This window comes from Amphiura filiformis, chromosome 4 (genome assembly GCF_039555335.1).
Source record: "Amphiura filiformis chromosome 4, Afil_fr2py, whole genome shotgun sequence".
Taxonomy (NCBI): domain Eukaryota; kingdom Metazoa; phylum Echinodermata; class Ophiuroidea; order Amphilepidida; family Amphiuridae; genus Amphiura; species Amphiura filiformis.
Window position 1 is genome coordinate 71,806,073 of NC_092631.1, and position 288,358 is coordinate 72,094,430.

The window sequence follows — 288,358 nt, forward strand, 5'->3', positions numbered from 1 at the left end:
GTAGATGGACCTATAACAAAACAGTTTCAACATTTCTTATATCTTTGTATTTTAGAGACACTCCTCGCCGTAATAAATACAAAATAAATAAATTTTGAGTAGATAGCGAAAAACAAACAAACATCAAAATATACTCTCCCAACAGGTGTTCTACTAAATGTATGAATTAGTTTCCTTTCTATTTTATTAGACCCGCAATGCTATCTTCAGTAGATAGCGAAATTCATCGAAACATCAACGTATGCCAAAAAAACCTTTCCGAACACCATCTGGGCACGCGTTCAGAGAAAATGATGCAGGCCGTAAGTGGGCTATACGCGGGTTCACAGAAGAGGCTGTATGTCGCAACTGCATGGCCTATAATGATTGGCCGATCGTGCCGTAAATGCTATCTTGAGTAGATAACAAATAAACATGAACCATGAAATATACACCAAAAGACCTTTCTAACACTTCTGCTGCTAAATGCATAAATTATTTTCTGTATTATTTTATTAGGCCCGCAATGCTATCTTCAGTAGATAGCAAAAATAATCGAAACATCAACGTATGGCAAAACACTTTAGTATAACTCGTATGGTCGTGGTATGGTCGTGCGTTCAGAGAAAAAGATGCGGCCGTAAGTGCAGCTAAATGCATGTGCATCATTTTCTTTTCTATTTTATTAGGTCCCAAGTGTTTTCTTCACTTTCTGCAGTAGATGGGCCTATAGCAAAAAAAAAAGTTTCAACATTATTTTCTTAAATTGTTTGTATACACTCCTCGCCGTAAATAAATACTATTTTGAGTAGATAGCGAAAAATAAACAAACCTCAAAACATACTTTCCTAACACGCGTTCTACTAAATGTATGAATTATTTTCTTTCTATTTTATTAGGCCCGCAATGCTATCTTCAGTAGAAAATCATCGAAACATCAACGTATGCCAAAACACGCGTAAATAACTATAACATAAAAGTTTCAACTTTTCTCAATATTTTGTATTTTATAAATATTAAATATTATATATCTTGAGTAGATGGCGAAAAACAAACAAATATCAAAATACACTTTCTTAACACGCGTTCTGCTAAATGTATGAATTATTTTCTGTATTATTTTATTAGGCTCGCAATGCTATAGCTATTAGATCACATAAAAGTTTCAACTTTTCTCAATTTTTCTTAACACGCGTTCTGCTAACTGTATGAATTATTTTCTTTATCATTTTATTAGGCCCGCATGCTATCTTTGGAAGATGGTGAAAACCATGAAACATCAACGTATGCCAAACCACTTTCCGAATTCTGTTATCTTCTCGGCATTGAATAAAGCCATTTGTATACCTGGGTGGTAAGAAGCCTTGTCTAAGGGCACAACACGTTGACGCAGCAGGGATTCGAACCCACAACCTTGAGTTATCTCTGCGCCACCCCAAGGAGATTTATGTAACCATAGGCCTATAGGCCTACTTATTATACGTCACCTTTCTTTACAGTATCTGGCCATCTCATTAAGGGACATTATCAGTGATCCTGGCAAAAACAAAGAAGTATTTGAAATTGGTACGAATAGCTTAAAAGTGAAGGATTCGGTCCATAAAATTCTCATATAAGGTATATTTTATGTGATAATGTGCAAAGTTGAAGCAAAGGAAGAAAACAGAAGTTCTGATAATGAAGCTCAATTCAATTGCGTGTAGCTGTAATAATGTAAGTGTCCATATTTCGACGAACAAAAACCTGTTTTACAGATTAAAAAAAAACCCATTTCATGTAAAAAAAAATGTAAAATTAGCCATTTTTAGAAAATATTTGCAAAAAAGTATCAATTTTTTTTTCTTCAGATTTTGGTGAAATTTTAGGATAATTTTAGCCTCCAGAAAAAACAAACAAACAAAAGCAACAAAGTCAGACCGACCCTATTTGAACGGTCCGTCCGCCCATATAACAGGTTTTTTCCTCACCTAAGGACAAATTCTTCCAACATTAAAAAAAACTTTTACTAGTTTGCTTTTGGTTGTATCTCTTACTCTTGGAAAAAAAAAGTTCCAAAAGTGTCTTCCTTGGAGAACCATCAAAACATTCTGAAAATACAATAAACCTTTTTATAATTTGTTCTACTGTCTCTTTAGAGTGACCAGAGAACCGAAAATGGTTCGTCAAGAGTGACCAAAGATCCTTTTATGGTTTCTTTTTAAGAACTATCACAGGTTCTCATGATAGGGCAAATAGAAAGCCCATTTGGAACCCTTTTCCTAAGAGTGCAGTTTGCAGGCCCATACCTTTTTACAAAAATGCAAAAAATATGAATTTTGATGATTTTCTCTTAAGGTGGCTGTCACTTCCACACATACACACATAATGAAACACAATGACAGTAAATTATTATCACAATGTTTATTTTGGACAATATCCATCACATATTATTCAAATACACCATGAAACATAGTACATGGAAACATTTATTAGATTGGTAGAACATAAGTATTTTTCATCACATAAGGTAAAAAACAAGTTTGTTTCACAAACCTACACATATGTAGCTATGTGAAACTAGTTTTAGTCCTTTTTGTTTTAAGAGACAAAATAGTCATTAAGCAGCCAAAAATATACAAATGAAAAATACATCACATATAGCACATAGCTTTTTATATTAGAAATACAAAAGAATATCACATTGCTATTGTTGCCTAATGTGCTACAAACCTGGTCTTTTGCCTAATTAAAATAGGTGAATATTTTAGTACAGGAGCAGCAACCTCAAAAAAATGACTTCGTTCATCCCCCACTACATACAAGGTTTGACACCATAGGTAGTAAGTATGGACCCTCTAGATCACTGCTAGGTTGGTAGTGGACTCAAATTGTGGTATCACTTTTTTTTTTACAGGTCATTTTATGTATGGACGTATAATCGCATAAAATCACCAAAAATAGGACAAAATTAAGGGGTAGGGGAGATATAAATTCCCATAACTCAACTTTTACTCGTGATTTTGAATTCATTTTGGTATCAATATGTAGCTAAATGATTTTCCTAACTTTCTAGTATTATTTTTAAACAAAAACAGGTTTCATTTGAGCATATTTGGAAGTATATAGTCCATAAATGAGTGGTAATCTGATTTTTTAAACCATATGTGTAAAGTTTGACATTGGCCTCAAATCTCACAACTATACCACTTTTTATTTTCAAAATTGATTCAGTTTCCATTTTTAATTTTTTAATCTAAATTTTAATGTTTAATTTTGTTTTTAATGTTAAGCATATCAAGGGAAACATTATTGTAACAGTTCCAATCATTATAATATGTATGAGTTCGTTGGGGTGTCTGTGGGACGAGGTGTGTGTGGGGGGTGCTGGGTGTACATAGGGTATGTGTGGGGGTGAGGGGATGAATGTGTGTGTTCATGTCTTAATATGTCACTTCACTGCACCAACTTCCATTTACAAAATCCGTTAAGTTTCCATTTATGTGAATATTTATGTGTAGATGTGAGTAACCACTGGGAAAAAGAAAAAAATGTTAAAAAAAAAAAAAAAAAAAAACTGATGTTGATTTCCCTCGTATATCAGCATAACATAGAAAAATATTAAGGGTAGGGGAAAATAAATCATCAGAACTAAATATTTTACTCATGATATTGACTTCATCTTGGTATTAATTCTATTCAATTCAATTTAATATGTATATCTAATTGATTGTTCTAACTTTTTTGTATTATTTTAAAGCAAAGCGACCATTAGTTGTCAGGATAAAATACAGAAACTGTGAGAAAAGGGTACGTTTTCTATGTCTAACAGCGTAAATATGACAATATTAAGGGGTAGGGGAAATATAAACTGCCATAACTCAACTTTTACTAATGAAAATGAATTCATCTTGGTATCAAAATGTATCTAAATGATTGTTCTAACTTTCTAGTATCATTTTAAAGCAAAGCAACCATTAGTTGTCAGACAGATATACAGAAACTGTGAGGAAAAGGTAACTTTTCTATGTCTAACAGCGTGAAGATGACAATATTACGGGGTAGGGGAAATGTAAACTGTCATAACTCAACTTTTACTCATGAAAATTAATTCATCTTGGTATCAAAATATATCCAAGTGATTGGTCTAGCTTTCTAGTAATATTTTAAAGCAAAGCGACCATTATTTGTCAGGCAGTATATACAGAAACTGTGAGGAAAATGTAATTTTTCTATGTCTAACAGCGTAAAATGACAATATTAAGGGGTAGGGGAAATATATAACTGCCATAACTTAACTTTTACTCATGAAAATAAATTCATCTTGGTATCAAAATGTATCTAAGTGATTGTTCTAACTTTCTAGTATTATTTTAAAGCAAAGCGACCATTATTTGTCAGGTAGATACACAGTATTTGTGAGGAAAAGGTAACTATTCTATGTCTAACAGCATAAATAAATATGACAATATTAAGGGGTAGGGGAAATATAAACTGCCACAACTCAACTTTTACTCTTGAAAATGAATTCATCTTGGTATCAAAATGTATTTAAGTGATTGTTCTAACTTTCTAGTATTATTTCCAAGCAAAGCGATCATTAGTTGTCAGGTAGATACACAGTAACTGTGAGGAAAGGGTAAATATTCTATGTCTAACAGCGTAAATATGACACTATTATGGGGTAGGGGAAATGTAAACTGCCATAACTCAACTTTTACTCATGAAAATTAATTCATCTTGGTATCAAAATATATCCAAGTGATTGGTCTAGCTTTCTAGTATTATATTAAAGCAAAGCGACCATTATTTGTCAGGCAGTATATACAGAAACTGTGAGGAAAAGGTAATTTTTCTATGTCTAACAGCGTAAAATGACAATATTAAGGGGTAGGGGAAATATATAACTGCCATAACTCAACTTTTACTCATGAAAATGAATTCATCTTGGTATCAAAATGTATCTGATTGGCTGTTCTAACTTTCTATAAACAAAGCGATCATTAGTTGTCAGGTAGATACACAGAAACTGTCAGAAGAAGTCATTTTCTATATCTAGCAGCGTAATAGACCGTTCACAAACACTTGTAAGGGGAGGGCCTGATGCAAAAAAAATTTCATCATAAAATATTCTTTCGAGCCCCCTTCCTTTACAGACCTCAAAATTGTAGGGCCCCTTTTGACATGAAAATTATGGGTCAACCCCATAGAAAATCATATAAACTAAATTTTTCCAGGAAAATTTTTGATCATTTTTCAGGCCCCCCCCTTAGGAGGGTCAAAATTTTCAGACCCCCCCCTTACAAGTGTTTGTGAACGGTTCCTAAATATGACAATATCAAGGTAGGGGAAATATAAACTCCCATAACTCAACTTTTACTCTTGATAATGAATTCATCGAACGTCCTGGTATCATTAGTTGTTATGTAGATACAAAGGAAATGTGAGAAAAAACTTCCATGTGTAACAGTGTCAAATATGATAATATTAAGGGTAGGGGAAATATTACCATAACTCAACTTTGGCTGCATTAACTGTGAAGGGGAACACAGGAATACAAATCGTTGCACCAAAATTTGAATGTAGTATACGATTGAGGTTTCTTACGTTAATTGGTGCAATTGGACCATTTTAAAATTTTGACCTTTATTTATGATATTGATATATTCGACGTTATAACCCCTGAACTAAGCTTCAGAGAACTATGACAATTGTCTTTTTTAAAATTCTTAGCGATGAGAGGAACAATTTGAGATTACAACATTACAACATGATAGGATAATTTTTTAGTATTGGCCCCATTATGACCTTCAACCCCTCGTGGGAAACTTAATTGCTTTTAAAATAATGCCAGAAAATGAGAACAATCAAATAGCTACATATTGATGCCAAAATGGAATTCATTTTCGTCAGTGAAACTTGTGTTTTGGTGATTTGTATGTCCCTTACCCTTAATATTGTCATATTTTACGCTGTTAGACATTGAATATTAACATTTTCAAACATTTTATGTCTATCTACCGGACAACTAATGGCTTAATTGCTTTTAAAATAATACTAGTAGGTTAGGACTATCAAATAGCTACATATTGATACCAAAATGAATTCATTTTCATCAGTAAAACTTGAGTTTGGGTGATTTGTATGTCCCTTACCCTTAATATTGTCATATTTTACGCTGTTAGACATTGAATATTAACATTTTCATACATTTTATGTCTATCTACCGGACAACTAATGGCTTAATTGCTTTTAAAATAATACTAGAAGGTTAGAACTATCAAATAGCTACATATTGATACCAAAATGAATTCATATTCATCAGTAAAACTTGAGTTTTGGATTTGTATGTCCCTTACCCTTAATAATTGTCATATTTTACGCTGTTAGACATTGAATATTAACATTTTCATGCATTTTATGTCTATCTACCGGACAACTAATGGCTTAATTGCTTTTAAAATAATACTAGTAGGTTAGGACTATCAAATAGCTACATATTGATACCAAAATGAATTCATTTTCATCAGTAAAACTTGAGTTTGGGTGATTTGTATGTCCCTTACCCTTAATATTGTCATATTTTACGCTGTTAGACATTGAATATTAACATTTTCATACATTTTATGTCTATCTACCGGACAACTAATGGCTTAATTGCTTTTAAAATAATACTAGAAAGTTAGAACTATCAAATAGCTACATATTGATACCAAAATGAATTCATTTTCATCAGTAAAACTTGAGTTTGGGTGATTTGTATGTCCCTTACCCCTTAATATTGTCATATTTTACGCTGTTAGACATTGAATATTAACATTTTCATACATTTTATGTCTATATCTACCGGACAACTAATAGCTTAATTGCTTTTAAAATAATACTAGAAGGTTAGAACTATCAAATAGCTACATATTGATACCAAAATGAATTCATTTTCATCAGTAAAACTTGAGTTTTGGTGATTTGTATGTCCCTACCCCTTAATATTGTCATATTTTACGCTGTTAGACATTGAATATTAACATTTTTCTCATATTGTATGTATAACTACCTGATAACTAATGGTTTAATTGTTTTTAAAATAATGCCAGAAAATGAGAACAATCAAATAGCTACATATTGATACCAAAATGGAATTCATTTTCGTCAGTGAAACCTGTGTTTTGGTGATTTGTATGTCCCTTACCCTTACACTGTAAAAATAACAGTGAAATTTACAGTAAAATACTGTAAAAAAAAGGTTAATTATTTACAGTATTTGGCTGTAATTGATAAAAACAGGCAAATACTGTATTTTTTAGTTTAAATTATCTAGGCCTATCAAAGCTGAAATTAAAATTGGAGTTATAATTCAACGTTTAAGCAATATCAATATCATTACTACACTGTAAGAATGGTCACTTATACGATTAAGTACTAAATATCACGTGACTAAATTTTACAGTAAAAGTGTGTGCAGCCAATCTGCCAACCAAACCCTGTAAAATTTACAGTATCCTGTAAAAAAGATGAATTTTACAGGTTTCAACTGTATTTTCTTGACAGGAAACTGTAAATTTTACAGTTAAGCGATGTAAAAAACTGTTCTATGGGAAGGGTGGACTTTTGAAGTCAGTCAGCATTTTTTATCCTAAACACATTCTCAAGCTCTAAAATAACTCGCCAAATATACCTATTTTACAGCATTTTGAGTGTGTTCATTTTTACAGGATACTGTTAGACATTGAATATTAACATGTTCGTACATTTTATGTCTATCTACCTCACAACTAATGGTTTAATTGCTTTTAAATAATACTAGAAAGTTAGATCTAACAATTAACTACATATTGTTACCAAAATGAATTCATTTTCATCAGTAAAACCTGAGCTTTGGTGATTTGAATGTCCCCTACACCTTAATATTGTCATATTTTACGGTACTACACATGAAAAATTGACATTTTTTTAACATTTTATGTCTTTCCAGCTAACAATTAATGGTTATTTTGCTTTAAAAGATTACAACAACCAAATAGCTATATATTAATGCCAAAATGAATGAATAATAATGAATAAATGTCGAAAGTTACGTTGGTTTGTACGCCCCTAACCTTTAATATTGTCAAATTTTACGCTGTTATACATTGGAAAATTAACATTTTTATCATATTTTATGTCTATCTTATGGTTTTTCTGTTAAAAATAACACTGGAAAGTTAGAACAATCAATTAGCTACATGTTGATACCAAAATGAATTCATTATTATGAGTAAAGGTTGAGTTATGGTGGTTTTTATTTCCCCTACCCCTTAATAATGCCATATTTGACATGTTTATACATAGAAAAGTAACCTTTTCTCACATTTTATGGCTATCTACCTGACAATTAATGTTTGCTTTGCTTTAAAATAATACTAACACGTTTGAACAATCAATTAGCTACATATTAATTCTAAAATGAATTCATTATCATGAGTTGAAGTTGAGTTATGATGGTTTATATTTCCCGTAACCCTTAATATTGTTACACACGCTGCTACATGTGGAAAAGTAACTATTTTTTACATTTTCAGTCTATTTTCCTGACAAACAGCGGTTGATCTCACCCACACATATAAATATTCAAAATATTACATGAATGGCAACTTAACAAACAAATTTTGTTAATAGAAGTAATATAGTTCAGCCGGGTGACATATTAAGACACGTAAAACTCCCCAACCCTGAACCCTATACACACCCCGCACCCACCCCACATACCCACACCCCCCTACCCCAAACCCACACAACACAAACCAACATGCAAGCAAACATGCACATACATAAATATTTGAACCAGAACATCAAAGTTTGCCTAGATATGCTTGATATTAAAAACAAAATTAAAAATGGAAACTTAATCAATTTTGAAAATAGAAATTGGCACAATAGTAAAATTTGAAGCCAATGTCACAAAAACACCCAACCTACGCATTGTTGTGAAAATCTGATTTTTCACTAGTGTATGGATTGGCCACTTCAAATCATGATCAAATGAAACCTAGGTTTGCTTTCAAATAATACTAGGCAGTTAGAACAATCAATTAGCTACATATTCATACCAAAATAAATTCATTATTATGAGTAAAAGTTGAGTTCTTGGAGTTAATATTTCCCCTACCCCTTAATTTTGTCATATTTTTGGTGAATTTATGCGATTATACGTCCATACATAAAATGAAAAAAAAAAAAAAAGTGATACCACAATTTGAGTCCACTACCTACCTAGCAGTGATCTAGAGGGTCCATACTAACTACCTATGGTGTCAAACCTTGTATGTAGTGGGGGATGAACCAAGTCCTTATTTAGGCCCCCTGTGGGATCTTGCTCCTGGACTATTTGGGCATGTTTGTTGACAACATTTCTTATACATTCACAATTAGCCCAATTCAATATACCTCATACAAATCAGGAAAGCCAAAGTTACCCAATGACATATCAGCGATGCTAACATATTTACTGTGCACTTCTGTGAAAGTGTTTGTGATTTTAGACAATGTCTTAGCATCACAAACACTACCACAATAGTAGTTTATAGGAGGCAGCTGAAGTGGTTTGGGCATTTTGTCAGGATGCCATGACACAGACTACCATACCAAGCCTATGTGCACAACTTCAATAGACGCTGGTAGCCAGAACATCCTCCAACAAAATGGAAGGACCACTGGACCAGATCCCAAAGGACACAGGCATGGATCTCCAACAGGCCAAGTGCCATGCACAGGGCACACAAGACTGTAGGATTAATTACCCTGCAAAGAGTAAGGGTCAACCCTTCTTAGGCACCTGAGAAAACCACAACGATATGGACCAAACATATTTACCAATAAACCGTCGGCTGCATCACATACTAACGTATTTGCAAACAAACGCATTTCGAGAAAATCAAATTTGAAAGATTTTCATTTGCTGCATAATCTTGATTAAAACATTATTGTCGATTAAACCCTGGTTAAAAGTAATGCAAATATACCATATTTTCAAAGTAATTCACTTGCAAAAAATCAATATTAAATCAAATACGTCGTCGTACAAATACATCACTATGTGATTGTGAAACATTTGCGCAAATACATCAGTATGTGAAAAGCACAAAACAGCAATTTTACTGTGTAATGACAAAGTCGCGCAAATACGTTGCGCAAATACGTCACTATGTGAAACGGCAAATTCTTCAAATTGCAAATACGACATACTAGGCTTGCGCAGTACAGGTGATCGGCAAATACGTCGTTATGTGATACACACATTCCGAGGTTTTTCAAATACGACATCATTAATTAATATCTTACTAATTAAGCCACTTTGAGGCATGATTTTTGGTGAATATATAGAGTAGAACATAACAAACTAATATACCAATTTTCTCAAAAATGTTAAAAATGTCGAATACATCAGTATGTGATACGGCCGACGAAACATTGGCAATCTATACGAAAAACATTTAAATTCTTACAGTATAAAACTGTGGCCTATGTATATACAAATTAAAATTTTGTTTCACCAATATTGAGCATACAGTAACTATTCTGAGAAATGACTGCAAAACTGCAGAAGATACCATTTACCTATAACAGATCAAATAAGACTGGAATATGAAATAGTGTCATCAAAAATGAAAATATGACACAATCTGCTCCATGAGGGGCCAAAGGAGACATTTTTGACAATTGAATTACTTACATTAGGCTATCATATACTGAAAATACCAAAGGTCTAGCATAGTTGGTGCTTAAGTTTTGTGATGTCTATTTCTTACGAAAGTAATTGTTGTGTTTTTACTCTTATATTTTTGCCTTCATCTCAATTTCAAATTTGCCGCCTTAGGCCCCCATGGACCAGATCGTGTCACAATAGCAGCAGTATGGTCTACATTAAAATCTCTGTTAAATATAAAGACAATTACTAATATACAGATTATTTCTATCATTTTAGTTTGATTTTGGTTTGAATTTTTTATTGGGAATGTGCCACATGCATTAATACTTTGCATGCTAGCTATAGATTTCAACATAAAACATCAAGAGCTATCTCAAGAACAGGCTCAAGAACTACTGAACCAATAGTATTCTTGTTTGTACTCATTTTAAATTAATGCATTTTTCATGCCGATTCCAAATACGGTAATGAAAATTTACATTTTTTTTTTAATTGTTAAAGAAAATGGCAACTTGTTGTCTGCACTTGTCACCTGCATGGAGATGGGCAATATTAATACTATTCTGGTTAACAAGTAACAAACATAATTATATAAAATGGCGTATATTTTTTGTTCATAGGGCAAGTCGTCACTGGGCGGGAAAAAACCTCATGTACTTTTGGCCCTTGAACACTTGTAAGTGTAGACTTTATATTGAAGAGGTTGCTTCATCCATGTTCAAGGGCCAAAAGTACATGCAGAAAACACCTCATATGTAGGTGTAGACTTTATATTGAATGGTTTGCTTCATCCATGTTCAGGGGCATAAAGTATATACGAGGTTTTTCCCGCCCAGTGACGAAGTAGTGAAATACTATCTAAACAGTGTTTCCAAGCTAATTTTGCATAGCCCTGTAATGAAATAGGAATACCAAAGGAGTCCAACAAATGTGTGCAAGCATACTGATAAATCTTGTACAATACAGGTTGTGCCAAAATAATTGTTACCCATGCTATTTCTAATGATTATGGACAAGACTGCCACATCAAAATGCAACATAACATTGACCTTAATGTAGATTTGCGTCCACCGCCCCCATGCTTTGAAACCTACTACATGAAAAGTTAATCATTAAAAAAAATTCAATATTTCCACAAAATAAGGCACTGAAATAAAAAATTTCATGTTCTGGATCGACCGACAAGCTGCTTTTGAACGCTTTATTTACCCAGTACTGAGATGTTGATGTGTCTAATGTACTCCCCCCTTCGGGGCTTGTGCATTAGACGCATCAACATCTCAGTACGCGTGCATTATTTTGTACAATTTCACTCCCAACAAGTGATACGCATGTATTAACCTATAATTCATACACTCTTATATCAAAGCAGCCAATCAGAAAAGCAGTTAGAAAAGTAGCGGAGTACATTGTGTATAATGTGCACTCCGCGTACTACACACAGTTTTCCGCATGCGTTCGCGTCATGTAGGCTCATTTTATTTTTCGGATGGGTTGATGCATTTATATTTGGTTCTATTTTCCAACATTTTTAGTGATAAATTTGTTATAAAAACAGCAAAAATCATGTTTTTTTCTTCTCGTGTATGAAATAGGTTAATGAACACATATTAATTGTTGCTCGAGAAATTATACAAAATAATGCACTTATGCTGATATTGATGTGTCAAGTTTTCTCCCAACAAGTAATACGCGTTCATTAACCTATAAATACTGGGGTATAAGGAACCATGCAATCCAATAGGGAAGGCATATACTTTCATATTTTTATGATATTTCTGAAGAGAAAATGGTTAAAAGGTATTCTTCCAATTTATCAACCATTTTTAAGCAATTTCAAACCATTTATCCTTAACAAGTTTTATAGAAAAAATTAATAATTATAAAAAATTTTAAATCATCAGTCAGCATTGTCTTATTTTCAACCAATGTTGGCTGTCACAACATTAGTAGACAAAAAAACTTGAGCATTCTGGAAGAATTGATTTAAATTTCAGTATGTTATTGTCACACATAACACTGTAAAAGTGGGCATTTTCACAGACCTGTAATTTTGCGCTTTTTGCACTCAAACACAGCTACATGAACAAAAATACAAAAAATTTTCTTTTATGAATATAACTATGTAAGAAATGTAAAAACAAGCAAAGAAGTTCCCAATCAGAAAAGCATGAAAATTTACATGTGCGAAAATGATCACTTTTACTGTGACAGGTAATTTATCAAATCGTTTTCACAAAGGGGATTAATTCATACAATGGGCTGTTCCAGTTGGAATCCATCCACCCCTGTGGAAGACATGATCTTAATCTTCCACACTGGGAGTGTGAATTTCAAATGGGGTTACCTGAATGAGTGACTCCATTTGAAATCTACACCCCCTGTGTGGGAGATTAAGGCCATGTCGTCCACAGGGGGTGTATGGATTTCAACTGGAATAGCACAATAGCAAAAGCTATGCTTTTACAAACATGTTGTTTCATTATAGAAAACTTTATATACAAAACATTATCTATCTTGTGGCTGGCAGTTATATAACACACACAAGTAAATTTACTGTACATTATTGCTAAATTGGTCATATTTATTGCAATTATCACATGTAATGTTTCAAGTACTGAAGATGAAAACTACACCTAAAACTCTCGTAAGAGAAAAAAACTTAATTCTAAAAACTTAAGTATGGCTAGAAGTTAATATCAAAACCATTTAATAAGAACAAATTTTGGATAAAACTTTGTACATGTGAAACATGACATCTTTTTTTTATAAAACATACAAAATATTTGATACTTATTTACACAAGCAAGGCGAATGAGGGTTTAGGCACATTTTATACAGAGAATAAGATTACATCATTATAAAACTTTTGTTACATTATTTTCTCTTTACAAAGTGCATTTTCAGGCATAAAACAAAACAGTTCTGTAAAACTTGTGATGGTATAATTTACTTGGTCCTACATAGTCATGATCATTCATGTTCATGTATGTGTGTAAGGGTGTTTTTGTTTAACACTGGACACCCCTATAGTCTGTAGATGGCACAAATGATATTACTACAACTAAGGATGACCTATTGATGACCCCAGTTGACAGAAATTTGTTTAAAAAAAATCAAATCGAACTGTGTGTTGTATGTCCCCGGTTGGCATAAAAACTTATGTGCACTGTAATTTGAATTAAACACATCTTCCAAAGACAAAAATACCTATAAGGTTTTATTTTGTCTCAGCACACATGAATGCTTAATTGATTTGTGCAAAGGTATGTCTTAGTTGTTTAATAGATAGAATTGTTTCATCAATATATGAATGTCATTAGCTAATAGCTAATAACTGTTTATATGAAATCTACTTTGGAACATATATTTACAAGATTTAACAAAAATGGTAAAATCAAGCACTTTCCAGATCATCACTGATACGTGAAAAATTAAAACAAATTTTATAAATTGATGGTAAAATCTCAATACTACCTATTTCAATACAAAGGCAATTTATGTACATTTATTCCTAATTTGGTGTAATTAATTTTTCAAATGCTTGTTTTTACTATATCAGTCCAGCTGATTGGTACATATTCCCACATTAAGGCACCTCCTTGGCACTGTTTTCTACACTGTGTAAAGTTTATGCCAATAACATCTAAACTTTTCTCAAAACCATCACTCAGTCAAAATCACAGGTGTATCATATTGAAAAAAGCGTATTATGATACATTGCTGTCATTGTCTGCTTCACTGGTTGGTTATGACTTTTTTTCAAAAAGTTCTCCTGATTGGCTGAAACCTTCATTTATAAAGTCTCACCATTGGCTTGGGCTCAACGTTTTGTATAATTAAGGAGTCTTCTTATTGGTTGTGTCCTTTTCACAAATCTCCTTATTTAGCAATTGCTTATACAATAATGAGTCTCCAGGTTGCTTTGTATTTCAGGTTAGAAGCATACCAATGTTTTGTTTTCAGGAACATATTCACCAGAATACATTTGATTGCGTCCTTGACTTGAAGTAGACTCCGGTTCAATTCCTGTTATAATGTTGTCCTGGGTGGCTCAAATTCTTCTGTGCTCACTGGCCATGGATTCTCATAACTATTAATTTCTGCTACTGTAGACCTAGCAAAAGTAAAGGAATAGTATAGTAGAGTAAGTTAGTTATTTATGCTTCGGTAGTTTTTAAAATATATTTTTCTAATGTTAAGTTGCTCCAATTTTTGTAATTATTATGTTTTGATGAATCCAAGTGGTGAAAATATTGGATCCAAAACATAATAATGATAAAATTGGATGCTTTACGCCCAATATTTATTGGGACCGTCTCGTCCAATATTTTAAAACTCATAGCTCCACCAATAAATATGGGCTCAATCGATCCAATTTTACATCAAACTTGGACCAAATTGTTTGCCTAGCTTCAGGGAGTCTGAATAACAATGATCCTTACAACCAAACAGATAATTTGATATGCTTTTGAGTGAAATAGAAGTAGGTTTAATTTTCGACCCCTGTATAACCTGATGGGGTTATTTTGGAGATCAGCATGGACCCCTTGGGACAATATTTTGTGTTGAGAACACAAATTCTTTTACTACAATGAGAATTTCGATTGAATGAACACAGCTTTCAACAGCTGTACACGATACAACGGTGATCGTATATCACGTATTTCAAACTACAACGCGAATGCACCACTGAATTCACTTCCGCGTTACGCATGCACAGGTGTACACGCTGGCATACATCTTGCAGTGTACGTGAGAAATCGTCGCACTATATCAGGCTGAATTCATTCAATTGAAATTCCCAGTTAGACACCTTAAGGATAACAAGAGATTAAGTTAAAAATATATCAAAGGGGGGGGGTGCATAGGGGCCCCCTCTTCCTACTAGACTAATACAACACTTAACAACTGATGTGAGAAAAAAGGTATATTAATAGATCACATTATTAGTCAAAACAAATGTATAAGAGTTAGTTAGTCACAAAATGTACATGAATATGTTTATTTTGTTTTACTACATGAATGAATAGCAGTGTGTTCTAGTGGTGCTACATTGTCTTTGCAATTAGCTGATTTTTTTATCACCAAAATTGTGAAATACTTGCAATATGTGTTTGTACAGCAATAATATGCTGAGAGAAATTAGGATAAAAAAATTCAGAAATTTCAGCATGTAAAAAAATATCAAGACAAATTTGTATTGTTGCAAATATTGGAGAAATATTGTCATTCCAGCTAGCTGATTTATCACCAAAATGTGAAATACTTGGTGTTTGCACAGCAATAATATGCTGAGAAAAATTCACAACAAATGTTCAGAAATTTTGGCAAATGTCAAAAAAATATCAAGACAAAATTTGTATTGTTGCAAATATTGTATGCTGTACTGTACTGTATACACTACAGTCTACTCTGAAGTACAAAGTACAGACGCGGACGCACACATTGTGCCGACTTTGAAGGCACGCATACCTGCAGCAGAGGCGCCACACTACGCACTGTTAACAAGCTATATACACGCGCATTGTCACTTTGTACTTCAGAGTGGACAAACTGTATTTGTTAGTAAAATAAGAAGAAGCTATTAGTAAGGCTCCACAAACAAATTTGTTTTATCTTTGGATCGACTGTTGATGCTACTTTGATGCTTGTTATTAATGAACTATCAACTAATCAGAATTAATGCTAAATTTGTATTGGTCAATATCATTGCATGCACAGATTCATATGTTATCACAATTAACAATAGCCAATTAATTGATTTCATAAATAATAAGGATCGACTTAGAATCGATGGTCGATCAAAAGATCAAACTAATTTGGTTCTAACGCCTAAATGACAACTACTTACAGTTGAAATGATGAATGGTGCACACGTTAGGGACAGGGGGAACAAAATAATACTATCTAAAGAGTTCTAATGTAGTACGTAAATTTGGCTGATCATAAGTGATTTTTTAACAAAGTATTTTTTCTCTGAAAGCTCCAACTCTGGATATCTTGTGCCTGGTTAGTATTCAAAGGAGTCTAGCATCACTAAAAATGATATTGAAGTGGACCAGTCTTGAGACCGGGCGCACAATCACACAGCTCATCTTGATGTTTAAAACCTCTATGTTCACTAAAAAATACCTATGCTCTATCTTACCAATATCATCCAATGTCATCAAATCAGAACAAGCATCTGCAAACTAAATTTTTCTTCCCATGAACCACCAAAGCCAGGAATGATTGGACTCAACAAAACTAACCAGTTTTAATACAAAACTTATAAACTCTGGAACAATCAACTCATAGCTCACAATAAGCCAAGTCACTTGAACAACTATGGTAAAATAGGTCAACTGATGTCATGCAGTAACCTACTTAATCGGAATAAAGCATCCAGATCCAAAAATAATGGGCCATGAAATGAGTTAAAATGGATTAAAATAATAATTCATGTGTAGCTAATGTAAAAGAAAGTAATGACTAGAGAATAGAGTCACACCGTGATGATGATGACATTTGCCATAATAATATGGCATTTTGCCATCTTCTGTCACACCACCACACTGTGTCGATTACAACTATTGCCATCATCCAATGGCATTTTGTCATAATTGTGCACCTGTTCAATTTTTTAGCATCCCGGCTGTGTGCCAATCCATTCATCAAGCCAACCAAAGATGCATCATCCCCATCGTATCCGTACCTGCTGCCGTTGTGCGGAGGAATAAACCCGTACTCGTTTTCAGCGCCATTGCGAGCTTTCTGGACGGACAGGGCAATGCCGTTTTGGTTTAGCGATGTCTCATGTTCGATAGCGTCATGCGGACTGTGGATACGCGTCGCCTCTTCCGCATCGTAGTTTAGGCGACGTCCCCTGGAGATGGATAGAGAGAAGGTAAACATGAATGTTTAAGTCATTAATATATGCTTTTACTGTTCATGCATTTGTGTAACAGATAAGTTTTTGGAAGACAACATATATAGCACATTTTGAAGTTGGATGATTATAAGCCCATAGCAAATGCAAGCAAATATCTGTACTTCCAACATAATTACATAACACAAGTGATGACATTAGATTTTGATAGACTCTTGCAAAGCACCTGCAGCATAAAAGCACATAAATGGCAAATGCAATATAATACTGTTAAGCTCACAAACAACAACACTGCACCGATTCTGCTAAGCAAACAATTCCAAGCAAATACAAAGCAAAGCAAAACTGCATTAAATAGATTATAAAAAAATATCCAAATCACTTCACAAACTATCATTATTAAATCATTTGTTATGCAATACGAAATATTTGAACCAAACCACTGGGCTATTCCAGTTGAAATCCATACACCCCCTATGGAAGACATGACCTTAATCTATGCTGAAGACAAGTACACTGAAAGCAACTAACCGCAAGGAATTGTGGGATTTACTGATAAGGTTGATTGTGTAAATTGGCTTCTGGGATAAGCATTAAGTATGGTATGAGTCTCATTCACTAATAACTGAAACAATTTAAAAAATATCAATTTGCTGATCTATTGAAACTTAAATTTGAACCCTCATTGATTCTACTAAAATAAAACACTATTATGTGCAGCTTTTGGCTTTAAAATAAATACAGATACAATGTTGCACTAATTACAGTAATTATAATAATACACAAATACATGTACATAATACAAGTATTTACACAGACAATATTACATATGAAATACAAAGTATTCCCTATTAGGACTATTATCTAACTTGCAATGAGACACACACATACATAGATCACAAGGTAGTAACTAGCAACTCTAATCTCCTCGAGAACAGATATTGGACAGATATTATTGTATGAAAAAGTTGGTGTCATGTTGCATATAAATCTCATGAATTTGGTCTGTATTATAAAGATCACTCAGGGTATTGATTGACAGTGGCATATATAGTGGGAGACAGTTGCCCTCAAAAAGCATGGACTGTTGGTACTTAACCCCCTTAGCACTACCTGCGGATCTAACATTGCCTCTGATTGGTCAATTACATGATATCTTCATTTTAATCCCAATCAGAAAGAGCTTTGTAAATAATTCACCCCATTTTTTGCATGGTGAAATTATTCTAACAATGTTGCCGATTGGTTCAATTGATAACGAAAACTTCTTTTTGGCTAATCGGCAGGTAGTTCTCATGGGGTTAACAGATCGTCGGTACACGACAGTCCCCCTGGGTCATGTCTACAACCAGTCAATGGGATAATCATACTACATACAATGTATTAAACAACACTTGCCCAAAATCTGTGACACGCTTCTAAATTCACTTTTGCCTGTTTCAGTCCAAAATTAACCACATTTTGGCACATTTAAGCATTAATATTGAGCATTTGTCCCGGTAAAATCATTCTAATTTTTTGGCTGATACAACACTGAGCAGTGGCAGGTCTAGGGTGGAGATTATGCTTGCCACACAAACACTAGTCAGTGATACATCATGTTTTTTCTCAGTACATTCACAAGCACAAGTTTTTGCCCCACTGTTCCAAAAACATGAATTTGCCACTGTTGATAAACAACTTAATCAATCAATCAACCAATCAATTAATCTGTCCAATATTTTTTCTTGATTCAATCTCACACAGACATAAATGCAATACAAGTGCCCTAATCTTTTTTCTAAGTCCTATGGAACTTTATCCATCGTAACTTTTTCTTGGACGAAGGCTAAAGACAAGGGACAATTGCAGTGCACTACAAACCATAGATTAACAATATAGAGATAGCACCCCAACAGGCAAAGTTTGAGTGCTTTGTATACACTGCACATTCCAGCATATTCATGAGGGCTGATCATTTGATCACCTGTTTGAGGCTGTTTCTAACAAATCATGCTTGGCATTCACACCTTTGCATTTAATACTCCAAATATATCAAGACTGCACTTTGACCAATATGCTGCAAATGGTGCATAGTAGGAATGATCGGCCCTCACTAATAGATGCTGCTGGACTTTGGTGCATCATCTGTATGTTACTAATCTATGCTACAAATTGAATCATAGATCTGTACACAAGTTTGCCAGCTTCATTCTAAGCCACATATAAACCAAATTCCAACATGCAGCATGGATCAAAATTGTATGAAGATGAGATGAGTTGTGAACAGGTCAAAGGTTAATATTTCAACTAGGGGTCAAGCCCAAAGGTCAAGCACATTGTGGTAATCACACTTTATAACTTGCCATTCATCGAATTCTTCTTCAGCATGTATATACCTAGGTTTCCCTCTTTAAATGTAGACAATTTTAAAATATAAATAACTGCTAGTATTGTATCATTAGGGTGCTTTTACAAAAGTTGCAAAAATATTTGAACTTGCCACTGGAAAAATGTTAAATTATAACAACCCTCAGTCCCTCACAACAGAATTTGACTACTAAATGAATGAAAGACAAAGATAAGATTGGATCATGAATGCTGATTATGGTACATGTATATTGATTTTGTATATTAATAACACATGCGTTAATAAAGTTACTATAGTCAAATTAATCATGCTAATTTATGATGTAGGAATATTACATCATGCAGTGCCTATTTGTTAGTAAGGATCGGACAGAGTATAGAAACCAACATGAAGAGGTATGTTAAGATATTTGATTAATTAACTGATTAATATTATTCAGAAAGACAAGGAAAATCTACGCAAACCTGGAAGTTTTTTGTTTTGAAAGTCTAAAAAAGTATATTGAACTCTATGCTGCATAGCTTTTGTCTTCAGAAATTTGTCACATTAAATATTTAATAAGAAATAAAGGTAAAAATAAATGAATAATGCAAAACCATTTGAACTGAAATGGTTTTTGAGCCTTTCCAAGATTAAGTGATCATTTTGAATGAAGAATGGCTAATGTAATACCATGCAATGATGCTTGAAATAAGTTTCTTTTCATCTCATTTTGGTATGCCCATGAAATTAGCAAACAAAATTAGGGATGTAAATGAAGATCTTTAAATCATTGTTTGTGGAAATTCCTGCATATATCATTAAAAAGGATGCACATGTAACAATAACCTACTCACATGGCCTGATATTACATAAAAATATCTTAGATTAGGTTTCAGCCTAATCTATTACTTATATGTTTGGGTTTGACAATATCCAGTCTAAGGCTGATCAGCACAATACTAACTGTTTTATATTGTTAACAGATGTTCCAACCAGCTCCCATTTCCAATTCTCAAACACTGATTTATCAACTAACATTTTTTTCCTACAATTTAGAGCCAATGCTATGCACATGAAACAAACTAGAAAGACTGATACAGTAATTAAGAAGTGACATGGGCTACAAGGTCTACAACTTGTTCTGTATATAGCATGCCTATGGTTTATGGTTTAGAAATGTATGAGTAATGAGCATACACATTCTATGTCCAAATTTTTACCTCCATCAAAATGATGATTCACTTAAATAAGACGATCTGAATATAAAATAGAAGACAAAATTTGGAAATAATTCAATTGTTGTTTACTTTGAATTTGAAGACTTTTCATAAAGATATCATGAGAAAAAAAATGAATTGATCTTTGCCAGATTTTGAAAAAATAAAGATGTGGAAATTAGTTTGTATTAATTTAAGCTTTAAATATGAGAACAGATTTACCAAGGTGCAACTTTGCAAGAAGAAAACAAAATGTTATTAAAACCTTGACGCAAGAAGTTTAAAAGTAAGAAATTGGCAAATTTACAAATTAGAGTTCCTTTGATACGTTGATTATTGCTACAAACAAAAAACAAACATCAGAATTGTTAACATATCATACCATATAAATTATAGCATTTAAATAGAAAAAATGAGACTGTGTTAATGAAAGTACATCCTCATTAATGGATCCAATCTTATCTTGTCTATCATATGATCAAAGCTTCATGTGTCTATAATAATATTGTATCATATCGGTCTAAGTGCAACCACCCCCATCTTCACACCTATCTATATAGAAAAGTACCGCCTAATCATGCAGATTGCCACACATAAGAACCCGCAAGAAAAGAGAAATGAGATGAGTATTATACCAGCTTATACCAGTACACCAAGAGATGCAAGGCATTGGATAAACCTCATTACCAAGACATGCTGTCATATAGTTGACATTTTTAGAGCAATGCTGTAGTTTCGGTTTTTTGTAAAAGTACCTTTTAGACGGTTCACTATTTTTATTGGGTAGTATCAAGTAGGCAGTCAGATATTATAGCAAAAAGGAAAGGTGTATTCTCTTTATTTTTCATGTAGTCATTTTAATTCTAAAAGCATAACAATAATAACAATACAAATTTGAAACCCCTTTTGTTATGTTTACATCTATTATAGTGCTTTTGGGCCAGTACTATCAGTGACGTCAATGCAATGAGGCAGGCAGTGGTTTTGATGTGCATCTACGTGCGATCTTAAAACACACATGTGAATATGTAAGAAGCTGTATCCAATAAAAACACACTGATGTGACACTGATTGTACTTAGCCAAAAACTAATTTAGACAAAAGGGTATTGTATGGTATGGTTTAAGTAAACCAAATAAATCTAAAAATAATATTGAAAAATACAGAATCTTGGTAGTAATTGAGATTTATCCAATGGCCTTATGGGTAGTTATCACAAACACACCACGTGTTACTGGATTCAGTGAATTTGATAGCAAACTGTTTCTGTTTAGTATGGATTTTCCTGAAAAAAGAGAGAAACAGACTCAAAATTGAAATGACATGATCAAAGTAGTCAAGTACAAGAATCTATTAAAAAGAGAGTGTCAATCAACTTAATTTTGTGAGTATATTTTTACCACTAGTTTCAGCTGGTTATGTGTAATTTGCTCAATTCACAGGAAACATTTTTTCATATTAGAGTTTTTGGCTTTAAATTGGATAAATATGAATACCTTGTGAAATAAATAAACATAAATAACATGTAAATAGGACATCATTTCTCTCCAAATGAAATTTGTTGCCACAAAATTAAGTTGCATGATAGTAACAAGATGTGAGATGTGAACACTACCCTAGATGGAACACATCATTTATAAGCTTTCTTCAGATTATGTCAAATTGATTGAAAGTAAAATTAGATTACGATCTAAGCAAAATATGGAGGTAAACCAGGGGCGGATTTAGGGGGGCACAGCTGGCGCGCGCCCCCTCTATTTTTTTACTAGCAACAGGTGCCGGCCTAACTTAAAATACAAAAAATGAACGAAATTTTTTTTTAAATGAACAAAATTCGGCCATGAACAGCAAACAATGGGCCAAAACCGTTGAATTTTCGAGGGGGTAACCCCCTTAACACCATTTTTTCGTCCCCCCTCTATCAAAAATTCCTGGATCCGACCCTGTAAACCACTACAGAATTGCATTGAATCATTTAGTACCTTGCAGTTTGTTATTGGTCTACTTTTAGTAACTTATTCTACATATTTGTCAGGTATAAAATGTGTGGGTTCTGTTTAATTTATAGGAAATAAGTTGAAAATTGTTACTACATATCAAAAATATTCATTAATTTTCATTAATTCTGGAAAATTTAATTTTCCAAATCGGGATCAAATTGCGTAAATTTAAACTGAACTTTCAGCTTGATTTTTATATGAAACATGCAAAACTTTTCAGTTAAAATGAGAAAGCAGATCTTCCACAGAAGTATGTGGATTTGAAATGGAACAACCCATTTAGGGATTATTTGGCTCTTAATCAAATTAAAGGACTTAGAATAGTTCAAAAAAGGTTGTATTTCATGAGAAAGATCGATCAATAACATACTAATTTGGTAGCAAGAGAGCATTTTCAAAAGTAAAAAGATGAATAGGGGTCTAGTCATGTGTATAAAGGGTATTAATAAAAAAGACAGCAGACAACATTTTCTTCTTTAATTTCAGTTTGGTGTATGTTTCTTCCATGTTTGTGAGCATCACTCCAGGCTCACCCCATTTGTTTCACCAAATTTTCTCATCTTTTGCTTGCTGGATATAAATTGGTGGTCAAATAGATGCTACTATGTAATTAATGCTAAGTTTCTCAAATTATGCTAGACTCACCGTTCCATGGGCAATAATTATAATTATAAAGCATGCATGGATCACGCTCTTTGCAAATCTGTACTTTGGTAAAATGAAATGACTCATTGAACTTTTGTCCCCAAACAGAATAAGTTGATTCATGAAGCACAATAAAAGTGTATTTCCATTCATGCTATTTGAGTCCTCATAGCCAATATAAATTATTAAAGACCAGTGTATTTCTCACAGTGTTGATGAAGGATTGTAACTGCCCTGAAAGTTTGACGAGTTAAGATGCAAAATGCGATATACTCCCATTTTCAAACTGTTTACAAGGCCACCAACATTTCTTTTTAAATTCTGAAGTAAATGTTTGAAAATATGATCAAAAGTACATATTTTCTTATTACTTTCATTATAATTAACCAATTATATTTGCCAATATTGAGGAAAATGGATATATATCATTTATGCATTTAAACTCCCCATGTATGAATGCATACTTCATTTTTTAACTCTCCGCATATAATTGCATTCTGTGTTTTCCTCGACAATTGTGCCCATTCCTATTGTTACACACAGAATTCATAGCATTCTTCTAGCAAATCCATTTTGTTCATAATACCGGGTACTTACTTAGGCTTGCAGAGGTTATATACTACAGCCACTACTACAACTATGAACAGAAGTCCTAGAATGGATCCAACGATGACAGCTATCCAGGTTGGCTCTAGATCAATACCTGCTATCAAACCACTGCTGGTCTTAGCATCATCTTCAGATAGAAACAAAAGAGAGCAAAAAAACACCAATAGTTGTAATTAGATAAATCTGAAGTTGCATCTTGGGGGTTGTCTGCAATGCTCACTTAAGCTGAATTTATACTCGATCGCTTTTGCACTAAAGCGATTCTCACGCATGCTCAATGTTTACATTTCCAGAGCGTCAAGCCGATTAATCGATTCAAATCGCTGAGACAAAAATGACGTCGCTTTTGCAAGTGAAGAAATCTCAACTTCCCTGCGATATCGCTTGACACGTGAATGCGTCAACCAATCATATACAACCAACTGGATCTATTATTTTGATAATCAGTTTACCTTTCTCGATTATTAACTGTTGGTGATGAATTAATTCAAAGAAATAATTATTGATAGCAACTGATGTTTTAATAATGTATTTTGTGGCATTTAGAATATTTTAATTGTCGTCTGCAATCGCTATCGCCGTGATAAGTATAAATGCAAAAGCGACGACCGATGCATCGCAAAATTCGGCTTTTGCCCATCACTTTCCAAAAGCGTTTCATCGCAATTGCTCGGCGATCGAGTATAAAATTCAGCTTTACATCACTGTTTGTGGCAAGATTTGATCCGTTCATACCAAATTGTAAATTTGGAACACTTAGTTGTTACCATTATTAACTTGCTCAGTGCTTAAGCTTATACTGATGTTGAAAGTCCCTGGTATAACTTTAAATTTTACATGGTACATTTTATATAGTGTGTTCCTTATCTTTGCCTATATCTCAATTTCATTATTATCAACTTTAGTCTGGTTGGATCAGATTGTGTCACAGTTATCAACAAACAGGTCACCACAATAAGCTAATTCAATAATTCAGAACAGAGTGCATTGTGGGTAATATTCTTGGCCAGCATTGGGGATATAATAACACAATCCTCCCATAGATGGCTGTGGGAATGGACTGATCGGGAATTCTTGTGATTTTATTTGTCATTTACAACGTTGATACTTCCAAGGTAGGTTCAAACTATCTTTGTTTGTTATATAAAAGTTCTATGGAGACAATCAGACCCAACAACTGGCCAAAAAAAATCAAAAAGGTTTTTTGAAAAGTGCAAAGTTCGTCACCATTGAAATACTGTGTGAGGCCTGGCTGTGATATCCCAACAGACTTTCACCCACAATGCACTCTGTTCTGAATTATCAAACTTGCTTATTGTTAATTATTTACCAACAAGGTTGACATGCTTCAACAAAAATAGCTATTACATAAAAAATACAACCAAATGGTGTAATCCTGTGGAAGCATGTTCTAGTCCTGATATGATTGTACCCATGCCCATTCCATTTTCTACCATTTATGATACAAGAACCATATAATCAGAAATGGATTTAAGGAAAGGGCCCTGTCAGCAGAGCCAGAGTAGTCTGGGTGCCCAGGGGTGGACACACTTTTAGTGTATCTGATTACTTGCTTTTTACACACATTGAAAGCAAAACATGTATATGGCACAGGCCCGTATGCACAGGGCCAACCCCAAATCCACAAAGGTCCGCTATTTTTTCTAATTAAAAATGCAAAGTGGGAGAAAATGGACAAGAGGTCCACTTTTTAGTGATAATGCATCCCAAAAGTCCAAAAATCATGATAATATGGACATTACTAAACAGCACAATGGTTTATGTTTCTGGTTGGTCTTATGTGATATTATTTTAAGCTAGCGGTTGATCCAGTTTGAATTGAGAGTTACAAAGCAGTTAGTAAATAAATAGAGGGCCCATAGGACAAGATGCCATGGGGGCACTGTCAGAACTGCTGACTTGATGACAGCTTTAATCCACCACTGCACATAATAATAACAATAGAGTACCGAAGTGTGACATCATAAAATTGTCTTTTTTGCATTTCAGCATTTTCATGACCATATTTCAGTAGAACATGATGAAAAACATCCACAGTCCAAATTTGGACTCATAACTGTTTGGAACCAGGCCAATTTACACTGATTTCAATGGGGCTAATTAGGTATTCATGCGGCCATATCTCGGGCCCTCATGATCTGATTCCCACCAAATTTGGACTGTGGATGTTTTTCATCATGCTCCACTGATACATGGTATTCAAAGCGTTGAAATGCAAAAAAAGTTTTTTGTGACGTCATCACTTTGGTACTCTATAACCAGAACAGTTATCAATGACTTGCATACAGCTCCACATATAGATTAGTCCTGTTAGCCAGTCAGTTACAGGCCAGGGTTGCCAAACGATTTCAGCCCGAATCGCGGGTCAAATAATCCAAAAGTCGCCCAATTTTTCTATGGGGCAGGAAACTACCGGAAGTCGCGGGAGCCAATGTTGAAACGTCACCCAAATTTTTTCTTAACCATTGGTTTCTCTGGGACTGGAAATTGTCAAAAGTCAAGGAGAAAATTTTCAAAAGTCGCCCAATTGGGCTACCAAATCGTGGGTTTGGCAACCCTGGTCAGTTATCACTAACACTGACAATTATTATACGAAGAGTTTGTTTCCAAAAAGGATTGAATCCACTTTATATAGTTCTGTTAAAAATAAGGATGTTGCACTTCTTTGAGTAAGTCTATTTCTGCGGAATAATACCATAGGCTGAAGCTTTAAAACCAGATTTGTTTCATTCTTTTCTTTTCACTGTATTTTCTATAATTATTTCTTTATATTTGGAGACAAGTGGATTTAATCCCTTTTGAAAACAAACAGATTTTTAGAAAACCAATTTGCCACAATATATTTATTTCTAAATAATGTGCACCTAAAAGACAATGTCAAATCGCACTATAAACAGAAAACCGCATTTTAATACTTTTTGAGAGAAAACTGTCAATTTTGAACATTTTTTGAAACACCAATTTTGTTTGTGTGCAATTAAAAAAAATCCCATTGATTTTACGCTTTCCCGATTCCATTTGATTTTAAGAACATTCCTATCAATGTTTCATCTTGAAAAAAAGAACTACATAATAGTAATTATATTCAAAATTATGCAAATTTCCAGAAAATACTGAGGGCCATAACTTCGGTCCCAAACATGGTACAGATGTGCAACAAAGGTTAAAATGTGTATTTGGTAACTCTTTCATGTTCTGCACATAACTTAATTTACACAAAAAGTGAATTGAATCCCTTTTGGAAACACACTCTTCATATGGAGAAATCATTAATTACCCATGCCCTGATTTATTGTAGGTGTCCTGCTATCTATTAACTTAGCCATTAAACCTAAGGTAAATACAAATAAACATATGCTGTAAAGTGGTCATTTTTTCTTGTGTGTATTTTTTTAGCTGGAACATTTTGAACTAATTTGTTTGTTTTAAATTCACACATTTTCTTCCATTTACCCATATCAACTGCTCAGTGCCATAAGTGGATAAGTGCAATAGCTGCCATGTGTAGCTGCCATGTGTAGATGAGTACATATACTGTGTGTAAATTGCCAAATGTTCACAGGGCAGCTATTGCACTTACCCACTTCTGCCACTGAGCAGTCGATATACGACATAAAAGATCATATTTGTGTGCTTTTATTTTCACGGTAGCAAGGTTTGGGGCAAAAAAAAATCACAAAAAATAATGTTCTGTGAAATTGTCACTTTTACAGTGTGTGTCTATGTGAAAAGTAATGTTCCATTTATATGGTAGTATCAGACCAAAGCATATTATAATTGCACTGCTTTATTAAGCAAATGTACATTAGAGCTTCATAAAGGGACATTCAGAGGTTTTCAGTGAGGACTTTTTGCACAAATTTTGGTTTATAGAAAACCTACATACACATTTCAAAGTCTGAAGAAACTAATATTGGCATGTCACATGGATCGTTATTGTTATTCCGTGCCTTCCAAGTTCACCAGGTGGAATCAGTGTTGTAATTAACCCATAGTCGAAAATATAATGCATATTCACCAACAGGCAAAATCCCTGTTCTTTGTTGCATATTCATGAGGGTCGATCATTCAAACACCTTTGTCTAACAAATCACACACATGCCATTTGTGGTTATGGAGCTGTTTCGGGTATATTATCAGCTCTATATGCAGCCTTGGTTTGGTAAAACGATTAATCAACACATTTAATATCTTTATTCACAAAAATTTGACTTAACTGGTTGAGTAATTTTTTTTTCATGATCAAGATTTTTTATACAAAAAGTTTAATAACTTACTTTCACAAACTTCCCCAGTGAATCCTCCTTTGCAGACACATGTGTAAGTATTTTGTAGTGTGTTCGTCTCACATATACCACTATTTTCACATGGGTCACTGGCACACCCACCATAGGCTGGAAGACAAAGAAACAAAATATAACAATAAAAAAAAGAAAAACATTGCAAATAATTTTCTCAACTTACATATTATTTACTATTCAAATAAAAAATAAAAGAAAGTCAAAATTGTTTGAGTTACTAATTAAAGTCGAGTACCCCAATTGAAAAAAAAAGCGCAGTGATTTATAGTGTGCTACGCACAGGCACAACGCCTAGACGTTGATCCACAAAAGCCTTAGCACACTTTACAAGTATGCTGAGGCTTTACAGGTGTGCTGAGAATTGACACGACAGCTTCATCATCTACCAACATTGAGATCTTGCAATCAGAAGAAAACTCATATTTTTATCATTACATTGTAAAAGTTTAGGCCTAAGACATATATCATGTGTGAAAAAGTGTGTTCCACCCACAAAGCATACTTCATTCTTCAGGCCAAATGCAAAGTTCAATAAAATTGCATCTTGGTAATATTCCAATGTTGTACTTACTATTACAAGTTGCACCAACAAAGCCATTTTTACAGTCACATATAAACTCTGCTACACGATTATTGCATATGCCTCCATTCATACATGGATTACTGCTACACTCATTAATGTCTGTAAAAAAGTGCAACATAGAATTATGTGTTAATATAAAAGTACACAGATTGGGCTATTCCAGTTGAAATACACCCTACCCCTGTGGAAGATTTTGGAAATATCTTCAACAGGGGGAGTATGTTTTTCAAATGTAATTGGTCAGGGTTGGTGATTTTGAACCCATACTCCCCCTGTATTATGGCTTTACCTGTATCTTCCATAACTGGAGTGAGTATTTCAAATGTAAGTTACCCAATTGCCTTTTCTATTCAAAACTCATATTCCCTCTGTGGAAGACCTTTGCTAAATCTTCCACAGGGGTAGTGTGGATTTTAAATGGAATAGCCCATTGTGAATATGGAAGAGCTTCAAACAGATTGGGACAGTTACACATTAACAATCTACTCTTTTCACAAGTAAGACCAATACCTCCACACTCCAACACACAGAGTATTATCATGGTTACATTGCCCTATTTCAAACGCACTAACCATGGGGAGAGTAATAATTTGAATCTAATGTCTCACTGGGTATTTAACCAGACCTAGAGATGTATTCTCTTCTCTGTTTTCTTATCTCCTCTCCTCTTTTAAACAATGAATAAATGTAGGCATTTATATAGCACCTTTAGAATAGTAGCAGATCTTTATCCTGCTGCCACTGGGATACAATGTATATCACACCTTTTAACTGCCAACATTAATGGCCTCAAATGACTCCCCCCTAAGAGCTCCCCATTTTACATCTGGGTGGAGTGGGACAAGTGAGAAAAAGTGTCTTGCCCTTTGTACCAAAAGAATGGAACAAAATTCCCATCCATATTAGGAATGCTCAGACTGTTGGCATTTTCAAGAAGCTGCTAAAATGCTAACAAGCCTATCAGACCTGATTTCTAGTGTCTACCTTTTAGCGCCTTTGGCGTTTATAAATTTTTATATTGTTGTTGTTGGCCTGGATGGATTCAAGTCCACAAACATTGCAGCCAAATCTCAGCAAGATTCCTTCGCACTTGCCAACGTGCATGTCATGTTTATCCCCTGAAAGAGCTGGGTCACGTAGGATTATGCAATGCCAGAGCTGCCAACATTTGAATCTTGAAAAAAGGGAGATTTCCTGTTGCAATCAGGGAGATTTGTCAAAATGTGTACATCTTAATGGGCGAAACCATTTCCTTTTCAGGGAGATGACCAAAAATTAAGGGTTCTGAAGGGTTAAAAGTAGGGAGTCTCCTGCAAAAAGAGGGAGAGTTGGCAGCTCTGCAATGCCCACAGCTTGTTAAAGCAATGATAAAGTGCAAAAGAACTCCCTCTGCTAAATGGTGTAGTATTTACAGAGCCAGTATGTTAAAAACTGAAAGTGTATCCTGCTCTATGCTGGTATAATAGCCCCAGCACATATACAAAAGTGTTGATGAATTGTTAACCAAAACTTATCCCTGAAAATTCAATATATTTACCCACCTTGATCACACTGGTCACCTACATATCCCGGTGGGCAATCACATGTATAGCTACCATCATTGTTATTGCACACTTGATAAGCAGCACATGGGCTGGTTTGACACTCATTAATATCTGTAGAGAGAACAAACATATGTGACCGTCAATCATAAACCTTTCAAAAACTTGACAAATTTGATTTTAAGTTTCAGTGCAAAATATTCAAAGTTCACTCAACCAGAACTCTGCTTCTGGATATCGTATGAAGTAATTAAGTTAAATGATACACTATTCTAAAGCTTATGACACAATACTACCATTGTTCATTACCGTTTAACAACTTGCATCCGGTGCATCTGCACGGTTTACTTCGCTTTAGCTGCCCTCTTGACTTTTCCGTAGTCCACTTGCCAACTGTGCATACTCTGGCTAATGCATTTAAGCTTAAAACTCTGATTTAATTAATTTGTGCACAATTGATAGATTTTCACATCTGATCTTTTTAGTCACCGTACTCCCTCTGTTTGTTGGCTTCCCAAGTGAAGGAAAGCACATAAAACAGGTTATCCTAAACATTGAGAGTTAATCAGCAGAAATCAAATGGTAAGGATATTCCTAAAAGCACCAATGATAGCCTACAGCAGATCTGAAAACCAATAAGACTCTCCAGTAAAGACTAATATTCCGCAGAAAGTAGGGGACTGCACTTATGAGAATGCCCCACCTCACTTGAAACAGAGAGTAAGGGTTTTAACAAGCTCACATTCCTTTATGAATCGGAGGATGATCAAACTACCATACACTAAGAGAAGAGCACACAATTACTTTCTTAATCTTAGATATTGCGAAAATATGTCCGATGCTATTATAGGCATACACAGCACCGGACACATACCATTACCCAAAACCTTTCAACCTTGTGGAAAAACATGTGAACCTTTTTAAGGCTTACAACCAAAGATCTTGAATTCTCACACAAAAAGGACACACAAGACACTGTCACCTTAGTTTTATGATTAGCAAGTAGTCCTTGGATCTACCCCACAACCTAAAGTGATAATTTCACATCGCATATAAATAATATATTAAAACTAAACAAGCTCATTTGAGGTTCAAGGCACAAAAGACCATCAGCAAGGTACTGATAAAGTTTTATTCAGATTTCCTTTGACAGCATAACCATCGCGTATACGTGCGCGATGTCAAGCGTGTGCATAGGACCTTGTGCAAATAATACGTGCTGGACGGCTAGCAGTACGCTTAATTTGTAAAAGGAAATCTGAATAAACCTTTACAGAGCTATCCTGTTTACATAATCCAGAAGCATGTGTCTCTAGCAAGCTGATATGGATAGAACCAGGCCTGATTGTGGTCCTATAAAAAAAAAATCTGTTTTGGTTTAAGTTGGCGAACGGAGGGAGCGGAGCTCCTGGGTTTTAGCCATATCAGAGGGTAAAAATTGGGTTTCTGAGGCATATAATTGTATGGGTTTTTTCTAAAATTGTTTTTCATTTTTAATGCATGCAACCCCTAAAAAGTTTATAATTAACACTTTCTTAATTTCCCCACTTACAAAAATTTTCTTGCTCTTTTTATGATGAAATATCATCATCCACTTCCGGAAATGTAAAAGTAGAAACAAAATCGGAAAACCGATTTAAATCGGGGAATAATCAGCTTTCCATTACTTGTCCTATGTCATTTTAAGTAGGCCTACTAAATACTCTTTGCAATCTTTATGGAACCAACAAGTTCCTTATGACGAACCGCTCTCCCAACAAATCTTGGAAAGAGAAATATTATATCTAGATCATTTTATAATGACATTACTCGATGTCTGTGTATAGTTGCTTATGATTGAGACCTCTTAACACATGCATTCTTCAAAATCATACTGTATTTATTAAACTCAAATGCATGCATGATATATGATAATCATCAACATGATCAATGCAACACCAGAACCAAGACCAGACTACAACGATTATTACTAATTTCTATGAAATTAACATTAACACTGCTTTATTAACAATACAGAAAGGACACGGAATGATCAGATTTTCAATCACACATCCCAATTACTGCTGTCTGTGTAAGCACCACCAGGTCTCTCCAATTTTTTTATTTAGACCTACGCCCAAAATATTCTAATGCATGAGAAAGAGAGACCAATGTCAGACCAAGATCGGCTCGGCTCGGCGTTCTGCTACCCCTTTCAACCACCCCAATTTCCTTAGCTATTCCTCATGAATGTTTTGCATTTATTTATTTGCATCTAATTAATTTGGTGGATGAATTTATTGATGTAAAATGTTTTGAACAATTCCCATGTGCAATTCTGTTTCTTTATGGGCCTAATGGGTATTTTTGTAGCTTTGGTAATCATGATGTAATTTTTGCATATTTTTATGTAAATGTTTGATATATTCCAGCTATAGCAGCACATCCATGCCCCCAATCATTTTAATTTGTTTATATTTGAACTCAGAGACCTCAAAAACATATAAAATGACACATTACACGCTGTAGTAGCTATCTTTTTGGCAATGTTTTGGCGAAATGTGGGAAAAAAAGGTGGTTTTGGGCGGTCATTTTGAAAAAGTCCAATGAACCAATATAAATGTACATTGTATGCAAAAAAGCATTCCGGATTCGGTTTTAGCAGCCAAAATGGCCATAGAATCCACTCGTCTTAAATTGTTTTTGTCATTTGCCCACCTAAGCCCCCCCTTTAAACCTTATTTTGATTAACTCCATGAGAACTACCTGCCGATTGGTCAAAAAGAAGTTTTCATTATCAATTGGACCAAACAGCAATATTGTTAGAATAATTTCACCACACAAAAAAATTGGGGTGAATTATTTGCAAAGCTCCATTCTAATTGGTGATTAAAGTGAAAATATCATGTAATTGACCAATCAGAGGCAATGTTAGATCGGCAGGTAGTGCTCAAGAGGTTAAGTGACAGATATTTTTACGGTAATTTACTTACCTTGTTCACAAAATGGTCCTTGCCACCCTGGTGGACACAAGCAACCAAACACAACAAAACCACCACCAACGTTGTTACTCTCTACATAACAAGTAGCTTGATTCTGACACCTTGAATTAGTCCCAGCTGCACACAACTCTGTATAGCAATAACAAGTGGGAGGTAGCTATTTGTTAATATGGCATTTCAAAATGAAAGAATCTGTGGTGGGCTGACAGTCGTATCATGCCAAGCATTCACAACAAGTATAGCATTTTGTGTGACAATTTTGTGTCTATTATGGCCATGTGTCTTGAATTCACCCTCATTTTGCATTGTGCAGCCTTTTTGAGCTTATTTAAGCCTTCAAAGGTTGAAATGGACATACAAATTTAAATATGCACTCCACCACATACAAAGTATATAAAGTATATATTTCCTGAAAGTAAATTGCATGAGGAATCCAAATATGCCATTTAAAAAAGTTGTAGAGGGTAGTATTAAGTTGACCAGACTGAAATTGTCAGCTAAAAGTTAACTTTTTTATTTTTTATTTCTTATCATATTTGAAATTCCCATGAAATTTCTCTTCAGAAAATGTATACTTGTATAGGGGTAGGATATACAATACCTATTTTCTTACTGTTTTGGAAAATGACCTTAAATGACCCTTGACCTGTGACCTAAAACATAACTTATCTAATTCCTCTTTACTTACAGACACTTGTGTCTAAATTACATAGAGTGGTGCCTTATAATTTGGAAGTGGGAGCATGGGAGCAATTTAAAAATATAACTGTACTTCATAGGTCTGTACAGCCTGCTTCCTCAACCACCACTTCCTCAACCACCGCCACCCTGAATATTAAAAAAAACCAAATGGACATATCTCCAACACCCTAAAACACACATTCATGAATTTCGCACAGCACATAGAATGGGGTTTCAGCTTTAAATTGACACCACAAATATTAATTGTCTTAAATTTGTGTAATGGTCAAAATAAAATTACATAAATATTACAAATTAATAATATAGATGAGACAATAAAACACGTTCATATTTATACTCCCTGGCACTTAAACATTGCTTTGCCATAATTTGTTTTGAATTTATTTTGCACAATCCCTTAGTTCAAGCATAAGACGACATCTTACCTAGATCACAAAGTTCTCCAGTATAACCATCATCACAGTCGCATCTGAATGACCCGAGTGTGTTACGACAAAACCCGTTCACTGCACATTGGTTACTGTTACATTCATTAATGTCATCGGCGCAACGATCTCCATCGAAGCCGGGCGGGCACTCGCATACGAAATTGGTTCCAGTGCCTTGGGCGCAAGAGGCATCGTTCTTACATATTGGTGGATCTAGTTCACACGGAGGGACTAGTAATTGAAAAATAGAGAAGAACACATATCACATTTTTATTGACTGAACAAGCACTTTGCACATGCCCTGTGTACACACACAATATGCATGCCGATTTGTAAAAGGTAAACATAATCTTTACCAATATATGAAAAGAAAAATATATGTTGTTAACTTCCTTAAATTTTTCACATTTGATACTGGCAATTTGATTCACAATTAATCTGTGCAGAACGCTTGTATCATAGACTGAACAAAATCCTAAACTTTACTTCATAAAACACTGTCCCTTTGTGTATGACATATCTACAAACCTCTAAGAATGACTTTGATTGGTTACATACAGGATTTTATCACATACTTAGCCAATCCGAGATAAGATAAGAATAGTCAGCAGGACTGAAGAGGATTAAGCATAAAATTGCTCAGAGATCTAAAAGCTTTATTTCGATTGGTTACTCAGATGGTTATATGATGTATTTAACCAATCAGGGGTACTGTGAGAAAGGCAGTGGTGACCATGGGGATAAACTATAGTTTGATCAGCTTGGAATCGGCAGGCCTTATTACATTGCGGATTAATATCAATACATTTTATTTTAAGAATGGTTGTGTGACATCTCGGCAGAAATGTCACAAATTATTAAAGCCATAATGTATAATCTTATAACATTTTTTTTTCAAACCTGATTTTTTTGCACATTTGTAATGTTTACAAATCTCCCAACTTAAATCTAACTGGAATCATCCAAATTTGTTGTGTTTGTAGGTCAATAGAGCAATTTGGACATAAACTCATATGTCCGCCTTAGAACTCAATGTTAAACGACCAAAATAGCCAGTGGAGTTTCTTTCACTTTCCCTTGTTATTTAAGCTTTAAATGGACAGAAAGCCTTCCCTGTAGTTATTACTAATATTTTTTTCCAGTATTTTGGGCAAAGAATAACAAAATTAAAATTCGACAAAAATCGTACATTATGGATTTAATTGAAGTCTTGTAATTTGTCTACTTCCTTTAAATATAGACCATACAGGTCACCTACATCGTTCTTAACTTCGGCATAGTGGAAAAAGTCTAACAATTACCGCCGATTACGAGCTGATCAAACTATAGATCGAAATTAATGTTTGCATTTTTATACTGACAATTTGATTGACAATGAATCTCTACACAATACTTCTATTAGGGATGACCAATGAACCATCAACTTGATTAGAACACTCCCATAGACATGCAGGGAGCTCAACTGTGCACTGCTTGCACAGACATTTCTAAATTGATCTCATTCTTTTAATTTTCAATATTTTTCTGTAAAAATTGGGGAAGTTACTGCCAATTATATTTTGTAACTATCTTGCAAATTACAGCAACATAACTTATTTCGCTTTGTCTGTAAGTGCGAGTCAAAATTGGTCCATCGCCACAGTGCGCTTAATTGCCAGTGGCTGAGTTCAGCACTGCTCAAGAATGGCACAAAATATTCATGTCAATAATTTCAGGTGAAAACGTGGCCTACTGAGCTGAAATTTGGCAGAGTTGCCAGTAATACCTCTGTCATACCCTCTGTAAAAAGGTTAAAATATTGAACAAGTAGATCTTGAGTTACAAATTAAATCACCAGCTTCCCTTTGGAATTTCCATACTCCTTTCGAATCATGCTAAGAAGACACCTTTCTGAACATAAATGTGAAGTTTCGTGCTCATTTGATGTATTTTTCACCTGATTTCAACCCTAAACGTTTTGTTATATTTAGGCCCATACCATCTACAACTTGCTGCTGGCTATACCTTGTTTAGGACTTTCACCTGAATGTGCAACCATAACTGTTTCAAAATAGCCCGCGATAGTCATGCAGGTAACTCCGAGGTCAAGCATTGAATTGGTTTGAACAAAGATACTCATAATGTATTGAGTATCTTTGGTTTGAATGAGGAATACTACAGGAACCAGCGCCTTTTGTTAGAAGTCACACATGAGCATGATGAGTAAAGTGGATAATCTCTATTGTTGTGAATGAGTCAATGACCTTCAAAACTTAAGATTTTGTTTACATACACCTACTAATTGGTCATATTAAACCCAATAACATTGAAATTCCTGGTTGTGAAAAAAAAAGTTCACCTTCTTAGTGCAATTTTGATTTTGTGCCATATCGGCTATCTTGGATGATTTTTGGCGAATGTCCTCTAAATGCATGATTTCATTGCCTCGGTTTGAAAAAATAAGTTATGCCATGACTAGATAAGTGCCATTTCATAAGAAACCCTTTGATACTTTCACAATATGCTTGTTTCATGTTTGCAAATATGTTAAAATAAAGAAATATATAAAGGTAAATATATGCTTATGCCAATTTTGCTCCCAATTGCTATTTTTGGACCTTGCATTTTATTTCGTTCCAATGACCGGTCAGAATGGGAAACTTTGATAATTCATAATTCGAAAAGTTTTTGACCGATTTTGACCATTTAAGCACCAAAATACTTCTGTTGATGAGTTCTACCCAGAAAACAATATTTTGTAGCAATAGGGTCAACATGAAATTTTGATGGTCATCCCTACTTCTATCTATCAAAGATAGAACCAATGGCTGAACCCTGAGGAACACTTACTGAATATGTCACAGGTTAATCCAGTGTAAAACTCCCCACAGACACAATCAAAGTCGTTGCCAAATGTACGACACTGTCCATCATTCAGACATGGCCTGGTGGCACAAGGACCTGTATGAAGTTAAAAGGTCAAAGTATCAAAGGTCACAACAGATATGATGATGATAAGACTACTTAATTTCTGAATAGTTGCAAGAACATGACATTATCAGTATGTTGGCTCTTGTGATTTTGTTGTGTATATGGATGCCACGTTCACAGATCTTTGGGGCTGGTCAAAAGATTGGTAAACACATAAAATAACTAGTGCATTCAACCAGAGATCTCGCTCATGCACAGCTGCTAAAAACTCTGGAACCAGCTCCCAAGACATATCAAAAATGCCCAAACTCTGATTGAATTTTAAAACATCACTTAAGAGACACAATTTCACCACCTGATTCATTTCACCTCATGTTTCCTTTGCTGATGCATTTATCCCATTTTTGTTTCATTCGGATTGTCTCACGTAGTGACAATAAAGTATGGCACCAACATTTTTCAGGAAGCCAAAAATCAAACATCCAGCCCCCCAGTGTTGTGCACAGGTGCCAAAATTTACAGCATTTGATGCACATTATCAGTACAATGCAATATAAGAGAGCGCAAACAGAAATATGCATTTCCATTCCAGAACTGTTTTTCTAAAACTAGTGTATAGTGTATATAATACATGTAGTTCCATTGAGTGTGTGCTTGTCGAGAGCACAATAACCTCCACTTTAGGTCACTAAAAGGTCAATTTCTCTAAAATGCATGTTTTTATTTTTCTAAATGTGCACAACATGCATTATGGAAATGCAAGAAATTAATCAAATATTTGGCCAGAATGTACTCTCTTCCTAAAAAAAAAAAGTCCTATATCAACATAATAATGAAACATACATGTATATATTGTGTTTGGATCAAAAGTTTAAATCAAAATCATACATGTATATACTTTATATCGGCTTATAATCGGTTTTTGTTACTGTACACATCAATAAAGTTCTACCTTACAGCCTGTTATGCATTACGCAAATTGCATAAGTGCTGCACCAAACTGTGTGTACGCCATTCTATACCAATATACAATGTTATGTCATTTTGTTCACCAATTATAAGCATATGTGTGGTATTTACAATAGATTAGTGTTAGAATAGTTAAGTTCCTTACCAACTTCTCGACATGTTGGTCCTGTATAAAATTCCATACATGTACACGTAAAATCACCCGTATCGCCCCTCACTGTACATGTACCTCCATTAAAACATGGGTTGTCTGGAGTGCAAGCATCTGAAAAAAGAAGAAATACTTCATTAGGAAACTGTTGATATCACAGAAAGTACCAAGTGATCACTGTGGCAACAAGTATTAGTACTTATTCATTTATTTATTTTAGATCATGGTTAGAGGGTACAAGAAACACTTGCTCAGTGCCATCCCTTAACAACAACAACAACAAAAAAAAAGAAATTTTGAGCTCCCCCCCTCCCCCACTTTAAAATCTTCAGAATTCCTCCCCCCCTTGAACCCACCTGGAAATAAAAGTCCTGGTGTCACCACTGTAGTTGCATCTTTATATTATATATTAGCCATTGACAATGGACCACTAGTCCTACCCAGTCCTGGATTTTAGCGCATTTAACAATTATGATAATTATTATAATTGTGAGATATATTGTTACTACCAATTGTTCTGATCACCTATTATTTGTGCCAAAGCATAATTATAGAAAAAAGGACACATTCAATTAGCTATTCAAGTTACAGGCCCAGGTTACAGGCAGGCTGTAATTTCGAATGTTCTATTATAGATTTTTCTATTAAAATATGCTATGAAATCAAAATTTGCTCACCAAATCAGAACTAACCTTTTAACTGATTAATAATTGAAAACAGAAACTTTATTGTCACATTATAAAAAGTTAAAATGTATGTTTCAACTATTAAACATGTCCCACATTTGATGCTTTCTACTGCTTTTATGCTGATGTATTCAAAATAAAAGAAGCACTTTCTAAAATAGTTTGGATATGAACTACTTTTGTAAGGTAAGATATGAAAAGTTCAAATGCAAAAACTGATATATCCAGTTGTCTCCATTTTATATTGGCAAATATAACTGGTCAAATGTGACACAATCTGGTCCATGGGGGCCACATTAGGCGGCAAACTTGAAATTGAGATAAAGGCAAAAATATGTATGGAGTTAAAAAAAATAAATAAGAAAATACACCTTACAAAACCTCAGAACTTTAGAACCAAGTATGCTAGACCTTTGGGTTTTTTCAGTATATGATAGCCTAATGTTGGTATAATAATGTTATTATAGTAACTCCAAATTTTATAAAATGCCTCCTCTGCCCCCCCCCCCCAAGCCGATTGTGTCACAAATTATACAGAAAATAGTAAGAGAATGTGTGCTACTTTTGATTACATCTTCAAAATTGAAGTATGGAATTTAAAGCCAGCATTAAAGGGCAGATGTTGGTGTTGTTAACTAAAAAAGTTTGAAAATGGTGTTTATTGGTTTTTTCATTTAAAAGTGTTTTAATACAGACAGGAAGTGCAACAAGTATTATTATAGTGTACAGTCACATATCAGTACAGAAAGATACAAAGATACAAAGAGTTTACTACACTGCTGTTAAAGATATGTTTTTGTTAGATGATTATCGTGGGTTTGAAAGTTAAACATTACAAAGTGTCACTTGAAATTAATAGAATTGTTCTTGCTGAATAGTTTTCTTGTTTACTTGCCCACTAGTAGACTATATAGTGATCTGGTCAACATATTAAGGTAATAATACAAGCAGATAGAGAAGGTACATGCTATGAAGCTGCAGATGCTTTAAGAACAATTGCTCAAGCAATTTTTTAGTCTCTATACATCTAAACATCCTATTATTATACAACTTATTAATTTTTTGTCTTTTTAGTACCTTCCTGAAAATTATTTCAAAAACATTCAAAGTGGATTGAAAATTAAAACATATAATACGATATTTGCTATTTTGAAGAGTAAAGGATATAATTTTTATGCCTTTTAATAGTAAGTAATTGCAGATGAAGTAAGTGAGCAATGTACATTATGAAATATAAATGCATACCTGCCAACATTGTAAAAATAAAAATCTGTACAGGGTGCGCACGATCCGGGGCGCGCGAAGCACGCGCTCTCCCGTAACGGCACATGCTTGCCAACCTTTGGAACTAAGGTTGGTGTATAATTAGAGTGAAGCAAGAAGCGAAACAAAACTTTAGAAAAAAGAAGTTATACTTGTTATTCAAGGTTGGGAAAAATTTAAAAAAAAAAATTTTATTAAATTTTTTTTCTAATTTTTTTAATTCAAAGTTTTTGGCAACTTTAGAGAACCACTGGACCTATTCTGAAGTGCTAAGATCATTCACAGGTAATTTTAAAAAATTGAAAAAAAATTACAAAAAAATTACAGTTTGTTATCCTTAATATGTAAACCATTAACTAGTGTTTACCTCTTCATGTATCACATATTATAGATGCATTGGTTTTGCATGCATTTATAATATGTGCTACATGAAGAGGTAAATATTGGTTAATGGTTTGCATATTAAATAATAAACTGTAATTTGTTTGTAATTTTTCCAATTTTTTTTTTTAATTAACTGTGAATGATCCTTATGATCCTAGCAGTTCAGAATAGGTCCAGTGGTTCTCAAAGTCGCTAAAAACTTTGAAAAAAATCTAAAAAAAAACAATTTTTTTTTTTTTTTTTTTGCATTTTTCAAAAATCGGATTCGTTCTGATTTTTGAGGTCAAAGGTCACAAAAATCGGAACGAATCCGATTAAATCGGAACAGTTGGCAAGCATGTAAATGGCATCCAATTAAAGCATAGAACATTTTGCATGAGGCCAAGAATTGAGCCCTGAGGTACAACCTCATTACATACCAACTGCTAAGGTACACTGAGTTCCATATGCATAGAGAGGGCAAATACACAAGAAACCTCCAGTTGATGAAATTTGACAGGTTCCATCATTGTAGCATGGAGTCGACGCACAAACGCCGACTAGATGGGTGAAGATGAGAGAACACAGCAAACACAAAATGATTAGTAAGGACACATCAAACCAGAAATAAGCAAATCAAATATAAGTGTGAGGGAATGGGAAAACATGAGGAGGATGTAAGCTATGTGATGTGAGTGATTAGAGACTACAGTTTTCAATCTAGACCCACTGGTCTGATTTCTCGAAGCTTGGCTAGGTTTCATAAGATAGTAGGTTAGCCCAACCAATGCTGTTTGCTTGTTTATCCTTTCTTTATTGAGGGTAACAACTTCAGTGACCAGCATTGCTTTCCAAGCAGGCCCTCAAATGTGGATCCATATTATTGATATATCTTTCTAGATGATGTACGATGTAAAATTATAAGCACTGGTATATAGGACTTAAGAAGCCTGACCACTAGCCATGCTTCGAGAAGCCGGCCCATTGTTTCACAGAGAACAATAACACAGGGAAATACAAATGTGCACAAACAGTTAAAACATTGGGCTATTTCAGTTACATATCCATAGACCCCTTATGTAAGACATATGACCATATTCTCCAACACAAGGGGTGTAGATTTTCAATGGGGTCACCCAATCAGGTAACCACATTTGCAATTCACACTCCCTGTGTTGAAGATTAAGGTCATACCTTCCATAGGGAGTGTATGATTTGCAACTGGAATAGCCCATTCAACAGGCCTATCTATTTATGACTCATTTCACCATTATTATGTATCATTTTTTGGGTCTAAAGAATAGATTTCTGATGTTTTATTACATCAGTGGTTGAGAGTATCTACAATAGAGATAACTTTTAAATGATCAGTATGCAACTGGCTTTGTCTAGTAATGTATCCTTTCCAAAGCTACAAAAAATGATCCACCTAATTGGCTTCATTGTTTGCTGCAAGTAAGCCTAGCCTAGTAGTTGAAACAAGTTAAAATCACAATCTATGAATTTTGTGATTATTTGCAAAAATTGTTACATAATATTAGTAACAACTGTCAAGGTGGTTTTCTGATCATTTTAAGCCGAAACAATGAGGTAAAATGAAAGAAAACCACTTAGCTGTTTAACTGGGGGAGTTGGCAAATAAAACCAGGGATCCCAGGTGTTTGTCAAAAACTCTTACTGTAATTAAAGCTTAGTTTTTCCCAGTGTATTTTAGTACACCATTGGTATTACAATCAATTCAAGAAAAATTGAGGACATCGCTGAGCATTGCTTTAACAATTAATTGAATTGGCCAAAGTTTGACATATGAAAATGAGAGTTATTTGACTGGACAGAGACACAGAAATTTCAAATTCTCTATGGGGTCAATGCACAACTCCTGCGGAACACCAACATGAAAAGCACTTACATTGATCACAATTGGTACCTCCAATACCAGCAGGACATTGGCATCTATAACCAGCATTGCCAGTTGGTTGGCAAATTCCACCATTCAGACAGGGATTGCTAGTACATGGCTGGTCGACCACTGTAAAGGAAATTTGTAAGAAAATTATTTTCAATATTATTAAATGGTAATGAAAGATCTCCACAAAATAAACTTTGAGCTAACTTGACATACTAAGTGAACAAACCAAATGTTCAAGGCTGACAACCTCCACCCTAATTAAAACATAAATGCTGAAACGTCAACTTTTATCAATATAGTTTTTTACAAACTTACCCTTCTCCCAATCGAAAGTACTTTTGTTTACAGTTGTCATCAAACTCTTGTTTTATTCCCTAAAATACTGAGGGATTTTAGCTAATCATAACTTGGCAAGTTAGAGCTATTGGGTGAAACTTAAGCTTGCTCAAGGTTAGGCTTATGTACGCAGGGGGTGCCCCACCCCCATTTGTGCAAAAGTATTTAAAAAGTCCCTAAAAATATTTACAAGTGTAGTGAGCAAACAATATCAGGATTTTTATTCTTTTTTGATCAAAAAAGGTCCAAATTATGAAAAGAAGTCCACTTTTCACAAAATTGGCCCCTTCCTGAAAAAGGGTCCACTTTTTTTTTCTCTTCAAAATCCACACCCCAAAAAATTCTACATACAGGCCTGGTTAGGATTAAGAGATTAGTATCATGGTTAGGATTATGGTTTGGGTTTAAAGGGATCTACTCATATACAAAAGACAGTGTACATTTTAGATATGTTGGTTGTTACTTCGATATAATTTGATGACAATCTTACCTGTTTGACATCTAGTACCACTTGTTCCAGTTGGACATTGACATGTGTATGATGCAAGGTTAACAGTATTGGTGCACAAGCCTCCATTCAAACATGGAAAACTACTGCAAGGTAGATTAGCTGCAATAATGAACATACATGTATATAATGCAAGCATATCATCATGGAATTTCTATAGGCTACTGATGAGCGCCACATAACTATTCTTTGATTCACCTCCAGTTCGGTAGTGACGTCAATGCTTTTTTGACAAATTGCTCTTGTGCGTGTGAGTGTACACTTTGTGTAATTAACTTGATACACGCGATTCACTGCTTAGGCCAACGAAATACGCACATATGTCACTACCAAACTTGAGGTGAACCAAATTATAGATGATCCTGTGACAGGATATCAATGTCAACCATAGAGATCAGAACCAGAGAAATGACTTGGAATTGAGATGATTTTAAACAAAAATGCTCTGTAAAAAGCACCTGCGAATTCCAGAGGGTAGAATACAGGTACCATATTCATTCCATATAAACACCCAGGGTGCTAAACAAAGTCATTTTGGGTGGACACTTATTTTTTACATTGTTTACATAATTGCATGCACAATAAAGGCCCAAAACATTCATCCATCATCATCAGTGTGCCATATGATTCAGACCATGATCCAGATTTGGATGAGTAATTAATAATATCAGTTTGCTTGTTGTAAGTCGCTGGGTGGGGGCTTATAGGGGCATGAGCGGTTAAAAATCTGTACCATAAACTAATCAATGGCTATATAGTTGCAGTAATAATAAAAACGACAAACAGTAAAAGTCCCAAGCTTATATACGTACAAATAAAGGAGAAATTCTTAATTCCTTACGACGATCAACGGTCATTTTGCAATTCATGGCGGCGGCCATATGGATACCCGATGTATTTTTTTATTACGCTGTAGCGGTACCCCGATATTGAAACCAGCGAAATCTGTGCCACCAGCTTTTCGGCGGCTCGTGAACTTTGGTGACATGAAGCGAATACTACCAAAGTTCAGATTCAACATTCGTTCAAAAAAAACGCGACAATTTTTACCCATAAAACTACAGAAGAACATAAAAAAATGTATTTTAAGTAATATTTATGATCAACAATGTCTTTTGAGAACGAAAAGTAAAAATAGCACTAAAACCAAATTTAAGCTGTGGGGTCGCGAATGCCATAGCAACATACGCTCGCCGTGGGTCTGTGTGAAAGGTTACGCTACTGCTTGTGGCAGAAGCAGCTATCATGGCGGCTTCCATGAATCACAGTAACGAAGGATTAAAAGTGCCTTTTCTTTGTTAGGAATATTCCGAAATTCATATAGACCGTCTGGTATGTTTAATTTAGGGGTATATAACTGTATTAGCCATTGATTAGTTTATGGTACAGATTTCCTTTAATGGAACAAATCCCTAAGGTCAGGGAAACAGTATGGTTTTTTTTGCCATTTAACTTACGAATTATTGCCGTTACACAATCAGTTCCTGTAAACCCAGGGGGACATGTACAGGTGTATCCATTACCCCTCTGTGTGCATGTACCTCCATTCTGACATGGCGAGCTACTACAAGGATTATCTGAAAAGAAAAAATAAGAACCATCAAGATTTAATTATTTCAAAGATATTTTCCCATGAAAAGGCAAGAATAAGTGATGTGTATTTGCTGTCGTACAGTTATGGTTCACACTATCTGTGTTCAGAACCATGATCAAATTGATCACAACACAAAGTCAATGGATTGCTAACAGGTGTGCAAACCAAGTGTGAACCAGTACCTAAGGTATGGAGTATTCACTATGATGGCGAATATACCAAACAGCATCGCTAAGAATAGAAGCGATCTGCCATTGCCATCTCTTCAAGAACACCACATTCCCCAATATTTAGACTGCTACAGGTGGCTTGCTGTACACGATGTTTTACAGGTACAGCAAGTGACTCACTGATGATGCATGTCCAGATAAAGATTACCAGCTGACATGTGATGTCACGCTACCGTTACTATAATTAATTTTTGGACACGACATGTACAATTTAAAGGTAAAGAGTGTGTCCACAAGCATTCTACATGCATATAACATTGTAAACTATGCATGACCTATAAGGTATAAAAAAACAATCATGCTACAAAATGTTGTTATTGGGTAGCCATTCGTTACAGTCAGAGCTTCTGCAAAGTAAGCACATGCACTTTTGTCTGAGAATTAAAAATAGCAACAGTAGCTGACATTTTCTATTGGTCACTTATCCAAGGTTTTGAAATTTGTTATCTTTCAGTCATGCATCAAACATTGCATAGGTCAAATGAGATCATGCATGCAACAATGCAAAAGAATAAACAACCGCAATATGTTTTCACAATCACATGCTAACACTAAAATTATAGATGCATCAAGTACAAGCTGTGTTTGTAATTAATTACATTACAGTAGACATGTTTCTTGCAGTTTGGGTGCATAGAAATAGCACCAACAGGAACATGCTTTAACAATTATAAGACATTTGTTAACTTATCAATTATAGTGTCTGCATTACAACTAAGCTGAAACAAGAAATATTTCATTACAATGACAATTAGAATGCATATAGTATCATGCTGTGACATATACTTTAAGTCATGTGTTAACTTATCCAAATATTATTTAAATAGTGGCTGCATAACAAGAAGAATTTTATTACAATGACAAGAACTTAAAATGCAGATAGTATCAGGCACAAAGGAACATACTTTAAAGATTAAGCCATTTGTCAAGTTATTCATTCGAATAGTGGCTGCATCACAACTAAGCTGAAATAAGAAGAATTTTTATTACAATTACAAGAAAATTAGAATGCAGAGAGTATTGTGCAGCGACATAGGAACATATTTTAAAAGATTAAGTAATCTGTTATGCTAACTTGTTCATTCAAATAGTGGCTGCATCACAACTATGCTGAAATATGAAGAATGACATTATAAAGACAAGAACTTAAAATGCAGAGAGTATTGTGCAGCGAAGGTTGTAGAAAATGTTCAGTTGTAATAACTTGACAATTATAAAACAATAAGCAACTTGAAAAACGGTGGCATTTTTCGACAGGAATAAGCAAACTATGATGAAATTTTATCAGTTTGGACGGCGACACTGATACAATTTCATCATAGTTCAATAAGCAACTACCACTGTACAATAAAGGAATTCTTTCATTAGTGTCAATAGAACATGCAATGTGTTATCTATGTACAAGCTTCAGTCCAACCTCTTTAATCTGAACCACTTTTTATGGATCTCTCTGTTATCCGGAAATGTGATCTTCATATAAAAACATTTTTTAATGTTAGGACACCATAATTTTATGCTCTGAAGCCTTTAGAAGACATCTATGTTGAATTCAGCACTCAAATACCATCTTTCAGTGTCATTATCCCATTTGAGTAATCTTTTGCTGTCCTAATTAAAGCACTTTAGACATTCAATGCAGAATTATATATATTTCTCTTCTCCAGATTTGTCACATATTTGGCCAATTGTTGGTCCCATCATGGCTGGATAAAAGAGGTTGGACTATCATATATATGAATAATATCCTAATATCCACAAATTGGGCTATTCCATTTAAAATTCACACCACCCTTGTTAACGATTTGGTTAAAGTCTTTCACAGAGGGAGTATACATTTTGGATAGAATAGACAATTGGGTAACTTCCATTTGAAATACTCACTCCAGTTGTGGAAGATATAGGTAAAGCCATAATACAGGTGGAGTATGGGTTTCAAAATGATTAACTCTGACCAATTACATCTGAAAAACACACTCCCTCTATGGAACATGTTTTCAAAATCTTCCATGGGGGTAGTGTGGATTTAAACTGGAATAGCCAATTACAATAACAAAAGCAACTTATACTCCAGCTATACAGGTTGAGTACAATACACCAAGCGTTGGGCATAAATATAGCAACATATGGCAAGGACAAAGCACTTGTCTTACTGCTGTCAAATTCGCAAAATGCTCCAGCAAATCCGAAAGGGCAGCTACAGCTGAATGATGTAACTCCATTATCATTACATATACCACCATTTACACATGGATTACTCCTGCAGGGGTAAATAGCTGCCAGGTAACAAATAAAAATGAGATTGAGTTTAGTTTTAAATGCACATGCACAAATGTTATATTACACTTTCAAACTCATTTTTTTAATTCACATAAAAAAACCAAGATATAATTTAATATTGATAAAAATGCAGTCTACACAATTTTCAAGTATTTCACATTCAGATCATTTTAAGTGATAGTTTATATAATAAGTATGATTTCTTAATTGGAAAAATAGATTAACTTTAAGAACAAAACAAACTTACAACAAAAAATAATCTAAAGAAGAGCTACTAAAAATGTTTACATTAGGAAGAAAAGAAAAAGATGTACTGGATGAGCAATCCTTACGTTGTTCACATTGTGGTCCTTCAAACTGACCAAGTGGACACTGGCAAAAATATCTGGTCATCGATGTGACCACACATGTACCTCCGTTATAACATGGTGAGCTGAAACATGGTTGACCTAGAATATAGAAACACTGGATTAGTAAGTGAGAGAGATGCAGACAAATTTCTTGAGTCATCTATTAATCTTTGCATGAATCCGGTGAACATTCCATGTGTTTGGCTCTTTATACCACTTTTTACCCTGATGTAGCAGTGACGTCAGTGCAAATTTCATTGGGTGCAGATTTAAATCACTTTAAGTTTACTCAAATCGTTGATGACCTGCCGTGCACACACCTCGTTATGACAATGCACAGATGCCCACACGAAACAGCCATCACTGCTACATCAGGGTGAAAAATGGTATAGTGATGGTACTAAAATAGATTTTGCATGGGACATTGAATCGCTGCAATCAATGAATGGCTTGTTCAACCATGATAATATTGCAAGTATACTATGGATGAAACCTACAACCTTGGTACTACACAATATGGCCGACTTACTGCTGATCACCAGATTAGCGTAATGCAATGTAATTGTATAGCAATTTTTTTTTGTGGGATACTTATGATAATTTAATCCTTTTTCTCATTATGAAGGTATCTTTGAAGTAAAAATTACAGATAATTAAAATTTTGAAGCTAATTATAAAAATTTAACATATAGTCTGTAAGGCGCCATATACTCAAAGGGCACAATAGTCAAATACTTGGCACATTAAATGAATTTGAATGATTTACACATGACATTTTATCTAGGGCACCCTCAATGTAAGGCTTACTGATAGATTTTACACAAGTATGTACTAAGCCTTGTGGCATATTAATAGGCAACTGAAGTTAAATCAGTTAGCCTTAAATTGACAGTGCCCTAGATAAAAGTGAATGTCACGCATAGGCGGTAAATGGCTTTGGATATCTTACTAGTAATGGTTTCACATCGTAATCCCGAATAGATACCAGGACATGAGCAGGTGTAGCCTGATGTACCAGGTACGCATATACCACCATTGAAACATGGATCACTGAAGCATGCTGCGTCTATGGAGGGGAGTAACACAATGTATATACTGATGATGAGTATAAAGGTGAAGATAATAGTAGGATGAACATCAATTATTTTGGAGCGCATGAGTTACTTTGATTCGTGCAACCATTCTCAAGTTGGTTGAATAATCAGTTTGCAGGAAAAGTCAGTGAGAGTATATGGATTAGAGGTAAGGGTACTAACACCGCTAAGACAGTACTTTCTATCTCTGCAGATCACTTAATTATATGCTTTACTGCTACAACATCACATAATGGGAAGGAGGCTACAGCCAGTTACCATGGGAGAAGGAGTGCTTACATCACACCCTGGGAAGGAGACTACAGCCAGTTACCATGGGAGAAGGAGTGCTTACATCACACCCTGGGAAGGAGACTACAGCCAGTTGCCATGGGAGAAGGATTGCTTACATCACACCCTGGGAAGGAGGCTACAGCCAGTTACCATGGGAGAAGGAGTGCTTACATCACACCCTGGGAAGGAGACTACAGCCAGTTACCATGGGAGAAGGAGTGCTTACATCACACCCTGGGAAGGAGACTACAGCCAGTTACCATGGGAGAAGGAGTGCTTACATCACACCCTGGGAAGGAGACTACAGCCAGTTGCCATGGGAGAAGGATTGCTTACATCACACCCTGGGAAGGAGGCTACAGCCAGTTACCATGGGAGAAGGAGTGCTTACATCACACCCTGGGAAGGAGACTACAGCCAGTTGCCATGGGAGAAGGAGTGCTTACATCACACCCTGGGAAGGAGGCTACAGCCAGTTACCATGGGAGAAGGATTGCTTACATCACACCCAGGAATGGAAGGCTAAGGTTGGGATGAGATGATCGGGATAAAAATGGGATTAAGAAAAGAAGAAAGGAAGAGATCAGGGAGTGTGGTTATGTATCCCTTATTGTAAAGTAATTTCAGATGTTTTTAGGACTGATTATGAATACAGAGGTAATAAGAACCATCATGAGAAGAGTAATCAAGTGCAACACTGCCAACAGCAGTAAGATGTTTAAAACTTGTTTTGGCAAAAAACAAAAACAAACAAAAAACCTAACAATTATGATCCTCTTTGGATTGTAAGAAAAGAAAATATTATAATCACACCAAAATGAATCAGGCAGGCAGCAGTACATATGTCATCAGGGTATGGAGTGTTGACATCCAAAGATTAATTACAAGCCACATTCAAGATAAAACCATGCCAGCATGCAAAATGGATTAACTGAACTAGGGAACAACCAGACACAAACTGCATATAATATAGTCATTCCATGCTGTCTTACTTGCAATAGAGGCCTCACAACGACTTCCACTGAAGTTGGGCCCGCAGACACAGACGTAGAAAAAGAAACCTGGGTCATTGATATTGACACATTCTGCACTGTTAAAGCATGGGTTACTGTCACATGGTCTGTTAAAACCACCACCACCTGCCAAATAGAGAAAGGGATGCGAAAATAATCAGGCTATTATGTGAATTATATAGATGAGTTAACCTCAATGTTTATCAACAAACACAAGGGACTGGTATATCGATATGCTTGAGTGAACCCCATGCAACCACTATACTGTTCAATAACCTTATTGTGATGTGTAAAAGCACAAGCCCTGAACAAAATATGATGCGTGTGCATACTGCCAGGCAAAAAACAATGGAAATTGTGATGATGCGTGCACATACTGCAAGGCATTGACGTCAGAAGTCAACTCATCTATAGTTCAATATGAAGCTGCTCTCATTAAACATGAAGTGGGAATCCATATTATAATCAGTGTTTATTGCTGCAAGATCTGTATAATTCAACAAGAGAAACAAGGACCAGCAATGGGGAGATGTGATGATGAATGTGTTAATAAGCTGACCATAACAAGCTGCTGGAGGTTGCTTTCCTTATGCTGCTTCAAGAGATTTCAATATTGAAACTTGATAGAAAGCCATTATAGTATGAGGACTTTTACTCAAACAAAAAAGGGAACGTGGCATGATACTAGGTAAATTTAAATGTGAAGTCAAAATTAATGAAGTAGAAGTTAAAGATTGTGTAAACAATAAGTCAATAGCAAATGGGACGGAAAATACAAGTTTAGATAAACTGGCAGAGGAAAGTTATGGGAAGTGAAATATAGGCTGGTAATCCATGTAAGATTTCTAATGCATTAATAGATAAGAAAACATGATTATCATCTGTTGCAGTCACAGAAGTGACAAATCAAGACATGATAAATTTAATTATTATTATATTATCATTACATTCAAAATACATTATATATTATTATTACATTCAAAATAGATTACATTCATGAAACACATCTATGTAAGTACAACATAATCTTTTAATCTGATGCTACAGATAATACAAATTTGCAAGACAATAATATAAACTGGTAAATACATAACATAATCATTCAAGTGTTAAACATTAACATTGATTTACACCTGCAGACGTTAAATAGTGTAAAAAAGCTGGTACATACATGAAATAATTATTCAACAAAAATAATAATAACATAAAATATTAACATTTGATTTACAACTGCAGAGTTGAAAGCGAATTGCAGAGTTGAAAGCTGTGCTACAATGGAAGAAGAAAGTTAAAGAATTTAAAAAAGAAGAAAACAATACTGACATTTAAGTGAGAGTTTGATAAATAAAGAAATCAGGTGAGTAGAGTTTAGTCTGAAATAAAGTCCATAGATTGTTAACATTCAATTTATATGGCATGTCTGTTAGAATACTATCATCTGGGTTGTAAACATAGATGTCACTCAGTGGTATACATCTTATCACACAGGCAGGTAAGTAAGCTTTCATCTTAAGGTAGAAACATCGGCTACGGTGTCATGCACAGATTTGGTTTAAAATGATACAGGATGTGTAGTTGGGTGAGAAAAACTTGCCTGCCAAGTTTTAATTTTTGCCAACAAAGCGTTTTTGAGTTATGCCATTTTTTATCATTAGAAAGCCCCATTGACTTTGCACATAAAGTGGTTTTGACACTAAGCCTCGTTCACTAAAATTGGTAAAAGTTTGAAAATGGATACTATGTTTAAATATTATTTTTTCTCCTTTCTATCCCATTTATAGAACTGCTTTTTGGATCTTTTTATTACAAAAATGTTACCAAGTAATATTAGTGACTTTTTTCCAATATATTGGTCAGTAATATAGGGGATATTTGAAGGTCATGTTAGTACTTGCTCAAATTTTCTTGATTTGATCTAGAAACACTGAATGACCCAATTTCATAATTATTGTCTGAGCTAACCATAGGGCCAATTATAACAAACAAGGTGTCATATGAAAGGTTATTAAATTTAGAAACTTTTCTCGCCAGCTTTTTTAATAAAGTGTTTCTATTTTAAGTTATGGGTGTTTCTAGATTTCCTAATTTAAAAATAGAAAAATGATTTTTCTCAAAAAATAAACACTTTATCCAAAAATCTGGCGAGAGAATTTAGATATTAGGCTTATTAACCACCCCACAAACTATGGAGACCATATCACATTCCCTCTAGGCTAGCAATAATTATTAGTAGAAAAAATTAGGGAATTTTCAAAAAATAAAGAAAAACATAAGAATTGTTTAGATTTTCATGAAACATTAAAAATCAGTGGAGTAAAGACTTATCTTCAATTGGTTATATATTTGAAATGGATACATAATTCTGATTTGAAATAGTGGCTATTTTCCTGCATGGGTCTATTATCCGATGCTCCTACCTTAACCAAAAGTTACTACTTGCATTACAAGTTATTTTACTACACCATTGAATTTGGATCAATAAACCTGACCAAGACAATGAAATATCTGGACAAATATTTATACATTGTATTATGACATCTCTTGTGTACATGACGTTGTTAATACATTTAAAAGCCTCCAGGTTAATCACTCAACATTCAAAATAAACCAAATTCAAGACATTGATGACAGCAAAATCACTGAGTCTCTACCAACAGCAACATGGATGGACTTGTTTACACATTTATCCATAGCGTATCCAACATGACAAACAATGTAGACATGTTAATCAAGTAATACATTCTTCTTGACAAAATATTACTGTTAACCAACACATATCAAGTAGATTCTAACAGCATTAGGTTTTAATGACATCAACCGGAGCATCTACCAACACACCTACATGGACTATTGCATCAACCAACCCTTACTTTGTATTTCACACAGATCTCCTGAGAAACCAGCAGGACAAAGACAGATGAAGGCCGCGGTACCCAAGTTGATGCACTCTCCTCCGATGCAGGGACTGCTTTCACATGGTTGGGGTGTAGCTGGTTAAGTAATAATATCAAGGAATCGGTAAAAGGTACAAGAATAGAAAGCCGTATCTGCACTTGCTGCCATATAGATTTTTGATAATTTCTGTATTCTATATTGTATATATAAATAAAATGTGACACCTGGCAGCTATTGCAGATGGGGCACTGATCCCTTGTTATTGTCATCATGTTACCTCCAATATGACCACTATGTAGACATTTTATGATCTACCATGGCCACTAGAATTTGATTACATTTTATCACCAATGTTCACTCCCTTAAAATGTTGTTCTGCATCAATTTATAAAGCACACATCGCAGTGCTGTCAACATCATCATCATTATTATCACTGCTCTGTTACTACCATCAGTATCATTAATCATTAATTCTCTCAGATATCTTAACAAAGCACTGGCTATAAAAACCACCATAATTAAGACACTGTTCCTTACTTTCACTAATCTCACAGTTGACACCAATAAATCCTGTAGGACAAATGCATGTGTAGGAGGCTGTCCCAAAGTTTGCACATTGGCCACCATTTTGACAAGGGGAGCTCCTACACGGAAGACCTTGGGAGCAAGATACATCAAAAGGTATGATTAAAATCAGTTAGGCTATGTTCAGTTTGTATAAATGGTTAAAATGACACTTGATGTTTACCTCATCAACAGCATGCAGTATTCGACAGAATATTACACCACCAGATTAGCACTTATATTAGTTCAAGTATCGTAAGTCACAAATAACACATCCTATTCACAGCAGGGGAGGGGCACATGGGCATTTGCCTCCCCAAACTTGCACTTTCTATTGTATACATGACATTGTTAATACATCTATAGGCACAAGGTTAATGACTTGACTTTGAAAATAAACCAAATTCATTGTAGGTGTTCACACAAATATTGATGCCCTGACAAACAGGCACAATTTACAAGGTTTGCTCATGACAGCAAAATCACTGGGTCTCTACCAACTAACACAGCAACATGGATTGACTTGTTTTTACATTTATCCGTAGAGTATCCAACATGACAAACAATGTAGACATGTTAATCAAGCAATTGTTCTTGACAAAATAATAGTGTTAACCAACACATAGATTCTATCAGCATTAGGTTTTAATGACATCAACCGGAGCATCTACCAACACACCAACATGGACTATTGCATCAATCAACCCTTACTTTGTATTTCACATAGATCTCCTGAGAAACCAGCAGGACAAAGACAGCTGAAGGCTGAGGTACCCAAGTTGATGCACTCTCCTCCGATGCAGGGATTACTTTCACATGGTTGGGGTATAGCTGGTTAAGTAATAATATCAAGGAGTCAGTGTAATGTTCAAGAAAGCCCTATCTACAATATAGTTGTCCTATTTGCCGTACATGTGCATGTAGAAGTGATGTAATAATCAGATTAACTACCATAGCAATATATGAATACAATTTTTGAATATATCGCCCTGCGCTGCATCATTCACACGGTACCTATGCATTGAACCACAGATGTCAAAGAACAGGGATAAAAACCTGGATCGTAATTCTAAAGAGTGTATGCAATAAACCAACCGGAATGGTATAACAATTGAAATGGCAGCCATGCTGGAGGACGGTTCTAAGATAACTTAAGATGACAGAGGGACAGGTCTCTAGATCGATTCCACAACCATTCATACCTATCACACATTTTATTGTATTATCATGCGAATTTTCCCGTGGTACCTTATGGAGAACAGAATTTTATTTAAATGATGATTCTGTTATGAGTGATGTTGTATTGCATACCCCACAGTGTCGACTTCCTATACGATAAATATAAATTTAATACTCCGTTGGTGAGCGACGGGCAAGTGGTATTTCACCGAACGCAAGAAAAGGAGTTCTATATGATTGGCTAGCAATCGATCGCTTAGGTCGCTTAGTAGTCAACTACAAACTCAAAACTGAGCAAGGTATTCAATTCGATTGAAATCGATATTCTATTATTGACGTAGATAAAGAGAGTGATAGTGTGTCAATAATGTACATTGTATTGCACCTTGATTCTACATGCATTCTTTTATATAAATATTTTCTCAAAGAGTTGAAATGATCACAATTCTTACCCAGGATTTCAAAAGTTTACCGCAAAATTGCAGTTAAACATATCCACAGCAATATACCGGTCCTCACTAATTAGTGCATTTAATTTCCAGTTAGTGTAATTAAGATAAAACCTGTGATTTATCTGACAACAAATAAAATTTTCTTGCAATAGAAATATCATATGGGATACTGATATGGTAGGCCGCAAACGGCCCCAACGTGGAGCTGCTACGCATAGCTGACTTTTTGCTCCGTGGAGCCAAAGTAGCTCAAATTGACCAATCAATGATCATGTTAGAGTTTTTCATTACTCGGAGGTAAAACTGACCAATCAAGAAATGCGACTGAGCGACATTACATGAAGCGCTTAATTTATTCATTAAGAATTTGCCAGGCAAGCGCCACGTAGTTGCAAGATATCCTCGGTCACGAAAGTTATGATTCAAAAAGTAGTTTATGAAAAGTACGAACCGACTTATTATTAAGATGGACATGCACTCATAAGAAACTCATACCGGGACTCATACAGTACTGTACATAACTATATAGCTAGGCAGAGTGGTGGTAAACCATGCACACAGTTCTGCGATCTGCAGTGTATCGCCGGAGCTAATTTGTATAACTTATGCGGTGTGGCCTGCGGAATTCGACCTTCAGCAAACTGCAAACCAGTTCGGATTTACTTTATATACTAGTAGTAGGCCATACATCCTGTAGTTACTGTCCGTTTTCCTATACACAATACTCAGTGCGCTCACCATTGACGCGTGACCTCTACAAATAGTGTATGTTAGAAGTATAGGCCATTGCCTAGTTGACGTCACTGTGTAAAAAATAACCGGCCAATATTTAAAGTATTCTTTGAAATTCTAGAAAATATAGTTGTAACATGTCCTAAATTTTAGCTAATTTAGGTGTTTGGAAATATTGGTACTTTTGTACCAAAAAATATGAAGAAATTATTTCTAAACCGTGTTAAGTCATTAAGCTTCTCATTTTCAAGAACCCTGGTTAACAATAAGCAGACTATTGTCTCATTTCGTAAACAAAAGCCCACAGTATTGTTACCTTGCGTTCGCTTTATAATCGTTCACCCAACTGAACTTATAATACCAGCTCATTGCTCATTGCACAGGTAAAACAGACACAAGTGCAGTGTGTATTTAACCAGAGAAGATCTGATGTAACATAGTTGAGCTGTTTTCATTGAGTGTTATTTTGGTTTAATAGCTTTTAATAGGGTTTAAGTCCTTCAAAGGTCGTGGTGAGTTCTACTGTAGACATGACTGCATCATGATTATTTTAAAGTCAACAACATTCAACAATATGATCACCGTGATAGTATGAGAGTATCAGTACCGTGGGTGTCAGTGATCCTGGCCTGACACAGTAGACAAACAAACAAACACGCCACACACATGACACATGCATGCAAGGTAACATTGACTATACACTAATCAAACAATGGTATTGATCCTGTACAACTGGTCGTGGTTTATTTACAATCGATTCATTTAAAATCCCCATAGTAAACATTAATTTTGGCAAGAGTTTTCTCTCTGGAGCGAGGATGCATCCACTGGCTCCAGCGTAATGAAAAGATCTAACATGATTGGTCAATTTAGCTCCATGAAGTTTAAAAGTAAGCTATGCGTAGCAGCTCCACGTTGTGGCGGTTACGGCCAGCCATATATTGATCATGCGAAAATCGTAAAACATAGAATAGCAACGGTGTGGCAGGCTCTCAAAATCTCAAATTGTATGCTTAGCCTGAGTCGCACGGCCTATCTCGAAAAAAATCACTATGCGTAGTTGTTGAAAAACGTGAGGATTCATCATACTATCACGGCAATTTTTAACACGAAGATATAGGGATGATGACGGTGTGTACCCTCTATAGAATGATTAGTATCTTTGAAAATAGTGGTATTGTATTCAATCAATGATTGCAGACATACACAGGTAACTAGTGCAATCTGCTTGTAGTGCAGGGTGATAATACTGATATATTAAAAAAATTGTATTCATCTATTGCTATGGTAATTAATCATGTTACATCATCACTTCTATGGCGAATAGATATTGGACCATTTCTGAATTCTACATATTATATAAAACATGACACATGGCAGCTATTGCGATGGGGCCTTCTTGCTCTAAACCCTTGATTATATCGTCATCATGTTACCTCCAATATGAACATGTTATGATCTACACATGGCCACTAGCTTGCTTTTTATTATTTTTATCACAAACGTTTAATCCCTTGAAATTTGTTCAGCATAAATTTATAAAGCACACATTGTTGTCATGTCATCATCATCACCATCATCATTATCATCATCACTATTATCATTATTATTACTGCTACAGTTACTAACATCAGTATTATTAATCATTAATTCTTTCATATGTTCTAACAAAACACCATAACTAGACTCCGTCCCTTACTTTCAGTAATCTCACAGTTGACACCAATAAATCCTGCAGAACAAATGCATGTGTAGGAGACTGTCCCAAAGTTTGTACATCGACCACCATTTTGACAAGGGGAGCTCAAACATGGAAGACCTTGGGAGCAAGATACATCAGAAAGTATGATTTAAGTAAGTGTGACTATGTACAGTTCAAATAAATGGTTATAATGATATGTTTACCACATCAACTACATGCAGTATTCGACAGAATATCACACCACCAGATTAGTTCTTATATTAGTTCAAGTATCACAAGTCACAAATGACACTTCCTATCCACGGTGTTAAGAGGGAGAGAACAGGGCCATTTGCCTCCCCAAACTTGGGGATTCAGGACAAAACAATCACTGTAAACTCACTATTTTCAGCCATAATTGCCCAATTTTAGAAGAAAAAACATCAAATTTGAACACCCCTCTAAAAAAACAACATTTCACTTTTCCCCCACAAAAAATATTCCTTGCCCCGCCAGTGTACACAGACAAATACAACCAAGTAGGTTAGATATTCAAATGTTTGACATCACTTTGACATCTACACCTTCCAAGAAACAAACTACATTATACTGAAATATTATAGTCAGATTGTTAATCCAAGTATTCATTGGGTGAGCACCATTTTTGACTTACAAACAATCCACATAAAAGTCAAATCTAAAAATGAACTAAATTCATCTCGCCATGCTGTTAGTCACATAGTAAATTGATAACAGGGTAGACAAAAACATTTTGATTCTGTATTTAATGTAATTTTTTCCACAAATCTGTGATATCAGGCTATCATAAATGTTAATCACAAAACAAGTTACCACAATCTGCTACAATGACCTATATATTAATGTTAACTTCCATCAGAATTTCACACTTGCTAACATGTTAAACTTGATTTACATAAAAATAGCTGATGCATGTGATGTGACATGCTTGATCACCCAATGAAATCCAATTATTTGAAAACCTAATTTAATCAGCCAATCAGGAATCTACTTCCATATTCACACACTCATGCACTATTGGCAAACAATGTGCCAAGGACTGACTGTAACAGTAACACTATCACAGTTTAAACACAGAAAATATACTTTGTAACCCTTACTAGTTATTTCACACAGCACCCCTGTATAACCACCAGGACAGGAACATATGAATGACCTTTGACCTGTGTCTATGCAATCACCTCGAATGCAAGGGTTGCTATCACAAGCTAAACCTATATTGAAAAGAAGAAGTCATAATTCAGTGAAAAATAACATACAAGGTAATAAAAAAGAGGTATGAACTGTGTCGTGTCATTCAACGATTGCTAGAATTTATTGAATTACTGATGTTTTATCTTGGTCACAGTAAACACGGAAAATAACCCAGATATGTTTTTCAACATCAATTAAGTCTTATTCACTATATTCTGCATGCTATACTTTTATTGTTGAGTTCTTTAATCCAAAATATTTTTGTTATTTCAAAAACTGTTGAGATTATATTAGGCTTCAAATATTTTGATTCCTCCAAGCTGTGCATAGTTCCTTTGGGGAGCAATTTTACTGCATTAAGTGTTTTATTTGAGAAATCCAGAAAAAATGACATTTTCAAAATCATTTTATGAAATTTTTTTTTTCTCATATATTTTGTTTACAATCCACTATAGGCCTATATCCTATGAAATCAATGTGAAGGAGCACCACCACATTGATTGGGATGGTATACACATTCTTGATTAAGAGCACTGGATCAAGAGATAAGTACATGAAGCTATCCAAATAAGAAGAACAGGTAGCGACCTCAACAGGAACCTTGTGATCTATCATGTACTACTGTCTTGCTTACTTTGTCTAATTTCACAATAGGATCCAATGAAACCTAGAACACAATTGCACACATAGACTGGAAACCCTCCTTGGTTGTCCACGGAGACACATATCCCGTCATTCTGACATGGGTTGTTGTTGCATGGTAGGTCTACATAGTAAAATATATGCGAAATGGTAAGAACTTATGGTACAAATTATAGTATTGGCAGCTATTACTGTTATAGACGAATTCAATTTCACGCATTCCTACACCTCAATGGCAGCCATTAGCTGGGTCCCCGTCGACTCTATCTCACCTAAAATGTGAAATGATGCGGCCTTGGGGGTATTTTAAACTGCATTCTATCACCTGTGTTACACGTAGACAAAAGAATGATGACAGTTTACAACACAAAAGAATCTAACATCGAATTTTAAGTGGGTTTAATCCACCCGATTGGGCACTCACAACACCAGTTTGGTGCATGCGGGGACCCAATAATGGCCGACCAAATCCTAACCATGACTTGGCTCGTTGCATTCGTCTATACTGAAATACAGCAGGTCAGTGACAGTCAAAAGTACACTTCTATTGCATGGCAATTATGACGGGTTTTGCTACCAAAGAAAGCAGTTTATGTTAGATGCATATTCTTTAATTATTACTGAGCAAGTATGTGTGCCAAACAAGTAGAAAGCAAGTCAATTTATTATTATTAGCACAATCAGGAAACAACAGCCTCAAAGTGCTTTACATTTATTCCGCCGTCATTAGAATATGTCGGAATCACGTTTGCAGCCTACAAATGGCACATGGTTCATCAGTACAACGACTGTGACTACCCCCTAACAGCTTCCCATTGCACCTGGGTGGGGCGAGGCAAGCGAGGCAAAGCGCCTTGCCCAAGGGCGCAACACGGTAGTGGGACGGGGAGTCAAACCCACGCACGTCGAGCAAGCTCTCAGATTATGAGTCCAAGGCCATAACCACTGAGCCACCATGTCCTTACATCTCATGACCTAGTATGTTAATAAAGCCTATTTCAATACATTACCAGTCATTACTTGTATCTAATCTTAGCAAATTATGTTAGTATCATCACCATCATTGACCATCAATCACAATTCATCCCTTGAATCTACATCTAGACAAAGTTGGGGTCTCATGATCTAGCCTATTTTCACAATGCATCAACCAAATATCATGGGTCATCAGTTGTTTCCTCAGTTAGTAAATAGCTCTATACTTTTATTACTGCGCACATCACATGCAGTTCACTGTTTCTGCCCCTACTAAATTAACATGAAAGGTTAGCACTCTATATTAGTAAGCTTATAATTTCACCATGCACATCCTTACTTTGTGTTTGGCATCTTGTCCCAGTAAATATTCCCTGACATTGGCATGTATATGACTGGGCACCATTACTTATACATACACCACCATTCAGACATGGGTTGCTATTACATGGGAAGCCTAAAATGGGAAACAATGTCATTAGTCAGTAGTCCAAGTATTTGAGGTCAGATTTGTTTCAAATTTAGCTTGGTCAATTATATCCCTTTTTCTTTACTTTAGTGTCATCATTATTGCTATTATTGGCACTTCTCTTGTTATTGTCCTCATAATCACATTCAACATCCTCAACATCATCATCATTGTCATCATTATGATCACCACTACTATTATCACTATTACTATCACTTCATCTCCATAATTTTTTTAAAATGGTTATTCCCTAAACATTTCAAAATTTATACTTTCATAAAATCAAGGTTTTCAGCCCAAAGTTCCTCAATTTAATATAATCATATTCAGAAATCATAATATCTGCAATAGGGTGTGCACAATACACTTCCACAATATTTGAAATCAAAATAGTTTGTCATCTACTGCTTGCCTTGTTCACATCGGAGTCCAGTAAACTGTGATGTACAAGCACATGTGTACCCTGCAGATGAATCAACACACACTCCTCCATTCAAACATGGACTGCTGGCACAGGCTTGTACAGCTTTGGATAAAAGTATATCATGAACAGAGATGAATGAGTCTATATCCTTATTAGTCCTGGCATTATGAATATCAGGACCAGATGTATCGTCTACACAATAAGAGTGGAGACGTCATGAATGGAGATGAATGAGTCTATATCTTTAGCTGTCATGGTATAACATACATGTATTCACGTCCTGAGCTAAGGTCTACAGGATTAGCAGTCATGACTTGTTTCTAATGCTAGCAAATTAGAAATGAGGGTCTGCATTTCATAGTACACTATGTTAGTATGTTTGTCATCATTGACCAACAATAATTATAGTTCCTTAGGGAACAAACCAAAAGATCGATGACGTCCTTTAAACGTAACTGGTTTCGTTTCTCAGCCGACCCCCTCCCTCCCTGCCAGAAACGTAATAATGAAATGTTGAAAATTTTGACATAATAATAATAATGACACCCTTTTTTAGACCGATGTTTTTGTACAAACGTAATCGAGTATTTTTACCCCCTCCCCCCTAAACGAAACTAGTTTTGTTTATAGGACGTCATCGATCTTTTGGTTTGTTCCCTTACATGTACTTGTTTCTACAGCTAGTAGAGGCTGCATCTCATGATGTAGTCAATTTCCAGTACACATTGACCACAGATCATGGGTCATCACATGTTTCCACAGTTTGTAAACTAGCTACACTTTGTTCAATTTGTATTAATTTGGCTTTTGATACTGTTCTTATCAAATACAGTTCACTGTTTCTGCCCCTACTAAATCAGCATGGATGGTTAGCACTCTATATTAGTAAGCTTATAATTTGACCATGCACATCCTTACTTTGTGTTTGGCATCTTGTCCCAGTAAATATTCCCTGACATTGGCATGTATATGACTGGGCACCATTACTTATACATACGCCACCATTCAGACATGGGTTGCTATTACACGGGAAGCCTAAAATGGGAAATAATGTCATCAGAATGTAAAGTTTTAAAGTAAGCTTCATCTAGACTCTTTTTTTAAATCATAATTGTTACATAATTTCTGTCGTCATTGTTGTAATCATTCTCATTTTTAATGTTGTTATTGTCCTCATATAATGTCCTTAACCGTATCACGGTCAACATCATTGTCATCACCATCGTCATTGTCATCATCATCATAACTATTACTATCACCTCATCACTACAATTTTAAAGCATTACCTAAACATTTTGAAATCTATATATATATCAAGGTTTTCAGCCCAAAGTTCCTCAACTAAATCATGCCCAGAAATCATAATATCTGCAATAGTGTGTGTACCATACACACTTTCACAATACCAAAATTTTATGTCATGTCATCTACTGCTTGCCTTGTTCACATCGAAGTCCAAAATACTGCGACAAGCAAACACAGGAGTATCCTGTTGATGAATCAACACATATTCCTCCATTCAAACATGGACTGCTAGCACAGCCTTGTACAGCTTTGGACAAAAGTATATCATGAACAGAGATGAACAAGTCTATATCCTTAGTTGTCATGGCATTATAAATATCCATGACCAGAGGTTAAGTTTAAATATTAATAAGAGTGAAGAAGTTATGAACAGAGATGAAGTATCTTTAGAAGTCATGGCATGATAAATATTCATGACCAGAAGTAAAGTCTACATGTTAAGAGTGGAGAAGTCAGGAACAGAGATCAAGCAAGGAGCCTATATCCTTAGTAGTCATGGTATAATAACTATTCATGACCACAGGTAAAGTCTATACACAGAAAAAGGAGTATATATCCTTAGTAGTCATGGTATTCACAACAAAGAGGAGATTGCTGGATATATTGAATATCCATGACTATAGTCTATAAAGTAAAACAGAAGTACAAAGTTGACTTGATAGGGAGTATAACAACAGGTGCTTATATTTTACATTTATATTAAGTATTGTAATAAAAGTGGCTATAGCAAACTAAATGTGTTCACAAAATGGAGCAATCCATAGCCAAATTCACAATAAGCAGACAAATATTGCAATAAATATACATAAATAAATAATACAAAGAGTCCCCAAAATAGCCAAATTCAAAATGTGCAGACACACAAATCATGCAATAAATATAAAAGGATCGAGTTCTTAACCATTGCTTAAGTCTAACTAATCAAAAACCCAAGTAAACATTGTGCAACATGTCCCATCTTCTTCCTGTGTCACCCCATGTGTTGGCCTTGTACCCTAAACGAGATCCCAACCCACTGGTTGGAAACCCCTGCAATGGGCTATTCCAGTCAAAATCCTTGCACCCCCTATGGAAGACATGACCTTAATCGTCCACACAGGGAGTATGAATTTCAAATGGGGATATCTGAACAGGTGACTCCATTTGAAATCTACACACATGGTGTAGGCAATTGTCTCCCACAGGGTAGTGTATGCATTTCAACTGGAATATCCCAAATAGACACCACATATATAAATATTGTATCTTACTAGTAATTTGACATCGCGGCCCTGTGAAACCAGTTGAACAACTACATATATAAGATACCACTCCAATGTCGATACATGCGCCTCCGTTCCGACATGGGTTGCTATTGCATGGATAGGCTACAAAGTTCAAAGGTCAATGGAATGATTAATTAATTGATCTAAATCAGATGCAAAGTTTATAAATTAGGTATATTAATTATAGTTATTACTCTGCATTATAGTTTCCCAGTACTTTGATTTCATATTGGGACCAATGTATGATTCTTGTGGTACACAACCAGGTTTGTTCAATAACTGTAACCCTTGTAAAATGGTCCTCCATTATTATAACAGCATCATCCAGGTCCTCAGCAAAACAGAATTGAAGTTTGTTAAAAAATAAATAGCTCTATACTTATAGCATCTGAAGTAGCTGCTGAGAAATCCCATGGATGAGAAGAACCTTATCTACTGGTGTATCATAAACAAACAAACATTTTTAACAAGCTTGCCTTGTTCACATCGAGTCCCTGTATGGGTTGATGGGCATTGACATCTGTAGGATATAGGCTGTCCTCCTTCTCCTCCTACATTCAAGCATTGACCTCCACTGAGACAAGGTGCACTGGCACATGGTTGGTCTAAAAATGATTGGTAATAAATTAGTAAATCTGTATCGTAGGCATGTTGATTGCAATGTGAACATTAAACATGCATCGGTTTATTTCAAATAACGTGTAGTTGTGTACTTTAAAAGCACAGGTAATCAAATAAACTACAGTAGAGCAAAATACAATGAAGTATAATGAACTAAAAATGAAATTATGACAAAAGGAGCTATGAAAGCCTACTAAGACAATTCTGTTTTAACAAAAAAATATTAAAATGCAAACCCAACAGAAAACTAAACTAACATAGAATGCAATAATTTTGGTATTTAACAGTTTGCTTTCGGGGAACAATTTTCATCAAATATATTCATTGAATTTATATGCATTTTTGGGAAAATCATTTTAGGAAGTAGGATTATACATCCTCCAGTAGAAGTAATATTTATGCCCAGTGAAAATAAGAAAAATGCCATTCTCAATGAAAAAGTTGCATTTTTGCTCAAATTGGGCAATTTTTGAGTAAACAATAAGCTTCATTTGTCCATGCCAAGATTCTATATTGATTAACTAGTGGTATAGCTATAGCTAAACCAGTTCAATACATATTTGAAAAGATATCTGACAGCATCACACATGTATTGAATTTTAGATTTTTCATATGAATAGAAATTGCAGGGGCTATATACAATTCTTAAGGAACATGAGGAGAACCTTTATTTGACTAAAAAGTTTGAATTTGTTTTGATTTAATTTAACAGTTACTGACAAACCGGCAGAGATACACTCGGAATGTCGCATCTGATGTCTTGTCATTCAAACCGAATATGTTGTACTGCACAGGTCAGCAACCACTCACATCACACATCTGCCCTGACGTCAGATGCAACATTCCAAGTTTATCTTTGCCTTTGACCATTGAACAACTTTATATAATAACACCTTAAGTGATCAAAAGCTCATGAAATAATTGCAGACTAACATATAATTATAATCTTACTTATATTAATTTCACACTGTGTGCCTGTATACCCTGATGTACAAGAACATGTGTATGTACTACTCCCAGTATTGCTACATGTGGCTCCATTGAAGCATGGTTGGCTGGTACATGGAAGTGAACCTGAAAATTGGAAATTGATTACCAATCAATACATTGGGTATTTGTTAAGCCGTTGCAGTGTTTCGGTCCATCAAAACCATTAATATTAAGACGGTGTTGTGCGCACACTGTATAACAGTGCATCCTTTGTTTTTTCGATATAAATTATCACTGTAAACTATTGTACAGTTAGCTGACATTAAATGAAAAATATTTGATGTAGTAAATGTTTTTGGTGGTTAAATTTTAGTGTAAAAAGTCATGTTTTGTTTTCACTACTGCAATGGCTTAGTATTTGTTTTTGAATAAATCATAACATTGTGACTTGCTACTTTATAAAATGCAAACATATAATGGTGTACTATTAAAGTATTCTGTGTGAAGAGGCTAGTCAAATCCTCTCTCTTTAAAACCAATCACCAAAAATCCCGCTTGTGATAAATATCAACTAACAGCTAGTGCCCAGTTTGTTCCCAAAGTAAGAGGGAACAAGGTTTTTAATACAAAGAAAAAACATATTTCAAGCATTAAAATTTGTAAAAGTACCAAATCAAGAACTTTGGTTTGACCTTGAGACCACAATTTAGGTAAATGAATAAAATTTCTATAAATTGACCACATATATTGCAAAATTGTGCAAATTATGATAAAATATCTATTAATATTGAATCAAAAGTTTCTTGATTTTCAGCTGTTACATGTATCAAACTGTTAAATGACCCTTTGGCAGCACAGTTCATATTGCAGTGTCCTATTTAGCTTTCAATAAAGAAAAATTTCCAATTCATTCTCTAAAGATTGACAGAAACAAACGCTTTCTACCATTACCAATATTTTCTGAAGAAAAACTGAAAGCTAAATCACAAGCTCAGTTATCTCACAAATATAACAACACGCGCATGGTGATATCACAAGTAAATAAACACCAACCAAAAGAAAGGGATCATAGTGCATATTTAAACAAATTATATAACAGATTATCAAATGATGTACAAAATTAATAACAAAATTTCACCTGCTAAGAGTCTACACTAATGACTATTTAACACATACTAAAAATCAGAAGCTGTCATCTCATTCAAATAATAACTAAATAGTTGACCAACTATTTTCTATTACATGTATTATTTCTTTATTATTCAATCTACATTCTATGCTTGCGATAATACTAAAAGCAACTGTCTATTAGTTAGCTCCAAGTTGTTTGCTAGAGTTGACAATTAAATCTGTGTATGTGTCTGTTGTATATAAAATTTGATAGAAAATGTGTTGTACAATCAAGGACACAAAATAGTAAATTGGAATTGATAATGGGCTATTCCACGTACATCCATACACCCCCTATGGAAGACATCATCTTAATCTTCTTCACAGGAATGTGAATTTCAAATGGGGTTACAATTGGGTGAATCCAAAAAAAAAAATGTTCATACGATTTACATCCCTGGAGGTGTGTGTATCAAAAATGGTTTATTGGATACCCAAGCATAAGAGGAAGAAACCCGGAAGAACCAGACATTTATTATTATTGTAATAGCATTTATTATAATAGTCCATAATATATTAGCAACCTATAATACATGTGAGGACGACTGGAAACCAAATCAGGAAAAAGACATTTGTTCATGTGTCCAAATTTTTCGAAGAATTTTAGATGATTGAAAGGTGATATTTACAAGGCCAAATACGATACATACAGTAACAGTAAGCCAAATAATTAAGGTACCAGTTGCGTTCACCCCCTGTATTTCCTAAACTAAGGCAGATATGACATAATTGGAACCAACAGACAATAGCTGCATCTTTTAACTCAAATTTAAGACCTCATTCGTTGAAATTTTTCAAGAAATAAAGACACAACGATCCAAAAACCCAAGGAAGATGCAAATTTAAAAGTTGCGGTTTGCCACATTGCATGTCCTATTGATTTGTACACAAAGTGTTTGCGAACCGATAACTAGCGCCGTGCTTTCATTGATTAGCACGAAAAGCTAGCATCGTGCTTTCATTGATTAGAACACAAAAATGCAACTTTTTATTTCGTATCTTCATTAGGGTTTGGATCACCGTTTCTCTAATTCTCAACCAATTTCAACCAATAAGGTCTTAAATCAGAGCTAAAGAGTACAGACATCAGCTGCATGTTTTAATTTTGACACATTTGTCTTTATTTAGGATATACAGGGGTGAACACAACTGCTACCTTAATTTTTTTGCTTACTGTATTATACATATGTGATGGGAACTTTTTAGTTATTAAAATAGAAACAAGAATGCAAAATCTAATATCTCCAAACTACACACCTATTCAAAGCAAGGATATTGCAAGCAATAACAAGGTTGTTATCAAATTGGTATTACATAGCAATCTACAGCTTAAAAACATTTCACTTGTACAATAATAATATGATCATCTTCACTACTAATAATCCAATATCACCAAACATCAAGGCTATAGCTTACTTTCACACTGTGTTCCAAAATACCCTGCTGCGCATTGACAAAAGTAGGAGCTAGCTGGCGCTCCTAAATTTGTACATACGCCCCCATTTCGACAGGGGTTGCTTAGACATGGGAGGAAGGCTAGGAGGGAGAAAACCAAGAGGAGAAAGAGAAGAAAATAATCCAGTCAGCCTTGAAATACATGCACCGATTTATAATTATACATAAATAATGATTTAATTTACAAATTGCAAGAATACTACACCACCATGCAGGTTTGTAATTTTAATGCGCTTATAATGAAAGACACAGATAAAAAGAAATTATCACATCTGACATCATCTGTCAATCAAACTCAAGCACGGTTTGTTTACAAGTGTCGTGATGATGACTTGCTTAAGGCAGCAGCATAACCGGGCGCCTTATTGTTAATTTTGCACCTTCAAACATACAAACCATCTCAAAAGTTAGGTCTTTATAGTAGGAAACTTTCTTTCGTGAAGACACCATGTCAACAATGCCTAGAAAAGTTGCTTTTTGCCTCAAAAGTACGTAATTTTTCGCCATTTTATGCTATTCCTTTTCTCCGATCGGCACCAGATAAATCTGCCTTCCTTTTACGAGCCATTAACCTGTGTAAACCAATCAAAGATCGTAATTGACAGTGACATCAGACGCGATAAATTCTTTTTATCTCTGTCTTTCATTATAATAGTGTTTTTACTCCCACTGCCAAATTTCAACTGCTTTTGATTTAAGACACTAAAAATTACAAGGATATTCAAATCTGTTTTTAACTTGTATCACTTTTGCAAACAAAATCAAAATTACTCTCAGATTTTTATGCTATTTTAGTTTGTTTAAATCTTGCCAATGCCGATGCTTCTCACAATGAACGTCCATGCAGCTACAATGATTGCCCATAACTCTGCTATTAAGTAGATTCAGCCTTTTGCAAAAAATATCTTTTTTTGTAATATGAGAGTAACAGCTAAAACAGCACTGTTAATACATTGAATTTATAGTGTGTGTAAACAAAAATAAGGCTAATTTTAACAAAGAAGCTGGAACTGAAAAGCAAATATGTAAGAGAACTCTGTGCTGTAGAAAAAGTTTAATCTTTGTGATAAAAATATGCAAATAAATAGAATATAGCAACTTCCAAATATGGCAATTATAACAATGTACTGAAAACTATAATTGTCTCCATGCACACACAGACTTTCTTGAAAGAAACACAAAAGCTGATAGCATCAACAAGAATGTTGAATTCTGCAGTTGTGAAACAGATTAACTGAAAATAAATTGATTTGATAAGACTGTGCAGTCATTTATATCATGTTATTTCTGCATAGAGTCGAATAACAGATTCCTATAAACCAGTAGTGAAGTAATGGGTGTTTTAGCCCCTCCCCAACCCACCCCATATTTTTGGGCTAAAATCAGCCCAATTTGGACAATTTTGGGGCCCTAACAGCTCCTCTGCCCTGTCCCCCACCCGTATCCTTGATCTGGGGCTGTACACCATCCCCAAATAACATGCCAAATGCTTTGCAGAGTGTGAGTACAAACCAAGGCAAAACAGCCTGGACTGTTAAAAGATCAGTAACATAGCCCTCTATAGTCAGAATGATACAATAGGACACAGTGGTTTAAAGTTGGTTGTTATTTGTCCGTATGCAGTATTTACAACAATATCATCACACATGCATGCAATTAATATCCTTCTAAAAAAGACAGAAGCTAGCAGCATCAGCAAATATGTTGAATTCTGCAGTTATAACAAAAGATCAACCACATTTAAAAACAAACCTGTAAATTGGCATTGCAACCCAGCGAAACCTTGAGGGCAGGTACATGTGTATGATGGAGGATTAGTTCCTCGATGGTTACATGTGCCACCATTATTACATGGTCCACTCAGGCAAGCTGATCCTATATTAGTTGGTAGTAAACATATATGCAATCAACAAGATGGATTACGATGGCCAAGTGCCATTTTGTTAAAAATGTTATGCAACCAAGCAAAATGAGATGTTTATTAGGAATATGTATTTCAAATTACTGCTGAAAACAAGTATGTATATAGTTTCTTTGGTTTTTCTGCCTCTGATAAAGAGCCTGCTTGGATCGAAAGCTCAGTCCAATAACCAAATTTGAATTTAACTACACAAGCCATTTTTGTGGATAAGCAGTTTCCAACAGCTCCTTTTAACTTTCTGCCTTTGATAAAGATCCTGCTGGCACCAGAAGCTCAGGCCATTAACCAAATTTGAATTCTTTGGTTTTAGTGAAACATCCATAACCAAAAAGGAATTGACTTCATGGTGGTTTTAGCAAAATGAAGTATTTACAATATATAAGGCCAAAAAAAAAAAAAAGGTTTGTTTCAAAGCTGACGAGAAATTTAAAACAAATGCGAAATGCTTTTTTTTTTTTTTTTTTTTTTTTTTTTATTCCCGACTTTTTTCATGGTATTTTGTAGGCACAAGAAGCTTTAAAAACGCCCGAAAATACGAGAATAATAAAATTAAAATAAATAAAAAATAAAAATATTGCCTACCTGGCCCTCTGTTGATCAGATACCTATGATCAGATTAGGTCAGTTTAGATTGTCATGTAATTTGTGAACAACTCACTGAACTGCCGGCCCGGTGTGAGTCGAAGAAAAAGTGACAAAAATTTGACCATGAATTATGTTTTATAGTCAAAATATTCCACTAATTCGATTAATATAATGATATTTGGCCTAAACTTGAACTCATTTGAAATGAAATGTCAGTTTTATTGAGTTTTTACACTCATCCATGTGCTTGCAATGCTGTTGAATTCTGCACTTTGGCGATGTTGGAACTGCATTTTATTGAATTCGCGAACTTTATGGCATAAAGCAACATTTTTATAGTAAGTGCACTGCTTGGAAACTTTCTTAGAAAGCGAGATAGTTGGTTTAGAATCACGGCGAGAAAATTTGGAGAAAAAAGTCTGATTTTCGCTGATTTTTTTTCTGGAAAAAACTATAAAAATTTTTTTTTTGAAATAAAAAAAATTTCCGCATTTGTTTTTTGTCAAATCGTGGGATTTTACAAACGCTGGCGTCAGCTTTGAGACTTAACCTTTTTTTTTTTTGGCCTAATTTATTAATGTTTGATTTATTAATGTTTTGTCTCATCCCCCCCTAACTTGTTTCTAACAAGTTGAGATTTGTGTAGCATCAGAAACCTAGCACTGGATAATATTTGTGTGCAGTCTTTCTGGCAAATTTGGTCATTTGACAACAATATTGACCAATATTTGTATCTTCTGTGTGTTGACAGACAGAAATGATAACACAATGGCATAATTGGACACTGTATTACTTGCAATTATGCGAGTCTCACAAATTTAATGTCAGAATCAAATGAAATTTTGGAAATAAAATTTTTTTTGTGGATATCTATTGAAACATACCATAAAAATAAGATGCTAGAATCACAAAATGCTCTTTGATCTATTGTGTTTATGCTTTGAATTTGTTTATGCCCTGTGGTCTAGATGTAACGGCGCTTTATAAAAGAATTGTGTATGTATGTATGTATATATATCTCATTTTGCTTGATCATACCACAAGTGTTTGTGAGTAAAGTCGACAACATTGAAACTCATCATTTAGTTACATTATGAAGCAATTCAGGCCAAAACGACCTGTTTCACATACACATGCTTGTTTATTTATGTTCTAAAGTTATTAATGTGAATAATCAAACCAACTAAAAACTAACTTTTATCCATATAATGCTGGATATTAAAAATGCTCAAACAAAGCTGTTAGTGTTTTATACTATTCAACAAATTCCTTCAGCGGTGTCTGTCTGCTCATCGCATCAAACAGAACAAGGTCACGCGATGCTACGCAGATTGACCAGTGAATGAGGTGCTGATGTGATGATGACGTGATTCAAATAGCCAATCAGAACCCCACTTCCGTATATGCAATAAACTGCGCTAAATTGGCAGACCGCTGAGGAACCTTGCTGAAAACTATAGTAATACATATGCATTGTATAACAGTTAAATCTTTTGTAAATCGATAGCCATGTAGTTGACTAAATGCTCTAACCAGCATCTTAGGGAAATTATTTGTTCCCATGCTGAGCAAGACTATACAAAAATATCAATAAGACAACACTCACCTGCAGGGAATTCACAGCGACTTCCAGTAAAGCCGCTGGAACACTCACAGACAAATGTCCCACTCAAGGTATTCCGACACAGTCCAAAGTTCAAACAGGGAGAACTGCTGCATGGGGGTATAACTTGAAAAAGAAAACAATATTGAGATGTAAAAGTATAATGAAGAAACTGTTTGCTGGTACTTAAGTACCCTGCTTAAACTCAACTGTATTGCTGAAGTTTTTATGTCGCATGTGAGTATTTAAAAATAACACTTATTGCATTTCTGAGACTTGACAGTCACCTAATACTGATGAGGAATTGAGTGGATTAGGTGACTGTCAAGTCTCAGAAATGCAATAAGTATTATTCTGCATTGTTCAAAGAATTAAGTCAAGGAAGCTAAATGTAACAGTGAACATAGATTTGGTGTAAAAAAATCTGAGAAAATGGTGTTTTTTTTTCTAAAATCTTGAAAAACCATTCCAGAAACTTTCATTTTCCATTTTTTGGATATCTACCTTATTTCTAGAATTATTGACCAAATAAGTAAAAAAATATGACTTTTTGACCAAAAAGTTATTTTAAGTTAAACATTTGCATTTTTGAACTTATAGAAAACATTTCATTTGAATGAACACAGCTAACAAAAGCTGTGCACAATGCGACTACGATCATATCTCTGCATACAGCGGGATGCACAACCTTGCATACATATTGAAAATATTAACCAATCACAAGTGAGTTGGCATGGTTAGATTCACTTCTGTGTTATGAACATGAGAGTTTTCAGCACACAGTGTACATGGACAATCATCATGCTGTTGGCAGCTGTGTTCATTCAAATGTAATTTCTGCTAATATTTACCTATTTGGCATGTTGTGCCTGTATATCCTGAGCGACAGTCACAAACGTAACTAGTGACAGAGCCTGTAGCAGAGTTACTACATGCACCACCATTCTGACAAGGTCCACTGTCACAAGGCAAGGTTCCTGTTTAGGGGAGAAAGAAAATGTTTCAGGTTTATACAAATAATTTTACAATGAAATCAGACTCTGCAACTTTTGACATTATTTTGTTTTGATGAATCTATTTGTATCCAAAACATAATAATTACAGTGTACCATGAGGGACATGCAAACTTCAATCAGTTTTTGCAAACTTCAATCAGTTTTTGCAAACTTCAATCAGTTTTTGCAAACTTCAATCAGTTTTTGCAAACTTCAATCAGTTTTTGCAAACTTCAATCAGTTTTTGCAAACTTCAATCAGTTTTTGCAAACTTCAATCAGTTTTTGCAAACTTCAATCAGTTTCTGCAAACTTCAATCAGTTTCTGCAAACTTCAATCAGTTTTTGCAAACTTCAATCAGTTTCTGCAAACTTCAATCAGTTTTTGCAAACTTCAATCAGTTTCTGCAAACTTCAATCAGTTTTTGCAAACTTCAAACACTTTTTGCAAACTTCAATTGTTTTTGCTAACTTCTATCAATTTTTGCTAACTTCGATTGTTTTTGCTAACTTCAAACAGTTTTTGCTAACTTCAAACAGTTTTTGCTAACTTCAAATAGTTTTTGCTAACTTCAAACAGTTTTTGCTAACTTCAAACAGCTTTTGCTAACTTCAAACAGTTTTTGCTAACTTCAATTGTTTTTGTTAACTTCAATTGTTTTTGCTAACATCAAACACTTTTCAAACTTCAATTGTTTTCGCTTAACTTCAAACACTTTTGCTAACTTCAATTGTTTTTGCTAACTTCAATCACCCGCGCGGGCCGCAATAAGGGTATCAATTTATCAAGGGTAGCCTTTTTAGCCACTTAGGCCTACAAGTTGGCATTAAGGGTAGTGATGTTCATGTTTTGTCGGAAGCCGTTTTCCAACTGGTATAAAGCCTGTACGGGAGCCAGAGTATTTAAGTCTACTTTATTGTATCTGTACATATTTTGTGTTGATCAGTGAAAAGGGTTCCTACTTTGCTCCAAGGTCAGTAGGCCTAATAAGGGTTCATTTTTTTCACACAATAAAGGGCGGTGTTTAGGGTTGGGAATCTCAGGGGGATGCTTGAGGATGACAACACATAATGGTATGTGAGTGCCCCTGGGGGATTCTCAGTGCCGTAACCAGACATTTTCATGGGGGGGGGGTATGCAGAGGCAGGAGTACTGACATGGATGGGGTGGAAACTACATAAGCTACATTGAAGTTACTTACTTTGGTGGGGCCATCAGGGGGCATGGCTTCTGAGTGTAAATGTGTAAATGCCCCTTTCTGGTTCTTGCCACTGCCGGCTCTAGGGTCCAGTGGTGGGGGAAGGGTGATGTGGGGGGAAGGGTGATGTGGGGGAAGGCCCATAACCAGGGGGCTGGGCGGACGCACCCCCAAATGCCCCAAAAGGCCCCCCGTTTTTACCCAAAAAGTCTCCGATCGGGGTTTTTTATGCCTTTTTGGTTCAAAAAAAGGTCAAAATTTTGGGGGCAAAATAAACTTTTTCAAAATCCGACCCCCTAGTCCAAAAATTTTGAAAAAAAGTCCACTTTTTCAAAATCAGCCCCCCCCCCATAAGTCCTGGTTACGGGTGTGGGGCCCGGGGGTCACTCCCATATTGTGGCCTGTACATCATCCGCGATAATAAAAACGCGTAAAAAGGTAGTTTGTTTTGTGAGTAGGCACGATACACACATATCGTGTTTATAGGGTGTCAAAATCATGAAAAATTGGAAAAAAAAGGGTAGCAAAATTGCAATTGCTAATACGTGGAAATGAAATCTAGGGCATGGAATTTGATGCAAGAAATAAAATCCCTGTTTAGGGTGTGAAAACAGGCGCGTGTTACCTGTTTAGGGTATTGTTTTAGCCAAGGGTTAAATCCTTCTTTATAGGGTGCTTTTCAAAAGTTGATTATCGCGGATGGTGTACAGGCCACAATGGGAGTGACTTCGGGTTTGGGGGAGGCCAGGAGCACAACCAGGACAGAAACTTAACATGGTTTCATTTGGGGGTGTGGGGGCATGGCTACTAAATACCCCCTGACCCACTCCCCCTATGCGCGCTACTCAGTTGCGGTGCCATGGGGGAATTCCCTCAGACAGAACTCTTTCCCCCTGTTCCCCAGTAAAAACCCAAAATTACGAAAATTGGCACTTTTTGCTGCAATTTTGCGCAATATTTGTTGATTCGCCCCCCCCCCCCTGAAAAAATTCATGACGCCGCCACTCTGGCACTCTGCTCTGGCACCACGTACCTATAGTATCATGTCAACGAAAATTCCCTGATTGAAGTTTGCAAAAACTGATTGAAGTTTGCAAAAACTGATTGAAGTTTGCAAAAACTGATTGAAGTTTGCATAAACCTGATTGAAGTTTTCATGTCCTTCATGGTACACCGTAAATAATGATAATATTGGATATTTTGCGCCCAATATTTATTGGTCTCGCTATGAGTTTTAAAATATTGGACTCGACTACGTCTTGTCCAATATCAAACTCATAGCTCGACCAACAAATATGGGCTCAATCAATCCAATTTTATATCAATATGCTGTTCCATAGAAACCAATGGTTAAGAATCGAAACTGGGCAACTTATCCACATTGGCGCCCACAAATTTGGTTGGTCTCATGTCCCATAGAAACCAATGGTTAAAATAACAATTGGGTGACTTTTCGATGAGTTGACCAGAGATTCGGTCTGAAAACCATAATTATTATAATTATGATGATATGCCTGCAATACCCTAAATAACGATTAACCAAATTATTTTACATATAAATCACTTGACAATTAGTCCTAAGCAGAGTCTTTTAACAAAAGATATAAATCAAGTCATGCAAGCACCATGTGATGCGTCTTTGCTTGTCATGTGAAGTAAATGTCCCTATATAATGATGTGATTCAATCAGAACCCAATCATATTTACACAGTACACATCAGCAAATATTGTAAAATAACCATCATTGCAGATGCAGTATCCAGCCATATTCATAATAGCTAACTTGTTGATTGACTGATCAACTGATTGGTTGGTTGATTGATTAACAGGCCTTGTCTTTTGAAAATTGCTGGCGAGTAACAAATCACTCTCCTCAAAACTTGTCAGGTGAGCTGTAGGCGAGTGATTTTAATCACTTGTATTAGTATTACACCAAATGTAGGCGAGTGATAAAAAGCTCTCCTCAGCTTCATTTTAGGCAAGTAATCGCTCTCACTCGCCTCAAAAGACAAGGCCTGGATTAATCATCAATCATTGACTGATCTCTTATCTTACCTACAATATTTTCACAATTAGTGCCTACAAATCCATTAGGGCATATGCACCTGTAGGCCGCCCCTTCATTTACACACTGACCCCCATTTTGACATGGGTTACTGAGGCATGCATATTGGCTACCAACTGTAGTAAGAAAGATACAAACAACTTGTTAGAAAATATGGCACAATTTGTGATGGACAACATTTGCATATTATATGCAAGGGCTAGAATTAAGGCCAGCTTATGGTTCATCTTTGAATGAACAAATTGAATACATGAATACAAAACCCATCCAAGTCCATACTAGGCCAAATTGAGCATGGGAAAATATTGCTTACACATAGGCCTATCAAATGTACAAAAGTTGGACCCAAATCCACCCTCTACATGCGTCTATAGACCTTTTTCCCTCTATCCCACAATGCACTATTCCAGGGGGGTATGACATAGTTCATCAACCTCATAGATCGTGTGCATCCGATGGTCTTTGCCAGGCCTTTGCAATTATTTTGTCTTAATATGGGCATACTGATTCCATATATGCGGATTATCGTAAAGACCATCGATGTTACTAATTATGCAATTATTGAATACATGAGTGATGCAGTTACGGAGCGATGCAGAACATCTGTGTAAGAGATTTTGTGTTCGTTTTATGTTCAACTCCGAAAAAAAAGTGAAATGAACGCCGGTAAAATACCACTGCGTGTCCCGTCATCAGTTTTTCACCATTAGGTCTATAAAATGTATACAAAGTTAGGTTTCAATAACGGGAAACTTTTTTGGGTGAATACACCATGTCCATAAGGCATAGAAATGTTGTTGGTTTTGCCCCCGAAAGGTATTAGTGATCGTGGGCGCCATTATCATCATTATCGGGATTCCTTTTTGTGATGAAGGCACCAGTCGAAATGTCCGTATTCCAGACTGTAATGAACATAACTCTGTACTCCCCCGGGGAGATGATGTATTTTGCGACACTCATACCCCCCTGGAATAGTGCATGATGGGAAAGAGGGAAAAAGGTCTATTGAGCATGTGAAATCCAGCATGTATGTATACCCAGCAAGTATGATACAAATTAGTTTTTTAGTTTTCTCAAAATCATTTTCCATGGATTTGGGTGGGATTTGTATTCAGGTATTCAATTACACATGAAGCCACTGGAAATGTGGTCTGGGCTCAAATTCTAGTCCAAAGTGGTACGAAGCAAAAACGTATCTACATTTATAGTATTTTAACTCTTGTGCTGTCAGTGCCTATTTCATTGGGCCAAGCTTCAAACTACAAGCGTTCACCCAGTACGATTGCATACACATGTGTGCTTACAGATGCTGCATTAGAAACATGCACAAAACAATTGTCCCAACATGCTGACACCACTGACTGCCCTCAACTACACACAAAATACTATCCCAATAACCAAACTACTTACGATAGGTCTCATCCTGTATCTCCAGATCGAACCCTCTAGACTGCTTAGAACCATCTGTTGTGAAAGTCATCCACATTGTGTCCGTTGGAACTGTAACAATGATTGGAAATTGTTGAGTACCCCAGTACGAACGAAGCACCGAACTCTGATCCTGTGGGTTTGTCTGACTACCAAACACAAGCTGATCAGTTGAGTCTGCTGTTAAAAGGTCTATGATAATGACACGTAGACGAGTACCAGTGTTCTGTGCGTTGAATATCCACAGGCAGTCGGTATTTGCAGCGTAGTTTGATGGGTAGTTACCAGATGTGATGCTAACAACCCCATTTGTTGGAATTGTTCTTGATTCTTGGCATAGGGTGGCTGAAATGCATGAATTAGTTTATATAGATATATGCATTAAGACCCTAACATATCTGACATACCACAACACTTACAGTTTTCACACTTCCATGAGCAATTAGGTGTGATTTCCAGCTTATAATGATATGTACAAAATTTAAACAAAAACCATAATAAAATATGTGATCTGATCAAGAGAATTTAGCCCAAATTTGAAAATATTCAATAGTTAATTTACATCAGTTAATGCTATGCTATGATGCAAAAAAAAAAAAAATTCTTATTACCAAGTTATATACGATATTATTTATCAGGTGCTAAGAACAACAAGAAAATATGACCACTTTGTTTCCCAACTTAAAATAAATGTTAGCGACATTATAGTTTGATCAGCTCGTAATTGGCGGGCCGCGGGCCTTATAGCATCAGGGATTGATATCAATTACAAATTATTAACTAGAGTCCTATACTTTGTCTACTTTCTTTAACACGCAAAATATAGTCCAGGCAGATGAACTATATCACTCTTAACGTGGGTCTACTTTTTGGCGTAGTGGTAAAAGCCTAATAATTCCCGCTGATTAAAGCTGGTCAAAGTATAGTGACTTGAGATTCATTTTCCTTGATCGTGTCACATGTTGAGCTATTCCAGTTGAAATATATACACCCCCTATGGAAGACAAGACTTTAATCTAAACTTAAGGCCAAGTCTTCCATGGGGTGTATAGATTTCAACTGGAATGGCTCATTATGCCTTGTTGTACAGTCCAAATGACCCCACTGATTAAAGCCATATTATAACATTTCTGTAAAAATAGATTAGTGTTTATTTTCCATAAAATGTTAGCTTTAATTTTGAGCCGAACAAGTGAGGTAAAGCAAAGAAAGCAGGGTCAGAAATTTGGCGAGAATCCAATCTCGCAAAGATTCTCGTCAACAAAATTGCAAGAATCTAAATGGATTCTCGTAAATATTTCAATTTACAATAAAGTTATATGGCGAGAATCCATGGATTCTTGCAAAATTCCACTGGGAGAATCCAAAAGGATTTCTGACCCTGGAAAATTGGAATTTACTACTAGTGCCAGTGTATGTTACTCCAGCGGTTGTAATACAGTACAACCCTCTGGTGTGTGTGACATGTGTGTCCTGCATGCCGTGTACGTATATTGTGTTGTGTTATGAACACTGCATACGTATTCGACTAATATTTCCATCGTAATAATAAGACAACAGTTCCTGCATTTTATTCAAAATCTTGGATTTTGACAAAACTACAGCACCTAAAGTCTTCATTTTTGCAGATTATCTTTGTTTCCTAAAGTACATTACAATCGTATAAAAAAACAGAATTTAAAATTATTTTTGAAGGCGTTCTCCTCAGCAAATGTAATAATATGGCTTTAAGGCACCGTAGCCAAATTTGTTCAATCCTGGGATTGACCATAGATGCTGCTTTGATGCTTGTTATTTTATAAAATATCAATTAATTAATCAGAATGGAAAATAATTTGTATTGGTTACATGCACAGATAAGATGTTGTCGCAATTAACTATGTTAACATTAGTCAATTAACTGATATTTCATGAATAATAAGAATTGACCAAGCATCGATGGTTCAGCGAAACATCAAATTAACATAGTTCTATTGCCTATGCTAATGAAATTAGATGGACTGACAAGTGAGTGGGGCAAGTAACTTGAGGTCTCATACTTAAAAAACCACCAACCCTGCCATTCCCTCTTGACTAGATAACTTTGCTTCCTACAAACACTGGACCAGTGTTTTCTCATTCCATGATTTTTTTCACGACCAAAATAAAATTCCAATAATTTCCGATGATTTTTGGCAAATTTGTCAATCCCATTGCTTTTGACTCTATATAAGTCAGAGGTTGAGAGTTGGCCTCTGACCCTTGTGACCTTATTGCAATACTCACATATTTCACAATTGAATCCAACATAACCATCTAGACAAGTGCAGGAATAGCCAATTAGCAAGTCATTACATATACCACCATTCTGACATACTCCAGGGAGACATTCGTTGACCCCTATAAATGTTGGGATATCAAAATATTCATATTGTTAGGTAATGTTACATAAAGCCTGTAAATATGCAGATAAAATGAGTGTACAAAAGGAATAAAATACTATTTTGTGTTGATTTAATTTGTTGTGATTTATCTCCATTCAAATACTAATAGCTTTAACAAAAGCTGGTGAATTACTGCTGATGTCTAAAAATACATATACCAACATAAAAAAGTGTCAAACATGACATAAAACAATCTGATCCAATCAGGCCAAAGTTGGCAATAATAAAATTGAGATTATAAGCAAAAATGAGGTTACTGGTAAGAATATTGACATAAAAATGCAAAACTTTACAACCAAGTATGTCAGGAGATTTCAATGTCAGTAAGCGGTAATGAGCAAGTTACAACTTTTACAAATTAAAATTTGTGAAATGTCTACGTTCATTTGAGCGGATCAGATCTTGCGAGATATTTATTCAATATAAAGTGATAGCCCCCGACTGAAAACAGGTGCAAAATAATTCTTGGTTCTCTAAGTTCAAGAGGATTTTTGATGTAAGTAAAGGCTGACAAGGTACTTGTATAAAGATCCAAAACCCAACACATATATTGCATGGAACATGAACTGATCAAACTAAACCAAACTATCAGAAACTAGTAATATGCTGTTTTCAACCTATAATTGGTCAAGGCACAACAAAAGACATACAGAAAGATTTTAACCCTTGATCTCTATACAAAAATATTTACCTCTGTAATTTTCAGCTGTTAAGGGGGTACTACACCCCTGGCCAATTTTGTGCCTTGGTGACAAGTAAAATGTGTATATTATAGGGGCAAGGACTACAACTACTGCACTGAAATTTCAGCAACTCAAGACAAGTAGTTATTGATTTATTGATCAAATATTGGTTTTCCCTTATTTTTGACTGTAACTCTACAACTGTTGACTGTGCTGAAATAAAATTTCCAGTGCAGTAGTTGCAGTCCTTGCCCCTATAATATACATAGCTTACTTGTCACCAATGCGCTATAATTTTTGAGAATAATGCAAAAATTAGCAAAAAATTGGAGAGGGGTGTAGTACCCTCTTACTAATACAGCCTTCGTAAGAGGAATGACTCGTTTGTACACTCTTGTAGTGTGACGTAATGATCAGGTCATAGATCTTTGTTAACTTGTAGCACCCTCACCCTCTGTCTTTATTCAGAGATGGTTGGTTAGCTCTGATGTGGATGGCTTCCTTAACTCCTCTCCAAAGCATTGGGGCTCCCTATCCTAAATTTGGACTTTGTCTAGGTCAATGTGATAGCCATTTGTATTGAGATGAAGAGTTAAAATCTTTCTACGTATGGATTACCAATACAGATGAACTTTCATGCTAATAAATATAATAATAATAAACTTTTTACCCATTTCACACAATGTTCCAGCAAATCCAGAGGAGCAGGAGCAAGTGAATTGATTATCACCAACACCATGCCTACAGACACCACCATTCTGACAAGGTGAACTGCGGCATTCATTTACATCTATAGGAAAGAAGAATGAAAATAGCCAGTAAGCATACACAACAAAAAAAAATTAAAAATATTTGGAGAACCTCACAGAACTACTGTGTGTGTTCCAGTGACTTAGCTAGTCATTTTGGACACAGAAGGTTACTAGGGGTAAGTGCCCCATTCTTGGGAGGGGCACCCATGTATTAGCTTAGAATGAAGTTAAAATAATCCCTTTAGGTAAAAAAAAAGTTTGTCTCAAAGCTTGCATGCGCATTTGTAAAATCCCGCGATTTGAAAACAAAAAGAAATCCAAAATTTTTTTATTTCAATTTTTCCGGAAAAATCCGGCAAAAATCAAATTTTTTTCTCAAAATATCATAAAAGTACCAAGTCGGGAATTTAACCAAAAAAAAATTGCATTTCGCATTTGTTTTCAAACCACTCGTGAGCTTTGAGACAAACCTTTATTTATTTTTGGCCTTATAATTAAGTCTTTATATTATGCTGGTTTCATACTTTCCTGCCGCTTGCCGCTATGAAGATGATTTTACTTCACTGCGCAATCTCACCAAAAATGCTGGCAGTGACCAGCGACAAGCCGATATATCAATCACTCCATCGCTTTGCTGCCGCGGCAGCACCACTGGGAAATGAATTCAAGTCAACTCAGAGCGGTGCCGCTCTGACATATGAGAACAAAATACGATTTTGGAGCGGTGCTGAGCGGCAAGAGCAACTTTCAGAGGCATGCCGCTGCCGCTCAGACACCCCCTGTTGAATAAACTACTTCCTCACCTCTTTCACAGTATGTGCCTTCCCATCCAGCAATACAGGTGCAGGTGAAGTCATTAACCTCATCTCGACAGAATCCGCCATTTTGACACGGCAAGGCAGCACAATCATTAATATCTGCACACAAACACACAAAAACATTTGAAATAAATTTGGGGATATTGCTATGATCATATGAGTTATTGAACCCTGTGTGTTAAAACAATTCACTACCTGTGTTCTTCTATTTGCCATTGCCATTCTTAAACAGCTATGATAATCTTAGATATCTGATTGGCTTATGCTAATGTCCGAGTTGGGTTCTTTCAGACAGTAGAGAATGACAGGTTTGACAGCAACTGATCCAACATTCGCGTCCTTTGCAAAATACCGAGCCGGACCGTGTGATCACTGTTATATGACGTTTTACATCCTGTAGGGTGTTTTGATTGGGCAAATCACTGCTTAGTTTTTAAGTGAAATATATGTTGTAAGGAACTTGGCATGTTACTTTAGTGGACAGCTGTGTCAAACCATAACATTGACATCATTAAGCTACTCCCATTTAGTGACTATGTAGTTCTATTGTAGTCTGTAGTTTATGTATTTCAAGTTTGAAGATTTTGTCCGAAAGGCACTATATAAATCTTCATTAAATTATATATTATATTATTTATGTTATTTTGACTATAACTAGAGCCCTTGTCAGAAGTCCACTGATGTTGCTGTGGAAATATAAAGGTATCTATACAAATTGGTGCTGAAAGCATGTTTTAACTGTTAGTATTTGAATGCACCAGCTATGCTATGCTAGACTAGGCTAGGCTAGGCTAGGCTAGGCTAGGCTATGCTAGGCTAGGCTAGGCTAGACTACATCGTTGCAAATCATAGACCTACTTACTTTCTTGACATCTGTCACCACGGTAGCCAGGCAGGCATGTGCAATGGAACCTATTAATTTCGTCCACACATGTTGCACGATTAAAACATGGGCTACTAGCACACTCATCAAATTCTGCAAATGTTTAAAATATGGAAAGCAAGCACTAAATAAATATGTATTTGGCGATAAATGCAGACAACGACATGCATTACTTTTGATATAAACAGCACATTATTCATACACCAGAACAAACCATACCACATTATACTACCATTATTGTGTCTTCTGGGAGGTAGTTTCTTCCCAAGACCGATTCATGTACAAACATCATTCTGTTTATACTGGATAATTGTGTAACTTCTTGCAAACTTGTCATTTTCCCACAATATTAGCCAGCTGTGAAAATCATCTACATTGTACATCTATGTCAGCTAAAATGGGCTATTCCAGTTGATATCCATACACCCCTATGGAAGACATGACCATAATCTTTCACTCAGGGAGTGTGAATTTGAAATGGGGTTACCTAAATGGGTGACTCCATTTAAAATTCTCTGTGTAGGAGATTAAGGTCATGTCTTCCATAGGGGGATATGCAATGTACAATGTAATGTACAATGAGAGGACTGATTCATTGCTTATACCAGGGGTCTATTTCACTAAAATGACTTACAATACTGGTACCCTTCGCAGAGACCCTTTGTAAAGTTACATCCAGTAAAAGGGTATTCATAAATGGTTACTTGAGTTAAGAAGGGTTAAAAGTTTAGTGAAATACACTTCTGATGAACATTATCATTACAACAAGATCATAATGCATATTTTTAAATTTATTACCATCTAGAAATACTTACCATTTTCACAGTTATCTCCAAAGAATCCCAACGGACAGGTACATGTGTAGAAATCAGCCCCATCAACACATTGGCCACCATTTATGCATGGGTTGGAGGTGCAGTCATTACGATCTAGGAAATGTAACACAACAACATGCTAATGAAAAGACTTTTTTATCTTTCTTTTCTTTTTTGCAAGTATAGGGGGCTATCATTTTCTTTGGAAGGGGAATCCCAAATATTCAGGGGGGTTTTCATAGAATTTTTAGACCAAAAATAGGGGGGTTAGAATTTTTTCGAAAACATGCATGCATTGTTTAGCTTATCAATTAAAATGAGCGCACAAGTTTTGGGGCGCTCATCGCAATGTTCAGGCAATGAATAATTTGTCTTGAGTCGGGGTGTGTGTGTGTGGGGGGGGGGGGGGTCATAAAAGTTTTCAACCCAAGATAGGGGGGCATAAAAAAAGCCCGCGGGGGGGGGGCATAAAAAAATTGACTCCGGTCACCGAAATATTCATGACCCCCCCTTTCTGACTTCCGGAGAAAATGACATCCCCATTCTCTATTTTGATTGTCAATCAAACATGGCGGATTTACCATAGAGTTACAAACAGCACAATTGCAAGTCCTGGCTCATTACGCCTTTGCTTAAGACATTATATCACTGGTACAAGAGAGCTAGATTGGATATTACATTAATACACATAATTAAGATGGATATTACCTGAGTGGGTTTATACTTACTGAAATCACACAGAGTTCCCAGGAACCCTGGTGGACATACACACCTAAAGGCACCACTTAGATTCTCACATGCGGCGCCATTTCGACAAGGTGTACTACTGCATTCATTAACATCTGTGGACCAAGGAAAAGTTACATTTAATTACATGTTATCATAAGGGAACCACCCAAAAGATTGATTAGGGAGGTAGGGGGTTGAATATTATGCTTCTCAGAGCCATGCTATTTTAAAACAGGAGTTAGCTATGAAATAAAACTACATGTACTTATATTAACAGGACGTCATCAACCTTTTGGCTTGTTCCCTAAAGAGGTGTGTTCATATTTGTCATCTTGACAAAGATGTGATGTAATCACTAATAATCAATGTTGGTGGTATAAAATGATAAGGCCAAAAAAAAGGTTTGTCTCAAAGCTTGCAAGCGTTTGTAAAATCGCGCAATTTGAAGAAAAAGAAATGCTGAATTTTTTTTTATTTAAAAAAAAAGGTTTTTTCCGGAAAAATCCAGCGATAATCAGATTTTTTTCTCAAAATACCATAAAAATACCAAGTCGGGAATAAAAAAAAAAAAAAAAAATCACTTTTCGCATTTGTTTTCAAACTGCTCGTGAGCTTTGAGGCAAACCTTTTTTTTTTTGGCCTAAGGAGATTATGGGTTCATTTTATAGCAATTACATCTGATACCAAGAAACCCAACATTCTGTCAATGAAAAATATAGTTTCCGAATTCCCCAGTCTCATTTTCACAAGAGTTACGTATGTTAAATGTCACAGTTTGTAATTATTAGATTATATTCATGTTTCTGGTTTATGTTCAGCATATTTATGATTGTTCAACAAATTACCAAATCTGAAAGTCTGCTAATTTTAAGGCAATTTCCTTCAGCAATTTAACAGACTTTTCCTTTAAAGCCATAATACACAATTTCTGTCAAATTTTAATTTTGTTATTCTTAGCTAAAAATTATGAAATAATATCAGTAAAACTGTCAGGTTAAAGGGGCATTTCGTGATCCACAGCCTCATCCCCCCACTTTTCCCAAAAAAAGTTGAGATTTTTATACCACTGGATACCCCTGGCTACATAATGTTTATGTACCAAATATTTCTTGCAGATTAATTAGTTTAGCAAAAATATCAAATTTGAATTTCGTTCTGGTGCACCAGAACGAAATTACAACACATTGTCTATGGAGCAGTGTAATACACATAATCATGCATAACTCGCATAACGCATAAAATCGGAATCAACTGAAATTTTGGAAATAAGCTTTTTTCGTGGATATCTACTGAAAAATGTCATAAAAAGAGGATGCTAGGATCACGAAATCCTCCTTTAAGTTAAAATAATGAGGTAAAATAAAAAAAAAACCCATTAACTCTCTTGGCAGCTTAATGTGGAGCTCTACAGAAGATTTTTAAAATGTACTAATTACGTCATTAATTCAAAATCACTATGCTGTCCTACAAACACAGCAATTTGGAATGATTCTAATTAAATGTAAGTTGAGACATGTGTAACCATTACAAATATGGCAAAAATAAGGTTTGAAAATTAAAGCATATTCTGATGTCTTAGATTAAGAAAAAAAAGGTACATTCTGAACTTACCGTCCTGACAGAGAGGGCCATCAAATGCATCAGGACATATGCAGGTGTAGCCATTTACTTCATCTTGACAATATCCACCATTTTGACAAGGATCACTGTCACATTCATTGATATCTATATACAAGGCAAAACAATTTTGTTACAATTAAGAAACAAGTATATTATTCAGGAGGATAGTATACAAATATTAACTGTCTATGAGTGTGATGGTGAAATATAATCATGAGGTGAAGATGGATTGTTCCATCCCACAAACCGGAACGGCGAGTGGAATGGAACAATACATCTTTCACCAGTGATTATATTTCACCATTACACAAATTTAAGACAGTTAATATTTGTTTTATATCACTCATGCATAAATTCTATTACTAAAATACTATTTAAGGTAGGAAATACATTTTGTCATCAACATAACACCATATTTTGCCGTGATATACTTCACATTTTGGGGTCCACCCCATAACTAAATCGGCGAGTCCAAGAGTCCGCGCACGGCCGGCTTGGCGCAGGCGCACTACGGCAGGCACTGTGATGGTATACAAATATTGACTGCTATGAGGGGCATGGTTAAAATTATAGGCCCAAGGTGATCTCAAAACCATGCTATGACCCGAGGCGCAGCCGAGGGTTATAGCATGGTTTTGAGATCACCGCTGGCCTATAATGTTAACCATGACCGCATAAAGCAGATCAATATTTGTTTTATATACCGCATTAATATAGATTTTTGTCATCTGATTGGTTAAAAGGCCTATTTTATTGTTCATAGGCTAATGGTAAAATTTACAAAGAAAGTTTTTTCGTTATGAACCGATCGCGTCACCGCAACTGGCAGGCAGCGTTGGCGCCAGCGTGTGTAATGCTTGAACATGCCATCGCAGCGTAGAGTTTGATCGGGACGACGTGAAAATGACTATGCCGGGAATAGTCTTTTTAAAGACTATTGCCCGAGGAAGAGTTCAGTTTTTACGTAATTCTTAAAAAGGAGGGCATAGCTAATTCAATGACTGCACTTTTAACCAATCAGATGACAGGAATCTATATATGAGGTATATAATAAAGACTATCATGAAGGTGATAGTAAAAATGATAAATGGTGGTAATCAACCAATGGACTGTCTAGAATTTATGTATGAGTGATATAAAAAGGAATAACAGAAATGTATCTTGCATAATATATGGTCAATGAAAAATCATATCATTGCTGATAAATGACCACTTTTCTTTCATTTCATTCAAAATGTGTATCCAATTTAAAACACAAGAATACTTTGGAAGACGCAAGAAGACGTACGGACAGACATAGAAAGACAAACAGACAGGCAGATAAGTCTACTTACTCTGATTGCAAACAGTCCCAGTCCATCCTGAAGTACACTGGCATTCAAACTGATTGAATCTATCTCGACACAGGGCACCATTCTGACATGGCTGGGATTCGCACTCATCCCTGTCATACTCGCACCTGTCACCAGCCCAGCCGGTCAAACACAGACAGGTGAAGCGTCCAATGCCATTCTGACATGTGCCACCATTCCTGCATGGGTAACTGAAGCACTCGTCCAAATCTGTTCATTGAAATGGAATAAAGTGAATTTTGGGTAATTAACATAATTTAATGAGAATATACAAGCAAAGCCTTAAATATATGAAGCTCCTTGGGTTCCCATAAATTTACAAATAAGATGAGTCGATGAACTGAAAAATAGCAAATGTTGCTATATTTATTTATTTATTGCAATGAAGAAAGTCCTTTGTCCCACCGCAAAAGCAGTTGGGGCCTGTGCTATGTTCCATTGAATGTTCTATGGGAATGCTCCACATTTATTATACCAACTACTTCCTGACCAGCTCCAGACTGACGTATAGGCATCAACATGTCAGCTTTACCATAATGATAACAGCTGTTAATGCATTGATATGTCTTGAAATTAAAAATGCTAATATCATATTTGACCTACCGTAAAAACTCGAAAGTTAGCATACTTACTTACTATCAAGTGCTTTTAAAACATGCAAACATGAAGAGCCCCATCCACAAAAGTGTAAAGGGTTTTGAGCAAATCATCGATACCCATAGTTATATACGAACAAGTAAACCTGCAAATGTGTGTCACAACCCTATCAGCTCTGTTGGTAAAGCGCCAGACTTTGGTACAATTTCATGTTTTCAAAAGTGCTTGATAGTAAGCACATATGCTAACTGTCGAGTTTTTACGGTATTTAGGTACCTGTTTGACAGTTGTCTCCATAGAAACCATTGGCACAATTGCAGCTGTAACCTTTGAGGAAGTCATTACAGGTGCCTCCATTTTGACATGGGTTAGAAGCACACTCATCCACATCTGTAAATATATTATGCAAAACATCAAGCAAGAAATTAATGATGGAGTTAAGTTAGTGTTATGTAAGGTGAAGAGAAAATTATTGAAAACTTGAATGTATGTAAAAGTACTTGAAACCCTGATGAAAGTTAATACCATTGTATGAGTACCAACCATTTAATTAATGACAAGTCAATCATACATGGTTAATAAAGTAGTCTTCACACCAAACATTTCAAACTCTTTTTTATATCACACAGGTAAATCCACATCTTTTTACGATCAAAGATTTTAAGAGTGTGTACATAACTGCATTTTTTAAGAGCTTGCAGGATAGTCCTGGGCAGGAATTTCACATCTTATTCAGAAGCACTGAGTGATTGTGATCTGGACTCTCTCTGTGACAGGAGGGTGGATCATTGTCTGAGGTTTGCCGAAGGGCTCTCCAATAATACCAGAACAAATGATTTACTTCCCCTGTCAGGGGCAGAGTCCGTGGTCGCAACCTCACGCAATGCTGACAAATTGTCCCAGCTTTTTGCCAGAACTTCACGCTTCCAGGGTAGCCCCATCCCATTTTTTATTAGTTTATTGAATAATAATTAGCGTTTTTTCATATTACCTGCCCAGGACTCTCCTGCTAACTTAATGCATTCAGCCCCAATCATTGTTTTTTTTTATATGCCATTGTGTTGACTTTTATGAAATTTTACCCCTTTTGTAATTTTTATTTGCATGACTTATTTATTGCTGTGTGATAAATTGTGTTTTGAAATGTGTCAAGTGCAATATAGTAATCTTGATTGTTGTATATAATATCATATATTTTTGATGTGTTTTAAAATTGTAAGTTTCCATGTAATTCAGCCTTAGGGCTGTGATATGAAATAAAATAAACATTACTACTACTACTACTACTACTATTTTGGTCTATGGAAATACCAGCTCTGTGCCAAGTCATAAACAGTAAAGTGTCATGATTTACTTCACTGACCAAAAATGCAATTTAGACAAAATTTTAAAAAAGTAATTGGCACAGATAATAGGTGATACCATTTTATTGCATTTTGGGTACTAAATTACCCCCTTGCACTAGATAATGTAGCTGACTGAACATATATCAGTTCATTAATTTATCCAATTATGTTTTTCAATCGTTACCTTGGTTACAATTCATGCCAGTCCAACCATCGGAACACTGACAAACATAAGAGTTCTGTCCATTTATACATGTGCCACCATTTTGACAAGGACCACTTAGGCATTCATCAACATCTGAAATGCAATCAAATATCGACAATTAATCAATCAAGCGGGCAAACAATCAATCAATCAATTAATCAAATACTTTTGAGTTAGTCATTATATGACCAGCAATTTATTTTGGTTTTACTACTTATTAAGCAGTAGGGTACCAAAATAGCATGCTAATCTTAAGGGCTTCCTATGAACAAACAAGGACGGATTGGATACAGCCAGAGGTAAACATCCAATTTGTAACAAAACTGATTGTGTATTTGTAGCAGGCCTACATGTTGTTATGCTTACCTAGATCACATGTTGGACCCATCCATCCTGGAGGACACTCACACCTATAGCTGTTCACTAAGTTAACACAAGTTGCTGCAAGTAAACACGGAGAACTGGCACACTCATCAATATCTGAAAGCAAATATAAGATACAATGTGATGATGATCCTTGTGGTGTTTTGTTCAATCATGATGTTACCAGTTCACAACAGAGCTCATCCTGCTGCAACTCCAGCTAATACAGTAAGGTATAGATTTTGCATCAACTATTATATGCAAGTGAAAAACTTGAGTTGCAGAACAGTCATAATATATTACAAGCATATCATCTCTATTTCATTACCAATCTTAAGGCTGAATTTTACCCAGTCACTCAGCTAAAATGTGGTTCATCCAATTCCACCTCCTGTCAATACAGCAAGGCATAGATTTTGCATCAAACATTCCATGTTAGTATAATTTAATAAGTTGTGAAACATTTTTCACTACCAATCTAAGAGCTGAATTTGTACTTAGTCACTCAGCAAAAATTTATTGGTAAAACAATCAGACATTCATCATTCACAAACTATGTGTTAATATAATTTTACTTTAAAATGAAGTAACACAAGTTTCATCTCTTACCCATCTCACAGTTGTCACCTGCATAACCTGTTACGCATCTACATGTGTAAGAGTTGGTTCCATCAGTACATGTTCCAGCATTCTGGCATGGGTTGCTTGAACACTCATTAATTTCTGTAAGTCAAAAACAAGCACCAAATGTTAAAACTTTCACCATTCCTAGCAGTGTTCATCCTCCCTAGAATTTGGTGTGTCAAGAGCAGAGCTGCCAATCTTCTAAAAACACTTGTCAAGACTTGAAATCAGAATTTTCACACTTTCTTGTATGAACCAAAGTATTAACCCCATGAGAACTACCTGCCGATTGGCCAAAATGAAGTTTTCATTGACAATTGGCCCAACAAGCAATATTGTTAGAATAATTTCATCGCACAAAAAATTAGGGTGAATTATTTGCAAACCTCCATTCTGATTAGTGATTAAAGTGAAAATATCATGTAATTAACCAATTAGAGGCAATATTAGATCAGCAGGTAGTGCTGAGGGGGTTAACATTAATCTTTAGCAGTTAGTTTCAGTATTTTCCAATATTTGATTCAGTATTCTTGATAAAATCAATACAAAAATGCAGAAAATTAGTACCAAGGATGTAAGTAGGTGCTGATAAAAAGGAATATGTGTGAGCAAATCCCCTTGGAAAATTTTTTTTACAAAGAAATATCCTCATCCAACTTACATCCCTGCAGTACTAGTTGGCAGCTCTGCAATTGGTTCTAAAACGTACAATTTACATTGAGAATAGCAATTCTATTGCACTACATCACATATCCATTGTGCCCTATAGGCAACATACAGCCGCAGAGTCCCAGCATACATACAAATATTTTAGAACATGTTACAAACATGTTTTGGTTACCCGTTTTAATAACATTTTTTAAACGTTTTAAATGAAGAAACACTAGAAGATTTTTTAAATGTTGTCAAAATGCTATTTTAAAATATTTTTGGCAAACATCTGCAAAATTGTTTGTCACTGTTTAAATAACATTATGTTAGAATGTTTTATAGCAAGTTTTCAAAAATGTTTTTGAATGTTATTAAAATGTTTAATACCATATATATACTCTGTGTATAACTCAACATTTGAAGCAGTCAAGTTAGCTCAATCGATAAGGCATTTGACTATAGTGTGAGAGGTTGTGGGTTCGAACCCTGGTGGTACCTAGTATGCTCACATGGAAAAACTGAGTTAGCTTAAAATTCCCTTGGACAAGGAACTTACTGCTAATTGTCTCGTTGTAACCCGTATGAAACGCGGGGAGCTGATCCTGGTTGCGAAGATTATTTGTGAAATGTCTAAGGTGTGTGCTCTTGAAGCAGCAAAATTGTTGTTATTATGTTGGTTTGAGATTGTGTTGTCGGTCTATGACAATACAAATGACTTACCAAATTAGCAATACATTAAATTGTAGTATGGAGCTCTTCAAATTATAAATTTTGTTACTAAATTATGAAATGCTACCTTCTTCTTGCAATTGTTATAATGGTACCCATGTTCATACTTTAAGCCATGCCCACAATTATTGATAAATACCCACCATTATTACAGTTGTTGCCTTGGTAACCATCAGGACATTCACAAACGTATCGATTAATTTCATCAATGCAGGTTCCTCCATTTTGACATGGGTCGCTCTGACACTCATTAATATCTGGAATAAATTATTCAAATTATGCATGAAATATATATGGCTTATTTAATGAAGTCAAATTTTACAAGAAATTTTTATCAATGTGATCAATATATTTTAACTTACATATTTTTATATGGCAAAAAATGGTTGTGTTGCCCTCAGTGACCAACCCTAAATCCTGCAAAATCAGTGTCTCAATTTTTTTTAATAAGGATTTTTGTAGATATATTCAAAATCTCAATGTTTTCCACTTAAAAATAAATGTTTTATTGAAAAACTAGTCTTAAATTGATTATCTAACAAGTATCCAGCAGTCAAAATTGACAAATATCCCTCATGGAAGAAGCATTATTTAATATTTTTTGGGATTTATATAGGATGTTAAAAAAATAATTTAAAAATTCGACTCACCAACCATCCTGATTTTTCCCACTTAAGGGCAACACAACAATTTTTTTGGTCTAAATATAATTGTACATATTGTTTCACATCTTGGTGTTTTATGATATTCTCTAACTAATGTAGGCCTATTGAAATCATTTTGAAATTATGCAACAATTACCTGTTTCACACTGACTGCCTTCAAATCCATCTCGACATAAGCATTCCCATCTGTCTATCAAGTTATTACAAGTGCCAAAATTCTGACATGGGTTGCTAACACATTCATTAACATCTGTGAATAAATTATGTAAATGTATTAATCAATATGCATGAACTTTTATACTTCATTCTTAAACACTTGATAATTTTCTTGCAATCTTATTGGTTCTTACCTGTGTGGTATGACACGATATAACACGCTTTAGCATGTGCGCAATGATGCGATACTCATACCCACTATTTGAACCAATCAGAGGTGCATAGCAACAACGGGACAGATCGATTCTAAGCCCTCGGTAATTTCTTGTAAAATGTAGGATTTAATTTAAAATTTGGTATACTTACGATTAATGTATTTACTTGAATTGAAGTGTGTTTAAGAATGAGAATAAAGGTATTGTTTTTAGCCACTGTCGTGCATCTATCGTCTTATATAACACGCAACATCATTATTATTGGTGTAAACAACTCCACTTCGCCTCATTGTTTTATTTAAAATAATGAGACAATAGATGCACTCAGGGGCTAAAAACAATACCTTTATTCTCTAACTCTCTCCTTCTAGTAAGGGTTATTTCATACACTCGCTAACTTATTAAATATATGCAGCAAATATGAATTGTGTAGGTTTCCCACATTCTTATCCATGTCAAAATTAATGTTAAATAATCAACTTGAGCTATGCAAATCACTTGTTATTTATATGAACTGTCTCCTCCAATAACATTAAACAACATTAGCATATGGATGATTTGGCATATGCAAGTACTAGTGACTTGCACATATGCACCCCAACCACTGTTATCTGGTTATTATGGGACTATGCAATGGATTGCTTATTTGAATATCTGGATATGGGAATTATGTAAAATTCTTCACTAATTGTCCTCAATGCTAAAATTGGGATAACAGAAAAGTACTGAATAAAGGTTGATAACACCAAAAAATACTATTATGTTGTAAATAGTGTTTCAGATAACATGGAATTGGTCTTCAAATGCTTTAAAGTATAGAAATAAAGGGATAAAACACTAAAATCATGTTTTTTTACAAGGTTACTGAGCCACACATCAGAGAAATCTGTAACTACATAGGCAGTTCTGTGTTTTGCAACATTTTCTTAAAGAAATTAGCGCACAAAAGGAATAGACTTACCAAGTTCACAATTATTTCCAGCATAGCCAGCTCTGCAGGTACATGTATAGCCATCCACCTGGTCATTACATGTACCACCTCGTAAACAGGGAGCACTTGAACACTCATTAATGTCTGAAAGTAGATGCATAATGGTATTATGATATGAAGAAATATATCTTTTGCAATCCGTCTACCTGCCTCTTCTCTGTGTCTCTCAGTCTGACACCGTCTTTCTGTGATTTTCCAATCAAATCCTTGAGAATTGAAGTACTTTTCTTCATCTTTCCCTCATTCTCTAATACCTTTCCCTCTGTCTATATGTCTATATGTCTATCTGCCACTGCCCACCTCTTTCTCTGACTTTTTCTTACCCATCTCTTTCTCTGACTCTCTCTCTCTCCATTATTTCCAGTCTCTTGGAAACTATGAAGCAACAGCCATAATTTTACCAGTCCTTGTTTTCATCACTTTATGATCTCATATGTTATGCAATCAAGCAAAATTAGTCAATATGAGCAAAATTCAGTTTTCAATCTCATTATATGAGCGATTCTCAGAGCGTTATTTTGCTGAAAACCCCATCATCATTGGACTTACGGTTCCAGAGATATGGCCATTTTAGTGTTGCTCAGAACAATAAAATACAAAGGAAGTTGAATATTACTATTGATTATATCTCAAAATGAATATATCCGACTCATTTTGCTTGATTGCATCACATATAGTTTATTCAGAGTCTGGACTCTTTCAGTCTATTAATGTCTATGCTATTTACCCAGACATTCAATCATAGCATCACTAAAGCTATCATTAACCATTATTGTTACATACTGTGCTATGAATAGAAACAAAGATTAAGAAGGCTATCTGATAGTTGTTCTCCTCTGGGAGAAGTTAAAGTTGAAAAAAATCACAAGTCTCACCTGTTTCGCAATCGATACCATTATATCCTGGTTGACAATCACAGCGATAGCGGTTCAGTTCATTGTAGCAAGTACCACCATTTATACACGGGTCACTTAGACACTCATTGATATCTGAAATTGATCAATATTAATTAGTAATAAAATTTTTTTTTTAAAGTTAATAATATAGATGTAAAGCCCAAGATATATCATTTGATATAAAGTATATTCATCATCAAAATAGGTACAGAGAATAATCAAATGCACAAAGAATATGAAGACAAAAATAGCTCAACGTTGCAAAGTCCCACCTCCTCAATATTCCAAGGCATCTACTGTAACATATTACTACAAAGGTCAAAGGTCAATTTCAAAAGTTCAAGTAATCAATGGATTTTGTGGTAATGACTACATCAACATGTATGATATACTATATTTTTACAAATTGGTCGTATAATTCTTGTCAGTGGAGGTGTAGGGGGTGCACTTGTGGAATTTGAGTCCGCACTTGTGTAGTGAAAAACCACACACTGCGAAACATGGATGTCCACAGTCGTAAGACAGTGGCAGAGGGTGCTATTTAGCATAACTTTGCATATGGGGTAGGGTCCTCTATCGTAGGTCTAATATCAGGTCCATGGTTAGCGGTGAAATATCACAGAAGTCCACATTTGGATTATGATATGTCTGTGTGTGTGGGTCCACGGTTTCACTGTTAAAACCAACCACACACACAATATGGTCCACGGTTGTCTGTGAAAACATGTAGGGGTGTATGTGGGTGTGTGTACTCATGTCAAAATTTATTTTAATAATACTTAATAAATGTCAGCACAGTCTATGAGGTTAAAGGTCAACTTACCCATATTACAGTGCGTTCCAGTCCATCCATCAACACACCTACATGTATAGCCATCCACCATGTCAATACAGGTGCCTCCATTACCACATGGCGTACTCTCACACTCGTTGATAGCTAAATGATAGGAAAACAAACCAACAATTAATCCTCATCACAGGTGCATAATTTATTCTAAAGTACCAATGTGAAGTAGCGCCTAATTGTATGTAAAACACTCACTGACCACAGAATTTCCACCAAAGACAAATTCAAGGTAAACCCTACTTTATTTGACATATACATGACTGGCAGACTTAAAATACTGCATTTGTAAGGTCAACAATACTTGTGCAGATGCTGCGGATGTTAATACAAAATATCGGAACCCTCATCCAGGTACAACTGCAAGGGAAACATGCAGGAAATGGTATTTTACAAACATTTCTTTTATATCTTCAGTTTTCGGACGAAAAGTTCATAACTTTTTTGGGAAAATTGTAAATAAAACCCCTTTTTAAAAATAAAAAAAAAGTTATAAAGTCAGGACTGCCGAGACAGTCGGTCGGACGAGGACAAGCAAACAACTTTTTTTTTTTGCCTTATGATCTTCTTTCTGATGTAAATAAGTTGGAATGGTTCAAATCCAAGTATCAACATGCAAAAATAATATTTGCAAACCAAGAATAGTAACAGAACCTTTATCACAGACTAATTATCACGGTAGCCTCAGAGAGGTCCCTTACTCGATTGTGTTAAACTTGTGTTTGAAGTAGGTGCAGAAATTTTTATAAATGACTAATTACAATCGATAATAGCATGCACACCTAGTCAGTATTAATGTTACGGTCAATGAGGGCACTAGTAAAAGCACGTCTATATAGACGAATCCAATTTCACGCATTCCTACACTTCAATGGCAGCCATAGCTGGGTCCCAGTTGGCTCCATCTCACCTACAATGTTAAATATGCGGCCTTGGAGGGTATTTTAAACTGCATTCTATCACTCGTGTTACACGTAGACAAAAGAATGATGACAGTTTACAACACTAAAAAATATAACATTGAATTTGGGCAGTCACAACACCAGTTTGGTGATGCGGGGACCCAATAATGGCCGACCAAATCCTGACCATGACTTGGCTCGTTGGATTCGTCTATAGCATTACTTTTCTCAGCAAAGGTCCCTTTGCACTTGCTGACATGTACACCCGATTGTGGAAGAACCGGCGATCAGTATTCATGTCAGGGAGTGGGAGGATTGAAAATAATTTCAACCAAAATTCTTGGGTCCCGCCTTGCATCTATCGAAAATTTACATATCCTCCCTCCTCCTATTATCCACATTTATCAATTGTAAATTTCATGCTTTTTCATTTGGTCCAAAATATATTTTCATGTTTCCTCTAAAGTCTCCCATTACCTCCTGGCATAAATATTGATTGTTCACTTCATGCATGAAAGGAATCAGGTGAACAAGATGCTATACCTCTTGTACCACCAATAAGCATGACAAGATGTCAATATTCCACGGTAAGATTGAATTAGGATCATATTTATGCTGTACACGTTACATTGACCAACAAATACAAAAGAACTCTGATAAAGTGTACTTACCACGTTCACAGTTGAGACCATCCCAACCTGGTGGACATTCACACGAGAACTGATTCTGGCCATTATGGCAAGTAGCCCCATTCTGGCATGGATTTGAACCACATTCGTTAACATCTAAATATGAATCAAAAGAAAATATTTAAAGAAAATTGTGCAACTGAACTGACACAGCCTGACACGTTTATTGATATGTGTCATTAAACTAGTATAAAACTATACAAGGGTGAGGAAAATTTAAACATAGTGACACAGATTCAACATTTAAAATATACATTTTAAGGTAAGAAAATTAGTTGCTAAATCCACTGTGATTCCAGTAGTTCATTTTCATTGAGGTTAACAAAGCAACCATAATCGGCTATTCCAGTTGAAATCCATACACCCCTATGTTAGACTTGACTATATATAACCCCACACATGGATTATAATTCACACTCCCTGTGTGGAAGCTTAAGATCATGTCTTCCATAGGGTTGTATGGATTTCAACTGGAATCGTGACACTCACCTTGATCACAGTTAGTACCCTGCCAGCCTGCTGGGCAGTCACATCGGTAGCGATTTGTAAAGTGTGTACAAACGGCCCCATTTTGACACGGTGAACTTGCGCATTCATTAATATCTGTATTATGAAAATTAAATTAAAGAGAGAGAGAGAGAGAAATGTTCAGATTATTTTAGGTTCAGCTTTTTCAGTTTTTTACTCTTATAAGAATTGTAAGAATTTACAGATTGTTTTTTTAAATATTTTTGCAAGGAAACACATTGCACCATTTTCACATACTCTGATACAAATAACAACTATTTTTTTTTACTTTTTTGAAATTAACTTACAAATAATATTTATTAGCAGTACAAGTACAGCTTTACAAGGATACCACCAAATCTGGCCCATATATATTTAAGAAATATTTAGAAGAGGTCAAAGGTTATAAAACTTACCAAGTTCACAGTTAGTTCCCTCCCAACCAGGAGCACATGTACAGGTGTATTTGTTAGGTTCGCCGACTGGGTTCTGACATGTTGCACCATTCCGACATGGGTTACTGGCACACTCATTGACATCTGTAGGTCAATGGGTAAAGGTCATCAAAATCAGCATTATAATTAATGTATGGATTTCAACAGCAATAGATAATAAATAAATTTTTCATAATATTATACTATCATAGCTTAAATCATGATATGTTCAAGGATTTGTACAACAAAAACATGTCCACAAGGTGGGACTGTATAAATTTATTATATGGTATAGTAAAGATGTAAATACTGCAATACAGCTTATTTAAGCATTACTTTTTGTCAATGTACCAAAACTTGTCATTTATAGCTTTATTCTTCACAACTAACGTTTACTTCTGATATAAGTAATTACACTCACCTATGTTACAGAATATACCCCTCCATCCAGCTTCACAGGTGCAGATAAACTGGTTAATTTGGTCTGTACATGTCCCGCCGTTCTGACAAGGGTCACTACCACATTCATCGATATCTAAATGAGATAAAAACCAGGTTAAAAATTAATCTGGATTCATAAACCAGACTTCAGTGAATAGATTCTTATCCAAGATACTTGGCAAGGAGTATGTCAAGTCTAGAGAAGTACGAGAAGCGATGGAGATCAGAAAGAGGGGGACAAAGACCATGAATAGAGAGGAAAGCACTTATTTCCTAAGTCAAATATTTGACCCACTTTTGAAGACTGGAAGTAAAGACTACTCACAACTGGAAGCCAATTTCCCAAGATGCTCACATCTGATGAAGTCCTCCGACGAGAGGGACGAAATATTAGTAAGTAAAAACTTACTGGTTTTGGCAAGCAAAATTACTAATTTGATTCAGAAACCAGGTTATAAACTAGAGCTAGTTGATGTGATCTGTACATATATTCTACCATTCTGATGTTGATATTTAATGCTCATTTGCATTGATAACTGTGTGGGCATCCAGGTCTCCCTTTGCCAAGAGAAGGTATACTTTTCTCAAGTCAGTAAAGTAAAATCAAATTTTGTGATTTTCTCAAAAACTAAATTTTTGCAGGAAACTTATGTTAGTTTGATTCATAACATTGTTTCCTCTTCTGAAAATGTATACTTGTATACTTCTACATTTAGAGAAACAATAAAAAACAATATCTAAATTACTGACTTGAGGAAGGTATAATACAGACTATAGCAGATTTTCCTTTGGCAGATGAAGAATTGTACCAAGTTAATCTCAGCTGGTGATTCCTTACACAGTTGATAAGAAGCTCAGTGTTTGTTATGTCATATATGATGGTGTTTGAGATGTTATCTTTTTGTTTAATATTTAGCATTATCCTGTAGCAGGAGGTAGCAATAGCATTATAGTTTTGCTTTCCATGTCTTGTGATAACACACAGGACACAATACATAATGGGCCATTCCATTTAAAATTCACACTACCCCTGTGGAAGATTTTGGAAATAACTTCCACAGGGGGAGTAAGAATTTCAAATGGAATGAGCACATAAAGCAGCTCCATTTGAATTTCATACACCCTCTGAGAAAGATTCAACCTGAATCTTTCACTGTGGGAGGGTGTGTTTCAAATGGAGCTGCTAATTAATGTGTTAATTCCATTTGAAATTCATACTCCCCCCTGTGGACGATATTTTCAAAATCTTCCACAGGGGTATGGATTTTAAATGGAATAGCCCAAACAGCTTACATACTAAGCAAATAAACTTACTTGTTTCACAGTTAGTACTGTCATAGCCAGGAGCACACATACATTCATATCCATTGACTCTATCTATGCATGTACCGCCATTTCTACATGGTGCACTGGCACATTCATTGATATCTGAAGCAAAATAACAAAGGTGTAATTAATATTGTGATATGCCATTACATTGTTGTGGTTTTATAATAAACAACATAATATATAAACCTTCATATAGTAGAATGCCTGTTTCAAACATGTTCATATTGCTTAAATACTGAAATCTTGTTTTTAACCATAATACGTTACAGCAGTAAATATCATACTTTTTTATTATTAACATAATTATAGTAATATTTTATCATACATAATTTAATATACTTTTATGTACATACATTAAACTATTTAGAAAATCTTTATTTTTAACATTTGATTAAAGGTGTAGTACACCCATGGATTCTTCATAAGACTATAGTTTGATCAGCTCGTAATTGGCGGGAATTGTTAGGCTTTTACCAGTACGCCGAAAAGTAGACCCATGTTAGGAGTGATATAGTTGATCTATCTGGTATATATATATTGTACGTGTTAAATAAAGTAGACAAAGTATAGGACTTAAAGTATTAATTTGTGCATACTTCTGGTGAGATGTCACAAAGCAATTCTCAAAATACAATATATTGATATTAATCCGCAATGTTATAAGGCCCGCTGATTACGAGCTGATCAAACTATACATAAGTATTAATATAATTTTCCCACTCTTAATTAGATACAAATTATTTTTTCATATCTCATAATAAATGTGCTGTATGAACAAAATCAGGGATGTTTGAGTGAAGGTTGCAGCAAGCTTTGCAAATATAATATTTATGTGGAAGCAACAAGCTTTAAAAAAATCACACAGCAGATATGTCACAATACCAATATTACATTTAAAGCACAAAAATACACTCACAATGCCATCATAATTTGTTATTCACTCTCTCACTCTTTCACACACACACACAACCTTTCTCTCTCTCTTTTTATCAACATCTGATATTAATTTCCCCAATTTGCAATGGCATAATTAACAGTACATTGTTACCATAGCAACATACCAAATACAGAGGGTGTGGTTGTAACTGGTGTAGACAATGACGTTGTTGCAGTTGATGACATTAGCAATGACATAGACGATGATGGAACTAAGAATGGTGACATAAGACATGAAATGACAATATATAACAATGATAGATGACAGGTTTACATGGTAGCATTGGCAATAAAGCAAATAGGCAGTCATGTTCAGGTTTGTTAATGGCCATTCAGTGATCCCAGTGAAGTGTAAACTAGAATCCAAAAATTATAATTGTTTATAAATTGCCTCAGAGCAAGGTATTTTTGCTATGAAACATTTGGCAAAAAATGAGGAAACCAGCAGTATTCACAAAGTTAAGTGGCTTAACAACTAACAGGCTATGTTAGCATATCTATGACACTAAAAAAGGTGCTAAAATCTGAATTTTGACGATTTCTACGGTCCTTTGCATGAGCAAATCACTGAATGGGCCTTTAAAGCCAAAGCACCAAATGATGTATTATTTAAAGTAAAGAGAGTACTTGATTTGCATCAGTAATTGTTTGGTGTGTCCTTATTTAAATTTTGCCTTTACAATACACTAGGTGTGTCTTATAGTATAAAATATGCATGGCCAATAATGAATTGCACAAAACGTGGTGTATTGGGAGACACACCCAATACTTGATTGTATCAATTTAATTATATTATGACATTTTATTTTAAGTCTACTTTCATTTCAACTTAACTACCATTTGATAATCTATTTTCTTGTGGGAAATGTTAATAATTTGCTATTTCACTGCAAAATTAAAATTCATCATATAATTTATACTATCATGACTATTGGCAGGAAAGTAACATAAACAAAATATGTGGTATGATTCAAGGAAAATGAGCCTATTTTAATTTCAAGTTTTTTACATCAAGTTACTTGCCCTTTAAAATGCTATATTATGAAGCAACTCCCATAAAAAATTAACGCATGGTTACCAAAATATTAGCAATTTATTTAGTTGTTAAAACAATAAACACCAGAATGTGAGCACTTCATTGCCAATAACTCACAATCAATATTAGCAATGTTAGACTCATTTCCATTGCTCATCAGTTCTAATTTGTTTGAAATTTTGTTCAACAAAACATTAAATGAATAGAAATTACATTGGGAGATACTTTCAAGCAGCTACAATCCTGGCCACAAGTCGTTCGAACACTTGTGTAAAAGTTTCATTGTTTTGACCGGTATTTTAGTTATACTTAACATACTGAAATTTAGCTTTCTTTGGTGTAAAGTTTGAAACCGTTCCTACTACTACAACCCTCCCCCTTCCCCACCAATCAATGTTGGATGTCTCTAAGGGTGCATGGCCAAATAAACAACTACCAACATTGATCGGGGGGAATGGGGGGCATATTTGCAGCACTTATGTTAAAGTGTTTGAACAATTTTGACCGGGATTGTAGGTTCAACAGGCATGCTGTCAGATTGAAAGAGTACAGCTTTTGTCAGGTGTAGGTCTGACTTCATCAGGACAACTATTTCTTTTCCAATCCAATGGCCTTGCTGTTGAAACTTTGCTGTTTGTTATGGATTCTTGATGTGAGAACTTCTATATTCAATGGTAAAACTTTAAAATAGCTTACATTTCATATGATATATCTCAATTTTCATATCTGGGCAAGACTACATCATTTTAATACGATAAAAATTAGTGTCCCTCCTTCCATCACCAAATATACATGCAAGTGAGTTGTGCAATCAGAAAACATTTGCACTGCTGATTGGCTAGTTGAATTAGGTTATAAAATACCACCATTTCATGGGCTGATTAGACACTGGTGATTGTAAAAGTGCTGAGCAATGTGCTGCTTCTCTCATCAGCAATGATTATGACTCATGGAATAGGCCTAAGTGCAAAAAATCAGTGAAGGAAATTTTACTGTCAATAAAACTTTCAAGATTTCATACTGCATGCACAAAACAATGACACCCATATACATTCTTAATAGTCTCCTTCACAGTACCAGCAATCCCATTCATTGAGAAATACTGAATTGACAAATGACAAAAGTAAGCACAAATACAACATCCTAATTCTTCCACTAGTCTCCTCCACAGACCCTAGGATACTGATAAGCCCCTTCACCATGTAGACATTGGCCAAGATCCATGTACATGCAAAACACCCAGTAATTTATACTATTCTTTTCCATATTGTATACGATACTGATGAGTCCATTCACCCAAAAGCTAGACTCCATGCACATGCATTATATTCAATCCGCTTCACTAGTCTTCTCATGCAGTCTTCATGATGGCAGATAGTTCCATTCACAAAGGCTTGATGACTGTACTCAATATACATGCATGCATGCCAGACTATTCTTCCTGTCTTCTTTAATGTGAGTGATGGTGCAGTAGACTACCTATGTCACAGATCTCTCCCAGTATGCCCGGTGGACATTCACATCTGTATAAGCCTGGAAGATCTGTACATGTACCACCATTCTGGCAAGGTCCTGATGCACATTCATCATCATCTGGGCAACGGAAAAGAAAATGTTTCACATGATAAGTGCTAAATTTGAGATGCAAAAAGTAATATTGTTCATTCATTTCAATGTACAATATTTTATCTGTATCAAACTATCATTGTCAATTCTGGCAGTAGTTGCCCTCGTCTCGGTTTACGACCAATTTACGACCAAAATATCCCCACATTTATGACCAATTACTCCACTCCAAAACGCCACCAATGCCAAGTTCCAACAGGAAGCAGAAAAGGAGTGGGAGAATTGATTAGTCAATTTGAGAAAGTACTACGATGTAGTATGAAACGTCATTGAGGTATGTTTAGCATCTTTATACCAAAATATTTTTGGATTTGTATCCAAGAACCTTTGCAAATAATCATCTTATCATGATTTTTGAAAGATTGATGTCCTATTGTCTAGAGCAAGAGTTCTCAATAGTCGGTGCCCACTGACCAATTGTGGTTGGCCCTTGATAAGATCTGAAATGCACAGTAAAAATAGCAAACCAAGGTGTATTTGGTCCTAAAACAAATATCTGTGAAAAGAGTTTGGCTCTGTGTGAACCCCAAGCAATTGAGAACCTCTTGTTTAAGAATATCTGTTTGTTTCTTAAATACATACCATCTTCACACTGTGGTCCTGAGAATCCAACTCTACATAGACATCTGTAAGAATTCATTTCATTCAAACAAAATCCACCATTCACACATGGAATACTACCACACTCATTGATATCTGCAAATGAAAATCATGATAATGTCAAGTATTCAACTTGACAGTTTTGCAATTGACACAGCCTTTGATACATCTATCTGAACAATTGCGAATGCAGAGTACTTAAAGTATTAATTTACTAGGTTTACTTTCATGTAGTTGTACAAGATTATTACCCATCTGTTATCTGAGCCCTTCCACAACTTTGGTCAGATATAAACAGCTTGTCACCTGACATAAATGTGGCGCAGATATTATATGTCAGCTTACCACACTAAGATAGGGAGCTTTCTTATTCTTTCTTTCTTATGTGTGTTACAATATTCTACAGGTACCTGCCTTCATCTTAAGTTTGTTCAGCTTATATAAGGCGGAAATTATATGGCTTTTGTTACTGCACGCTTCAATGAAGTCCCAACTCATGCTCAAGTAAATTCACATAATCGTGCACCAGTCACACATTACGCAACGCACAACTAGCGTAAGCATTGCACTCAACTGCGTACATACCATTCTATATCAATACACAGTGTTATGAGTCTTATTTTTTCCGCCTTATAAACCGAACAAACTTTAGCAACACTTTATCCTTTATTACTGGATATCTGAAATATGATTGACGCATATTACTAAGTCGTGTTTTTTCACCATTTTCTTATCATACTAGAACTTATAAAACTTCCTCATTTGATGGGTAGTTGCAAATACACTGGTAGTAAATAAGTGAAAGCCTTGTTTCCTTAAAAAACAAAACACTAATCACTTACCAAACTGACACTGGTCTCCAAACCATCCAGGAAGACAATAACACTCATAGCTGCTTTGTGCATCTACACATACACCATTTATACATGGGCTGCTGTTACATTCATTCACCTCTGTCAAAATAAGATATGCAAAATATATTTTTGATGAATTTAAGTTACTCTTATCATCTAACACTAAATTCATATCATATATATGAGATACGACCATGTTGTATACAAATGTATTAGGTATGGGCTGCCAATGTACCCTTTTCCTCATTATTCCAATAGAACTAATATTTTGTCTGTTGTTACATTGTCTGGTGTTATGGTTGAATGCATTCATAAGCCTGTTAACCCCAAGGGCACTACTGCTTTTTCTTATAGTACCCGATTGGTTAATTACATGATATATTCATCTGAGAAGCCAATCAAAATATATCTTAGATATTTTAGCACTTTAATATAGAAGCTTCCATCTAATGCTCAATGACTTGGAAACAGACTAAAAACAGATCAAATTAACTTCAAATAGTCATTCATAGTTACTATATGTGACGTGTCATGTCAAAAGGAGACACTTTTGGGCAGGATCGTAAATGGAGAAATAGCCAAAAATCTACTGGTGGGTGATTTTTTTCACAATTTGGGTTTGTTGCTAATTTGTGATGTTATTAATGTTAAAAATATTGTCTGATAGTTTCAGACTGGAATGTAACTGGCATCTTGTATTTTTTGAGACATTTTTCAAGTTAATTCCCACTCTCAACATTGTCAATAATATTTTTTAAAGGCCGATATCTCAATTTCCAATTTTATAATACCATAACTTCCGAACTCAATATCTTTGCTTAGGAATGTCCAAATTCATTTTGGAAAACGGCGTTGTGGAGCAAAATATCTCTATATTTAAGATATGTAAAAACCTCAAAATTCATAACCTGCCCAAAAGTGTCTCCTTTTGACATGACACGTCACATATAGTCCAGAGTAGTGATGCCGACTAGTACTAAAACTTGCAAAGCCACGGCACACTACAAATTAGCACTTTGAATTTATGACCTGATTGAGGGTCATCATAAATCCTAGACACACCATCTGTGTTCTCACACTGAGACAAAACTAAGTCACTATTACCAACTTGATGTAACATTATGCCATTCTTACCTGTGATACAATCAGGCCCTTCATAACCCTCAGCACACATACACATATAACCATTAATGGTATCCAAACAAGTTGAGCCACTACGGCATGGGTCAGATAAACACTCATCAATTTCTGGAAATAAACAAAAATTATTGTCACTTATTTTTGTAATTTCACATACTGTGATTCTATTGCATGCTCAACTTAACTCAGCTACAGTTGCAGTTGTATATTTGAAAAATTAATCAAATTTTGAGATGACATGAATAGAATTTCTTGTGATATTGTTAGACCTACATGTATAAGGTTTACTTAGAAAATACACAATATGAATTTTTGTTTTTACTATCCTCTACCGCATGATAGATTACAGGCAGGTCCAATATTTCATCCTAGTGGATACCGGCGGATACCAGCTTGGGGCTGATCAGAGTATAATACTGACATCTAATTTATTTTGTCAATGATAGGACTATCATCTTACCTTCTTCACATAATATCCCTTGAAATCCATCAATACACACACATGTATATCTATTGACTGCATCTACACATATGGCTCCATTCCGACAAGGGTTACTTAAACATTCCACTATGTCTAAATAAATCAAAAAGAAAACAGTGATAAACACTAAACTAACAACTCATTTCTTTAAGTGCATGGTAAAGTGTGTGTATGTGACATTTCATAGCAAAACCTAAGTCACAATGTACAATTTTCAGATATAGCTAAATTTAGGTTGATGAATGAAATTCTGCCTTCTACATATGAACTTCTAACTTTTCCACCAAAAAGTTTTGAAAAAACAAAGGGGTAATTTAGTGCATATTTATCTACCTTCTAAAATCACATTATAACAGCCACCATGGCTCAATTCAATATTGACCTAATTAACTAATTGTATAAACAATCAAATGCTTAAATGGCATAAGCAGATGATTTTCCTAACAAATATTTGTCCTTTTTGATTTATTAAAAAAGGTTAATGAAGCAGAAGTACAAAAGCTCACATTTACTGTCAGAGTTAAAAACACAGAGGAAGCAAGTTTCAATCAAGGGTCATGATCAGGCATAACATTGAGCTCTTATGCATTTCTTTGTAGGATCCCTTTAATTAGCTTTTTAAGTTGCTTATTTCTGACAAACTTTTATATGTTTGAGTTTTGTTTCTGTACACAAAATGATATTGTTACAATAAATATTTCTGGAATATATGTGCACACACAAGAAGAGTTCAGATGCGAAAACTAATACATTTTCTCAATTTATATAACTGGTCAAATATTTTTTTGATCAAGGGGAATGAGTAGGATGTTGCCAATATTGTTTTTTAGATACTGGCAAATACAGTGTTCAAATTCTTTTTTGTTTTATATTGTTTTCAGCCATTGATAAACTGCTCAGAACTCGATAACCAGATGTCTGATTTTGATGGGGTTTGCAATAAATGTATCATTTGTAAACTGCCAGAAAATGATGTAAAAAAACTTCTTATTGAAAAATGCCAACATGTAACTCATTCCCCTTGATCATATCACATATTTTCAACAACAAAAAAAGGAATTTGTTTAAATAGGGTGTCAATTATAGAGCAGACAATATTAGTAGGTTTAATCAAAAAAAAATTGAAAATTGCTTTTATCAGTTTCTGCATCTGAAATCTTCAAATATTAAATAAAACAATCAAAAAAATCAATATTTTGGAATATATGTGAGCAGTCACATCAAAAGTGGACTTTGCATGTAAAATAAAATATAACATAATGACCTCTTTTTATGTTTTTTTGTTTCATGCATGATTTTGTACGTGTCTTGAAAAGCAGTTTGCTGCAAAGTCCCTTCTTTTGATGCCACATGTGCACAACTATTAACATCTATATACTTATAATATCACAAGCATTACAAACACATGGTGTATACTGTTTCCAATGATATGGGTGTTGTCTTATTTGATGATGGTAAATTTATGTTAATGAAATGCAAATTATACACTGCGAATATATGCAACACATGTTACATGTGACAATACAACAGCTGACTACAATGGGTTAGTACAATGTTGTGATATAGTGAATATAAATAAAATAGGGGCTTTGTTAGTCTCAATGTCATATATGTAATAATAAGTGTATTAATTGCTAAAACAGGTAATTAAGTTGATGACATATATACACAATTCTGGCACAAAATGGTTTATTATTCAATTTGATTTATAATATAATAAGCAGTGTGAATTTCAGCTTTATTGATATTTAAAAATTGCAATTTCTTGTGAACTGGCATTGGTTTTGAACTATATCCATTGACATGTGTGCTTGTGTGTGTGTGGTATGTGTGTTTGAGTGGTGTTTGTTTTTACCAGCAATTAAAGACTTTTCTTCCAACCAGTCTGAAGATGCCAAAACTGGTATCGCTACAAATGGTATTATTACAATCAGGAACACCACAAGGGCACGATTGATGACCATGAGTGTCAGAATTTGTAAGAATTTTTTGTCAAATGTTCGTTGATAAGAGCTGTAAACTGTGTGTTGTGTGTCATTGGTTAGCAATTGTAATCTGCAATTGGATGTCAGATACAATGTTCCATAAATAAATTCATCACAATTGTCCAGAATTCATCATAATTGGCTACAGTTCTTGCATACAAATCCAGAAATTAGTGGGTAAATATATACATAATATATAGAGAGATGCAATGCTATTTAAAAAGGGGAAAATGAAGTGCAACATAGTGCATAATCTTTTCAAAGTGGGTGCAAAATTGTTATACAAAGCAGCAGGTAATTTCTGAAGTGCAAACCAATTGCATTGTGATATGGTTAAACTTTAATTTGAGTTCTGGTGTGTAGGGGTGGATGTGGATGTGTGTTTGTTTGAACATAAAAAACACATAAATATATGCATTTCTACCAAAAGTTAACAAAATTGAAAAAGACAAAACCCTATTTAATGTTCTAGATAAGCAATGTGATGTTAGACTATCTACAATAATAAAGAATTCGCAAAGTAAGCAACCATTACAAATATGTCTATAGCTTCAGAAATATTAATTGTATTCACAAGATTTTAACATAGAAAGAACGGTAGTGTATGTATGCGCATTTTGATACCACATTCGCCCAATTTCATTCATTCACAAGATTTTAACATAGAAAGAATGGTAGTGTATGTATGCGCATTTTGATACCACATTCGCCCAATTTCATTCAATATTTACAAAACAGTTTTTTAAAGAGAAAAAAACCTGAATTTGTTGCACTTATACAGCGGCCAATGGTTACCAAACACAAGCGTTATGGCATGACAAACTGAATCTATGAAAGTATTTGTAATGGCTGCATTCCTTTTTGTGAAGTCTTTAGCTATATAAAAGCACAAAAACAAAATAATAAAACTAGCTTTTTATGTTAGTACTACCACATTGAAAAAATATATGCTTGCTTGATACAGAATACGGATTGGCTGAGACAAATTATATCACAATAATCTTGTAAAAAAGGAGAAGTATTTTATCCTGCTGTTTGTTTAGAAATAAATGTTTGCAATTATAGTTGAAACCATATAAGGTATTTTGTCATCTATGATTTTAGTATTTGTTGTATGGATCATAAGTTCATAACTGAATCATACTCTAAAACCAACTATTGTATCAATTAAGTAAAGTTGTTAGTGAATAATTTTGTTAACTAACTCAACTTGTGCTAAAACAGGCTGGTCAAAATTGTACACATGCGAGGGTAAAATATAAACAAGAATGATGATATATATAAAAAATATGCATTTGGGTAATTACCAATTCAATGCAAGGGACTGTTATAAGGGTAAATGATGCAGGGTTGGCTTTAATTTGGTATAAACCATACTATACCATAACATGAGTTAGTTAAGGGTTGAATGAAATGTGATGGATGATTAGGGTGAAAAAGTGAATAATCTGAAAGTTATTGCTCAGGTTGAGGGTAATTTCATTTCTTAGCCCAATTCAAATTGTGGTCATGTTTTTATATCGATGTGTGGTCCATCCAATCCCAGACAAGCAATTATAGTTATTCCACCAAATTTAGTAGGTATCAAAATCTAGGCAACTATACACAGCAACAGGCTCAAGATGCTAATATGCTAAATGACTAACATCAAACAGCAATCAAGTACTTACACACAGTCATCCAGGGTGAATGATGATATCCATAACAGCAGTAACCTTTACCAGATGTCCCTCATTGATAACGGATGCTAGCTTTCTCTATTCTTTGCTCTTATTAAAATGCAGAATTCCACATTTTGTACAAGAGCAATGCTCTTTTGGTCACACTATATTATTAAATATATTTTTTCATATTTTCTACATTGCTGCTACCAATGGGCTATTCCAGTTGAAATCCATACACCCCCTATGGAAGACATGATCTTATTCTCTCATATAGGGGGTGTAGCTTTCAAATGGCATCACCTCTTCAGGTAACCTCATTTGAAATTCACACACCCTGTGTGGAAGATTAAGATCATATCTTCCACAGGGGGTGTGCAGATTTCAATTGGAATATATATTCAATATATTTTACACAACTCATTTCAGTGTAATACTAATATACAGTAAACTAAAAAATTAAGGTACCAGTTGTGTTCACCTCGATCTGCATATCCTAAATAAAGACAAATATGTCAAAATTAAAACAAGCAGCCAATACATGTACTCTTTAGCACTGATTTAAGACCTTATTTGCTGAAATTGGTTGAGAATTAAAGAAACAGTGATCTAAAACCTAATGAAGAAACGAAATCAAAAGTTGCACTTTTGTGTTCTAATCAATGAAAGCACGACGCTAGATTTAACATGCTAATCAATGGAAGCACGGCGCTAGTTCTCTTGTTCGCGAATGCTTTGTGTACAATTCAATAGGGCATGCAATTGAGCAAACTGCAACTTTTACTTTGTCATCTTCCTTGGGTTTTGGATTGTCGTGTCTTTATTTCTTGGACAATTTCAACAAATGAGGTCTTAAATTCGAGTTAAAAGATGCAGCTATTGGCTGCTGGTTCCAATTATGACATGTCTGTCTTTGTTTAGGACATACAGTGGTAAACATAACTGGTACCTTAATTCTTTGGCTTTCTGTAGGTTACATTCACATGACATTGTTAATTAAGGCAAGCAGTAATATACAAAAATGCACTTTTCCAAAATGAGGAATTTCAGTAATTTTAAAACAATATTTGTAAATATTACATACATAATTTACACAATAGTACCATACATATTTGTAATCATCATGACAGCAATAATTTGCACTGCTTCATGCTTTCAATATTCTTATCTTTTTATCAATATCTTATTTACATTGACAAACAAACTTACTAACAAAAGTTTTTGTCAAGTTGTCCAACTAATTTACAACTTGGTTACCTCAAGAGTTTCCACCTCCCTGCAATATTGTGGGAACTTAGTCTTAAAATTGTACTCAATAAACTTAATATTATCAGTATGCAGATGAAATAACAGAAACAGGCATTCTACTATTTTTATAAAACCTTACAGGCTGGTTGCAAAAGTGAAATGCATTTCTTACACTGTTTCCTTAGAAACTGTTACTCCAATGAAGAACTATGCACCTTACAGAATAAAACTGTAATTCTTCAATAGCAGAGTTCTGTGCTGGGCTAATTCCGTGCAGTTTCACACATAACCCAATGAGAACTACCTGCCGATTGGCCAAAAAGAAGTTTTCATTATCAATTGGACCAATCAGCAACATTGTTGGAATAATTTCACAATGCAAAAAAATGGAGTGAATTATTTGCAAAGCTCCATTCTGATTGGTGATTAAAGTGAAGATATCATGTAATTGACCAATCAGGGGCAATGTTAGATTGGCAGGTAGTGCTCAGGGGGTTAAGCATCGGATGCGGTGCTATTGAAAGCCTTATTTCGAGGGTTAAATATTGTAATTTGTTTTAACTTTTAGAACACATGACAATATTGCCTACCTGTTTCACAGAATGTTCCTGTCCATCCATCATTACATGTACATGAGTATCTGTTAACTGCATCCACACATACACCATTACTACCACATGGGTTACTGGCACACTCATTAGTATCTGGGTAGGAAGAATATGGTATTGTTAACTACTATGCAATTGCTAATGAATGTATGTATCTATTATATTATAGGTCATATAGACAGCTCAATTCCGTGTTGATAATTTGTAGGGAAAAGGCGACAAATGCATGTGAAAAACAAGCAGACATTATTTTTCACTAGGTTCGCTATCGCCGGTGAAAAATTATATTTATTCTCGTCGATCATACCACTGTTTTTCCAAAAACAAGCAGGTTGCATTTTTTTTCTAAAACTACATTAGAATTCATGAGCTACTCTTACCAAAATGTTAATTTACCATGTTTAGATTTTTTACATGTAAAGCTAAATTGACATTGTTCTTAATTGTTCTTAATTAATAAATTTGAGATTTTAAATAGATTTACAAGCAGCAGTTACCCTGAAATTATACCTCATTATATAACTATGACCACATTCCTATAGCCTGTATATCTACCTTGAGTCACCGGCACTAGCTTTAAAGTTCAGCGTGTTCTCTGTTAGCTCAGCGTTACTTGGTGCATGATGTACTTTTGCGTGTGCAATCAACGTGCTGCATATGCACATGCAAGAAACTGCATTAAGCCAACGCAGCACAGCTTGAACTTCAAAGCTACTGTGAATTACTCAAGATAGATATACAGACTATAGACAATGTATGAAGCCTTGATAACAATGATTATATCTTACCAATTTCACAGTTAACACCTTCATATCCAGGATTACATTGGCATGTATACTGGTTGATACCATCAATACATATACCATTCTGGCATGGATTCGATAGACATTCTTGGATATCTGTAGGATTAAATCAAATCAAAGTTAACCATATGATACAAATATTTTAATAAATTAAACCATTTGGTATTTTCTATACAATATGTCACAACCTTTGACAGATTTAAAATTCACTTGGAAGTTTGTTATAGATAGAATGGGCTATTCCAGATGTATTCCGCACCCCCCCTATGGAAGACACTTCCGAATTGGGGCTAAATTGACAGCCGAATTCACATGTCAGGAAAAACCCATGGAAGACACTGCCGGAATTGTGGTAATATGTCTAATATGGCCAGCCGGAATTCAGGTAAATGTAGATGTCTTCCATAGGGTTCCAGCTGGAATTAGAACATTTTTTGTTTCCAGCCAGAATTCAAGTAAATGTCTTTCATAGGTTAATCGAGATGGTGATCATAAGTGAAGATTCTGCTGGAATTGGAGCATTTTTGACCATGTCTTCCATAGGCACATCATGGCCTTTCACAATCCCCACTCTTATTTTTTCGTTTATTTTAGCAGCCGGAATTTCACCTAATCTCAATGTCTTCCATACCCTCCAGCCGGAATCTTTCCTAAAAATGACTGCTGGAATTCTAGACACATCTCAATTCCAGCTGGAATTGTATTTTTTTTAAATGTCTTCCATAGGGGGGGAGGGGTGCGGAATACATCTGGAATAGCCCAATTCTGCTCACATTTTGACCCATCTATGTGACTGTGCAGCTGGTTTAGTGTCACACAAACATTCTGATCATATTACATTTTAAGTTACATTTTAAATCTAACACAAGTCCCATGTAAAACAGTGGCTCTCTAACTTGCTCAGGTCAGGCATGCGTCTTTAAAAAATGCGTCTCTGACAAGTCTCTGACAAATTTTGTGAAAGAAAATTTTCTCACATCCTTATTAATTGAAAATTGAATGAAATTAACCCGACTCCAGTTTCATCTTGCACATTAACTCTTTATTTAGATATGCATGGGATACTGTCATCAGAATACCATAGACTAATTATAAGTAATCAAAAACCCCAAATACAAATATTTAATCCTCCTTTATGTTACATGGTTAATGAGAAAAATACAAGGTTTCCACTATTTTGTACCAATATCCACTTTGATAGGAATATAATGGATTGATGTGAATTGTTTTTAAAGGAGGAGACTACAATCCTCCTGTAATTTTGGTTTTATATACTATTTTTCACCCTGTTGTGGCAGTGACGTCAGTGCGCATTTCATTAGGTGCAGCTTCAAATAGCTAGCGGACGCTCAAAGAGCTGGTGTATGCCCAGACAAACAAGTACCTAGACCAGTGACTTTGGTTCGCGTGAGTGAAGCCGACACTGCTTAGCAACGACTTTGACAAGGACGCAAGCAAGCAGATATGTTCGCGTCTACGGAACATGTTGCATTTGACGCGGGCGATAACGGCGCAGTAACCACGCAAACGAGCGCGTCAGAATGTATGCGATATTTCTCCGCGCCTAGTAACCCCGTCAATATCACCTTAGATACAGGGCTTCACCTCCCGCTGTGGTAAGGGATGGGCAGTCATAGGTCTAGGTGGTATGTCTATGGGTGTATGCATGCACACACTTAAAGACGCCGCATAGATGGGAGAGCGTGAAACAGCTGCCTAGTCGCGTTGATGTCACTGCCACATCTGGGTGAAAAATATTATAGTCTAATTGATTTTCTTACTGGTAGCAGTGTTTTTCAATATTTCCATTAATTACTCCAAATACTCAAAAGCTATATAGCTATCCAAAGTATACAATTGTGCATAATATGACATGGTACACTTACATAATATGCAACCATATGAATGTCATCATACACAAGAATTGATATAATATTGTTAACATCATACATCATTACATATCCTCATTGACTCATGGAACGTTATTTAACGGTTCCAAATGTAATTAGCAATTCAGTTGAATAAACAGGTCTCATAACTTTGATAATAAATATTAATATCACATGAAACAAATTATGTTAATCAGATACTAAAAAAGTATTCTGGACAAAATTTCTTATATTATGTGACAACATGATCTAATCCAATCAGCCCAAAGTCAGCAATAGTGAAATTGAGATATAGGCAAAATAATTAGCAAAAATACAATAAAAAACAATTATTAACATTTTAAAGTTTATAATTTTGCAACAAAGCATGCCAAAGTAGGTATGTGGGGATTTCAACATCACAAAATGTAGGTACTGAGAAAGTTGGAAATGTTATGAACTCAATTTTTAAAATGTGCAACTTTGGTCTGAGTGGATCATATCAGATCTGGTGACATGTACTAATTAGTTTCAACATTGTTTCACCTATTCACATGGTTAGTCAAGAATACAATACCACTCAATGGCTATTTCCCAGTACCCAATCAAGTTCCATCCTTTGCTACACTATCAACCCCATGGGCACTACCAGCCTGTAAGACCTATTTTGATTGGTTACGTAGAGGGTTATACATGTATCATGCATTGAGCCAATCAGAGTTATGGTAAGAATAGTCATCAGGGTTGAAGGGAATTACCCTTAAAATTGCTAAAAAAACTTATGGGTTTAATGATTTTTACTACCCCACACCCTTCATTGATCCCAAATATGGCAAAAATGATGAAACAAGATGAGATATTTAAATTTATCAATTTTTTTTAAAATTTTAAATTTATCTGGTTTTAGGATTCTTGATTTTATCTGGCTAAAATTATCCTAAAAATGCAGCTGCTGTTCTAAAGCCTGGAAGGGACAACGCCCAAATATGGCTGCAATCACATTATACATTGTATGCCCATATATTTTGTTTGCATAAACAGAAACTAAATATAATTGGTTCTTTGTCTTCTGTAGTACTTAGTATTTTGAAGATTTTTTTTATGTCCAAGAGATGGAACTTCACTGAGCATTCAAACTCAACAAGGATTAGATACATGTGAACTTATCAACAACACCATAAAATATCAATAATAAAACTTAAGGAAAATACCTGGTGCCTCTGTGCATTGAAATAGTAGGTGAGATAGATTAAAGACAGGTTTCATTAGCTTGGATGGTAATTTATTTAAATCCTACGCACAAACATTGTTTTAAGGGCTGGGGTATGAACGTTTGGACAGTATTTATTGTGGGACATTAGGGCAAATCAGACATATCAAATTGCATTTTGAATACGAAGAATGTCCTTCTGATATCAAATAATTTTGATTTTTTGAAATTTGCAATGTAATACACATTTTATGGCAAATGATTAAAAATTGATATTTTTGATATTTAACAGTACTTGAAATAAACTTTATAAATCTGATGATATGTACTTAAAGTGTATGTAGATGGGATGAAAAGCCGATGATCAATTGAAAATTTTGACCTTTCGTATTGAAGATATGGATTTTTTCCCCAAAACGCACACAAAAAAATGGTCTTTTGGGAAAAAATCCATATCTTCAATATGAAAGGTCAACATTTTCAATTGATCGTCGGCTTTTCCTCCCAGCTACATATACTTTAAGAATATGTCATTAGATTTATAAAATTTACTTCGAGGACTGTTATATATCAAAAATGTGAAAAATATCATATTTTAATAATTTGTCATAAAATTTGTATTATATTGTGAATCGTTAAAAAAATGAAAATTATTTGATATCAGAAAGACATGCTTCGTATTCAGGATGCAATTCGATATGTCTGATCTGCTCCCATGTCCCACAAAAAATACTGTCGAAACGCTCATTCCAGAGCCCTTAAGGCATAATTTTTCCATCAAATACAGCCATTTAAAAAACTGATGCCCTCTAGGAAGCAGGTATAAGTGAATATAAAGGTTTTTGTTTTGATTGAAAACCTGATTTGACAGGAAATGTTCCTGTTTCTAGGATTTGGCATGGTATTTGAACCATTTTATCATCATTTTATTGAAAAAGTGGCAAGGACCATACCCACCATTTATTAGAGAGAATAAGATTTTAATGATATGCCCAAAGCATGGTTAACTTGTGAATTGTCAAACTTTGTTTTATTCCTTCTTGTTTCATGATACACTGACATATTGGTATAATTTGTGTTAACTTTTACGCTCAAAATAATTATATAACTGGGATATAGCCACTAGTTGAAACATTGATCAGTGATTGCTGCAAGAGAGATAGTAGAGTATGATATTGAGTTCTATCCCCCGGTTCTATCACAAGACTCCAACATAACTTGTAAGAATTGTGTAAAAAACTCAAATGAACACAAAAAATGTAGGTAAGATTTACAAAAAAAGGTCAAGCCTCTAATGCATTAATATTAGGGTTTGATTTTGGGCCAAGACCGGTGTCAGTTAAAAACCCATGAATCTTATAAGAGCATTTAATTTTCTGTTTGTTTTTGGTGTTTTTATTAAATTAGAGGTTACTTGAATAAGGTAGCGGACCTTATTGTAACATTGCTAGCACATAGCACAATGATATCAATCAAAATATTTCTTTTTTTCTTTGGTCAAACAGCTAAAATTATTTTAGCTAAAGTAACTAGATGCATGCACAGTCTTCATGCAAAATACATTGAAAATGCTTGCTAAGAATGAGAAGATTTATTAAAGAAAAATTCCAACTATGATAATAATCTAGATTTAGGACATACATAGTAGCTTGCCAATTAGCCCTTTGCACTTGCCTGCCATTTTGCTGCCAAAACAAGGTTCTCCCACTAATTATAACATACATATGAAGGGTGTATGAACACACAACAAGCACTTTACAGAAAGAACCTCATTTTTTGATGACCATGCAACAGTGTATTGGTAATAGAGGCAAATTGATCTTATTCAAGTTCAAACAACTATTAAAGTCAGTGGTTCTCAATTACACTTGCTTGTGGGCCATTGAAATTTCAAAGATCTGTGTTTCAGGGCTAAATACACCTGATTTTGCTGTTTCCAGTACATTTCAGAGCTGCTCAAGGGCTAATAACCATTGTTTCATGGGTCATATCCGGCTCGTGGGGAACCTATTGAGAATCCCTGAACTAAGTCATTGATAACATATTCAATAAATTTCAACAGAGCAAAATCAGGTGTATTTAGCCCTGAAACACAGATCTTTGAAATTTCAATGGCCCACAAGCAAGTGTAATTTCAATTCTTTGTTTTTTCAAGATGACCAACTGAAAAACAACAACTGTGAATTTTAAAGCTACGCATGTGGTGTTTTGAGACAAACCCGTTTTTTTTGTCTAATGATAGTAATAAATTGTGAGCTTTTAATTATGTGCAAAAATGTTATACTTACTGTCAATGCATATCGTTCCTTCCCATCCATCGGCACAGTCACATGTAAATGAGTTGATTAAGTTATTACATGTGGCACCATTGTAACATGGGTTGCTCAAACATTCATCCTCATCTGAAAACAAATACATGAAATGAAGAGTCAGGTTGGTGGCAGTCGGATTGGGTCCAAGCTTAATCCAAGCCTCACACACCTTTACTTCCCAAGGTATATTGACATTCATTTTATGCTGATTATGAAACCCAAACTAAAATCTGTACCAGTAAGTTATTGCAACACATTTGATTTAGTCCTATAGGTAGGCTTAGAGAAAAAACGCAATCTCACTTTTCATGCCATGAATCTCGCTTTTTAGTGCTTATCTCCCTTTTAAAAGATTCATTTCTGTCACGAAAAACTGTTTCTGCACTGGATGTATGCATTATTCAACAACCAACTGAATAAGCTTAAATTTCCAGCCTGAGTTTGCAAAACTGTTCATTTTCTGGTACATCCAAGCAACATTACAAGTGATATTCTTTGTTTACTACAAATATCATTCAGCATATTAACCTTTTTTAAGCTGATTTATGAGAATATATTGTGTATTTTTGGCCAGTCGGGCATCATTGTCGGCGCATACAATGCAATAGTTAAATTGAGTCCTTTCTTCCTTCTTTCATTCATCCATTCCTCAACAATCTTTCTTTCTATTCAACATACTGTCACTTACCGATATCACAGTTGATGCCACGCCAGCCTGAACTACAGACACAGTTGTAGTTGTCGGGAATGGGTTGTGTACACTGACCATTTTGGCATGGGTTACTAGCACACTCATCAATATCTGAAATATTCAAAGTTTAACAGGTAGGTAAACAAATCTCTTATACGTCTAATACCAGCACCTAACGCCAGAAGGGCTTTTTGGCAACAGAAGGGGAAAGAAGGAATAGAGAAAGAAAGAAAACAAACAAATAAGTTGTTTGCTATAATGTATTATTTTAGTCCAATTGTAATTTTGTTAATTTTGACCAAAAATGATGAAATAATATAAGTAAATTTTAAGCTGAAATAATGAGGTAAAATGAAAGAAATCACACTGGACATTTTCGCTGTTTAAGGTTAAACAAAGTGTTGAAGGGCTTTACCTCCAGAAAAAATATATTATTACCTTATACGTAAGAAAATATGTCTACTTATCATGTGAAATAAAAAAATCCGGAAAAAAATGTGTGAAAATGTGTTTTTAGCCTATTTTTTTAGCTCTTGTCAAGCACTATTATTCGATTTGTTTACAAGCGCCAAGCAACTGTCGTCTAGGAGAGTGATTGACATCTTGAAGAATGGAATCTGTATAGTTCATGAATATTCATGTAGTATTTATACAACCTGTATCCCAGCCATTTTTGCTTAGCTATCATAATCGTTCATATAAGACGCCCATATGATCCATGGTGTTAAACTGATATTCAGCAACTTTATATCTCTCGATCTTTGCGATCCGAAATATTGAATTTCAACTTTAGGCACATCTCTAGCAAGATAATTAAATACCTGTCACAAATAGAGGTCTTGAAATGTTACTTGCAACGTTAAAAATGTGAATAGAGAACAAATCGGGTTCAAACATGCTTCAAAAATATGAAGGTAATTGTCAACGCCTACTACCTGAATAGCCGGAAGAGGGCAGACTTCATAAGGGAGTGTTCATAATATATTTTAGCGGGGGACAAAGAATTTGGAACTTATTTCGGAAATTTCCTGGGTTTTTGTTTTGTTTTTTATTTTATCTTCCTGTTCGGGTGTTTCGGTTGGCACATTTTGGGGCATTTTCATGCACTTCACAGGAGTTTTTTCGTGGCTTCTCTGTAGCTGTCGTGTGTCTTTTTCCCCACGTACAGGGTATAAATAATAAATTAATAATAATAAATGAAAAAAAGAATCTGGAACTTCAACGTCAAAAAACAAAACAAAAACAAGACAAACTGTACCCTGCTAAAAATATCAACCCCTATCCTCTCTGAGAATAAAAATAATAAGACTCCAACCTCACCTGCAAAAAAATATTTTTTGGGGGATAATTTGGGATAAGTTCGGGCCTATTTTATTGCGACAATTTTCAAAATCTATAAGGTGAAATGTGTCGTGGGGATGTCCGCAGATTTGGGGTGCATTTTCAGCCATTTAGTTTAGACTGTTGTATTTTTAGCCATGATTTTATTGACCCTCAGTGCCATGAAAATTAGGTTTAAGATTGGGATTTTTCAATTTTTTTTTCGAAAAAGTAAAAATTTGCGAAAACTTTCAGTCCAAAAGTTGATACAATTTTGGGTCTGTTTTATTCAAATTTGGTTTAAAATCGTACCGTAGTTTTTCGGAGTCACAGCCTCACATCCTTACCCAAACCAACTTGAGAAGGTTCCCCCGGGTGTGTGCAAATTTGCAATTTATAGGCCTACACTCGTTATTTAAGCCTAAAATCAAAGTGTTAATACCATTAACACTGCCATGGCCCGCTTTTGTCGTGATGACTGGCTTCCAAAATGTAGGCCGTAAATTATAAATCTGGTCCCGCTTAGAGGTGTGTTTTTTACCGCGGAGGTCTCTCCCTCGGGTTCGTGGATGTGCCACAGTTTTGGGGTGGGCCTATCTTTTCAACGACTATGATGGGTGGGTTTACAGCGAAGACCAACTTTTGGGCGCATTTTGGCAAAAGGGCCCTTAAAAAGCGCCAAATTAGGCCAAATTTGGGTGACTTTGATCCCCGCGGTACAAATGTTTTGAAGAGACCCGCCCAGAGCCTGTTTTTATAAAAAAAAATGGTCGGGCCTGCTAAACCTCCCGGAATCAAGCATGGGTAGGCATACCAAAATGCCTTGAGACCCCCCCCCCAACCCAGCGCCGGGACCTCCATGACATGATATTCTCCGCGAGTCCACCAGAAAATATAAAACATTTTGATAGGCCTACTAGGCCTATATTTGTCTGTAAACCTTTCTTGTAGTTGTAGGCTACCGCGATGTCTACCGTGATGACAGTAGCGTAGCTGCCGGGGGGGGGCAATTGCAAAATTGCCTATTTGGGGAGAAAGAGGAAAAAGAGAGGGTGAGAGGAGGGGCAGAGAGATGGGGAATCCAAACGATATGCAATACAGCTCAATAGGCCTACCATATACGATTATTATCAATAAGCCTGGCAAAAATTGTCTATTTGGGTCCCCGCCCCCAGTGGGAAATTTGGTGGATTTGGGCCCCGCCCCTAGGGCCTACAGTCTTGTCCCTCCTGGAAAAAAATCCCACTACGCCGCTGCGTGATGATGTTGCAAAGTTGCGGAAGTTCATTCATAAATTTCCCATTTCCACTCGACAACAACAGGCCAGCACGCATGGCGCAGTAGCTAATCCCCGAGCTAATCAGAGACATGTGCGTTTCTCTTTCAACAGAAAATATGTGACCATATGACTGACACGATCATGTACGCTTCAAATAATTATGCTCTCGGCGTCAAAAGTATGATAATGGAAAATATTTATAATGAACACTCCCTTATTTAGCCACACCTCAGTTCCTTTCTCGGGTTGCTTGGTATATATCAGCAAAATCCTACACCTATCGCCTTCCCTTGGTAAAATCCCTGATAAAAACTCGTGATATTGAAATTGAATTTCAGCGCCAGAACTTCCGTCATTCTTGCATCATGGATGGATATGCAGTTGCGCCACTTGGGGGGCTTTGCAGTATTTCCCCAATATTTTTTCTTTCCCACACAATTTTTAGGCAAAATCCCCACAATTATGTAATTTTCCACTTTTTGCGGACAATTTATTGCAATGATTTCTATGTGCCCCCGCCTCAAATTCACTTCCCCCCATGCCCTTGAAAAAAATTCTGGTTCCGCCACTACGGGTATGGCCATAGCTAGGGAGCTTTCCCACCCCACCCCCAGTTGCCCTTGGTTATGCTGGACGATGAGAAATTTAGAGCTTGTTCAATTCCACCAATTTTAGAAATTTTAAAGGTAGGCCTATATAGGCCTACAGTGTATATAGCCTATTAAAACGGATCACAGTCAAATAAAATATCGTAGGCCTAATAATTTTACCAATGGCATTTATTGAGCTGCTCACTTCTTGAAAATCCTATGGTTTAATATTGATATTATATAATTGAGCTCCTTGTCAAGCTCCTCAGTACACATAGGAGAGTGACTAACTGAGCTCCCGCTATTTTCAGAAATGAAGGCCTGGCCTATTAAATGAATAATTAGGATTGAGGCAGCCTTTTGTCTCATTTTACAGAACTTTTTTTTAATCCCCCAAATTAGTGGTTTTTTTTTAATGGGGAGTAGGCTTTTAAAACGAAATTCAAATTTGGCAATATTTTCCATTGCTTAACGAATTGATCTGCGTGAAAATGCCTAAACATGTGGCCAGAGCGGGATGAGTGGTATAAAATCTTAACTTGTGAGAAAGGCAGGCCTATGGGGTTGTATGAGGCTGTGGATCACGAAATGCCCCTTTAATGTGTGCTAGGTAAAGTCATTCTTCCTCTCTTTCGACATGCCAAAATTTATTCCCTCCCCCGGCCCCGGCTTGCCCAAAAATTGCTTTCTCGAAAGGCTGTGCAAGCAGTACCGGTATTAGCCTACTAATTATAAGCCAAAATTTCCAAGCGACTCGCTAAAAATCGCTTGCCTCCCGTCTCGGCCAGCCAAAAATCGCTTGTCCGCACCCCTGGACTGCCAAATTTTGTGGCCCCTCCCCTTGGCCTGCCAAAATGCCCCACCCCCTTTGCATAGGCCTAGTCCTAGGCCTATATGCCAATTTTTTGGGATCCCCAATTTCCATACCCATACCTTAAATGGATTTCTAAATATCTACCTGTTGCAAGCGCAGCAAGCATGAAAATGTGCACATTTTTTTTTCTCGCCCTAACTACCGCCCCCCCCCACACACACACACACACACATTTTCCCTCCCATGCACCAGGTTCATTGGCGCTAGATTTTAAGCTAGAAAATACCTAAATATTTTAAAATCTAAACTCGGCAACAGCACTTTGTGACGTAAGGAATCTGGCAAATAGAGCCCGTCGGCCGTCGTACGTAAACGAATGCTGGACGGTTCGCACCCTTTCAATTTCGGACCCGTGCACTTTCGCCCCCTTTCTATTTCGCACCCGTGCACTTTCGCCCCCTTTTTTATACCGCGGGTATTGTGCTGCTTTCAAAGTATGATAATGGAAAATATTTATAATGAACACTCCCTTATTTAGCCACACCTCAGTTCCTTTCTCGGGTTGCTTGGTATATATCAGCAAAATCCTACACCTATCGCCTTCCCTTGGTAAAATCCCTGATAACAACTCGTGATATTGAAATTGAATTTCAGCGCCAGAACTTCCGTCATTCTTGCATCATGGATGGATATGCAGTTGCGCCACTTGGGGGGCTTTGCAGTATTTCCCCAATATTTTTTCTTTCCCACACAATTTTTAGGCAAAATCCCCACAATTATGTAATTTTCCACTTTTTGCGGCAATTTATTGCAATGATTTCCAACGACCCCGCCTCAAATTCACTTCCCCCATGCCTTGAAAAAAATTCTGGTTCCGCCACTACTACGGGTATGGCCATAGCTAGGGAGCTTTCCCACCCCACCCCCAGTTGCCCTTGGTTGTGCTGGACGTATGAGAAATCTAGAGCTTGTTCAATTCCACCAATTTTAGAAATTTTAAAGGTAGGCCTATATAGGCCTACAGTGTATATAGCCTATTAAAACGGATCACAGTCAAATAAAATATCGTAGGCCTAATAATTTTACCAATGGCATTTATTGAGCTGCTCACTTCTTGAAAATCCTATGGTTTAATATTGATATTATATAATTGAGCTCCTTGTCAAGCTCCTCAGTACACATAGGAGAGTGACTAACTGAGCTCCCGCTATTTTCAGAAATGAAGGCCTGGCCTATTAAATGAATAATTAGGATTGAGGCAGCCTTTTGTCTCATTTTACAGAACTTTTTTTTAATCCCCCCAAATTAGTGGGTTTTTTTAATGGGGAGTAGGCTTTTAAAACGAAATTCAAATTTGGCAATATTTTCCATTGCTTAACGAATTGATCTGCGTGAAAATGCCTAAACATGTGGCCAGAGCGGGATGAGTGGTATAAAAATCTTAACTTGTGAGAAAGGCAGGCCTATGGGGTTGTATGAGGCTGTGGATCACGAAATGCCCCTTTAATGTGTGCTAGGTAAAGTCATTCTTCCTCTCTTTCGACATGCCAAAATTTATTCCCTCCCCCGGCCCCGGCTTGCCCAAAAATTGCTTTCTCGAAAGGCTGTGCAAGCAGTACCGGTATTAGCCTACTAATTATAAGCCAAAATTTCCAAGCGACTCGCTAAAAATCGCTTGCCTCCCGTCTCGCCAGCCAAAAATCGCTTGTCCGCACCCCCTGGACTGCCAAATTTTGTGCCCCCCCCCCTTGGCCTGCCAAAATGCCCCACCCCTTTGCATAGGCCTAGTCCTAGGCCTATATGCCAATTTTTTGGGATCCCCAATTTCCATACCCATACCTTAAATGGATTTCTAAATATCTACCTGTTGCAAGCGCAGCAAGCATGAAAATGTGCACATTTTTTTTCGCGCCCTAACTCCCCCCCCCCCCACACACACACACACACACACATTTTCCCTCCCATGCACCAGGTTCATTGGCGCTAGATTTTAAGCTAGAAAATACCTAAATATTTTAAAATCTAAACTCGGCAACAGCACTTTGTGACGAAGGAATCTGGCAAATAGAGCCCGTCGGCCGTCGAAAGCGAATGCTGGACGGTTCGCACCTTTCAATTTCGGACCCGTGCACTTTCGCCCCTTTCTATTTCGCACCGTGCACTTTCGCCCCCCCTTTTTTATACCGCTGGTATTTGCTGCTTTCATAGTTTCATGCTGTTGATTGATGCACGATCGATTGCTTGAACTCCCGGCAATGCGGCGTAGTATGTTTAATATAGTACTAAGCCGTCGGGCATGCACTTATTAAGTCATGATAAACCCGGGAAGGAAGGAAAGAAAGGATAGAGGAACGATTTTTTTTCTCAGAATATATTACAGGCCAGATATTTTAGCAGCAGGCTTACCCAAAATAATGAAATAATTAGAATTCAATGATAAAAATAGTAATAATAATAAATAGTAATAATAATAAATTTATATTTAATTATTAATTATAATATGTATAAAAACAGGGGAAATTTGTTTCAACTGACGACCAAAGGATGGATCCAAAAGGATCATACAAGTGTCAACAAGCAATGGATAAAATTAAAAACAATGAAAGTATGACACAAAATCCAATGGGGGAGTAACACAAAACATTATAAACAAAGTTAATTTAATAATATAATATGATGATAATAATAATATGATAATAATAATAATAATAAGAATAATAAGAATAATAAGAATAATAACAATGATAATAACCCAGCAAACACAAAAACGTTTTTAAAACGTTTTAAATAAGTTATATTTTGGGTTTTGGTTCAGGTAAAACGTTTTAATAACATTAAAATGTCGGGTTATATAAAGGTCATGAAATCGTTTTAAGCGTTTTGTATGAAAACACACTACAACAATATTGCCCCCGCCCGCCTAAAAATCTTTTGCCCCCCCCTTACACATGCCAAATTTTTGGGATCCCAATTTTCAAACCTTAAATGGTCTAGATATATGTGTTGCGAGCGGAGCGAGCAGGATAATTTGCATATTAACGCGCTTCCGTACTGTTTTCCTAAGCATTTTTAGAGTGTTTTATTTAAAAGGCGCCACATGAATGTGTGCCAAAAATCACTTACCCCCCCCCTCGGCTGGCCAAAAATTGCTTGCCTCCCCCCTTTCGGCTCGTCAAACATTTCTTGCACCCCCACCCCAATGTTACCCTCCCCACAGGGCTCATAATTAATTATTGCACAGCCCCTAATAATAACAATGATGATAATAATAATAACAGTAATAATAACAATAATAGTTATAATAATAAATTGAATATAGCGTTTCTGTGTTTAGTTGCAATTCATAATATTTGTAGCCAAGTTCCAAAATAAATACTTTAATGTGTAAGTGTAAGAAAGAAAGAAGAAAAAAAACAAAGAAAGAAAGAAGAAGAAAGAAAGAGAAAGAAAGAAAGATAAAAAAGAACAAAAAGAAAAAGAAAAAAAAAAAGAAATACAAAGAAATTAAGACGAACTGAACAAATCTAATTGATAGAAATAAATTATTATGTGCAGCAACATCCAAAAACAAGACATGTTTCAAAAGACAAATCAGCTTTCTTGATAAAAAGAAAAGAAAAAAAAGGCACTATAAAAAAAAAAGAAAGAAAGAAAGTCATCCCTTTACACGATCTTCTTTATTAATATCTAAGAAATAGATGCTATTACATATTGACATCTTCGAGTTCAAACATCCTGTCTTAAAATTGTCGGTATAAAGTATAAAGCGGATTAAGATACCGCGATATGCCGTGGTGTTAATGAAGCATCGTCATAATGAGTCCGTGATTGACAGGCCGGTAAACAAAATGAATCTTGAACATAAATGTCATTTACAATGCAGAATTGGATAGCATTTTTTCCACAAATTTGTTTATTTACTTATGTTATTTATTAAAACCATATTTATACAGGGTTACCCTTGTTATTTATTAAAACCATATTTATACAGGGTTACCCTTCAGATAAATCTGCTAAATCTGCCTTGTGTCATGAAAACAATATACATAACAATTTGTAGAATTATACATAGGCCCTATAGGCCTATATGTAAGAATTTTTTTAAAACATAAACATCAAAAAATCATACATCAAATATATCAAAATTCATTAAAAGTATTTACATTTCTTTGTTTTATACAATTTATGTAACACTTGTAGAAATATATATATATTGAATTAATTAAGAACACAGACGAAATACATCATTCATTAAAAGACATAAAAGTTAAAACATCTGGTTCATTATTTACATTTCTCATTAAAACGAACAGAAAACTTTCCTGATTAATAATATTTTGTATTTGGCAAAGAATAAGGATGCAATTGTAATATTTCTCAATGTGTAATCGTAACATATTGTTCGTAAATAAATATCTTTGTATGCATGTATTTCTTGACAAGTTTATACCGGCACGCGGGCAGGGCCCGGGGCTTGTCAAGCAATCGATCGACGTCACTAGGCATATGGCACTTTTGCGAGTCTGTTTACGGTACCATTGATTGAACCCACACCATACCCGGCGCTTTCCGTTAGTCATTCATTACATAATGGGTTGAAGAAGTCACACCTTATGTATACAGTCACGCTGCCAGCGTATTCGGAGACTTGTCAAGCAATCGATCCGCACGGGTATGTTCTGGGGACTTAATATATGCGTGCTATACTACTGCCTAGTCACCGTGAGGCTACCATTGCATTGATTGAACCCATGTCACGCCCGGCGCTTTCGGCGTACTAGTGGCAGCAGAATACTCATGGTGAAGAAAGGTGGCGAAAGTCAGCACAGCATTATCGCAAAGCTGCTGTCAGGCATTTGTTTTGCTTGTGCGCATTTGTCTTTGAGAAATAAGCTAAATATTTTTTTCCCCATTAGTTTCATGTCAAAGAAGATCAATTCGGCAACATAAAGATGGGATAGAATTATAAATTATAAGCCATCAAATTTTTGGCCATATCAATATTAGGCCCTATATAAATTTTATAGGCCATAAATAATTTAACACTAAATTATATAGCTATTAATAAAGTACTAATAAGGTAACATGATTCTAATAATAATAATAATAATAATAATAATATAATAATATAATAATATGATAATAATAATAATAATAATAATAATAATAATAATAATAATAATAATAATAATAATACTAATAATAATAATAATAATTATATAAAAATAATAGATAGGCCTAAAATAAAATAAAATAAAATAGAAATGAAATAAAATAGGCCTAAGTAAAATAAAAAAACAAATCAAAAACATAATGAATACCAATCTTCAGTTGAAGCACATTTAATATATTGTAATAATATAGGCCTATTAAATTCAATCGAACCGGAGAGTCCATCAACATCCCGGGTAAACATACTATTTGCTTTTGTACACGCTGGACTCAGTACCGGTACTGCAAACACAGACAATCATTCATCAACACTAAACAGTCAACCAATACTATACACACACAACACCCCACTGTACCGCCGGGAGTTGAAGCGATCGATCGTGCATCACCAATCAACAGCAGCACATTACCCGCGGTTTAAAAAAGGGGGCGAAAGTGCACGGGTGCGAAATTGAAAGGGGGCGAAAGTGCACGGGTCCGAAATTGAAAGGGTGCGAACCGTCCTGTTTCCACGTAAACAACGTGTTTAAAAAAAAAAAAATGAGTGTCACTTCTGTCCAAAAAATTTCGAATTTTGGCCTTGAGCAGCGACAATCAGAGGTAAGAAAAACACAGTATGACGAGCTTGAAATAGAATCACTATATCAATTTTGAAGTTTGTACTTCAAAGCACAAGTCAAACGAGGTGAAATGGTTCTAAAAAAAATTGATTTCGCTGTATCTTTTATCGCGAAACTAGACAATTTGGCAGCAGCGAGTCGGAAAAATAGCAAATATCTCAATTTTCTGCTATCGAAATTAAAATTTAAATAGCACCTGCATGTAGAAGAGGGTTTATAGAAATAATGTAGGTCAGAATTTTGTCTATGAAATCGTGCACGGAATTATTATTACTGGTTACAAAGCGACATACAAGTGGAGGCCATTTTACTTCAAATTCGGCCAACATGTAAGCTTACTAAAACAAATCCAGACAAGCAATATCAAGAATGAATATGCACATTCTTTTATTGACTTGTTTGTAATGTCGTCGTAGTTCCCAACAAAATCGCCACTTCCACTGAGAAATTATGACCGTGTTCCCAAAAATCTTGAAGCTCCGAAAATAAAAAAAAAATTGAAATGTTTGAAAAGTACATTTCTTTTTTGAGCCAAGTGGAAAATTCAAGCATAATAATGACCCTTACACTTTCAGACGTAGTTTGCGTTTTCTCTCTACGATATTTATTTCCAGAAATAGATAATTTTAAAGGGGGCTACATGCAGTCTAATTGTGGATCGATAATTTCAAAGTTTAGTATAACCTTAACATAGAGCTCCATAGGGGATTTAATGTTGTAATTCTGACATGAATTCAAAATTTCTCTGTTGTGCTACAAACACAACATATCTGGCCAATTAGGTGTAGGTTGGGGCATGTGCAAACATTACAAACATGGGACATGTTTCCACAAAATGAGAGAAAAGTTGCAAATCTTTATATATTATTATTTGAGTTATGGCTGGATTCATAAACTTTAAAAATGATGTATAACTTGCCAGAATTGCTCCCTCATTTATTGTTCAAAAGTCAACATTTCAAAGAAGAAGCTTTTGTTTTCTACTGATTTCTGGCATTCTCAATGAACCATATCTCCTTTCCTTTTCATATGCAAAACTCAAGGTTTAAAAAGTAACAATTTTGTTTTAAAAGATCGTACAATCTGGTTTTTTAAAAGGTCTTTTTTACCTTTGGTCTTTAACATAACATATCAATCTGCTACCTACTTACACACAGGTGGAAAGAGACATTTTAAATTAAAGTCCTGTCAAAGTGGACAAGTACATTCCAGCCAATTAGTAAATAAATACCCCACAATAATTTTTTTAATAGATTAATTAATTAATTAATTTTTTTAATAGAGTATACATGTACAGTTTTGGCCCAGATGTTTTGCCTTCAATCATCAAGCTTCACCTCGTCAAGAACACAATCAATGTACATTTATAAATAAACATGACTTTTTTTTTATACCGAGTTTGCCGTTGCAAATAATAAAGGAGACCAGTGCCTTAACCACTCGGCCACGGGAGTTTCATGATTCAAACCTATAAGTGGTCACTTAAACTTATCTCCTCCCCGCAAATAGCCCATTGTAGGTAGGGCTGTAAATGCGAGAAATAAATTGCCACCCTCCCTGTGAGGAAATACTGTATACTGGTTAATACTGGTAACTAAACCAGAGGTTATTCCTGTGACATCGCATATCTACCATCTTGACTGTACAGGCCTTTTTTGGGTGCCGTCAGCATAAGATCCTTCAAGCACAATGCAAAACACAGTTATATTAGATCCATCATGCACAAATGCAAAAAAACCAGCGTCAATGCACAATAATAGCTGTGTGATGCACTGCGCTCTTAGCATTGTTTTCAACAAATGTACAAACAAATAAATTTGAACCCACTAGATGGAGAAAGAAGGAATAACCTCTAGAGATAACTAATAGATGGATAATTCTACCCTCCATCAGATTTTAAATGCATTCACTCATCTGACACCATTTTGTCTTTTTGCCATACTTGACTTATATAGAATAAAAATATTTATCAGTACTTGTCGCAAACTCCATTTTCAATTGATTGCCCTTTCCTCTCCATTTTGACTTACCATTTTGGCAATTGTCTCCATCAAAGCCAGGCTGACATGCACAAGTGTACATGTTGATGCCATCCTCACAAATACCGCTATTCCTACACGGGTTGCTGACACACTCATTCAAATCTGAAATAAATTATGCAAATGAAATCTTTGCTGATTAACATGGACGCATCTCCATTCTTATTGGGATTGCTGATACAGTCATCATCAGTCTTTTCACAAATTAGTTGTCGTATGGAAGTTAACCCCCTGAGCACTACATGCGATCTAACATTGCCTTTGATTGGTCATTACATGATATCTTCACTTTAATCACCAATCAGAATGGAGCTTTGCAAATAATTCACCCCAATTTTTTTGTGTGGTGAAATTATTCTAACAATGTTGCTGATTGGTCCAATTAATAATGGAAACTTCTTTTTGGCCAATCGACAGGTAGTTCTCATGGGTTAAAGCACACACATGGCTCCCCATGTCAAGTCAAGAACTTATATTATGCCATACTGGTCCAGCAAATGTTCTTACTATGGGTGTGACGTAACCCAAGGTTGCCAAACCTACGATTTGGTAGCCCAATTTGGGCGACTTTTGAAGATTTTCCCCACGACTTCTGACAATTTCCTGTCCCATAGAAACCAATGGTGAAGAAAAAAATTGGGCGACTTTTCAATATTGGCTCCCGCGACTTTCGATAGTTTCCTGCCGCATAGAAACCAATGGTAAAGAGAATAATTGGGCACCTTTTGGATTATTTGACCCGCGATTCGGGCCGAAATGCTTTGGCAACCCTGACGTAACCCAGTACTGCCTGCTGGACAGAGGAGTGGAGGTATATTTACGTACTGGTCACCCATCCATGGTTAGATATGCATTCCTTGGGGTCATTGCTGAAGCATCCACACTGTTTGTCCGGCATGCTTTCTACAGCTTGGGGGGTGTGAAATTGGTTTAAAGGGCGGAGGTTAAAATTTTACTGTGTAAAGGGTGGTTTTCTAAAAAGCATGGGAGCAAAATATACAGCATGAGGTAAAGCTACCAATTGAAAAAAATTATTGTAATAAAGTTATTTCATGACACCTTAAAAAACATTGATACTTTCTTGGTACATTTTGAATGAAAATTACGGAAATTAACTTTGATTACATTTGCAACTCATACGACAGATCACAGAATCGACGATTCCCATTCATGTCGACATTCCTCGCATACTGAATGTATCGCAGTAGATTTAAAATGTCAATCATGTGCGTGAACTGCCCGAACGAAACAAAGTTGATGATGAAAATGAGTTCAAAACAATGATGCACAGTTCGCCCGGGCCTTTTGGGTTAAGTAATTGTGCCAAATATGTTGAAAATGTTTCAGATGAAGAAGAAAATCATGAGTGTTTGTTAGATGACGATAACTTCTGCATCAATTTGGACTCTAAAATGGACAATGACAGTGATAATGAACCCGGAAGTGACTACATGTATGTAATTTGTGATAGCGGCGATGTTCAGTCTTCCGAATTTGACAACTGCAATGTTGTAAACTTTAGTCACAAAAGGGTGGGGGTTCAATTCTTGAAAAAAGGGTATCTGGCTAAAACATGTTCAAATAAAAAGGGTGGGGTCTGTCCCCCTGACAAACTATGGTGACTCATTACAAAAGAAAACTTACTGATTTCACAATTACTTCCTTGGATACCATTAGGACATTGACAGCTATAGGAATTGACTCCATTCACACAGATTCCTTGATTCAGACAAGGGCTGGAAGAACACTCATCAATATCTGAAAGTTAACAAAATGCATGTTGATGATTATAATAATACACTATCAATATACCAATGCAGCCAATAAAGAACACATCACACTCTTCCTGATCATGGTGATCATAACACATTATGAGATATTTCAGCATTATTCGGTGATATAATTTGGTTCACCTCAAGTTCGGTAGCGACATCAATGCTTTTTCACGGTTGCGCTGCAAGCATGCCGACAAAATTCCCTTGTACGCGTGCGTGTACACTTAGCACATTTAACTTTACACGCACGATTCTATACTGTGGCGAATAAATATGAACGTACGTCACAACCAAACTTGAGGTGAAACAAATTATAGATCTCAGAAGGCCTTGTATTTATTCCAATATACTTGTATGATACTAGTACAGTTCAGTTTACTTATTTGTTTTCACCATAGAAAATAACAATATTCTAGATGTACCCCTAGAATATCATAATTTCACATGTTTTATATATATCTTACCTAGTTCACACATGGAACCTTCCCATCCATCTAGACATTGACATCGGAACTGATTGACTTCATTAAAACAATTTCCTCCATTACGGCAAGGAAAACTAGCACATTCATTAATATCTAGAAATAGTAAAAGTAAAGAAAACAAATGCAAATTTGTGAGTTGTTATTTATTCAACTATCATTATTGTTAATTGTATGGTGTCAAGTTTATATCTTAACACTAAATATATAATATATATGTAACACTAAATATAATTATATATATGAGCCATTCCATGTCAACTCCAGGGATGTGCACAGCAGTACCTCTTCAATTTTGTTCTTTTTCTGTGTGGTGCTAGATATTGGTGAGAAAGTAAAATCCTGAAAATTTGAGCTTCATACTCCATTTACTTTTCCTGTGGCAGCAAGTTGAAATTTAGGGGGGGGGGTCAGCGTAAAAAATTGCATATTTATAACAAATACATGAAGTCACATAAGTCTGAAAATTATTATACTTAGTTCTCCCAGAGAATTTTCAGTCTACTTACCAGTGGCACAATTAGTGCCTTGATATCCAGGAGCACAAGTACATGAGTACTGGTTACGCTCATTGTTACACACTCCTCCATTGAAACAGGGATTGCTGTTACATTCATCCACATCTGATCAAAAATAATTAGTAGTAAATAGAATTAATGACTTTAAGTTATTACTGTCATTGTTAACCCCATAAGAACTACCTGCCAATTGGCCAAAAAGTTTTCATTATTAATTGGACCAATCAGCAACATTGTTAGAATAATTTCACCACACAAAAAAATTGGGGTGAATTATTTGCAAAGCTCCATTCTGATTGGTGATTAAAGTGAAAATATCACGTAAATGACCAATCAGATGCAATGTTAGATTGGCAGGTAGTGCTCAGGGGGTTAATACACAAGTATAATGTCTTTATTTATTAAATATACCAAAGAGATATTTGACTAACAGAGTCCCGACTCAGAATAGCAGAATGTGTAAAGTTATGGTAAATCCACCATGTTGACCGGTCATGCATATGGAGACCTATCTAGTCCAACTCTGGCATTTATCAAAAGAATGAAATTGAATAGTAATTGGTGTCTTTGGTATGATTTCTCGAAGCTTGGCTAGTGGTCAGGCTTCCTAAGTCAGAAGGCTAGCCCTACCAATGTGAATCCATTTTACTGATTTATCTTTCTAGGTGGTGTACCACATGAAATTTGATCTCAAACGAGTTGGGCTTAAACTTGACCACTAGCCATGCTTCCAGAAACTGGCCCATTGAGTTTTCATGTTGCAAAGCTTTGCACATGTAGCATTTATCGAGCGTTATCGTCACAACACATCACAGTCTCATTTAAAAACGAAGTTTGATATGTGCATTGGCAAGATATGTACACTATTTTTTTAAATTGCTGAATGTATATTAAATCAGCAGTTTTTTTTTTTTTTATTGATTGCACTTGACCAAACAAATTTTAGCAAAGCTAGTGAAAACAAAAAAGATCTCTGTGGATTTTTACAGGTTTTTAGGGTCATTTGTAAAATGTTCAAAAGAAAAAAATACCCAAAGAATTCCATTATGCACCAATATAAAGATTGCATGATCGACTTTGACATGTACATACCTATATTACAGTTCAACCCACGCCAACCGGATGCACAAGAACAGGTGTATTGATTAAGCCCATTCCTGCATGTTCCACCATTAAGACATGGGCTACTCTGGCATTCATCGATGTCATTCTCGCATATGTCTCCTTGGAATCCTTCAGCGCACGTACAGACAAAGTCAAAATTTCTGTCCCTACATACGCCTCCATTCAAACATGGGTTATCTAGGCACATGTCAAGATCTGAAATATAATATAAACAACATAATTAATATAATAAATTGAATTTTGAAACTAAAACTAAAAAATCTGGCCCTTGCCATCCCACTCGCCATAACCGTTATTCCATTAACTGGTAGAATTATTTTTCCCTCCCATCACATCTTCAAAACAGAAAGTATCTGGAAATGCTATCTGCCTATTCTCTGGTTGACCACAAGTTTGGTAGTGACGTCAAAACATTTTTCCGGTATTTATTTTTGTGAAGCCAAATTCCATCCAAATGACTAACTTTATCCCTTAGACACCACATTTTTTCCAAGCATGTGTGCATGCCACTTAATGTGTCTATAGAGCGGGTAGCTGACATCGTACTGACAGTTATAAGTTTCCAGGGATTATGGACATGACTGCCACATCAAAAAGTAACATAGGATCCGCTTAATTTGTTGATTAATGTCATAAACAGTCCTATAATAATCAATTATTGTCATTTCAAGAGGATCCAATGTTGCATTTGGAAGAGGCAGGCTTTTCAATAAATATCATAACTAAGTCCCCAGCCATCAACAGGCAAAAACACCCAAAACCCAATTACAAATTTATTCACCAGTGTTGTGATTCATACCTGCTCTATATGTTAACGTCCAACCAGACTCTGCATTATTTCTATCCGATGTAAACCTTATCCATGCCTGATTGTCTGTTACCGTAAAAACATACGGTAATGTTGCACTTATATCACCTGTTAGCTGCTCAATAGCACTGCCAAGGTTTGCTGTATCTCCCTGGCCATATTCAAACAGGTCTTTATCCTGCTCCGTCATGAAGGCATTAACTGTGAATTCTATGCTTTGAGCGTCAGGTACTCGGATCAAGTAGTAGCAATCTCGATTATCTTGATAATTATTGGGGTAGTTAGGTGATGTGAGGGTACCAACATTTGCAAAAACGTTGGCTCCACAATTATCGTGTTCTGTAAGATAAAGAGTAGTTCAGATTATTTGTTATCCTAGTAGCAAGTTTGCAATATATCAGACTTGAATTTGACTATTTTGGGATATTAAAAAAGAAAAGAAAAAACAAACATTGGATTTATTGATCGCCCAAGTTGGAAACTAACCTCAAGGTGATGATCTTTATAGTATGCTACCAAACAAAAAGGCTGCACACAGACTACTACAGACTATACATCAACAGTCAAGGTCCCTATGCATTGTATGCAGTGGCGGTGCTAGGTGTTTTTTTCGGGGGGGGGGCATAGTGAATTGAATTTCAGGGGGGAAAAATTGGCAAATTTTGCGCAAAATTGCCGAAAAAAGTAGACATTTACGTTATTTGGGGGGGTTGCCTCAAAAGTGGGGCCAACCTTGCCCCACCCCACCCCCGTAGTGCTGCCACTGATTGTATGCTGTGAATCCATGCATAAATATGAGGGCCGATTGTTCGATCTTGACCTGTGTAACAATTACGCCAGTGTTGCGTGCCTTCGCGTATACACGATGGAGCTTTTATCTCTTTTGTCCATGGCTGCACATATTGACCCAAATCATTCCATAAACCATCCTAGTTTGAGATTAGTGCCAGCCCTAATCGACCAATATATACCATTGCAGCCAGCTCACCAAGTTATTTATGAGCTATCTCGTTCATAAATAAAATAACCCACATTTGCGTATCACTTCTTAACAAACACATGTCGTTACTGCTAGTAATCCCATATATTAAATGGATGATGCATTTTCAAAGTCTTTTGAACAAAAAAATTGTGTTATTTTCAAGAAAACAAATTGGTAAAATGAATGACAATAATAACTTTGAATCATCTGTTTTACTGTCATTGTGTAAAATCATCTGGGTTTGTGTTAGGCCTCTGTATTTTTACATCCGCCCAAAACAAACGCCTCTGATTTAACGCAATGACCTCAAAAGTGCAGTTATTATTTTCTAAATATATTCTGGTTTTGAAATTGGCAGGCAAACCAACACATCCAAACAATACTTTGTAAAAATATTATCTAATGCCCTAATATGCAAATAAGTAGCATGTTGGTGGTGGACTGGGCTTTGGTAAAAGGTAAAGTCATGCCAGAGCAATGCTCACCATCCAAAGTGTGCAAGTCTTTTTCCTTGGCATTTGGGCCAGACTCCCCTGAATGGGCTATTCCAGATTTTGGAAATATCTTCCACAGGGGGAGAATGTTTTTCAAATGTAATTGATCAGGGTTAATCATTTTGAAACCATACTCCCTCTGTATTATGGCTTTATTACCGATATCTTCCACAACTGGAGTGAGATTTCAAATGGAAGTTACCCAAATGTCTATTCTATTTGAAACTCCTACTCCCTCTGTGGAAGACTTTAGCTAAATCTTCCACAGGGGTAGTGTGGATCTTAAATGGAATAGCCCAATTAACTTCTTGTGAGGGGTTCACCACTCCTCCCATCCTTCCCACTGCATGCTTGTACCCATTTATAGAACTGGGTGGAGAGGGCACAACATGATAGCACCACTGCAGGGGTTTGAACTCACAACCATCCGATTATGAGTCAGAGACTGTACTGATGGGCCACCCGTTTTGGAAAGTACACTTCAATTGTAGCCAATTGTTCAATTCACATAACCTGTATAATTTGTGTTACAGATGAAATTTATACTTACGATAAGATGTTTGACAATTGTTACCATGCCAGCCTGCTTGGCAGACACATACGTATCCAGTAGCTCCACTCTCTAGACATGCACCACCATTTCGACAAGGGAAACCATTACAAGCTGTTGTGAAAATAACAAACAATCAGTATAAGAACATAATATACTTGGTAAATATATGCTATATGAATAATGTATCGACATTTGTTGTCAATTTCTTCTGTCATCGGAGGTGTAAAATTGACGACCCTATATGGAAAATCTGGAAAAAAAGTTTTTTTGTTTGTTTTATTGTACAAATGAATACCGACCCTAATTTTGGAAATTCCAAAAAAGGTGTTTTTTTTCTTTCAACATTTTTGACATTCAAAATTATATATTTCATAATATTGGCATTACCAAGATTAGAAACCAACATCAATTTACTTTGTGTAGTAATATGTGCAGACCTGTTGTCTGTCACAATGAAAAGTGCATACGCAGATCTGACCTCACTTTGCTTTTGAAAAACCATCTGTCTCTTTTGAAAAGTAATTACTGATCACTTCTGAAAACTGACACATTGCTACAGTGTACATACATTGCAGAGCAATTGAGTGTATTATTAAATCAGCTAAGTCCGATATGCAACCCCTTTTGAGGCAATATCATGGTCCTTACATGTATGTCTCAAGTTCTACTGTAACCCTTTACTCACTAACAATCAGTGGCAGCATCAGAAAAAATTGAGGGGGTCACATTTGGAATTAAATTGAATTTCAGGAAGGGCAAAAGTTTGCACGAAATTGCAGCAAACAGTGGACATTTTCGTAATGTTAGTTTTTACTGAAGGTCGTTGGGGGTAGGGGGTAAGAGTTTGGACTGGGGCATTCTTCTCCCCTCCAGTGTACCACTAATGATGATGCAGAAATTCAAAATACCTTATGGTGCCATATGAATGGGAATCATGAATAACTATGTACACATTTGTTGATTATGCCCTTGCGTGCCCATCTAATAAACAAGTAATTGTGCCCTCCTCAGTTCTAACTATGGACATCTAATCTTTACAAGTTTCATTATCATAGTGTAGAAAAGATCTTAAAATATAATCATCGATCTTGGCTTATACATCTACATTGCTACATGTAGCTGTGAAAATTGTGCATTTCTAGTCTATGACACTTTCACAAGAAAAAAAATACCTTCAGTCTATCTACTTATAATTAAAAGGGGAAATAAATGAGATTTAAGTTTACCAAAAACATTGGTGCATGTATGAATTTTTTGCATGATTTGTTATTGTTTTTAATTCAGCTAAATTCCGCCACCTGAAAAGAATGGAAGTTTGCTGATGCTATGTATATCTAATGGATGCAGATGATAGATAATGATTCATAGTGGGTTTAGTCTGCAAATTGAAACAAGAACATACTGAATTTGGTAAGTAGATAATGGGGACAAACAGTTTTCATCTTACAACATCACAAACAACACTTTATCGTAAAATATAGGTTGCCATTAAGTTCACCACTTCTTGTCACTCCATCAATGTGGGTAAAGATTGGTGGGAAGTTGGGGTTCATCTCCAAGGTTTAAGAATTCATATCAGAAGGAAAGGAGATGGTTTGGATACAGGTTGGGTAAAAAAAAGTCAAATGATATCAGGATATAGAGTTTTAGACATGTCATTATCATCTTATCATGAAAACATTCCAGCAGCATGATGTACAACAGAGCAAGAGGAAAGCCATACATTGTATTACGGCACATCAGAAATCAAGATGTGTGCAAAAGGTTAAGCAGCTATATGATCACAAAATTCCACAGAATTGGAAAGCTACTCATCTACGGTGTTTTGGGTGACAGTAAAAGTAGAAAATAAATCCGCTGAAAAAATGTAAGAAATGTGTTGCCAGTTGCAGCTGCAGATCTTCAAGTAATTCTAGCACATACAGACTAAATATATCAATTCACATGCAACTTGAAATGAAATAGAGAATCTTGATTCAAACATTGTACCGGTACCTGTATTTTATTTTTGATTTATTTAAAAAGTTATGAATAATTATTATGAGATTAATTGTGTAAGGACGGTATTATAGTTGTACCATAGTTGTAAAAATGTTCAGTCCACAATTGGATTTTGTGCAAAACAAATGGATTTTGTGACCAAACCACTACTGAAAGGTATGTATTTGTGCTATTGTCAAACTATTGAAAACAAAATCGGGCACTGCTACTACATGTAGAATATGTTTACTAAATTAATTTTGCTTGATCATAGATACTTCAGTGAATGTGTGTAATTGTGTGTGAGTGCATAAAGCTGTCTATCTTATATACCAGAACATGATAAATCTGTGTTCAACACTTTGAACTGTGGATGTACAGGAACCGCTGATATCCATGGTTCCTGGACAGTGCAGATCGAAACCAGCGAAAACATGTATTATTAACGAGGACTTGTCTGCACAGCAGCACTGGGAGGGTGAACATTATTTAAACAGGGGTCCACAGTAATGTGCAGTCTACATCTACAAAATACTCAATAATGTTGCAAGAAGCAATATCTGATTGAGATACGTACATAGTATGTTGCATATTTTAAATAACTCAATAGGGTGGGTTGGTGTCAAAGGTTGCTGCAGGTGTTTATAGTACCATTTTTCACCGATGTGGTAGTGATGTCAGTGCACATTTCATTAGGCACCACAGCTTAAAGTACTAAGCGGATGCTCAAAGCGCTGGCGTACGCACAGATGCACATGAAACAGCTGTCACAACATACATCATGACATCACTGCTACATCAGTATACGTATAGTATTGTTTACACATATATATGTGTTTGGTGGGATCTTTATATCTACTCCCTATTCCAGAAAAGTACAGCACTAATATTTTGGGATTAAAAAATATTATCCTGTTTTGCCAAATGAAACATAGCTAAATCCTAATCATTTAGTTAGTCCTAACTAGCAATAAAAGTCAAATTTTAATTTTTGGCCGATATTGGGAGATAAGGGCCAAAAACATGCGTTTTTAGGGTGTTTTTCGTATGCTGTGACAATCAAGCTCAAAGACTTGTAATAAGACCAATTTCAGTTTATGCATTCAAGTTTTTGGAAAAGACAGGTTTCTTTCTTATTAGCAACCATTTAATTAAAGTAATACAAAAAAGTGAAAATCGGAGCAAAATTTCGGCATATACTCGAGATTTTGAATGCTTAGACTTGTTCCAAGTCTTTGATTTCTGTGACTCGGGTTGTCAAAAAACATGCCAAAAAACTAAATGAATGATTAGGATTGAGCTATGTTTCATTTGGCAGAACTTGATATTTTCTATATCCTGAAAAATTAGTGCTGTATTTTTCCGGAATGGGAAGTACATGTATGCGTGTGTTTTACTGAGTAGAAGATAAAGCAAGTATGATTAGAAAAAAGTTAGTAAGCAGGTGGATGGATGCATAAGCCAAACAATGTCAGGCTCTTACGTCCAAATTCACATCGAGCACCGTAATAGTTGGTTGGACAACTGCATGTGTAGAAATTAAAACCATTGTTGGTACACTGGCCACCATTAAGACAAGGGCTACCGTTACTCTGACATGGTCCTACATGTATGGGAGAAGAGGCTTGTTAGTGTTATGGTTAGTGACAAAAAAATATTAAACATGACATATTACATTGTGGCAAGCTTTGTTCAAAATTTGCTGCTGGTACCCTTTTTTGGGTTGCAGTACTCCACCCAACTTTGCTAACTGGAAGGCATGGGGCCAAAAAGATCTCAAGGAAAAATGAGGATGGCAAAAAAGTTCTATTTTTTTTGGGGGGGGATCTATATAATAATTATTACAATAGAAGACTATTAGATCCCAGATAAAATTGACAAAATAAAATGCCCCATAGATATCACAGTCATAAACACACACCCACAGAACAGTCAATAGTATGCATATAACCACACACCGCTTCACTGGCTTTTAGGGACTTTCTATTGACCTGGAATAAAAAGCAGTTCATTTGTTAATCCTTTCTTTTCACATGTCCAGGATGTTTGATATGCATAGAGCCACCAAGTTGCCAAATATAATATTCCCAATGTCCTCCAGCGCAGTGTTTGAATTAAGGAAAAATAATTGGTTGTCCCACGGACAACCAGGTTACAATTTATGGTTGTCCGTCTAAGTTTTTGGTTGTCCGATCTTGGAATATTTAAAGATACACATACAAAGGTGAGTTTTGGCTACAAATTTATGGTTGTCCGGCGGACAACAGAATCAGTATCTTTGGTTGTCCGGCGACTTTTTTAGTTGTCCCGGGCAACCGGGCAACCAAAATTTCGAACACTGCTCCAGCGGACCAGCACTAGAGATAGGTAGTTTTTTTAGGTACGGTAGCTGGAATTTCAAACCATACCTAAAATATTGTAATGATTTTCTCAGGGTGTGGTATATGGATGATGCGTGATTTCCTATAAATTACAGAGAACGGAAAACATGGAGCAAAACGATATGGAAGTACAATCACAAAACATAATTTATTAATAAAACACAAAATCCTAACCACATAAAGAGTGCCACTTTATACTGAAAGTCATGTCTCTGAACAAATGGGTGAGCGGTTTTTGCACAGAAACAATGTGCGCGTTAACAAAATGAGCTCTCCAAATCACAAGTGAAATTACACTGCGATTGACTGGCCAACGCACACTCCTCTCACACGCCAGTCGACCCAGCAACAACACCGGCCAATCAGGGAGTGGTGACGCAAGAGTGTGTAGCTGTATCTCTCTGTCCCTATTGCCAGAAATTATGTGTCTACCTTCCGACACATAAATTATTGCGGGAATAATTTGGGTTTCAATAATGAAAGCCAGAAAATACGCAAATAATCAAGAATGTGCGCTCTGTTCAAATACTACAAGTTACTTGAGAACTCCAGCTTCGAATTTGCACACCGTCACACGATAGTTACGCATTCGATGCTAGAGTGTGTTGCTATCTTTTTTCGGTCGGACAGCAATGCATTTTTTTGCACCGGAGGTTATTTATTCTGTTAATGTTGAAATTGGGATGAAAGTTATTTCGATGAGTCAACTGTATCTTTGGAGCAAGATTTAGCCTATTTTGCACAGTCTAAAATTTTGCCGAAGTGTAATTTTAGCAAGATTTTTGATGCGATCACCTGTCATGATCGGCTGTGTGTTTACTTCTGAACTTCCATTGCTTTACACGGTGTCATGCTTCAGCGAATCCGACTAGATTTTGAAAGCAATGGTCTCTAGCCTAGAATGTGCAGCTATCGGTGAGCAAATTCTTGGCTATCTCGAGCAAACTACAAGTAAACAAGTCGCATGCGTTGAGGCGTCAACAAACTGTCAGATCAGATAATTAGGCATTCCTTTAGGGTTTTTTATTTTTACATGTAATAGCTGCCTTCTGCGCGGGTTAGGGTCATAACTAAAGCCATGATTTCTCCCCGGGGGGGGGGGCACTCACATTTCCCAGCTATACGGGTATGTGCCGCGGCGACGACCCCCTTTTTCAGAGCCGTTGGCCGTTCCTTAGACCCTCTGAATTCATTGTTTGCCCGCTCTGAAGCCCAAACATTTTTCTAGCCGTTCCATAGACCCTCAGATCATCGATTTCCGCTCTCATCGGCATCTTGAGAGGCGTGTTTTCTGTCCTACTTTTGCGAGCCCAAAAACTTCAAAATGAATTTTCCATTAATTTCTTCCCCATTGAAACACATTGTAAGGAATAAGGTGAACTTTGGGCGGGATTTTGGGCTCCTTTAGTAGTGGCAACACTGGTTGACTGTTTATAAACATTGCAGCAATGCCGAGTGTCTGCCGACAGTGACGCCTCCAGCTGGTGAACATTTAGCTAGAAATAAATAATTTTGAGATCTCTTTTGGGAATAAAATTGCCAAATATGAGGAAAAGTACCTTAAATAATTATGTACACATCCTTGCAGCTCTCCATAAACAATGAATTAAAAGGTAATTTACGATCTACTGGTCTAGTGAAATCGGGAGTGGAATGGCTGTCAAATTCTGCACACTTCACTCAATCATCTCATGTATACATGTAGCATGGCAGTTCAATGTAGTCTAAATGTTTTTCTTTTCGGCACTGAAAAAAATAATTCTTGTGGGTTTGTTTTTATGGTGGTTTTTTTGTAATGTTGCTGCTATAATTATCAGTAGGCTAATAGCATAGATTGTAGGTCTACAGGGTCCAGTAATTTTGATTTGAATGCTGTTTTGCTTTGTTGAGGTTTCCATCATAATAGGCCAAACCAGACCTATTTTGCATTAATGGTTTTCCTGATTAATAATTTAATGCACATTCAAAGTGAAATCGATTCCTTCAAAAATCTGTGGCAAAAACGCAACAAAATTGAACCCTGGTTTGGCCTCATGGGTTTAGTTTCGAGATTTTTCAGATTTTGGTGGCGATCAGTTCCCAAGACCCCCCCCTTTTGGCGGTCAATCAGTTCCCAAGACCCCCTTTTGACCGGCCGATCAGTTCCCTAGACCCTCCTTTTTGGCTGGCCGATCAGTTCCTTAGACCTCAAGTTCGAAACTGGCGGTGGCACACCCCTACCAAAAAAAATTAAAAATCTGTGTTACAAATTGGATGATTTCCGTGATTTTCTGTTTTCCACTATAAAGTGCTGAAAAGTTTAAAACAAACATGCTTTAAAGGCGTATTTTGGCTTACCTTTTACCGTAGTATGGCCAGAATCTTGCATCGTATGCCTAGAATTAATGCTATAATGGATTGTTTAATGGTTGATTACTGCTAAATAATTCTTTTTCTTTGTTTTAATTTGCAAATCAACACAAAAGTTAGACATTTTACAGTTTTTCACTATTTTGTGGCATTTTCAAATTTCCGTGAGCAAACCCCGAATTCCGTGAATTGGTCCATTTTTCTGTATCACAGAGAAATCATGGCTTTATATAACATTGTACATCCACAAGGCAGCTATAACATGTAAGAATAAAACCCCCTTCAGTAAAGAAACGCTGATAATTACCTGTACTTAATATTTAGTAGAATGTCCCATACATACCCAAATATGTGCTTATTAAAAAAGAGATGGGCATGGGCATGGTGTCGAACGTAGGTTGGCTCTTGAATCTAGCCAGCCTATACAAATGACTTCGTACCCATGCACAGCATGGGTACGAATAAGCAGTATACAAAGACAGTGTACATGGATATCCATGGAGGAGCTGTCAAAAATTACATGTTTCAAAACCAGGATAACTGCGCCCATTATGAAAATTTACACAAACCCATCATTTTCAAAATACACTGAAACCCTATATTCCATTTTTGAAAAATATGATCCCTAATGTTTACTTACTTTTGTTCAGCAAAAACCAAATTCCAGTTTGTCAAATTCATGTCTCAGAATGTTTATATTTTGTAGACTGATAAATGTTTCCATATATTGCACCCAAGTGTCAGTGCTAAACCCCTCATGTGGAGCAAATGATATTACAAGAAGTCAATTTGACCAACCACATTATAGATTAGGCTGTTCTTCCCCATCCATAATGTGTTTTGAAGCATGAATTGGCAACACCTTTAATCTACTCAAGGCTAGATGACAGCATGTCATGTTTTAATTGGCCAACACCAAACATGTGATACACATGGCAGACTTAAAGCCAAGCTCTTTCAGTGAGTATGAAATCTCTGTTACCAGTGTATTGAAAAGCACATGTTCGGTGAAGTGCATCAAAGAAATAAATTGTTTTTTAAAGACTTGATACAGACTATTAGGCAACATGCTGTACATAAAGGCCTACAGGCTGTAGTTTGCCAAATGAAAATGGTGGCAAGTTTGATCAGAAGAATTTATGTTGTGGAATTAAAACATTTATACATCATTTTTGGCAACAAATTTCAACCAAATTGTTATTTTAAAAGGATATTCTTACAGAAGGACTTCTCCTTATCAAGTTTAGCAACAAAAGACATTGGTGAGTAAGTAACTTGTTGTAAAAAAACCTGCTGCACATGGCCATGTCATGGAAATCATGATTCCTAGTTTCCATGTGGATTGTTAATTGATACCATTTTCCGCGTATATAGCCAGCCCAGGCATCCAACAACAAACCAAATCAAATGATATGAACTGTTCCAGTTCCAATAATTGAAACTCCCGGCTCCGACCGGGAGTTCCAACAGGTGCTGTGTATGTGTTTGTATGTGTTTAATGTGCATTCACATACACACTTAGCCGTCGATTCAAAGAAATCGTTGCTCCAAAAATGATTGCAAATTACACATTTGTAATCATTTTTCACCACAAAATATGATATGAAAACACAGGTGAGCAATGTATGAATATATGGAGAGGTAAAACAGGTTATTAAGTATTGTCAATATTAATATTTTATGACATTTATAATGAAAATAATTAACACTCTAGCCACCCTATGGCACCTTCTACAACTTGAGAACAAGTCCTCAAACGTTCGAAATTTGTAGTTACTACAACTGGAACTGTTCAGACATGATGAAGCTTAAGCTTAATGAAAAGAACTGTTCTTAAACTTCACAGAAATACCAGTTACAAGCCGACTGTATATCTTAACACTATTCTTTAACTTCATAAACCTACCACTTTGCCTACAAGCGAAGATTTCTTCCGGGATAAACTTTTAAAATCAATTCAAGAAACTACACAATTTAATTTTCCAACTCAAATTATAGAGAGCTCGCGTACATGCACCGTTCACTTACAGCCCGTCACCTATTAAGTGACCCGATCACCAGGGAGGACACGACATGATCAGTGGTGTCGACAGGTGCTGTTATTTATTTTTTTATGTTTGCTTTATTTTACGAAGTACGGCGAGATTATTTATTTTCGTTTGTTGCTCCTTTAGGCCTAATGAGATTCCAAATTTGATAAAATTTCACATAATCCAATATCGGATTGAATACATTTGAATATTGGATTTAAATAAAATTTGGAAAAAAAAGCAACGATAAATTATATAGGCCTAGGCCTAATATGTAGGAAAGCAATAATAAATTATATTATAATTCATTTCCTGCTTTCAATTTTTCCATGATAATGACAAGAGCTCTTGATAATGACCATGGTCGCGAGTTTGATAGCTTTTGATAAATGTATTAATATTTAATAATTCAATATCGGGCTTAAACTGGGTGTTTTTTTTTTTTGACATTATATTTGCAGTTAACAAATTAACTGCAAAACAATTTGAAATCAGGGAGGAAAATTAGACATAGAGTATGCCTACACGGAAAAGGTATTTTGCAGATATTTTGTGGCGAGGGTTTCATGTCCCCCAAAGACCTGCAATTACTAATGTTCCATGTAAGGCAATTTAATAATAAAACTGTAACCAAACATAAAAAAATTGTATTTCAAGGAGCCAATTTCAAGGTCAAATTTCATCGATTTACTCCATTTTTACCAGTATCATGCATGACTTACAAACGACGACGCCCATAATTAAAGTGTTCGTTTATTAACATCAGCATCATCACACAGTTATCCTTATTTACAGTTACCATGGAAACTTCCAAGATGGCTTCTCCCATTATTTTGTTGTCTGAGGTATTTTAGCAATGACATTATGACAACGTTTTATTAATTTGGGCTGAGTCTCTAAATCCAAATTGAAGTGCTGTAAATTTGAACCAAGATTTGAACGTGTACAATGATGTTATTGTTAGGCCTATATTTAACATTGCACCTGGATATATAAATGGAGCTGCACCAGGCAATTGCTGACGGCAAATAATATAATTAAATTCTTGCATATTAATCAATCAACTGTTGATCTGACCGTACGCGTATAATCGATTATTTACACATCAGGCCTCTATTTTAATTTCTTGATTGTACTAGTAATATTATGTATTAGGGATATTAATTTAATTATAATTTTTTTTTATTCATTCATTTTAATTTATTCAACATTAATTAATTCATTTATATGGCTTAGATCTGTTTCGAATAGCATTACATTTTAAAAATAAACACCATAATTATAGTAAAATACTAATAAGAATATTCTTTAGGCCTATACAAAATTACAATGTACATGATAGTCTAGAAATAATGATATACCGGGGTAAATGAAAATAATGACATTTGAAATGCTTGTCAAATAAATTAATAATTCAACCACTGTGCAAGTAAGGTTATCCACGCATTGAAATGGACTTCCAAGCATGCACTTGCTCCATCAAGAACTGTCATTGATATCGATTCACTCATCCGTATCCACAAGTACTGTGATTACCATGACAACGTGTAAACAACTGCCCAGAAGCCTTAACAATAACAAATCTTTCAGACATGGTTAGAAACATGTGTGGTATAAATTACATTTTACTTGGCTTTCTGGAACACGCTTAGGCCAACTGTATGCTTACGTTAAATTGGAATTGGAATCAACATAATGGTAATATAATAATTAATATAGCCATTTTCAACGAAAGACTGTCAGAGCAAGGACTTTAATTTTTAAACACAGTTTTATTAAATATGACTAATTGATCGATTGTCTATGTTGGAATTACAGTTTAATTTTCTATGAAATCCTCAAAAGTTTATTCAATTCAGTCTATTTTATAAAAAGGAATAAAGTATTCATGTTTTTTTTTAAAACAATCTAGCCTAGGTTATTATCATACCGGTTTTTTAAACATATTTAATAATCATGATAATGTTATTTTTTTCTAAACTAAAGCATCAAATATCTTCCTGTGTAATGAAAAAAAAACTGGGTGTGCCTACATGCAGGCTTAGTTCTCATCTCTGAGTTGGTCCCTTTTCGGAGACAAAAATAATATCGATAATTCTACGATATATTTTGTATTGAGAAAGGCATGACTAATATAATTATTATCATTCACCTATAAAAACTGCCTTTGAAAATCAATAAATATGAATATAACATACATGTAGCATCAGAATACACCTAAATTGATACTGATAGGCTTATTCTTGATTATTTGATTTTACTGACACTGGGTTTATTTTAAGTTTCCTAATTGTTACAAAATGAGAACTTTAGCTCTATAATTTATATCTCGATGGTTAAAACAGAGAAATAAAATAGCCATAGATCAAAAGAAAGCTTAGAAGTCCAGGACACGAATCTGTTGATTATTAATAATAAATGATCCATTTTGAAGCAGAAATAACTGAAATTTGTTATGTTTATGTCCAGTTTCGTCTTTTATTATTAAATTAATCTCCAATGTGTTCCTTTCTTATTGTTCATGATGCGTATTTAACATGTTTACAGATTCGTAAAAAAATGAAAAGTGAAAGATTTTGTGTCCATTATATCGGCCAGCATTATTGTAAATCAAATAGTATCACCAGCTGTCATTTTTCGCAAATTTATCCAACGGCTTAACAAGTTCTAGTGAATATCAAATCGGCAAGCAATAATACTAATTATGCTAATTTTATACAAAAAAAGCCTCTGATTGTTTTGTTCTGTTATCCAGTTTTAATTTAATATGAAGAATGATATTCAAGAAAATTAAACTAATTTTAAAATACCGTCTGAAACGTTATACATTTCTATGCAATTCCAATCATTTTGGCTGCGTGAGTGCTCCGAACCAGGCCCGTAAGGGGGGCTGGGCGGACCCCCATCCCAAAATGCCCCAAAAGTCCCCTTTTTTGCCCCAAAACGTCCCATTTGCGAGCGTAAAAGCAAAAAAATTGGGGTTTTTTATGCCTTTTTGGTCAAAAAAGGTCAAAATTTTGAAGAAAAAAACACCTACATGTACATGTATAGCATTGTGTTATAACGTTTGCAGCAAGTTTTGACAAATTTAGGCCTGTAGCCTACCCCGACCATTTCTGTTAAACGTTTTGTGTTTGCTGGGTGCATGCATAATAATACATGTACTGTTGAGATCTAAATGAGAAGATCCTCCTTTGCATGATTTGTGCAAATTTAGAGTGAGTGACGTTCCCTCTTCAAACGCCCTTTACAGAAAATGAAATTCTAGAGCTGCAATAAAATACGCAGTAAGTTTCTGACACGTGTAAAATATGTTACAAAATAAATGCACCTGCAACCAATGATACAGTACAAGAACAGTGTCTAGAGATGCATTTTCTTTTAATCTATTTGTAAACATATTGCAAATGAATACTAAAAAGTTACTATATACATGTTTAAAAGTTTTGAAGGTTTGTGTTTAGGAATTCAACATGCGATGTCTGGTAATTGGACATGTGTTTAGATTTTTAACGGTTCAAACAAATAATAAATTGGTGTTGAGGTTTAAAACTTAGTCTCAGATTTAAAATGTGTTTACAAATTGATTTCAAGAATTTTTATCTCTGACAGTGTTTTACAAAATACATATTTTTTCCAATACCTGAAGTTTTTAATCAGTGTAAACATAAACAATAAATAGTATAATAACATATAGGCCTACATATATTATAATATAAAGCATACACATAATATTATACGACTTCAGATTCTGAAAACCTTTTGAACATTATGAGGTGAAGATGGATCATGTAATGTTGTGGTTGCGAAAGAGATCTAGTTGAAGTTGGGTAACCCCTTTAAAGGAAAATCGATTATGTTTCAAAATTCTGACTCCTGGAGCAATTCGTTATAGTTTAACCATGGAGGTGTTTATATACCTCCATCATACTGGAGGTGGAGATTTCGGATTTCGTCTCTGTTCATATTAAAATAAGGAGAAAACTTTCTTTTAGTAAACATGTAAAATGGTATATTAGAATCGAATATAAAAACATAATAGATTTTTATGCTTTTGAATCTTTGATTTGAAAATATTTAATCTTATAAACAAATAAGAAAAATAAACATGCATTTATACATACCTGTATTTTGACCGTTGATATACTGTAATAAATGAAATAAAAATATGCTGGCTATTAAAAACCAGTCCTTTCGATGTCTTATTTCCAACATTGTGATGAATACAAAAAACTATTGTCCTCCTCTCCTCAATTTGCAATAAAATATTGCATCAAAATGGAAGCCAGATACTGCACATGTAAAATATTGTTAAATAACAACGTTTGGTCCTCCCTGTATATCCAACGACGATTCGGTGCAACAGGTGCTTGCTTTTTACAGAATATTCTCTCTCTGGTAGTTCTGCTCCTCAACTTGATGATGGAAAAATATGTTTAACATCACAATCAAACCGATTTATCACTGTGTAGTTCTTTCCAAAGTCATTTTAGCCATAATTTTATCGTAAAATTAAGAAACTGTAATCAGCTGTAAGGAGGAATTTGCACTGACAATCTAAATAAGGTTATAACGATGGTTGGTGGTAATTTTATCCGTTAGAGTGATCGACGACCAAAGCGTCCTTCGTTACAGTGCTTTAATACGTATCGACCAATCAACACTCGCCGTCTATGCCATTTTTCACTGGCTTTTTGTCATGCAAATATCGATTTTCCTCCTTGTGTGCGAGCACTGTGTACATAAAGGCAAAATTCATTATGCCGAATCGATATTTTCATGTTTTGCCTTCAAGTTTCAACAGCTGTGACAGATTGGTGGCGCTATTCTCGTTCAGTTTCTGAACGGGTGGAGATATTTCTTATACATGTAAATGATCAATAACCACACCAAAACAGCCACACCCATGTAAACCAATTGTAGCAATAATTGGTATAAGTGACTCACATAACAACTTTTAAGTTGTAATACCGGGTTGTAATACCAGTTGTTAAAACAGCTAGATTGTATTTAGTAGGCCTAATTATTAGACTGTTAGAGAATCCGGGTTCACAAAATATTATAGGCCTACTGAGCCATCTTCAGTGGATAGCAAGGTGTCTGCTGTAAGTGTTTTCATAACGACTGTGAAGGGAATGACCATAAGGCCAGCATTGACCACTTCCTTTTAAGAAAAAAAAAAACGAAACGAGAGACATACAAGACACATAAAATTGCTCCAAGAATTAATTGTAAGATGTAATTCATGTATTTTGTACTTTTTTTCCGAAAGTTTTCCAATGATATTATCATGTAGCTTCTTTCAACTTCTTTGTCAATTATATTTAGGGAGTTCCACAGGATTGGGCCTGTGGTTCTGACTGCTTGTTTCTTGTTTGATTATATATAATTGTTGCTGTTTCTCGTGGGATAACTATGGATATCAGAGCGTTAGTAAAGAAGTTTGTAAATGATAATTGATATTGGTAATTGCGACAATTTGTACATAAATACACCCAATTCTAATTTGTAGATGTCATAACATGTCAAATACGTCTAAAATATCACATTTATGAAAAAGTGCTCCATGACTTCGATAGATTTGACATACCCCGGTAGCTCTCACAGCCCATTTTTGAAGCTTATGTATTTTTTCCAAGATATGTTTTACACGTGTTCCCTCAACACTCTTCGTCACTAGGTCAACAGATAACGCAATTCAAGGTGAATGTGGTAAATCTGTTGAAAACTACCTAGGCCTACCCAAGCACATTTTTGGACCAAAATGTAGGTTTTAAAAGTCAAAACCTCAAGTGTTCCTTACAATATTTGTCAAATTTTGTGTCATTAAACGAAAAAGCACACTTATATTTTCCATACACTAGCGTCACTAGAATGAGCAATGGCCAATTCTCTTTAAATTGCAAATCTTGTGCAAAAAGTTACTATTTTCGGCTGTTTTGTCACGGGTTGTAAATTCAGTGAACTATGACTTTGCTAAAAGAGCGCTTACAAATTGATATGGGATGATTATTTATGTTGATGACGATGATGACGATGATAACGATGCTACTGCTGCTATGCTGCATGCTGGTGATGATGATGAGGTTGGATGATGATGATGATGATGATGATGTTGATGATGATGATGATGATGATGATGATGATGATGATGATGATGATGATGATTACGATGATGACGATGCTGCTACTGCTGCTGCTGCTGCTGATGATGATGATGATGGTTGGATGATGATGCATGATGATGATGATGATGATGATGATGATGATGATGATGATGATGATGATGATGATGATGATGATGATGACGATAACGATGATGCCGACGAGGACGATTGATGTCGAAGTGCAGAGCCCATGAAGACCTTGTCATTGGTTGAAAGTTATGAAACTTTCAACCAATGACGAGGTCCAGCGCTGATGACGAGCTTTGTCATTGCAAATGGTTACGAGCTGTTGTGAACGGATTTGCGCACCAGCTGTTTGTGTCTTGGACATGCACGGTTTACCAGTGTTTTGGCTCGATTTTAGTCGCTTTTAGTGTAATTGTGTTTGGTCGCGGGAGTTTGCAGGTATTCCAACAGCTTGATTATTTTGATAATGCTAGATTTAGCGATTAGCTTACCTTATATCAGTGTAAATCTAGTATCATCCCCATCATAGGTGCAGAATTCGACAGGCACACTGTCTTGTGCTGGCAGATACTACCCAACAGTACACTTGTTCGAAAATTCAGGTGGTGGTCGCATTGCATTCTTTAAATTCAGTAAATTTTCATCATCAACCGTGTAATTGAATGGGATTATTTTGAAATTTTAAAACGCTTGAAATATCACAAACAAATAGGCCTATGTTAATAAATAATATAAATACATGCTAAGCAAAACTGTTGGGGTTCGATAATGAACCCCACAAAACTAACCGAGTATATGGAAAATTGCCGGCTCTATCATGCCATTCGCTGCCTGCGAAAATTCTAACTTTAGTATGAACAACCGATAGATTGTGATACGAAAGTTAGAAGGTGCAAGTATTTGTGCTCATGTCACATACTTTGTTTGGCACATGTAGTGAATTTGTACTTTGTTTCGGTCAAAAGTAAGCAAATTATCTTGCGAAGATACATAAATGTTACTGTTAGCCAAGCTAAATTGTAGCCAAATTTGACAATTAAAAAAATTGTTTTAGAGCGTCAAAAAACAGTCGACGGATCTCTGACTTGGGCCGGTATGGTTCCACAGTCTACCTTATGATCCACACAGTAACTATTGTGTCGTCGTGGATAGTAAGGTAGATTTATCGATCAACCCAACACTGAAGTACCGGTACTGAACCCAGGCGCTCACTTAAACTAAAGCTTGCCAGTCCTATACGCCGTGCCTATGCACAGGAATGGAAATAAACACTTAAGTCTTAACGATTTGCGCAGGTCGGAAATTTGAACAAAAATTTTAACACAGCCAAATTAAAAAGTCGCCACTAGTCATGCTAGTTCCATCCCCATTTAATCAGAGTCTGATGAGTTTATGGCAAAATAATTTATATAATAATTTTCTATACACTTTCCTTCAAAGGTTAAACCAAATTTGATATCAAAAGTTTAATCATCGTGAGCATAGGAACCGTTGTTTGGAAATTCATGCAATTTTAAAAATGACTTCTGGAGTTGTATCACGCGGCGGAGCTAGCGTGAGTGCCAAAAATTACGTCGCCTGAATAGGCTGGCATCTACACGCATCTGAGAGGTCTAATTTCATTGTCATTAAAGGTTTATACCCATGCATGTCAAAATCCAAATCAAATACCCCGCTCTTTTAATTGTGTGCAGGCAAGTGTACAATAATTCCTGTATGGGTTGCTTCGGGCCACATAATAAGCTGACACCATGCATTGGCTTTTGCGTGGTCAATTCGTAATTTGTCATTTTTAAAATTGCTCAAATTTCCAAACAATGGTACCTATGCTCATGATGATTAAACTTTTGATATCAAATTTGGTATCAACCTTCGAAGGAAAGTGCATAGAAAATTATTATATAAATTATTTTGCCATAAACTCATCCGACTTGTGATTAAATTGGGATGGAACTACATGTAGGTCAACTAGTGGCGACATTTTAATTTGGCTGTGTTTATGTGTGTAATGTTCAAGCGTCCAGGGTGAGCGTTGACTGACAGAGGGTGTCAGTCTATAGGCCTACATGTCACTTTTGAAAAACAGCGAATCATGCGCATGCTCAGCTCAGTGTGCAAATACGACAGCGATTTAGTACACTGATCATGTGCGCGATTCAGTTTTCTGCCAAAGTGATTGAAGCAGCTTATGTGTAGCTCTACTAAGACAGTGTCATTATTTAAATTTATATTAACTCATACAAAAAAGGGGGTAAATTACATAGAGTAACCAGGCACGGCAATTCCCAATGAAGTCACACCACTAGTCTTAAGCTTTGCCTACTACTAAAGTGACTGTACTGTCTACTCTCAAAATCTATTCTCTCTGGCGTGTCCAGGATCTGTTCCTATGGGGGTCTCAGAGGGGCTTTCAGAGTTATGCATGCGGGGGGCTTAATGGCTAAAATCGCCTGACAATGGCTGATTTTAGTTTTTACATGATTTTGCAGGGGACTTCAGCCCCCCCCTTTATGAAATACAATAACAAACAAGAATCGGACATCAACTTTTTTTATGTACATTTTAGGAATGGAAGGTGCACCGGAATGGTTCAGTGGTAACGATGTCCAGAAATACCTGACTTACGAAGACTTGATTCCTATCATAGAGGGCGCCTTAGCCAGCTTCTCTCAGGGACATGCAGGGGGTGTTCTACAACCAGTCAGAATGTCAATGGGCATCGAGGAGCACAAAGGGTATTAATGGTTAACAATATTTGGATTCAAATCTTTTGTACCGGTACCTCAATAGTTTTTGTGACATATTTTGTAACTCCATTTGTTAGGTTCCAGATGGGGCCTATTGACATGCCCTGCATGAAACATCTCAATCATAAAAGCATAATTATTTACACCTTTTGTTAAATTTGAAAGTTGATTGATAACCATTTTGTGAAAAACTGAATACATTGTGAAAAGCTTTGTATTTAATGAGGCATTTTCCAAAGATTGGGCCAAATAACACATACAGCGTGTTGTGTCGATGCACACATGCTGAACTGTGTTATATCATCACATATGACAAGACCAAGAACCAATAAGATTGCAGGAACTTTCTTAAGAATAACCTCTATAATTATTTTGTTATCTTCAATCTGCAGTGTGTTTCTTGTGATGCCAGCATACAGTTCCAAAGATAATGCCTTAGCAACTAAGCTAGTCTCCCTTTATCCTGAAAACAGTGCTGTAGGTCTTCCCAGCCATATGGGGGTCATTGTGCTATTTGACCCTGTCCATGGAGCTCCAAAAGCGGTAAGTTATAAATATTTACTACATCTGCTGACTGATAGGGTAAAAAGGAATGTCTGAGACAAAATATTTAGCGTACCCCTGCAGGCAATTCAAAGCAAGTAGTTAATGCATTGATTGCAGGCTCAATTTCTTCTTTTTTTTATATTTGAAATTATAGTAATTTTATCTTTTCTAAAATATTGAGGTCATAAAGACAGCACATTCTGTTCAAAAGTCACATTCTTTTGAAACAAAGTGAGATATTGATTGAGAGCACCTATGCAATTTAAATATTCTGAGTAGTGACACTTTAGTGAAGAATTCTTTGGTGATTTAATAAGGCGCATGTGAAATGTAGTATGTGAGCTTTGCGCACCGCGCGCATTGTTAATTTCGCTGCCATACACATCGTACGTGTTGTGAGTTGCGCCTTGTCAACATCACGGAAGTACGCTCTCATCAACTTGTGTTGTGTGAGTAAAACTATGAATATGTCAATCTTCATGACAGTAACTCCCAGATTCGAAAACCTATTAGCTTTAGATTATCAGATGATTAGCAATTTTACATTTTGATTTTAATTTTCAAATATCACATATACCGGTTCCAATTATTTTGATAAAGTTTGTATTAGGCTAAAAAAATGTTTGTTTCCTGTAGCAGGTCTAAAAAGTCAAATGCGGTTTTTAATTTTAATTTTTTTATTAATCCATGCCTTAAAATGAACAAAAAAAACTTTTTTAATGCGAATTGGAATGGGAATTTACAGTGGGTTTTCTCGACACCCACAAAAAGAAATCATATTTCTTCATATTCAAGAATAATTTTCAACCTGCAAATTAAAAAAAGGTATTAAAAAAAATGTGTGACGTTTTCTCCAGTAGTTTTTCACTACACGCGTTTGTGTAATGTGTAAATGTTTTCTCCAGTAGTGTTTTATATATATATTTTTTTTTCCTTGCTCAAAAAAAAAAAAAGCGCAAAATAAGCCTTCAAAAAGGAAACAAAACTTTTTTTTTTGGTCTTACCACATGTGTTTTCTTTGATTCCATAGATGATGGATGCTGAGGTTATTACAGGAATGAGAACTGCAGCTGCATCAGCTGTGGCAACAAAGGTATAAGACATTTCCTTGTAAATTGCTGTAAACCTTTGACTAGAACTTACTTATGCTGGTTTCATACTTTCCTGCTGCTTTGCTGCTCTGAAGAGGATTTTACTTCACTGCGCAGTCGCGCCAGAAACTCTAGCGGTGACCAGCGGCAAGCCGATATATCGATCATTCGGGAGCTGAATTCAAATCAACTTGGAGCGGTGCTGCTCTGACGTATGAGAGCAAAATACGATTTTGGAGCAGTGCTGAGTGGCAAGAGTGGCTTTCACAGTCATGCCGCTGTGCTTGCGGACAAGCGTCACGCTGCTCAGCGGCAAACGGCAGAAAGTATGAAACCAGCGTTAGATGATTTAACAAGGCTCATCTGAAGTGTACATGTACATTTGATGGAATATTTGGGATTTACCAATTACGGCAAGTGAAGCAAGCCGAAAAATTGTCGGGGGAATCGAGACCTGTGGCCCTCCACTTTTGAAAACCTACAGACTCCACTGAAAACAGTTAATAGAGAATACCCTAACTGGAATATGGTTTAAATTCAAAACCAAGAAATAAACATGCACAATTGCATGTGGTACTGTAGATCGGATAAAGTTTGAACACCTTTTACAGTCAACCTGCAGGCCTACTCAAACTTAACAGTCGTGCTGGCAGATTTACCATAAGGTGATCTGTCCAGTATTGATAATATTGATATGTTTTTTTGGGTCGACCTGGCATTTTTTCTGCCAGCGTGACCCAAAACATGTTAGTAAGGCAAACTATTATGCTGACATGCCTTTATTGCCTTAACGTTACATGCAAATTGGGTGATTGGGAATTGAAAAGCTACATGGTAGCAGATGAAATATTTGTGCAATATGAGAAGAATGATAACAAACAAGAATGATAACCAACACATCAAGAATGATAACAAACACTTCAAGAATGATAACACTTCAAGGGATGGTCATGTTAAAACATATATAAATCAAGGCAAGTTACGGGTTACACAAAATCTTGAATTAAGCTCTATAATTAACTTTGAACTAAACAGAATGTTTGAGCAAGACTTTTATGATATTTTCTTTCAGTATTTAGCTCCTGAAAATAGTAAGATCCTAACAGTGATTGGAGCTGGAGTACAGGCAATCACCCATATACAAGCTATTAGACAGGTGTGCAAATTTGAAGAGGTAAGCACAGTGTTCGAAATAAGCCCTATCGCAGTGCAATTGCACCCAAAAATTTGCATGTTGCAATACCAACTTTAAAAGTGTGGTGCAAAATTGTGATACCACATTGTACTGACTTTATGTGTTGATTATTTGAGACTGCACTTCAAATTTCAAGTTTCAAAAATTGGGTGCAAAAGTGCACCCCAAGGTAAAAAAAAAATTAATTTGAAGACTGGGTAAATATATTCAGGCATGAAAATTTTAAGTTTTTAAACTGAATTCATCAAACTTTCTGCAACTTTATTTAATTTCAGCCTGTTTTTGGTACTTTTTGCCTAATTTCACATGCATTTTCAGGGTTTTTTTTAGGACAGTGCAGTCTCATGCCTGTGTATACTATAAGGTATCCAGAATAAAAGACATGAAATGTTGTGATTTCTTTTAACTTTTTATGGTGTTTAAGCCAATCTATGTTCATATCTGGCATGTGTAAATGCAACATTTGTGAGCTGCTGTTTCAAAAAGGCATACTCAATTAAACCAAAGTACTTGTCAAGATATGCTAAATTGTGTCAAATTACGGAATAATTCTGGTATACCCTACGCACAAGTATAACCCTAACCCTAATCCTAATCCTAACCCCAACCCTAACCCTAACCTAAAAAATATGGTGTGCATGTTAAACCAGAATAGTATTGAAAACACAGTGTGTGCAGTGTAAACCAGAATTGTACCCAAATTACATGCATCTTACATCTTACATGTCCCAGTGCCAGTATATTGACTTTATTGTTCACAGGTTCTGCAGACATGTAAAAAAAGAAATGAAATTCATTTAGTTTCTAATAATCAAAGAAGATATAAATTAAAAACCTACTCCATCTTTACATGACTCAGGTTCGGATTTGGAGCAGAACTTTTTCAAAGGCTCAGAAAGTTGCTGATGAATTTGGTTGTGTGGCATGTAAGACAATAGAAGAGGCTGTTAAAGATGCAGATGTAATCACCACGGTAACCACGTCCAAGACACCTGTCCTTAATGCTGAGTGGGTCAAAGATGGAGCACATGTCAACTGTAAGATTGCTTTGATGATTGGAAATTAAGTAAAGGATGGTTTCATCTCAACCTTGGAATAAATCTTAATTATCAATTTTTATAATGGCAGAAATAAAGAGTGTGACATATAATATTTGTGAAGCTGCATACAATGTGTTGGATTAATCAGAAAATTTTCACAAATTTTGATATGAGAGCATCATGATTTCAAAGGTTTAGGCTAAGTTATAGGCCAGAGTGCATTATTGTTGAAGGTGGAATGTATTGAACTCCCAGACTATACTCTAAGACTGATATACCTGATCAGTTATATTAGTCTCAGCTATACTTTGATCAGCTCTTAATCGGCGGGAATTGTAAGGCTTTTACCACTTCGCCAAAAAGTAGACCCACGTTAAGAGTGCTAAAGTTGACCTGTCTGCTTTATATTTTGCGAGTTGAAGAAGGTAGACAAATTATAGGACTGGAATAAATAATTTGTGATGCTTCTGGCGAGATGTCACAAGACAATTCTCAAAATAACATATATTGATATTAATCCGCGATGTTATAAGACCCGCCGATTACGAGCTGATCAAAGTATATACTTGTACTTGGAGAAACAATTGAATTCACCTTTTCGGTAAATCCCATAACCCTTTGCGAGTACACCTGAGAACTCGTCATTTGACGTCACGCCGACTTGCAATGCGCAGTAACGATGTTCGATAAGCGATGTGCGCATCGGCGCAGAGCGGCATGACGCAAAATGACGAGTTCTTAGGTGTACTCGCAAAGGGTTATGGGATTTACCGAAAAGGTCAATCAGCCAATTGACATTTGATCATCCCAAATGGATGAATTGATAGATGGTACTATATGTCAGACTCTGACGAATGATGTTTTTGATGATGATGATGATGAAACTATATAGTAGAGATGTTATGTTAATGGGCAACTTAAGTCCCAACTATAGACGAATCCAACAAGCCAAGTGATGGTCAGAATTCCTTTGGCCATTACAGGGTCCCCAGCGCATCAAACTGGTGTTGTGGCTGTCCAATTGGGTGGATTAAAGCCGCTTAAAAATCAATGTTATATTGTATTGTGTTGTAAACTTTCATCATTCTTTTGTCTATGTGTAACATGGGTGATGGAAAGCAGTTAAAATTCCCGCCAAGGATGCATCATTTCACATTTCTGGTGGTATATACTCACCGGGGACCCAGCTATGGCTGCCATTGAGGTGTAGGAATGTGTGAAATTGGATTCATAAACAGACATACCAAGTGTACAATATGGAAAGCACATTTGGCATAGAGGTGGTGCCTAATGAATGACTTATTACTTTGCCAGAGCCCTTACATCTGAATGAAAGATGAAAACGAAGCTCTCCCAGGCATGTGAATCCATTTTAACTGGAATTCCATTTTTGTTTTTTCTTTCAAATTTTTGGATCTTCAAGTTCAATGTGAATTTGATATTAAAATTAGAGTAGAGCCTGTCAGGGGTCAATACATGTTTTCAAGTGAACTTGACTCCTTCAACCCATATTTTTCTAGCTTTTGATTGGTCTCAACTTGCATATAATTTAACATGCTATAGTAGTATAAAACAAATTTGTGGAAATAGATGCTAGTTAAAATAGATGCTAGATGAAAAAATCTGTCTAAAGTTGTAATGCTTATCAATAGCTCAGCACTCTGAAAACAAGCAAATAAAAAGTATACATTGCTTTTTCTGCAAACTTGATTTTAATGGTATAAAATCAGGTTTAGTGTGATCGGGTAAAACCAAGATTTATACAATTTATTTTGGTATCTTATCTGTAGGTGTGGGTGCCTGTGTGAAGGACTGGCAAGAGCTAGACCCAGCCCTTATGAAGAAAGCAGATGTGTATGCTGACACCAAAGAAGCAGCGCTGAAAGAATCGGGAGATATTATCATGTCTGGGGTAAGTGTTGCATTGAGGAGGGGAACACTCATTATAGGAACCCAGATATTATCTTATCTGGGGTGAGTGTTGCATTGGTGAGGGAACACTCATTTTAGCAACCCAGATATTATCTTATCTGGGGTGAGTGTTGCATTGGTGAGGGGAACACTCATTTTAGCAACCCAGATATTATCTTATCTGGGGTAAGTGTTGCATTGGGGAGGGGAACACTCATTATAGCAACCCAGATATTATCTTATCTGGGGTAAGTGTTGCATTGGGGAGGGGAACACTCATTTTAGCAACCCAGATATTATCTTATCTGGGGTGAGTGTTGCATTGGTGAGGGGAACACTCATTTTAGCAACCCAGATATTATCTTATCTGGGGTGAGTGTTGCATTGGGGAGGGGAACACTCATTATAGCAACCCAGATATTATCTTATCTGGGGTGAGTGTTGCATTGGTGAGGGGAACACTCATTTTAGCAACCCAGATATTATCTTATCTGGGGTGAGTGTTGCATTGGGGAGGGGAACACTCATTATAGGAACCCAGATATTATCTTATCTGGGGTGAGTGTTGCATTGGTGAGGGGAACACTCATTTTAGCAACCCAGATATTATCTTATCTGGGGTAAGTGTTGCATTGGGGAGGGAACACTCATTTAGCAACCCAGATATTATCTTATCTGGGGTAAGTGTTGCATTGGGGAGGGGAACACTCATTATAGCAACCCAGATATTATCTTATCTGGGGTGAGTGTTGCATTGGGAGAGGAACACTCATTATAGGAACCCAGATATTATCTTATCTGGGGTGAGTGTTGCATTGGTGAGGGGCGCTCATTTTAGCAACCCAGATATTATCTTATCTGGGGTGAGTGTTGCATTGGGGAGGGGAACACTCATTTTAGCAACCCAGATATTATCTTATCTGGGGTGAGTGTTGCATTGGGGAGGGGAACACTCATTTTAGCAACCCAGATATTATCTTATCTGGGGTAAGTGTTGCATTGGGGAGGGAACACTCATTATAGCAACCCAGATATTATCTTATCTGGGGTGAGTGTTGCATTGGGGAGGGGAACACTCATTATAGGAACCCAGATATTATCTTATCTGGGGTGAGTGTTGCATTGGTGAGGGGAACACTCATTTTAGCAACCCAGATATTATCTTATCTGGGGTGAGTGTTGCATTGGGGAGGGGAACACTCATTTTAGCAACCCAGATATTATCTTATCTGGGGTGAGTGTTGCATTGGGAGGGAACACTCATTATAGCAACCCAGATATTATCTTATCTGGGGTGAGTGTTGCATTGGGGGGGGGAACACTCATTATAGCAACCCAGATATTATCTTATCTGGGGTGAGTGTTGCATTGGGGAGGGAACACTCATTTTAGCAACCCAGATATTATCTTATCTGGGGTGAGTGTTGCATTGGGGAGGGAACACTCATTTTAGCAACCCAGATATTATCTTATCTGGGGTGAGTGTTGCATTGGGGAGGGAACACTCATTTTAGCAACCCAGATATTATCTTATCTGGGGTGAGTGTTGCATTGGGGAGGAACACTCATTATAGCAACCCAGATATTATCTTATCTGGGGTGAGTGTTGCATTGGTGAGGGGAACACTCATTTTAGCAACCCAGATATTATCTTATCTGGGGTGAGTGTTGCATTGGGGAGGGAACACTCATTATAGCAACCCAGATATTATCTTATCTGGGGTGAGTGTTGCATTGGTGAGGGGAACACTCATTATAGCAACCCAGATATTATCTTATCTGGGGTGAGTGTTGCATTGGGGAGGGGAACACTCATTATAGCAACCCAGATATTATCTTATCTGGGGTAAGTGTTGCATTGGGGAGGGGAACACTCATTATAGCAACCCAGATATTATCTTATCTGGGGTGAGTGTTGCATTGGTGAGGGGAACACTCATTTTAGCAACCCAGATATTATCTTATCTGGGGTGAGTGGTGCATTGGGTAGGGGAACACTCATTTTAGCAACCCAGATATTATCTTATCTGGGGTGAGTGTTGCATTGGGGAGGGGAACACTCATTATAGCAACCCAGATATTATCTTATCTGGGGTGAGTGTTGCATTGGGGAGGGGAACACTCATTTTAGCAACCCAGATATTATCTTATCTGGGGTGAGTGTTGCATTGGGGAGGGAACACTCATTATAGCAACCCAGATATTATCTTATCTGGGGTAAGTGTTGCATTGGGGAGGGGAACACTCATTATAGCAACCCAGATATTATCTTAGCTGGGGTGAGTGTTGCATTGGGGAGGGGAACACTCATTTTAGCAACCCAGATATTATCTTATCTGGGGTAAGTGTTGCATTGGGAGGGAACACTCATTATAGCAACCCAGATATTATCTTATCTGGGGTGAGTGTTGCATTGGGGAGGAACACTCATTATAGCAACCCAGATATTATCTTATCTGGGGTGAGTGTTGCATTGGGAGGGAACACTCATTTTAGCAACCCAGATATTATCTTATCTGGGGTGAGTGTTGCATTGGGGAGGGGAACACTCATTTTAGCAACCCAGATATTATCTTATCTGGGGTGAGTGTTGCATTGGTGAGGGGAACACTCATTTTAGCAACCCAGATATTATCTTATCTGGGGTGAGTGTTGCATTGGTGAGGGGAACACTCATTTTAGCAACCCAGATATTATCTTATCTGGGGTGAGTGTTGCATTGGGGAGGGAACACTCATTATAGGAACCCAGATATTATCTTATCTGGGGTGAGTGTTGCATTGGGGAGGGGAACACTCATTATAGCAACCCAGATATTATCTTATCTGGGGTGAGTGTTGCATTGGGGGGGGGAACACTCATTTTAGCAACCCAGATATTATCTTATCTGGGGTGAGTGTTGCATTGGGGAGGGAACACTCATTTTAGCAACCCAGATATTATCTTATCTGGGGTGAGTGTTGCATTGGGGAGGGAACACTCATTTTAGCAACCCAGATATTATCTTATCTGGGGTGAGTGTTGCATTGGTGAGGGGAACTCTGATTTTAGCAACCCAGATATTATCTTATCTGGGGTGAGTGTTGCATTGGTGAGGGGAACACTCATTTTAGCAACCCAGATATTATCTTATCTGGGGTGAGTGTTGCATTGGGGAGGGAACACTCATTATAGCAACCCAGATATTATCTTATCTGGGGTGAGTGTTGCATTGGTGAGGGGAACACTCATTATAGCAACCCAGATATTATCTTATCTGGGGTGAGTGTTGCATTGGGGAGGGGAACACTCATTATAGCAACCCAGATATTATCTTATCTGGGGTAAGTGTTGCATTGGGGAGGGAACACTCATGATAGCAACCCAGATATTATCTTATCTGGGGTGAGTGTTGCATTGGTGAGGGAACACTCATTTTAGCAACCCAGATATTATCTTATCTGGGGTGAGTGTTGCATTGGGGAGGGGAACACTCATTTTAGCAACCCAGATATTATCTTATCTGGGGTGAGTGTTGCATTGGGGAGGGGAACACTCATTATAGCAACCCAGATATTATCTTAGCTGGGGTGAGTGTTGCATTGGGGAGGGGAACACTCATTTTAGCAACCCAGATATTATCTTATCTGGGGTAAGTGTTGCATTGGGGAGGGGAACACTCATTATAGCAACCCAGATATTATCTTATCTGGGGTGAGTGTTGCATTGGGGAGGGAACACTCATTATAGCAACCCAGATATTATCTTATCTGGGGTGAGTGTTGCATTGGGGAGGGAACACTCATTTTAGCAACCCAGATATTATCTTATCTGGGGTGAGTGTTGCATTGGGGAGGGGAACACTCATTTTAGCAACCCAGATATTATCTTATCTGGGGTGAGTGTTGCATTGGTGAGGGGAACACTCATTTTAGCAACCCAGATATTTTACCAGCAAAATATTCTTTACAAAACAGAAGAAGTAAAACCAAACTTGCACCTAAAATATGCAGCCCTCGAATTAAGGATCTGAAGGGGCACGGCAACTTTTTTAGGGCAAGTTGATAATTGCCTTGGATTTCACTGAAAAGGCAAGGCAGCACGGCAGTTTGTAATATTTCAAGAGGGCATCATGGCAACTGTTGAAAATTTGAGAAGGGCACCAAGGCAATTTTGAGATAAGTGAAGAAAACACACACAAACATAGATAGATGATTTTATAATGAAGGGGCAGGGCTAGGGCACCAACGGCAACTTCATTAGAGGGCACGGCAAGTGACTGCCTTGGGTAAAGGACATATTTTGAGGGCATTACGGCAGTGGGGATGGACACCCATGGCATTTGCCGGGGGTTAATTTGAGGGCTGAAAATATGACAACCTATTTTCACTCAATTGGTTTTAAGAACTTGCTCATATATAGTTAAAACGTTATGTTGCTGTAGCATATGGTAAATGTTTAAACTGTTAGTAACAATTGAAGCAACTAAATGTAAGCCCCTTGCAAACAAAACTAGCTAAAATGCAATGAGACAGGTTTGTGAATAACAGAGTGCCGTTAAACTGATATTGCAAGTTAGAATTTATTGTCATGGAAAATGATTCTGATTATTAACCTTCTTCTTTTCTTTATATAGGAGCTAAAATATCAGGTCTTATAAAGTGAAATTGTCTATTTTACTATGATTTATTTTCTTTTGCTTACAGGTGGAAGTGCTTTGTGAAATTGGAGAGCTTGTGCTTGGAACAAAGAAAGCTGACAGAAATGCAACCACAGTATTCAAATCAATGGGTGAGTGTTGGGATATTTGGAAGAAATTTGTTTTGTTTCCAACTTGAGGCATGTGATAAGTCTCAAAAATGCAGTTACTGTCTCGTTACTGTGCATTTCATGGCGGTAAAATGGGCAGTAACACTACTCCTGTGGAATATTTAGCTGAAGTCTTCCACAGAGGGAGTATGAGTTTTGATTAGAATAGACATATTGGGTAATTTGAAATACTCACTCCAGTTGTGGAAGATAAATATGAAGCAATAATACAGAGGGAGTATGGGTTTCAAAATGATTAACCCTGACCAATTACATTTGAAAAACATACTCCCCCTGTGGTAGACATTTCCCAAATCTTCCACAGGGGTAGTGTGGATTTTAACTGGAATTACCCATTGTAATAATACTTTTTGTGCAGTTTAGATGAATATGCGGATTTAGGGTTTCTCTACCGGAAGTCAATTTGTGCAGAAATTCCTTCCCAAAATGCAATAAGCGTTTTGCATAACAATAGATACAGTTAGGAGGTTAATCAATATTCTTTCTTATGCAATACGCATATTGCATTGTGGGAAGGAATTTCGGCACAAATTGACTTCCGGTATAGAAACCCTAAATCCGCGTATTGCTCGGAACAAATGAGGGGCTAATAGATAAATACATTTTATTAGGTTGGCTTATCATCTCCCGACTTTTATAAATATATCGTAAGATGTTTCAAAAATGATAAATGAAGTTTAATAGTTTTAAAACATATCAGAAAGTATGGAATAGAGTTATCAATTCAAAGTACAGACCTTCCAGAATAGGTACCTATTCTGGAAGGTCTGTACTTTGAATTTTTATACGCTCTCCCTTTTGGGATTGAGCACTTTATTCAAAAGAGAGTCTAACTTGAGTAAAATGTTGAATAGAGTTATCATGTATGTTGATATGCTTCCTCTTGTTTTCTCCATTTCTTGTGCAGGTATGGCTATAGAGGATGTTGTGTCTGCTAAACTAGTGTATGACAAGAAACATGGGTCAACATCAAGTCAGTAGCTGATCTTCTGTCATCTCTTTTTAATCATAATGTAGACAATTTTAAGACTTTTTCTCACGAGCAAGGGTAATATCAACCTATGTGTGAAATTTTTGTGGCTCATCCGAGCATCACTTCTTCAGCACTGGGGATTGAGTTGTGCTGGATGACGTACCGCTACTATGTTCTTAATCATGACTGAAATATTATATTATGTAACTGTGTAGTCTTCCAATTTCCAAAATGAATGTTTTAATCGTGCCAATCCAAGTGCTATACTTTTGGTGACTAGCTTTAAAATTTTATGGCAATAAAAAAAATACCTAGACTGGCTTTGGAGCTTTAAGGGCAATACAACTTTTTTTAAGCCTAATAATTGTATCTTAAATGGCTATAGTTATTCAAGCCATGTTTTTCTCAGGTAAGCATTTTAAATCATGCAAAGAAAGTTTTGTAAAATAATAAAGAGGACCAAAGAGAGGAAATAAGATGTATTATCTAATATGGAAATCAGGTAAAATAGGGCTGTCAGATGAGCCCCTGAGCCTAGAAATAATTGCAAAGAAATTTTGTAAAATAATAAAGAGGACCAAAGAGGGGAAATAAGATGTATTATCTAATATAGAAACCAGGTAAAATAGGGCTGTCAGATGAGCCCCTGAGCCTAGAAATAATTGTATTCTGGTACACCGTGCGCTTGGTATGTATATAAATATTGGAAATGTTTCCCCATGTATGTCCAGAGCTAGTAATAACATTGATCACTGATAATGAACTCTCCATATTTTACTGATGCTGATGATAATTGTCAAATATATTTGTATAACTTCCATCAATAATGAATTTGTTTGGAATATGAATCATTGAATGTAATGATTGCATCTTTTATTTAGACCAATAAAGTTGCTTAATCACAACCTGCACTGTGTTTGTGTTGAATTAATATTAACATGGTACTTAAATGTTTTTACACGATACAAAGAATTATTCATTTCAGATACATAAATTGTTTGTTAATTCGATCATATTCGTTTCATATAATCGAGTATAGGCCTACTGCAATGTGAGTTCCTGTGGTGTAGTATGTTCTTTGTATTTATTTTTTGATATATTTCATTAGGTTGGGGTATTCCAAGGCCAAGCTCTCCCTTTTAAAGGGATTTTTATTTTTATCATTCTGACCAAGTGGTCACTATCAACTTGTCTCTAAACTTTAGATCCTTTAGCTGATGACTCCAGTTTCTTATAATTCCAGTTGACCATCAGTCCATCTGCTCCAGTAGAGGTCAGCTTGACCACTGCTTCCTTGGCACCAGTGTGGATGGACAGCTGACTGTAAGAGAAGATAACATGACAGTTGTCATTACTATAGACGAATCCAAATACACGCATTCCTACACCTGACTAGCAGCCTTTAGTTGGGTCCCCGTCGGCTACAATGCATCCAAAATGTGAAATGATTGGCCTTGGCGGAAATTTTAAACTGCATTCCATCACCCGTTTTACACCTTCGCGAAAACACAGGTAGACAAAAGAAGTTTACAACACAATACAGTTCCAACAGTTGTGCAAATAAAAGCCGCCTTACACCTAGGGAAGGTCGAGGAGGGTTAATAGAATAATACAATAGAGATAATTCCGCAGGTAATCCCGTCGCATCTATTCATAGATGTACAAATGGATGAACAAAAGGACTATGTATGAATAGATGTGACAGGATTACCTCTATTGTATCTTATTATTCTATTAACCCTCCTCGTCTTTGCATCTTCTCCAGGTGTTAGGCGGCTTTTATTTGCACAATCGGGTGCTCAAAACCCCAGGTTGGTGCTAGCGGGAAACCAAAGATGGCCGACCAAATCCTGACCATGACTTGGCTCGTTGGATTCGTCTATAGGTGTGAATTTTGAATACACACTTTACATGGTTGATTTTGATAGGGATTTGCATTTTGTTTATTGGTTTTTAATTTATCATGCCTAATTTTGTAAATCTGGGAAATAATCTTGGTATGTACGAGACACAGACTTTGCTTAAAGGTTTTTTGTGTGAAGTTAATATTTCTTGATTTGATATCTTTATAGGAAGGATCTATGTCTTGTTTTACAGGTATCTACATCTACATAAATATTCAACAAAGTTGATGAATCCGGGCATGAAAGCAATATCTAGCTGAGGTGATTAAAGGCGCCAGTTGAAATCTCTGGTCCTAACATAAGTCTTTGCCAGAATATTATTATGTGCCTTTACCAGAGTATTTAACCTTCCTTAGGTATTGTAAGGTCTATTCATTAAATTCATACCTGTCTTGTTTTTAAGATTGTAGGTATTTTAGTGACCTTATCTTAGTGAGATAATTGTGTATGTCAAGATCTGCCTGTAACATATTATTTACGGGACTGTATCAGTTTCTTACGTGATAGAGTTCTGATGTGTAGATGACTTCTGGGTATCTTGTTCAGTAGTAGCTTTACTATCTAGCTGCTTGAATTTAGCCATAGCAGATAGTTTGCCAGTTTTAGCTTTGGCTTCCACAGCCAGCTTGCCACCCAATGTAGGTTTCCCTGTTCCATCAACAGTGTACATGTAGAGCTCACAATCATGACCCTGAAGATTTGCGAAGAAGATATCAAGATTTAGAAGAGACAAAATAATACACAGCAAATAAAACATCACAACAGTTTACAATTGGTAAAATAGAGATAGCGTCAACACACAATCACTCCTGAATATTAGGCATCGCTCTAACCCTAAGTTACTCCAACCATAACCATAACCATAACCTAGTGCTCCATGAGTGCTATGTGTTGAAGAAATCTCATTTTTGCTTAATAATTGATATGAAAATATGCATATTTGAGATTAGACTTGAGTGCCTTCCCTTGTAACTGCTTTCACAATATATGATCTTTATGCAATACTTTAAATAACTGATTGGTGACTTTCAAATTTGATAAAAATACTGCAATTCTGTTATCTTGATAAAAAACCATTTGGTTCTCATGTTTTGAATGTAAAAGAACAGGGTTTGAGCACCATAACACATAGCAGCTGTGTAATGTTTTGAAAAAGCCTGGTCTTCCTTTGAAAAACAAGTATTTTCATCACTAATGACATTTAAAAAGATTATTTTAAAGCATATAGTAGTACTTACAGCCACAACAAGACTGGTAGGTCCAACCCATACACAGTTGAGGAAAGGAAGCAAGTTGGTTTTGATGGTCTGTACCACCCCGACATCAGCGCTGGTATTAACAATGTTAACGGTACTGTCATGACCTACCCAGGCTAAACGGTTTCCAGAGGCATCAAAGCAAATGCTATGAACCCAACCACCTGATGGATAGTAAATTGGTATGAAAATGTTTCTTCTAGGCCTATTTTAAGATTATCGCTGTCTATAATTTTGCATTCGTATCATCATCTTAATCCTCCTTATGATCATTATTTTCATGATCACTGTCATCATCATTGTTGTCATCATCATCATTGCCATTGTCATCTCCTCCACCTCCTCTTCCACCTCCTCAAATACCCATCATCATCATCATTATCATCCTCATTTTCACCATCATCACCATCTTGGCCTTCCATCATCATCATCATCGCCACTTTACTCCTCCCCACCCCCGAGAGTGTTTTGAGTACATTATATAGTTTTGGAACCTACCTCCACCACCATATTCCTGCATCACGTTACCAAATGTCATCTTGGCTCCCCAGGGAGTGCTGCTTGGCTTATCCTCGATAAAATTGATGTAACCAGAGAAGACCCTGGAAAAATTAATTACTTTAATAATCGAATGATTTGATAAGAGGCAAGTAAAAATCAAATATATGAAGATATAAAAAAAAAAATACAAAAGCACCCATTATATAATTTCGTATCTACATACCTTGCCTTGAAGTCGGTTGATCCAGCAGCAAACAAGACGTTATTGGGATGCCAATCAATGCTGGTAACAGTAGAACGGATTGGTTTCTTCACTTGCTTTCTAGTACTAACCCACCTAAACAAAACCATGATAAACAGATGGGACGCAGTGGCGACACCAGGATTTTTTTTTTGGGGGGGCAAAGTGAATCTTATTTGCATGGATTCAAATAGTGGTTTAACGTTCTCAGCAAAGCTTAGTGTACATATGTAGTAAAATCTGCATTGTGCTCCAAGTAATATAGACAACGTCTCTTAAAACCTGCGATTCAGTTAGTAAAGGTATACTGAGCAAATGTATGTGGGTGTTTTAACGTTAACGTCGGCATTTCATAACGTCGGCAAAATCTAACAAAATTAGTAAAAGATTCCTTACACGCTTCAATTTTTAAAATCAAATATTAAGAAAACAGAGGAGGGTATCAAATCTCTTACTAGATAAAATAGACCCATAATATTAGAAGACAAATCATCGTAAGGAGTGTGTCATCTCATAACCTAAATAGGTTACCTAGAATTGGCTCGGCTCGGCTCTTGATCTACTCTTTATCTTTAGAATTGGTGACGCATGCCGTGTTGGCTTTACAGAAAGAAGCAGTAATGCTCGGTTGCGCCGGGCGTGGTAAGACTACACTACTTTATACCAATTTCAACAAAGCTAAATTACAGGTCTGCTACATTACGCAGTAAATTGTATACCTTTCAATACTTGGAAACTGATTACTGTTAATGTGTAGGCCTATATTTAATTTATTCATCATCTAAAAGAAATATACAAAATGATTTACCATTCGAGCCCTTCGTCAAAGTAGCAGACGCAAATGAGACGAGCTCCGGTACCAACCGCAAACTTGTTCTCTGTAAAATAAAGTTTTATATAATCAACAACCGATCAGTCGATTATTTCAATCTAAGTCAATCTATAAAGTCACCAATCAATCAATCATTACCATTTACCTATCATAAATATTAGGCTTTTGGTTCCAAACTTTAGGGTTTACCCGCTTTATACACATTTTTTTGACCCATTCTTACACAAGAGCTAGGCCCAGATCCCATTTTTTTTTGGCCACATGTAACACAATTTCATTGACATATTTGGGTCCCAGTGTCAGGTGAAATTTGGTACTTTTTCTCAAAATTATTGAAAAAAATCATACCAAATTGAGCTATTCAGGCCCGAAAATAGGACCCATACTTATGGCACATTCGCGTATGGTCCGATCCCAGGCCCCATTTGTATTTGTACTGCCGTAGCGATGTGACCGGGGGATAGGGGGTGACGACTGATCAAGGGCTTTTCAATTCAGTGTGTTTTTCACCCCACCCCTCCCGTTCCCTATGACGCTACGCCACTTGAGAATCTGTGCTGACAGTGAACTATCTGATGTTCGACACCCGGTGTGGATTATGAGCCAGCCTATCGGAGGGATCGAGGGCCATCTTACCTTCAGGAGACCATTTGACACAGGTGGCAGCCCGATTGATACGTAGAATTACCAGGGTTGGTTTCCATTCGTTGTTTCCATTCAAAGTCCACACATGAGCGTTACGATCCTGTAAAACATGATCATAAAATAAATTAATGGCTTCATCAAACCTGTGAATATAATGAGACGGCGATTATTTTACAAAGATGAGCTATTAAGATATTGTCATACGTTTTGGACTGTGTAAGGTCTTTTAGGTTTTACACAAATGTTGGCTCTGTGTAATGAAATTGGAAATGTTTTAGGTTTACCCATACTAACTTGGAATCCGTATGAGAACTCGGGTAGCTGGTCTTGCATGGGTGTATAGCTGCAAGTCCCTGATTGTTGCGAACTTTATATCGGGTGTGTCTTGGGCTACAGCTGTGGTCAGCGAATTCCTGTAAAGTTTGATGAGGCTTGTAAATGTGTGAAGCGTACTATCATGCAATCACTGCGTTTCCCCCTTTTTAAAAACTTGTTTAAGGGTAAAATCAAATCTTACCGATCCACAAGTAACGATGATATTTCTTTTTGGAGCCCAATCAATGCTCGTGACGCGCTGAGTGTGCTGGTTTAAAAAAAAGAAAAAAAAGCGATTGATGGAAGTTAACAGACATGTTGGTTTCAATTTCGTGCCTTAATACGTTTTTGCAATGGCCTGAAGAAAGGGATGTAAAATTTTTGTTTTCACCATTAATATGAAAAAAATAAAATAAAAGAATAAAAATAGAAGAAGTACGGTATCATAATCGAGTTATTTCAAATTCTTATTCTTATATATCTTATTTGGTTGTTCTTACCTCGCTGAGAGTTATTTTTTCTCATATTCAGAACCTTTTCCCTTAGAATAAATGTGTACTTCATGGTCGTTGAGAGACACGGCTACCTCTGCGGGTAAAGGATGAAGAGTCGCCATTGAAGTAACAGTATTTAGTCCCAAACATGGGAGCACACCAAATACCGTAGACTTCCATCTACAAGCAAAAACATTAGTACAATACAGATTGGTCTTACAGTAATACATGTTTGTGCAGCTGCCTGTATCATCAGTAATATATATAGTTGCTCAAACTCCTAATAAGTTTTTGTGATGTATGCCTCTCGTCTCTTTCGCAAACCCCCCCCAAAAAAAAACACTCATTTATACATGTTATATGAGTGTAGATGGAATCTAATCATGTTCAAGTTGGCGGAGGATACAGGGCTAGACATCAAGAATTGTATACTGGATTTGGAGCATGGAGATTCATGTTATGGGAGTCCATAAGCAAGCAAACCAAGCTAGCAATTCAACCATTCAGGTCTCATTACTTTTTGCCGCTTCCAACACGAACCACTAAGTTAAAACTAACCGATTTAACTATTTTGTTGGGCCGGGTATATAGGCCTATAATAGTCTATATGTTGAAATAGTTTAAGCATCATAATTATTCTTTTTTCAAAATAAAAGTTATAAACAATTTCTTCCTTCTATTTATATTCTGTTTGGAAACTTATCACATTAATGTCAACTGCTATACCTTGTTTAGGACTTTCAAAAGAAACACCTGCACGTGCAACCATGACTGTTTCAAAATAGCCCGCCAAAGTCATGCAGGTATAACTCATGAACTCCGAGGTCGTGCATTGAATTGGTTTGAATGAGGAATACTACAGGAACCAGCGCCTTTTGTTAGAAGTCACACATGAGTAAAGTGGATAACCTATATTGGCCGCGGACAGCGATTGTTTTTCAAAATAAGAGAATTTTGCAAGTGCATAAATAGTTCATGCATCTAAGCCATGAAAAGAGAGCGAGTGTGATGTTTTCTTATGTTTTTTCGTCATTTCTTGTTCTTATTCCTTTTATTGTTTTTATCGCCTTCTCTTCCGCCTTCCTTTTCTTCAACCAAACTTGCAGGATTTTTCTTGGCGATATTGAATGATATCAATGAGTAAAGCTTCTTATTTGTTTAAAATGAAAGTTTATTGTTCATGTTTAATCGCCTTCCTTCAAAACAAAAGGAAAATGCGCAGTAAAATCATTGCATTCCAATAACTTTATAGGCCTACTGTTACGATGACAATGTTGTAATATGCAGTCTTAGAAAAAAAGTTCTTAGTATGACCTAAAAGGGGTTCTTGACTGAGCTCTCCTGTAAATGTACAACATTAAATAAGTTATAAGGACCAAAAAGATGGGTTCTGGAAAAACTAGAAAGAGCCATTTTAGACTTGAAAAAAAGGTTCCGTATGACCGGAAATAACCATTCTAAAGCTCTTTCAATAATTTACTAGAACTCTTTTCTCCTGATGGATCAACATAGGTCTAGGCCTACAGGTCACCCAAGAACCTGTTTTTCTAAGAGTGTAAACTAAAATCATGCATACGTACGACTTCTGTCATTATTCCAGGCGTGGCAAGAGACAGGATCGATACCGAAGCTAAACTTATCTGCCGCCATGATTGAGTTGATCTGAAATTGCAAAGAAATAAATTAATTCAGAACCTGAGGATTTAACCTACAATTTTTAACTTTTTTGATGTCTTCACTGCTTTTAGAACTTTCCATATTTTTTTATCATCCCGGGCCCAGGCCCATTCCAGGTTATGCATGAACTTTGTCCTTTTAAGGCTATAGCAACGCACAAGACTATGCGAACGACCATAAATCCACTGAGCTAGTTATTTCCGTGTGTGGTTTCTTTTAATATTTCCCCGTTGTTTCCGGGTTCTGTGTGTATTTCAAAATCATGATACCATAATAATTGGTCCTCTTACTTCTATTACTATACTATAGTGTTGTTTTTGTGTAAAGTGTTCGACACATCATGCATTAGACATTAAACTATACATACAGTGGCTCCGGAACCGGCGGGCTTGGGGCGACCCCTCCAATACTTTTGGTGAGGGGCCCAAGTACCCAAGGCCCCCCCCCCCAATAATCAGAGGTAAAATTCATAATTTTAGGGTATAATTTAAAAATTTAGGATAAAATTCATAATTTTAAGGTAATATTCATAATTTTAGGTATAATTCAAAATGTAAGGTAGAATTAATGTAAAAAGTATGCATATGCATTTCAAAAGCTTCCGCGGGGACACCCCCTTCTGCACCCACACCTTCACTGTTTCAGAGCAGGCCAAAATTTGCCCCCCCCCCCTATTAAAAATTCCCCCATATTAAAAATCTTCTGGAGCCTCTGCTCTATCATGATATACATTGACATGATATATCATATTGGTATAATTACAGTTATTACTAAGTTATTCAAGGCCTGCATAATAGAGCAAACATTATTTTCTATAGATAGGTCTTCCATGTATAGGCTATATTTTTTGAATTATTTGTTTTCCGGGCCTGTTTTGTTTGTACTAGAATTTATTATACGTTTTTAATCGCAGTTAGGCCTAATATATCTAGGCCTATACGTTTAAAAAATTAAGCAGGGAAATTATACATACCTTATTGAAGAAGTAAAACAACTTCGGTAGCCTACTATTTAAAAAGTGAATTCGCGGACTCTGGTCAGTCAACACGAATTCAATGTTGCTGAATTCAGTGAAGATTGCGTGTGTAGCACGGGGTTTACACTATGAGCCATTGGGTTAATCTCAGGCCCGGATCTCAGGAAGTTCATTTTTGCTGTCTCCATGTAGGGACTACATGAGTTCGATATCAAAATGTAGATATTGTAAACTTTGAGCTCATCACATTTTTTCTTGTTCCCATGCGCACAAGTGGAGCATTTAATCGCGTGAAATTCCCGCCTAAATAAAATTGATATTAAATGAAAATTCCCTTTATGAAGACAGTGTTGTTCGTATGTATAGGCTTTTAAAGACGGTGTATTTAGGCACAAAAGAAATGTATTTGACATTTTCTCAGTGAGACTGGGGTAAATCTGTCCAAAAAAGGGGGTCATTCAGTGAGACTGGGAAAAATTTAAAGAGTATTGGCCATTGCTCATTGAAATTAATTTAGTATATGTACAATATAAGTGTGGTCGTTCAAAAGGTCATGAAAGTTTATACAGGGGTCACATTCAAAAATTGCTCTTATCTTGTTGAAAACTACACGAAACTACTCCCCTACATGTAGTTAAAAGATTTCAGAAATTCAGATTTGTGCGCATCGAAAGCTATAACTGAACCAATATTGCACAATATTTCTGATACTTAAAATGATTCTCCAGCACTATTACTGTCTTATTGCATTCAAGTGGTGTGTGCAGCTGAGAGAGGGGACCAGAAATTTATTTCAAAATTTCAGATGAAATTATTCTGTGTGAGACTAGTAACTGACACAATCAAATAATTACCAGGCAGAGTTACATTAAAATAATCTTTAATTTTCCATCGTCCATTTTCATAAATTCCATTTAGCTAGTAATTACTACCTGTATTATTAATAATATTTACTATTTCTTAAAAAAATATGAAGTAACTTCATATACAAGTTTGATTTGTGTGTATTTCTTCAAACTTTCTTCAGTCTTTGTTTAATTCATTTAGATCTTGATTTAACTAAAAGAGATCTTCAACTTTAACTTCAGTAGAAATATACTTTTTATTTTATTATGTTTCCCCATCCCTCACGAACAAACCTGGGTAAACAAACAAACATACTTTTATTCATTATTCAACAGGTTGAATGTCGGACATTTGTATATTTATGAATCTGTTGAAACCCTCAATTTGTATCGTGAAACCTATCATAAAATATAATTATATTAATATAACATTACATAAATTGTCTATTTTCATATCTAAGTTTCTACAATGTGATGAAGATACAAATTGACCACTATGTCATTGAATAAGTCTTTTTTTTATATATAATAATCCGTTTATAGACATGCAATCAAATTAATTGGCCAGTATCAGCCAAAACTTTTTTACCTTCATTTTGAGTTTTTGCATGATGGAAAGTGTAAATAAGTTGTTCAACTTCTGAATTTTGTTTCTTTTTAAGATTGAAGTTCATCCACAAGAGGAATGGTAACAAAATTAAATTGAGGTTGCTGACCAATATTATCATAGGCCACAATACCAGACCAATAATTAATAAATTATAGACCAATGCACCATTCTACTGTTTCCTTATGTTATTTAATTACTGTATTGTTTACTCATTAATTTGTTCCCAAAAGGGGAGTCAATCCCCTTGTTTTCCTTCCTTTTATATATCTGACCAAGTGGTCACTATCAACTTGTCTCTAAACTTTAGATCCTTTAGCTGATGACTCCAGTTTCTTGTAATCCCAGTTGACCATCAGTCCATCTGCTCCGGTAGAGGTCAGCTTGACCACTGCTTCCTTGGCACCAGTGTGGATGGACAGCTGACTGTAGAAGAAGATAACACAATCAAACAGTAGCCGTTATTATTTAATAGGCTTAAATTTGTAGGGTTTTCTTTTTTATACATATAAAATGACAGATTTTGAATATTATATCCATAATGCACCTTGCATATTTGATTTTGATATACATTTGTATTTCATTTTATTGGTCATTATTAAGCAATCAAATTGGAGTGTTTACAACAACTCAGTAACTTCAACTTCAGTGGCAGGTAAATAGAGGGCAGTATGGCACTTTCACCTGAAAATCTAAAATTGTGCAAAAATGTGCCATGGGCCGTTTTTATACTGAGACACTCAATTTTGCAATTCTTGAAAATAATCCTGGTATGTATGAGGCACAGTTGTTAGACTTCTTTGAAAGGATTTGTTTGTGTGCGGTTAATGTATTATTTTATATCTTTTATAGGAAGGATTTAAGTTCTTGTTTTACAGGTCTGTAGTCTTGGTCTTAACATCATGGTTAGCCATTATAGTTTCATTGGCTTTGGTTCCTATTTCAATAGGCCTTCCTTACGTATTGTAACTGCATAGGGAGATTCACTAAGTTCATACCTGTCTTAATGTTTAAGATTGTAGGTATTAGCTAAGTGAGATATATTGTGTATGTCAAGATTTGTCTTTAACAGTTTCTTACGTGATAGAGTTCTGATGTGTAGATGACTTCTGGGTGTCTTGTTCAGTAGTAGCTTTACTATCTAGCTGCTTGAATTTAGCCATAGCAGATAGTTTGCCAGTTTTAGCTTTTGCTTCCACAGCCAGCTTGCCACCCAAAGTAGGTTTCCCTGTCCCGTCAACGGTGTACATGTAGAGTTCACAATCATGACCCTGAAGATTTATGAAGAAAAAATTATTTTTTAGAAGAGACAAAATAATGCACAGCAAATAAAACAATTTTCGGCAAAATAGAGACACTGTCAACACACATATCACTCCTGAATATTAGGCATAACTCTAACCCTAAATCTATAGCACTAAGTTACCCCAACTTAAGCCCTAGTGCTCCAGGAGTGCTATGTGTTGATGAAATCTCAATTTTGCTTTATTATCAACGGTATGAAAAGATGTATATTTGAGATTAACACTTCAGTGACTTCCCTTGTAACAGCTTGCATAATACAGCCTGTCTCAAAGAAAAATTGAGCAAGTGAAAAGCGCCCTCTTTTGCAATTAGAAAGTGCTGTTGTGACATGATGCTTACATCACCGTTAAGGGCGCAGTCTTAGTTTTCAAATGTTGTTTGTTCTGTTCAATTTGCTTGTATTAATCTCGAGATATGTTTAGTTAACAACGAAGGGGTAAAATCACTTTTACTAGGGAAGAGGGCTGTCCATGTAAATCAATCATAGCATCAAGTTTAATTATCAAGAGTTCCTTCGTAAAATGAAAAGAATGCATCGATTACACAACAATACAAAATTATTTGACACCCTGTTCGTCAAAATCGAGCAAGAATAATTGACCAAGATATGCACCTTCAAACCCTCAAACCCCACAATCAAAAGTATTTTCATCACTAATGACATTTAAGGAGATAATTTTAAAGCATACTTACACCCACGACAAGACTAGTAGGTCCAGCCCATACACAGTTGAGGAAAGGAAGCAAGTTGGTTTTGATGGTCTGTACCACTCCAACATCAGCGCTGGTATTAACAATGTTAACGGTACTGTCATGACCTACCCAGGCTAAACGGTTTCCAGAGGCATCAAAGCATACGCTATGAACCCAACCACCTGATGGATAGTAAATTGGTATGAAAATGTTTCTTTAATTCATCATTGTTGCCATCATTATCATCATCATCATCATTATAATAAATATTGTCATCATCATCAATGCCGTTGTCATCCTCCCCCGCATCCTCGTCCTCCACCTCCTCGATTGTCTATCACCATCGTGATTGTTATCATGGTTGTCATTATCATTGTTGTCATCAACATCGTTATCATCATCATCATCATCCTCACCTCATTATCGCCATCATCATCATTGTCATCGTCATCATCATCATCATCATCATCATCATCATCATCATCATCATCATCATCATCATCATCTTGGCCTTCCATTATCCTCCTCCTCCTCCTCCTCCTCATCATCATCGTCATCGTCGTCGTCGCCGTCGTCGTCATCACCATCATCATCATCATCATCATCATCATCACCAATTTCCTCCTCCCCAGAGAGTACATTATATAGTTTTAGGACCTACCTCCACCACCATATTCCTGCATCACGTTACCAAATGTCATCTTGGCTCCCCAGGGAGTGCTGCTTGGCTTATCCTCGATATCTTTGATGTAACCAGAGAAGACCCTGAAAAAAAAATTTCTTTATTAATTCGAACGATTTGACAAGAGTTAAGTAAATAAAAATCAAATACATGAAGATTTAAAAAAGAATTACAAAAGCACACATTATATAATTTCGTATCTACATACCTTGCCTTGAAGTCGGTTGATCCAGCAGCAAACAAGACGTTATTGGGATGCCAATCAATGCTGGTCACAGTAGAACGGATTGGTTTCTTCACATGCTTGCTAACCCACCTAAAACAAAACGACAAACAGATGGGACGTGATCGACCATCTTATTCGGTGTTATTGTGTGGGTGGTGTTGTTTGTTTGTTTTATTTATTTATTAAGGGGGTGGCATATTTTAAAAATTATAGGCATATACATGTATAACTGTATAATGGGCAGAGTATCAAGCAGTTGAGAACATGGATTTTTTGATTTTTTTATCTTATTTTTATGGATTCAAATGGTTGAATGTTCTCAGCAAAGCTAAGTATCTTTACCAAAATCTGAATGGTGCTCACGATTGATTCATGTGGTTATTTATTAATTTAAAAAAAAAAAAAACATTATATAATGTTCAATTCTAGACTTGGACAATACCAACAGGTATCATACCAATACACATTTATTTTAGGCTATTTTTAAGATATATCACATTATCAATTTTTTCTGCTTTGATTGTAGTAATTTCTATTCTATAAACTGTACATTTGTGTGCAAATTGAGGGCGCTATTTATATATATTTTAAATTCAAATTAGCCAAATAATATGACTTATTCTTTGAATTTCATGATAAAAAGTTGTTTGAAAAGCTAAATGGTGCTCACGGTTTTTTGATGTGGTAATTTTTCTGACAAAAAACATTATATAATGTTCAATTCAACAGGTATCACACCAATACACATTATATTTTAAGCTATTTTTAAGATGTTTGTTTCTTTATCATATTATTAATTTTTTCTGCCTTTTTGTAGTAATTTTTATTCTATAAACTGTACTTTTGTGTGGAAATTGAGGGCGCTATTTATCTATATATTAAATTCAAATTAGCCAAATAATATGACTTATTCTTTGGCTTGCATTTCAAGATAAAAAGTTGTTTGAAAATCTCCTTGCCATTTGTTAGTATTTTTTCGGATGTTTTAATACCATTATATAAGTGTCTACCGTTTGTAAAGATGCTAACAAAATTTAAGATAAATAGCGCCATCTTTGTTCAACTTGACTTAAAAATGACACATTTTTACATTACATCAAACAATCGTGCCAAGTAAAAACTCGCTGTTCAATAAGTAAAGTATGCTGGGCATTTTAACGTCGGTATTTCATAACGTCAGCAAAATCTAAAGAGATTCCTTACACACTTCAATAAATATTAAGAAAACAGAGGAGGGTAAGAAATCTCTAATACTAGATAAAATAGACCCATAATACAAGAAGACAAAACAAAACATCGTAAGGAACGTGTCATCTCATAACCAAATTGCCTACCCAGAATCGGCGCGGCTCTTGATCAACTTTTTATCTTCAGAATCGGTGAAATACCGTATGCCGTGTTGGCCTTTTAGAACGAAGTACTCGGTTGTGCCGGGTGTGGTAAGACTACGCCATTTACCACTGTCAACAAAAGCTACACTATGCATTTTAATGCGAAATTGTGTAGAGCTGTTACCTTACCTTAGAGCTGTTACCTTACCTTAGAAAGTGATTACAATAAATATGTATATTAATGATTTACTTCGTCATTTAAAAGAAATATACAAAATGATTTACCAGTCGTGCTCTTCGTCAAAGTGGCAAACGCAAATGAGACGAGCTCCGGTACCAACTGCAAACTTGTTCTCTGCAAAATAAAGTTTTAATCAACAACCAATCGATTACTTCAATCGATCAGTTAATCTATAAAATCATCAATCAATCTATCTATCTATATTGTATGTAACATATCTACGTTATTTAATCTATTGCCATTCTATTTCCAGTAATGTTTAAGTTCTAACTAATGTTTAATGACGTAAAATCGATAACATATTTCTACCAGATATTATACGTAACATATTATCGAATTTACGTCATCAAACATTCGTTAGAACTTAAACATTACTGGAAATAGAATGGCAATAGATTAAATAACGTAGATATGTTACAAACAATATTGTACGTCTAATACTCGGAGTCTGCATACTGCTTTACCAATCAAAATTCTTTGGTTCTTGGCTCCAAACTTTAGGGGTTTACCGCCACATTTTCCCAGAAATGTTGACCCATTTTTACACACGAGGCCCAGATTTTTGGCTACATTTAACACAATTTCATTGACATATGGTTCCCATGCAGTTTAGGTGAAATTTGGTACTTTTGTCAAAAATTTTGTAAAAAATACCAAGTTTTATACCAAATTGAGCCAGGCCCGAAAATGGGACACATACTTGCGGCACGACCCGTGTGGTCCGATCCTACAGTATAGCGGCGTCATATGAATTGGGGTGGGGGGACGAGCCTGATTGGGGTTTTCAATTCAGTGGGATTTTCAAACCACCATCCCCTTCGCTTTGACTATGATGACGCTACGCCACTGACAGCGTCAGCGAACTATCTGATGTTCGGCACCCGGACGGACGTGGATTTGGAGCCATCCTATTCCGAGGGATCGAGGGGCATCTTACCTTCAGGAGACCATTTGACACAGGTGGCAGCTCGGTTGATACGTAGAATTACCAGGGTTGGTTTCCATTCGTTGTTTCCATTCAAAGTCCACACATGAGCGTTACGATCCTGTAAAACATGATCGTATATAAATTAATGGCTTCATCAAACTTACTTCTGAATATAAGCATGATGAGACGGCGATTATTTTACAAAGCTGATGTATTGGAAGTTTTGGACTGATAGGTCTTTTAAGTTTTACCGAATTTTGGCCCTAGTACGGTGTAATGAAATTAGAAAAGATTTTATTTAGGTTTACCCATGACCCACATGAGAACTCGGGTAGCTGGTCCTGCTTGGGTGACTGGTTTATCAAAGCCATAATGTACGATCTTAGGCCTACAATATGAACTTATTTTCAAACCTGATTTTGGGGCATATTTGTAGTGCTATACACAATCACACATATCCCAACTTTGGTTCAGCCAAATTCATTGTGTTTTAAGGACAACAGAGCAAGTATTGATTAAAGTCATCTTTTAGCACCTTTAAAAAGGGTAAAATCAAATCTTACCGATCCACAAGTGACGATGATATTTCGCTTTGGAGCCCAATCAATGCTGGTGACGCGCTGAGTGTGCTGGTTCAAGATGAAGAAAAAAAGCGATGGATGGAAAGTTAACAAAAATGTTGGTTTCAGGTTTCAATTTCATGCTTTATACGTTTTTGCAATGACCATTAGAAAGGGATGATTCATAATAACATGGAAACAAAAAAAATAATTTTTGTTTTCATGTTATTATGAAAAAATAAAAGAATAAAAATAAAAGAAGTACGGTAGCATAACCGAGAAAGTTCAAATTATTAATCTTAAATGTATGTAGTATAATTATATAAATCCGTTAGGTTTTGATCTTATTTTGTTGTTCTTACCTCGCTGAGAGTTTTCTTTTTTCTCATATTCAGATCCCTTTCCCTTAGAATAAATGTGTACTTCATGGTCGTTGAGAGACACGGCTACCTCTGCGGGTAAAGGATGAAGAGTCGCCATTGAAGTAAAAGTATTTAGTCCCAAACATGGGAGCACACAAGGATTACATCAATACCGTAGACTTCCATCTACAAGCATATATGCCTCTAAATGACTGCTGTTTTTTTTAACGAAATACACGAAAGGTAGACACCCTCCACAAAATATAGTTGCTCAAACTCCAAGATTTTGTGGAGGGTGTCTGCCTTTCATCTCTTTCGTAAAAACAACAACAAAACAAAACACTCTTTTAGATGAGTGTAGATGGAATCTATGTTATCATGTTGGCAGAGGATACAGGGTTCGGCTACTGGGCCTGACATCAAGAATTGTATGCTGGATGAAGCATTTCATGATTTGGAGAGCCATGTTTATGGAGTCCGACTATATAATAATCGCCATTAGCAAGCAAGCCAAGCAAGCCAAGCAAGCAATTCAGAGGTCTCATTACTTTTTGCCGATTCCAGAACGAACCAATCGTTAAAATAACCGATTGAACTATTTGCTGGGCCGGGGTCTATTTGTATGTCAAATATTTTAAGCGTCAGATTTATTCCTTTGTCAAAATAAAAATTATCAATGTAAAAACACTTTCTTCCTTCTGTTTCTTATATTTTTATATTGTTTTTGGAAACTTGTTAAATTTATGTCAACATTATCACTGATTAGATATCAAATGTCATAATAAGGGTGAGAATTCAACCTTAAACGATGACATTGGCCGACAACGATTGTTTTTTCAAAATAAGAGAATTTTGCAAGTGCATTAAGGGATCTGGAATGAGCGTTCTGAGCGTTTCAACAGTAGTTTTGTGGGACATGAGAGCACATCAGACATATCGAATTGCATTCTGAATACGAAGAATGTCTTTCTGATATCAAATAATTTTCATTTTTGAAATTCACGATATAATACAAATTTTATGACAAATTATTAAAATTTGATATTTTTCACATTTTGATATAGAACAGTCCTCGAAGTAAATTTTGTAAATCTAATGATATATTCTTAAAGTGTATGTAGCTGGGAGGAAAGCCGACGATCAATTGAAAATTTTGACCTTTCATATTGAAGATATGGATTATTTTCCCAAAAAGACCTAATTGTTTTTGGTGTTTTGGGAAAAAAATCCATATCTTCAATACGAAAGGTCAAAATTTTCAATTGATCGTCGGCTTTTCATCCCACCTACATACACTTTAAGTATAAATTATCAGATTTATAAAGTTTACTTCGAGTACTGTTAAATATCAAAAATATCAATTTTAATCATTTGCCATAAAATGTGTATTACATTGCGAATTTCAAAAAATCAAAATTATTTGATATCAGAAGGACATTCTTCGTATTCAGAATACAATTCGATATGTCTGATGTGCTCTAACATGTCTAATGTCCCACAATAAATACTGCCAACTTCATACCCCATCCCTTAAGTTCATGCACTTAAAAGCCATGAAAAGAGCGAGCGTGATGTTTTCTTGTGTTTCTTCGTCATTCTGTGTTCTTATTCTTTTTCATCGTCTTCTCCTCGTTCTTCTTCCTTTTCTTCAACCAAACTTGCTGTTTTTTTCTTGGCGATCAATGATAAAAGCGTTTTGTTTAAAGTATTTGTTTCACATGAAAAAGTTTATTGTTCATGTTCAATAAACTTTCTTCAAAACAAAGAGAAAATGCGCAGTAAAATTATTGTTGCCAGTAACTTTATACTGTTACGATGGCAATTTTATAATATAAAACCGTTGTAAGTAGAACCTAGAAAGGGTTCTTGAGCTGTCCTGTATTTATGTAGAACCGTTAAATAAGTTATAAGAACCGAAAAGGTGTGTTCTGAAAAAGCTATACAATGAGCAATTTTAGACCTGAAAAAGGGCTTCCGCATGACCGGAAAGAACTATTCTGGAGCTGAGAACTCTTTTCTCTTGATGGAGTACATAGGCCTAGGCCTACAGGTCAGCCAAGAACCTGTTTTTCTAAGAGTGTATAAACTAAAATCATGCATACTTACGGCTTCTGTCTTTATTCCAGGCGTGGCAAGAGACAGGATCGATACCGAAGCTAAACTTATCTGCCGCCATGATTGAGTTGATCTGAAATTGTCAGAAATAATATAATCTAGAACTCGAGGATTTAATCCTTACAACTTGTTTTTGACGTCTTCACTGCTTTTAGAATTTTAACATTATTAACTCCCCATATACCCATAAAATGTACTTGGCTATAATTATGTTCCAAAGCCAGGTTGGCCCATTGTCCTTTTTAAGGCTCTTCTTGTTAGTGAGGTTATCGTGCCATTCATGGAAGAAAGATCATAAGATTGTGTCTTTCGGGATTGGTATAAATCTTCTATGGTAAACAAATATCACCTGATGACAATTTAAGTTTAAATTTGGGTTCCCATCTATTGCACAGTCCCTTAAAGGAGGATTTCGTGATCATAGCATCCTCTTTTTATGACATTTTTCAGTACATATCCACGAAAAAAGGCTATTCCCAAAATGTCAGTTGATTCCGATTTTGTGTTTGCGAGTTATGCATGATTATGTGCATGTATTACACTGCTTCAGAGGCCACTGTTGTAATTTCGTTCTGGTATACCAGAACGAAATTCAAATTTGGCAATATTTTTGCTAAACGAATTAATCTGCAAGACTTTTTTGGTACATAAAGATTATGTAGCCAGAGGTATTCAGTGGTATAAAAATCTCAACTTTTATTGAGAAAAGTGGGGGGATGAGGCTGTGGATCACGAAATGCCCTTTTAAGTTGCAATGCACAAGGCATGCTTTATGAGCTATATACAAACAACTGAGCCAGTTATTTCCGCGTGTGGTTTATAATTCTTTTAATTTCCCCCGTTGTTTCCGGGTTATGCGTGTATAATACAGAGTATAATAAAATATTTTATTAATTTATATAGTGTTTTTGTGCGAAGACAAACTCTATCATGAATTCATGATACTTGTACTTGACAGGCCATATAGGCAGGCCTATATGAAGAAAGCTATTATTAAGTTCTCTTCAAGGTCTGCATTAGTTTACATAATAATATAAAGCAAATATTTTCTATAAATAGGTCTTCCACATGCATTTATTTATTATATTATTTTACTCATTATTTGTTTGTTGTTTTAGGAACAGGTCTAATTCAACACAATCCATAATAATTTATAGTAACTGACTATTTGGTACCATCAGTTTAGCATTTCTGTTATAGGCAAATGCATAACACTATATATAGCCTACACAAACAGTTTTACACTGTAATCATACTGTAATGTATTAGGCCAAATAAAAAAAAATAAACATGTTTCACGTCCCCTCCCGCTTCCTTTTTTGAGGTTTTCTCAAATAAATTTTTATTTTTGAAATTCAGTTATAACTTTTCAAAAAATATGTCTAGGAAGTTGGGATGCTTTCTATAGCCTTGTTAAGATACAAGAAACATTTTAGGAAGGTTTTGTGATCATTAGAGGGGTGTAACTCTCAGAACAACAAATAAAAAAGGGCCTCCTCCTTTTTCCAGGCATTATTGTATGTACGGATTGTACGCTAAAACAGCTCTAAGTATGGGTATTGACACCAATTTTGCGATAAAAATAGAAAATAAAAAGCCCCTCTTCCTCCTTTTTTTTCGAAAACCCGGACGTGAAACATGTTTTATTTTTTACTTAGCCTTATATACAGTATACTTCCGCCTCCAGAAAAAGGCGTGTACACACTAACCTGTTTTGTTTTAGAAGAATTTCTTATACGTTTTTAATAGCAGTTAATATAGTGTCATAATGTTAAAAATGAAATATGGAAATTCTACATACCTTTAAATAAAACAACTTTCAATGGAATTTAAAAGTGAATTCGCGGACTCTGGTCAGTCAACACGAATTCAATGTTGATGAATTCAATGAAGATTTTGTGTGTAGCACGGAAAAGGAAGTTTCAATATTGCTGTCAACGCAGCAGAGTTAGGAAAGTGAAAAGTTCACCTCGTCCCACAAAGCACTGCAAGAAATACCGCGTAGCCATTGAAGCAGGTATAGTAGAGACACGAGTTTGGTACACGGCCCAACGAGTGTGATAAGTACACATAACAACTTGAACTTGAAGAATATCCAAACATCGGGGGGTACTTTTCCAACGGGGTCTTCAAATCGAGCTGCCGAACCCTAATTAACCATTTCTAAAGTTAACTTTACATGATACCGCTAGAATGTGCATCATGAACATATAATGAACCACTTGTCTTGAATCACTGAAATTTCAGTGAAGTAATTGGATTCCTTGCCCCTATAATTATAACTTTTGTTACCAGTGTGTAGTTATTTTTGAGAAAAATGCAAAAATAAGTCACACAATTTATCAGGGGGTGTAGTACCACCTTAACGCTTAGAGCACTTCCATAATGCCTCAAATCCCGGGCAAATACCACCTGAAATTGCACTTTAATATCAACATGATCAAGTGGGCATTGACGAAATAAAGATAATGCATTGTGGGATACGATTAATTCAGTGTGGAGTCAGTCAGAGGTGAAATCTTTTCGACCTTCCTACGTTATCAGCAAAAACTCACTGTTCCGTGGAAAAGTTTAAAGCGTAGGTTTGTTTATTTGGCCTCTTGGTTGCTGGAGCGAAAAAAGTGTTTTTGACGGCACGGTAATTGAATTCCTTTTAATTTGAAATAGTCATTACAATTAATTAAAAAACCATGATCTGCTAACTTTATACTTTCAAGTTCGACCTGCACTTTCTGTATAATTGTCTCTGCTTTATATGGTGAGCAGTATAATATAAGTATAAACTACTAAAGGGTGATGATAGGAGGTTGAGAGCTAGACTTCTCAAAACAAATGCATTCGATAAAATGATCGAAGATTACTTGCCAAATGGATGGGAATTAGCTCTTGCCAAATGGATTGTATAAAAAAGCTTAAAAAGCACTAAAAGTTTGTTAGAACATAGGGGTGGTGCAATAATTGTTTATAGTATTGCATGTGGTGAACTGAATCATATGGGGGGGGGGGGCATTTTTGATAAGACAAATAATTGGCAACGACGAATGTGGGGGGGGGAGCTTTGTGGCACGTCAAAAGGGGGAAGGGGAGCACGATTTTTAGCAGAGATATTGTCAATATTTGGGTAAGGGGGAATAGCGTCGAAAAGGGGCCAAGATTTTTTGGCACGTCGAAAGGGTCCAAAAATTTTGGCACAGTCAAAAGAGGAGCTATGTTATTTTTGGCAGACAATTTTTAGAATAAATCTTAACAAAAATCGCGTCGGCCCCTTACGCGGCGTGCCAAAGTGTCTTTGAACTTAGACATGCCAGATCTTTGGAAACACATTATTTAAAACCTTAAATTATCTAACCATATAAGCCATATAACTAAGCATATGGTCGAATCCAACGAAAAGTGTACACGGCATGTTTAGGGCCATAACTTAAAAGTATTAATCAATTGGCATTCGTTTTTGTATTGTGTTTATTCGCCTTGATCATACGCTTCGCGCCATATATAATAAGACCCCTTCTGTGAAAAACTTAGACACAGAGACCCCAAAACATGCAATGTTAACCCATTTTTTCAAAATATTTCTTAAAGTATTTTAAAAAACATCTAAATCAGTTATGAAAAGAAGTCATTGGATTGAATCTAAATTGATTTCCTGAAAGGTGTGTATTCAAAGATTGCCTGTTCAATTTTTCACATATTTGTACATAATTATGAATTTTTGTGATAATTTTTTGAGTGGTATTTTTTTACATTACCTACGAATACAATTTTTCATAGCACTAGATATATCTTTAAAAATGGAAATCATTATAAATGCGCAATTAATACAAGCTTTGATATGTCCAATACTGAAATGCATTGCATTCGGACATCTTTATTATTGTGTTTAGCTGCCAGAAATTCTAAATGGCACAAAGGTAGGTTTGGTAAAAAATATGCATTACCTCCGAATACATGTTAAAAGCTGTGTCATTTCCACAAAGTGAGAGAATAGTAAACAATAGTTAAGCAATAGGTGCAGGGTAATACACTCTTTATTTCTACCAAGTTTCAATAGCCTGCGTTTAAATATTTCTGAGATGTCAACAATAAAAGCAAGTATTCGTAGGTAAATTTCGGTAACCGAATGTTACCTACGAATACAATTTGACATCATGACAGTATTGTGAAACACCGCCATTCATGCCAATGCCCATATTGGTACATAACGAAGGCCTGTATGTTTGCTATCAAATCATATGTCAAATTATGAAAGTTGCGAATTCACATACATGCCCACCATGCAAAAAGTGGATACGGCTTAATTGTTGAAAAATATGTACTGAAATAGACGACGGTCTGCTCATTTGAAAGAAAAATCAGATTCAAAGAAGATTAGAAGGGATAAATACTTGGATTTGTCAACTGTCATGTGTGCTTCATTTTAAATGTTTACCGACCTTCTGGTTTCTGAGTAATTTGTGTCCAAATTGATTTATTCGAAGGTAACTTTTGACGTTTTCGCTAAGGTTACCTACGAATACCATGGAAAAACGACTGTTCTCATTGTCTCGTGATCTAGACAACACAGTGATGGACCCTGGTATAAAGCTAATTGTAGTTGCCCTCAAACGAAAGGCCACAAGACGTAACTGACTCCAAGATGGACTTCGCAAGTCTGCAATAACGGTTTTAAGCGATTTGTGTGTAATTAAGCAATTTAAAGTCACTTTAGTGCCTTTGTTTCTTACTTCAATCCTCTTTCAACCGCTGTGAACCGACATGATTAATACATGATAGGGTCTAAAGTATCAATAAACGCACATAAAGAAAATAATACATTCAAAGTGCTTTATAAAATGAAGTTTTGATTGCGATATCCACCAAAAGTCTAATTCTTACCTACAAATACTGAAATGTTACTTACGAATACAGCATAATACATGACATGTGTAATGAAGCAGGGATGCAAATTGTGCGGGAGCGGGGAGCACCGCTCGTAGGAAATGACAGTCAAAATTGAGGAAATAATGTCTTTGAGAAAAAAGAAAAAGAGGAAAAAAGAGGGAGGGAGAAGAAAAGAAAAGAGGAGAGGAAGAGGGAAAAAGAGGAAAGAAAAAGAAGAGTGAGATACAAGATGACATAGAGGAAAGCAGATTTCAGCAAAAGATAACAAGTTAATTGGGGGAGGGCTGTGAGGCAGTGAAGCAACTGAATTGAAGAGAGGCCATCTTTAAAAGACACTGGTTGTGCAAAATTGGGAAGAATTGACATGATTGTTCAAGAAATTTAAACAGCAAAAAAGAGGCAGGTGTTGGTTTTGACAATTTGGCATGGAAATGGGTTATAACGCATATTAGGAAATTTGCAATTCATCGCCAGAGGAGGTTTTCAATGTAATAACAGGAAAAAAAGAAGTTGGTGAAGGCAGGTAATATCTGAGGAAATTTATAGAGAGGCGGCAATGAGGACTTTCGGGGAACAAAAGTAATGAAGGAATTCAATGTATCAATACTAATGCAAGTGAGGAGAGGACGAAAATGGAAAATATTGAGGAAATTTAAAAAGAACCATAAAGCACTGTACTACCGGTCGATCCTTCATGTAATTATTTCGTGTAAGCTAATCCTAACCCTAACCCTAGTCATAACCCTAAACTAACCCTAACCCTAATTTCGGGTATAATTAAATGAAGGAGTAACCGAACTCCCTCTGACAAAAAATAAAAGAGGAAATGGGGGGAGGAAAAGAAAGGGGGGAAAGGAGGTTATGTCTCACCAAAATAGACCCCAAACTAGTGTAAAATACCAACTTTTTGCGCGCTACGCGCGCACATTATCTTCATAAAGTCTGATTTGGAAGCTCGAAGACTTAACATATAGAATCACTCTAAATATACACGCTATGATACCATTCTCATCTTTTGAAGTGCAGAATAAAGCTATTTTATGTCTTGTATGATTGAGGAAATCTTGAGCCTAAAAACCTTGCTCCTGAGGAAGAAATCACAATTTGCACCCCTGGTAATGAAGTGTCCCTACCAATGGAAATTAATTGTCAAAAACTTTAAGCGGTACCCCAGGACACTATTATTACCCATATACGGATTCATTCAACAATTATTTATTATGTAAAATTGCTGATTAACTACTTGTATATCGAAATGAAGTGGTCAAAATCTTGCTAAAAGCATCAAAAATTTTTGATCTAAGGTAATAGCATTTATTCATTTGGACGTACCATCTGAAAGAGATCTAAAACTACCATTTTATTAATTCATTACCATAATAGCAAAATTTAAACCTCTAAACTCAATATAGATATTGTCAAATCGCTCATGTTACCTACGAATACCCGGGTTTCTTCACCTTTTCATTGTATAAAGCGTTAGGTGTATGCGTATAATTCCTAATATTCTTGAAAACATATATCCTACTCGTTCTTATACAATGTGTAAATTGATTCATACTCATTTGATAAATAAAATACAGAAACTGACCTAAACTTCATTTTCAAAAAATAAACTAGCATAAATTGACTAAGATCATATTGATCGCGTTATAAAAATAAAAACAAATATTATCTGGTTGAGCTAGCATTTTCCTAACACCCTGTGGTCTACATTACACGAAAAAAGCGTTAATGGGAATATTCCATTTGTTTTAGGTTGATTAGTATTGCGATAGTGAAAGCATCCTAGTGGTATTCGTAGGTAACATTGGGTTTTGATATCACATTTACTATCACACGTCCTGGATTTATTTTTCAAGATTAGTAATGGCACTTTTGGTTCCTATAAGGCCAATATGTCATCAAATAAAATACAGAAACTGACCTAAACTTCATTTTCAAAAATAAACTAGCATAAATTGACTAAGATCATATTGATCGCGTTATAAAAATAAAAACAAATATTTTCTGGTTGAGCTAGCATTTTTCTGACACCCTGTGGTCTACATTACACGAAAAAAGCGTTAATGGGAATATTCCATTTGTTTTAGGTTGATTAGTATTGCGATAGTGAAAGCATCCTAGTGGTATTCGTAGGTAACATTGGGTTTTGATATCACATTTACTATCACACGTCCTGGATTTATTTTTCAAGATTAGTAATGGCACTTTTGGTTCCTATAAGGCCAATATGTCATCAATCAATGGGCAAAAGGAAAAAATTGTGGAGACATTTTTATTTCGGACTTTTATTTTTGGCCCGTGGACACTTTTGGTTGGATTCGACCATATGTGCATATTAAACGAGTTGCTTGGACAAGAACGAATTTATAGGGTAGTTTGTTAAACTTTTTATTTTTTCTTTTGATTTGTAAAATAAAAGAGAAAATACCTGTAACACAGATATTTGTAAATTAAAAGTACAAAAAATGAAAAAGTTTAACAAACTACCCTAAAAATTCGTTCTTGTCCGAATACCTCGTTAAGGTAATACACTATTTTAAAGTGTTGCGATTTGGTAGTTCACAACATCTTGCGAATGGTAATGAGCTTTGGCAAAAATTGCATTGCTCATTTCCTTGCGAACGTGTAGAAGAATTCAAATATCACAGAAATAATTTTATAGGTCCTGTGGTTCTTGAGTTATGTTGTAAAGAGGGCTGAAACAACAACACTTTTGTAAAATGTACATAACTCATTAACAACAATAAATTAAGCAAGTTTTCAAATTATATAATTTGTAGAATGAACTTTTGCAAAACATCAAGGTGTTATTTGTCAATAATTTATTGATCTAGAGAATGAAAATCGATTTTTTTTTGTTGCTTCGACCAACAACACCTCGTCTCCCCTTAATATGCACATTAGGCCTATGCTTATGAATTTTTACGGTGATATGGTTAGATAATTTAATATGCACATATGCTTTTATACGAATTTTTGGTGTCAGGACGTTTCGCCCCACACCAGTACATACCACTACCAGTTCGCCCCAATACACGTACATACCACGACCAGTTCGCCCCAATACACGTACATACCACGACAAGTTCGCCCCAATTGACTCACTGTGTAAACTGTAAAGTGCCGTGAATGCAGTGCATGCGGTCATATGGCCAATCAATACAACTTCCAATTGTTTGCATTTATATTCATGTAGGCCTATTATGGAATAATCAATACGACCTATTCATATAATAATAATTAATACGGTATTATAGTAAAAATTATAGTATTATTATTATTTTCTTATGATAACAATAAAAATAACTATCATTTTAATATTATTAATAGTACTAGTATATATTAATCATATCTTAATTATTATTATATTATTGAATCACTTTACATTGTGTTGTTTAATTTTTTTATTTACTGTAGGCCTATGTCTTTGTAAACAAATTTGACGGTGTTCTATGAATCTTATGCCATTAAAATGTATTTATGTATTTTATGAATTTGTCATGTTTTTACAATCCATTCACGTTCGTAACTAATACAATTTGTATTTTCAGTAGACAGTATGCAGTGCTGTTTTTAAATAAATGTTGAGTATTTGTAACAATTTGGCTGGTGATATATATAAACGTGTAATGCTATGAATTTGTTTAGAAACCCATGTGATTCAGCCCCGAGATTCAGTTGAGCTGACTATGTTTGTTATGAAAACATTTTATTTTTGATCATGTACTTTTCCATCCATATGGGTTTTTGTTACTTATCTATTTTATCGAGTATGTTTTTACGACCCCGAGAATTACGGGCCGTGTTTTGAAATGTGACGTAGGCCTATATTGGGAGGCACGCGAAGAAGAAAAAGTTGGGATTTTGTTTGCAAAACTGATTAAAGCCCAGTAGGCCTATTTATACGATTTCGGTCAAATTTTAATTTGGTTATCCTTTGGCAAAATATTATTAGTAACGAGCTCCTTTACCCACATCCAAAGACCCGTCCTTCTTTGTTTCACGCAAAAGGCAAATTTTTCTTTTTATACCATTTTGTGGGAAAAGTCCTATATGTTCAGATCTGCAGGCAGCCAAAAGATTTAATGGTGTCTTGCAGTGCATGCAGCATGCGTTTGAACGTACATTGATTTCTGACGTTGTAGGCATACTAAACCTTTTAAAAACAACTATTTTTATACACCCCTCCACCCCAAGTTACACAACGCACACCTTCATGAACAGTATTGAACAGAATAAAAGAATTGAGCGCGGAATTGGAAAATGTTACCGTTGCGCGCATAAATCCGAATGTGTTTTCTTTCCGCTATAATTCGAAATGGAAAATATTTCCCATTTAATTCTTTTACAACATAATATAGGCTAAAGCCACGATTTCTCCGTGTTACGAAATTAAAATTCCGTGTTACAAATTGGACGATTTCCGTGATTTTCCGTTTTCCAATAATTATAAAGCACTGAAAATTGAAAACAAACATGTTTTATAAGTGTATTTTGTATTACCCTTTACTGTAGTAGGCCTAGAATTAATGCTAAAATGGGTTGTTTAATGGTTGATTACTGCCAAATAATCACTTTTCTTTGTTTTATTTTGCATATCAACACAACAGTTAGACATTTTTAATACACAGTTTTTTACAATTTTGTGGCATTTTCAAATTTACGTGGGCAAACCCCGATTTCCGTGAATTTTTCCGTTTTTCCGTATCACGGAGAAATCGTGGCTTTAATATAGGCCTAATACAATATTTCACACAAGAGATATTCAATTTATTTATTCTCTGAGAACAAACTTTTTCTTCTTCAATTTTGTTTTTACTAAAAAAAAAAAAAAAAAAGGGCGATAGCCTATTTAATGTTTAAAAATGTCAAAGCTTACATTGAACTCTGCCAAATTAATTATGTTTTTAAGATATTGGAGCTACCATGGGTAAAAAATCCAATTAATGGCACAATTTTGTGTAACGTGTGTAGGGGCTGTGCAATAATTATGAGCCCCCTGGGGTAAAATTTCCAAACGGCTCACCAAAACGGCTCGGCCCGCCAAAAATCGCTTGCCCCCCCTCTCGGCTCGCCAAAATTCTTTACCCCCCCTTGAACATGTCAAATTTTGGGATCCCAAATTGGAAACCTTAAATGGTCTAGATGTATGTTGACAGGCTCCGGGATGGAGTTAAGTATATTACAGTCCCTGGGGAATTCCGTATTCAGACGTTTACTGAAGTATTCCTCCCAGCATTTCATTACTGCCTCTGGGGCTGTTTTCAGTGAACCATGTTTGTCTTTGGCTGCAGTTTGAACTTTGGTTTTATCACCTGCTAGCTTTGTGACTTTTTTGAAGAGATCATGGCTTATGTTCTTTGCATGGGCTTCTTCCATTTCTTGAACGTCTTTTTCAAGAAGTTTTCTTTTCCACTGCTTCACTTGATCAATCATATTTTTGTATTTCCCACAAGGTGAAGTCCATGTTACCTTTCTACAGGCTTTATGCTGGAAGTGGGTGTTACAGACTGTCAACTTGTGGAGCATGCAGAATTCCAACAGTTTCTCCCCTCTACTGTTGATCTTACCAATACCATACTTGCCCATTGCGGGGGTCTAAGCTTTACTGTCAGAGCCTATTTTGGCGTTGAAATCCCCCATCAAGATAAGTTTCTCCTTCTTATTGACTTTCTGAAGGTGATGCTGTAGCCCATCATAAAATTCATCACTCTCTGATTTGTATATAATTGACAGTTATTTCATCATGCCGATAGATTTTGCTACTGTGCAGCAGTGCGCTGCAATGCGCCGGTGCTCCTTTGTTAAAAGGGAAATCCCTGATTGGACACAGTCAAAGAGCAATCCAATTTTATCATTATTATGTTTTGGATCCAATATTTTCACACATCAAGCACCCAGATTTGGAAGTAATACGAAGTGGTCCTTTGTTACCAAAAATAAATAGATGTTTGAATTGGTGAATTGGCGCAATGGTACCTTCGTTGCATATTTTAGTATGAATTCAATAAAATAAATACCGTAACCACTCGATGAACAATTAAGACAGGTAATACTCGACTGACAAATTACATTGATTAACATTTTGAGCAAGTTTGAATGGGGTGAAACTGAGTTCGTCTTACTTTCAGAAAATCTAGAAAATTAAATTAGAGGAATTCATTATTTGCGGTCATGGGTATTTCGGGGGCAAAATTGTGATATAAAATTGGATCGATTGAGCCCATTGGTCGAGCATGGTACCAAGATTTTCAAACGCCGCGGCGTTTACTCAGAGCAGCAATTTTGCGTATTCGGCACTCTGTCGTGTTCATAACGATATAATCATGATATTCCGGGAATAATTATGCCAGCTTATGTATTAGCGTATGATATAAATCAATAAAATAAGGCCGACATTTGTATTAACATCATCGAGTTAAAACATCCCGCCTTAAAATTGTTGGCATATTGAGAGGATTAGGACACATCGTACAATGTAAGATGTCCCGTGGTGTTTAAATCAATCATAATTAGTCTGTGATTGACAGGCAAGTTGCAGAAATTAAGAACAAAATGAATCATGATAACTGTCAATTACAATGTACAATATATCTGAAACATTATAAAATTATGATTATATAATTAAAATAATAGCATTTCAATTAAAGATATATAATAATAAGTTATTGTAAAGAGTTGTAACGCCATATCAAGCTATATGAGGATGAATATATAATTATCTGAGACTAATATTTAAAAATTGTTATATCTATATCTTTGATTATTTTAGAACATCACAGTTTAGAATGACCAGAAAACTTTCCTGACAGTTGTTACTATAATAATATTTGGCAAAGAATAACCAAATTAAAATTTGACAGAAATCGTATTAATACTGGGCTTTAATCAGTTTTGCAAACAAAATCATTGCATTTTTCTTCTTTGTGGCACTACCTCCGGGTCTTAATCAAATTGAGAGCATACTAGCCTACTTGTCAAGCAATCGATCGTACATCAGTGTGTAAGGCACACGGCCGCGGGCCCGGGGACTTGTCAAGCAAGGTACGCCGTCGGTGTGTTCTGGCACTTTTGCGTGCTTTGGTCACGGTACCATTGATTGAACCAGGATTGAACACATATCACACCGGCGTTTTCGCGGAAGTGGCAGCAAATATCCGCCGCTTACACGCGGTGCAAAAAGCGGGCAAAAGTCAGTGCACAGCCCGGGTGCACAGCACGGAACCCACAAAACATCTCAAAGCTGCTGCTGGCGTTTGTTTTGCTAGTTGTACGCAAAATTGCCAAATATATTTTTTTCAGTCCTTTTAATAGTTTCATTATGTCAAAGAAGATCTTCTCTGATTTAATATGTTTATAGGACTGCAAGTTTTGAAAGTTTTGAACATCTCAAACTTATTTTAACTGAGTTTGAGTCGGTAAAATAAAAATACACAAAACTCGCAAGAGTAAGAGTTTTTTGTTGTTTTTCTTTTCTTTTATATAATGTTTTGTTTTGCCATAGGCCTATATTATATAAATTATTACACTGGCGATTTATAAGTAATTTACATCATGTTTAACACTACTAGTACTATGCACGCTACGGCAACGTTATACACGGTGAGTCAATTGGGGCGAACTGGTCGTGGTATGTACGTGTATTGGGGCGAACTGGTCGTGGTATGTAATGTGTATTGGGTGAACTTTTTTGGGGCGAATAGGTTTCGGGGTGAGACGTCTCGCATTCGAATTTTTACGTGTACAAGTGCAGCGGGTAATTTTAAATAGTTGAACATTTTCCGACTGATTTACACGTCTTTTTATTAAAAAGGTACCCCAAAATTCTGTGTTAAAAATCGTTTGTTAGATCCCCTTTTGATGCGCCAACAAATACCCCTCCCCCCTTCAAAATGCTTGGCCCTCTATAGTTCATCTCCTTAAATTAAACGTTCTTTGGTTCCGCTCACGTTCCTGCTCTAGTATAATGTTGACTGGCTGAGTCTTTTTTGTGCGTTTAATTTAGCATGCTCAGGCTACCTTCCTTAAACTTTTACCGAAAAGATTGGATAGAATTAGTTGACCGTTGTATAGGCAGTCAATAAGTTCATAGAGAATTAAATAATACCCACCAAATTCAGAATACTTTCTATATATATATCACTTCTCAATATGGATGGTCATTGTATTTAAAAATATTATCCAAGAAAGTCCCAAATCATGAACATTTCCTAAGGGACCACTTTTTCATGTTAAACTGTTCAAAATGGCCCCTAAATGTCCATTTTAGAGGGTTAAGTCCACTTTTTGCATGTAAGCATGAGATCCATATTTTGGAAATTACGCGCTCCCTGTCTATTTATTATTATACTTTTTAATTGTAAGATTGTGAATATATGGGATTGCAGCTTGCCCCGGGCAGCTTGCGGCATAGAATAATGGTCAATTTGGCAAATTCTATTTAAGACCCCACTAAATTCACAAGGCGTGTACTCACCCGTGAAAAATGTTATTGTTTCAAATGGGGTGTCACTGTAAAGCGGATTATTGCAGCTACCCATTGATATGCAACACGATATGAATATGTCACAAATAATTTGAGATACAGATGCTTTCCAAACTTTTGTTGAGGAGTTTATAATAGACAGCAGGGCTGGGGGTAATACTAAACTAACAAGCCTAACAGTTATTATTACTATCTACTGAAGACAGCAATTGTGTAGTTTGTTATTGTTATATTATGATTTCATCCACACAGAGAAGTATTGGAATTAGTTTCATTTTGAATAGTCTGCCAAACGCTTAGCGATAATTAGGCTCCGTTGATACAAAAAACCTTTTTATAAAACTAGCCATCCCCCCTTTTTTTAAAATTATGACTAGCGAACTAGATTTCCTATTATGATACTCATAACAGAGTCATCTTCATTTAAATAAAATTCTGTCTTCCATATAAACTCCTCAACAAAACGTTTGGAAAGTTTTTTCAAGCATCTGTATCTCAAATTATTTGTGACATATTCATATCGTGTTGCATATCAATGGATAGCTACAATACTCTCCTTTACAATGACACCCCATTTGAAACAATAACATTTTTCACAGCTGAGTACACGCCTTGTGAATGTAGTGAGGTCTCAAACAGAATTTGCCAAATTGACCATTATTCTGTGTAGCAAGCTGCAATCCCATATCTTTACAATCCTCCATGATGACACCGCTCGCCCCACAGAGCCATGGTAGTCAACGACTACCTACAGAATACGGGAGTAGAGCCAAAATGGCCTGCCATCCGGCCAGACCTCAACCCGATTGAACACTTGTGGGACCAGCTTGATCGTGCTGTACGTGCCAGATACGCCCATATGAAACCACATTGAATGACCTGCGATGAATCCTTGTTGAAGAATGGAATGCCATCCCACAGTAACGTGTAACCAGGTCGGTGAGCAGCATGAGGAGAAGGTGCCTGACTATTGTGGCTGCCTGTGGTTTTTCCACCCGCTATTGGGGTTAGTGGCTAGCGTTGTTTGAGCACAGGATAATGGTCAATTTGGCAAATTCTGTTTGAGACCCAACTACATTCACAAGGCGTGTACTCAGCCGTAAAAAATGCCATTGTTTCAAATGGGGTGTCATTGTAAAGGGGAGTATTCAGCATCGAAGTGGTTACGTAATTCTCTTGGTTACCGGATCACGCTACTTTGGTATGCCTTCGAGTGCCATATACTTTATGTGGTGATCATTTCGATTGTGGTTCATTACTCTAGCGCGTGATCCCGTTGACATAGTAACATTACGTAACTTCGATACTGAATTGTAGCTATCTATTGATATGCAACACGATATGAATATGTCACAAATAATTTGAGATACAGATGCTTGAAAAAACTTTCCAAACTTTTGTTGAGGAGTTTAGTACCATGGGAAAATGATAATACAATAAAACGTGTGATAGGTATGAGGTTGTGGAATCGAGCTAGAGACCTGACCCTCTGTCATCTTAGAACTGTCCTCCAGCATGGCTGCCATTTGAATTGTTATACCGTTCCGGTTGGTTTATTGCATATACTATTGACCCTGTATGTATAGTTTGTTTAATTACCTACGACTATTGCAGGCATACATTTCAATGAAAAAAGGAAAACTCTGGAAAAAAAAGGAAAAGGAGCGTAAAGTATGGCAAAAATGCTCAAAAACAGGCTAAAAAGATATAAAAACGCTGAAATTTGGGGAAAAAAAAGAGGAAATTCTCATGCCTGCTATTGACCCTGTGTATAGTTTGTCTACTTTCCTCTAAGTTACCTGTACGGACTTCAATTTTCAGTTATCCAATTTATTGATATTCAGCATGTCAAACCTTAATCCTTACAACGAAAAACAAACAAAAAAGACAAAAATAATACTCAAATCAGAAATATGTATGGAATGTATATGCTTTTATTCAGTTTTCTTGATGAGGTTACAGTTGTATGAGACTGGACAGATAGATATCATTGTACATGTACATACAACTTTGAAATGGATTAAATCATTGGATTGGTTACATAATTACATATACATCATTTTTGCTTGTCCCTCTGTTTCAGCCAAGCATTGATTGCAGTTTTTGATTACACATGTCGTTTTTTTAGGGTGCCTGATTTAATACAGGTGGTCAGTAGCAAAGTAGTACAAGGAACCTATCCATTGGTTCTTATTTAACCCAACTGTAGCTGTCATCAACATATAGGCTAATCCATATACAGATGGGAGGTGCTACACAATTGAATTGGGTCCTCACAAAAGTGTACGGGCACAGTATCATAGATGTGCAAGCATGTCATGGCAAACAGTGTTCACTTCACTGTGTTACTGAGTGATGTTACTAGTTGTCATGTGAATGCAAGATAAGTTTGAACCTATCATAGTTGCCATAAGGGGGAAGTCTTATTATTATTGATGTATGATCTAGGATCTTGCAAGAAAGTTGTCTAGAACTGGCTCAGTTTTTTCATACTTTTAGTCGCTATATTGGGTTACCTGGCTCAAATGGTATCAGATGTGACGAAACCAGTGCTATATTTGCCTAGTACGTCATGAGGTTTCCAAGATGGCTACTCAGGAAAACAGTCAATAAATTTAAAACCACTACCCCATGGATTTCTATCTTCAAATAACATAAGGCAGCTATTTCAGGTTTTACTTTCTTGCAATGACAGGATAAACTATATTGTGTAGACACTGAATAGCTGCTGGATTGATTGAGGAACTTGCACTTTGTCTCATCAAAAAAAAAGAACCAACATGTTAAGTTTAGTTTCTTAAATACTTTTAGTTTCACAAAGGAGACTTGTATGATGCTCGTATCAAAAAACCATTGTGCACATCAGTGTGTGCAGTTAGACTGAATGTCCCCTCTGCCAATCCGGGTGCTATATGCACATAATGTGTGTACCCAAAATGTTGTGCAAAGGGACAACAAGCTTGGATACCCACCATACCAAGAGGAACTATATATTGAGTGTATGTTAAGCTGGTTCAGCAGGTTGAAACGTTGTCTTTTTACACCTCTCAGATTCAAGAATAGTGTTGACCAATGCCCAAATTTGAAGAAATAAAATTCCAAATTGTTTTACCATAAACTCTAGAACTAACATGGTTTTTTTTTATCCCATATCTAATTAGTACTAGTAAACCTAATAAGTAATTTTTGGTTTTCCTACATGAATAATCAAACTGGTTATCAAAATGCTTATTAATTTAATATCAATAAATATTTTTGGCAACATTTGTAATAACTTTTCATATATTTGTCCAAGAGAGAATATCCTTATACAAGGGAATACAATAGTCCTGAATTACATCAAATCAAAAGTACTAAATTACAATTCCATATAATCATCTTCATGATAAAAGGGTTTCATAATCTTCAACAAGTACCCTTTCAACTCAATATACTTTAAAAACCTTTTTAATCTTTCAAGGTTTGACTTATTTTCTAAATCTTTCAAGATTTAATCTTTATTTTTTAATTATTGATCTTCAAGAAACATTTGTCCTCAGTGTTTCTAGACTTTCATGCCTGCCACAGCAGATTCCAAGGACTTGTAGTTCCAGGTGACCATCAGGCCGTCCGCTCCAGTAGAGGTCAACTTAGTCACAGCTTCCTTGGCACCAGTGTGAATGGACAGCTGACTGTTGAAAAAATAATACAAGTACGAAAATTGTTATCATAACATATTAAACAATCGTACATCGCAGCAAACATTATAACGTTCTTACTGAAAATGTTCAAATGTTGGGTTATATAAAGGGCATATAAGGGTATAACCCATTTTCATATTCACAAATATTTTGGAAAACTTGCTGCAAACTGTTCTAACATAATTTGACTTAAGTGTTGACAAAATATTTTGAAAAATGTTAACCAAAATATACTTTAAAAAAACATTTTGACATCAATTTATAAAATATTATTGTAGTTTGTTTGTATATAAAACGTTTTAAAAATGTTTTCATGACCTTTATCTAAACCCAATATTTAAATTTAATAAAAACAGTTTGACCAAAACCATAGCATGCTTAATTAAAGCATTTTGAAAATATTTTTGACTTTGCTGGGATATTGCTACAAGCAAATAGATTCTCTTAGACGATGAAAAACGGGCGGACGGACCTTTCAAGTAGGGTAGATTGGTCAGGCGTTTTTTGCTTGTTTTTTAGGGTTTTTTCTGGAGGCTAAAATTACCCTAAAATTTCATCAAAACCGAAGATTTTTTACGAACATCATTTTCTAAAAAATTTCAGCCAAAATTAATCAATTTGGGCCCCAAAACGAATTTAGCAAAATTAAAAAAAAAAAAAAACAAACCCAAAAATGCAAATTCTGGGTCGGTCAGGCCCGTAGAACAGGGTTTCTTTTCGTTGGCTTACCTACATTAGTTTACACCTAAACTTTTGCCTGTCCATGAAAGATCTCTCAATTAAAACAAAAAGTTTGATAGCATAAAATCAATTTTGATATTTTGAGATAATCGCATTTATGTCAGCCTCAGCCAAGCAATAGCAGTTGGAAACTACATCAGCAGTAGATTATTTGACAGATGGTCAACATCTGCCATTTGTTGAGTTTTGTGGCGCAAATTGTCAGTAGACTGCACCAGATATAATATTTTCACCCTTCCGGTTATTCAACAAGTACAGGAAATTATTTTGTAGGGATCCGTGAACTTACGTGATGGAGTTCTGATGAGTGGATGTCTTAGCCGTGTCTTGTTCTGTGGTAGCTTTACGATCTAGCTGCTGGAACTTGGCCATAGCAGAGAGTTTGCCACTGTTAGATTTGGCCTCCACAGCCAGCTTATTGACAAATGTGATATTGCCAGTGTCATTAACAGAGAATAGGAAGAGCTCACAATCATGACCCTGTGATGGATGGATGAAAAGAAACAACATTATAGGTATGAAGGTATACCTCAGATGACCCCAAAATGACCTTCCAAAAATGGGTGTATACAGCTTAACCTCACCCGCCTGCAGCTTCTCCAGAACAAGTGCGCCAGACTCATTTTCAGAGAACCAAAATATACTCATACGTCTCCTTTGCTTCATAGTCTGCACTGGCTTCCAGTTGCTAAACGTGTCCAGTTCCGCACTCTCATTCATGTTTATAAGGTTCTTGCTTCATCAACACCTGAATACCTGTCCTCCATCCTTCACACCCGTCATTCTGAGTACACGTTGCGCTCTGCTGCTGCCACTTGCCTTTCCATTCCAAGATCCCACAAGTTGGCTGGTGACAGAGCATTTTCCATCATTGCCCCTGTTCTATGGAATGGATTGCCTTCCCACATTCGTAACTCTCCAAATGTTCAAACATTCAAAAAGAACCTAAAAACTCACCTATTCACCTAATGTTTCCTCCCTCTTGTATTTTTTCCTTTCCATAGCGCTTTGTTTTTTCATTTAAAAAGCGCTCTCTAAATCTGTGTATTATTATTATTATGTATTATTAAGGTAGATAACAAAGAAACCCTACACACAAATTGTAACATATATGTGTACATCCATATCAAAACGATGCACTTGTCGGCTGCTACATACATGTGTCTCATTTCACATAATAGCTAGGAAGAAATACCAGACTCATCATCTCAAGTGGAGGTCACTTCAAATCATCCCAAATCACATGGTTTAGGAATACAGAGAACATTCCTTAAACCTATGACTTAGGGATGTTGGAAGTGACCTCCACTTGAGATGAGTTTGGTATTTCTTCCTAGCTATTATGTGAAATGAGACACATGCAGCAGCCGACAAGTGCATAGTTTTGAAATGGATGTACACATATAAGCATTTATTAAAAATAAAGCACAGTGATTTATAATGTGGTATGCAAAAGCATAAATCCACAAGCCTCAGCACACTTCCCTGACCATTGTCACAAACCATATAAACCATTTAGTGCCCATCTGGGCCTGACAGCTAATAGAAGCGCACACCCTATACATGCCATTGTAGCCAAGATCAGCTCCCTGGTAACTGAGACAATAAGCAGCACGATTTTGGGGGTCCATCGCGATTTTGGTGGTCCATCGTGAATTTTGAGAATTTTGCCAAACACACTACTTTTCAATGTAAATTCACCAATATTCCATTTGATGCAGGCCCAGCGCCTGTTTACGTGAGTCCAGACCAGCACAATATCCTCCCTGGAAGCCCTTCCGTGATATGCAAATGTCCGATTTTTTCCATGACGTGTTACCATGTGTGGTAGTTAATTTTTACATCGATCGTATGTATGAGTGGCGTCATTAATCATATGCATAATTGATTGAGCGAAGAAGGGTAGGATATAAGTCACAGAGCGCACGCGAGATATACGAATCAGTTCATGACAAAAACAACATTTGGACGCCAAAAAGTACAGTTATGCATTAAAATGTTTATTGTACAGTACAGTAGTAGCTTTTCACATAAAATTTGCATTGTTCACATAATGTATCAACTTCATGGAGAGAAAAACATCGGACTAGCACGTGTGAAATAGGTGCAGAATTCGCATACTTGATTTACTTGAATTGCGTGTGACTTCATCAATGGATACAAAAGTGGTGGAAAACGCATTTGGCGCTTTTTGACTTGAATTTTCGCGCATTTTCGCGCTTTATAAAAAACCGGCCGAGCATTTTGCCGTTTTAAATCGCGCGAAACTCCGGTGCCTAGCTTATTTAGTCATAAGAACAAGCTGGGACTGTGGCGGGATTAAACTTGCATCACCAAATACCAATGAACCAGAGTCTAACACTTCAGAAATTGAGCTAACTTGATTGCTTTATAACATAAAACCTCTAATAACGATGCTACAAATACTTACTGCTACAACCAGACTAGAAGGCCCAGCCCAGACACAGCTGAGGAATGGAAGCAGATTGGTTCGAATGATCTGTGCAGCCCCAACATCAACACTTGCATTTACAACATTGACGGTACTGTCATGACCTACCCAGGCTAGACGGTTACCTGGGGCATCAAAGGTCACGCTGTGAATCCAACCACCTGATGGATAAAATAAATAACAATGTTGAACAAGAATAGGATTTAATCATTCCACATGGAAGTCCTTTTCAGAAAAGGACTTCTCTAGGGAAAAGTAATATCAAATGTTGAATGAGTATGGCATATAGTTTTACCAAATCTTGGCATGAATGAATAGTTGGTTGTTTACCAAATCTTGGCATGAATAGCTGGTCTTAAGAATTGCGCAAGAACTGAATTCTCGTGTTATTCCTGGAAAATTGATATAAAGTAGTAATATTTACCCACCCCAAAAGCAAGACTAAATAATGGATCAGAGGATTTCCCCCTTTTACTGGGAATGTTTAAACCAGGGCTATATACATATAAAATATTACACTTTCATTGACTTGAGAATTCTTATGAGTTCCTACCTCCTCCACCATATTCCTGCATCATGCTTCCAAATGGCATCTTGCTTCCCCATGGTGTAGGACTGGGTTTCTTCTCAATGTCCTTGATGTAAGCTGAGAAGACTCTGCAAGGAAATAAACAAACACAGATATACATATTGGGGACATCTGGTGCTTTGTTTTCAATACATTTTTAAAGGGTCATATTATAATCTATACAAAAGGTAACATGACTATAGTCTGTCTCATCTCAAGTTGAGAGTAACCCCATTGGGTTTTGCAGTGGCAGATTTTAAGTGCATGCACTAACCTAATTCTGCAGGGTGTATACACATAATACACATACATCTAGAAGTGCGATTTGGCCATATGCTGGCGACGCAATAGTGTAAAGTGTAATAGGTCATTGCGAAACCCAGTGTGGCGGCACTTGTGAGGAGACATACCCCAGACAAACAAGTACCTAGACCAGTGACTTTGGTTCGGCGTGAGTGAAGCCGACACTGCTTAGCAACGAAGTTGACAAGGACGCATACCGGACGCAAGCAAGCAGATATGTTCGCGTCTATGGAACATGTTGCATTTGACGCGAGCGATAATGGCGTAACAATCACGCAAACGAGCGCGTCTTTCTCTCCATACATGAACGCTTATTTCTCCGCGTCCGACCACCCGACCAAAATCACCTTGGATACGTGGCTTCACCTACTGCCACGGTCAGGGATGGGCAGTCATAGGTCTAGGTGGTATGTCTATGAGACATACTACAGCACAACAAGTTGCCACCAGAACCTTTGGCCTGGTTGGATCAATCTACACCAGATTTGTCTTGGGTTGTGCACTCAGATACACCAGCCTATGGTTAGCTACTGCTTCAACTTGTAAGTGGTGTTTTAATGTTTTCCCCTCTATTTTGCTAGTGTAATGTTACCTACCTTGCTTTGAAGTCAGTGGAACCTGCTGCCAATAGTACATTATTAGGATGCCAGTCCAAGCTGGTTACAGTGGAACGAATAGGCTTCTTTATATGTTTGCTTACCCACCTGTTGAAGAAAATGAATAAGTGACTGGTTTAGATGGTAGCTTTTAAGGTGGAAGATCAGAGGAGAGGATGATAGCATGTTTATCAACAGCAGGAGTATCTAAAGCCCCTTCTACTGTTTGTTTTCATTCCGATGCATATAACACTTTCCATGGAAGGAGCTCAATCCTTCTGGATATGTATCTACATTATGTATCAGGAATACTCAATGAGAATGGAGGCACACTATGCCAAGTATACATATTGCTCACAGTTGAAGATTTGTGCCCCCCCCCCTCCCTCTCCTCCAAGCAATGTTGGGGTATATATATAGCACAATCACCAGCCACCCCATTCACATTACTCGTTGATGGTCGATAAACGTCCCAATAAATCGGACTTAGTCACCGGTCAGTTCTACAGCATAGATATCCATGGCTAACGATGGTTAACTATGGAAACATGTTAAAGGACATCAAGAAAATTTTCTAAGTTATTTATTTTGAGCTCTTTCGAGACGAGTAATGGATATATTCTGTAGATTTAGGTTTTGTCTGTGACTGCTAATGTGAGGCCGTCGTGAGGTCGTGCTGGGGCTCAAACTCGGTGGGTGGGTGTAGTTCTGTCCTGGCAAGAAGAAGTTTATGTTCGTTAAGTCATCCGACCCGGGGCCCCCTCCAAGGGGTCATTTGAGGTCAAATGACTAAAACTGCCATATGGGCATGAAACTAGGGCGTACGGGGCACAAACTCGGAGGGTGGGTGTAGTTCTGTCCTGTCAAGAAGATGTTTATGTTCGTATGAAAGTCAGCTGACACCGGGGTCCGCTCCCAGGGTCATCTAAGGTCAAATTACTAAAAAGTGTCGTATGGGCATGAAACTTGGTAGGTACAGTCAACATTTAAAACAACATTTTTGAAGGTCATTTTGGGGTCATCCAAGGTCACCACGGGTCATCTGAGGTCAAATTAGTAAAAACTGTCGTATGGGCATGAAACTTGGTGGTACAGTCAACATTTAGAGTTATAAGTTTAGATCATTTTGGGGTCATCCAAGGTCACCCAGGGGTCATCTGAGGTCAAATTACTAAAAACTATCGTATGGGCATGAAACTTAGTCTATTTTAAAACTGATGCATCAATGATTATGTTCATCATGTCATTATTGTATCATTCTCACATACATTAGGAAATGAATTTGGAGAATAGAGGCCTTGCATGTGACATATCATCCCGTAAATATGGCGGACTACTCAAATGCATTCAACAAAAGCATGATTGCAATCAAATAGGTTGATGACAACATTTGATTGAATGGACTGCACTCCGCCATAACTACGGTGAAGGACACCGGCTCAAATCCTTTGTTTGGAGTCAATCGATAATTTCATGCAGGGCCTCTATACTTTCTGTTAATAAAATACTATGCTGACCTCACACTCCAGTAATTTCAGATCATTGAGCTCAGTAATACATCAAAGAATGTCTTCCAATTCATGAAAACAAATAGATAATCTGCATATCGGATTAAAAGCTTGAGGCATTTCAATTGCAAGGCCCATTACTTATACACCAACAACAACATAGGCCTATGGTGAATCAAGCTGCAGTGCCTACCCATTCCCAAATAAATGCAGTGACCAACCGGTGTTCACTCATGATTGACGTACTGATCATTATGTATGATTTAAACTCATAGGTTTTGGCAATTTGGGAGGAGTGGGTTCAAAATGACCCCATAGGATTATCACGGGGTAAAAATTTCAAATTGCTCAAATACCCCTTTCAAATATATCAAATTATTTAAATAAATAAATAAATAAATAAATAAAAATAAATGAATGAATGAATGAATAAATGAATGAATGAAAATGAAAATGAATGAATGAATGAATAAATAAATAAATGAAAAAATAAATAAATGAAAAAAAATTGAACAAATTGTAGCGTAGCATTAAAATCATAATAACCATTGCTGGCAGGCGGATTCGAACCAACGATATTGACATTACCAGTCTGATGCTCTAACACTGAGCTATGCCATCATCTAGTAATGAGGGTCGAGTTTTTAGCGTATACAGTGTTTGTCTGTGAAAATGCCGCCTTGTGAAATAAATAAATATAAAGTCTCAATTTTTAATTTAATTTTATTTGATAATTTTCTAACCTATATTTTCTTTAGAGCAGGGACAAATATTTCCCCTTTTATCCAATTTGGCCGCTAAATAAGAATCTACTTCTTTTATTACTGATTTAATTCGCGATTTGTTGCATTCAGCAATATCAAAGATTAATGTCAAGCATCTCACGACAGATATTTAGTTGGCTTAGTGGTTTTGCACAGTGCTTTTTAACCGGGAGGTACAGAGATCGATTCCCACCTCTGCCTGCAATTTTTTTTCAAGACTGGGAAATAATAACCTGACATTCGCCGCTGACATTCAGTACTGCAGAAGCGGAGTTGTAACTTGTTAAACTTTGCTCCTTCCGTAAAAGGGTACATTATTTTGGCACTACATTATTTCTTTTTTCCACATTGCTGGTAGGCCCCTATTAAATATCAAATGGTCATAATTGGCGGTCACTTCAAATCATCGCCAACTGAGCGAGGATCAGGAATGTACTCTCATTGTTAATTGTTGGTTAATCCACCACTTGAACAGGACTTAACCAAAGCAAACAAAGACTTAAGCTTTTTTACGAATGCTATACATAAGTATAAGCTTATTATCCTCTTCAACAATAGGATTAAAGATTGGTGCTTGACTGGAATTACGTGCTAGTGTCATTGGTTATTGTTAAAAGGCAATAAGGTGTGTAATTGCAATATTTCCTCTGAATAGGAAAGACTCTCTACATCGAACCATGGAAGCTGGTGGTTGAATTAAGCCCGATCCTGACTCCACTCGCATGGCGGTATGCGATGCTGCGATGCTTTTCAAACATCTCAGCATCCCGCGATGAAATTAAAATGTACAGGTGGAGTCAGTATCGGGCTTTAGGAATAAAACCCAATTGAAATGATGCGCTTGAGAATTCAACAATATAAATAATGGTAGCTCTATTATAATACACATTAATGATAAAATTCCAAAATATAATACGTTTTCTGTCTTTGCTTGTCACGTGGTAGCGATTATATTTTTAAATAAGTTTCAAATGAATAACAAGACAAGTGGCGAGTGGTCTAAGGCGCTAGGCTCATAGAGTACTAAGCGTTGCGCCGTGAGTTCGAACCCCGCCTCTGCCAAACTTTAAAAGAAGTAAATTAAAATTTGACTTTTTTTAATTTCATATTTGGGAAATGTGACTGGGAGAATTTATGTATGGTGTGGAATGGTGTGATAGGGCATGTACTTTAACTGGCCGGCGCGGTCCGGTGACTAAGTCTTTATTGGGCGTTTTATCGGCAGTCAACGAGTAATGAGCACACAACATTGTTACAGTGGAGTGCTGTAAAATGCATTAACTGTGCCTACAATTTCATGCACAAGCGTAGATTTTGACTATGACTATAACTGTTTTTATTTTTTTATCAACTATTAGTGGTAGTTCAAAAAAAGTTCTCGACTCGACATTTGGATAGCTGATCGTAGCTCACACTGATCTAAGTTTTACTCGCCGGATGGATGACTGCTCAAATCTTTTTTAACTACACAAATGTAAAGTAGTAACAATTGGTGTGTATATGGATGTTAAGGGAAAGCCCTGGATATGTCTTCTCCTGTTATATGACATTCTCGAAGAATAATTTCCATTATCCTTTTATTTAGGTCATAATAGCCGAGACTTGTAACATTGTGGATTGATTACGTAACTGGGGCTAGTTTCACAAAGACTTACGATCGATCTTACATTTGCTTTAAGGTGGTACTACACTACACCCCTTGATAAATTTTTGACTATTTTTGCATTTTTCTCAAAAAATAGGGTATATTGCTGATCCATTAATTATCCTTTTCTGGTGCATTGTGGGATTGAAAAGGGGGCAAATCGATCGCTAATTTGCTCCCTTTTCTATCCCACAATGCACCAGAAAAGGATAATTAATGGATCAGCAATATACCCTATAGTAACACACTGGTAACAAAAGTTCTGTATATAAGGGGTAAGGAATCCAGTTACTACACTGGAATTTCAGTGACTCAAGACAAGTGGTACATTATTTATTTACCGATAGAATGTACCTCATTTCTTAACATTATATAATGAACCACTTGTCTTGAATCACTGAAATTTCAGTGAAGTAATTGGATTCCTTGCCCTATAATATACATAACTTTTGTTACCAGTGTAGTTATTTTTTGAGAAAATGCAAAATTCATCACAAAATTTATCAGGGGGTGTAGTACCACCTTAATAGTTGATTATAAATGGTAGATCAATCGCCAGATTGATTGTAAGACTTTGTAAAATGAGGCCCAGATGCAACACACACAGTAACAAAAAACAAATTAAGTCTAACCTATTACGACTTGTACAAACTATAGAATGAATATAAAATGAAATAACAAAAACAAACACTTACCAGTCGTTTTCTTGTTCAAAATAACAGATAGATATGAGGCGAGCTCCGCTGCCAACAGCAAATTTATTCTCTGAAGAAAAAAAGCAAACCAAAACCATCATATAATTACCTCCTCATCGATCATAGACTCGTATAGAAAGGATAAAAAACAACAATAATGAATATTTAAATTTTTGTCAACAAATACATCCAAGATATGTATAGAATATAACAATTTAACCCGATTCCCATCTTGTTGTATAATTTGAAAATAAATCGGGTAAAAAATTCATTTTGGCCTTTGCTAGGGCAATCACATGCTAAAAATGTGTCCAAAGTTACACCTTTGAATTGAGGCAAAGGCATAGGGCACCCAAGGTAATTTGCCTGCAGTGCATCTGCTTATTTTCCCCTGAGAAATAATTTACCAATTAGGGAGATCAGTATATATAAGTATAATCTGTATAATAAATTCTATGACCTAACAATAAACATGACATCAACCTACATGTATTTGATTAAAATATTAAATTTTTAAAACTGATGTTCCTTCAAATTCATCATTGAAAAAAAAATATGTTTTTCATTCTTCAATCACTTGGGTATTGCAATCTGTTCAATGACTTCTCTCTCTGGGCCACAAAATGGACTAAGTTTCATTTGTTCCTGATTTTCCATGACTGTAAGAAAATTTTGTATGTTAAATAATTTGCTGTCTTTGTCCCAAATTTGTCGTAAACCCATTCCACACTTTCTAATTTCCTAATATATGCACAATACTGTTTGTTATCAGGAGGCGGGGCAAATGCTGAAAGTCAACCAATCATGACTCATCAATTGTTGTATAATGTTATGTAATTTTCCTTGACCAGCATTTCCTATTGCACATCCCACAATAACAGGATTGCTATTTCATAAAGGAAATTCATCATTAATTTTACTGAAACAGTCCATTGTAAAACTCACATGTTTCAGTTAGTTAATGTCTAATAGTAAAGGTCTATACACATTTCAGCGAAGTACCATCACTGTGAGCATTAGTCTGAAGGGTTATCCAAAAATGGTTAGGGCATTTAAGGTCAGGATTAAGGTTAAGGTTAATATTAGGCTTAGTGTTAGGGATAGGGTTAGGCTAAGATGAGTGTCAAGAGTTAGGATTAGAATCGGTGTTATGGTTAGGTTTAGGATTAGGACATATGTTAGGTTTAGGGTGATGTTTAGGGTTAGGGTAAGTAAGGATTGATAATACTTTTATTGGGCTGACCTAATGACCCTAGGATTATCAACCTATAACCCTATCACTTACCTTCAGGAGACCATTTGACACAGGTGGCAGCTCGGTTGATACGTAGAATTACCAGCGTTGGTTTCCATTCATTGTTTCCATTCAAACTCCATACGTATGCATTACGATCCTACAACAGAGTGTAAATCAAATATGAAAGGTTGAAGAATTGTTCTACTTGAATAAAGAAGTGTGTGTAACTACCATATAAATAAACAGCAAAACAACACAGACAATTATTTGGCATAAATCATGTTGCAAGTTCTCTGTTTTTCAAATGGATCTGCTGCAAATGCTTTTAATGGTCATAATATTAATTATTATTTGTTTAAGCCTTCTTTTAGTGATATGAGTGTTGCAGAATGTCTCCAATAGTCCATTGTATGCGCAGATGATGTACGCGCATACATTTTGCTGAACAGCATGACACTTGCACTGAGTTTGATCAAATCATATTTATTTTTACTTACTTTCCAAGTCAGTCTGATATAAAGAATAATAATAATATTAAATGGTTTATTTTTGTGTGATACAAGAATATATTGCACTCAGTTGAAAAATATATTGCACTCGTCTGCCACTTGTGCAATATTTTTCTATCTAGTGCAATTTATTTTTCATAGATATCCAATATTTTGTTTTGTGATTAAAGCTAATTTTAAGAGTAACCCGAAGAGGAATAATTTAGCCTATAGACCACTTGACATCATTGTTTAACAACAAATGCCTGGTCTATTGATATGCTTGAACAAACCGCTGCATCATTCAATGGCTTTCTTGTACTATGAAGTGTAGTGGGCGATTTAAAATGCATGTGCCCTGAGCAAACTATGATGGGTACGCACACTGCAGGGCAAAGGACAATGGAAATTGCCATAATTTGCGCGCATACTGCCAGGCAATGACGTCACATGTCAAGTGGTCTATACTCAAGTGCTGAATGTTTAGACTTGTAACAAGTCATTCAATCAAGTGGAAATTTGCTATTGCTAAAGCACTTACAGTAAGGACTATAAGGATATTTTGGGGTTTTTTCCTGTACAACATTGACCAAATACTGACATTAAACTTTGAATGAAATGAAGCTATTCAATGTTACTGCAAAATTGTAATTTAAAAAAAAATTAGTGTTGTATTTGCTTAGAAGAGGAATGACACAATATACTTACAGAGCCACAAGTGACCAAACGGTTGCTGTTGGCAGCCCAGTCAATGCTGGTGACACGCTGAGTGTGCTGCAATTAAATATGGAAATACATGAAAAGATTACTTATTATTGTTATTATTTGAAGTAGCTATCATACATCTATAGCATATAACTTAATATTAACAACTAATGATGTCATCTGTATGTCAATCTACTACTAGCATTTGATAATGTGATCTCAATATGTTAGTATGGCTGTGTGTGAACTCGCTTGTTTGTGTAGATCTGTTAACAATTTATACGCTGGCGAAGTGATGTAATAATCGGATTAACTACCATAGCAATAGGTGAAAACAATTTTTGAATAAACTGCACTGCACTGGTAGTCTGGTACGTTTACGTGGTACCTCTGCATTGAACCATATCATGCTGCTCACTTGCAAGATTAGTATCTTTGAAAAGACCGGTATTGTATTCAAGCTATGATTGCAGACATACACAGGTGATGAGTGTAACCTGTGTGTACTGTAGTGCAGCGCGATATATTCAAAAATTGTTTTCACCTTGGTAGTTAATCCGATTATTACATCACTTTGCTAGCGTATAGACATTTGTACATAGCTTTCTTTATTTGAACCAATTATATTTACCTCTCTTAAAGTTGCTATTTTCTCATAGCTGGCTCCCTTCTTGGAATAGATATAGACTTCATGGTTATTGGGAGAGACAGCAATCTCTGTATAAACAATTATACAAGTATGAATGTTAAACACATGTAGTATGAGACAAATTTACTTATTTCAATCTTATTTATTTATTAGACTTCATGCACAGGTAAAATAATTGCACAAAATATTGAAATAGAAAAATAATAGAAAAAAAAACATGTTAAAGACCAGTGAATACATGTAGGCTGGGATACACATGTGTAAATTCACCTCTAGAACCATTCCACCGAAGAAATGGAATAAATAAAATAAATAAATAAATAACAGCGGTAGTGTAAACAGTAGTTCAAGATCTACTCAGCAGACATGAAGGTATGGGGGACATCTTCAAAGAGTACATTTGTCTCTTTCACAGAATTTGCAAGTGGAAACAGTTTTTAAGTCATAGCTAAAACAGGCAGATTAGCTATGAATTTGTGTTTCAGCTATATACTAAAAAAGTGGAAAAATATAAGAAAGTGGAAAAGAGCATGTACTTACGGGTTCTGTCTTTATTCCAAGCGTGACAGGATATTGGGTCTACCCCAAAACTAAATTGCTCCATGCTGGACATGGTTGATCAAAGTTGATTAATCTGTGTAAAGTTCAAATTGGTCTGCAATAGGAATAAAAGCAAATACAATGCTAAAATCAATATGAGCTACGACAATGTGAATCTTCCAATATCTGTTTAATATCTAGGTAAGTGATTCTTGTAAAATTTTCAGTTTACACACAGCCTTGTCTTTTGAAATTTCCAGGAGTGTTTCAAATCACACTCCTCAAGACCTCAAAATATTTAGGAGTCCTGTAGGGGTGTGATTTGAATTGCACTGAACGAGCCAGTCAATGCTTTAAGGGGGTACTACACCCCTGCCCAAATTTGTGCCCATTTTTGCATTTTTCTTAAAAATTATAGCGCATTGTGGACAAGTAAGATATGTATATTATAGGGGCAAGGACTACAACTACTGCACTGTAAATTTTATTTCAGCACAGACAGCAGTTGTGTGGTTACAGTCAAAAATGAGGGAAAACCAATATTTGATCAATAAATCAATAACTACTTGCTTTGAGTTGCTGAATTTTCAGCACAGTAGTTGTAGTCCTTGCCCCTATAATATACATATCTTACTTGTCACCAATGTGCTATAAATTTTGAGAAAAATGCAAAAAATAGGCATAAAATTGGCTAGGGGTGTAGTACCCCCCTTAAGAGTGCTATGAGATGTGCACCAAAGGATTGTTTGATGACTACAGCATCAATGTTAACTTTCAAGAACTGGGCAGTTCCGTAATTATGTCTATTGAAACTGTTTTGATCTCTTATCTCAGTAATTTGAAATTGCAGATAGAGCAAACTATTATTTTTCTGAATCCCTATGAATATATAAACAATTTGCTGCTAATTTCAAGAAAATCAGTTTATTTTTCACTCAGTACAAATGTTAAAGTTGACCTCTGCTGCAGATGTTTACTCACAAAACTGCCACAGGCCGTTGCAACTCGTATACCAGCGCAATGCAAAAAGGTGGCGTCACCGTCGGCTTCCCCCGTGTATTACCCGCCAGCGCCATTGATAAGTCACGGCCGCTGCCATTAATATTGAATATTGCTACAATTTATTTGTTTATGTTTCTTTTATTCTTTCTTTTATAACTGTGACCATTTATACATGTACTTTAAATATTAACTGTCATTACTGTATCCGTTTGTTTGGTAAATTTTCATGAAATATTGATAAATTGAAGAATTTGTCATTAAACCCTGGGCGCCGCCATTTTAGAAAAGTGAAAAAAAATGCTGCTGCCACCACGATAGTACTAAAAGCTACCTAAAAAAAATATGCGTAGTGCTGTGGAGACTTACGTTAACATGACGTCACGAATATGCTAATTAAAGAAAAATGCTGCTGCCATCTACGTCCACATGTTGCAAGCGTGACGATCGCTGACCTCACATCGACGATCGGAGTTGCAATTCCATCGCACTTCGTGCTCTATTCTTTATTCCATGACTGCCATCTTTAACCACCTTATTTAAAGTCTTCTTTTGGTTTCAAACAAATAAAGTTTGCATATTTTGAAAGTTGATTTAAACTGACTTTTTCTGCATGAGGTGTCTTGATTTTGCATCCCTGTTCAGTATTATGAAATGATGTCATTTCATCATTGCGGATGTGAAAGCTGAAATATTACAATTTGTAGTCCAGGGGTTCAAATTCACAATCAATTGCGGGAACCTCGCGTGAAAGTTGTAGTGCAGGGCAATATTTTCGAAAATTGTATTCATCTATTGCTATGGTATGGTAATTAATCTTGTTACATCATCACTTCTACAGCGAATACAACCAATGGAGACGCTTTCATTACTACGCTAACAAGGTCACATCTATTATTTATGGGATGGTCAAGTACCGTAATATAAATAAAACATTGAAAGTACATGTACATGCATGCATGCCATGGGCCATGGACTCCCATTCTTGATCATACAATAAATTGACAGCTAAAATGCCTTTCCCCCAACATTTCAGAATTATATTTTTGGATTAAATCATATTTCCATTGCAGAAAGGTAAAATATAACACATGCGATCTGAGACTTGGAAGCTTTATACGAGAACCAATTTTGGTTCTCCTAGTTGTAATCCAGCGAGTATCTTCAGGAGAACCGGTTCTCGGGTTCTGGTTCTGGTAAGCCGACGTTGTGCTTGAAGCATATTAAAGTCAACTTTACCAATGAACTCGCATGGAGATGTGCAGAAAAAATTGCTTAATGTAAAGTCCCAAGTTCAACATCACTACAATGGCTGCGCAGTGATGACTTGAAGCCCTGCAATGTTTTTGCTTCCACTACTTGGGCAGGAAGTTTGTTCCATAGATCAATTGATGCAGGGAAAAATGAGTACTTATACGCATCAATCCTGGTTGCTGGCTTGATGTATTTCTAGCTATGTGGTCTGCTAGACTTTGGGTTTGGTGTGAGGTATTTACTCATGCAAATGTCAATTAGCTCATGGCGGATCTTGTATAACAAGGACAATCTGTGCATCAATCTTCTAGTTTCAAGTGTTTCCCAATCCAGTTCTGAGAGGAGTTTGGTGACTGTTCCCTTATCCCTTGAATATTCTTTCTTACAAAAACGAGCAGCCTGTCTTGGATTCTTTCCAAGGATGATATGTTTTTCTTCCTATATCGGCACCAAATTTGAATCCCTGGTGTACGTCCGCAACAAAAAATATGTACATCCACAAAGGAGATATTTTGACCAAAAGATAAAGACACTGATGGATGGGTACTAATAGTAATTACGTAAGCAGAAGTAAAAGGATCCATTTAACATCATGAACATGTTTAAAAAAGAACATCATGAACCGGTTAAAGCTATAGATGGGTCAAAATACTTCAAGCCAAAACCAAGCAGGAGCAGAAGGGGGCATGAAAACCAGCTTGTTTTACATGAGACTCCTTGTAACACTGACATCATGAAGCAGTCATTTTTTGCAGAGGCAATTGCAATTTGGAACAGGTTCCCTGTGCTGTGGTGCCTGTACCCGACCACGACGACGACAGTAAAAGTTTGACCAGCCAGAAGCCCCAACTTAATTTTTGACTAGACAGACCCAGCCAGCACTCAAGTCAACCTCCAGTGATACTCCCGTGTGGATGTGCTATGGAGGAAGTTTCAACGAGGTAACATAATAAGTCATAATTTTCATGTTCAATTAATATTTTGTTTTAAATTTACAATAAGTTCCAAGCTTTGGGCTATTCTGTCGGTCGGACATCCGGGCTATCTCTAGTCTCAGGCCCAAACTGCATGTGGCTCACGGTTTGTTATGAACAACAGAAACCGGCTGTGAAGGAGGCTACATAGCGATGTTGCTGGAGTGACCTTCAATTTCGGAAAAAACAACACTTTCGACCATGGAATTTAATTTTAAGTTTGTCAGTATATAAACGGTAAATCAAGTAAGTTTCTTCCACTCTGAAGACTTAGAAACGGGTGTTTGATTTCACTGACTATTTGCGATCGAAATTTACATAACACCAATGACAGAAATCATCAACAAAAATCGAATCAGGGACTTGTTTTCACTCGAACATCATCTTCAATCTTCAAAGGTGAATCCTTTTGCAGCTTTAAAAGCTATACTAGGATGGTGCAGAAGTGACGTCAACAGGCAAAGTGCAGAAAAGTGTAGGTGAAGAAAAAGTAACGACCATACCAAACGAAAAACTTAGGGTGCGGGATAAAAACATACTTGCTGTGGTGGTTTACAGGAGTCTTGAGCCAACAGGTACCTTCATCCCCCTCACAGCTGGTAGGGCGGCTTCCTTGAAAGTGGCTAAAGATGGTGCTAACACTGTCGCTGATGGTAGTTGGTTCCACAATCTTACGGCTCTAGGATAGTATGCATATTTGTAGCAGTCTATGGTGGCTTCTGGTATGGAATATTTCAATTGATGGTCGTGTCTACCTATGTATGTTGCTGGTTGGATAATGTGCGGCAGTTGTATGTTGACCAGGCCATGTTGGATCTTATAGAACATGGTCAGCTGTGATGCCAGGCGCCTGGTATGAAGTTGGTCCCAGCCAAGGTGTTGATCAAGCTTGACACAGATGTAGTTCTTCTGAAGTCTCTGAAGACAAACCGTGCTGCAGCTCGCTGAACTTGCTCAATGCGATTAACTACAGTGATGGTATACGGGTTCCAGGCTTCAGCGGCGTAGTCAAGCTGAGGGCGTACAAGCACCTGGTAGGCTCTGGCTTTGACGTCTTGATTACAGGGAGATAAGGTGCGGCGTAGCAAACCCAAGGTGCGACTCGCTTTCTTGGTGATTTTACTGCAGTGGTCGCTCCATTGGAGATCATGCGAGATGGTAACGCCGAGATACTCGTGCTGGTCTGCTCTCACAAGTGGCTGTCCAAGGATGTTATATTGGAAGATGCTTGGCTTGCGTTTCTTGGTGATGGAGAGAATGGCACACTTGCTGATGTTAAACTGCATAAGCCAGGTGGACGACCAGTCAGCGAGGACTTCGAGATCTCTCTGCAGGATGCGATGGTCTTCTTCGCTCTTAATCTCCCGATACACAATACTGTCATCTGCAAACAGGCGCATACTTGACTGGATCTTCTCTTGGATATCATTAATGTACAACAGGAAGAGGGCTGGTCCAAGTACCGATCCTTGGGGTACACCTGATGTAACATTGCCCCAGCTGGAGTGAGAACCGTTTACTGACACAGCTTGTACTCTGTTGTGCAGAAAGGAGTTGACCCATTCCAAAGTCGGACCTCTGATGCCGTAGTCTCCCGTAGAAGTTTAGTTTGGCGGATAAACGATGATGTGGAACTTTATCAAACGCCTTGCTAAAGTCTAGCAACACTACGTCAGCTTGGCGCGATTTTGGAGAGTGTAAGACCAGTCATGGCAAGATGTAATTAGTTGTGTTACCGTTGACAGCCTCTCCCTAAACCCGTGTTGAGAGTCAAGCAAGATGTTATTTGCGTTGAGATGCTTGGAAACATGGCCGGAAGTGACGTGACACGGACCGACAGAATTATTAACACATGAGAACCATTCCTTGTTGTATTCAGCTTGTAGTCCTGATAAAGCAACATCGGTTATTGATGATTTACAGAGAGTATTTGGTTTATTCATGTATTCCATATATCACTATGAATGATGGCCAATTACATTGTACAATTACATTGTCAGGACCGTAGGACCAAATTACGCTTGACGACCATCTACAAAGAAACTCACGGGTACATACCAAGTAACATCAAATGTCATCTTCGTGATACAAATTCATCCAGTCAACCCAGGACCAGGCAATCGGGGGCCTTATCTTACAACATAATCACCACAAACAAAGACTGTTATAGGCACTCGCTTTATCCAAAGACTATTCGCGAATGGAACCAACTCGACCAGAACCTACGCACCGCACCCGACGTCAAGACCTTCAAGACCAATCTAGAAACCATCAACATCAAGACGCTGACTTCAAAGGCCCACTTCAATATTTAACCGCGACTTGCACATGACCCCCCAACGTATGCGACAACCAGAGATGGTGATTGTACGTGACAAGACAGATACAGATACAGATACAATGCTAAATCATCAATGGCCAATACCAATCTTATCATCACACTCACAGCGATGGATTTGACACAGGCCTCAGGTGCAACTTTCAGTATTTGACAGTGTAAAACATAATGATGTTTTATAAAACAACACAAATACATTCTTAAAATATAAAAGATTCCATACATACCTCTTTTAATTAATTTGTTTGGGTAGTTTTGCAAAATTTTACCGACGAATTCGTGGACTCTGGTCAGTCAACACGAATCCGGAAGCCTACGATTGAACAGGAAGTGGGTTTATGGCACTTTGCCTCTTCCAATTTTGATAGGTGACAAAATTAATTTATAAATTTTGAAGTATTTTTTTTCTTGTACATATATCTAAGTTCTTGCATAACTTTATTATTTGGCTTAGCATGCTTATTTTAACTAATTATTCAATTTATTAAATCTCACATAATAAAGAATATCTTTCAAATGAGAATTTTAGAATAATATTAGTACCCCTATAATATAAATGGTTGCAACCAATAGTGTAGGCCAAAGGTGAAAGTTGAAATTGAAGGTGAGAGTTCAAATGATGTCATGGGTTAATTTGTGTGTATTTTTAGCACAATTACACACAGGTACACTCCCTAAACATAGCAAAACGCTGCAAGCTGCTGTTTACACGTATCTGGTCAAGGGTTAAATTTAATCAAGCGTTCATCTGCTGTCTTTCGTAATCCATTTACCAAGTTTGGCGTTGTTTGTTGCATCGTGTTAAACTTGAGAAAAAAATCCACGTAAGTAAGTCGTGCTTCCTCTTCATACTGACTACTGTATTGTGTACACATTCTGCACAGTGCAGTGCAGTGTACATGTCGTCACTCATGGTATATCATGCACTGCAATTGACACTTTATTAACCATGTTAACACTGCCTTTTATTTTATTGTTGCTTTTAATGTTGTTTTGTGTAAAGTAATTAGGTCTATGTAATGTAATTAATGTTTTTCTGTCTGCACAGCCATGGCCCGTGTTCAAAATTATTAAATATGGAAGACAAACAACATTAAAAGAAAGTTCAGTAAATTATTTAGAAATTTTTAATATATAAAAAATATAGGCTTTTTTTATAGCCAGCCCATGCATGACATCATGCATAACAGTACGACGGCAACTTCGTGACCTCTTTTGTTCGATAGAAAATTTTTACGGGTTGGTGAACACGGGTTACGTAACTAAATGTTGAAAATTTGGCCGGCAAACATGTTTTAGCGAAATAGCTCCAGAAATGGGAGACACGGGTCGCTTTTTTGCTTAAATTGTGTACCATGATCACGGATAAGATACCAAACATTTGTGCAAAGAACAAAAACGAGTAAAAGTTGAATAATATTGAAAATAAAGAAGCTTGAACATGTCCAAAGTGGCCGGAAAATGAGAAAAATTGCATGTCACGATCACCAAAATGGTTATATCTACAACTATGAGCAAGCGCCGGTCTTATGCTTTTCTGTAATGATAGATATTAACTAACGTGAGCTTGTATTAAATTTTCAGCGAAAATGATTTGTAGAACAATCGAGACGTAGGTTGGAAAGTTACTCTCAAACGGCCCGTGTCTCAATCGATGCGTGTCCCGTTAGTGACAAGTGTCACTAGCAAAATAGCAGCCGCCTTGTCATTATATCGAATAATAATCGTCAGAATCGTCCAGTTGACTCCAGTGATATTTCTTTATTCAAGTAAAATACTGCATTGACTTACAAAATATTGAAGTCAATATAAAAGTAATATCACCTCATTTGACTGAACTTAAAAGCAGTTTTAAAAATATTATTGTTGATCGAGTCCCTGAATGAGAAATAAGATTGCAAAAGATACAAGTATGTTACAGCAGGTTGTGATGGTCTAGTGGTTGGCGCCGTGGTTTGAAGTGCGAGAGGTTGAAGGTTGAATCCTACAGCATTTCGATTTTTTTTTTTTTCTTTTGTTCTGTTAGGCCTATGGTGTAGGCCCGTCAGTATTATGATCAATTTAAAAATATTTCTATGCAACACGTTTGCAATGTTTTTCTTTATCGTGAGGCCTACATATTAAAAAAATAAGATAGCGTCAGCCATAATTTACTAATTTCAAACCTGATATTTTGGCACAATATTATTTGTAATTTTTACACCGTTCTTACACCATACCCAGACATACACATAATTGGAATCAGCGTTTACGTTGTCTAGAGTAACTTTAATTATCTTCAATAGAACACCACAAGCGGTCAAGATAAAAAAAAATGCTTTCTTTCATTTTACCTCATTATTTCTGCTTCAAATGATCAGAAACCCTTCCTGAAAGTTGTCTACTAATATCATAAATATTAAAAAAAAAAAAAAAAACCGCTATGGTAGGGTTCGAACTTCCAACCTCACGCACTTCAGGCATGGACTTAGCCACTAGACCATCACAACCTGCTAACTTATTCTCGTACCTTTTGCAATGTTATTTCTAATTCAGTGTCTCGTTCAATAATAATCTTTTATAAACTGTTTGTAAGTTCAGTCAAATGGCTTGAAATTACGTTTTATATTGACTTCGATATTTTGTATGACAGGGCAGTATTTTGTATGAATAAATAAATATCAATGTAGTCAACTGGACGATCCTGACAATTATTAATCGATTATATGGACAAGGCCGGCTGTTAATTTTCCTGCTGACACTGGTCACTTATGGTCACGCATACGATTGCGAGGGGAAGCCGTTTTGAAAGCAACTTTCCAACCTACGACTCGATTGTTCCACCAATCATTTTCGCTGAAAATTTAATACAAGCTCAAGTTAGATAATATCTATCATTACAGAAAAGCATCGACCGGCGTTGGTAGCATAGTTGCAGATATAACCATTTTGGTGATCGTGACATGCATTTTTTCTCATTTTTTAGGCTACTCGCGCACAATAAACATTCATTTTCTCCACAATAATTGGACTTTTACACGTTACTGTTTGCCTTATACTCATGTTTCATATCTTATCTATGGGCTCAATATGGAAATGAAGGAGAAACCACTCGTGTATTCCATTTTTTGATGTTTTCTGAAAAACTGTATTTGCCACCTGATTTACAACATTACGTTACGTAACAGCAAAGGTCACGCCGGTAAACATTACCGGAAGTGAGCTAAGTTGCTGTCGTACTGATAACATGATGATATAAATTGTTATGATATGAAGTTAATTTCTTTTTCTGTGGTCTGCTTAGCCTTATCCTCTCGTCTGACTCCCGAAGCTGGGAGTGTTGAGATTCAGATTCATGCTGGTGATCGGCGATCGTGTAGCGAGGTCTCCTCCCCTTCTACACGCTGATAGGTCAACCGTTTAGGTTGTCAAGAGTGTTAATCAGCCAATCGGCATGATCGAGCGCTTAGTGTGTTTGCACAGCCCAGACCACGGAAGCAATAAAAAATTAACTTTAGTAATAGTAAATCTTCCTTTTTTCTCTCAACCTTGGGGAATTCCCATCCAGTATGCTAGACTATTGAATTTGAAATAATGTACTGTAGATAATTATAGACAAAAAGGGTGAACTGGAAATTCCCACAAACAAAGTCTTTCATCATGATTTACTGCAAATTATGTCATTTTGGAAAGTCTATTCAATGAATATAGAGGGTGAAAAAAAGTTTGAAATCACATCATTTCAGTCTACCGTATTCTGTTGGGGTATTTATACATTTGTAGAACATAACTGGATGCAGAGCTAGCTAGAGCTGAAGGTGAGAAAGCATTGCAAAGTAAATTTTTAAGGGAAAGTTGCAATATCAAAAAACATTATCTTGTGAATACATTGATGTAGCGATGTGCTTAAGGAGGTACTACACCCCTGGCCAATTTTATGCCTATTTTTGCATTTTTCTCAAAAATTAGAGCACATTTGTGACAAGTAAGATATGTATATTATATAGGGGCAAGGACTACAACTACTGTACTGAAAATTCAGCAACTCAAACTCAAAGCAAGTAGTTACTGATTTATTGATCAAATATTGGTTTTCCCTCATTTTTGACTGAAACCCCACAACTGTTGTCTGTGCTGAAATAAAATTTATAGTGCAGTAGTTGTAGTCCTTGCCCATATAATATACATTATCTTACTTGTACCCAATGCGCTATAATTTTTAAGAAAAATGCAAAAATAGGCATAAATTTTGGCAGGGGTGTAGTACCCCCTTAAGGCTAGTGCCGTCGTCGACATGCCTTATGTCGACATAATGTCGACGTCGGCACGTATCCCGACATGTCGACATCAAAAAAAAATTTCTAAAAAAAAAAAAAAATTTTTTTTAATTGGCCAAAAAATTTTTGGCCAGTTAAAGTAAGTTATAGGCCCAAAATTACTTGTTATTCAAGGTTGGAAACCAGAGAAATGCTGCTACTAAAAAAAAAAAAAAATGCCAATTTTTTTTTACAAAGTTGGATAAATTTGTTTATTTTGATTACCTTTGCTTCTATTGAACAGTCAGGGACACATTGAATTTAGTATGCATTGCTAGCTGTTCAATAGAAGCAAAAGTAATTAAAATATACAACTGTATCAAACTTTGTAAAAAAAAATTGGCTTTTTTTTTTTTTTTTTTTGAGTAAAATGGACAAGTATTTTTTTTAAAATTTGTTGTGTTCAGACATGTGATCTTCCTCCATAATAAAATACATGGAAATTTTTTTTTTTTTTTTTTTAGAAATTTTTTAATTATGTCGACGTCGGTATACGAATTATATCGACATGTCGACATTAAAAAACGGTGCCGACGACGGCACTACTTAAGGCCCTTCACAATTGATGCTTAGTTTCCTGTTTCATGGTTGAAAACAAGGGATGAGGCAACTTTTAATTATTAATTATTAATTATCTATTATTTTCTTTATTTTAAAGCAAGTGGTCGCAGCCTACATCAACCCGTTTTGACAAGGAACATGCATTTAATTATTTTACAACTTTGTTTGATTTTATACATAAGTAATGGTACAATTATGTTCTTTGTTTATTCATCATTATAGTTGATATGATCAAAGTCAGAAAGTAGCAAATAGAAGTCATTAAAAGTTACTTTAGAGAAAATCCAAAATATAGATAAAATAATTAAATATTTTGCAATTCTCTACTTTGGACGCGGGCGGGAAACAGGAAACTAAGAATTAATTGTAAAGGGCCTAATCCAATTACGGAGAATAAATGTTAGATACCGCGAATGCAGGTTATTCATTGAAAAAGTATGACTGCGTCTTGTATGCATTCAAAGAGTTAATACGTGGGCACTGGCCAGCTTATTTGGACATCGGATGATTATTCACTAAGACGATTGGTAGCTAGCTAGCAGTATTTCCTTAATTGGCTATTCAATTTTTACAGGGAAAATGAAAGATAGGCCTACCTATAGACAAATCCAAATACACGCATTCATACACCTGACTGGCAGCCTTTAGTTGGGTAGCCGTTGGCTACAATGCACTCAAAATGTGAAATGATTCGGCCTTGGCGGAAATTTTAAACTGCATTCCATCACCCGTTTTACACCTTCGCATAAAAACACAGGTAGACAAAAGAATAACACAATACAGTTCCTTCGACAAAACACACAGCATGGTCTATTCAGGCATTGAGTTTTGCAATGTGACAGGTGTGCTGTAAATCGCACGCCTGGATAACCCGAGGTGTGCTTTTAGGTGTGCTGCAAATCGCACACCTAAATAAACCAAGGTGTGCTTTTTTCAAAACTGGTGTATGACTATGATTTCATTTTCAGCTAAAACTTAGCAAAATTTTGTGACAACATACATGTCCTTTTTAACTGGCCATGGTTAAGCTCTGGGGTAATGAATGGTGTATACTGCATAGATGTCCCTGGACTTTGGACTTATTGCTAGTGTCATTTGTAATTAATTAATTTTTTTTAAAGGTTTTTTTTTGTTTTGGATTTAGAATGTCCCTGGAACTTTAGAATGTCCCTGGATTTTTTTTTATAAATTAAAAAAAAATTACAAAAGATTTAAAAATTATAAATTCTTGTTTAAAATGGGCAAATTTGTAACTTATGTTCACATAATAATCTATGAATGATTTTAAAATGCATTTGTTTTGTATGCTTCTTTACTTCACAAATAGGTTGTAATGTGAACATCAATTATAAATTTGCCTATTTTGAACATGAATTTATAATTTTTTTAAATCTTTTTTAATTTTTTTTTTTTAATTTTAAAATATTTCAGGACATTCTTAAGTTCCAGGGACATTCTAAATCAAAAAAAAAAAAAAAAAAAAAAATTTTTTTTTTTTTTTTTTTTTTTAGGTGTGCGAAAAATCGCACCCCTCGGCGTATTTTCAGGCGTGCGGCGCGTGCGAATCGCACTCGCACGCCTTAAAACTCAATCCCTGTCTATTCGTTGTTGAAGTGACATAATAATCGGATTAACTATACGCGGTATCTATATGCATTAATGTACTTGCGAACAAAAGGACTATGTACATGTATATGAATAGATGCAACGGGATTATCTCCATTATATATATATATTATTAGCTATTATTCTATTAACCCTCCTCGTCCTTGCATCTTCTCTAGGTGTTAGGCGGCTTTTATTTGCACAATTGGACGCTCAAAACACCAGGTTGGTGCTAGCGGCTACCCAAAGATGTCCGACCAAATCCTGACCATGACTTGGCTACTTGGATTCGTCTATAGCTAAAATAATAGTTTCTCGATCATGAGAGCTCAATAGCCACGCAATGACAATTCCGTTGGCGTACAGCGCCTGCCACACATGCTTTAGGGAACGGTAGCGCTGCATTTCCTGTGCGTGCACAATCGATTGCGCTATCGTGTCCACGCTAAACTTGCGGCATTACACAGTGCACGCAGTACATTCATACTCTCATAGCTATAGTTAAAATTGCAGAGGCACGCCCCCCCCCTAATTTTTTTTCTTTTTTAATCGCTGCCTCCCCTAATTTTTGATGAGCGGCGCCTAACTTTGGGTGGACGCCAAGCCTAATTTTGTGTGTAGGCCTCAATAAATTTTATTTTTAGCTTGCTTATCGGGCAGGCAATAGTAAAAAATTGGTTGCCCAAAATTGCCCAAAATTACCCATCAACAATTGTTGACAAAGTCGCGTCGCATGCTCATCATGCAGTGCATACATGGTAAGGGGTAAGTATGCCAAATTTGGTAGTTTCATTCTTACAAAATGCATACTTTTCTATTAAGTTGATACATAAATGAGTATTCATAAAAAGCACAAAAAAAACCCCATTTCATTCACTAACTGTTTGTTTCTTGTGGAAAATATGCATTTTTTTGTGAAATTTTGTCAGTTTAAGTCACAGCGATTTACGAATTTCAGCCGACCACTCAATCTCGATACAAAGCTCCTGCGCGTGTTAATAAAATCATGCATTTTTTTTTCATTTTATTTTTACATTTTCTGTCCAAATTTTCCAAGAAAACATCCAAAGTTACCAAACTTGTGTAAAAGATAACATTGTATCGTCATCACATTCAAATTCGTTTTTAGCGATTCATTTCTGGGTATACCTTAACTACGCTCATACCCTGTAGTTTCTACCCACACCCGGAAGATAGAGAGAACACAAGATGAACCATCGGATGTCGTGTACCATGTGTAGAACCTGTGTGTCACAGCTGAGAAACTGGAATGTCTGAGCATTGGCATTGAGTCTGCTGAAACAGCTAAAGTTGCTCCGTAAAGTTGCTGTAACATGGGGAAAATAATCCCCTGACACTTTGGGAGTATAAAATCATAAAGGTCATCCGAGGTCAAAGGTCAGGACAAATTTAAAGTTGCTCCGACTGTGCTGTAACTTATGGGCAATGATCCTTGACACTTGCGGAGTATGAAACCATAACTGTCATCCGTGGTCAAAGGTCATGTCAAATTTAAAGTTGCTCCCACAGGGCTGTAACTTGCGAAAAATGATCCCTGACATTTGGGTATTATACCTCCAAAACACCAACATGCCTCAGCTAGGTTTGTGTTCTATGACCACAACTTGCATCTAGTGTATACTAGTCTTGTTGTTCCCAGCTGACTTTTGCTCATTTAAAAGCAACTATTAATATTGCTACATCCAACCCGACTTTCATCTACACTAGTTTCAAATACCAAAAAAAAATAAAAAATCTGGTACATCAAATACAAACTAATTTGTAGGAAAATAACTCTTTCATGCTACATGTATATATTGGCAATGACATTTTGTTTGATGACCCCATTTTACATATCTGATACTTAACATCATTTCCTTCTTTATTCTTCTCTTAACACCTGCTGAAGGAAGCTGAAAGCTGTTTCTATATGGCACCGAGTCATGAATTTGATCAGTCAGCTCCCCCAGCTTGTGGTTCCACCACTGCACCAATCTCTCCGCCGTTATCTCCTGTCAATTGCACCTCTTGTTACACGTGAGGAATTTGATGCGACCAGAAAGGTAACACTGGACTTTGCCAGACCAGGTGGAGTTGGAGAGCATTTGCAGAAGACCGTGGAGCATAACATGTTGAATGATGACAAGTGGGTCAACAAGCGATTGTGGCATATCCCATTCCTTGAAGATCGCAGACCATACCTCTTCTCAAGCGCTGGTGCAGTCTGTCCAAGCCAGTCTTTCAGAGGCCATGTTGACAGATGAAATTTGCTGCAGCACTCACAGCTGGTGTTCTTGACTTCAAGCATCTACTTGATACTGGAGTACTATCACAAGATCAATTGAATGGGAGCCACTGTGTATGAAGCAATATGACGGACTCTTTGGCACCTGTCGTATCCCAGGTGTCGAGAAAGATACAATTGCACAAACGCAGTCCTGTCACATTGTTGTAGCTTCAAACAACCACTTCTACCATGTTAACGTTTTTGGATGACAACGGAATACCCCTTCCTATTGAAGATCTGTACAACCGTCTGCAGTATGTAAACCAAGCTACTAGATTAATCGATATCCCGGTTGGACTTCTAACCACTGAGAACAAAGACACTTGGGGCAGAGTATACAACAAAATGAAAACTTATTCAGAGAACCAGAAAACTTTTGATGCCATTAGTAGTGCGATATTTCTTTTGTGTCTTGACAGCACGTCCAATACCAATGGTGCCACTCATCCCGCACAAAATGCTCTGTTAGGTGGAGGCAGTGTATACAACAGTGGTAACAGGTGGTTCAACAAGACAATTCAAATGTTTATTGGAAGTGATGGTAAAGTCGGTGCTGTATCACGATCACACACTCGCTGATGGAAGCACTAGAGGACGCATGCTTACTCACGCTTTCACCTATGCCAAAAACCATTGCTCATTCGATGCAAGCACAGAGCACTTGGGAGACTCTTCAAAGCCGACAAAACTGACATTCCAAATTGACAGCAAGTCACATGCAGCCATTGAGGCTGCAAGTAGCGGCATTGACAAGTACTGTCAAGATGCTCAGTTCTCATTTCTCCAGTTTGAGAACTGCGGTAAAGACTTCCTGAAAGCTTGTGGTGTAAGCCCAGATGGCTTCATCCAGATGGCAATGCAGTTGACCAACTTCAGACTCTTTGGGCGCTCAATGCCCTCAAGAGAAAGTACCTCACTCAGAAAGTTTAGACATGGAAGAATAGACTTCATTCATGTGGTATCAGAAGCCAGCAATAGATTTGTGGGCACAATGGATGCTTCCCTAATAATACAGCGCTGCATTATCTCACCGATGCGATAAAGACACACAAGCAATCCACATACTGTGTCAGAGCGGGTAGCGGTTTGATCGACACCTTTACGCGCTCAAGGTCATAGCTATAGCGAATGGTGATACAGTACCAGAGTTCTTTCAGGATCCTGCTTATCTCAAAAGTCAGCAATTCAAATATATTTCAAGCCAGATCACTTTGAGCCAAGTTCTTGGTACCTTTGCTGCACCCAAAAGAGAAGATGCCTACAGTATTTTTTACAATGTCCAAGACAATCATTTGTTCTTTACTGTCTCAGCGTACAAACCTTCCAATGGCATTCTAGCAGACCACTATGCAGCTGCATTAGAGATAAGTTTGATTGACATGAGGAACTTGTTAGTCGGTAGTATCTCGTGAGTCATTGGTTAGTGGGGCGAGCACTAGCATGGGAGACTGTGATGTATAGCCAGGTTTCGAGACCAAAAGGCAGATCGGAGCCAGTGACCTCGCCATTCAATAGGCGTGGAGGCCATTGAATTAATGAACCTGTAAAATTGTTCACTTTGCGAAGAAATCATACAAAATATATTGTCAACTTTTCCAAGAAGCATTCAGTTTTTGTAGAACAAAAGTACACTTTACCTTGTCGTAAATTTAAATTACAAAAATAATATTAAAATTTTGATATATGATATATCTTACATTTTAGTAAATTTTTCCAATTTTTACAGTCAAGACTGAATATATTCAGACGAAATATGGATATAGTAATTTTAAACCTTTCCATTATGATATTTATGTTAGCGACAATGTTGCTCACCTATAATATGTGCAAAATTTCTTTTTGTACACGCAAATTCACTTCTGGTAGTTTTATTTCTGCACTTCCCATCATAAATGTCTAGAACTTAGACAGCTCATTTTTAAAATCATAATATAGAAGATACTACTCTTATGTACGGACTGTTGGGTCTATTTTGAACAGTTTAACATGTTGTCCCATTGTTTGCTTTTTAATTTTGAACTTCGAAGATTTTGTTACCCTGAAAATTAAAAGAATTGAAATTTTTTAAATGTTTTTGAGCTGGGGAAAGCTTATCCCACCCAATTTTTTAGGATGTTTTTCAAGGGGAAATTCCCATGCCCCTTGCATACGGGCCTATACACAATCGTGTTCAAAAATGTATTGTTTGTCATCGTATCTTTCTTTGTTGGTGTGAGTGTGGTAATAAATGAACACAATGTACGGATTATCTCTAAACACAATTTTATCTTCACCTTAGAAACACTTTTTAAACATGCATGTTTAAAGGCCAAGTGTTATTTTGATGGCTAGACATTTATAATGTTCATGCATGTGCTAAACTGCTAATGTTGAGGAATTTCATATCATTGTCAATATTAGCACATGGTGATATCCCACTCGTGTGTCTATTTTTAACATGTTTCTAAAAGTGAAAAATTTTTGATATTTATGTAGTGATTTTTTAGCTCATTGTGTTAGCACAATGATCTCTAGGCATGGTCTATTTTTCTGTATGTTTTTTTCTTTCTCTTGCTACATCGTTTGAGCTATGGATCTGGTAATTTGAGGCGGCGATCTTTGCATGATGGTTCATGATTGTTACTTATTTAGCTAAAAAAATTCGGACGGAAAGTATCATTTTTGGAGCATTTTCTTACGGAAAGTTTTACCTAATTTCATGGAATAGTCTCCTATGTAGACTGTTTGTGGTGCTTTTCATATTACAAACACTGTACAAACTCCTTGATCGTGCTTGAATTTGTAAAAGAGATTGTTGAACTTTACTGTTTTAGTGCGGCTACAATGTCTGCTTTTCAGTGTTGCTTTTAGCACCAATTGGGCTTGTGCTGTCTATAGGCCCTTACTTCTGTGCATGAGCCATGAGCAAATAGTGTCTCAAATTCTCCCAAATCTGAACTAATTGGGCTACCAAATTGTTGGTTGGCATCCCTGTCTATGAACAAACATCTCACTCATTGACACTTTACATGTATATCACACATCTTGACCCAATTAGTTATGTAAACATTTAATCAAGGTGAAATGTCCTTTTGACTGGCACTGGCCTAGTATATCAGTATATGGAACCATGACAACCCTCTCTGACATTACAAAACAGACAAACAGAAAGTCTGAACAGGGATTAGTGCTGGGGGTAAACACTAGGCTAGTGGCCTTTCCCTGTTCTGAAGATTGAAGGGAGCACTTGTTTGAAATATGAAGTCAGGAAAATTAGATGTGTGTGCAAAATTTTATTTATTTATTTATTTCATTTACCATGAAAGTGTTGTAGTTTTTAAGTTTCAAGTTTTTATTTGGAAATTGCTTTTACATCAGTGGCACTCATCTATCCGATGGTGCATCCAAGACATTAAATATACAAACAAAACTGTATTAAACAAAATAAAATCAAAGGATACTCGACAAGCAAAAGGTACAAATAAATAAATGCCTTGAATAAATAAATATCTTGAGAACCATAAGTATATTTTCAAAATGCTGATTTGTGCTTGATCACAGCACTATGGTGATTTTGAGGTTTGAGAATACTGAAATGTGTTTTTTCAAAGTTGGTAGCCCTGTATACATAGTTATACATGGCTATACATGGCTATACATAGCTATATATGGCTATACATGGCTATGACATGGTTACATATAGCTATACATAGCTATGCATGGCTATACATGGCCATACATAGCTACCCATGGCTATACATAGCTATGCATGGCTATACATAGCTATGCATGGCTAAAAATAGCTATGCATGGCTATACATAGCTATGCATGGCTATACTCGAAAAAAAAAGGTACAAATAAATAAATGCCTTGAATAAATAAATATCTTGAGAACTGCAAGTATATTTTCAAAATGCTGATTTGTGCTTCATCACAGCACTATGGTGATTTTGAGGTTTGAGAATACTGAAATGTGTTTTTTCAAAGTTGGTAGCCCTGTATACATAGTTATACATGGCTATACATGGCTATACATGGCTATGACATGGTTACATATGGCTATACATAGCTATGCATGTCTATACATGGCCATACATAGCTATCCATGGCTATACATAGCTATGCATGGCTATACATAGCTATGCATGGCTATACATAGCTATGCATGGCTATACATAGCTATGCATGGCTATACATAGCTATGCATGGCTTTTCATAGTTATGCATGGCTATACATAGCTATGCATGGCTATACATAGCTATACATGACTATACATAACTATGCATGGCTATACATAGCTATGCATGCCATTTACCATGAAAGTGTTGTAGTTTTTAAGTTTCAAGTTTTTATTTGGAAATTGCTTTTACATCAGTGGCACTCATCTATCCGGTGGTGCATCCAAGACATTAAATATACAAACAAAACTGTATTAAACAAAATAAAATCAAAGGATACTTGACAAGCAAAAGGTACAAATAAATAAATAAATGCCTTGAATAAATAAATATCTTGAGAACCGTAAGTATATTTTCAAAATGCTGATTTGTGCTTGATCACAGCACTATGGTGATTTTGAGAATACTGAAATGTGTTTTTCAAAGTTGTCAGCCCTGTATACATAGCTATACATGGCTATACATAGCCATGACATGGTTACATATGGCTATACATGGCCATACATAGCTATCCATGGCTATACATAGCTATCCATGGCTATACATAGCTATCCATGGCTATACATAGCTATGCATGGCTATACATAGCTATGCATGGCTATACATAACTATGCATGGCTATACTATGCACGACTATACATAGCTATGCATGGCTATACATAACTATGCATGGCTATACATAGCTATGCATGGCTATACATATCTATGCATGGCTATACATAGCTACGCATGGTATTCCTGACCATAACCCATAACAAATGAGCTACAGCACCAGTGGTGCTCTTGTTATTATCATACTTTTTTCTATCTACAATAACATGGATGAATATTGGTATAGATAATGACATGAAAGCTTGAAGTTAAATATTAATAGGAATAAAAATAAAAACAATATAAATGCTGTATTTTCTGCTTTTTTACTTGTTGTTTTGTCACTGAATTGGTATGAATACAATTCCTCCATCAGTTTGTAATTTTAAAATAATAATACTATATATGAACAGCTTTGTTGCAAAACCCCTTACATTCACTTGAGCAATTTTGAGAACACATCAAAAATCATCGAAAAAAATCACTGATATATGGGGGTTTGCAACAAAAGCAGTTTTTGGCGGGATGCTCATCCTACCCAAGCATCCTGCCAAAAACTGTTTTTGTTGCAAACCCCCATGGATATATCGGTACTTTTTTTGATGATTTTTTGATGTTTTCTCAAAATTGCTCAAGTGGATGTAAGGAGTTTTGCAACAAAGCTCTTCATATGCATTTTGGTTAAATTCCTTAGATTAAAATATCAAAAGCGATTGAGATCAGGGACAGATCCTAAATTTGTTAAAAACATTTAAATAAAATAAAATTTAATTATAATCTATTAGAAATATTCAATCTAATAGATTAGAAAATAATAAAACTCTAAATCAGATGGAAATGCAATTTATTAGAAATATTCAATCTTAAATTAAAAGTCAATCTAAGCCATTTCTAATCCCATAGATTTAAAAAAAATCAGTGTAAGCGATTAAGATCAGGGACAAATGCAAACTTGAATAAAAACATTTTTAAAAATAACATTAGATTTAATTATAATCTGTTAGATTATATACTTCTTAGCTATAGACAAGAATTCAATCAAATTGAATATTTTCATTCAGTTTTGTATTTGTCCCTGGTTTGCATCGTTAAAGCCATATTATAACACTTGGTGAGGAGTACGCCCTCAATATTTAAAAAAAATCTATTTCTCACATGATTGTAATGTACTTTATGCCATGTTTATGGTCTAGTTGCTGGGTTGATCCAGTTGGATATCTCCAAGTCCAAAGATACCATCTTGGCTTGGCAAATCTTTGTTGCGCATATATCACGTTGTACTCCTTGTATGTATCAATCAAATGCTCAACATTGTCGTTTTTAGTGTCATGGTAGAAGTGGCAACCCAGGGATGAGAAAGGTGTTTTATTTTAGATGTTTTATTGTACGAGGGTCATTCAAAAAGTTCTACCTCCACCACCACATCTCAGTTATCTTAAGTGCCAGGATATTGAAATTACACATGATTATACTCTTAAATCTTGGCTACAAAATAAAAGTTATTTGGTTAAAATGTGATATTTGGTTGTTAAGATGTGTTAGTTAACATGAATACAGATTTGGTATGTTGGAATCGGTTAAAAATTGAAGCTTAAAGTTTTGTAGGCATCATATGTGACACGATCTGGTCCATGGGGGCCAAAGGCAGCAAATTTGAAATTGAGATTAAGGCAAAAATATGGAGTAAAAAACAATAAAATACATATGAAAATACACATCACAAAGCTTCAGAACTTTATAACCAAGTATGGTAGACCTTTGGTGTTTTCAGTAATCTCAACAAAAATGTTTTAAGATGCGGTTGTCCAACTGCTTACTCAGGATAAATTTTTGTTCCTATTTGAGCTTCCTGACATGCCTTAGGACTTCAAAACAAAATAAAACAAGTTTTATATGAGATAAAAACATTGAAAGGTTCAACAGACACATAAATGTTACTGAAATTTGCCAGATTTTGACTAGACCAAGTTTGAGGGTAATCATAGTTTTGTCCTAATTTTAAGCAATGGATGCATCTTGACTTGGAAATAAGATGAACATTTTGATAATAACTTTGTATATTTACAAAATACAAAAAAATGTGCATACAACTTTTTTGATTTTAACTTATACATTTGTAAACCAATTAAAATGACTAAGCTGACCAACAAGTTCTCACCTGATCGAATTCAACAACCTATGGAAAAGGGTTAATGTGAAGGCTATTCTGAACATGTATCGGTTTTGTTGTGCAAAAGACACGATACCCAGTAAAACTGGATTATTGGCAAGCATTAGATGTTGATTAAATTATTTGAACAAAAATAAAGCAATTTAATCATTTTCAGAAATAAATCTGTAATGATTTTCACATAAGATGCGAGCAACCTTTTAAATCAAAATCCTTTCCTATGCACCAAATCTGTATTCATGTTAACTAACACATCTTAACAACCAAAACTCACATTTTAACCAAATAACTTTTATTTTGTAGCCAAGATTTAAGAGTGTAATCATGGGTAATTTCAATTTCCTAGCACGTATGATAACAGAGATGGGGTAGAACTTTTTGAATGACCCTCGTATGATCACAAATATGAGGAAATTCTCTTTGGAGGAAAGGGAAACACATTTTATTTCAATGAGGATGAATAGTTTTGAATGACATAATATAGCACACACTGCATAAGCTCTATCATAACTTTCTTTCTGACAGATGTAATTTGTTTTTGTTTTTGTTTTTTAAAGAACAGATCACCATGAGTAAAGTGTCAACCATAGTCACCCATACCTGGCTGGCTGGGCAGATAGCCACAGGAGCCAAGAACATCATCATCCTTGATGCTACAAACCCGTTGCCTCGTAGCGCCCAAAAACCACTCAAAGACTACCTTGCAAAGCACATCCCAGGAGCACTCTTTTTTGAGATCGATGCAGCTGGCCCTCATCACTCGCCTTACGCTCACACCTTAGGACCTCCAGAGAATTTTGAAAAATATGTTGGCTCACTGGGCATCTCGAACAATACCCATGTCGTCCTTTACGACAACCTAGACCCAGTGGGTGTGTTCTCAGCACCAAGGGCATGGTGGATGTTCCGCATTTTTGGACACAAAGACATTTCAATTTTGGAAGGTGGTTTGAAGCACTGGGTTGCACAAGGCAATGATGTTACAACAGAAGTACCGAAAGTGGCAGAAGTGGAGTACAAAGCAACGTATAACCCTGATTTGAAGGTTTCGTTTGAGGAGATGGCAACAAATGTCAAGGAGCAGAAGTTCCAAGTCATGGATGGGAGGGAAAAGGAAGATTTGAAGGACTGTGCCTGAACCAAGACCAGGTAAGGGTTACATAAAAGTTGGGAGTTCACAGGCTTTAGTAGTTATCCTAGCTTAGATCCTAATCCTAATCTTAACAAACTTGTCAAAAATATTGTCAAAGTAAAAAAATATAAGAACTTGGGTTTGTAATTGGTTGCCGGGAATGCAATAGAAAATCAACTTCTTACAACGTGTTTGTACATGTAGTAAACTCTTTCATAAAAGGTGATAATATTGCACTCACACATTTATAATTTACACTATGGTACGGTACTCAAAAATATTAAAAGGATGAGATACTAACAGTCCTGATTTGCATTCTTCTTTTCTTTTCTCATGATATGATGCAAGTTCTTGTGTTTTTGCTGAACCATGAAATGGTATCAGCCTATATTAGTGTATGTTACTTACTTGCTTACTTACTTCCTTACTTACTTACTAACCATTTGGTCTGAAATGGACATATCTTTAAATGCCACGAAGGTATGAACCCCCAAGTGGTGTCAAATTCAAAGGTCATAAAGGGGTCAAAGGTCAAGTTTTCAAAAATGCTCCAATTGAGCTGATATTTAAATGCAATGATCCTTATGACATTCTAAACATGTTTAAAATATTTTAAAATTCATTTGAGGTCATTAAGGGGTCATAAAGGGGTATACATATACCACAATATACTGCCAAAGCCCCATGGTTCAGCTATGGTGCGGTAACCGCTCTAGTTTTTATTGTCATGCGACTTAATAAGTTTGATCCTTTAGACTAGTGTATTTTAAAAGTAACTGCTAATGTGTTATACATGACTGGTAATGGTCCTGTTATGAAGCACAATTATCTAATGCTCATCATTTTCATTGCTGTTGGGAGGTAAAGGTAACTCCAAATTTTGAGTTGCATTGCTGCAGCGGTTTTGATATGAAAAGCAGAAATGTGTATACTCAACAGTGGCACATAGGATAGTACAAAAAACATGTAGTACCGATGTGGTACAAATCACTACATTTTTGTTACACCAGTGAAACAAAATATATCTCTGGCGTTAAATTTCACTGAGATGATAAAAAAATATTAGCTAGTTTCTTCTGATACCAAAATCTCAGTTTTGATGAATAAAAATGAGGATGAGGCTGTCGATTGGGTCACAGACCTTTAAGATGACTTGCATGCTTTTTCAAACCATGAACATATTTTTTTTATCTCTTTATCACATAAACAATGAGACCAATAGCCTTTCTGCATTTTTCCATTCTCTGCTTTTTTTTCTAATCAGGTATAAAACCAGGTCACATGCCCAATGCCATCCACGTCCACTATCGGAGCATCTTCAAAGATGGTTCTCGACTCTTTAAAAGCCCATAAGATCTGCTGCTTCTGTTTAAAGAGAGAGGCATTGATTTAAATCTGCCTCTAGTGGCCACCTGTGGCACTGGCATCTCTGCATGTCCCTAGCATTGGCTGCTTACATGGCTGGCAAGCATGATGTGCCTGTTTTTGATGGGTCCTGGGAAGAGTTTTATACTCGTTGTAAAGATACACACCCTGAATACATTGTGACTGCTGCAGATGATGTAGGCGAAGTAGATTAAATTCAGCAGTGCCCATAATCATCAATTATTTCAGGTTCAAATTGCTTTTGAAGAAGTATATTATCTGTAATACATGCTTACATGCATGCTTTATAACAGATTGCTTGTCACAACTTGTAGAAACAAATAATGGCTTTCTTTTTTTCACAATTTTTTTTGCAGAATCGTTTGAAAAGTCAGCAACAAGACATTAGCATTATTTATTCTATATCCCCTTAAATTAGCCATCAAAATAAGGCAAATTAATGCTATCCATCAATCAGTTAAGAGTCATCATTTTCATTTTCAGCTGTATTTGCTAAATTTTTGCAGTAATGATTGCAGTAATTGCAGTTATAAATTTGTGAGAACAAACATTAAATCCAGCTTAATTGTGTAATTTTCACTGTAGGTGTCGACCCAGGACACATCATTAACACAATCAACGTGCCATTCACAAACATCTTCGATTCAGAGAAGCGACTTTTCAAGACTGTCGATGAAATGAAGAAGATGTTTGAAGAGAAGGGCATTGACTTATCCAAACCATTAGCATCAACGTGTGGATCGGGCGTATCAGCATGCTGTCTGGCATTGGGGGCGTACATGTGTGGAAAGGAAGACGTGAGAATCTACGACGGAGCTTGGGAAGAGTTCTACACAAAAAATAAGTTTAGGGCACCAGAATTGTTCTTCAAAGGATCAGCTAAGTAGTAATTTTTTAAAGGGTGTAAGGGATAAAAGATAAGTACTGAATATGTCTTTATATGTTGTGTAGATAAACGACACCTAGTGTCAAACAGAAATGTTCATTAATTACTCAAAGTGTTTTTGATTTCAAAAGAGGCCATCATGTTGTAGAAAAATAAGTTAAACATATCCTATACAGCATTCTTTACTCTAGTGTAATGATTTTAGCACAGATACAGGTTTTTTATGCATCACAGTTATAGTGAATTTGTGTATGTATGTGTGTGCACAACACAGGCAGTGGGCCCTTAAGGTCCGTTCATACCACGCCGCAATTGCGTTGCGTGTATATTTACTTTTTGCCACAACTCAATGCATTTCCAAGTTAAAATGAATATAACTTTATTGGGATATCGCAATGCAGTACTTTTCAGTACAATGCAATACGGCATCGCATCACATCGCAACGCAATTGCGGCGTAGTATGAACGGACCTTTAGTCAAATGTCCTTGATTCGCTTTGTGTGGGTCTGCTTATAACACCATCATGTAGGCTCAATTTTGAAGACCTCGGTCAGCAAGACAGTCCTTCAGATATTAAGTAGATAGGCTTTCACATGGGAATCCATAACAACAGGTGTCCCATCGGATTGAAAAAGTTGCCAAGGCTTTTTCAGAGGTTGTTACGCTTTTGTCAGTTGTGTCTCTGACTTCTTCAGAAATCAGAATCACATCCGAAGAAAACTTGACAACCTTTCAATCCGACTAGACACCCGTTGAAACCATGTTGAGTTGTTGATAGTTCTTCAGATTGTCTTTGTAATATTCATTATAAAGATACAGTCTTCTGATTTTTTTAAATGTCTCACCTGGGACTTTGCACTTCCCAAATTGAGAAGACCCTTAAAAAATTAACCTTCGGATTTCAAATAGCCCTAAGAAATGTTGGCTTATTGCAAGCTCTGTGCCCGCATACGCCTACCCGTGCCTACCCGTGATCATGTACTGATGTCATTGCATGGAGTAAGGATGAAGTATAGGAGAATGTAAATTAAAACTATGTAATACATTAATTTCTTACAGATCAGTTTAATGATGACATGCGCATAATTTACAATTAAACAGCACCTTTGTTTCTCTATACTTTGTTCACACACACCTGGCAATGTCTACTGGGGTCATTTGGCATCATCATCAACATGAAAACGTTCCAGAATCAATCAAGTTCAAATTTAATTCAATCCATAGGATATCAGTTGTTTTTGATTAGACTACACATTTAAAGTCCACACCCACCTTAAGTTTGAGGAAGTTCCAGATCATTCCAGATGGGTCATTCCAGATCCAACAATTTTCACCTGAAAGTAGTTCAGATGTACATGTATAAGATTTTGGAATTTTAAACAAAATTTTCCATAATCTTCCATTTTATCTACAGGTAAATCAAGTAATTCATGGCCAAGCTTGAACATACCTATTGCGTCCATGTTGCCTACTAAGCGTGTACGCAATGTAAGGCGCGTGCATGCTTTCTGCAGTACCATGCTATGTGTGCGTGTGTGTATCATGGAGCACTAGCGTTTTGAATGTTCAAGCTTGGCCAAGAAATACCTAATTTAGCTGTAGTTTTGTGTAATTTATGTGAAATTCTGCTGGATTTTGAAATTCCCCTAGTTTCAGCTACTAACATAAAACAGGTGAAATACTCCCTCCAGAGTGATCTTAAAGTGCAACTGCAACTGATAGGACATGCAGTCTAATCTTCTATAGGGGGTGTGGATTTTTGGAGGCATATTGTGTAATACATTTATTCAATGAACTGTGCTTACCAGAAATTTTTAACTCACTATGCACTGCATCACATAATTTGTCCCACTCAAAAACTTTTTAAATTCCTCCATATTGGTTGGAAAGACAATAAATGAGTGTAACGTAAACCCAGATAGAATGGGGTATGCAAACCCTGCACAAAGTGCACATCCGATGTATTTCATTGATTTCATTTTCCAATATTTGCGAATCATACCTGTCCCATACATGTGGCGTACTAAGCGTACAGCATTACATACACAGTGTATGGCACATTGTACACCGTTTCTTGTGTGCCAAGTGTTCAACGATGGCCACAAATTAATTAAAAGACCTGTATTGTACATGTAGAACACATAGCCATCTTTGCTTGTTAGTGGGATAATTATGTATAGATGTTGTACATTTAAGGTGGTACTACACCTGACTATTTTTGCATTTTTCTCAAAAAATAATAACACACTGGTAACAAAAGTTATAAAATGTATATTATAGGGGCAAGGAATCCAGTTACTACACTGGAATTCCAGTGACTCAAGACACGCGGTATGTTATTTATGATAAGAAAAGAGGTACCGCTAGAATATATCTCATTTCTATTATATATAATGAATCACTTGTCTTGAATCACTGACATTTCAGTGAAGTAATTGGATTCCTTGCCCCTATAATACACATAACTTTTGTAACCAGTGTGTAGTTATTTTTGAGAAAAATGCAAAATTAATCTAAAATCTATCAGGGGTGTAGTACCACCTTAATCTCATCAAACTTTTAAGGTAAGATTGACCCCATAAAATAATGTGTAATTGTCACAAAACAAAAACCAGAAATATCTTAAACAAAAGATAAACTTGATGGTCCATTCCAAAGACATCTTGAAATTATGGGAGATGCTTCTTAGATAGGTTGTATGGACATATTTATGTATATTGGTGATTATGGTTGTAAGATGCTTGGTTAAAATGTAAGTAAGAAATATTATTTGCTGTACAATGAAGTTAATAATTGACTTATTTTGACAACAAACCCACATATTTGAAACAAAACTGTCTGGTGAATGGGTCACTCTCATCCAGGTAATCTTGGGGGAGTTAAAAAGGCAAATATTTCTGTTTAAATTCTAGATATGCTCTTGTATCATCTTTTGATCCTTGGTGTGTTTTGTATCTTGTCCATTGGAGACACCATTACCTAATTTATAAGAGTTTTATGTCCAACATTCTGTTCTTTTCAACATATGTGACATGATCAAGGGGAATGAGTCACGTGTCGGCAATTTTCAATTATAAGTTTTTCGCATCATTTTCTGGCAATTTACAAATACTACATTCGGATGCAAACCCTATCAAAATCGGACATCTGGTTACTGAGTTATGAGCAATTTATCAATGGCTGAAAACAATATAAAACAAAATAATTTGAATGTTTTTGCCAATATCTCAAAAACAATATTAGGTCATGTTTTTTGAGGTGGGACCCAATTGTGTCACATCTTGCTATTGGTCAAAAATCAACTCCTTTTTTGTATTTCTGATTATATTTCAAAAAGTTTTCACCCAAACTAGTAAAAGTATACATTTTAGAAAGCATATATTGTCATGATTGCAAATCTGTAAAGTTTGAGTGGATATACAGGGTGTACCAAAAAATATACAGGGTGATTCCATTGAAAAATACTGAAAAATTAAATTCCTTTACCACTCCAATATTTCTACATAGTATATTAAATTGAAAAATGAACTTGATATTTGGAATGTACACAGTTAGTCCTTTCATTAAATATATAGTTTGTACTATATTTAGTAAGCCCATTGTGTTATACAGGGTGTGAAAAAAGTTGTAAATAAAAAATTTTAATTTATGTAAAATTTCCCAAAGTGTCATTAAATTTGGAAAATATATTCAAAATAGTTTACAGAATTGCTATAATATCAAATTCAAATATCCAATTCCTATATAGGGTGTTCCAAAAATCAATATACAGTGAATAATTAGTAACAAAGGTACATGTACATGAGGCGTATACATGCACACTTAGCCTACATCAATAAACTATTTAACAATAACCAAAGATCAGTATCTCATCAGAATAAATCCTTTGACTGTAATAATCTCCTTTGAGAAGATTTATTTTATATTTCAAAGATAAAACAATATTGAAATTTATTTCATATGCATGCATGCAAAATTAAAGCCCATTGTATTGTATGACACCCATTCCACTGCATTAATTAAAAGCTTGTTAAATCCTTAATTACTATGTTTATTGAGATTAACTAGGCAATTATAGTTATAGAAAGTTAAAAAATAAGATTAACATTATGCAAATGCATTTTTACTTCTCCTAGGCAACAAAGTGCATAAATTTTATTAATGAACATCAACTTCCCATTGGAATTACACAGAGCTCCTCCGCTTCCGGCTCCTCCACTTCGGCACCACCCCTGACTAATTAACTTAATTAAGCTGTTGTAATTAATTAATACATTTGTTTAATTGTATTTGTTATTAATTCATTAGATTAATAATTTATCTTCAAAATAAGACCAAAACCATTTGTTCATGATGAATTTTAGCAAAAATATAGGAATAAGTAGACAAAATGATTTAGCAAAATGTGACAGCACCACCTTTTTTAGGGTCCCAGTATAAAAAGCATGACCATTAGCGACATCCGACTCATTCCCCTTGATCATGTCACATATGTGTTCAATTATTTTAAGTGATGTGATTACATACACAGATGCACCTGTAAGAGAGGTTTCATGGAATAACTTATCAGATTGTCTATGCATCCAAAATAACCAGGCAAAAATAGCATTTAATCAAATCTACATCCTTTCAATTACTGTATAGTATCATTAAATATCTTACTAAGTGGAATCATATTTGAAGACTAGTGGAAGAGGAAATAGTTGTATGAATGAAAAAAGTAAATATTTATGTTTTCAAACATACATGTAATTGTATATGAGAAAACCTTTAAACAAAATATAAAAGTGGCCTTCCTGATCAACAAATTTTGTTTAAAGATATGGCCTACATTATTTTAGGACTGAAATTGTGCACTTGGGTACTATAGTGTGTTTCATCTCAAGTTGAGAGTACCGTAACGCCATGTTGGATTTGGTTGTTGCAGATTCAAAATCAGTGCGTTTATGCAGTTGCGTTGCTGGTGTATGGACAAATTGCACATCAATGCATGTATAAACGCCCCGCAGGATTAAGTTATGGTGCAGTTTGAATCTGTCACTGCAAAATCCAACATAGCATTACTCTCAACTTGAGATGAGACAGACCAGCCATTTGTCAAGTACCAATGCAATAGGATGGTACTACAATATTATAGGGTAGTACTATGTCGCTTGATTCACCTTTTCGGTAAATCCCATAAGCCTTTGCGAGTACACCTGAGAACTTGTCATTTGACGTCACGCCGATCTGCGCCGATGCGTTTATTGAACATCATTACTGCGCATTGCAAGTCAACGTGACATCAAATGACGAGTTCTCAGGTGTACTCGCAAAGGCTTATGGGATTTACCGAAAAGGTGAATTGACAGAGGTTTTAAACACAAATAAAACCTGGTTTGTGTAAAGGCTACTTGGGTCTGGGACTTGGGTACTCTTCCACTGCAGTCTTCAATGTCCTGTGTTGCAAAACAATGTAAACTCAATATTTATATCCAGAACACAGTCATTTTATTGAAACAGCCTGAACAATTTATTGTCACCATAGTGAGTCTCTTTGAATCAAATGCATCAAACCATTTCTATGTATTGTAAATTAGTCTTTCCATTTAAAATGCTACTACAATCATCATCATGATGCATTGATTTGGAAAGTTATGTACAGTGTCACTAACCGGATCACTAGTGATGGGCAATATGATATGAATGTGGTGGGGCTATAGTATAATGTTACGTTTAATTCTTCCTATAAGTTAAATTCTTTGATCATACATATCTTGTACCTCTATGTCAAGTGGGATATCTGATCCCCAGTATCCAGTACTATATATCTGGTTATATCCCAATAAACATGTACCATATTCATTCCATTAAGTGCTTAAGAAAGACTTTTTGGTGGGCCCTTATTTATTTCCATTGCTTTCAATCATCGTTATGAATTCAGCAGACAACCGAATCCGGATTCGACTTTTGGTAAATTCATGTTACGCATGCATTATTTTTTAATTAGAGAACAAGGGTTCAATGCTTTACCTATAGAGGACAGCATATCAATTTCTAACGGTTATCATTGTCCACCATTCTGTAATGCACAGTTATAGTCAAATGCAGCAAACCTTTGACGAGCGCGACTACCGTGATGTTGCAAATTCGGCGCTAACAACGCGTACGGCGCACAGTTCATTCATAAATTTCCACTCAGCAACAACATATCGCCTTAGCAGCCAATCAGAGACAAGTGCGTGCAACGCAGTAAATACGCGATGTATCCTTACAATACGCGCTCATCAAAGGTTTACTGCATTTTAGTATAGTTAACCTTCTCCCGCACTCTTTTGATTACTTATTACGCTGTTATCATCTGATCTCCGATAAAACAGGGGCATGGGTATTTAATGGAACGAATACGGTATGTCATATTATTTGTCATTGTATATATTCATAGTATGATTTCATTTTAGTTGTAAAGAGTGAGTTGTAAACAGTCATTCTCTATGCTTGAAACAATCAATGGAAAATCAGGTTATCGATGATTGTGTCTTTTCTGTAAGTATTTGAAAATTCATCTTACATGTAAGTTGATTTCAATCACTAGGCCTGTATAAAAAGAATATATTATTTTTTAAATAAATAAGAAATTATGTTAAAAACATCAAAACTTAAAAAGAAAAACAATGTAGCAATATCTTATTTGTAATATATATTTTAATATGTACCACAACATCGGCATCTATTCAGATAAATATTCAGTTGATCCATGATGTGACAGTAACATTGTCATTGCTTGTTTTGGTTTTGGATTGCTGTATTAGTTTATGTGTTTAAAATTCACTCAAATTAGTGCTTTTAAGACCGGTAATAATTATAAGGGAATAAACCAAAAGATTGATGAAGACATGTAAAGGTAAAGGTAAAAAGTAAAGGAGACGATCCTGTTTAAACAGAGATCGGAGTGCCCATCTCTCTTTCATTGGTGATTGGGCCAGACTCCTCCATGTAATGTTGCTATAGGGGGATCGCTACATCTCCTCCACAGCGAGTCTGTTACCTTCCCAGCATTTAAGAATGCCGGTACCCATTTATAATACACCTGGGTGGAGAGGAGTAATCGAGATAAAGTGCCTTACTGAAGGGCACAACAAGATTGCGTCACCAGGGCTCGAACCCGCAACCTTCTGATTATGAGTCGGAGCTCGTTCTGCTTGGGCACCGTGCTCCCGGATAAAGACATGTAATCATAAATATATAAAACAAGTCTGACCCTTTCCCTTCCCATCTCAACAAAACCAGAAGTGAAATGTTTCAGCATTTTATCTCACACCCTCCTAAAGAAATCAGATTTGTTCATTCAGGGCTTCATTGATATTTTGGATTGCTCCCTAATGGGACTTCAAATCTGCCCTTCACTCTTTCTCTCTCTCTCTTTCTATTTCAATGCATTTAATATACCAGTATACTCCTTGTCATAAAAACACTAAACATCACCTGTTGCATGTTGCAATTTGGTACCATACTGATGTAAGTTTGTCTCAAAGCAGGTCACAAGTTGAAAACCTAATATGGAATGCGGTTTACAATTTTTTTTTGTAAATTAACTGTCTTGATTAACCCCAGTGTGTGTTTAAGCAGGAAATGCAGTTTGAGTTCAATTAAAAGTTTTTTGACCATTTATATAAATATGAAAAATAAAAGGGAGAGAAAAGACAAGCACATATGATTTTGATAACGTGAATCAGCTTTGATACAAACTATTTAATAAGGTGGCCTTATGTATACTCAGATGTACAATAGAATGAACACAGTATGAGGAATGCATGCATTCCCTTTCCCATGCACCACCCATGACAACGTGCCCACAGAGAGAGGTTACGGGACGCGGCAGATGCGTGCTGTGACGCACACATACATCCAAACTGGCACATTGTACGGGATGCGGTTACACAGAATCAATGTGTGCCGTTGATTCAGTCCATGCTACATAAGCTTTTATGCTATATGGTTAAATCAACATTGATTGTTACACTTGGACAGAGTTGTACCTTAACTTGTTTTCTTACTCTAGCCATTTTAGTTATCAATTAAAAAGTTACTGAATGATGAAAATAACCAGAGCAGCATGCAACTTGTACTATTAAATAAAAATTGTTTACCCTGTGGTGGGTGAGTATTTAGGATTTGATCAGAATGACGGGTAAGCTGTCCGCAACTGGCATGTAGGTAGTTGTAAGGTACAGCTCTGACTGGAGTAAAAGTACATGCAGGGTGTCTCTGAAAGAACTATACCATCATTGGAGGATTCCAAATTGGATTATTTTATTGCCTCATATAAACGGAATGGAAAAGTGTATGTTTCCTAGGTAATGAAAAATAACAATTTGCAATGGTACAATTGTTTCAGAGACACCCTGTACATGTCATCATTGTACACTGACAACTGCAGGCAGTAAATGTACCCGCATATTTCAACCACTTTTACTTCTCTCAGCAACTTTGAAACCACAAGCTGAATCAAAATTACACAGTGTGTGTATGTGCCATATAGCCCATTCCTTACGATTATTACATGTATACATTAATACATAGTTACAACTCCAAACCTTTTGATGGAAGTTTATATTATCAAAGTGATACAGTAATCACCAATCTTCATAAACTTTGTAGATAGCAAAATCAAGAATGTGTATAAAAATGTTCACATTACACTGCACAAAACAACTCTTCACTGGTAATAATATGTGATGAAGTAGTGGTACAAATCTCTGGAATTTATTTATACTTTTGTTGTGAGAATCAAATAGGCCAACTTCAGTATATGTATCAAATAAATAGTGGGTAAATCTCTTGAGGATAATACAAATGTAGCGGACACGTCTGCACGACTGAGAGATCGCCAGGGTCCATTTCACGCAACTTTACGAAGCTTCGTTAGTCTCAAATTCATTCGTAACTTACGACAAGTCGTAAGTTCCATTTCACTAAACTTACTTACGAAGGGTTCAGTTCGTAAGTAATAGGGATTTAATAGAGGGACCCATCGTAAAGTTACGTCTAGTATTTGGTATTCGTAACTTTACGAATGGTTACTTGAGTTACGAAGGGTTTAAAGTTGAGTGAAATGGACCCCAGGAGATGTAATATTTTGCTATTCCACAAAAGGGGCTTAAAAAAAATCCTTCTTAATCAGCCAGTTGCAACCTCTTTGTCCCTGTTATTATGACTGTTATTCAAATTTCAAAATTAGCATGGGTTATTGCATTATAGGCCCAGTATATTGTTTGGTTCTTGATTGCAGTAGCAATTTAGCTGCCACATTTTCATCAAAACGTTGAGAATAAACTTCAAATAAAGCTAAAGCTTAGCTTGTAAAGAATTGCAAAAATGTAAAATTTGTCGCAATGGAAAATTATCACATGCTAAAGTGTTGCACTAAACACAGCCAAATTAAAAAGTCTCCAGTAGTTCCATCCCCATTTAATCAGTCTGATGAGTTTATGGCAAAATAATTTATATAATAATTTTCTATACACTTTCCTTCGAAGGTTGATACCAAATTTGATATCAAAAGTTCAATAATCGTGATCATAGGAGCAGTTGTTTGGGAATTCGTGCAATTTTAAAAATGACAAATTACGAATTGACCACGCAAAAGTCAATGCATGGTATCAGCTTATTATGTGGCCTGAGCATGCCTGTACAGGAATCATTGTACACTTGCCTGGGCACAGTTGAAAGAGCGGGGTATTTGATTTGCATTTTGACATGCATGGGCAAACCTTTAACCTGCCGGCCTATTCAGGCGCGACATCAGCTACGGGATAATTCCCTATGTCATTTTTAAAATTGCACAAATTTCCAAACAAAGGTTTCTATGCTCACGATGATTAAACTTTTGATATCAAATTTGGTATCAACCTTCAAGAAAAGTGTATAGAAAATTATTATATGAATTATTTTGCCATAAACTCATCAGACTCTGATTAAATTGGGATGGAACTAGTGGAGACTTTTTAATTTGGCTGTGTTTATATTAATATACTGGTCTTATTAGCTGCCTGCTACCTAACATCTTTCTGCACTCTCACCTCAGCAGATGGTTATTACACATAGCATGTCGTAAGGTCAGATGTTCTAAATGAGTTGGTGAACTAAGACCAACTAATTGTTGACTATTTGGTACTAATCAGAGTATAACAAAACAGGGAGGTAATGTATTATTACCCTAATTGTAAAGGGCCAATGTTTACCCAGTTAATAAAAGAAAAGTATGCTGCAAGCATTTGTATTGTTAATAACAAATCGTGATCATACTTGTTGATCTTTATGTGTTGTATTATTTTACTTGAATGTATAATTAGAGATTATTTCTTCTTTTATGGGATGACAAAGCAATTGTGACATAAATTTTATGTTATATGAATCTGAAATATATTGGTTATGGAACATTATATTGTCACTGGTCTTGTCTGATATTATCTGTTGTCAGTTTTCTTTTGGACCATTTATCAATCCAAATGGTTGGGGTATGTATACTGGGAACTACTCCAGATTCCAGAAAAATGCAGTATTATTTTTTTTTATTAAAAAAATAGCATGTTTTGCTAAATGAAACATAGCTTAATTCTTTAGTTAGAACTAACTGGCAGTAAAAGTTAATATTTGGCAAAATTTTAGAAATAAGTGCCCAAAACATCAATTTTAGGCCATTTTTCAAATGCTGTGGCAGTCAAGCCAACAAAGATTTGGAATTAAAGCTTATTCAGGTTATGCATTCTAATTTTTGGAAGACACATTTTCTAATATTGTTATAACCAATTATCAAAATAAACATAAAATATTACAATTATGAAAGCAAACTCATACTTACATAGCCTATACTCAAAATTGTGAATACTTAAACTTGTGCCAAGTCTTTGAAATTTGTGATGGCAGTATGGCAAAACATGCAAGTTGCATGGTTTTGACCCATTTCCCCCTAAATTGCAAAATTTGAATTAGACATTTATTGCCACTTAGTGCTATCTAAAGGATTAGCTATGTTTCATTTGGCAGAAAGTAATAATATTTTTAATGCAATTAAATTAGTGCTGTATTCTGAAGTCAGGAGTACCTGTAGGGATAGCTGGCCATCGCAAGAAATATCTTTTTGATAACAGAAGGAAAGAACACCATGAGCTGTGCACTGTCTCAAATGTTTGGCAAGAAAAATGCGGGGAAAAAATACCCCAGTATGGTAGTGGCTAGTAAAACCTTAGCTCAGCAACTTTTGGTAGGTGATTCATGAAATTAACTGCCATTTCTAATTAACGGGCCATTAATAACAAAGGGGGATTCTGCTTCCAACTTTTCACATGCATGGGGCCTGACAAGGCCTTTCCCTCCATCTTTCACGCCACCACCAATCAGATGCATGATGAACTTAATGGTATTAGATGATTTGCATTGGGCACAAATATGCAAGTACACAGACATAAGAAAGTCATATTTACACCTGTTTCAATAATGTAAAATATTTAATCTTCATTTAGAGGGATTTGATATCCCCATACGAGTGTCCAGAAAATTCCATGTAAGTCCATTGCTGCAATATACATGTAATGATAATTTATAACATGTAATGATAATGGCAATATCATTAATATGATAAATAGGATATCACTAAAGTGGCTCTGTCATAGTGACAAATATGAGAAACTATAATTTAGCCATCCTTATACATCGTTATGAATTAGGCCAGATTCGGCTTTTGGTAACTTCATCTTACCCATGCATTATTTCTTAATTTAAGTAGAACAAGGGATCGATGCTTTATACATTAATATGATAAATAGGATATCACTAAAGTGGCTCTGTCATAGTGACAAATATGAGAAACTATAATTTAGCCATCCTTATACATCGTTATGAATTAGGCCAGATTCGGCTTTTGGTAACTTCATCTTACCCATGCATTATTTCTTAATTTAAGTAGAACAAGGGATCGATGCTTTACATAATTGAGGACAGCAAATCAATTTTTAATGGAGATCACATGATAACAGCTTAATCAAAAGAGGGCAGCATACAGGGTTAACGAACGGTGCATCGCAGAACGGTCGACATTGATAGCCGTTAAAAAACTGATATGTTGCCCTCTATAGGTAAAGCATTGATCCCTTGTTCTCTAATTCAAAAATAATACATGCTTAACATCAATTTACCAATAGCCAAATGCAGATCCGGCTGTCGAATTCATAACAATATAATGTGTATGACCTGTGATGTGCCTTGCACGAGATGCTGAGCACTCGGGTGATGCATGGTTTTCCCCTGCAAACAATTTGCCCTGGTGATGTTCAAGTTGTCATGGTATAGACCCCAATGGAAATATGCCACCCTTTTGAGGCTTCCTTGGGTTTTCCAAATCCATTTAATATGTAGTGAAACTGTTACACATATAAACATGCATGTTGTGCATGTTACATTTTCTGGTTCAAGTCTAATCGGGGGGCAACTACGTCCAAAGTGCATAAACAGGCCATACATGAAACATGTCATATTGATTCGAGTCAATATTTGTTTTCATTATCAGTCGCATAATCAGTAGATTTATTAATTAGACAAACATTAGATTTCCTGAACCTGAGACAAAACTTTGGCCTTATATTGCAGACTAAACTAAACGGAATGCACAAAATTGTACCAGAATCAAGATTCAAAAGTTACATTACAAATAGTCTAGCACACCTTTTACAGATTTCATTAAGGGATGGGGTATGAACGTTTGGACAGTATTTATTGTGGGACATTAGAGCACATCAGACATATCGAATTGCATTCTTACGAAGAAAGACCTTCTGATATCAAATAATTTTGATTTTTTGATATTCGCAATGTAATACACATTTTATGGGAAATGATTAAAAATGATATTTTTGATATTTAACAGTACTCGAAGTAAACTTTATAAATCTGATGATGTATACTCAAAGTGTATGTAGATGGGATGAAATGCCGACGATCAATTGAAAATTTTGACCTTTTGTATTGAAGATATGGATTTTTCCCCCAAAACACACAAAAAAATAGGTCTTTTGGGGGAAAAAAATCCATATCTTCAATATGAAAGGTCACAATTTTCAATTGATCATCGGCTTTTCCTCCCAGCTACATACACTTTAAGAATATATCATTAGATTTATAAAATTTACTTCGAGGACTGTATATCAAAAATGTGAAAAAATATCAAATTTTAATAATTTGTCATAAAATTTGTATTATATCATGAATTTCAAAAATGAAAATTATTTGATATCAGAAAGACATTATTCAGTATTCAGAATGCAATTTGATATGTCTGATGTGCTCTCATGTCCCACAAAAATACTGTCAAAACGCTTCATTCCAGATCCCTTAAAGCATTGCAAATTTGTTTCAGAATACAAATGCTTAGATCTGTGAAATGTGTGACCTATCAACAAAACCAGGCACATGGCAGGAACAATGCAGATAAAAATAATGATATGATATGATATGATTTTATTAACCTGCACAACATCGCGGCCAAACGGCCGAATTGCATTATACAAGAAACTCAACAAATATTATGAAAGAAACCAATTACACAATTATAAAGCAAAAAAAAAAGAAAAGAAAAAAGGCACTTGGCATGGAGGACAGCAGCTAGAGAGATGCAAAAGGGCACAAAGGGAAGCCACCAGCACGCAAGCTACTACTGCTTATTCAACATATTCAACAGATTAATGTAGTAGGGAATGGGGCTTTCAGCAAATCTGCTTGTGGGTGCACGCAATTTGGATATATGGGCTGCATTTCTCAGCTGTCTTCCATGGACTTCACTTCTACTAGGAGGGAGCAACATGTTGGTACGCTCTGATTTAGCAAGCGATTGCACAAGCTGAAGCGAGTGTTGTTCCTTCCTGGCAGAGAGAGAGTCTAGCTGCATTATCATACGAAATATAATTAGCACCCAAAATGATTCTGCATGCCCTTTTTTGGACACGCTCAAGTGTACTGGATTGTTTAACAGTGAGCGATGAATGCCAAATGGCATCAGAGTATTCCAAAAGGGGACATATGTAACCAACGTAAACTGTGGTCAGCTCCGAAACCAAAACGTTTCAGAGAACGGAGCATGAAGAGGCGTTTGTTAGCACACTTGCACATGTGATCCACCTGAGCATCCCATTTAAGATCTTGCTGTATGAAGATGCCCAGGACTTTGGCAGATGAAACAAAAATATCTTCAGAATGGGATGAGAAGGTGGGTTTCTCATGAAACAGATTTGAATGGCTTGACATTTGTCAGGGTTAAGTTTCAGGTGGTTACTTACCAGTCCAGGAAGTCGTCAAGATCAGACTGAAGGTTGCCTTTCTCACTACACGCACGGTTCTCAACGAATGTGAGATCATCAACATATTTCCAGTAGTGAGAACTGCAACCTTGAGCAGCGTCATTGATGACAGCCTGGAAAATGATGGGACCAAGTTTGGTACCTTGCGGGACACCAGCACACAAGGGGGCATAATCAGAGATGTTTGGTTATATCTCACACACTGAGTGCGATTATTGAGGAAACTGCAAACCCAAGGAACGATAGCCCCCCGGACCCCCAAAGCAATCAACTTTTCAACAGCTATATTGTGATTTACCAGGTCAAATGCCTTGGAGAAGTCCATAAGGACTACCGTTCCTACATTGTTGCATTTGTCTGAACCTTTGAAAAGTGTGTGCACAAGATTGATTAGGTAATGAGATGTTGGTATACCACTGACATTCCCAAATTGATTAATATCTATTATCTATATATGGTTCAATATCATACACAATTCATTTTGCCACAAACCCTTCAGCAGCCTTAGCAAAAATATCAGTAAGTGATATAGGCCTCATTTTATCAATGCTCGGTGGGTGTTGCTTGGAATGGGGACAACAATGGCAGATTTCCACTGGTGTGGCACAATTCCCTCCTCAAAAGAACAATTCAACACATCTGTTAAAGGGCCACTCAGTTCATAAGCAAATTCCTTTATGATTTTGGGAGGAATTCCATCCGGCCACTTGATTTTGAAGTTTTAACTCTCTTAAGCTCTCTATACACATCCCATGGATAAAGAACAGGGGCAGGTTTCACAGCGGGCAAAAAAGGTTGGAAGCTCAGAATGATCCAAAGGATTAACATGGGAGTATACGCTCACAAACTTGGAATTAATGGCATTAGCGGCTAACCTTGTTGTTAGCCCTATCCACTCCTGGGATGTGCATGTCAAGATCAGAATTGCTGGAATTAAGCATACACTTGATTTGTTGATAACATTTACGAGGTTCAGTCTTTTGCAACTTTCTCACTCTGTCCGCATTATAATTCACTTTAGCTTCCTCAATTTCTCTTTTCACCTCGTTATGCAACTGACACCATTTTGAAGTTTCATGAGCTTCAAATGCTGCTTGATGTTTTGATATGAGTTTCTTTATACGTGGGGTGAACCACGGTTTATCAGTCTGATGGATTTTGAATTTATTTTTTCAATTACAAAATGAAAACTCATTTGATATCATATATTGTCGTATTTCCTGATCAAAGTTTCTTTGCAGGATGTTGAGATTTTACTTGACTTCCTTCCTGTCACCAGATACAAAAAGAGCAAAGATAAATTTAAACAGAATTGTACACGAAACACTACCAGATTCCTCTTGGGTCACATGAACAGGTACTCTGTGGCAAGGTAACTGGGACATTACATGCAAAGCGAGCGAGCAAAAAATAATTTCAATATCAGACTATTTTAGCCCAAAATGAAGGAGAATTTTGCTATTTCATGGGCCAGTATGCATGAAGGGTGCAAAATTGTGCAATTTTGGCCCAAAATGGTGGCTTTCAGACTTAAAAGGAAGATGCACAGGGCAATTATTGATTTATTGTTTCACCATAAACAACCAGTTTTGTTCCATAGCTGACCCTTCCCTCCTGTCTGTAATGAAACCAGAAGTTGATCAGTTGGTAGTTCTTTTTTGCTATTAGTTTTGTTTGAAATTCTTTTATTAACTTGAATATGATTTAAGTATAGAGTTGTCTTGCTTATATCAACAGATGGAAAATACTGTGTAATTTTGCATTTGCCAAAATCGGTCACCGATACAACTTTCTGTCTTCAATCAGTATTAACAATGCAAAATAGCATCTTTTCTACAGCAATAAAAGCACAGAGCTACATAACTTCACAACTTCCTTGGTATAAGCAAAGTTACTTTTCTTGGGTTAAAACAACATTTATATTACCGTGTCTCTCTTCTAGTGCATAGTTCAAATGCTTGTTTCTAAAACACATCTGAATAAAGAGTCTGTTCCACACCAATGTCTTTCTAAATTGATAAATGTATTTCACATATTGCACCAATGTGTATACAACATCATGATACATACATTATTATGCTATCAAGGAAAATGTAATGGTATTACAATACATTAGTTAAGCTGAATGTATACTCGATTGCAGAAAAGCCCATCAATCGATACAAATCGCCGAGGCAAAAATAATGCCACTTTTGCGAGCTGAAGAAATCTCATGACTCCCGAGTGATGTCGCTTGACACTGTTTGACACATGTGAATGCATCAACCAATCATTTTCTATCAAATGGATCTATTATATTGCTAATTAATTTGATCTTGTCGATCATTAACTTATGGAGATGAATTATATTAATTCAAAGCAATTATTATTGACAGCAATCGATGTTCTAAAAATGTATTTCATGGCAATTTGAATACTTTCATCTGCAATCGCCATGATTTAAATGCAAAAGCGACGAGTGATGCATCACTTTCCTAAAGCGGTGCATCGCAACAGCTCAGCAATCGAGCATAAATTCAGCTTTAGTATTCTTAGCATATATATGTGATCCAATCAAGCACAAAGAGGACAATGTTACCAAAGTTATTGGATTTACCATTCAATCTGTATGTTTTATTTTTGAAATCCCAATGTTTTCAAAAAGTTCTTATGTCACATTTTTATGGCATTTATATTACATTAAAGCTGAAAAAGTTCTTTAATATAATTATGAACAAAGTCTGACAATTGACTTTTGAATACATTGTCATCATTTTGTGTTTGATCTTGTCACATAATTGTGTACAGAAATACATAAACTAATAGCAATAAAAAGTATAGAAAAGCACAATTCAGGTCATCTTGACATACTATTTTTGATAACTATGTATGATGTCAGGCCCACTGGTCTGTCGCTGACCAACTGAAGTCCAGACCAACTGAATAATAATTTTCTTTCCTTTTTTTTAACAACCTGAATGATTGAGAACATTACAAATATTAGCAATACAGGGTGGGCCATTAAAAAGTTCACACTTTTTTGATGGCTTATTTCTCAAAAGTGCAAACACATATTGAAATAAATTGAACATATTTGTAAACCTCTATGTCTGGACTGTCATTGCTGAAAAGGGCATTAACATCCATGGTCTAATTACAAAATGGCTGCCATTTGAAGCAAGGGGTCAAAACCACTTTGCACACACATGTAAGTGAAACTTTTGTTTAATATTATAGATGTGTCGGCGACTAGGAAGTCAGGTATTCAGAAACTGGTTCGCCATGCATTCAGGACAGAGCGCACCTTTCTGGTTCTTGAAATTTCCTCCTCGATGAAAATTCGTTCCTCCTTTGTAAACTGCCGCATTTTGAACAGCAAGAATCACCTCAAAGTACTTACACAGGTATCTCTAACATGAATGACAAGAACGCACGCATAAAGGCATTTTAAATTTGAAGTTCCCTCCAAAACTAGTGTATATGTTATGTAAATGAGCATGTCCTTTCAGCCTTTTGTGTCAATTTCACAGGTGAATGATTTTCAAACAGTAAACAACTCATACACGCATGAGTCCGATGACCCGCAATGACACTCAAGTAAATGCATATAGAGTCATCAAACTTTTTAAAACTTGCTTAAGCCTAAAAACTTAATATGCATGATCATTGTCTATAGTCTTACGTGTGTGCAAAGTGGTTTTTGACTTCTCTGCTTTAAATGGTCGCCATTTTGTAATTAGACCATGGATGTTAATGCCCTTTTCAGCAATGACAGTCCAGACATAGAGGTTTACAAATATGTTCAACTGATTTCAATATGTGTTTTCATTTCTGAGAAATAAGCCATCGAAAAAGTGTGAACTTTTTAATGGCCCACCCTGTATAGTTCATTCCTACAAATGATAAATGGGCTCAGGTTTTTCTTTTGTTATGAATGGCTCATGGTCAGCCTGCGTTGGATACTTTGACAGAAAATATATATTCTGTAATATATCAGAGTTCAACATTTGTGATATTAATACATATACATATAAGCATAACATTAGTCAACTTATTTCTAAAACTGAGCAGCCTTTGAAAATTCTAAAACTGAGTAGCCTTTGAAAATTCTAAAACTGAGCAGCCATTGAAAATTCTAAAACTGAGCAGCCTTTGAAAATTCTAAAACTGAGCAGCCTTTGAAAATTCTAAAACTGAGCAGCAGCCTTTGAAAATCAAAACTGTATAAAAATTATCATTCCTTGAAGAAATCTGATCATTTTCAGGCCTTGGCATTTGTTTGTCATATAATTGGAAAGATTCAAACCATCTTTTCATAAGATAACTTGGGACTATGTTAATGTTTAATTGATATAGAATGGTGTACACAGTTGGGTGCAACACCCAGGTGCAACACTTACATGCACTCATTTTCTCATGCGATTTAACAAAACAAATATAATTTTTACCTATAAAAGGACAAACAATGTATTTTAATTCATTGTTTTTCATATTATAGGTAAAAATGATAAAAATAGTCAACCTAGCACCCAGGCGCTTCAGTAAATCACTTTTAGAGCGAGGTGAGGGGTTATAAAAATGATGAAATGTACGTAAAATTGGGAATTTATGCACATAAAACATTACAGTGTATATGAAGTAATTAAATCCAAAGCCCAAAGCTTTAGATGCGACTTTTGTTTAGACAATTGAAGGAATTTATTTGTTGAAAATGGTTGTCACTTGACAATATCCATAGGGGGCACTTATTAGGAGAGGGACGCTAATTAGGTTTAATACTGTAACTTGTAATAACTTGTATTTCTAATGGTACCTCAAAGACTGAATATATCCACAGGCTGTCAAAGCATCTGCTCAATATTCTTGTTTTTGTTCATGATTACATAGTCATTATGCACCGAGTACATTATTACTTTCTTATGGCAAAATCTGAAACATGATTCTCATGACAATATGTGACCCCTCAGCACAACTGAGCCCGGATGTCGCCAGTGCCACTATTGAGATATGCTCCATTGAACTTAACAATAAACAATAGGAAACAAAGGATTTATTGACTGTTTTATTGATTTTCACTACTTAAATGTCAAGTACTATAGACATGATATACATCATTTTAAAGGTAATTTCAAGCAGAATATTTTGGTTGAATATCTCAAAAATGATGATTGGCGACTTCCGGGCTCATTTGTGCTGAGGGGTCACATATATGATATTTGATCAAAAATGCCCACTCAATGGAAAATGTAAATAACGTGACCTGATACATACACACACATATACTACATGTCCACTGGCACTCAATCAAAGATATACAACCACTACACACAAACTCATCCTAACCATCACATACATCCAACTGTATGCAAACACCCCAACAGGCCAACATACATAACTTCATACAAAAAAATACATAATGTGACACAATCTGATCCACTCAGGCCAAAGTTGGAAATGTTGAAAATTGAGTTACTGCCAATACTAACTTGCTCAATATTGATGCCGAGTCCCTTGAATACTTGGCTGTAAAGTTATGAACTTTTTGCCAATATCTCAGTTTTATTATTGCTGACTTCAGCCAGATTGGATCAGATCAGGGCACATATACACCCCCATCCGCATCACACATACATGTACACCTCACACACAACCCCCCGCCATGCAAATCCACACTATATATCCATATCTAATGCCATATTCTTGTGTATATACATTTTGGCACAAGTGAAAGCTATATCAATGCGACAGCAGACCAGTTTAAAACCTATAATAAAAGACAGAAATGAAGACCTAGTTCGGGTCTGATGTTTGTCAATCAAACTCTGGTTAGCATAGCATTACACAATAGTCTTGCTTTGGTAACCAATCACAGACCGCACATGACAGGAACATTAGACACAAACTACAGTACATGTAGTTGATCTATTTTCATCTTCGATTACAACATTGTATTTTACTGTCTATTTATATTCTTAGCGTCTGTGGCTTAGCTTGTTAGCACTGAATTTCATTGGTTTCTGCAGGGGGCACGTGCCCTGGGCGCCACCCTTAGGGGGCAACACATTGATCAATTCACCATAGATTCTGTGCCCCTACTAGCGATGAAAGTCAAAATTTTTGCATGCTTTGCACACATTTCAGCACAACATCATTTGAAAAATAAGACCGATATTCAACTTCATTATAACCAAAATTAATGAGTGATAGGCCATATTTGTGCAAATTTTTGTGCACTCCGCATGCACTTGTTTAAACAATTTTTTGTGCACTCCGCATGCACTTGTTTAAAACATTGGGGAGGGGCTTCATTATGTATCCGTAGCGCTGGGCGCCACGACCCCTAGCTACACCACTGTATATTCTTGATTTATTTGTCTGGTTTTGTTTTGAGTCCCAGGTGCAAACTGTCTGTCCAGAATAACAGGCAGACAGGTGGCTAGCTAACACCCTGCATCCAGGTATCTTGTCCCTTCCCACAAACCTTTAGGTGTGTGCATAGCAACCAGGTCAGCTACTGGGACACGCAGGCAGACTGCACATGCACACACTAGTTTTGTGGTGCTCGACCCCTTTGTGAGACATGAGACCAACCACAAGAATATATCATTAAACTAAATACAAAACTTCAAAATTGACAACAAACAATAGAGATCACAGCAAATCAAACAAAGCTCCAAATATTATACAACTTACACAATTTTGCTAATAAAAACATAATTAAAAAAAATTCATAACATAATTTATAAAACTAATTTTTAAAAACATCTGTGCAAATTCTTCAGCATAATACTGAATATTAAAATAGGCCAAGTATTGTGCTTTTTGGCAATTGCACGTCTGTTTGCATTAACAACAACAATACATTATAATGTTCTTGAATACAAATGAAATAAGATAAAAGAGCAGAAATTTGTCTGATATATGGCAGGCTGAATAGAGCGTATTTTGGGTAATAATCCAAGTCCTTAAAGGGGCATTTTGTGATTCATGCATCCTCTTTTTCAGGGAATGGTTCGAAAAAATTGATAGGCTTCTGTAATTCCTGTTTGTTGACAAGACAGAAAATACCAACTGGACAATGTCTTAGTCAAACGACTGAATCTGCAAGAAAGGTTATGCATTCAAATATTATGTAGTCCTAGGTATAAAAATCTTATTTATTTATTTTATTGTTATTAACATGGATTAACCTTTTAATGCACTGGTATTGTTCTCCCAAGGTGCACAGGTTTTGAATTAAGTTAGAGGGATGAGGCTATGGATCACAAAGTGCTCATTTAAATCAATCAAAAATTAAAGTCATGGCCAGTATATTTCATAGTTGCATGTGTTTTGACACCAGGTGTATTATACAATGCATGTATGCATCCTACATTCTTCATTTTAGATTGTACTTTGATTTGATTTGTTCGGGTTTTGACAACCCTGGATAACCCAAGAAAGCCTCTATTGATGCTTATTTCCATTGGGGTCCATTTGAACACTGGGACGGTTGGGAACAGTCAGGGGTTAACACGCTACTCTTTTCAAAACTGGCTGTGAGATACATGTACAGGTATGGCTCTCTGCACACGGGACCGACAGAGTACTTTCATGATTCATTTACCCAATTCTAAATGAACTATGGGGAGAGCGGAAGTCTGAATTTAATCTACAGAGGTTGCCAACTTTTTTTTCCAAGTCAATATCCCAGCAAATCGCCACCGCCCGGAATTGAACCCGGGACCTCATGCACTAAAGGCAAGTACCCTAACCATTGCACCACACCCTGAAGAATGTAGCACGCATTATACTATACATGCACCAGTGACAATACATCACAATATACATGCCCTAAAGAACAGTTACAAAATACTCTGTGGCAAACAAGTTTTACTATGAAATTCTTCATAATATCAAAACAACATAAATAAATCTATAACTTTTTCTGCAAAATGCAGAAAGTCAGGCAAAGATACTATGTTACCAAAACAGGAGAATGAAGCAGCAGTGGATCTATTTACATATAGGCAACAGCAAATTAATTGACATTCATTAATTATTTATAATGTTTTTTATTAAGGGGGTACTACACCCCTGGCCAATTTTGTGCTTATTTTTGCATTTTTCTGAAAAATTATAGCACATTGGTGACAAGTAAGATATGTATATTATAGGGGCAAGGACTACAACTACTGTACTGAAAATTCAGCAACTCAAAGCAAGTAGTTATTAATTTATTGATCAAATATTGGTTTTCCCTCATTTTTGACTGTAACTCCACAACTGTTGTCTGTGCTGAAATAAAAATTTCCAGTGCAAGAGTTGTAGTCCTTGCCCCTATATTATAAATATCTTACTTGTCCCCAATGCGCTATAATTATTGAGAAAAATGCAAAAATAGGCACAAAATTAGGCAGGGGTGTAGTACCCCCTTAACTATACTTTGCAATAGGTACAAATACACTTCAGAAATGGGGGGGGGTATAATTTAGTTGTCATAAATTATAAAATAAGTGCTTTTGTCTTTTCACTAAAACAAATCCTTATTTAGTATTTTCCTCCAAACTCAAAACCTGTGGCCTTCCAGAAACTGGGGATACCATTTTCATTTAATTTCGTGAGAAACATGTAAGGGCTTTTGACTTATGCCTCAAAACAATCCTAATGTGGTATTTATATTCTTTAAGCTCAATACAATACATGTGGTACTATTATTATAGGCCTGCCTAGGCAATCAGTTACAGTACTATGGTGTTAAACAATTCACAAGTTTAAATTCCAATACGATCTCATTGTTTCACATACTTTAAAAATATACTGTACATATCATATACATTATACTGATATCATGTACAAGCATTTCATACAATACACCATATCAATGACATATAATAGACATGAGAAGTGCAAAAAGAGGCGCTGGGTTTTACTACTCTTCTCTGACACACACACTCTTCCTTATAACTCTAACCACACACATTCCAGCAAGCATTGGGCTATTCCACACATTTCCACCCCCCCCCCCAAAGATGACAAAGTTAAATTTAAAAAAAATGTGGGATTTCCCATGAGTGATTTCTCAAAATCATATGCAATTTCCAGAACCATACATAACACAACTGTGGGATGTACATTTGGGAATAGGGATATATACCGTATTTCGTCAAATAAACGCCCTGGGGGCGTTACATTTTCCCAAGGGGGGGGGGCGTTTATTCAAGGTCAATTTTAGAACTATAATTCCCGTTAAAATCATTAGATAAACTTAAAACTCACGCTAAAATGACAAACTATGAACTAGAAACACTGACTTCTGATTCACTTCCGGGTTTCCAATCCAGATTTTCGCCAAAAAGTTACGCTATTATCGACCATGTGGGCAACTTGGTAAGCTTACTACTCAAGATAGCATGGAAATATCTGCATTTTTGAAACATCTTGGTTGAAAAAAGTGGTGGGGGCGTTTATTTGAGGGGGGGCGACTATTTGACGAAATACGGTATGCATTTACACCAAAAAGCTATGGGAATTCCAATTTTTTATATTCCAATGTGCATCTGGACAGGAAATGGAATATTCTTTTGACATACCCTGATGGGAATTTCCATGCGATATTGAGAGGAAAAGGAGTGGGAAATCCCAGTGTCATCATTCTTTGGGGGGTATGTGGATAATATCTGGAATATCCCATTCAAACATACATGTTACCACTGCCAATGAGGACCGCAACACACACCAAGTATTACTCGCCTTACCACAGACACATACATTTGAGTTTGAATGGCTTTTTCACACAAAAACACAAACACACAAGCTAGGTAGGATAACAATTTTTTTGTCATTTTATATATACATACATATACGCACCATTTGAACTTGATCCCACACATACATGCAAACCTTCCAAATTATACTGTATAGTATACACAATATTGAATTCCCGACCATGCAATGGTAAAAAATATAGCAGTGTCAATTTTGAATTTTCCATTTTACAAGGCATTGTCACAGGGATTAAAAAATGAAAAAAATCTTGAGACTCAATAAAGAACAGATATAAAAAGATGCAAAGTGGCTAATCATAATGGTCTCAACTCAAGCCACAGGATAAGATCAAAAAGAATAGAACTAAACCACAGGGAAGGTTGAAGAAAATCGGACTACACCATAGGCGTAAATCCGGGAGAATGGGGGATAAATCCTCCCCCCCCATATTTTGTCGGGGGGATGGTCCATACAATCATCCCCCCAATGTTGAGACCTGTATGTGAGTTTCTGACCAAATTAACCTGATATTTGGCCATTTTAGCCCTAAAATTGCAAATTTGTGTGTGCTTCGCGTGAATTTATTCCACTTTTGCGCCATATTTCACCAGTTTAGTTTCAAAATGGTAATTTGTACGCATTTGTCTGTCGCCAAAAAGTGCTGGATTCACTATACTTCCAAGAAATTTTTTCCAACCCTATCCCCCAATGTCAAAAAGAAATCTATGCCACTGGACTACACCAGTGTTACCATTGCAGCTTAGGGCTATAATGTTGCTGTGATCTATCACACACTTACACACATACCTTGGATTTCTTAGTTTGGAATTATATATTCATAATGATGAAACGTCTTTACACTGCACAGCACCAACCTCATTCCAATGGACACAATCAATAGCATAACAAACTTCAAATTGAACTTGCTGAATATAACGCTACCACACTCAGGTGAGAAAATTACACTGGGTTTCAGAGAAGAACGGCAGTCCCTTGCTCAGGTTGTCACGAGTGATGTAGCGGAGCTTTGTGTTCAATTCAAGGGCGCCGATCTGCGCCGACCAATGATATGACGCACAATCGGCTAATCAGATTAATAGTCTGTTGCTATGATTGTCAGATGATTGATTCAGCCAATCAGAACCCCACTTCCGTGTATACACTCTGCACACTCTAAAAATGTAAACAAGTGCCATTCTTCTCTGACCAAAACTTAAAAACCGTACCAATCCACCAGGTTAATGGCGTAGTAATATTAGTTATCAGGTGAAGTGGAGACATGTTATGGGAATTATTATGCTGGAAGTGTCATACTGGGTGAAGCCGAAGGCTGAACTCTGTATAATTGAAAAAAGTTAAAAGCGGTAATTCCCATAACATATTGATACTGAACCCGTAACGAATTTATCATACCATAAAATTATTCTTAATATTATAAAAATAATATTTTTAGACATTATAATTTACCACATAAAACAGCAATAGAATGATTGAAGAGAGCTTATTATTTCCACCCACTCAACCTCGAGTCCTACCTTTTCAGCACAATGTTGCTGCCCAATGTAGAAAATATGCGATCACAACCTACCATGAATACGTACTAGGTATTGCGTATACACATTCAATACGCAGAAAGGACCAGGTCCTAGTATCAACAGTACAAGCAAGACTGTACATTTGGATGTTTCGCGTTAAAATGCTCAATGGTATGATAAAGCTTGAAACTGTTATGTAACATTTTGCATTGTGTTATTTCATATATTTTGGTGTAACTCCAGTATATGTCCTGCCTCCTAACTAGGACCTTTAGGGTTAGTGTCTAGGGTTATGGTAAAAAACAGGTAGCATGTATTCTAGAGTTATTTGATTTTCTGCTTATTTTGAATGTCTTAATGATACTGAACTTTTTTTGGACAAATTATTTATATTCTGAAAGGATTGCTAAATACCAGCTAAGATTGCAAGTTTTTCTGCTTGACTAGCATAGCTAAGTTTTTTTGCTTGTCTAACATGGCTAAAGAAATGTTAATTTTCACTCCTGACAATAAAAAATGTTGAAAGTTATATTACACTTCATGATGTGCAGACTGCACTGGAATCTTTGTTGCATATGCTACTTGTGACAATCACAAAAATATCTATAAAAGTGGCAGAGCTGTAACAAGTCCTTATTTCAAGTTATTTAACTCCATCTTGTAAAACACAATACAAGTAAATGTTGTCCAGTTAGCTCCACTAGTTAAAAAAATATACATTGACAACCACAAATTGAGACTTGTTACACCTTTGCAAACTTTCGGCGACATCCTGAAATAGGTTGGTTAACAATATGTGGACGGGCCTCAGCACATGTCATGATCATATCACAGCTATTATGTGCGCCAAGTAATGTCAGCCTTGTGCCAAACCTATTTGAAGATATCATGAAAACTTCATCCACCATATTCAGTTGCTATAGTATTGCAGTAAAGTTAACCCTGAGTATTAATCAATCTCTGTATCGAGACTATTAGCTCCTGGTGCCGGTAGTTCTTCTGATGCTAGTGTGAATTCATCAGCTGAATCTAGACTCTCTGTCTTCTCTAGCGGTTGCACCCCTGAGCTCATCACCTTCAAGTTTGTCTCTTCTTGCTGCTTCTTCTCATAAGCTCTTACATCTTCCACAGTCATGTCTGTAAATAAACAGAATTAATGACAAGGTAGAGTAAATAAGATCATAATTTGTTGATTCATAATATGATGTGCCTCCAGTGGTTGCTAGGGAGAGGCCTAAATATGCAGTGTTTTGTACGAAAAAGTTGACATCTAGAGCTGGTATAATACCGATACAATGCAGGAACATATATATGACATTGTGTTTAATTGTCAAAATAATGATGTTACAAGCAAATAAATGGACATTAAAACAGCAATTTATACCTATACATGTAGTTGATCCATTTCCTATCTATTGATCACACAGAATCCTTTGTGGATCTGCTTTCAACATTATTTTTTATTACACTCGCATGAAAATCCAAGAGAATGTCGACTCTGGAAGTCAAAAATTTGACTGGCAATAACAACCCCAGGTGGCGCATTATTTTGTGAATCACAAGAATTAATAATTTACTCTCTTTAAATAACTTTAGCATGCATGATCACTATGATCACAAATTGTCTCTTCACACTTTCCTTAGCTCTAGGAATTAGTATGGGAGAAACAATCAGATTTGACCAATCCATACATGAAACTATCTTAAGTTCCTAATGGTCCATGGCACACAGATCTTGGCTGATCATTTTCATTTAACTTTGATTCCATATATCTTAGATTCCAACAATATTGCTTGCCAGAATGTCACTGATCACTGGGCTCTAGGTTTCTAAATATTTTCAGCATGTTTTAGGAACACAGGTCTATTACATGGGAGCAGTTTGTACCCCATCAGGATTCATCTACAATTATCATTTCAGCCATGATAAATTTTTTGCAGTGGTATACGAACTTGGCCAATCAGCAGCAAATTCTGAGAGCGTATTGCAGGGACCCGGACTCACTACTGTATACAAGTACCAATGTTAAGGAGTCTTGTGTCTAATCAATTATCAATAATATTTGAGACAACAATCATGTATTAGTTTCACATCTTTGTGTATCCTATAAGCCGTAGCATTCAGGGCAAAATATATACATGTAGGGGTAGGTGGGCACAATTGCACAATCATCCTACTAACATATTCCCATAATAGAGCCCATAATAAATTACAATTTTAATGCTAAAAGGACCAAAAATTAGATTAATTTTGGTCTGAAACACAACTAATGGAAGATGAAAAGCACATATTTGGCCATCTTGTCCACTGAGTTGGCATGCAACTGCTGTAATTGACCTCATTTTAATAATGTTTGCTATACTTACCATACCACTCATCTATCCATGTAAACGCCTGCCTATGACCAACCAATAGAATGTCTTGAATAGCCTGCAGATGAAAAATATCAAAATATTCTGTAATAGTAGAGAGGCAAGATATCCTTTTATCTGTTTTTTTGTCCAAAACTACTGGGGTTTCAATGAATTATGAGTTACTATAGTCTTTAGTAAGTTTTTAGCATGTTCGCAATCCGAAAAGTTTGGAACTGTCAACAGTTCTAAACTTGTCCAACCGCGAACCTACTAAAACAGTTCTAAACCCACTAAAACAGTTCTAAACTTGTCCGAAGGCGAACACGCTAAAAACTTACTAATTGTTATGAACTCCCGTCGTAAAAGCCTATGCCAAAATTTACTATGGTCTTGAATTTGATCTCCTGATGATTTCTTCAGCAACATGTGAATGGAGCGAACTTTGACAAGCCAATGGCAGATGGCTAGCTAAGACACTGCTGTACTATACTCTTCAACTATGTAAAAACTTGTATAATAATTATGTAAAGCTGTTAAAAGAATTAAAATTCAGATGCACATTACTCACCCTATGTGTAAAACCTTCTACTTTTGTTTGCAGACCCCATAATTCAAATTTAATGCGTACCAATTTATATGAACACATTACTGGTTCTGTTTTTTCCTGTAATCGAAAAAAGAAAGAAAAAGGATCATTAATGTACAGTTAACAAATTTGTCATAAACTAACGTAATTTATGCACACCTGAAACAGAAGTTCTGTAAAAATGTAGAGATTTACTACTCAGCATCGATCATGATTAGACATTTGCATTTCCACACAAGTTTTTAACCAAAGGGTCTTTCCGATCTACTTTGAGTGATGATGCTTCCAACTTTGTCCCTTGTTCAACAAAATTGCAATCTCTAGTTGTCATACCGTAAAACCACGTCTACAAGCATATAGAGTGTTTTTGATGAAAGATTAATTAATACGAAGCAACTGTAAATATGCCAATGCAAAAGATTGGTCTTACAATAACACTTGTTTGTATATGCTTGTATTGGTAATTTATTTGCTCAAACTTCACAATGTTATAATTTTGTTGATAGATGGCGCCTGGATTAATTTAGCTTTCATCAAAATTTATAATACTCTATATGCTTGTAGACGAGGTTTTACGTTATTGTATTTTCACATCATATACATTTTGAACAAAAATAACCCTCAGTTGAGAATGGATGGTTTGGACTGAAAATGCTCATTCCATTGCCGATCACCTTGTCTAGCCATGGCGGACTTTAACAACACAAGCCTGACATTAACATCTCATTTGGTGGTTTCTGGTCAATATTCCAATCATTTTATTTCGCAAAAAACTTAAAAACACCAAGTGCAATGCACATGGATTGGTTTCACTGGGAAGCACGGTGGTCCAATGGTTAGGGCGCGAGCTTCATGATCGGAAGGTTGCGGGTTCGAGCCCCACCACGGCCAGTGTGTTGCGTCCTTGAGCAAGATAGCTTAATTCCCAATTGCTTCACTCCACCCAGGTGTAAAATGGGGAGCTGCTGGGGTAATCACAATCTTAAGTCGCTGAGAGTACCTGCGCATCAGTTGCGGACTTGGTGAAGCGGAAATGATTCTGATATATCCTAATGGCAGCGGAATAAATTGTTGAAGTGTGCTGATAATTAGGCCATGCCTAGCTGAAGCGCACGTTAAATCAAACAACATTTATTTTAATTAAAAAATGTGGAATTCAGCGGAAAAGTTTCAGGTCTGTTTATAACAGTATTTAAACAAAATCTAAATATGCAAATGAATGATAAGCCACAGATGGTGTGATATTATTGTGGTTTTTTTGTTGATCTACTTACCCTCCAGCCTGCTTCAAGTGGACCTCTACCAGTTTTCTTGGAAGTAAATTTAGTAGGATCCTGTCAAGAAAATGTGAATGAAACTCTCATGATTATTCCAATCCATTTTGTTCAAACTTTTTTACAGAACTGAACAATTATGAAAAGCATATTACAGTATATGAGGTGCAATGCTGAACACATTGATCACATTCTTTTGGGTGTAATGATTAAAGGCAGGGCTTCGCATACTTTTTTCTCTGTGACCCTGACCCAAATTTCATAAGAAAAATTTGGCACAACCCATGACAGGGTATCGCTAACAAAATTTCTAAAGGGGGCACAATTCGTCCTACTGACTAGCTGCTACAATGACTTTACTGGGACAAATGCACATGAAAGGTGACAAAAATTGCAATTTTAATGCTAAAATGGGTCAAAATGGGGTTATATGTCAATATGATGGTACCCTTCACACAAGATGTATTTTTTTCTGGTAAGTCCCAGTCGTTGAAAAAGTTGACTTAAGCTATGGCAAAAGGGAGGATTATCATATTATACTTTGATCAGCTTGTAATAGGCGGGAATTTTTAGGCTTTTATCACTACGCCGAAAAGTAGACACACATTAAGAAGGCTATTATTGATCTGATTTTGTGTGTCAAAGAAAGTAGACAAAGTATATAATAACTTTTTTGTTATTATTTTGATGAAATAAGAATCACAAAATGTTAGGGTATGTATGAGCGGGGTTCATTCATATATTTTCATGACTAAGCGGTTGTTTATGCCCTCGGGCATAAGCCTAAATACTTTTGGCAGATTTCACAAAACAATTCTCCAAATAAAATATATTGATATTAATCCGCGACATTATAAGCCCCGCCGATTGCGAGCTGATCAAACTATATGTCAGAGATGTCCTACTCCCCATTCCAGAAAAATATAGCAGTTTTAGGATTAAAAAAGTATTATCAAGTTCTGCCAAATGAAACATAGCCCAATTCTAATCATTCATTTAGTACTAACTGGAGATAAAGGAAAAAGTTCATTATTTTACTAATTTCTTGAAAAAGAGTCAAAAACATGCATTTTTGGCACGTTTTCTGACAATCGAGTCACAAAAATCAAAGACTTGAAACAAGTCTAAGCATTCAAGATCTTGAGTATATTCTGCTCTAATTTTAACTTTTTTGAGTTACTTTAATTAATGATTAGTTATAAGAATAAGACATGTCTTTTCCAAAAACTAGAATGCATAAATTTAAATAAGACTTATTACAAGTCTTTAGACTTGATTGTCATAGCCTGTGAAAAACACCCTAAAAATGCATGTTTTTGGCCCTTAATTCATAAATGGGACCATAAATGTGACCAAATAGTGAAATTTAACTTTTATTGCCAATTAGAACTAACTAAATAGGATTTACCTATGTTTCATTCGACAAAACATGCAATATTACCTCAGCCTCTTTATAATGTTTCTCAGGATATTCATCAAATACTATATCTTGATGTATCACTTCCCTTTCTTGTAACTCCTCTTCTGAAAGACCCAGGCACTATGGACAGAAAACAAACAAGAAAGACTAATGTTACCACTTGAATTGATGAGTAATTACTCATTTGGGAAATGAACGGGTAAGTTTTCAGCATTGGAATGGGAAGCAATCAGTAGCACTACACCACTAGAGTTCGCTAAACAATTCCTCAAAAACTTGCACAGTTTTCATACTTCATAATCTTTGAAATTGATTGACAGGGGAGCTGTAACGGCCTGTACAGGATTGCAGATTTACCATTGTAATCTACATGGATTTTCTTTGACTAATTTATTCTCTGAAAAAAATTGCCCTGTGCTCTCCGGAGATTTCTGCAAATATAGTGGAACTGAAACTGTGGCTTGACTTTGCATTGCATTTTGCTAAGGAGAAAAGCTTTTATACAATCTCAAGTTCAAGTTCAAGTTTCGATCACAGTTTCGCTATAGAAAACCATTGGACACCAAAACCTCAGCATTCACTCGGTCGGACATCCGGGACCATTGTCCCCTTCATCCCCTTTGCACAAGCGCGCGCATAGCAACCAGCTTGAGAAAGGGAACTGCACATGCGCACACTGGTTTTACAAGGCTATTTCCCCTTTGTGACGTCAGCCCGACCAAGAGAATATCCAACAGTGACGTGGCTTGTAGTGGAAAAGGACCCCAATGGAAATAAGCTTTTCCCAAGGCTTTTTGGGCTATCCTTGGTACTTGTGTTGATTTGTAATTTCGTTATACAATTTTGATGTGCAATTTATTTTATTTTGTTATAATAATACTGTATATGTAGTGTAATTTGTATGTTATTCTTATAGTACCAAATCAAATCAAATCAAATCAAATCAACATCTAGAAACATTTCACGTTGTTGAGGTAACAACACTGATTGTATCAAAATTTATGATTGCCAACTGGTGGTGTGCAATAGCAGTCTACATTGCAGTGAACCAGACAATATTGACAGCTAGTCAAAATATCAACAAGAAGTATATATCTAAGGTATGACATAGGTAGAACACAGAAATATTATCTATATAAATCTAAGTAAACATAACTGATATAGACATTGTTTGTAATGCAACCAATTGAAGATGGTAAAGATGAAATTTATGATGAAAGATTATATAAATGACAAATCTCAGAACAATTTATATCAACAAAGCAAAGTTACTGAAATTTGAGATTGAATTTAATTTACAAATTTGCTTTGCTTTCTACTGAAGACAGCAAATTAAAATTAATCAGGTAAACAGATGGATAGTGGTGAAATGCTATCTACTGAAGATAGCAAAGTAAAGTTCACATAGCTTTTGAGGAAATCCAAGTGGAATATAATTTCATGCCATCTACCTTGTCTACAGAAGATAGAACATAAGATAAGAAAAGAAGATAAGAAAATTGTTTCGCATATTTCAATGGTCAATTTGTATTGGTAAAAGTCATTACATGCAAAGGTTCATATATATATAATATAATCACAATTAACAATAGTCAATTTCTTGATTTCATATATAATTGTGATATCGGCCAAGAATTGATGGTCAATCGAAAGATGAAACTTATTTGGTTCTATTGCCTAAATGTAAGTAAGTATAATTCCACATATATCTACTTAAGATAAGGAAGTAAATTGTAACTAAAAATGCAGGGAACCATTCATAAATGGCATTTTACTCTAATGCTAATTCTGCTATCTACTGAAGATAGCCAAATTTAATTCAAGAAAATCAAAAGGTGCACAGCACACACACACACACATGGAAAAGTTCATTGTTATTTCAGGAAAAAAAATAATGGTAAAAAAATTTCCAACTGCTGCTTAATTTAGTAACTTGGAGTTCAGAGAAACATTTAGGGATTCAATCATGTTTCACCGTTGTTCATCACCAATTAACATTGATGCTTCCACGTCGTCTGCGTGGTTTACTTCATGAGGGCAGCTTTAACCATGCAGACGCTGCGGACGCGAAGTTGTTAATCGGTGATGAACAACGGTGAAACATGATTGAATCCTTTCAACAACGAAAACAAGCTAAAGATCGTCTAATTCACATGATTCTTTCATTCGGAATATCCGTTTGTCATTGCCACTTAACCTTACAATAAGATCAGTGATTTCTCTGATGATATCAGCAATAAAACTTAAAAATAAAGCGTTTAGCTGCTACTTTAATAACATTATTAAGAAAGTGTTTACGCACAAGTTCCAGACATGACGAATTTTACACGCTAACGTATAACCTTGTATTCGCGTATATGCTACTAGAAAAGTGTGGATTCATCACGGATTAACAACGCTTGGCTTCTGTGTAAAGGTATAGGAAGAGTTGTTGAAAGGGTAATCACTGTGGAAATTGCACTTCAAAAGTTTGAGTAACAAAAAACCATTTATTAACTGAAAAAGCATCTACATTTCTTATTCATTTAGATTGAATTTCATTAAAACATACAACTCTACAATTAAAATGTGCTTGAATGCACCAAAAAACCTGGAAAGTTAAAACACCGAAGACATTGAACTTATCATTAATGGCATTGGGGAGTAATAACACCAAACGACAGAATGTACTGTAAAAAGCTTTTTAAAATACACAGCAATCTCCACTTTAATTACTTTTCTCCACAAAATACCTTTGTATCTTTTTCTTTTCAAGCGTTGTAATAGCGTAGCTTGTGATTTTCAGAACAAATTTCCCATCCAGTGCATCAAATATTTTAATTGTCATCTTTGATAAAACCTGCTAAATGGGTAGATTAACCAATCTTTTCTGTATGTATATTATGGCTACAAACAATGATGTTAGTCATTGACATTTATGAGACAGGGTATGGGGTGAGTGTACCCGAGTTTATGTGTGTTTGTTCACATTGCACAAATCAGATTGAGTAAATGAACCTTTCCACCACTTTATGTTAACTTTCTAGCTAGCACGAACTTAAAAAACAATGGGTGCACAGATAACTGTGTAACTTTTTTGAGCCAAGCCACCAAAAATAAATACATAAAAAACAAACAAACATTATAGTACTATATATGGAAAAAATAAAAGAAAGGACCCCCCCTCCCCCCTGAAACACAAATCTGAAAATGAATGTTTGACTCTGTTGAATATACATAAACATAGTTACTCAAACATTCCCACTTACAACTGCTGCATAATAGTACCATGACCCAGATAACAGCAAGCGTTCTACCAAAGAGCTCCCATATGATAACCCTTAATACACTTAGTACTGGATCTCATCTCAACTACATTTTTTCACATAATCTGAGAATAAATTTGTTGATATACCCATATCCATACAATTCTCCTGAGATCCGTACCCTATTATCTCTAAGAACAAGTAATTGCAATGGTTTGTTATAAGCAGATTTTCAAGAATCCCATTTGATTCCTTATCCAGAGACAATTTGATTTGCTTGTAAGAATATGATCTGCTTTCCTGCTGTCAAGTAAGATGCAATAATTGCAGTTGAACCTGTGACACAATTTCCACCTCCAGTGGCTTTCAATTTATGATAATTTATGTTATTGTTATTGTATGAATTATGAAACATTTCACCTAAAATACTTGCTAAATATTGAATATTAAACTAATTTAAATCATTGAATTAACTTTGATTCTAAGACAGGTCCTTTTATTGGGCTCTTTTGCAAAAAAATTAGAAAATTGTGAAAAAATACCAAAATTGGCCTAGAAAAAGAGTTCATTGATATATACCAAAAGGTCAAAAATGAGACCCATGTTTGTGGCACGTCCCTGTATGGTCACCCCACCTCCGATCTAATCTTGTTCCAAAATCCAAAAATCTGAATTTTGATGAATTTTAGGGTGTTCAGGTTCAGCAAAACACTTTAAACCTCTTTTAATAGAACCCAGGAAGAGTAAAACCAGATAGGCATAAAGAAAACCATGTTAAGCATGGGGATTACTTGTAATTGGATAAAAACCCAAAGGCGGTCCAGGTTCTCTACTCATGCAATCACAAAACCCACTAGCACAGTAAGTCTTCTCCTACACGTATCAGTTGAAATTTCAATATATTTCCCCTCATCTATCTCAAGATGCGTGGGTTTCTATCAAAGAATTGCCATAAGGGAAAAAACAAGGGAAACAAGAATATAAGCCTTTTAAAATTGAGCAATACTTTGATAAATTTAATTGTACTTTGTCACATTGTGTGTACAGTATTGTGAAAGTGCACTGGTGCCACGCATACATGTTGAGGAGTTTAATGAGTACAGTGGGCTATTCCATTTATAATCCACAATCCCCTTGTAAAGATTTACCTAAAATCTTCCACAGAGGGAGTATGGGTTTCAAATAAAACAGGCAATTGGGTAACTTCCATTTGAAATACTCACTCCAGTTGTGGAAGATATAGGTAAATCTACATACAGGGAGAGTGAGGGTTTCAAAATGAATAACCCTAACCAATTACATTTGAAAAACATACTCCCCCTGTGGAAGATATTTATAAAATCTTCCACAGGGGTAGTGTGGATTTCAATTTGAATAGCCCAATTCATCAGGTCTCTGAAGTGTGCGGCACACACACATTTAGCATGCAATATGCCCCCACGTGTCTTGGTTTCTTCAGCTCATCACAAGACTGCCGCGAGGAAATTGAATTTTAAAATTTCATCAAACCTTTATAGAGTTGGACTCTAGAAACACTCCTTGGGGTTTTTATGCAATACAATAGAGGTCCAGAGAATTTCAATTAAATTTTGTCATTGTTTTGTTTTGAATCATTTTTTTTTCAACATTCAAAACAGCAAGTTTTCATTGGGAGATTATTACACTTTATGTTACCAAAGGATTCCTGATGATATATGAATATATATTTTGTTGTGTTTGTGTGCATTTTGCTGCTGTTACAAACGCTGCAGAAACACTGCTGGGTTTATTGTAACAACAAATGCAACCACAATTCTGACAAACATTTACAACAGAGTTTAGAACCAAATAAAGTCCCAAACAAAGTTAATTACTTAGGTGGAAAATCACAACAGAGAACTAGAAATTTGCAGCAGAGTAAGCTCAGCAGTTATTGCAACGTCGACAAATCATGCATTAGAGACTATGTACTAGCTTTTATTCCAGTGTTATTCGATTGACGTATATTGTTTACACTTGAATGTAACTTCCTCTCATAGGCGATGCTACATCTAAAACACCTGTTATTTATGCATGATGCCTGAAACAACTTAGAGTATAGAGCATCCCAGTATATCATCATTAAGTTAAATGCACATTTGTTACACTTGTCTCAAAAGTCAGCGACGTAACTGGGTAACAGATCTATTTCCTGATTTGACTGGCTTTGGCCAGGTGGCCATGCACATGCATCCGGTGTAGATCTGGAAAAAGTCCATGGGAGGGGTTAAGGGACATAAATCACTCCAGTTTCCATTTCCCTGGGTTTTTTAATGGGCCCCATCCAGAAATTGTCAGAAAAGACAAATCACCTATTTTTTGTTATTGATATAATTTAAAAACATGCTTGATTTAACTAAACACATATCAAAAAGTAACAACCCCCTTATTAAATGACCATTGTTCCAATACAGTTGATCGTATGCCAAATTTGGGATATGCTGTCAAAGCAGAACTTATTTCTGCACATTATGACACTTCATTTCTTGGAATGGTCCCAATATTGATATTGCAGCATACATTTAAATGAAAGTACCACAAGATTTGAAAGTTGCAGCAAAATCATATTGCCTATGTTCAGTATGGAAGGAAATGTTTTTGGCTCTCACTGGATTATTCTTCTTGCTTTGTGAATTTGGAGATCAAAACATGTTCCCACGCGAAGTAAACCACGCAAAACACATTGTTGTTAAATGGTGATGAACAACAGTGAAACATGATTGAATTCCTAAATCTATTTGCATCAAATAATATTCTGCTACTGCTAGGAAGATTCAACATTTATTTTTTGTCACAGAAAATAAAACTATTGAAACATTTTTACAGAATAAACAGCAAGTATTTTTATTGGGATAGTCTATATTAGTATATTTAAGGATATTTTCTTGATGTCTGGTACCTAATCCCCACAAGCCATGCATACATAGCTGTACTGCAGATGAGAATGGAGACAATACTGATGGCATCGCACACTGTCGGCATGTTTACAGAATACTGGTATTCAGACTGTTCTACACCCACGGCACTCGATCTAGACCATTATAAAACATACAGGACAACCCCATCAAATATGTCAAGAGCTGGGGATTGAGTTCACTCAATATTTTCCCTTCCTCAGTAAAGCAATTGAAAATAAAAGATGCAGATTGTAAAGTATTCATTGGATATAGTGCATGATAAATATTTCACTAAGTATACAAGTAAGACATTAGAATCACAAAGATGCTCAACCATCAGGGCACAGTTCTTTAACCCCATATGCTTGCTTATTAAACAAAATGACCTTTGAATATTTGGGTACAAAAAATCATACTCGGCAACTTCAGGTCAAATGTTTAGCTTGTATTGTTAAATGAGAGCTGTTGAACTCTGCCATTGGAAGTGATTGTAATACTATTTTGGTTTGGTAATCAGTGTGCTCAGTTAGCCTAGTGGCATTTAGACAATACCTCTTACATGCAGGGTAAGTTGGGTAGAAGATTGATTGCTGAGTATAAGGAGCAAACTACAAAGATTAGCAATGGGAAACTCATCAATGCACAACACATATATCAAAAGTCTCGGTAAATTCTTCACAAATTTTCCTCCTGTTTTGCCAGAAAATAAAATTGACATTCCATGTACCTGTATTTTTTTTAAAGATCAAATAATAAGATCATAATATTAAAAGTATGTGCTCATGCAGGATTAAGGATGATGATAAAAGGAGTCTGTACAAGATCATATTGGCAAAGTCTGTGAATATTAGCCAGGATGACAGGACTCTAAAACCTGAGGCACATATTTTTGACAAAATTTCATACAATTTCTCTAAATTTAGTATTTATTGGATCAAGTGCAACTTGGAGGCATAAAATAGTACAGGAAGAGCACCCACTGTGCTAGGGGTCAACTTGCCAGATAGACCAGCATCCTGCCACAATCATGATGGCTGCTTCCAGTGGTCTTTCTAACAAATTTATAAATTAAAATTAAAAAATATGGAATAGATAGCTGTTCATCAAAATTGAAGATATATCATAAACACAATTTTATCCCAAAGTATAATTTTTCTACTTTTCCATAAAATTGAAGATATTTGTACAATTTAACACATCCAAAGACAGCAAAATAATTTAATCACAAATCTAGGATAGCGCAGATTCAATACTATTAGAAATAAATTGAATTGAAAATATATTATCCATTGAGTGGTTACTTATTAACAATCTATGGTCCCTTGTGTATGCCTTATGTATGATAGATACGCAATGCAGAGATTTTATCACCCAACCAATCTATTTTAATGTATATTTCATCATTTTTTATTTGTTTCTGAAACATTCTTAATTTTAAAGCAGGGGGTGGGCACTTGGTTTATTTTTCGACAGGGAAGTACGGCTCGAGCACCTGAACTGTTGCCCATTTTTAAGGTTTACTTTTCGACGGGGAATTGCAGCTCAAGCTTTCAAACTGTTGCCCATTTTTAAGGGTAATTTAAGATTTGCCAAAAAATGTGATTGGAGCTTTAAAATATTTAAAATAATTTGTTTTCCAATGTGAAAAAGACCTGTATGTAAGGATTTTTTTAAAGATAAGCCCATGTCTAAGGATTTCTTGAGAAAAACCTACCCATTCGAGAGGCACATGCCAGTCTTCGCCCCCTCTCCGGCTAAATTATTGCAAAATGAAAATATATTATATCCTTTGAGTAGTTGCATATTAACAATCTATGATCCCTTATGTATGCCCTATCCATGTATCTGATTTATATGCAATGCACATATTTTATCACCAAACCAACCATTTTAATATTTATTTCGTAGTATTGTGATACTTAAAATCAGCCACCTGGTTAATTTTTCGTTTTCTGAAACATTAATTTCCTAAAGTTTAATCACAAAATGTATAATAAAAAATTTAAACATATTTGCTGAAAGCATGGTGACAATGGATGTCATGTGTGACAATGATCAATTGGTCATGAATTGTGTCAAGGTTTTCTTATGAATGTTCTTCAAATTCATATTTCAGTTGTAAAAATATGACATACATGCAACACATTTAAGCATATGGTCTATTGCTGCCATCATTTGGAGATGTACCAAAGTGTTGAGTTTCAGATCATTTTGTTGTTGTCAACAACTTGAAAATGTTATAGACGAATCTCATTTCACGCATTCCTACACCTCACTGGCAGCCATAACTGGGTCCCTGTCGGCTACAATACACCCAAAATGCGAAATGATTCGGCCTTGGCGGGAATTCTATATGGAAATTCCATCACCCGTAATACACGTAAACAAAAGAATGATGAAAGTTTACAACACAATACAATATAATATTGATTTTTAAGCGGCTTTAATTCTCCCAATTGGGCAGTCACAACACCAGTTTGGTGCAGCAGAGACCCAGTAATGGCCGACCAAATCCTGACCATGACTTGGCTTGTGAGATTTGTCTATATGTGCAATATTTATGAGCACTGGGGAGAGTAAAATTGGGAAGAGCAAGTCAAAGAGGCAGGAAGCAATTTTTGACAGGTTGAAAGGGGGAGAGGGACAGGCAATTTCTGGCAGGTCAAAAATGGGGGCTTGGGGAGGGAAGCTATATTTGGCACACATGTACATGTATGGGGCATCTTTTCAATCAGACACTCTAAAAAGGCTTACAAAGACAGTACAGAAATGGTCAAATATGTAAAATTTATAAATCACATTACATCAAGAAATGGGAGTACCATTTTCAGCACAAGGCAGCCAGTTTAATGCAAAATAATATAATTTGAAGTGATAACTGCTGATAAACGTCTTTTGCTTAATCAATATGTGATTACGCAAATTGAATCTAACAGCTTGGATAAAATTCAATATTTTCAAAAACTAGGGAAATGGTTTTCAAATTAAAGACCCATTCAGTGATCCCAGCGCAAGTGTAACCAAATAAAAATTGTTTATAAATTGCTTAAAAGTGAAAGATAAGCCATTTAAATTGTCATTTGGTATTTCTGAAATGACAAATTTGGCAAAAAACAACAACTAAACAGCAGTACTGACGAAGTTGAAGCCCCATACAAATACATGTAGCTAATTTAGATACTGTCAGGACCTAAAAAATTACAGATTCGTGTAAAATGTCTCATTGTGTCTTAAATACATGGCTTTCGGCTGAACCACTCGCAGGCTATGTTAGCACATCTATGACAATGACAAAGGTACTAAAATCTGAATTTTTATGATTTTTTCGATCTTCTGGATGAGCAAATCACTGAATGGGCCTTTAAGACATGTAGACCTGCACTGCTGCATTACTTGTAAGTCAAGAACTAACAGAAAACAAGATTGTGGTAGTAAATTGAAAGTCAACTATTTAAAGCTAAAAATAGAAAGCTTCTTTATTTTGATTAATGGGAGCGTCAAATATTGTACCATTCTATGTAACACTTCTGAATTCATACTAAATCTGGATCTAGTCAAGATCTGGATCAAGTACTAATCTTAAGGGGATACTCAAGTATCAATGCGATGGTAATGGTGCAGTGAGTGGCGCCAATTTTTCAATGAACATCAGAATGTAGTGTCTTCACCAGGATCTCAACCAAGCCAATTTATTTCATACCCTAAATATGCTTGTGCACTCCTATGTGACACTTGCATGTGTTGGGTACAAAACTCACACCCCACAACTTAAGTTAAGTTTTGGGTTGTGGTTATTAGATGGAGGTTACTGAACTATGCCACTGGCAATGAGGCTATTATGGCTCTTTGGGGCATGAATTGGACCAAAACTTGAATAGCAAGGAAGTACATTTTGAGTGAACCAAGGGAGGGCATCTTGATGGGAAATATATGACAAAGAGCGACCCAATAGTACTGATTGCAGAGGGTCTTTCCTAACAGACACACCAAATGCTTTACAGGTGAAAATAATTTTTCGCACAAATTTTGGCTTCCACATAAAAAATATTATATTTTGACATGCTTCAAAGAACAAACATCCTCTTTGTTGGTGATTTGCCTAGAATAAGACCAAGAATAGGAACTCCCAACCTAAAATGCTGGCTAAAATGTGTTTTATTAATACTTTATTATGGCCTTATTTCCATAATTTGTAACGTGATGAAATGGAGGTTTCTTTGGTGTCGAGCCTATACATTTTCCTAACACCCAATCCTCCCCCTTCCCCACCAATCAAAAGTAGGATTCAACATTGATCTGGGGAGTGGGGGCTTATTTACATAACCCTATCTAAACCGTCCCAACACTTATGGTCAGTATTATAGCTTCCCTCTTTGTTTCAGCTTGTTGCATCAACAAATTGATTCACATGGGTTTGAGAGTAAAAAAGCCATGTGACTAGCCCGCTGTACAATTCAATTACTATGCTCTACAGACTGGTACCACATCAATAGATGTGTCTGGGTGTATTATGTGTATGAATACACAAAATGTTCAGCTCTACTGAAACTTGTTTAACATTACATCATTAGTAAAAGCATCCCTTTGCTCGGTGTGCACTACATACTGTTAAAGGTGGGTGATCTGAATCATATGTTTTCATCACCCGAACATTCTTATTCCAAGTGTTGAATTAAATTGCTTTAAGGTTAGCAACTATTTTAAACTGTTGTGATTTGGTAGTTCACAGCATCTTGCGAATGGTAGTGAGCTTTGGCAAAAATTGCATTGATCATTTCATAGCGAGTGTATAGAAGAATTCAAATAATACAGATATACTCTTGTAGGTCATGTGGTTCTTGAGTTATGTTGTAAAGTGGGCTAAAACAACAACACTTTTGTAAAACGTACATAACTTACTCACAACAATAAATCAAGCAAGTTTTCAAAGTATATGATTTGTAGAATGAACTTTTGCAAAACATCAAAGTGTTATTTTTCAATAATATATTGATTTAGATAATTAAAATTGATTTTTTTGGTTGCTTCGACCAACAAAAGATCGTGTAGCCTTAAAGAGTTAAAATGGTATGACTATTGGAAGGAGAGGGAGTCTATTGCAGTGGCCCATAAAACAGTACCATGGAGGTGTTATCGACACATGATTTCTAATTTTAACACTTTTAACACGGAAAAAATATGACAATCGACACGTGTCGCCACCCGTAATGAGATCTAAAAAATGCTGAAAAAATAGAAAGATAAGCTTAAAATCACACCCATATGAGTTACATTTGCTGACTTCCGGTGTAAACATACTTCCTGGTCCGTTCTACTTCCGGGTTTGGGTCAATTTCAGGACTTTTTTGACTTTCCAATGAAAACATGATCGTACAGTAAGCTTATTTGGACAAAATAGCATGGAAATTTCATTTTTTCTTTTTGATATGTGTTGTAAAGTGTTGGAAAGGGACAGTTTATTTTGACATGTCGGATTTAGGGTCATGTTGACGATAATATGACACATACAGCAATCGATAATACCTTTACAGTACCATACATTCTCTTGGATGGTGCACCACCCTGCAACCACTTTTTGTTCATACCATCTAAACAAAACATATCTCGGCTTTACTTGGGTTATGAGAAAAATATGAGCTTTCTTCCAACACCAAAATCTTGATTTTTACGGTCCAGGTAAAATAACTAGGCTGTCAATCCGTTTATCCATCAATTAATTTCCATGGCAACTTCCTTACATGAAGCAATTGATGTCTACTTAGCGACATCAAGTATTTCCAAATTGCTCTCCATAGCAACATCAAGAATTTCCAAATTCAAGTTATTTTAATTACCATTATAACTTACTAGTACCAGTATCAGAGAAGGTGAGTATAAACTTGTTGGCAGATCAAATTTACAACTTGAAATCTCTTACATCTTGCAAAAATTGTCAAAATTAAAATGTAAACACAAAGGATCGTCTGGAATCATTATTGAGAAACACTTTCAATATCAGCACTCATAAAAGCATGCAAGCATAAACATAATCAATGTTTTCACAGACTGATGGTGCATGGTGCCTGCATGTCTAAAAGGATAAAATGTTAAAATCCACAAAATAACAAAAAGACATGTGTATCATATCTCAGCATCTACAGCTGAATCAAGTAAGTAAAAGCTCCTGTAACTAGGTAACGTCACACAGTTTTCAGTCTATGTCTGTCTGTCAGCACTTACCAGACTGATGTCAAGGGCCTAAATTCACATACAAAATGATGTTATGGACTTTTTTGACATACGAGGGTTGGTCAATAATATCCCGCAACCATTATTTATCTCCGCTCATGCATGACTTAGATGACTGTTACTTACGATCAATAAAGTTTGTACCTTTGTCTTTCAAAACGCACAACAATTAGTATCAGAGTACCTTTAATTATGTAATCTCATTTGCATAAAGTCATTGCTATATGTACACTGACAATTGTCAATATTGGCGAGAAATTTGAATTGGCTTTGAGGAACGTGTAATAAAAAGAAGCGGAAGTAAGGACCAAAGCAGTTTACAAGCCTTATTTTTGGTATGAGGTAATCTGAGTATATTCAATTGATAATTGTGAAAGAAGAAATGTATCCGTCAACAGATGAGGAAAGGGACTGTCTTTGAACATAACCAAAAATAGGCCTATAACAACAAGCAAAAATAGTGTGAAAATCGCGAAAAATAGCCCACACGGCAGAAGAAAGAATCCAAATTATCTCCAAAATAAAATAAAACCAAATATGGTTATTGGTATGTTATTAGAGATCATAGTCAGGACAATAGAATTTGTTGCAACAAAAATAGAAATATGCGCATTCGTTGATGGTATGCATGATTGAAAGTACCAAAAATGTATGAAAAAAGTAAAAAATTCATCAAAAACACGCTAAAAAATATGACTAATACAAGGTTTGCGGAACAGTAGCTGTGTGAGTGAATTGCTATACCAAGTCTTATGCTAAAATTAGACACACCTTTCGAAATTCAAATTTCTTATTCAATCCAGAGCCTCTCTATGGTGTGCTACTTTGATTACAAAAACAAGACCTTTTGAAAACAAGGGTTCATTAAGAAAGAAATGTTTGTGATTTCACCACTGGGACCTCCCTTTTTTATAATCAGTAGATACCCAATCAAACCAGGTACCATTGGTTAAATTTTGTCATCGATTAATCTTTCTATCTCTTATTATGTAAAGAACAATGGGTGATAAAGCCTACTCAAAATTGGAGATATTCAACACGATTTCTTTTCTTTAATAAAAATGGTATATGTCTAAAAAGAGTCCAACATCATGCCTATGTTATCGGTCTATAAAGCTGCAAAAACCGTGCCAGATTCTATACTTTTATTCTCGAGATATTTGGAATTATGTAACAATACCTCAATTTGGCGCGAGATTTTCTTGACTACTTTTCACCATATATCAGGCAGTACCCATACGCTATTGTGTTTATGCTAATGTCATTATGTAATCAAGCATTCAGCATCGCTAATACATATTCGTTTTGAAAGACAAAAGTACAAACTTGAATTTAGCTTAAGTAACAGCCATCCAAGTCATGCATGAGCGGAGATACACCATAGTTGCGGGAACTTATTGACCAGCCCTCGTAACATATGTTGCTTTGGAATGGCGTTTTTGTGGCCTTCTAGTGGGGGTACACATCTTGTTACAAAAAAACCCATAACGGTTTTTTTCATACGAACCAAAAACTCACAACATCACTTTGTACATATAAAAAAAAACACAGTGTCACTCTAACTACTCGGAACCAGAAGTGTTTCCATATCTGCAGAGCTCATTCATGCCATCCAACAACCTTGTAATATGATTTAGACCATATTCTAATTAGCACAAAATAGGCAGGAATTGTGTCAGTTTTATTTCTCTGCACACTAAAGAAACCCTGTGTTATGCTGTATGCACTCTACTTCTTGTATGTACAGGTGTCACACATTTTATATGCACCCTGTATGTTGTGATAGTGTTGTGTCTATACTACGGCATCAATTTTCACAGTTACGAGGCCCGCCTATTTGGTACTGATTAAACTAGATATGGAGTGCATAAATATTATGGTTGATATGCACAAGGCAGACTTAATTGCTTTCCTGGTGTATTTATCACTTGATAGATTTCACTAATATATGTACTTACATTTTCGGATGTGCCACTGTTGTTTTCGTATCTTGTTTCGATGTGTATTGAAAATTTAGGGACAAAGGAACACTGTAAGTGAGAAAAGAAAACAGAAACAAATGTATTAATTCAATTGTGTACTTTATCTTCCATTGAATACTATCTATAAAATATACACTGTTATACATATTTTAATTAATGTATGTTTGAATCAATGGTATTGAAAACATTGGTTAATGCATAAAAGCAACAAGGACGGGACAAGGACAAAATTCTGATATGATATGCTGAAGATGCAGGCATTCATGAAGAACCACAAAGTTGATGTTGGTTAAGATATGAACTACATCACCAAATGCTATCTACTGAAGATAGGAATGGTATCACAATCAAATGCTACCTACTGCAGATATGAATGGCATACAATCAAAATGCTATCTACTGAAGATATGAATGGCATACAATCATAATGCTATCTAATGAAGATAGTTATGATATTGAAATCATAATGTAATCTACTGAAGATATGGATGGTATACAATCATAATGCTATCTACTGAAGATATGAATGGTATACATTCATAATGCTATCTACTGAAGATATGAATGGCGTACAATAAAAATGCTATCTACTGAAGATATGAATGGTATACAATACAAATGCTACCTACTGAAGATATGAATGGCATACAATCATAATGCTATCTACTGAAGATATGAATGGCATACAATCATAATGCTATCTACTGAAGATATGAATGGCATACAACCAAAATGCTATCTGCTGAAGATATGAATGGCATACAATAAAAATGCTGTCTTCTGAAGATATGAATGGCATACTCGTATGATATACGGTACCATTTTAAAGCTTATGATATATATTTTCTAAACACAAAATAAAACTAAATTGACTAGGGGCTGACTCTACGGCTGATTTGTAGTGTCCGGTCACATATATAATCAAAATTCCATCTACTGAAGATATGAATGGCATTACAATCAAAATGCCATCTACTAAAGACATGAATGGCATACAATCAAAATGCTATCTACTAAAGATATGAATGGCATACAATCAAAATGCTATCTACTAAAGATATGAATGGTATACAATCCAAATATCTACTGAAGATATGAATGGTGTGTAATTAAAATGCCATCTACTGAAGATATGAATGACATACAATAAAGATATGAATTACATAACAATCATAATGTTATCTACTGAAGACATGAATGACATACAATCATAATGCAATCTACTAAAGATATGAATGGTATACAATCCAAATATCTACTGAAGATATGAATGGTGTGTAATTAAAATGCCATCTACTGAAGATATGAATGACATACAATAAAGATATGAATTACATAACAATCATAATGCCATCTACTGAAGATATGAATAACATACAATCATAAT

At 35.8% G+C, this 288,358-nt stretch overlaps 10 protein-coding genes and 3 long non-coding RNA genes across 14 annotated transcripts in view; 5 read left to right on the plus strand and 8 right to left on the minus strand.

The window, feature by feature from the left end:
- Positions 1-11,399: 11,399 nt before the first annotated feature.
- LOC140151356 (uncharacterized) lies at positions 11,400-152,265 on the minus strand. 2 transcript variants are annotated; one of them, XM_072173669.1, is made up of 59 exons: positions 151,737-152,265; positions 138,870-138,983; positions 136,835-137,182; positions 136,003-136,230; positions 134,902-135,015; positions 134,375-134,488; positions 133,780-133,893; positions 132,127-132,240; positions 120,299-120,412; positions 119,587-119,700; positions 114,206-114,316; positions 113,400-113,513; positions 101,228-101,341; positions 99,894-100,007; positions 99,455-99,577; positions 99,021-99,134; positions 98,514-98,627; positions 96,920-97,033; positions 96,076-96,189; positions 95,171-95,284; positions 93,975-94,088; positions 93,317-93,430; positions 91,779-91,892; positions 91,173-91,286; positions 90,786-90,899; positions 89,532-89,645; positions 88,641-88,868; positions 87,298-87,411; positions 85,686-85,799; positions 84,958-85,071; positions 84,122-84,235; positions 83,245-83,358; positions 82,360-82,479; positions 80,849-80,962; positions 78,566-78,928; positions 77,146-77,271; positions 73,749-73,874; positions 72,901-73,023; positions 70,541-70,663; positions 68,750-68,869; positions 50,776-50,922; positions 49,366-49,482; positions 48,399-48,515; positions 47,940-48,062; positions 45,423-45,542; positions 43,948-44,067; positions 43,122-43,241; positions 41,653-41,772; positions 38,895-39,014; positions 37,700-37,810; positions 34,868-35,101; positions 33,732-33,869; positions 30,760-30,873; positions 29,207-29,317; positions 28,612-28,728; positions 24,302-24,440; positions 22,285-22,344; positions 17,253-17,507; positions 11,400-14,756 (listed from the first exon to the last, which is right to left on the minus strand). In XM_072173669.1, exons 1-59 carry the CDS (start codon positions 151,825-151,827, stop codon positions 14,672-14,674), a joined length of 7,776 nt encoding a protein of 2,591 aa, XP_072029770.1. In that variant the 5' UTR covers positions 151,828-152,265; the 3' UTR covers positions 11,400-14,671. The 2 variants fall into 2 exon arrangements, with proteins under 2 accessions (XP_072029770.1, XP_072029771.1); XM_072173670.1 differs by lacking the exons at positions 47,940-48,062; positions 48,399-48,515; positions 49,366-49,482; ... (1 more) ...; positions 68,750-68,869; positions 70,541-70,663 and having other exon boundaries at positions 151,737-152,261.
- Positions 58,313-61,621, minus strand: LOC140151357 (uncharacterized). The gene is made up of 4 exons (XR_011858930.1): positions 61,490-61,621; positions 60,167-60,298; positions 59,439-59,552; positions 58,313-58,437 (listed from the first exon to the last, which is right to left on the minus strand). It is a non-coding gene; the product is annotated as an uncharacterized lncRNA (long non-coding RNA).
- LOC140151358 (uncharacterized) lies at positions 62,099-64,677 on the minus strand. The gene is made up of 3 exons (XR_011858931.1): positions 64,598-64,677; positions 62,961-63,077; positions 62,099-62,144 (listed from the first exon to the last, which is right to left on the minus strand). It is a non-coding gene; the product is annotated as an uncharacterized lncRNA (long non-coding RNA).
- On the minus strand, positions 103,477-109,879 carry LOC140149588 (uncharacterized). Its single transcript, XM_072171664.1, has 6 exons — positions 109,771-109,879; positions 107,895-108,008; positions 107,429-107,542; positions 106,283-106,393; positions 105,423-105,536; positions 103,477-104,807 (listed from the first exon to the last, which is right to left on the minus strand). Exons 1-6 carry the CDS (start codon positions 109,877-109,879, stop codon positions 104,665-104,667), a joined length of 705 nt encoding a protein of 234 aa, XP_072027765.1. The 3' UTR covers positions 103,477-104,664.
- A 1,802-nt stretch (positions 152,266-154,067) lies between the features above and the next one.
- On the plus strand, positions 154,068-168,963 carry LOC140151377 (ketimine reductase mu-crystallin-like). The gene is made up of 9 exons (XM_072173689.1): positions 154,068-154,184; positions 156,313-156,481; positions 156,886-157,036; positions 158,070-158,132; positions 159,203-159,304; positions 160,185-160,362; positions 162,156-162,277; positions 166,962-167,046; positions 167,993-168,963. Exons 2-9 carry the CDS (start codon positions 156,315-156,317, stop codon positions 168,064-168,066), a joined length of 942 nt encoding a protein of 313 aa, XP_072029790.1. The 5' UTR covers positions 154,068-154,184; positions 156,313-156,314; the 3' UTR covers positions 168,067-168,963.
- A 235-nt stretch (positions 168,964-169,198) lies between these two features.
- LOC140151379 (actin-related protein 2/3 complex subunit 1A-A-like) lies at positions 169,199-175,904 on the minus strand. Its single transcript, XM_072173691.1, is given in 11 exon segments — positions 169,199-169,379; positions 170,463-170,653; positions 171,201-171,382; positions 171,717-171,820; positions 171,943-172,056; positions 172,769-172,838; positions 173,429-173,537; positions 173,955-174,020; positions 174,253-174,266; positions 174,269-174,340; positions 175,827-175,904. Coding segments are annotated over 11 exon segments (1,119 nt in total). The 5' UTR covers positions 175,897-175,904; the 3' UTR covers positions 169,199-169,252.
- A 2,010-nt stretch (positions 175,905-177,914) lies between these two features.
- On the minus strand, positions 177,915-188,751 carry LOC140151376 (actin-related protein 2/3 complex subunit 1A-A-like). Its single transcript, XM_072173688.1, is given in 12 exon segments — positions 177,915-178,777; positions 179,432-179,622; positions 180,350-180,531; positions 181,011-181,114; positions 181,240-181,347; positions 182,874-182,943; positions 183,767-183,875; positions 184,321-184,386; positions 184,680-184,718; positions 184,720-184,769; positions 186,786-186,867; positions 188,596-188,751. Coding segments are annotated over 11 exon segments (1,116 nt in total). The 5' UTR covers positions 186,856-186,867; positions 188,596-188,751; the 3' UTR covers positions 177,915-178,650.
- Positions 188,752-202,078: 13,327 nt separating this feature from the next.
- Positions 202,079-222,643, minus strand: LOC140151359 (actin-related protein 2/3 complex subunit 1A-A-like). Its single transcript, XM_072173671.1, has 11 exons — positions 222,530-222,643; positions 216,738-216,852; positions 216,180-216,265; positions 215,552-215,617; positions 214,404-214,512; positions 213,119-213,188; positions 208,507-208,614; positions 207,593-207,696; positions 207,019-207,200; positions 204,877-205,067; positions 202,079-203,837 (listed from the first exon to the last, which is right to left on the minus strand). The coding sequence occupies exons 2-11, from the start codon at positions 216,808-216,810 to the stop codon at positions 203,711-203,713; spliced, it is 1,116 nt and encodes a 371-aa protein (XP_072029772.1). The 5' UTR covers positions 216,811-216,852; positions 222,530-222,643; the 3' UTR covers positions 202,079-203,710.
- A 292-nt stretch (positions 222,644-222,935) lies between these two features.
- On the plus strand, positions 222,936-241,857 carry LOC140151360 (3-mercaptopyruvate sulfurtransferase-like). Its single transcript, XM_072173672.1, is given in 4 exon segments — positions 222,936-223,126; positions 238,528-239,095; positions 239,097-239,119; positions 241,074-241,857. Coding segments are annotated over 3 exon segments (882 nt in total). The 5' UTR covers positions 222,936-223,126; positions 238,528-238,538; the 3' UTR covers positions 241,376-241,857.
- On the plus strand, positions 230,707-231,027 carry LOC140150360 (carnitine O-acetyltransferase-like). The gene has a single exon (XM_072172370.1). The coding sequence runs from the start codon at positions 230,707-230,709 to the stop codon at positions 231,025-231,027; it is 321 nt and encodes a 106-aa protein (XP_072028471.1).
- LOC140151362 (carnitine O-acetyltransferase-like) lies at positions 231,027-232,233 on the plus strand. Its single transcript, XM_072173673.1, is given in 2 exon segments — positions 231,027-231,602; positions 231,604-232,233. Coding segments are annotated over 2 exon segments (852 nt in total). The 5' UTR covers positions 231,027-231,239; the 3' UTR covers positions 232,093-232,233.
- Positions 241,858-243,896: 2,039 nt separating the features above from the next.
- Positions 243,897-250,197, plus strand: LOC140151363 (uncharacterized). The gene is made up of 3 exons (XR_011858932.1): positions 243,897-244,618; positions 245,832-247,448; positions 247,664-250,197. It is a non-coding gene; the product is annotated as an uncharacterized lncRNA (long non-coding RNA).
- A 13,173-nt stretch (positions 250,198-263,370) lies between these two features.
- LOC140151364 (cytoplasmic phosphatidylinositol transfer protein 1-like) overlaps positions 263,371-288,358 on the minus strand; it is a 77,289-nt gene continuing 52,301 nt past the window's right edge. The window contains exons 5-10 of the mRNA XM_072173674.1: positions 286,948-287,019; positions 272,623-272,721; positions 271,182-271,241; positions 269,890-269,985; positions 269,334-269,397; positions 263,371-268,103 (exon numbers count right to left, since the gene is read on the minus strand). Coding sequence (XP_072029775.1) covers positions 267,916-268,103; positions 269,334-269,397; positions 269,890-269,985; positions 271,182-271,241; positions 272,623-272,721; positions 286,948-287,019 — 579 coding nt within the window. The 3' untranslated portion in view covers positions 263,371-267,915. The remainder of the gene's footprint in view (positions 268,104-269,333; positions 269,398-269,889; positions 269,986-271,181; positions 271,242-272,622; positions 272,722-286,947; positions 287,020-288,358) is intronic.

What these genes read in the sequence shown, in the direction of transcription:
- LOC140149588 (XM_072171664.1), bottom strand. Translation starts at nt 109,879, where the DNA reads ATGGTCATCAATCGTGCCCTTGTGGTGTTCCTGATTGTAATAATACCA. An exon ending in AGGGCCTGATTGTATCACAG is followed by an intron (nt 106,394 to 107,428) that starts GTAAGAATGGCA and finishes TTATTTTGACAG; the next exon opens with AGGTGAATGAATGTAACAGC. An exon ending in AGGACCACAGTGTGAAGATG is followed by an intron (nt 104,808 to 105,422) that starts GTATGTATTTAA and finishes TCCGTTGCCCAG; the next exon opens with ATGATGATGAATGTGCATCA.
- LOC140151356 (XM_072173669.1), bottom strand. Translation starts at nt 151,827, where the DNA reads ATGTTGGAAATAAGACATCGAAAGGACTGGTTTTTAATAGCCAGCATA. An exon ending in AGGAAGTAATTGTGAAATCA is followed by an intron (nt 132,241 to 133,779) that starts GTAAGTTTTCTT and finishes AATTTATTTCAG; the next exon opens with ATTTGAATGAGTGTGTCAGC. An exon ending in TGGTACTAGATGTCAAACAG is followed by an intron (nt 43,242 to 43,947) that starts GTAAGATTGTCA and finishes TTTCCTTTACAG; the next exon opens with TGGTCGACCAGCCATGTACT.
- LOC140151377 (XM_072173689.1), top strand. Translation starts at nt 156,315, where the DNA reads ATGGAAGGTGCACCGGAATGGTTCAGTGGTAACGATGTCCAGAAATAC. An exon ending in GAGATATTATCATGTCTGGG is followed by an intron (nt 162,278 to 166,961) that starts GTAAGTGTTGCA and finishes TTTTGCTTACAG; the next exon opens with GTGGAAGTGCTTTGTGAAAT. An exon ending in CACAGTATTCAAATCAATGG is followed by an intron (nt 167,047 to 167,992) that starts GTGAGTGTTGGG and finishes TTTCTTGTGCAG; the next exon opens with GTATGGCTATAGAGGATGTT.
- LOC140151359 (XM_072173671.1), bottom strand. Translation starts at nt 216,810, where the DNA reads ATGTCCAGCATGGAGCAATTTAGTTTTGGGGTAGACCCAATATCCTGT. An exon ending in CTTCTAGTCTGGTTGTAGCA is followed by an intron (nt 205,068 to 207,018) that starts GTAAGTATTTGT and finishes CATCCATCACAG; the next exon opens with GGTCATGATTGTGAGCTCTT. An exon ending in ACTCATCAGAACTCCATCAC is followed by an intron (nt 203,838 to 204,876) that starts GTAAGTTCACGG and finishes TTTTTTCAACAG; the next exon opens with TCAGCTGTCCATTCACACTG.
- LOC140150360 (XM_072172370.1), top strand. Translation starts at nt 230,707, where the DNA reads ATGAATTTGATCAGTCAGCTCCCCCAGCTTGTGGTTCCACCACTGCAC.